The sequence below is a fragment of the Lampetra planeri genome, chromosome 35 (assembly GCF_965212315.1).
Source record: "Lampetra planeri chromosome 35, kcLamPlan1.2.h2, whole genome shotgun sequence".
Lineage (NCBI taxonomy): Eukaryota > Metazoa > Chordata > Hyperoartia > Petromyzontiformes > Petromyzontidae > Lampetra > Lampetra planeri.
Window position 1 is genome coordinate 6438728 of NC_136141.1, and position 237827 is coordinate 6676554.

Here is a 237827-nt window from a genome sequence, read left to right on the forward strand (position 1 = left end):
TGCGTTCACACCACGCTTATATCTCCTTTGGCGTGGCTGGCTCCGCCCCGGCGTGGCTGGCTCTCTTCAGGCCACGCCTCCCTTCCCAGGACACGCCTCACTTCCCCCACCTCTGGGAAGGTCCGGATCCCTCCACCACGTGACCCCCCAGGCACCCCCTTGGGGCCCCCAGCCTTCGTACAGGCCGACACAGTAGTGACCATTCTATGTCACTACAAAGGGTAAATGTGTCGACATGCCAAGGGGTAAGGTAAAGGGTAGGGTAAAGGTAGCTCGGAATAATTACCCGGTAGGGTAAAGGTAGCGCGAAGTATTACCCGGTAAATACGGTGCCTTGTTTACCGCTAAAAGCTCCGTGGCACAGTCCGTGGCCTCCATTGAATAAGCAATATTTGTTTTTTAAACTTTTTTTAAACACGCTTTTATGAAATGTACTAGTAATGGCAGAACTCCACGACTCCAGGAAGTGGCCCCGAAGCTTGCCATAACGTAAGGGGCCGTGGTGATTTACAGCCAACGTCAGTTGAGCGTGGACAATTAGACCCAAGCCGAAACATAACTTAAAAAATAATGTTTTAAAATATATGTTTTCCATTTTTAATGATAGAATATAGTATTGTCATCAGTATGACATAGGTATACCAAGTTTGCAGTCGATACCACATTGGGAAGTGGGTTAAAATTGAGTTACAAGATTTGAGGATACAACGACAACAACAATAACGACAACAACGACAACAACAACAGCGAGTTCAAAGAAAGCGTGTAAAATTTGAATCATCGAGAGTATTCTATATGAATAAAGCGCTGTAGCTCACATTGACCTGTTATAAACCTTTTTCATGTGTAGTAGTACCCCAGTAATTACCCTGTAATCGGGTAATTTGTATGGGGTAAGGGTAAAAGGTAGGGTAAAGGTAGGCTCGTTGCATTTTACCTTTAACCTTACCTGCTATAGGGTAAAAGGTAGGGTAGAGTGATTGTACTGTGGTAAGGTAAAAGGTAGGGTAAAGATCGGCTCGTTGTTTTTACCTTTTAACTTTTACCTTACCTTGCCGAGGACTATGTCAGAGTAAGGATTCCCGCCAAAAGGAGGGGGACAGTGGAGCGGGCACAGTGGAAGGGGGAGGAGCAGGCGAGGAGATATACGAGGGGGAGAAGGCTGGGGACGAGTGTGGACTGGGGGAAGCAATCAAGGACAAACCCCCTTGCAACCTTGTGTCGGTTCTCCTTTACAGGATGTAAAACTTCTTTCGCGCCATATGGGCCGTCCATAAATGACTTCACGCGATTTTGGACGATTTTTGACCCCCCCCCTCCCTCCTCGTCACACGGCGTCACAAAAAGTCAGACCCCCCCCCTCAAATATGACGTCATAAAGCTCTGCCCCCTCCCCCGCCCCCCAAAACCATATTTCCATTTTGAAAATAAAACATGCTTCAAATCGCTTTAAACTATTGTCATTGTAGTGCGTATTTAATGTGGCGCTGCACTCTGATGTTGTAGGAGTGTTGTTATAACAACAATTAATGTTGTTATAACAATTCTATATTTATTTAAAGTTGCGCATGTGACGTCACATTTCTCAAACCCCTCTCCCCCTCGTCACACATCGTCACAAATGTCTGCCCCCCCCCCCCCCCCCTAGGTAAGTGACGTCATTTATGGACGGCCCCATACGCACCCAACACAGCGCTGCACTATGAACCCGCGGTTTTCCCAAATTCGATCCCTGGCAATGGCCAACACCAGCGATGAGTGATATGCAAATCGGTCCGGGGCACCCCCCCCCCCCCCCGCTTCACTAATCCCCACTGACCAATGTGGTGAAGTATATAAGGAACGAAACAGGTGGATTTCTCCACAAATCTGGCTGTCGCCTGATGAAGCTAGTTGTAATTACTGGCGAAACGTCAATTTGTAAATGTTGTGGCTTGGCTCTCCAACACACCGGTGTGCTGTACTAGTATACTACACTATACACTACACACTAGTGCTGTACTAGTGATGAAATGCCACGTTCTGTTAACGTGACAACCTTTACTAGTTGGCTGTGTCGGGTGGTGGTGGGTTTTAACGACACGTATATTTATGCGATCTAACCCAAAAACACCTCTGTTATGGGTGGTGAAGTATGGTCAAACAATGTTGTGACGAGGCGCTTCATCAGAGAGGGATTTATTCCTCGGGCAGGGTCACGCATCAATGTTTTTGCTCAACAATTGCGTGCGTTCGAATGCTGCACTCACGCAATTGTATGGGGAGATACGGGCGCCTTGCCGAGCCCACTGGTCAGACGTCGGAGGCGATGCGCCTAGAAAGATGTTAAGAGATGTTAACAACCTCGCCTGATATACGGGAGGTCGTGGATTCGATCCCCAACCCTTAGGCCTGCTGTATATTTGGAGTTTGCATGCCTCTCTCCCCGTAGTAGTGTGGATTTTTTTCCGGGTCCTTCGGTTTTTCCCTCCACATCCTCCGGTTTCCTCCTCCACATTTACAATCAACGTGAATTTAGAGTAATTGGGCTGCAATACATTTCCACGCGACAAGCCACTTCGTTGAGTTATCATTTGTGGCCTGGTCCCTTCTGAAAAAGAGCTACATAGCTCAGTGGGCCTTACCTGGTAAAATAAAAAAAAAGTTTCAATAGTTATGAATATAGTTTATTTTGTACGGCCACACACTCACTTGCACATATGTCAGAAGCCCTCACCTCTCCATGGCCATTTGTTTATTGATAGACATCATAATAATCGGACCACTATAATCATCAACATGAATTTTTGTTAAGGAGTCACAATCAGCCAATGTAAACGCTTAATGAAACATCAGCAACCAATGCTTGCTTTATACACAGCTGTGTGCTGCTGGTGTTGTTACAGCGCTTGACCCACAATTCGGAGGTTAAAACCCCCTTTCAGGGCTCACCTCTCTCTGTCCATTACTTTTATAGGTTCAGTAAAAAATAATAAAATAATATCCCTCAGACAACGATTATCGGGGACAAGGAGGGCTAAATGGGAGGAAAGTCACGGTGGCAAATAAAAAAAAGGAGCGGGACACTTTAAGGACGGTTAGAAGAACAGAGATGGAGGATTGTTGAGTGTAGAGAGAGGGTGGGGGCGGGGCAGAGCAAAATGAGGGGTGAAGAAAGGGGATGGATGGGAGGGAGAGAAAGAAAGAGGAGGAGGAGATCTTCCTGGTTCTTTCGGTAAAGTCACGTAGAAGGGAAATAATACAATAAGAAAAAATAAAACATAATAAAATATGTTTTTATTATTTCCCTTCTACGTGACTTTACCGAAAGAACCAAGAAGATGAATCCCTGCAGTCACGAAAGCTTTAAATCGAAAGGAGGAGGAGGAGAGTTATGGGTGCGGAGTTTGCTGGATTGGGTACTACCTGCTGCGCGTGCCACTGTGCTACCTGCTGCGCCATCAACAGAGAAACCTTTGTTCAACCCCGCGGGGTTGTCCATCTCCTTGCAGGGTTCATTCAGAGTAAATCTGGTAAATTCCACGAGTTACCTTGTGCACTGATCCCATAATCCCAGTTACATCCGCTGTGGTGCACAGCTCATAATTGCCCTTCAGTACTGCCACGGTTAAATTCTTTGCCGTCCCCGTGTAGTTACGCATAACCAACTGCATAAATGTAACCTCTTGTGAAAACCTAACAAAGTGTAACAATATGTTTCTAAATCTATAATTGTCATTTAATGGAGTATTCATGAGTGTATAACATTTGCATACTGTAATGGAATTTATTTATACCCATAAGGGACTTCGCACCTCTGATTAGCACGGTTGGCTACGTACGGTGCGAAAGAAGTTCAACATTCGTACACACGTACTCAGGGAGGTTGACGACTCTTTTTTTCAAGAGGGTCCTGCATTGGGATGTTTGACCAATGCCGCTCACGTGGGTTTGCCAACGTGAGAGGAGAAACACCCCACACACAGACGGGAATAAAACTCAAAGTTTCTGCACACACATTAAAACATCCATTGGTTTCACTGCCATCTCCTTGGACCACCTTACAGCCCACACAACTACGTGGTGTTTCAAACTTGCTGAGCTTCCGAGCTTATTAATATCAGACGAGATCAGGCAAGCATCCCAGGTAGCAGTGGCTAAGCCAATTAATTGGACCGCCGTTTCGAATGTTTCTTCAGGTGTCGCTGTGGTCCATCGCCCCCGCCCCCTCCCTCCCCCCAGACAAGCCTCCTGCAACAGGCGATGGTGATCCCGTGAGCAGCACGAGGCTGAGACGTGGGCACTCCCAATTGAGCGAGCGAGCGAGTCGGCGATCTCTCAGGGAGGTATGGTTCCGCGTCTATTTTCGCCACCTCGAAAGGCGAGCCCAGACCGTCTGGTCGAAGACGAGTTACGCGCCCCCCCGCCCCCCGATTAGATGCCACCTGAACCCTTGCCAATGAGACAAATTGTGGTCTCTTTGAGTTCTCACCTGGGTAAGCAAACAAATAACTTGACTTGCTAATCTGGCTTGACACGGTAACTTTACTTGTTGGCATTCGTTTACGTGTAAAAATATTTATGGACTTTTGTTTAACCTCGTTTGGTAGAACTTTATGTTATGAAACATGATACTTTTTTTTGAAGATCAACATTGGATGTGATATTTTTAAGTGAAGCAGACACCAGGGGGCTTTCGTTACCCCCCCCCATACGGACCACCACGACCTTCTCCACCACGACATGGGAAAACGCGACGGTGAATTCACCACTCTGGAAAAGGGTGACATTTTGCATACAGATGATTTCTTGTGATTCAGAATGAATTCGAGAATGTGAGAAAAAAATCGCATAATTCCACCCTAACCCTATTTCTGGGCTCTGCATTTCCCAGTTTTTACTCCCAAAACAAGTACCAGTTATATTTCCAATATCTGTTGTTTGGAGAATGGGATGGATAAAATATATATAATGGAAAACCTTCCAAAAGAATTACAAAAAACCCACTCGCACCCAGGATCAATATGTATCCCTCATAGTTTGCAACCAAAAGGTCACCGGTTCAAACTCCCGGCACAGCAGTTTTGGGGCAATGGGGAATATGTCTTAAATCCACCCAGTCCCCGTCCGCCCATCAGTACAGATGAGTACACCACAGTGAGTCAATTAGCGGGTCGCGTGTGGCGGGGAAAATAATGGGGACTCCGTTACTAGAGCTCCCACTCCAGAGCTCCCACTCCAGAGCTCCCTCTCCAGAGCTCCCTCTCCAGAGCTCCCACTCCAGAGCTCCCTCTCCAGAGCTCCCACTCCAGAGCTCCCTCTTTAGAGCTCCCTGTCCAGAGCTCCCACTCCCCAGCTCCCACTCCAGAGCTCCCTCTTTAGAGCTCCCTCTCCAGAGCTCCCACTCCAGAGCTCCCACTCCAGAGCTCCCACTCCAGAGCTCCCTCTCCAGAGCTCCCACTCCAGAGCTCCCTCTTTAGAGCTCCCTGTCTAGAGCTCCCTCTCCAGAGCTCCCACTCCAGAGCTCCCTCTTTAGAGCTCCCTGTCCAGAGCTCCCACTCCAGAGCTCCCACTCCAGAGCTCCCACTCCAGAGCTCCCACTCCAGAGCTCCCTCTCCAGAGCTCCCACTCCAGAGCTCCCTCTTTAGAGCTCCCTGTCCAGAGTTCCCATTCCAGAGTTCCCTCTCCAGAGCTCCCACTCCAGAGCTCCCACTCCAGAGCTCCCACTCCAGACTTCCCACTCCAGAGCTCCCTCTCCAGAGCTCCCAATCCAGAGCTCCCTCTCCAGAGCTCCCTGTCCAGAGCTCCCACTCCAGAGCTCCCTCTCCAGAGCTCCCACTCCAGAGCTCCCTCTCCAGAGCTCCCTCTCCAGAGCTCCCAATCCAGAGCTCCCACTCCAGAGCTCCCTCTCCAGAGCTCCCTCTCCAGAGCTACCAATCCAGAGCTCCCTCTCCAGAGCTCCCACTCCAGAGCTCCCTCTCCAGAGCTCCCTCTCCAGAGCTCCCTCTCCAGAGCTCCCTGTCCAGAGCTCCCTCTCCAGAGCTCCCACTCCAGATCTCCCAATCCAGAGCTCCCTCTCCAGAGCTCCCTCTCCAGAGCTCCCACTCCAGAGCTCCCTGTCCAGAGTTCCCACTCCAGAGCTCCCTCTCCAGAGCTCCCTCTCCAGAGCTCCCTCTCCAGAGCTCCCACTCCAGAGCTCCCTCTCCAGAGCTCCCACTCCAGAGCTTCCAATCCAGAGCTCCATCTCCAGAGCTCCCTCTCCAGAGCTCCCACTTCAGAGCTCCCTGTCCAGAGTTCCCACTCCAGAGCTCCCTCTCCCCAGCTCCCTCTCCAGAGCTCCCTCTCCAGATCTCCCTGTCCAGAGCTCCCTCTCCTTAGCTCCCTATGCAGAGCTCCCTCTCCAGAGCTCCCTATGCAGAGCTCCAAATCAGGAGCTCCCACTCGAGAGCTCCCACTCCAGAGCTCCCACTTTAGAGCTCCCTGTCCAGAGCTCCATCTCCAGAGCTCCCACTCCAGAGCTCCCTCTCCAGAGCTCCCACTCCAGAGCTCCCACTCCAGAGCTCCCTGTCCAGAGCTCCCACTTCAGAGCTCCCTGTCCAGAGTTCCCACTCCAGAGCTCCCTCTCCCCAGCTCCCTCTCCAGAGCTCCCTCTCCAGATCTACCTGTCCAGAGCTCCCTCTCCTTAGCTCCCTATGCAGAGCTCCCTCTCCAGAGCTCCCTATGCAGAGCTCCAAATCAGGAGCTCCCACTCGAGAGCTCCCACTCCAGAGCTCCCACTCCAGAGCTCCCTGTCCAGAGCTCCATCTCCAGAGCTCCCATTCCAGAGCTCCCTCTCCAGAGCTCCCACTCCAGAGCTCCCACTCCAGAGCTCCCTGTCCAGAGCTCCCACTTCAGAGCTCCCTGTCCAGAGTTCCCACTCCAGAGCTCCCTCTCCCCAGCTCCCTCTCCAGAGCTCCCTCTCCAGATCTCCCTGTCCAGAGCTCCCTCTCCTTAGCTCCCTATGCAGAGCTCCCTCTCCAGAGCTCCCTATGCAGAGCTCCAAATCAGGAGCTCCCACTCGAGAGTTCCCACTACAGAGCTCCCACTCCAGAGCTCCCTGTCCAGAGCTCCATCTCCAGAGCTCCCACTCCAGAGCTCCCTCTCCAGAGCTCCCACTCCAGAGCTCCCACTCCAGAGCTCCCTGTCCAGAGCTCCCACTCGAGAGCTCCCTCTCCACAGCTCCCTCTCCAGAGCTCCCACTCCAGAGCTCCCACTCCAGAGCTCCCTCTCCAGAGCTCCCTGTCCAGAGCTCCCACTCCAGAGCTCCCTCTCCACAGCTCCCTCTCCAGAGCTCCCATTCCAGAGCTCCCTCTCCACAGCTCCCTCTCCAGAGCTCCCTCTCCAGAGCTCCCTGTCCAGAGCTCCCACTCCAGAGCTCCCACTCCAGAGCTCCCTGTCCAGAGCTCCCTCTCCAGAGCTCCCTCTCCAGAGCTCCCTCTCTAGAGCTCCCTCTCCAGAGCTCCCTCGCCAGAGCTCCCACTCCAGAGCTCCCTCTCCAGAGCTCCCACTCCAGAGCTCCCACTCCAGAGCTCCCTGTCCAGAGCTCCCACTCCAGAGCTCCCTCTCCACAGCTCCCTCTCCAGAGCTCCCACTCCAGAGCTCCCTCTCCAGAGCTCCCTCTCCAGAGCTCCCTCTCCACAGCTCCCTCTCCAGAGCTCCCACTCCAGAGCTCCCTGTCCAGAGCTCCCACTCCAGAGCTCCCTCTCCACAGCTCCCTCTCCAGAGCTCCCACTCCAGAGCTCCCTGTCCACAGCTCCCACTCCAGAGCTCCCTCTCCACAGCTCCCTCTCCAGAGCTCCCACTCCAGAGCTCCCACTCCAGAGCTCCCACTCCAGAGCTCCCTCTCCAGAGCTCCCTCTCCAGAGCTCCCTGTCCAGAGCTCCCACTCCAGAGCTCCCTCTCCAGAGCTCCCACTCCAGAGCTCCCTGTCCAGAGCTGCCACTCCAGAGCTCCCTCTCCAGAGCTCCCTCTCCAGAGCTCCCTCTCCAGAGCTCCCTGTCCAGAGCTCCCACTCCAGAGCTCCCACTCCAGAGCTCCCTCTCCAGAGCTCCCTGTCCAGAGCTCCCACTCCAGAGCTCCCTCTCCAGAGCTCCCACTCCAGAGCTCCCTGTCCAGAGCTGCCACTCCAGAGCTCCCTCTCCAGAGCTCCCTCTCCAGAGCTCCCTCTCCAGAGCTCCCTGTCCAGAGCTCCCACTCCAGAGCTCCCACTCCAGAGCTCCCACTCCAGAGCTCCCTCTCCAGAGCTCCCACTCCAGAGCTCCCTGTCCAGAGCTCCCTTTCCAGAGCTCCCTCTCCAGAGCTCCCACTCTCGTGGAGGCAATTCCTCCGGCACTAGCATGAGCAAGCAATTGCAGGGCTGCACCTGTACCTCCACATTTATTTGTATTTTATAATCTTGGTTTCTATATCCTCCATCATAATGGAAATCCGATGGCCAATTATATTTCTAATACACGGGTAGTAACGCTTAATTATTATTACTCTATTTTTTTCTGTGGAATGTGTGGGATAATGGCTCCCAGACGACTCTTTCGAGAATAATGGAGACCACAACGGGACTCCCTTTGAGACCGCCGGCAGAGCAGACATTCTGCTCCGTCACTTTGCCTTCTTGTACCCCCCTCTCTCTCTTTCCGTTGACTAATAGCCCACGGATAACGAGATTAATTGCAGCGTGTATTGTAGTCGAGATGGGCACTGGCGAATCGAGATTATGCTTCCTCGAAGGCGCTATTTGCCTTCGTTTTTTTTCAGGGCCCAAACTCTTTCGCAGAATCCCGCACTCACACGTCTCTTGAGATGATAAAACTCTGTGTGACAGCTGCCGGGTATAATTACTGCACTTTACAATTGCAGGTTTCAGACGGGAATTGGTGGCACAGTCGGGTTCTTTTTTTTTTGTTCAGTGTCCTACTAGTTTACCATTCACGACGGGACATCTGTAACAAACAAAAACGCGTAATTCCTCATCGGATTCCTCCAGTTTAAAATGAAGATTCTGACATGCAGTTGAAATATTCAATACAATATTTAATATCAAATCAATCCAACATGTTGGTGGAGTGGTGGTGCAGTGAATTTAGCACACGGCACCCAGCAAAGCCGAGTTCAACTCCCCCCGCCACGTTGTATCTGAGCACCGGCCTTGTACAATCACATCACCAACCCGCATTGGGCCAGCTTGGTGAAATGTGGTCAAATGAAAGCCATGACACGGACACGGCGTGAAGAAGCCTTCATCCAGCAGTGGATTTACCAAGACTGTAAATAATAGCAATTTAATTGTTTTAATTATTCCGGGCTCGGTGTGTCACTGCCGATATGCAGGCGTGCTCTGGTTTAAAAAAAAATTAACCCGTAAAAACAAAGTTTTTCACTCTAAATCCTTTATATGCGTGGCGGCTAGAGTCCTCTGGCTTGAGATGGCTGCCACCTATGGGTCAGATGATTGTCTGCCAGCATTAAACAATTGGTAATTAAATATTTTAAAAAAATGCCCTAAACAGTGTAAAATTTTGGAAAAAAAATGTTCACGAAAATTAATTGTCACGCGCAACGAGTCTGTGTGCAAAATGTCAGCTCGATTGGATTACGGGAAGTGGGATAAAAAACGACTGAAAGATTTGCACGGTCGTAAGCAAGCAAGCAAGCACGCAAGCACGCAAGCAAGCAAGCGAACTTAATATAAAGGATTTAAAAAACAGTGCCGGCCCTCTAAACAATGAATGAGACTTCCACGTTGGTGTGATGGGAAGTAATTATTGATTGCCTGCAGGGCATGCATTCATTGCTCGGCAATCGGCAGGCGCAGAAAGACGACACTCGTCAACGTGGCCCAACGTGCAGGTCCAATTCGCAAGCTTGGATCAACAAATTCCCGAATTAAAGTAATAATTGCGAAGATTAAATCTTGACTTAAAGCTTTCGTGGATGCAGGAATTCATATTCTTGCGTTGCGATCGAAACGTCGTAGTTTTTTGTTATTTTCTTTGAACCTATCTACGTGACTTTACCGAAAGAACCAAAGAATAATTGCGAAGATTATCTCGTAAAAAAAATCGATGTAAACCCCCGTTTGCTTTGCATGTCAATGAAGACCCACCGGCTATAGAGTCTAGACTGAGAGTTGCCGTAATAGATTCAATCTGTACACTACGATTGTATTACCGTTTATATGTTTGTGTTGTCTTGAAGTTTGCAAAATAAATGAAGGAACTATGAAATCGATTCATGTGTTCCTGTTAAAATAAGATAAATTGTCTCATACCTACCCCCTTTCTACTTTACCCTCTCATCTCCAAATCTCCAACACGTAAATTGGCATTGTTATTTCTTGACTTAAAGCTTTCGTGACTGCAGGAATTCATATTCTTTGGGTCTTTTGGTAAATTCACGTAGATAGGTTCAAATTATTAAAAAATATAATAAACAAAAAACGACGACGTTTCGATCACAACAAAAGCGATCGTCATCAGAACGTCATCGGGACGATCGCTTATGTTGTGATCGAAACGTCGTCGTTTTTTGTTCATTTCATTTGTATTAATTTAAACCTGTCTACGTGACTTTACCGAAAGACCTAAATAATATGACATTGATAATTGTTTTTTTACCCTTCTATCTGGCAACAAAACTGACACTTTTTTTTGGTGTCAGTTGTGTTGCCAGATAGAAGGGTAAAAAAACAAATTATCATATTTTTACTGGCAAATGAGGTTCCAATGGTGTAATATGACATTGTTATTGTTTGGGTGGCGGGGGGCTATAGTATATGGGTGCCACCGCCCCAGATCTTCCAGATGGGGGCGCCAGATCCCCTATACCGGCTCGCACCCAGCACTTCTTACTTTCGTATGGCAAGGTGACATTTGCAACATTATCTTCGCGTACGTCGATGTTACTAAGCCATGCAGTATCCGTTGTGGAGGCTTGGCGGATGCCGGTGATACTGCCAACGAATTGACGGTGCCGGGGGGCAGTGTGGGATCACGTGATCCGTGAATCGGTGGTGCAGGGGCAGTGTGGGATCACGTGATCCGTCGTCAGTGAATCGGTGGTGCAGGGGGCAGTGTGGGATCACGTGATCTGTGAATCGGTGGTGCAGAGGGGCAGTGTGGGATCACGTGAACCATGGTCTGTGAATCGGTGGTGCAGAGGGGCAGTGTGGGATCACGTGATCCGTGAATCGGTGGTGCAGAGGGGCAGTGTGGGATCACGTGATCCATGGTCTGTGAATCGGTGGTGCAGAGGGGCAGTGTGGGATCACGTGATCCGTGAATCGGTGGTGCAGAGGGGCAGTGTGGGATCACGTGATCCATGGTCTGTGAATCGGTGGTGCAGAGGGGCAGTGTGGGATCACGTGATCCGTGAATCGGTGGTGCAGAGGGGCAGTGTGGGATCACGTGATCCATGGTCTGTGAATCGGTGGTGCAGGGGGCAGTGTGGGATCACGTGATCTGTGAATCGGTGGTGCAGGGGGGCAGTGTGGGATCACGTGATCCGTCGTCTATGAATCGGTGGTGCAGGGGGGCAGTGTGGGATCACGTGATCCATGGTCTGTGAATCGGTGGTGCAGGGGGGCAGTATGGGATCACGTGATCCGTCGTCTGTGAATCGGTGGTGCAGGGGGCAGTGTGGGATCACGTGATCCGTGAATCGGTGATGCAGGGGGCAGTGTGGGATCACGTGATCCGTGAATCGGTGGTGCAGGGGGCAGTGTGGGATCACGTGATCCATGATCGCTAGTACCCGCAGCATTCTCATTGCGGACTGCGCTTCAATATCCATCAATGAGGGCGGTGACGCCCCAGCACTGCCACTGCCTTCCCATTGAGGAGGAATACCGCAACTTCTATGAATCAAAATGTCCACGTCGTTTTTTATTCACCGCATTTGAGTGACTCGCCGCTTTCCAAAACGCAGCTGTATGTCTGATTACCGGTCCATCGACTTTTGGGTTTCTGATATTTATACGAGGTCGTTGCCTAAAAAGCGAACAAGGTGCAGCCTTGCAGTTTCCTTGCCCACGCCACTGCTGTTGGAAGGAAGGGCCTCCACTACGGGGAGTTCAAGAGAAAGCCCCTTCTCAAGTGGGGGGGGGGGAGGTGTTTGGCCTCCTCTTCCACGCCGGACAGACCTCTTGCAAGAGACGTCGGATGTATCACGTGCTACAGATTCGGGTGAGGGAGAGAGAGAGAAAGGGCTTGATTTCAGTCGGAGCTGTCCGGGGCTAATCTCTGACAAATATTCCCCTCCCACCGATCCCTCCCACCGCTGAGACCGTGACCTATCGACTCCCCCAAACCACTGGCTTGCAGCATCACGCACGATGGCGCCCTCCGGCGGACACGCGCTCTGTGTGTGGGGGGAGGGAGGGGTGCCTCATCTCGCGTGACGTCACAGAGGACAATGGAAGGGGGGCGGTGCCTTTGTAGTGGCGTTCCGTGCACACGCATTGAGAGAATAAGAGAGAGAGAGAGAGCGGTGGGGAAAGAGAAGCCGGACACGGGCAGCACGGGCGGTGCGAATTGTGCTCTCCCCCTCCTCATTCTCCTCCTCCGTCGCTCTGCGTACGTCTCGTCTCCTCTCCTCTGTCTTCTGTTTCCACACGAGTCTGCGCCGCTCTTCGTGTGCAACAACAACAACAACAGCAAAAGTGCCGATTTAAAGCAAGCCGGTCCAGTGCCAGTGGCTGAAGGGGGCTCGCATGTGGGTTGGGTTTACGAGGAAGTCTGCAGGGCTCGAACGTTTCACGATGGGAAGTCTTAGCAGCTCCTTGAGCCGAGCGCAGCGCGTGTAGTCGTAGCTGGTAGTGACAGTGGTGATTCGAGTGGGGCTCCGTTTCGTTTCGCTTGGTCGCACGCGTTGGTATTTCCGCTCAGTTGGCCGAAATAGTTTGAAGCGACTTCTCTCTCGGCTCGGCTCGGCCGTGCGTCCCGGTGTCCACGTGCGGTGCCGTGGGCGTGCGGTGCGCATACAGTGCGTGCATCGCGCTACTTAGGCGCGCAATACGCTGACGCGCGGGAATTATTGATAGAGAGAACGAACCGTTCACCGCAGACCGGGGTGGTTTGGAGAGGCGGTTCAATTGCTCGCCTACGTCTCAGATTTTCAAGCAACGGAAACATCATTCGGTAAAGCGGCAGCGTTAAGCGACGGTCTTCGCCACGTACACCGATCGACGCGTGTGGGTTACTCCTCATTGTGACTCTGTAACCCAAACAAACCCCCTCCACCCCCTCCCCCCCAATGCTATCGCGGGCTCTCATCAGCCCACCATCAGCTCGCGTCACCAGTGGCTTGGTGGTGATGATGATGATCAGTTCGACAAGGATGGTGGTGATGAGTGCGGCATGAATTCGACCTCGTTCGCTTGTCTCAATCAGTATTATTCTTTGTTCGAACAAAAAGAAGCGACCAGGCGTTCGAGGCTCGCCGAGGAGGGTTCTCGTTTGACAGCGTAGAGGAGGATTGTGCTTGTAAGGGAAGAGAGTGTGGCTATTGTGCGTGTGTGTGTGTCTGGTTAGCCCACGCAAAGCATAGGGGTATAGCATAGGCGCACAGCCGAGCGCACAAAGGGCTGCGTGGTCTTAGGGATTCTGCAACCGCCTTGTCACCATCATCTGCTACACGTTGGTGTCAAGAGGACTTTAAACATGTTGGTGAAAGAATACCGGATCTGCATGCCGCTCACTGTGGACGAGGTGAGTTCTCTCTCCCCCATGTGCGTGTCTCTCTCTCTCTGTCTCTCGATCGCGCTTTGTGAACATTGCAGTTTTATTTGATGCTGATGATGGTGGTGGTGATCCATGTGTGTGCTGTGCTGTGTGTGCATCATTCGCGCGCGCTGTGTAGCCGAGCAGTGAAAGCGAGTAGAATGTTTGTATAAGACTGATATTAAATCATAATATTCTGCCCTTTGTCAACACATACCTGGATGAGATGTATTCCGTCGGGTTCATTGATCACATTTCACCAGCAGAGCAGTACGCGTTGGTGAAGGGAGTGGGGGGGGGTCAGGGCCGGTTCAGATACCACAAGCCGTTGATTTGACGTTAACCTTGTCTGGGAATCAAACCAAGGTCGGCTAGGGGTTTATAGCTTGGCGCGCTAATCACTGCCCCACCGCTCCGCATTTGAATTGCCCGTCAAACGTTATAAGTGTCCCTGTCAACGTGGGCGTGGGGTGGCGCTCATCTCCCCCGCCCCCACCCCCCGTGGACAGCAACTGGGAACAATAGTGGTCATTCCACGTTCCTATTACGGGACCAGGCTTCGTAATGCGACACGAAAAAAAAACATTGCTGTTGAGTCCGAGCACCGTTCTATCTCGCATAAAGTGAATTTAACCGTGACCTCGTTAGGGGGGGAATTATCGTTTTGGCACCGGGATTACTTGCTAAGGATGATGATTTGAACGCCGACACTAAACCCGAATTAAATCTTTGCACTTTTTTTTTTGGTTAAATTGTAAACCGCATGCTGTACGTGGTTAATTGTCGGTTGTTGATATCCACAAGAGACGCTTGCCCAGCGTGGAGCTCGCGCCTGCTGTGATGAAACCGGCTTGAACGTTGATGGAATAAATCCATTCTGATCAGGGGGAGGGGGGGGGGCAAATGGTCTTTCTATTTCTCTCGACTCATGTCAGAAGCTGGACACAAAAACAGCCACCGCCGCCGATGATAGTCGCACGTTGTTGACTGGCCATCGTAATAGACGCTCTCAGCTGGCTTTCACCACCTGAATGTGAAATGTCTGTTTGTTGCTCTGCATCTAAATCAGCCACACGTGTAAGAAGAAGACGACGACGACGACATGCAACGAAGCACCCACGACCACCAAAAACGCCCAACGTGCTCGCGGTGCCGTCAGACCTCGGATGCTAAGCGGAGGTTGAGCCTGGATAGTCGCTCAGATTGGGGGGCGACGCTCCACCAATGCGCATAGAGCAGGTGTGGTGGGCATCGTCGGCAGGAGAGCGCAGCTCAGCACAATCCATTGTCCTCTGCGCCTGCCGGCGTGGGGGTGAAGTATGGCCAAATAAAGCCGTCACACTGCCCGCAGTGGACTGACTGACGTATAAAGACAAAGATTCCCCCCGTGTAGCCTGATGTGTTGGGGAAAGTGCCGTTAGCGAGCACCTATTAAGGCCGACACTGGCGCACAAGAGGGTGGGGTGGCGAGCACCACGCCCGGCCGCCTTTGTCTCCGAGTAGCGATGTTCACTACGCACCGTACCAGATACTCATTTGAGGCTGAGTCGACCTAGCGGGGGGCTATGACCGGTTCAGATAATCGTCGCGGTATCGTAGCATCCACTGCGTGGGTGTCTCGCGTACGGCGTGCGTTGAGCCGAGCGTTGAACGTGAAAAATCGCCTGTGTGGTTTCCTCTTCGTAGTGGTGCAGGAGAGACGGCAACAACAACAGAACAACAACAACAACAACCCCTCATCCCAACGCATAATGCGCATGCATAATGTACGTTGACTCAGTAATCCCCCCCCATCCCCCACTTTGCGCAAGAGCGTAGAAGCGTGGTCACCACATTTACCCCTCGATGTAAGGGGCCATCCATTGAGTAGGAACGCAAAAATCTGTCATCTGTCAAAACTTGACCCCTCCCCCCCCTCTCCCTGTACGCACGCGGACTTTTTACACCCCCCACCCCCACCTGCGTACGTTCGCCTGATGCACCCCGCCCCCCCCGAATCCTATAGAATATGTAATCCATGTAGAAACGATCAAGGATTAATAATATTCACGTGTTTAAGCAAACCGATAGTCCACGGCCGAACTATCTAACTCATTTGAAGGCCAATGTAGACAAATTATTATCGAGGCTTCACCCCCCCCCCGTTTCCTATACGTACATTGTCAGTAGATCCTCCCCATACGCAAGCGTACGCATTTGGGTTAACCCCCCTCCATGCATACGTACTAAGTGGATGTCCCCTAAGGAACGAAACAGGTGGACTTCTCCACAAATCTGGCTGACGCCTGATGAAGCTGGTTGTGATTACTGGCGACATGTCGTACTCAGTTTGTGAATGTTGTGGCTTGGCTCTCCAACACACCGATGTGCTGTACTACACTATACACTGCACTATACACTACACTATACACTACACTATACACTGCACTGCTGTACACTACACTATACACTACACTATACACTACATTAGTGCTGTACTAGTGACGAATTGGCCACGTTATGTTTACGTGACAACCCTTACTAGTTGGCTGTGTCGGGTGGTGTCAGGTTTTGGCGTCACATTTTATATCTTTACGCGATTTAACCCAACGAAGCCTCTATTATGGACCCCTCGTCCCTTGAAAGGCAGACAAAGCGATCGCCCTCCTAGCGACTCGGCTCGCGGAAGGGACGAAGAGAGAGAGAGGGAGGGAGAGAGTTTATTCGGCACCGTGTAAATCGTCGGCACGCAGCAACAACGGCGCGTGGAGTTGCCACCACCACGCTTGGTCCCGGAATCTCGCCTAGAATACAAAAGAAAAACATGATCATCTGGCCACATGGCCGGCCTGCTCTAGACCAATTTCTCGACCATATCAATTCCATACACCCAGCCATCAGATTCACCATGGAAGTCGAAAATGATGGCAAGCTACCCTTTTTGGATGTCCTAATCAAAAGGAGACCTGATGGTTCAATGAGCCACTCTGTCTACAGGAAAGCCACCCACACGGATGCTTATCTAAAACCGGATTCCCACCACCATCCATCCCAGAAGAATTCCCTCATCAAGACTCTATATCATAGAGCCCAATGCATCTCCGACCATGAACACATTTCCAGTGAACTCAAACACGTACGCCAAGCTCTTAAGGCTAATGGTTACTCCGACTACACAATCCGCAAAGCCATCACTCCAACCACCAAGAAGGATCCTGTTGAGGAGCCTTTCAAGACCATCACCTTACCCTACATTGCTGGGGTCACAAAAAAGATCTCCAAAATCCTGATTAAACACAAGATCCAGGTCCGATTCAACACAGTACATAAAATCCGTGATCTGGTACCGTCTGTAAAAGATGTGGTTCCAGACATACAGTACCCTGGTGTCTACAAACTAAGTTGCCTCTGTGGTAGCAGTTACATTGGGGAAACCAAACGACATGTCTCGGACCGCATCCGTGAACATAAAGCTGACCTGAAACACTGTAGGACAAACACCTCAGCCGTGGCAGATCACTGTTACAACTCAGTGGGCTCACATGACATTGACTTCTCCAAGACAGAGGTTCTCTGCAAGCCATCTGGCTATCATGAGAGATTCGTACATGAGGCGATCCACATTTACAAACACAGAGACAATTTTAACCGAGAAGATGGATTCTGGCTTAGCAATCACTGGAAGGACGTAATAAACCATTTTGATACACATTAGGGTGGGTAGAATAATACATAGTGTTATATTAAAAATGTATAAGGTATAGGGTGGTTTATAGCAATACAGTATGTAATTTAATGTTGGTTTTGCCTATGGAAGTATATAGTACGGTATAGACGCGTGTGATGTAAGAGAATAAAGTTTAGATGGAAGCATATTATATAATTTTTTACAACGTAGAATTTTTCATGTATTACTTACTGTTAGTAACTCAGCTTATTGTAGAGTATAGTAAGTTTACTGATGATGCTATGTAGTTTATACTTTAGTTTGTCATGCAGTTTATACTGTAGTTTTTTACGTGGTTGTTTAGTAACTACAGCTACATACTATTAACATTCCTTTCCTTTGTTAATGCTCCCCCCCTTCCCCCCCCCCCTTTGATGCTGCTAATCCTGCATAATGCACGGGCATAGTATTGATTTGGAACCCCCCCCGCCCACCTCCTACGCATTTTCCATATGCTGAATTCCTCTTGATATGCAAATTATTTTGTTTAGGCGCTCTTCTTCCCACCTCCCCCCCTCTAACCCAGCTTAAATATACGCTCCAAGCTTGGGGTGTTTCATTCTTCGCCTGAGGATGGCTGCTTGCGTTGTGGCCGAAACGTCGTGAGAATTGTTTTATTATTTTTATTATTTTATTACTTCCCTTCTACGTGACTTTACCGAAAGAACCAAGAAGAAGATGATCCTACAATTACTGTGGGGCATGGGGGGAGTCTCGTGGTGGGGGTTTGTGAGGAGCGGAGGGATGACGGTGTTTACTTAAACGCGTTCCCCAATGTAGCCCCCCCAGCCCCCCACTATGTAATTCAAACCGGCCGGTTGCTTAGTGGAATGTTTAAACAGGGTGCAGGAGTGGGGGGGGGTGAAACCACGTTTGATTTTATTTTTCCGTATGTATACACTTTACCAAATAAACCTTCGGTTGGTTTGGGGCTGCCACAGTGGTTGCAACAGTTATATACGCAACGGTCTTCTGTTTCTGGCTTTAATAATCGTGTGGAAATGCCTAAGCAGCCAAATCCTCTTCACGGGTGATGTTGACTCAAAAAAAAACCGGAGGACCCGGAGAAAAATCCACACGACCACGGTTGAGAGAGAGAGAGACACGCAAACTCCAAATACACAGGCATCGTCAGGGTTGGGATCGAACCCACGACCTCCTGTGTACCAGGCGAGGTAGTTAACACCGCCGTAGCATCCAAAGGTTTACCGGTTCGAAGGTTCATGGGGTCGCGTGTGGTGGGGTGAAATCACATCCTTGTGCCGTCGCGGAGGAGTAAACCGAATCACCACCCTAAGGGTGCTCCCCAGAACTTCTTCTGGTTGAGATCCTTCCGCCAGCAGTGACGTGAGCCAGCAATTGCAGGGCTGCGCCTTCACCTCCCTTCACGTGGATTTCCCGAGGCACCAGGACATGATTCACGCATTTGGCGAATGCTGCTTCTGTCCAATGCAAACGTGTCGTTGCCTCGAGCGCTCACAATGGGGACTGGATCACAAAAGCGATGTGTGCTTGGCATTTTGTCAAGACGTCAGTTTTGCGGCTGCTTTGACTTTTGGTGAAGTCGGCAGTCGTCGTCCCGTCATGGCAACTGAATCAGAATCAGTATTTATACTAGAGGAATCCGATGAGCTACAAAGCTGTTTTTTTCACAGATGTTCGGTCGTTTTCACAGATGTCCAGTAGAATTTCCACTGCCGGCACAGGGCTACCAACAGCATTGAGCATTGGCCTAAAACGCTTCCGTCATGCTCGCTTGAGCGCGAAAAACGCGATTTGGCTTAATTGTTTCGACACCCGATGCATTATCCGGCTTGCAACACGTCATCCAAACCAGTTCCTTATCGCGCATCCGACAGCGGTATCCACCTGGCCTCAACTTGCCACGCCGTCCGTCGGCCTTGGGGGGGGGGGGGGGTGGACAGGTTCCAGACACTGGTCAAGGTCTCCGGTGCAGTGAACCTGCACCATTGGGGAGGTGCCTTCGTGACACCGCAGCTGCGGCACGACACACACAACGTCGCGTATTGTCGATGGCCGTCCACTGGCTCAGGTCAGCGGAGGGCTACGAGCACTGCACGAGGTCACAGAGGAGGCCACCCGTGCGCGCATGGCTCGGCGATCGCGGACACGCCGGATGAACACGCATTTGCGATGTGCGCAACGGTTTTGAGTGTTCGACGTGGCGGTCCACTTAAAGGTGACCCGTCAAAATGACGAGGGAGACGTTCGAGAGGAGACGGCATTTCACGTCAGTGCCTCCTACGTGATTCCCGCCCAATCTCGGTGCGCTCGTTCATTATTAAATATCTCTTCGTCGGTGAGATATGGGGCCATAGCTTCCACAATAATCAATCACCTGTTGAGAAGAAAGAGGGTCGTAATTTGTATAGTGCAATTTGCAATAAAATGCGATAATACAGCATGTGCGACCCATTACTTTTTACAACAATGTTCCAATGTCAAGCTCGAGCCGGACAGACACATTGCTCAGGATGGCACTTGAATTTGCTGCATTTTCGTTGATGCAAAAATTCCTTCCATCCGTGGCATCGCTGTACAAGCAAAGGTGCAGATGAGTGCTCACGTGCGCTCGCCTGTGCACTTTCAACGCGACTTTTTTTTTATTTCATTTGAAAAGCCAAATAAAGAATGCCCGCACGCATCTATCTCCCGACTTGGCATCACCCACCGAGCACGCTTCAGTTCACGCCAAGCGATCGCAGAGAGGAACGAGGAGGAAGGTGCGCACGGTGGAGTGAGCGAGCAACGTGCCGACACACACGCAGCCCCTTTGCTTTCGTCGCGAGATCGCCAATCATTCATTTTTCAATGTTGACATCTGCACGTGCGCTGAGCGGAGGCGTTATCGTTGCATAAATAGAGGGGCTTCCGCTAATCTTAGGTGCTTCTCGAAATAGGGCGCCGCATCCAATGTTCCGTGGCGTCGCACGCTTGCGGTGTATTTGAACGCTGACGCACAGTTCGGTGTCATTGGCTGGCTGCTTCGTATGCACGCGTGTATGTTGGGCTTCTTTCGCACCGTACGTAGCCGACCGTGCTAATTGGAGGTGCGGGGGGACGACGACGACAAACTAAAGACAAAAAAGATTTCTAAAGAAATGAGTTTTAGATCTAAATGATGTAAAAGTGCATAGCTTCAGTGGCTTCCTAATGTCGGAAGGAAGAGCGTTCCAGACGGCCGCAGAAGCAAATCTGAAAGCGCGCGATGCGGTGACTGTCTTTGTCCGATGGCTCGCCAAAAGCCGCTGCTGCGAGGATAAACCGGAGTTCACGTGATGCTGCGTTATGCTCCTTGACAAGATCAGCTGCCGTGAGAGAAAGAGCATCTTTGCCGGTGGGTTTCAAGCGGACGACCATTCCCCAATGGACTCCTTCCTGAAATTGCCAACTTGACTGGAATCCCATTCCAAAATGAGATCGCCGCGTCTCACTAAACAGTAAATAATGGGACCCAAAAGAAAAATACGCACAAATCGATGCAAATTAAAAAAGAAAACAACTGCACGCAATTAAGGCCGCGCGCGGACAGATGTTCGGGGTAATTGGATTAAAAAGAGACGCAGACATTCGGGCTACGTCGCATCGGGCGCTAGTGTGCGTTTGATTGGAGTCTGAGAGCCGACGCGTATTTGTTTTGAGATTGTAAAGGTGCGCGGATTTTTTTTTTGGTGCTGCTGCCGCCGCTGCTGTTGTTGTTCAGTGACTTCGGTGTCGAAGGTTCCACCGTGACGTTTCAATAAAAAAAACAAATCGAGCTTGTTTAGCATCACCTCTGACCCCCCCCCCCCCGTTTTGCCAGGAGCCCCACAGTAGCACCGCGGCGAACGTACGTGCCAAAGCAGCGATGAGGGGCCAGCTTCTAATGCTGGCAATTCGTTGTTTAGCCCAACCATTCCTCGCGGCTGCTCGCTCGCTCGCGCGCGCGCATAGTGTCGGGGAGCGGTGGTGTAGCGGTTAGCGCACTGCTCTACGAACTCGAGCGACCCGAGTTCGAATCCCGCTCAAGGCCATCACCCAGTGACGATTATTTTAACCGGTCCTGGGCCTCCCCTAGGTCGACTCGGCCTCAAATGAGTACCTGGTGCGGTGCGTAAAAGCATCGCCACTGGGGAGACAAAGGCGGCCGGGCGTGGGGCTGGCCACCCACCACCCCACGTGTACCGTTCCGGCCTTCATAGGTGCTACTCGCTAACAGCACTTGCCTCAAAAGTCTGTTAAGGCTATACGGGGGATCTTAATCTTTGTTTAGTGTGTAAAATACATACCGTGCGATAAATTACAATTTGCTGGCAGGTGTCCCCTTGCCCGGCTGAACTGCAGCAGCGACTCCTCGCTGTAAATTGACCGTGCGTGCACGCAAGTGCTGATGGTGGCAAGATAGGAGACGCAGTGGATATGAAATGTCATCTGTACCATCGATAGCAGCAATTTTACCTTTCCAGCGCCCCGCTAATGGACGCAGCAGCTGTGGGCTGTTGGTAAATACAGTTCCCGTGTTTGTTATTCCAGCAGGTTCAACGTAAGCGACGTTGTTGAGATTATCCGTATTGTTTTTTATTTGACCGATAAATTACACCACGCAATGCCCATAAGTGTGCTAATATGCGTTTTAAGTGGTGAATTGGTGTGTGTTTGCGAATGTGTGTGAAAGCCAATTTGGAACACTTTACTCTATCTAAATTGATGATTTCATTTCTATTTTTGTTTTTACTTTGAAGATGCTGCCTTGGAACACGTACAGCTATGATTGATCTATTCGAATTATAAAAAAAATACTTTGCACAAACACCACGATGGTAAGGTAACACTTAACACCGCAGATAAATTGAGCTACAGGCATTTGGCTTTATCATGCAACATGACGTTTTGTTATTCTTAGAGCAACAGAGAAAAAGAAAGCAGTAAATAAATAATCTTGATTTGAAGCTTTCGTGACTGCAGGAATCGATACTCTTTGGTTCTTTCAGTAAAGTCACGTAGAAGGGAAGTAATAAAATAATACAAAATAAAACATAATAAAATAATTCTCACGATGTTTCGGCCACAACGCAAGCAGCCGTCTTCACCTGATGACGGCTGCTTGCGTTGTGGCCTTAACGTCGTGAGAATTATTTTATTATGTTTTATTTTTATTATTTTATTATTTTATTACTTCCCTTCTACGTGACTTTACCGAAAGAACCAAGAAAATGAATCCCTGCAGTCACGAAAGCTTTAAATCGAAATTTCACGTACTGTAGTTAGAAATAATACTCAAACATGGTTTAAAAATATATATATATGTTTGTTTTAATAACTGCGGACTGATGTTCATGCCTGACCAAAGTCGCCCAGAAGGTGCCCAGTCTCTGGCAGGTCTGAGCCAGGGGGTAGTGCCCGGATGGGCGGTGCGTGGACCACAACCTGCACAACACACAGTAGGTGCAGTGGGCGTTGTGGGCAGTAGAGTGCAGAACAAACGAAATTCATTGCCGTCCTGGGCTCCCCCTCCCTCCTTCACCAAACCGGCGTGACAAAGTACGGTCAAACATTTCTCACGGACCACAAGCTATTGGGGAGTCCCCCCTCTGGCCATGGATTGACAACAATGTGCTGTGAATGTAAGACTCGTTGCAAGAACTGTGCAGTTAGTTGAGGTGTGCGAACAAAAAAGAGTCAAGGAGATGACAAGCACTAATTGACATCTTATTTTATGTAGATGTATATTTAGCACCTTATTCCAAGGTGCTTTACAAACGATCATAAAATTGTACCTAAGATGTACGTATGCATGTTGAACTTCTTTCGCACCGTACGTAGCCAACCATGCTAATCGGAGGTAACAGATAAGACGATAGTGGTTGAAATAAAGAGTGGATGGTTGTTATAGTGGCAGTTAGCAGAATTTGTGGGATTTGGTTATGGAGGAGTTGGGGAAGGCCTGCTCAACTAAAACTGTTTGTAGTTGTACACACGGAGAAATGTGCATCTTGGATCGTGTGTCATCAGGATGGCTTCATGTAGACCGTAGTGTTCCTGGGGCACCGCGGTGGCGAGATGTTAACTACCTCGCCTGGTATGCAGGAGGTCGTGAGTTCGATCGGCAATGCTGACGCCTGCATGTTTGGAGGTTGCATGTTCTCCCCGTGGTCGCGTGGATTTTACTCCGGGTTCTGTTTTACTCTCCACATTTATAAACATGTGTTTCGAGTATTTGGCTGCAATAAATGTCCACGTGATAAGCCACTTGAGCTATCATTTATGGCCAGGTCACTTCTGAAAAAAGAGCTATATAGCTCAGTGGGCCTTACCTGGTAAATTAGTTTAGTTTATAGTCTAGTTTAGGAAGGACATTGCACAGTAAACACATGTTTTACCGGCTGCGGTCCAGCAAAACATTGGTACGACGGTTCCAACCCCATATCAAGGTTGGCCCACATTCGCATCTTTGACTCGGGTCTTACATCTGTCAAGAGCAGTGGCCATTGAAACACTTTGCAGTGGTGCAAAGATACTCACTCAGACCAGTGATGCACGAATTGCAGCGAAGGTGTTGACCTGCAAAGTCACTCAACTGTGCAAAATTATGTGTAGGCAGTGTTTTATTTTTTGGCGGAACAGTCCGGACCGCTGTTTCGGGACAATTATTTTGGCATGCCGCATCCATCTCGCCAATGTGCGATTGATTTATTATGGATGGACGTATCTTGCTCTCTCGTGGTAGTGCCTTGCGGCAGTAACGCCTGCTCCCAAGCCTGAATAGCAGCATTCCGGAAAAAAAATCGAGTGAGAATTTAAGGCCCAACTATACACGTACAGAACTTTTGTTAAAAGTCAACAATTTGCTGTTCTGTTTAACACGTAGGCTTTCACGACCAATATCATCCATAATAGAGGTTTTTGGGTAAGATCACGTCAATATAAAAATGTGTTGTTAAACCCGCCACCACCCGACACAGCCAACTAGGAAGGGTTGTCACGTAAACAGAACATGCCAATTCGTCACTAGTAAGAATCCACAAATCTGGCTGTCGCCTGATGAAGCTAGTTGTAATTACTGGCGAAACGTGATACTCAGATTGTAAATGTTGTGGCTTGGCTCTCCAACACACCGGTGTGCTGTACTAGTGACGAATTGTCCACGTTCTGTTTACGTGACAACCCTTACTAGTTGGCTGTGTCGGGTGGTGGCGTGTTTTAACGACACATTTATATATTAACGTGATCTAACCCAACAACCTCTATTATGAATTGCTGTTCTATGCAGGGGCTGCAGGCTACCACCATGGGAATGTCGAATTTCTACCGGGCAGACCGTCGACAACAAGATAGATTGCAGATCAGTCGTGACAATGGGGTACAGGAATTTGACGATGGAACAGAGTAGTTTCACTTCCTTGTACTGTATTTACGAATGTATTGTATTTGCAATTGAAAATTGAGTTGAACTAGAGCATGTGTGTGGAGTTGACAAGAAGCCGGGCCCACCCTGATATTTGAACGATCTCGCAGCTTAACTGCTAATAAGACTGAGAAATGTAAATGAGCAATTTTCCGTTTGTTTCATCGAATGTCTTCATACAAGGGCCCCCATTCGTTGCAAGCACGCATGGCCTCTTTACGTGGGAGTGTCTGACCTTACGTTGCTGATGTTACGAAACAAACACACCTCCCACGTTACTACTTCCTACCTTGGAACTCCCTCTTGGACACGGCCACCGGTTGCTCTGAGCATATCACCTCCCCCTCCCCCACCATTAGCATTAGCAGAAACACACACACGCTACCCGAACCATCTTGTGAGCCCCTCTGCTGTGGGAATTGCAGAAACTGTAAAGGTCTCAAGTCTGCTCAAGTTGAACCCCCCCCCCCCCTCTGAACCGCTTTGGTTTTTTTTTGTGTGGTGACCACTTTTATGCAATCCTGGGAGGAATCACCTCGACCCAGTAAGGGGCTCGCATCTGGGCTCCAATTCCACAAATGGCTCACATGGCAGAGCCTACACGGAGTGAAGAGAGTGGTTCTCTGTAGATGCAACTCTCTCGTGAAATCATGGGGGGGGGGGGGGGGGTGAGGAGGGGGTGCTTCTATGCAACCGACCAATTTGCTTGTCAGGAGAAGCAAAACCACACAGATCATCTACCGAGGTGCCCCGCGGCACCGCAATGGCACTCCTCAAGATCTGGCAAATGCCAAACGCCAGGGGCGGCGGCCTGCGCTGAATGTTGGGGAAAAGACCGCCGCAGTGTGGGCACGTTGGGCAGGAGACACGACGAAGAAGAAGCCTTCGACGTCCTTGACAATTTCAAAGCGACGCGCGCACCGCCGCTGTTAGCTGGCGCGTCCAACGAGAGGGAGAGTGTCAACGTCCCCGGCTCAGTCCGTCGTCCGTCCAGGGTCGTTCAAATGGGTTCAGCGATTGGGTTCAGTTATTAAGTAATGCACATTACAATTCCTTCATAGAGGAATCACGTACTAATTAACTGATTACTATCTATTATATTATTACAATACCCCCCCCCTTCGCCTCTGATCTCTGCACCTGATTGGGTTCAGTGATGACGTCGTACTGCTACCGCTCTATTTAAGACCGGGAGCAGGTGGATTGCTTCACTATTCTGGAAAATCGCCCGATGATGCTGGATGTAATTAGCAGCGAAACGTCGTGCTCGAATTGTAGATGTTGTGGATTCACTCTCCAACACACCAGTGGGCTGAAGTAGTGAACTATTTGTCGTTTTGTTCACGTGACAAATCCCTTACTGATTGGCCGTGTCGCGTGGTGGAGGTTTCGTCACATTTATACTTACGAGATCTAACCCAAGAACCTTTATTATAAAATGTGTACTGTCACCACTGTTTGCGGGGAAGTAAAATAGTGATTGTCTGATGGATAATATTCATCGCACCTCCCCCTACCTCCTCATCATAGAAATGTGGAATTTCCACCGTTGGCTCAAGAGATGAACAACGCCTCAGTGTTCATTTGAGCACGAAATCACCGACTACGGAGCTCATTTCATCGCAAGGACATGTTACATTTAGATTCAAATTCAGTTTTTTGAGTATCGCAATGGTGAGTCATCTCTTGAATGGAATTATTCGTGCCAAGTAGCCACCAATTCAAGCACAACACAATAACTTCCACTTCCGAGTGGTATTTACGGTACGGCACTTTAAATAAAAGCGCACTACGGTGCAGGATGTGTCTACCTCAACCCTTCAATATGATTGAATAGAAACGTTGAGAGTTATCAGTGACAAGGAGGGCACGTCTGCGTTTCGTCAGTGGGACATGGACACATTCCTTCACGTCTCTTGCAATCAGCCTCTGGTGCGTTCTAATCTGCACTGTGCATTATGTAACGACAGTTTTAAGGTTACGTGTTACAGACGCGGTGCAATACTCCAAGTGGTTTAAGTTTATTTAATTTGTTGCACGGATTATCCCATTTAGCCAGTTTCCCGTCCGCTTTACCAGGGAGATTCTTGGTCAGTGAGCACAGCAGCAGCAGCAACAACAACAGAACAAAGAAAAAAAACCCCATCAATAATTGCAGATAACGTATGCACGGTCCTTAACGAATATTGCAGAGCTAACAAAACGAGGCATTTGCCGGTCGTAAAAGAAACACGCTTGAGTCAAACACGGCGCAAGTGTCGTCTGGAAAACGTTACATCCAGGTGCACGTAGTCTCTCGAAATTCTATACTCTTTGGTTCTTTCGGTAAAGTTACGGGCTCTTGTCAAAGGAATTAATAGATCATTAACTTTCTACCCACGTGACTTTACCGAAAGGACCAAGGAGTATGGATTCCTGCAGTCACGAAAGCTTCCAATTCAAATTGAACCGTCTCTTTATTCTAGTCTTAAGAGTGACGTAAACGCACGCCGATCAAACAACAGACGGCGCAAACACGTGGGGGCCAAGAGGCGCCGGGATAAGTTCGGTACACGTGCAGAGTGCATGCTCTGTGTTTTGGTTGAATTTGGGAGTAGAGAGGTGGAGTTGAAGTTATGCATGGGTGGGGGACCACTCTTTTAGATAATCGGCAATGTTGTTCCAGAAACGTGGAGCAGGGAGGCAGAAAGACCATGTATCAAGCACAGTTTTGGCAAATGGTTCTTTTTTTTGCAGGGATAAGGAGGCGCTTCTGAAGGCTACGGGAGGGAGTCGGAGGAACGAAGTGGTCCTCTAGGTGTCTGGCTGATTTGTTTAAGAGGACTTTTAGGATGAAGACAGCCCAATGGCGGTCTCTCCGGATAAGCAGAAGTAGGGGGGGGGGGCACATTTGTGTTGATGTACAGTGCAGGCTGCAATGATGAGTTCTTAATATGAACACAAGCGGTTGTGATGTAAACCAAATTGTTCTGAAAGGACGTTTTGATCACCTTATTGATTGCATACTCCATGCAAGTTGCGTAGTGTGTGGGTGGAGTGTAGGTGGTGTGTAGTTTGAATTTATTGTTGTTTCACTTTGACAAGAGCCCGAGCAATGAAAATGGAAGTGGGCACAGGAATCCCATCGGACAAAATCTCAACGCTCGGTGCTCACGGGGTCAGGGGTTAAAGGCGGGCTCCACTACCCTACGAACGTAGGGACGATGTCGGGTGGGAGCACAGATTTTTCTTTTTAAGGGGAAGGGGAGGCAAGGATTAAAGACTAAAGTGAAAGCGCTGGGGGAGGGGAGGGCGTGAAGAGTGAACACAAACAAAAATCTAGCAAATAAAATAATCTAAACTCGCCAATCGAAATTTATCATTGGCATGAATGCTGTAGAGGAGTGGTGACCCCTCATGTCTATCCGTGGAGGTTGGGTGTAGTCTCAAGGTGGCTGAGACACATGTGCCATGCAGTAGCCTGGTACGTACGGTGGAATGAATTCCTGTTATCTGGAGTGATGTGAGGATAAACATCACAGATCCTATTGTCCGTGGGGTTAATCACGGCAATGTATGTCTCTCGGCTTATTCAAATCCCGCCTTAATAGACATCTGTTCTTTAAGGCCTTTTCACTTTATATTTTCTACTATTTGGGCTATATTTTACTTGGTGGGGTGTTTTTATCACCAGTCTGCACGGTCGTATTCCTTTTTTATTTATTTTCTTTTAACGCAACATGGCACTCTGCAACCTCTGGGTGAAAGGTGCTTTATAAGTGTCATTTATTAAAATAATAATTATTATTATAATCGAAGATAATTATTTATTTTTCAAGTAACTCGTCTCATCCACGCAAAAAATTGGATTATAGGAAGGGCAGGGTGGCGGATGATAAGATTTGTTACAGACCCTTCACCCGGTAAATAAGCAACGTTTGGGCCAACGAAGTCACGTGGTTTGAACCCTAACGTTGGCCCCACGTTGGCCCAACGTTGCATGTTTACTGGGCATCTACCATGGAAAATATGATTTGCACGAAATGGGGTCGTGAATAAGAAGTCCCACTGTAATATCTGCAGGGAGTTACCAATATCATGCCATCTTTTATAACGTTAATCCATTCATACAGTACGGTACGATTTCAATACACTCCCAGGAAATACCCGTCACGTGATTTCTGGTGTTGTGAAAATTCTCAAGTTGGAAAATTATCCAAAATAACAGAAGAGTGTGCTGTAAGTTGTTTAATATTGTAAAAAAAAACGGCACTGTATAATTAATAACTTTTAACTGTGTGCGGATGCAATGGGTTCACACCTCTTTAAATAATGCCCTTTGCATTGAGTAGATGCAAATGTGACACCACATTAATTTCCCGTGCAGCCACTCGGTATGACGCAGAACGAACCTGAAGCTCCGTGTGGGTCTGCCCGTGTTGACTTTGATGATTTTGTGATCTTTCCGTGAAAAACTACAACGACCCGAGGAAGATACGCTCGCTCGAAGGGAAAAAAGAAATTCACAACTGTTTCAACAAAAGAGCGAAACGGCTCCGCTGTGGTAGCTAAATATGACACGGTGCCCCAAGAGTAATGGTACGATTGGAACAAATTGTACTCTTGCACATTCCATTATATGAAGAAGAAAAACCTGTGGACGTGTGATTCAGTCTGACTCATTCGGGGATTACGCAATACAACACAACAGGCACGATCCATTTTGACGTCTCCCACCGCGTGTATTGCACCATCAATTCAGATGTCCTTAAACACCTGATTTATTGCGCCGTACTTTTTTCAACGTAGATTGAGTGTGTACTCTCTTTTTTTTTGCAATCCTCCAGCAAAGGCAGAGAGCGGGGGGTTTTCCCCCGTGACCACGAATCGAACTCGGGTATTACGGCTCGCAGTTTTAACCACTCTCACAAGTATATACAGTACAGTCCCGTGACATTTTATAAAAAAAAAATTTGGGGGGGTCAGATTGCATTCTTCTTTTTCTTGTTCGTCCATTATAGTTGATGATGACCGTGGCACGTTTGTCATTTTGTTGGGTTTTGATGTACATGTTTGTACATGTTATATATATATGTCGTTTATTGTTACATTTAAATCACAGTTCCTATGATTAATGTTGTTGCATTGTTTCCATAGCGTTATTTTGGGTAATCTAAATTGTAGTATGGTTGTTGTTGTTTATTGTCTGACTTGCATCACACTGGGATTTTTGCACACAGCGTTTTTTGTTCGGAAGTTTTGCTGGTTTATCCAGGATGTTTCTGTTGCGCGTCGTCGCTTTAAGATGTTCTACGTTCATATTTTGTTTGTTGCGGTTGCACCCGATTTAAGAGCCGCATGGCTCACAGGGCTATACCTAATAAATGAAACTTGCAACTTGATGAGTGCGCAGATGGCTGAACAGGCTAATCCGGGCCCGGAATTCCCTGTGGCACACTGGACAGGTCAGGGAGGATGTAGAGCTCTGAGGAGCAGCCACAAGTCCTTCCTTGGTAGATTTGCGCTGCTGCATCTTCAAGATAGCACAGGAGCTTCTCCTGTTCTCACAGAGGACTGCAACCGTCCTGTACTTTTCTTCTCCAGGCAGATTGCATTAGTAATGTGTTGTCAATATAGCTTCAATAATTGGCCGTGTCAGGTGGGGGAGGTTTTAAAGACACCTATTACTGAACGCGATCTGACCCAAAAATCAATTACATATATATTGGTCGCGAAAGCATGCGTGTTAAATATACATTACATACAGTCCTGTCATTACGGGTTTTAACTGCCAGTATGTTAAACTCCTGAAGTGCTACATGACCTGTATACAGTATGGTATTATAATGGTTCAGCAATGGTTGGTTGTTATCAATTATCTATCCAGCCTTGAAGATTGCTGAAACATTATCGGTGTCACGTGACATTATTAATTGATAGTACAAGGCAAAGCAGAGGGTTGAGTAACTATGGTGCAGTACTCGACTCTATTGCAAACCAACACTTTCTTAATCCAGGGTTGCATTCTTGCAAATGTTGTATTTATCGTAAGGGACACACATTGCTGACCATACGTCTGTCAACCACGGTGACGGGAGAGAGAGGGTGATTTGACTACAAAACAGGAAAGAGAGACACCGTGTGCTGAACCCGATTCAGAGTTTGCTTGTTTTGAACCAATGCTGCTGAAGTAACTACAGCACTCCCAGAATTCCGTGGATTGCGTAGAAAAAATTCTTGCATATTTTAAAGAAACATCTGTCTGCTTCTCTGTTTTATTACAATACAGTGCCACTTATTCCTCAACATTATTTCAACACAGTTGCGTGTTGCCAACTATACTGCTTGGCGGTTAATATGTAACGTTTAAAAACATTGACAGAAACTGAAACCTCCGTATTGTAAAAATACTAAGCAAGCCATTGCCTTCTCGTTTTAGGGAGGGCCGGTTAACCCTGAACTACAGTGGAAGCCCGACAAAAAAATAAACTCTGGGCAGCAAATTTGTCACATTTCACATTAATTGATGTTATTGATAGCCCAAAGGAATAGATGATTACCCCAACAGAACCAGTCACGAGGGGTGGGTCTCTAACTTAAGGATAAACTAGCCTTTTTCAGCAATGACGGCCTGCGTGTGAGCAGTAAATTCTGACACTGTATATTACACCACCCATTGTACTGGCATATGCGCAAATGGCATAATTTAGGCCATATAGTACCCCAATGATATGGCAATGTTCGCTATGCGGTATTACTGTTGGAAATTCTTGCCGTTTTGGTCTCGATTTATGAATTGAGAATTATTCATTTTTGACATAAATACGGTGGTGCGGTGGCAGCTTGCACGGGGCAATGTTCAGCGTGCTGCATTTGGACTCTAGAGAGGTCACCAGTTCAAACTCGATCTCCCGGCTGAACGATGGGAAAGTTGATTCCAATTCATCCCGCTTTAAGTTACGCCGACAAGTCGCGTGTGGTGGGGATAAAGTGTGCATACTTGCACCCTTCTCCCAAGACGTTTTTGACCCAGCGTGGAAGAGTAGGCCAAAACACCCGCTAGAGGGACTCTCTCTGTGTAGGTGAACGCTACGCAGAAGAGTGCTTATTTAAACATTATCTATGTACAGTGTACGGTACTAATCGGTGGTTTGATTTTAAAACGTGTGAGTTTGAGTATCATATTGAAACCCTTCATGTGCAACATTACACGTGTAAGGAACAGCACGGTTGCTGCTGAAGAACGTGTACCCACACGCAGTGCGGTGCTTTGCGGTGTAAGTGCTTGTAGCTGCACTGTTGTTCAGGGCGGCTGTTGGCGGATAGGAAAATGTTGCCAATGAGAGGAGTTACATGATTCCATCGTCCACGAAATAACTCTTACGTAAGAAAATATTCTCAAACAATTTGATAGATTTGCCCGCACAGATCCTCTCATCCAGTGGCTCTTAACCCGGGGTAGGAGACATGGCCGAATTTGTTCTAGAAGGTAAATTATTGAAAACTAAAATTAAGCACGGTGGCACGTAAGTGCACCAACTTTGTTTATTCAAACCCTCATGAATGTATTAACATACATTTGTTTTACTATTGAGAACCAAATGGGTGCAAGGCTGCAGTAAAGGTTAAGAACCACTTCCATGGGCAATCTCAGTCTATGGGCAGTGTGAGTCTATGGGCAGTGTGAGTCCATGGGCAGTGTGAGTCTATGGGCAGTGTTGAGTCTATGGGCAGTGTTAGTCTATGGGCAGTGTTAGTCTATGGGCAGTGTCAGTCTATGGGCAGTGTGAGTCTATGGGCAGTGTTAGTCTATGGGCAGTGTCAGTCTATGGGCAGTGTGAGTCTATGGGCAGTGTGAGTCTATGGGCAGTGTTAGTCTATGGGCAGTGTGAGTCTATGGGCAGTGTAAGTCTATGGGCAGTGTCAGTCTATGGACAGTGTGAGTCTATGGGCAGTGTGAGTCTATGGGCAGTGTCAGTCTATGGGCAGTGTGAGTCTATGGGCAGTGTGAGTCTATGGGCAGTGTCAGTCTATGGGCAGTGTGAGTCTATGGGCAGTGTGAGTCTATGGGCAGTGTGAGTCTATGGGCAGTGTCAGTCTATGGGCAGTGTGAGTCTATGGGCAGTGTGAGTCTATGGGCAGTGTTAGTCTATGGGCAGTGTTGAGTCTATGGGCAGTGTGAGTCTATGGGCAGTATCAGTCTATGGGCAATGTGAGTCTATGGGCAGTGTGAGTCTATGGGCAGTGTGAGTCTATGGGCAGTGTGAGTCTTTGGGCAGTGTGAGTCTATGGGCAGTGTGAGTCTATGGGCAGTGTGAGTCTATGGGCAGTGTTGAGTCTATGGGCAGTGAGAGTCTATGGGCAGTGTGAGTCTATTGGCAGTGTGAGTCTATGGGCAGTGTGAGTCTTTGGGCAGTGTGAGTCTATGGGCAGTGTGAGTCTATGGGCAGTGTGAGTCTATGGGCAGTGTTGAGTCTATGGGCAGTGAGAGTCTATGGGCAGTGTGAGTCTATTGGCAGTGTTAGTCTATGGGCAGTGTGAGTCTATGGACAGTGTGAGTCTATGGGCAGTGTGAGTCTATGGGCAGTGTCAGTCTATGGGCAGTGTGAGTCTATGGGCAGTGTGAGTCTATGGGCAGTGTTGAGTCTATGGGCAGTGAGAGTCTATGGGCAGTGTGAGTCTATTGGCAGTGTTAGTCTATGGGCAGTGTGAGTCTATGGACAGTGTGAGTCTATGGGCAGTGTGAGTCTATGGGCAGTGTCAGTCTATGGGCAGTGTGAGTCTATGGGCAGTGTGAGTCTATGGGCAGTGTCAGTCTATGGGCAGTGTGAGTCTATGGGCAGTGTGAGTCTATGGGCAGTGTGAGTCTATGGGCAGTGTCAGTCTATGGGCAGTGTGAGTCTATGGGCAGTGTGAGTCTATGGGCAGTGTTAGTCTATGGGCAGTGTTGAGTCTATGGGCAGTGTGAGTCTATGGGCAGTATCAGTCTATGGGCAATGTGAGTCTATGTGCAGTGTGAGTCTATGGGCAGTGTGAGTCTATGGGCAGTGTTAGTCTATGGGCAGTGTGAGTCTTTGGGCAGTGTGAGTCTATGGGCAGTGTGAGTCTATGGGCAGTGTGAGTCTATGGGCAGTGTTGAGTCTATGGGCAGTGAGAGTCTATGGGCAGTGTGAGTCTATTGGCAGTGTTAGTCTATGGGCAGTGTGAGTCTATGGACAGTGTGAGTCTATGGGCAGTGTGAGTCTATGGGCAGTGTCAGTCTATGGGCAGTGTGAGTCTATGGACAGTGTGAGTCTATGGGCAGTGTGAGTCTATGGGCAGTGTAAGTCTATGGGCAGTGTGAGTCTATGGACAGTGTGAGTCTATGGGCAGTGTGAGTCTATGGACAGTGTGAGTCTATGGGCAGTGTGAGTATATGGGCAGTGTGAGTCTATGGGCAGTGTCAGTCTATGGGCAGTGTGAGTCTATGGGCAGTGTGAGTCTATGGGCAGTGTGAGTCTATGGGCAGTGTTAGTCTATGGGCAGTGTTGAGTCTATGGGCAGTGTGAGTCTATGGGCAGTGTCAGTCTATGGGAAGTGTGAGTCTATGGGCAGTGTGAGTCTATGGGCAGTGTGAGTCTATGGGCAGTGTTAGTCTATGGGCAGTGTGGGTCTTTGGGCAGTGTGAGTCTATGGGCAGTGTGAGTCTATGGGCAGTGTTGAGTCTATGGGCAGTGTTGAGTCTATGGGCAGTGAGAGTCTATGGGCAGTGTGAGTCTATGGGCAGTGTTAGTCTATGGGCAGTGTCAGTCTATGGGCAGTGTTGAGTCTATGGGCAGTGAGAGTCTATGGGCAGTGAGAGTCTATGGGCAGTGTCAGTCTATGGACAATGTTGAGTCTATGGGCAGTGTGAGTCTATGGGTAGTGTTGAGTCTATGGGTAGTGTGAGTCTATGGGCAGTGTGAGTCTATGGGCAGTGTGAGTCGAAAGGCAGTGTGATTCTATGGGCAGTGTGAGTCTATAGGCAGTGTCAGTCTATAGGCAGTGAGGGTCTATGGCAGTGGTTCTTCTTAACCTGGGGTTCACGCACCTCCTGGGAGTGCGATATTCCCTTTCTGGTTGTGTGCGAGACATAGCCAGATATTTTTTTCGAAGGTAAATCATCGAAAATGCAAAATAACCACAACCACTTTGTTTAATCAAGCCCTGTGTTTTCATGAACATTATATTTTAAAAAAATGTAACGACTGAGAACCAATGCTGCGGTAAAGGTTAAGAACCACTGCTCTCATTCATGGCGGGGGTGGGGTGCGGGATGATGGACAGCAGGTTAGATGAATTTAGCGGCCGTTTGCAATCCCCTTTTTGGACGAAGCCTCTCTGATCCACAGGTAAACGAGGAATGCTACGATAAGCTTGCCATGCGACTCCTCGTTGTCGCAAGGAAAGCACAGACACAGACACAAATATAAATACTGTACAGTGGCCTGCAGCCAACCACGTTCAGGCTACTCCTTTTATCCACAACAGCAACAACAATACGCAAGAGGAATGTTCACAAATCGAATTGGGGGACGGCGGATGAAAACGGATTCCAAGGAAAATGGGTCGTGCGGTTTAAGATGACTTTTGGCTGTACATTCGCAGTAGTCAAAACATCGCGAGTGATGTTCGTCACAACTTTGGAATCTTCAGCAGCCTTCGTTCAGCTGGTGTGCATGACATCAAAGAAACAGCTTTTTTTTTGCTTCAGAAAAGCTGTTTGAGAAGTGTGTACTCACAGGGAATGGCCATTGAACTTTCAGAGGCCGTATCGCCGAGGTCACAAGATGCAACGGTTGATAGATTGCAGTTGTTAAATTTGTGCACGCGGATGTCAGTTGAGAGCATTATGAGTCCCCAAAGCTTAGATTTGAGAATTGCCCGAAAATATCTCGCAAAAGGCTATCAGCTCAACTAAATGGACAGATAAATTGCGTTCGTGTAAATGTCACCCTTTTGTACCTTTTTCTATTTTCGAAAAAATCATCTCCCATTTGGAATGTTTAATCTATCGCTCACCTGCAGATCCGCAGCCAAAGGAGACAATCTACATAATACTCTTACAGTAACCGGCACATGCTTGTTAATCATGAACAGAACTCATGCAGGCTACCATTATGAAAAGATTGAGGCAACATCATTTTGGAACATTAAGATAACGATCAGGAAGCCGATAGATCTTTGTGATAATTTGGTGAAATTATTCGAAAGGATTCCGTATTTGCTTGCAGTCGCCTAAATCAAATGCCACAATACCAAAAGGGTTCGGTTAAATTAAACTTTGCTCATTTGTGGAATGGGCCAAGCATTGTGGGTGCTGTTACCGGAATGATTTATAGCTTCCAACGCGATCCATATGCAATCTGTTATCAACCTCCAGCACAGGCATTCAGAGGTAACAAATAATTGAGAATAAAAATAAATCCATACCGCACCGTGTTATCTGAATGCTGCATAATAGCACCATTACGCGGACCGTGCTAATTAATCCAATAATTTTCGATGGGCGCAGGTGCAGTGTGACACAAAAGCATTCAACAGATATGGTTTTAAGGAAACAACCGCGCATAATGTTGCACGGTAATGCGTGCACATGGCCACATTCGTCGGTAAAGTGTTCGGAGGTAACATTGGAGATACATTTGGCCATCACCCCAGTGGAGCGTCTGCGGTGTGATGGTTAGCGCACGGACTTGCACTCCGAGGTCGCAGGTTCGATCTCCTGGCGCATCAGTTGAGAACTGGGTTGAGCTTCTTCACCCAGCGGTGGACAAAGGGGGTCATAAGTGGGTGCTCCCATCTCTTCCAAGACGTCTGGTCAGCGTGGAAGATTAGGCCAAATACTCTCCAGGGGGCTTTCTAGAACTCTCTCTAGTTGAGGCCTTGCCATCAAGAATAACGCACGCAAGCATGGAAAATAAGAATAGGTTTTAGCCTTTCTGGCAATAAAACGAGATGTTCACACACCAAATAGATACATTTTGCAAGGAATCAAATCTGCTTTAACCACGCGTACTTGCGGTGAACATGCAAAGAAACAAACAGGTCCCATGATACAAGCAAGCAATTTCAGGACTGTGCCCCCTTTTTTTACCTTTTAACTTATTTAGCCATCAGAGACCGGTGGACTGTGGCAGGGGTATTGCGAGCAACGTTTGAACATTTTGCTCATGGCAGCGAGCGAGCACACACTTACGTATGTGCTTGAACTTCTTTCACACCGGACGCAGCCAACTGTGCCAATCACACATTGACATACAGGCTGCAATCTTTGATGCGACACACGGGAACGAAAATTTCGGTCCTTTTCAATATCGCGATCGCAGCGATCATCTCACGTGTGTTCCAAACGGCCTTGAACTGAAATGATAGCTTTCAACAAACTTTGCAGTAGAGTGTGCGTACAGCGGATTTTTATCTTCTTTGAACCTGCCATTCGTGCCTTTCAAGGGACCCACTGACGTAGGCACACTCAGAGCGAGAATGGAATCCTGATGAGCGTGGGCCACGCTTCACCACCTCGGTCTCCCGTGTTGCATCTTTGGCACACTCAACAGTTTCGTGTCTACGGTTCCAACATCTGATTGAGGCGTGATCCCTCCGTGGTGATTGCTGTGGGGTTAATGGAAATTGCTTTGTTGTCTCGTTTGATACAGATGATGCTTCGGTACGCTCCTGTGCAGAAAGTGGACCCGAATTGGCAGCAAATGGAATCGTGACCGCATCTGATGAGCCTGAAATTGTTTTTTTTGGTTGCTGCTTTTTTTTTGCAGTGTTCTGGCTACGATAAAGTATACGCCTCTGAGTCCCTCTCAAAAGGTATCTTCCCAGGTGGAAATCACCCTCGTGTGACTCTCACAGTGCTGTTTTCAAGGCTCTGTAATGCATTAGCTCTGTCCCATCTTGTCTTTCTGTTCTTCTGTAACAGGGGGTGGGGTTGAAGAATGCACAGCACCTACTACACACAATGACACCTTTAGACAACCCAGTGGCATTGATTTCAAGTGCACGTCAACGTTTATATCCTGCACACGTTGTAACCCCCTAATTCTAACTTCAAATCTCGCTTATTGGCACGCATCCCAAAGCCAGTGTACATGTACTGCAGTGACCAATGCTCTTCGTCGTTACGTTAAAACAAATTGGAAGGTTTTAATGTCTTGCCCAAATAAGTATCCAGGTTGCTGTGCTCATGGTGGCTGAGCCAGCGGTGGAAATTCCACATTCTTATGGCACGGTGGGCAAGATGATCAATAGGACAACCAGTCGTTAACGTTCTCAACACACTGCGGCACAAGTTTAAACATAGTAATAGGACATTTCGATTTAAAGCTTTCGTGACTGCAGGGATTCATATTCTTGGTTCTTTCGGTAAAGTCACGTAGAAGGGAAATAATAAAATAATAAAAAGATAAAACAATACAATTATTATTTTATTATTTTCCTTCTACGTGACTTTACCGAAAGAACCAAGAATATAGTAATAGGAAGGCTTAGAAATGCATAACCTACATCGTACAGCGTCACACAGTGGGCTGTACAAGTGCAAACTTTAATCCTGTAAAAGGAGTCAGAATCTTGTTAAGCGTGGAGGAAATTTTTTTGGAGGGCCAAATTATTTATTTTTTTAGCTTATAAGGAAATACCTTCAGAAACATTACTGTACAGAGGGCCACGTGTCTCTTTTAAGGTCTTGATACAGTCAAGGTGCAGCCCTGACACTGCTCCAGAGAGGGGCCCCCTTTACACGGGTATTTGGCCTACTCTTCCACGCTACCCCGGGGGCATCTTGGACGAGGTGGAAGTGCCCACACTTTACCCCACCCATTTACTTTGTACAGTGCTGGTGGGTGGACAGAGGCAGTGGAGCAGTTGAAATGAAACTTTCACAGTTACTGAAACTGCCTCGCCTGGAGATTGAGTCGAACTTGCACACCCCCCCCCCCCCCGAGACTGCAAGTGCAGTGTTGCTATCCCCGCCCTATTGGTAATGCACAGGATGGTCCAGATGTCTTGTGACCCCCCCCCCCACCCATTTAATTCCCTGCAAAACGTAATATTTTTTTAAGTAAGGGTTATTTAGAGCAGAAATTAATATGTAAAAGGGAGAAAAAAAATTCGGGGTTAATTAATTTGGGGGGGGGGGGGGTCACAAGACATCTGGGCCACCGTGTACAGTAGTACTCCTGGGTTCTGAAACTAATGCTTCGCCTTTTTCTCAGTTGTCATGTATGTACTGCATACTTGAGCCTCTTCCTTTAATATTTCTGTAACCTGCATCAGAACTGCGTGTTTTTCACCACATTACGGTCGTCGGATAATAATTTCAATATTTTTCTTGTAATGCTGCGTTTAAAAAAAAACTCTTGCACGTTTTCCATTGGAAATAGCATTCAGTACCTGGCAGTATTTCGTGTTTTCCAGTTGCAAAGACGTGAAACTCGGCTATATACGGGGGGGGGGGGCTTCAACCAGCAGTGGATGATCATGGCTGATGACAATGATGCAGAAACCCCTCTTTATTAATTACCCCACCACACATACACACAATACACAGGGATACTGCCACGTGATCTCATAGTGCGGGTGCTACTGCAACATGTCATCACAATGGTCATTTGACAGCCTCTGTCAATCCACTGCTGGATAAAGGCCCTCCCCATGCCATATCAATCTGTCGGGGCTGTTTCACGAAACTTCACCACGCTGGTCAGTGCGGGTTGAAGGAGAGAGAGAGACGAGGGTGGGTGGGAGAGACGTGGGTGGGTGGGTGGGAGAGACGTGGGTGGGTGGGTGCGAGAGACGTGGGTGGGTGGGTGGGAGAGACGTGGGTTGGTGGGTGGGTGGGAGAGACGTGGGTTGGTGGGTGGGTGGGAGAGACGTGGGTGGGTGGGTGGGTGCGAGAGACGTGGGTGGGTGGGTGGGAGAGACGTGGGTGGGTGGGTGCGAGAGACGTGGGTGGGTGGGTGGGAGAGACGTGGGTGGGTGGGTGGGAGAGACGTGGGTGGGAGAGACGTGGGTGGGTGGGTGCGAGAGACGTGGGTGGGTGGGTGGGAAGGACGTGGGTGGGTGGGTGCGAGAGACATGGGTGGGTGGGTGGGAGAGACGTGGGTGGGTGGGTGGGTGCGAGAGACGTGGGTGGGTGGGAGAGACGTGGGTGGGTGGGTGCGAGAGACGTGGGTGGGTGGGTGGGAGAGACGTGGGTGGGTGGGTGGGTGCGAGAGACGTGGGTGGGTGGGTGCGAGAGACGTGGGTGGGTGGGTGCGAGAGACGTGGGTGGGTGGGTGGGTGCGAGAGACGTGGGTGGGTGGGTGGGAGAGACGTGGGTGGGTGGGTGCGAGAGACGTGGGTGGGTGGGTGCGAGAGACGTGGGTGGGTGGGTGGGAGAGACGTGGGTGGGTGGGTGCGAGAGACGTGGGTGGGTGGGTGGGTGCGAGAGACGTGGGTGGGTGGGTGGGAGAGACGTGGGTGGGTGGGAGAGACGTGGGTGGGTGGGTGCGAGAGACGTGGGTGGGTGGGTGGGAGAGACGTGGGTGGGTGGGTGGGAGAGACGTGGGTGGGTGGGTGGGTGCGAGAGACGTGGGTGGGTGGGTGGGTGCGAGAGACGTGGGTGGGTGGGTGGGTGGGTGGGAGAGACGTGGGTGGGTGGGTGGGTGGGAGAGACGTGGGTGGGTGGGAGAGACGTGGGTGGGTGGGTGGGAGAGACGTGGGTGGGTGGGTGCGAGAGACGTGGGTGGGTGGGTGGGAGAGACGTGGGTGGGAGAGACGTGGGTGGGTGGGTGGGTGGGAGAGACGTGGGTGGGTGGGTGGGAGAGAGAGACGTGGGTGGGTGGGTGGGAGAGACGTGGGTGGGTGGGTGCGAGAGACGGCCACAACTGTTGCGGATATCGCTCGCCACTGATGTCAGCCGTGGCTGGGAATCAAACACGGGTTTGATGGGTTCGTAATAACAGTGCGTTCAATCATCCGAGCTCCGGAACGAATACGTGACTTAGGTGAGTGGGGCAAATTCTTCATTGGCAGGGAAGCTAGGTGATAATTCAGAGGGCGGTGTAATCCCTTAATCTGGCTTCATTTGAGAAAGGGCTGGGGGGGGGCACTCATGAGAGTCAAACGGTAGACTCACCTACAGTAACAAAGCTTTTTTTTCCAAAGTTGGGTTCTTGCCTATATATTAGAAACCGCCACTGGGTGGGTTAACTGTTGCATATATATTTGGACGGAATGTGGGTAAACAGGAAGAGAGACTGCCAGGCTTGCGGCGGCGGTGTTGGTGGCGGCCGTGGTTGGCGAGGGGGGGGGGAGTTGTGGGTGAACGGGTGGAAGCGTGGGGTGGATGCGTGGGTGAACGGGTGGAAGCGTGGGGTGGATGCGTGGGTGAACGGGTGGATGCGTGGGTGAACGGGTGGAAGCGTGGGGTGGATGCGTGGATGAACGGGTGGATGCGTGGGTGAACGGGTGGAAGCGTGGGGTGGATGCGTGGATGCGTGGGTGAACGGGTGAATGCGTGGGTGGATGCGTGGATGAACGGGTAGATGCGTGGGTGAACGGGTGGAAGCGTGGGTGGATGCGTGGGTGAACGGGTGAATGCGTGGTTGAACGGGTGGAAGCGTGGGGTGGATGCGTGGGTGAACGGGTGGATGCGTGGTTGAACTGGTGGATGTGTGGGTGGGTGGGTGGATGTGTGGTAGATGGGGGGGGGAGGAAGTAAAGTTCATCTGCAAGTTGTGGCCAAGTTTTTTTTCCCCGATTGAGGCTCAAGGCCCCTCCTCCCCCCCACCAACTCTAAACCCGTGCCAATTTGGCGGCGGGAAGACACCGCCGATGACGCACTCGACGCGTATTTGCGAACTATGAAGTGGAGGAGGCTTCAGCATACGGCACCAGCGAGAGAAAATTGCCTCCCCAAATCTCACGCAGTTTGTGAGATGTCTCCTTTGAAATATATCTCTCTCTCTCTTTGTAATTGTTCACAATGTCAACTGCTCCTACGTGCCAAAAGCTCAAAACGTTGAGCACATTTAATAATATGCGAGCAAGCAGCTTAGTGTGGGTTCGTGGTTGCCAATTGAATCATCACTGTACAGATTTAGGGGCCAGCCAAACAGCGTGGCTTTATTCCTTTTGAAAGGAAGTGCACTCAGTTCAACTTACTGTATATATTGCCTTTAGCAGACAACGCGTACACATGCGGGGACTAACAATACTGGTGCTAGAATAATTATTAACGTCAAAAAGTGAGTCATTTCCTAACTCAAATAAGCATTGTGATGAGGTGGTCATCTTGTGTATAAGTACCTGATCCAGTTTAACACTTAGTCGTAGGAGGCTTTCGCGACCAGTATTATTCATAATAGAGGTGTTTTTTTTGGGTCAGATCACGTAAACTTTATTGTGTCGTTAAACCCGCCACCACCGAACACAGCCAATTAGTAATGTTTGTCACGTAAACAAAACGTGCACATTTGCCACTAGTGGGTTTACTTAATTGTCTGTGGCGGGTTTAACGACACATTTATATTTACTCGATATAACCCAAAAAGAAAACCTCTTATGGATACCTGAACGAGTGAGGAGAATTCGACCTTCCTTTGGCAGATGCAAGAACACCCACTGTTGACTTGTTCACCCACTGTTGACTTGTTCACCCACTGTTGACTTGTTCACCCACTGTTGACTTGTTCACCCACTGTTGACTTGTTCACCCACTGTTGACTTGTTTCTCGTTTATTTTGTCAACCCCGGAGGAATGATGGGCGGAATCAAGCCCTCGACGAGACAATCGTAAGGTTGCGAAACTTACAACTGCGAGACACATGACAGTAGATGTATTTATTCAACCGCATGGTATGAATACAGGAGAACGCTAAAATATACAGCAGAACACTAATCCGCAATGAAAGAAACATCCGGGATCGCTGATTTACCAGCGGTTCGCGACTGCTCTCGTAATCGGTGGGAGTGGAGATCCCGAAATCCGTGAAAAATTCTCAGTTCTATGGATCTCTTCCACATGTAATCCACGGCGCGTCTGAAAACGAGCTTGTGGAGCATTGAAATTGCACACTGCTGGTTCCTCTCGAAATCCGCGGCACACCGCGACAAGATTGAACATGCACCGCGGTCCACAGCAGTGCGTTCCACAGTGGTGCGTAGGAGTGGGGCTGATCCAACGGAGAGCGACAGAGAGACAAAAGAGGCTGCAGAGGGGAAAAAGGTGGATATACAGGAGGCAAAAGCAGAAGTAGGTTTTTTTTTGGCAGTGTTTTTTCGTTTACGTCCCACACACTAGCCGTGCTGACATGATTTAATAAGTGAAAAAATATTCGTGGCATTTCTTTACTTGGATGTGAAGTCACGTACCACGCTTCCCATGTAATCTGCAATGTTTTTGTGGATCAATTTAGTCGCGTGGTTAATTGCTCCCATAATACGTGGCAGACTGCACTCGCGTGAATTGTACACGAATTCTCGGTATAACCTCTGCAGATTACAGGATTGGCAAGCCGGTCCCCTCCATATCAATGCGGATTATTGGAGTTCTGCTTTATCAACACATCCAGTATTGTACTGTCATGAACGTGTAAAGTCTCCAGCCTTTAGCAGGAATGCATCATTGGATATCAATGGCAAACTCGCACATAAATTAAAAGCCCACGGGTATTGATTGAGGCCACTTGTCTAATCAATACTATGGTGGGGTTTCAGAACTCGTTAAATGCTCTCATGATTCTACTGCATTGAATGAATCAATACATCAATTTATGAACCACCAACCCGCAGAACACGACAAACAACCGCGCAGATAAATATTCTGGAGTAGTCGTAGTAAAAGGTGCAGCCCAGAAAATTGATTGCTACCGCCAATGCTGACGGAAGCTGTAGCGACCCCCTTCTAGGTGGTATTTGGCCTCCTCTTCCACGTTGGTTGGGAGAAGTCACGCTTTACCCCACTACACGGAGACTTGCCGACCGACTGTGATGGAAGCGCTTATACTGCTGGGTAGACTTGATACGGTGGGAATAAAAAAAGTGCATTGTATAAACTGCTGTACCGGGAGATAAACTGAACTGTTTTTATTTTACCAGGTAAGGTCCACTGAGCCATATAGTTATCTTCCAGAAGCGACCTGGCCACAAATGATAGCGCAAAGAAGTTATTTATCGCATGGAAATTTATAGTAACCAAATACTCAAAACGTTTCTAAATGTGGAGGGAAAACCAGAGGACCTGGAAAAAAAATCCACGTGACCACGGGGATAACATGCAAACTCCAAATATACAGGCGTCAGGGCAGGTGGTAGTCAGCTCTATGATTTCCCTCTAATCCGCAGGAAATCGTGAATAATTTGCAGAATTTTCGTGCCAAATTTGATCTCACCCTCAAATCTCTGCAAGTGAAGTAATGTTATGGTGCCTCCTAATCTCCTGCGTCTGCAGCATCCCAGTCACATTGAAAGCTCTCGCCATCCCCCATGCTGATATCATAATAATAATGATCATCATTTACATTTGAAAGGCGCATTTACGTAGACTCCAACGTGCGATTGCATTTATCTGCGGGCCCTGCAAATAGGCAACGATGCAGCCCTCCAATTACAAGGCTTTGTTCATGCTCCTGCTGGCAGAACGTCATTAAACATGAATCCTGGAGGTAACGGGATGAGACCGCTTTTTGGAAGCGCCTCCTACGTGCTGAACATTTAACAGATAAGAGGAAGAATGGGCCCTCGGGATTACAAACGTTTTTACCCATACTGTACATCGTTTGCCTCGGATAATAGGGGGTTGCAGATAAGAGGAGTTACACTGTACTGGCAATTCCAACAATCCATCTGAGATAACGGATTCAAATTCGGCCAAATTCGGTTTCAGACTCTGAGGCACGGCTCAAAATCGGATTTAACCCTGATGGATTTGTCCCATCACGGCTGTGTGTTGTATTGTAAACTGATTGCCAGTTCCACTGCCTATCTTTACACTTAAAATGTATGCTTTTGCTATAGCATACCGTAGATACAATTATATTCGCCTCAACGTAGGCGCTATATTCTGCTTCAAATGCAGTGCAACACAATTAAAGATCAAATCTATTTTGCTTTCCAGATTGAAATCTTTTTGCACACGGGTTGATTACAGAAAGTCACCCCCCCACCCCAACGGTGATTTTGCTCAAATCAACATTGCAACACACAGTGCTGTTTCGCACAGACATGTATAATTGCACGCAGATCAACATCTGCCTCCTACAATGGACGTCATATGGCTCTGTTGGCCACATGCAGAGTATTGCCTTGCAGCAGTTTCTTCCCCATATTCCCTGGCAAGTGTTTGGTGATTCACGATTTACATACTGTCGCCAAATTGAAAGACTCGAGATTAAAACGCAAAGTCTATCTATGCACTGGCAGTTTTTAATCGGGTAACATTGTATTAAATTAGCCCGTGTGAAGGTATGAGTGTATGTGTGTGTGTTGAACTTCGCACCGTATGTAGCCGATTGTGCTAATCGGCGGTACCGCCTAGCTTACTACATCTCAGGATTGTGAGAGGTGGCGGCAACTTTGGGAGGCCTTCATCCAGCAGTGGATTGACCATGGCCGATTATGATGATGAACATACAGTATTGCCTTTGGGCCATTGCTGTTTAAAGTTGGGCCAACACTGGCCACCGTGAGGATGCTGCGGTGGCGAGATGTTAACTACCTCGCCTGGTATGCAGGAGGTTGTGGGTTCAACTCCGACCCTTGACGCCTGCTGCTGTATATTTGGAGTTTGCAGTGTCTCTCTCTCTCCCCGTGGTCGTTTGGATTTTTCTCCGGGTCCTCCAGTTTTTCCCACCACATTTATAAACACGCGCTTCGAGTATTTGTCTGCTATACATTTCCAAACGATAAGCCACTTTGTTGGGCTATCATTCGTGGCCAGGTCGCTTCTTAAAAAAACGACTACTGCATACAGCTCAGTGGGCCTTATCTGATAAAATTTGAAGATGGTTTAGTTTAAATGTGATACCAAATGCAACCCGTGTAACCTAACAGTTTGTTTTTAATCACACGTGGCAAGGCAGCTCAGTGTGGCGCAATGCGAGTGAATGCAAGTTAAAATCGTGTTGTTGCTGTTCCGTGAATGACTTTGAAGCGCGTGTTTTCGAGGAGGAGGAGCAGTTGTGGTTTGCCAAAGACGTGCAGGGGGAGGTTATTTTGGCATTGAAGCTCCGAGAGGCAGTTCGTGATTCAATTCAGCATGGGCCTCGGTCACGCTAATCCTTCGCGGGAGGTGGACACCAACATCATCACACGTGGCAGACGTTGGTTGCCTTTGTTTTCATGTCTAAATAATTCTCCGCGCTTCAACGTATCGCAGCGCTTTGCGACGACGTACAGAAGTGTATTGTGAAGGCTTAAAATAAATGTTACGATTCATATCGATCCTCTGCTGGATTTTTGGGGTACACTGTTCGCGTCAATTTGCGTGTACAGGTGCCGTGTTTATACTCAAACGAGTTGAACTTTAATGTACTGTTAATGGCATTAAAGTGCTGTAGTTGTTTTAATTCACACGAACGTAGTCGTTTTAGTGCACGGTAATTTAGCAAGCGCGTGTTTAAGTACGGTACTGTCGTCCAGTGAAACTCTTCGGACCGTTGCTTATATGGGGGTGACACTGTGAATGTACCTCTGTTTATTGATGCGTTTTCCTCCTCTTCTTATCGGCACTCGAGTGGCATATAAGATCACGAATAGCCAACTTCCAGAAGACTGCTTCGAGGTCAATCGCGGTTTGGTCAAACCTGCGATATATACGATGAATTTGCCGCGTCCTCTAGATTTACCCCCCTCTTATCCTCCCAGATAGCACGAACGGTGGATGTGTGGATAATTAGGAATTTCCTTTTTGGGGAAGATATGGGAGGAGCGGGTGATGAGAAGGGCCAGACGAAAATACTTCCATTGCACTCCAGAAAGAATACGTGTTCCCTATATATATTTTCTTTGATCTAATTCGAAAAAACACTTTTCATAAATAAATATTTTAACTAAAATGGCTATTCATTTGGTGGAAATGGGACAGGCCGGTGTAATCAGCACTTCGAGAGATGGGCACGATTTGGCGGAAAAACCTGACAATTGCCTCTATGTAGGAGGTGTCACGAATTCCTTGCACCAGAAGCCGCTTTGCGTGAGAGTGAGCGGCAGGCATGCCGCCCGCTGCTCTCTGCGTTGCACGTTGAGTCGCACTCGGGCATTGATGTGGGACGTAATGGACCGCCTCATTCCCATGATGAACGATGGCACAAGGTGCACCGAAGACATTTTTTTTTGCCCACACCTCGGGACCCTGCGTATAGGGCAAGTCGTGACTGATATTTAACTATTAATATCACATGCTGCATTAATATTGAAGCCTCATTGTATATGTATTTCGTGCGTGGGTGTAAGGTGTCCAGAGTCCCGCCAGTAAGCGGTGGAGGCAACGATTTATTCTCACCGCCGCCTCGCTTTGCAAGAACGGAATTTTCCTCCTCCACGAAGTAAAATGCCCGAACTGTAAAAAACACACCTGTGGGTATCGACGCATTAGCACTGCTTAATTCGTACAATTATCTCAGAAATGCATAGTGCGCGCCGCGTCTCCAACGCGATGCGCAACGAACACAGTGACGCGTTGGCAAAAATAATAATCCCGTGCCTGACGAGGGAACAAATGATTTGCCGCAGGCCTCGAATAAGCCAGCGTCACCCTGATGATCAAAGCAAGCAAATGGGGGGTGGCACCCGTAGCATACTGATCGCTCTGACGCAGCAGTCAAATTCCATATTCCTATGGTCGGGAACTAGTCTATCGATTGGACAATTATTGTTTGCCTTCCACAAAGCGGTACTTTTTAAAAAATGTACTTACTAAAGATAGATGATGATCTGAGTTGACCCCCCCCCCACCCCTCACAATTGTGAGGTGGGCGTTCTAACCACAGTGCAAACCATCGTCTGTACACAGCCGTTCATGAATCTGCTGTGGTGTGTGTATCTTGTGCGCTGTTCTTCCATCCTAACGGATGTGCCTTGGCTTGTTCTCCTAGTTGAATGCACAAAGTAGGGCCTCCTCCGAAGCTAACTTGGCCTGAACTCGTGTTCTTCACGCCCCGACTTTTCCCCTTTCACAACTGTCACCATTTTTTCCCATCCCACACTGCGAAACAGTTTTCCTGTTGCACGCAGTTCTCGCAGCTAAAAACTGAAGTTCACCGGCAAATTCGTCCCATTTAGAATTTGCCAAAAAGAAAATTTGTACCGACAAGTAAATTTGTGGATAACATCATGGATAACAGGATTCCTCAGTGTGCGCCCCCCCCCACCCCCCACATCGACATGGATAACAGGAGTTCTACTGTTGTATTTTTGCGAAGACTTTGCCAGCCCAGTTTCAGAAATGCAGCGCAGCGTGACTTAATAAGAACCATCTGCTCACTGGGTGAACACTGGGGCTTAACTGGTAGCCAATGCACACCCATGTACATCACGTAAACACACAACTGGATAATGCAATGGTTAACGCGCGATACTTAAAAAACAGAGATCGCAAATTCGATCTCCCGGCGCGGCAGTTTGAACAATGGGAGATGCCTTTGGCTACCCGGCAGTTGAAATGGGTTCGCCGCAGTGTATGGGCAGGTCACACGCGGTGCACGTACAGGGGTGGGTCCTCCCACCGATTCCTGAAAGAGTAAACCACAAAACCCTCCAGAACGGCTCTCCAGAGCTCCCTCCATTGGATGCCCTTCTGGCAGCTCTGGCATCAGAAAACAACCACAGGCCTGCGCTTTCACCAGCTCAGGTACAGCAACAGCCCCACTCTCCAATAATCGGCAAATTGCCCTTTCTTCGCTGGTTGCCCTTGGTTACGTGGCTCCCGAAAACCGGCGTGATCGTTGATCCTAAAATCTATATATATAAAAGGGAAATTTGTGAATGTGTGTCTGTTCAAAATGTTTAGCATACTTCCCAATATGCAACAAACTTGAAATTTGGCATGTGGGTAGCTTCCAGACTGTACACAATGCAAAAAGTATAACAATAGACATTTATATTGTTTTTGGGGGGGTGGGCGCAATAATGAATATTATATTTTGCACGGCAAGTGAGCGGTGTCGTCACATTTGTGATGTCACTCGCATGCGGCAGCGTCACACAGTGTGCCTGCTGACGTCACGCACCCCCCCACCCTCCGCGTAGGCCGTGTATTAATCCAAGACAAGAATCCAAGTCTCGGGCGAAGCCGGGTAGTCAAGCTAGTCTGCAATAAACATGGAATTCTGGTTATCTCCTGGGAGTGGCTGAATTCTCCTGTAATCGGCAGCACACTGCCTCGGCGCATAATATTTTTGCGCGAATTAACAGGACCCTGCGGGGTGGGCTGGTAGGAATAATACTAATACCGGTACAGGGATATCGACCGCACATACACGTACACACGCACACACATACACACACACGCGCACACACGCACATACACGTACACACGCACACACATACACACACACGCGCACACACGCACATACACGTACACACGCACACACACACACACGCACACACACCGCACGCACACACACACACACGTACACACACATGCACGCACGCACACGCACACGTAATGAAGTTGTGTTGCTACGCTTCCAGTTCGCCGTGAATAACGATCCGAAGCCCAATAGCGCCCATTCATCACGCCGCTCGAGTGGGCCGGACACGCACACACGCACGCACACACACGCACACAGTCACACATATACACACACGCACGCACGCAAACACACACACACACGCGCATACACACGCACACACACACGCACACACATACACACGCACCTCTCACCTGCAAGGCAGCGGTCGCCGCTTCTCCTCCCACATGTCTCGTCGCGGCAGCTGTAACGATGGTGCAAGTTTGTTTTTATCATAAATTCCTCCTCCACCCCTCCCCGCCACTGTTCACCCACCAGAATAAATGAGTTCGCCCATAGTCAGTCGATCAAAAGTTTTGCCGTGAGGCGCCGGAAGCGACGGCCATCTTGTTTAATTCACAGATCGCAGGGGGAGCGGGCGGCCATCTGGTCGGACAGGGTCATGGCAAGTGTTTGCAGTAGGGGGCGATGTTGATACACGGACGGACGGACGGACGGACGATATAATCTATTGGTGGTCTGGTCCACTTCGTTCCTACCAGTAAGAGACGAACCTCCACGGCGCGCTGAGGATTGTGGGATCCGCAATATGGTCACCCCCCCCCCCCCCCCATATCACCGCAGATTATTGAAGTCCTGATGTGTTCTAGTGCAGTCTGTTTTCCGATAACGCGTGTTTTCATAACGCGAATTGGATATAACACGATGGATGCATTAGGGAACACGTTTTTTTTATAACGCAGATGCGAATGGGATATAACGCAATCGAGTGAACAGAACTACGTTGCACGAGTAGGTGGTTGTACGGCTTCCTCGGAGTAGCATCACACAAGGCGGGATGCTGCTGGATGCTTCTAGATTCTACCCACACGCATCAGTCTTTGTTCAACCTACATACGCATCTCACGTGTAATCGCGGGCTGTGCTTTCCCCTATATTATATAGAATTTATTATTAAGCATTTTTCCCATAATGCAGTGCTCTTCAGGAACGCAACTACCACGTTATAGGAGAACAGGCCGTACTGTAGACTGTGGTTAAATATGCAATACACGTAGTCTGATTTTAATTAGTAAAATTTCATGATTTTCTTGTATGTATAGGCATGATGCGGTATGACACAAAAAAAAAACTTAGCACCACTCACTGTCATGTAAAATAGTATTGACTGGGAAATAAAACTGCTTTTTGATGTACAATTGATCTCTAAACTTTTTATTGGAACGTTTGTTAAAGCTATGGTTAATGAAAGCAGCAATGATAATGGTATTTTCCACAACAGACAATTACTGTAATATTTAACTTGTCTAACTTTTATTTTGCGTTACATCCTCCGTGCTTATCGGCATACAAGTTACAGTTTTACACATTAAGGTAACTTTAAGAAAAAAGTCTTTACTATACTGTACAGTATTCATTCCTTTTCATCCCAGGGTCTAAAAGGAGGAAAATAATGTGTTAACATGTTAATCAGCTTATCAATTGCGTGGGGTTTCATGGTAGCCTGTTTGAAATCAGCATTCAATTGATTTCCATTTCAATTAAGGGGTACTGTGTTATGCTGTATACATTGTACAGATTAAAAAAACAACGTAAATGTACCATGAATAGTTTCCACCTATCCTGCTTTTCCCCGAAAGTCCTCTTCTTGACGTCACCAGTTATTTTCGTGAAAATTCGCAAATACAAAAAACACATATACATATACAGGCGACACGATAGCATTGACAAATAGTGCTCCCCTCCTCTGGCATTGTGAGATATTTTTCCTCGTGTGACACATCTCGACTTTTGTACCTCCAAAAGGTGCCATCGAAGGTTGTTGCAACGCCAATTTTTTTTAAAACCCACTGGAAATGTTATTCATTCATTCATTTCGCCACGGAACGCTGTGATACTTGAGCTTGCCACCCTTAAATGGCATCTGTGGGCTAAATGCACCGATAAGGGAATGTTGAAATCGTGTGCGAATTTCTCGGGGGCGCCACCTGCAAGGCATTTTGGGTGCATCGCACCGCGGTCATTGTAGGTTGCTTTGTTGTTGTTGTATTTTACAGAAGGCGTCTTCAATGGGGGCCACCGCCTTGGATGTGGCAGAGACGCTTTAGCGTCCTGTGGACCTGGGGGTGGGGGGGGAGCGTTATACTGGATAGCTATCCGGCGACAGGCAAAGGGTGCATGTGTGCTCCCTTTAACCGACCCACGCCGACCAGCGTGGTGAAGTATGGTCAGAATGTGACGGCACAAGGTTGCGTTTGTTTCTTAAGCGCGCATCTCCACGCTGCTGCTGCTGTTGCTTATGAAGCTCAGCTGTGGATGTGGTGCTGTATCACAAAGGAATCCCTTATCTGTTCCCTATTTATTTATCTTTGCTATGCTTAATGAAGATTTCATCTTGGCCGGTCCCCCCCCCCCCCCCGAGGCTGCCTCTGACCTTCACAGTTCAGGTCCGCTGGGAGGGGGAGATGAGAGAAGCACAATAAATCATTGGTCTGAGCAAACATGTGTTGGGCATTATCTAATTGAGGCAGAATTGTGTGCTTTGGCAACGTTTAGACGCACATCTGCATGATTAAGGTGCAGCGATCCCGTGTAGATCATTGCGATGACGTGCACGGGTTACTAAGTCATCGGAATATTATTTACATTTTTTCTCGAGACACGATCCTTGCCCCCTGCTTTGATGTTTCTTAATGTAGCTGCTGACATATGTACAGTGTTTCCTCTTGATTAATACGTACTTGTACTTTTGCACGGCATTCAAAGTGCGTACGTGCATATTTCGAGACTTCAAATGAAGCTCATAATAACATCCCCATAATAGAAGGGTAGGAGTGTTGCCAATTGCAGGGCTACCGTTAAATTATTCTAATTTACAGGAATAAGTGTATGGCATAACAATGCATTCTGCCGGAACAAATTTCCATTCGTGAATGTCATTGGGAGTCATTTGCACACATTATCCTGACAGCCATGATACCATTCATTACACCCAATCGTCACTCTGATGATACGGCTCGCAATGTGGTAAACACGGTGCTACCATCCAGTTTCTTTTTTTTCTTCCAATACCATTACCCATAATCTCAATTAACTTTCATATTCACACGGTACTTGCACTGTATCCGAACATGCGTAATGTTAAGCTGATGGGAAATAATGCACCGTCATCAGATTATTACGACGGGCATTTAAAAACGGCGAGGCTATAACTGGTAAATAATAATGTGTAACCGCAGCCTGACACGTGAGCTGGCAGTCCGACTCTGAATTTTTTTCTTGAAATTATTATTCACAGGCTCCGGCAAAATTTCTTTTTTTTTAGCCTGTTGGTGTGGGCTTGATTTATTGAGCTGGTCGAGGGAAGGCACTCACGCTCACATTCACGTTCTTTCCCAAACCGTACGAGGCATGGCTTGTGCGCGAGCGTGGAGACTCTTGACCCCAACGTCTTGGGTTCGGCGTCAGCCGGCCCTTTGTGTGTTTTTTTCTGCACAACCGTCGAGTGTAAGTGACACAGAAGCGCACGTTAACTCGCGTAGATCCGACACTGTTTTAAATCAGCACGTCATAGGCGCGTCCGTGTGCACAGCAACACAAGAGGCACAGGCAGTGGCATCTTCTCGATGGAGTATTCCCGCATCTCCGATTAGCACGGTTGGCTACGTACGGTGCGAAAGAAGTTCAACGTACATCAGAATCATTTATATATACTGGAGGATCCGATGAGCTATAAAGCTCTTTTTTTACAGATGTCCAGTCGAGGCGGGTCAGAACGTTACAAGTAGAAACAACATTTGGAGGGCGACGTACAGGAGAGGTAAATAAATCACTTTAAAAACGATACGAATAAAACTGAACTATTTTAACTCACCAGGTAAAGCCTATTGAGGCATTAACTTATTTTTCAGAAGCGACTTGGCCGCAAATGATAGCTCAACTTATTTTTCAGAAGCGACTTGGCCGCAAATGATAGCTTATCACGTGGAAATGTATAGCAACCGAATAATCTAAATACATATTCATTGTCTGGGGGCCCCCTCAAAGCGGAATCTCTTCAATAGGCATACCCACTCATGTGGCCATGTCATTGCGGTAATACACACAGACATATGCAAGGCGAATGCATTACGTATTATGCTTTACGCACACTAGTACTCGAACACGCCACACACGTGTGATGCTCTCATGCGTGAAGCTAAGGTGCCGTCAGCATTGTCTGGGAAGTGTCAGTTACCACATTCTACAGGAGTTGGTAAATGTGGCTCTTGCGAAGGAGCCTTTCGTATTATGCCGCACCGCGCAGAGATGGCATTCACAGAGCCTTTGTGCTGCCATTTTCCGCGCTTCTGGCGATGATTTGTCCATTAATAGATGCTAACACCCGCCCACACTATGCTCAGCTGGCTGATGCTTTTTTCCCCATCAAGAGGGTACTAGAACACTGGAGTGGCTGGCTCATTGATGGGGCTGGCAGTTCCATTGAGAGTGTCCGGACAGCTCTACGTGAGATGCCCGGCGACCCTGATGCGGGACATTGCTTTTTGCCGATGCAGAGAAAATGTCTCAAAGGCTGCAATCGGTTCATCGATGCCGCTGATGGAACAAAGTGCAGTCAGAGACCTCGTGCTGATCAAGAGAGCACTGGGGGGGGGGCGGGGGGGCCATGGTGGAGCAAGGACATCCAAGCCATCCGTTGATATCGATACTTAAGCTCACGATACATGAACGGATCGATGTTGTGCGACAGCCGTGTTTTCTATTCAGTGCCTTGTATGTAGTGCCATGGAGGCACGGCATCCATGCAGGCACTCGGAGCGAAGCACTGCCTTTCATTGCAGTGTGCAACGTCTACCGCTTCAAATGGATTGCGACCCAGAATCACAACAACGAATTGATTAGCCCACGGTGTCGTGGCGGTCGGCGGTGCATCTTTACACCCCCGTCGTACTCTCCGAATAATAAGATGCCGTTTGTTTCCTCTGCGCTTGCACTTTAACAGCAAAAGGCAGCGGGGTGCGATGTTATAGCCTGGGTCGCCGCGTGCGCGTGTGATCAGATCCGTGCGACGTTTTTGACACAGGACAACGTTGGAGATGCGTCGTACTTTCCGGAGCGTCTCACAATCTGTGGCAACACAGTTGCTCGCCTGAGACGGTCACTCTGAGCCGGCATCGGACGCTCAAGTCTTCCACCCACGCAGGCGCTCGTCTCTTCCCCCCAATTAAGGAGCCGCTGCTGGCTTCGACACAAAGGGCGGCTCCTCTTTTAATGAACGAGGAGCCACGTTGCCCCTGATTGAATGCGATGTGAGCAACATTTGTGCCTTTCAATGACTCACGGCGTCTCGATTTTCCCAGCACCCGCTGTGCGAGCGGAACATTTGCACGTGGGATGACGTGAAACATCGCCTGCCTCGTTGCCTTTGCGTGGCAAGTCACCTCGTGGAGGACAGGCGGCATTGATATGGGACGTGATTAACGCATTTTGATGATGCAAACATGTAGGCTCGGTATTAGATTCTGATAATTGTTTTTTTACCCTTTTATCTGGCAACAAAACTGACACCTTTTTTACAAGGAGTCATGTTTGCATTGACCAATACCTGCGGTCGGAATGCAAAAAAAAACACAACTCTGATAATGTATGCACTGTCCTTGAAGTTGATTGGTCCACACCCGAGACAGCTTTTCTTAGAGCCTAGTCTCACATGGTGTTGGACCAGATGACGCCAAAAGGCGCACAACTCAAAGACAATGCACCATCAAAGTATGAGAGCTCGGGGTAAGCATTAAAAAAAGATGAATTATGTTAACTACTCTCACCGTACACGCGTTGTTCTCGTACCGGTTTTGGAAGTAAATTGCACGCCCGTGTTCTAAAAACCTTCAAATGTTAAGAGCATTATATACGCACATTAACGTAGCTGGCTGGATTCAGGGGGATAATGCCCCAGGGCACTGAGCCAATGTTGAAAGTATTTTTTCGAGTTCAAAAATGGATTTCATTCACCCGTGATTAAACCGGTTTCTCAAGTTCTAACGAGATTATTGTCTCAGCCTGGTCACCGGTGACTACAGAAAAAAAAAACTATAATAAAATAAAACATCTTTACACTTCATTTGACATTTTCAAGCTCCGAGCACTATAACAAAAATGTGTGGTTTGCTTTTCATTCACTGAACATTTTTAGCTGGGTGGAATTGTTTTCCACCTCGGATTGCGTGTGAGAGGCAAATAAGAGGTGATTTCAGAAGGTGCTCTGGGATGTCATATGTCAAGGGCCGACACGACTTGCTAAGAATAGTTTCTCTCTGGAGTTACACAAATCATTTGGTGATGCTGCTGCTGCGTTGCCAGTGCAATAATTTAAAACACTCAGCACATTCGTCAATAACACTGTAGCCTTAAAAGGAAGAAAAAAAATGCCACATTTCGGGCATTGTCCCTTCGAATTACATGCTATAAAGAAGGGGCATTGGCAAAAAAACATTGCCGATTATATATATATTTACTTTTAAGGCCACAATGTTACAAATGTTGATGTTTTTTTTGCTCTCTCTGCAATGACCCGCTCATGCTCCTGCTGGTGGAAGAGCCACCGGTCGAGGAAGCTCTGGTGAGATCCCTTCCTCGAGGAAATTTTGGCCTACTCTTCCATGCTGGACAGATAACGATTCGCAAGGTTGGCCACGTACAGTGCGAAAGAAGTTCAACGTATATACTTAAATATTGGAAGCGGTGGGAGCAGCCACACTGTACCCCACCACGTGCCGCGATCTCTTAATGGACTAACTGGACATCTGTGAAACTATTGAACGTCTGTGAAAAAGAGCTTCATAGCTCATCGGATTCCTCCAGTGCAACAAAATATTCTGATTCTTAACTGGTGTTGTCATCTGTACTTGCTAGGGGGACAGAGGAGGGAGTGCGATTTTAGAAATGTGCCCATTGTTTCAACCGCAAAGCCGGGTGATCGGATCAAAACCGGCGACCTTCGGATTGCAAGTTCCATGGTGCTGCTCACGGTTACAAAGAACAAAAAAAGGGTTGGGGGGGGGTGCGAATTTTCTCTCGCTGCGTTTTGTGTGACATCGATGCGGCGTGCGATCGGTGGCGATGGTTGGCGGTTGCTAATTGTTCCGCGCTGTCTGCATCTTTGCGTGAGTGCACACGATGCTGGTCAATAGAACAGTTCATGGATTGGGTCGGTTCACGAACCGGGTGCTGACGTTGTCCGTGCGAACAATGCACCGAATCCATAATGAATAAATGGATTCCCCCTGGGCTTTCTGGGTTTCCATTAGACAGGCCGTAATCCAAAATCCCGATAATGCACTCGCTGTATTGTTCTTTGTAAGTACACTACCCCATGAAGCCAGGGCAGTCTTGGGTAATATGCGTGGGTTGCGGCCGTACAATGCCCAGTGAAGATACCACGGTGTCAGCATAGCGATATGTCCATCAATCAGTGGAGGGAGAATGTGTTTAGATATGGTTGGTGGCAGACAGTCTAAATGATGGCTTTTGCGGGTGTGGCTCATGGGGGGGGGGGGGCACTGATAAACGTTTGAACCGGATATGGTTCAGTCAGTTTAAAATGGGTTTTAAAGATTTGGTTGCAGTTAACCGTTTACAAAAATGGGCTTAAACCGTTTTAAATCGGAAACATTGGCGGAGAATGCAATTTCCCCGCCGATTTGGCTCATCTTATAAAATGCATTTCTACTCATATTCAACAGTAATGTTTTACTTCAAGGGGTACACTGCTATTTTCCCTACATGTGAATCAATAAAATTGTCATTCGAGTATATTTGAGGAATGCTGGGCAATGATTATGACTATGTTTTATTGATTCTTGTGTATGTATGTATTGTTATAAGGACGAAAGTAAAGTGCAATAAAACATTTTCCCATTTCAGAACAAATAAAGAACACAATGCTTCGATTTTTTTTTTGGTTTTCCCTCTAGGAAAAAGCCCCGTTAATACCATTTAAAAAAAATAAAATTAAAGATTTAGTTCGATTCCCTGGTTGATGTGTATATGCAGTGCTGCGTGTACACGATGGAAGTAATTAATGTGGTGAACTAAAACCTTATGTTTGAATGCATTAATAGGATTACATTGGCAATATAATTTGTTGAGGTTATGCCACACCCGTCTACGTTTACTCGATTGTGTCATGTCAAGTATACAATAAGCTCAATATATTTATCACCGTTGCGTGATAAATCATATTGGGCCTGAGCCCAGGGCAAAAAAATGCCAAAAGGAGAGCTAAGTTGTAATAATTTAAAATGTTTGCCATATTTTTTTTTGCATTTAGCAAGGTTACAAGGGGGTTTGGCATAAAGGTTAGTAATATTGTACACTGCTATGGTTATAGTGGCCAATGTTCGAGTCTTATCCATAATGCACAAGGACTGGATATCCTTGAGGGTGGCTTAACCTGAAATCACCACTTTGTGATGTGGAGAAACAAAATAAACCGGATACACCACTGTCGTTCCTCAGACGGGACACAGTCTCTCCAAACAATATTCAAGTCCTCCCTGAAAGTGGTACCTATTATATCGACCCTGGAGGGATGATGGGCCGAGTAAATTCCTGACTGGGATTGGAGCTATGTGTAGGTATGTGCAGCCCTTTGGTTATGGGGGTTGTTTGACCGTGCTGGTCAGTGCGGGTTGGTAAAGGGAAGAGCCCAAGACTGGTTTAGATATCACTCGCCACTGATGTCAGCGGTGGCTGGGAAATATGAACTCAGGTCGGCCCAGTTTGTAGCACAGTGCACTTAACCGCTACATCACCGCTCCACGCTTTGACTTACCATGAAAAAACAAGTGGGTGTTTACCAACAAAGTAATCTCTATATTAGGGAAATTTGCGACTATGTGTGTCTGTTCGAAATGTTTAGCATACTTCCCAACATGCTACAAACTTGAAATTTGGCATGTGGGTAGTTTCCAGGCGGTACACAATGCAAAAAGTGTAAAAATAGACTTTTGTATTTGGGGGGGGGGGGGGGGACGCAATAATGGATATAATATATTGCACGACAAGTGAGCGGTGACGTCACATCTGTGATGTCACCCGCATGCAGCTTCGTCATGCAGTGTGCCTGCTGACGTCACGCATCCCCCACCCTCCGCGTAGGCCGTCTATTAATCCAAGACAAAAATCCAAGTCCCGGGAGAAGTAGTAAAGCTAATACATTCATAAATGTTCCACTCTGATAACAAAACAATCTCTCTACGTTATCATTCTGCATACCTGACACTTTGTCCAGTATATCATATCTGGCGGGGGGTGTATTACACACGTCTTAAACTAAACTATTTATATTTTACCAGGAAAGGTCCACTGAGCTATATAGATATTTTTCATAAGCCTGGCAACAAATTATAGCTCAACGAAGTGGCTTATCATGTGGAAACGTATTGCAGCCAAAAAATCTGAACGAATTTTTTCTAATTGTGGAGAAAAAAGCGCAGGACCCAGAAAAAAATCCACGCGACCACGGGGAGAACATGAAAACTCCAAATATAAAGGTGTCAGGGTCAGAATCGAACCCACAACCTCCTCAATACCAGGTGAGGTATGTAACATCTCGCTACCGTGGCGTGTCGGCTGTACTGGCTGCACCCATTGTGATTCATCATGAAACTATAGCATCCGTGTGTTTGTTCCACAAATGGGCGTGGCATTAGCCACAGCACGTGGCATCACACTCGGTAAAAAAAATACATCGATGCCGTCGATCCAGTAAAGAGGTCATCCTTTGGGTCATGTCGTGATGCAGGAAATGTCATCATCTGATGGCTCGGTGCAGTCTCTGCTGCATCGTGTTGGCATAGCCCAGCTGAGGTCATCAGTAATAATGGACGTGTTCTGGGTATTAAAATAATAACCATTCTCATCATTAACTTCATCAGCCATGGTCAGTCCACTGCTGGATGAAGGGCTCCCTAAGCCCCCACCATCTCTCATAATCGCAAGAAGTAACAATCCAGCTAGCACCCACGTACGACCTAATTTCGATATTGAAATACTGTAAAAATACGATGTCCTCCATTGTGTAGCCATATTGTTATTAGTTTAAATTATATTTAAGTCCATCTGCCTGCTGGCATTCAAGGCTTGGTTTAACCAGCAGGATCAAGCAAACTGTGGACCAGTTTCGCCATTCTGGGTGTCACCGGCTAAAGTCACATTTGTTAAACAAGTCCTGGTTTATCAGATATTATTGGTCAGAAGACTCCCTCTAATCCACAGGGCCCGGTCAGCACCAGATAAAAGGAGTTTGCACACAATATATGTGGATCATCTTTCTGCACAATCAAATAATAAATCAACGTACGTTCTGAACTACAGGATATCTTCACTTAAAAATGTGCATGTTTTTGTTCATTGTTCTTATGGCATTTTTGACTTAAACTAGTAGCAATTGTTCAGAGGGTTGAATCCAGGCCAGGATGTTGTTTAAACAAATGCTGCTGGTTAACACAAGATAATAAAACAAGGCCAACAGGCCACTCATCTAAAAATATCGGACAGTATGTCTATTTTGAGATGCAGAACGTAGGTGGATTTTTTATATCATCCAGAATTCAGTGCGGAATGGTTTTTGTGCTGGGTATGCTCGGGAAAAATATTAACGGCAATGTGGCTCTTGCAGCAATCACGCTGTGTGTGTGTATTGCACACAGAAAATTCACCACATTAGCATATACACCGCTGAAATGCATTTTCACTATACAGTAATCTTGGTTGTGTACTGAATAATCGTCAGTTATTATTATGCCTGCATATAGAAGTGGAGATGAAGTCCCGCAGGGTGTTTCCCAGAAAATTGATATTTTATCATCCATATAATTATCTTTGAATGATGCTAAAGTGTCAATTTATTTCTGTTTTATCAGCTCATAGCTCACGTTTTCAGCATTTTAATGCATTCCTGCACCTGAGGCTATTTACCTGAATCTCATCACAATGTGCGGTATTTCCATTTGTGTTCTTTACAGCGTGGCATTTTATACGTTTTACAGCCCTATATATTATTCGGAATTGGACATTCACTTTTGGAATTGAATTATTGTACGAACATGCAAACCAGATTCATGCCCATAAATTGGTGTCAATAATTCTCGCCAACACAAGCCTGTTCATTGCCAAATAAGGATTGCTGCGCCGAAGATGCATTGATTGATCATTCGTAGTTTGTTACTCTTAATATCTGATAGCTGGTCACGTGGCACACCAGTGCTGCGGAGCGAATGGCCTGCAATTGAAATGTTGAGAGTTCTAATCGTGGTTGCGGAGTTGACTCAGTCCATCATCTCTCAGGGGTAGATACAATAGGTACCATTTTGTAGAGAGGTCGACAGTGGTTGTCATATGGATACAGTGACCTCCTGCCATATGAATGTGGAGTTTACACTATGAGCTCACAAAGCATATCACTTTCACTTAAAATTATATATTTATATGACCCTACATTAAGCTCAGAGAAAACGTTACAGCCAAAAATTACGAATTGGACTTGGTGCTAAATACCGTACAGCAGATGATATATTGCAAAGATATGGTCTGAGACTTGGGAACCAGATGTTTTACGCAATGCCCCTAATATGGGTAATGCCCCTAAGGGGTGATGCCGCCAAGACAAAACTGCGCTCGTTACAGAGAGCAAAGTTATTGCAACACAGCTGTTGAGGCTCCGGGCGTTATGAATTCTGTACATTAATTCTAGATTGTAAGTTTTCGTGACTGCAAGGATTCATACTCTTTGTTTTTTTCGGTAAAGTCACGTAGCTAAAATTTTGTTTTAAATCACGACGTTTCGGAGGCAACACAAGCTTCCGTCTTCACCTGAAGACGGAAGCTTGTGTTGCCTTGTGTTGCCTCCGAAACGTCGTGATTTAATTTATTTTAATTTTTAACCTACGTGACTTCTGTACAGTACTGTATTGTATTGATGAATGACGACAACTAATGTACCGGCGTTATGACTTCACGTGCAGATGAATAAGCGAAGTAACTGCACCCACGGCACAACGTCGCATATCTGACCGACGTCTGGGCGGATATGCGACGAAGGTTGGATACGTGAACGCCTAGCGGGGTGCGCAAGTGAGGTTCGCGGTCACAAAGCACCATGTCGCAACAACAACAATTGTTGGGTCTGTTGCAGTGCTAGATTAAGCTAGTACGGGGCCTGTAGCATATGTTATAAAGGGGCCCTAAATTAATAAAAAAAAAACATGTAAATATTCAAACACAAATTGTAACTTGCATAGTAAAGTAATTGTATTTTGTCATTTGCTATACAGCTAGATAATACGACAAATCGCTAACCTTAAACACCCAGTCACTCATAAAAGTAGAAGGCGGTATAGTACTATAGTAATAGAGCAAGTGCAGAATCACTGAACCGCAATTGACAGCTTGAAAGCCTTTAGCGCGGGGCCCTTGAAAGTGCGGGGCTCGTAGCTACATATTGAGTAACTTTTGCCTCTACGATAATCCGGCGCTGTTCTGTCGTACCTCGCAAGCACAGCGAGGGAAGTGGTGGGCGAGTTTCGGAATACATTCCTGCGTGTGAGAAAACGAGCTAAGGGGCCGTGTTCGTGAGCACATCTGCGGAAAGATTGAAGTCGTACCGCGCGACGACACGTATGGAAATTGCGATTTTGTGTCGCGTCGAACATGCGTTCAAGTTGCAAACGAAATATTCCAGTGAAGCAGCAGCAGCAGCAACAACAACAACAAGACGACTTAAAGAGAATTCCTTCCAGCCATTGACGTCATTGGAATCGCTGCTGCCAAGGAGGGATTTTTTTTTCTCTCTCCCCACCACGTTCCCCGAGCCGAGCCAGTAAACACGCCAACGTTGGACCGACGTTGGCGTGTGCTGTTAGAAACACGTTGGACAGGCGATGGTCCCACCCCCCCAGCACCAACTTTCCACGTTCACAGTGCTGGGGGCTAGCAGGGTAGGATGTGTCCATTGACGGGGGCAGCCAGTACGCCACTTGTGCACAAAGACTAACTGGGAACAGGAACTTTCCAGGGTGGGTCCAGATGTCTTATGACTCCCCCCCTCCCCCCCACAATTAATTGACCCTTAATTGACCCCTAACATTTTCCCCCGCCTTTGCTTGTTAGTTTATGTTTTGAAATAAACCTTGCTTACTCATTTCAGACGGCTGATACGAGTTCATCTACTTTTGACGAGCGTTACGGGGGCTCATAAAAGATCATACACGGGGGTGGGTAGTGTGGGGGGGGCAACTACGAAAAATGTTCGAAAGGATTTTTCGTGAAATATTTAACAATCTATGACGATATTTAATAACTTGACTTGAAGCTTTCGTGACTGCAGGAATTACTCGTTGGTTCTTTCGGTAAAGCCACGTAGAATGAAAATAAAATAAATAATAGAATACGACGTTTCGATTGCAACACAAGCAACCGTTATCAGGTGTGAATGAATGCAAGCTCAGAGAGAGAGACACATTTTCAGAGAAAGAGACGAACACAGAGAGAGAAACAGAGAGAGACACACATGGGGGAGAGACACATAGAGAGAGAGACACACGCAGAGAGAGACACATATTTAATAAACTTATTTTGTTTCGATTTAAAGCTTTCGTGACTGCAGGGATTCATATTCTTGGTTCTTTCGGTAAAGTCACGTAGAAGGGAATTAATAAAATAATAAAAATTAAACAATAAAATTCTCATAACGTTTCGATTGCAACACAAGCAATCAACATCAGGTGTGAAATCCAAGAATATAAACCTATTTTGCTTGCATGATATTACACGCGCATCGGTGTATTAAAAATAACATTTTACGTTTTACAGAATATAAATGAGGGGGGGTCACAGCGTGCAATGGGCATGTTGTTGCTACTGGTTCCGCAGTCTTATCACGAGTCCCATCAGGGAATCGACTGTTTTGGCGGATTAACGGATATTGCTGCGGTTATTTTTAGTTGAAGAAGCTTCCCCTTCTTGTCGCCGAGCGGCGCAGCATTTCGCGATTTACTCGCCGCCATTGGCACACATCCATACGCACATTTCACATTTCATAACATGTTCCTCTCACGCTGATGCTGGCTACAGTCTATTTAGGCAGTCACGCCTGAGCTAACTGTTGTTTTTGCACGTGATGGATGTGAACTAAACCCTGCGATATTTGGCATCGCTTGCGAGAATAGTTTTGGTTTGCGAGGTGGCCACGGCATAGTGGAATAAAGCAATGTTCTTATTTAATGTTTTAAATGTGCCCGTGCCTCCGGCACACCAAAACGCGGGCGCCTCCTAATAACCGAGTCTTGAGACTCGGTAAGAAGCGGGATAAAGGACAAGAGAGTTACCGTGCAGCAAATTAAGCGTGTTTTAAATCCGCCAAGCTCCACGGTTCAAGCGAAGTCAATGCTATTGTTTTGCCGCTTAAAGTACGCGTCACCTACCTGGCACAAATATACGCCGCTCAAAGCGCCGTCGCATAGCAGCGCTCATGAGCCCAAAAGTAGAAAATTACCCTATGAGCTTTTGGTTACGATTTGGATGTACGATTCCATACGTAGCTGGCGCAATACGCACAACTGGGGGGGGCGGGGGGTTACGCTTGCCTCGTCTGTTTATCTCCAGTCAGCTTATTTCAGTGCACGGATTACATAACCCGTGATTCCACAACCGAGATAAAGGAGGAGGAGGTGGTGGTGAATGGGGCGGGGGGGCAGGAAAATAAGAATTAATTCCAACAACATCAATGTCATTTGTCCGCTAAAGAATGTCATGTTGGCAGGGCCGGATTCAGATTTTGTAGGCCCCTGGGCTACATGCACTGTGAGGGCCCCCCAGTAATATTTTCAAAAGGAAAAAAAGTTCGAGAAAAATAAAATAATTTTTTTACAAGGCTAACAACAAATCAAATTCAGCATTCACAAGTCAAATAGCTTTTCACTTAATCTGTGGAGGCCCTCCGGCTGACGAAGGCCCCTCTGCTGTAGCCCCTAAAGCCCCCGTGCCTTAATCCAGTTTCAGTTTTCAGTTTCATTTATTTGGTGTAGCCCTGTGAGTCATTCTGCTCTTGAATCGGGTGCAACCGCAACAAACAAAAAAACAAAAACATGAACAAGAAAACATCTTTAAGTGACTATGCGCAAACAGAAAAATCCAGGAAAAAACAGCAAAAATAGCAAAAATCCGGCCCTGGTTATTGGGGGGGGGGGGGGGGTGCAGGGGGGTACAGGGGAGGGGGGGGGTAATCTGTGAATCGACTTTGTCGAATCGATGCCCAAACCTCCTGCCCCCGCAACCACCCCCCTGCAGTGCAGCCAGCACGCGAGCTGCGCGGTGGCCAATCGTGGGGGGGTTGCGGGCAGCTCCGGGCTTTTTAAATTCGACGGCAGCCGTTGGCTTGGAAACGCCTGCGTCACAGGGAGCGAGCGTCCGCGTCGTCGTCGACGCAACGTCGAATGGGGGGACGGGAGGGGGAGGGGCGCGTGGGGTAAACAAAAAAAGAAACGGATGGAATGCGCCACGCAAATGTTCCTTAGAGAAGCCACATCATTCACTCTTCCCGCAGGGAGTTGCGGGGGGGAAGGGAAGAACTGTGCAGGCGAACAGCGTAAGAATTGTTCAGCCGGTGTTGCCCTAAGAGCTCGCTGAATGTGTTTGTCGGCTTGTTCCGCGTGGGGATGGCCGAGGTTTTCATCGGAGCGGGTTGGAAGCTTCCGCAGTTACTTCGGTGTCGGCTCCCACCCCCCCCCCAAAACAACACGTGGTCGCGAATCGAAAGCGCATGCACACGCACGCACGCACGCGTACGCCGGGGAGCTATAAAGCGTCCTCTGTTGCTAACTCACTGCCACAAGCCTGCGAATGCAGACTTCCAGGAAATGCGCATGGCAGCCTCGTGCCAACAGAGGTTTTTTTCTCTCTTGCTCTCTATGTGCAGTCGTGATATTTTTAATGATAAATCCTCACCCCGGGGGAAGTGAATTTGACTGTGAACACCACTGACCTGAGCTTGATTCCGTTGCGGCTAACAACTGTGGCGACTGCTATCTGAAACCAGTCGTGGGAAATTCCCCATTTGCCAATTGGTACAGACCAGTGCGGTGAAGTATGGTCAAACAACCCCCATGACCTACACTGTGTGGGAAGCCTTCGTCCGGCAGTGTTGTATTTATTGTGGTTCTACTTTATTGGATCTAATCCTTCGTCTGGGAAAGCCTCAGTTGAACCTCAGTAATTGTGTTCAGGAGTGCTCTGCTTGAGATGCTTGGCTTAATCCATTTGAAGTGTTTGTGCATGTGGAGAGAAACTGAGTACCCTGACAAAACACACAGAGGCATGAGTTCAAACCCTGTTTGGCAGTACGTGCAGGCCATCATCCATCTGGTGTGGGAAGCCAAAATGGAAAAATGGGTCACTGATACATATTGTTCAACTCTACTGATTGAAGCGGTGGGTTGCCAATGTTTAAACCCTCTCAGTGACATACTTATTTTCAAAAGCTAATCACCGATTTGTAGAAATCTTTGGGGGGAAAAATGTTGATCCAATTTTATTTGAAAATCGTGAGAAATCGAGTTATAAGGATAGGGGTTTCACAGTAAAGTATTTTATCAAACAGACCTTATTACTGTGTGTATATAAATATGTGGGGAGCGGTAGTGTAGCCTCCCCGAGGTCGACTCAGGCTTGAATGAGTACCTGGTGCGGTGTGTAGTAAACATCGCCACTGGGGAGACAAAGGCGGCCGGGCGTGATGTTGGTCATCCACCCCCTCGTGTGCTGTGCCGGCCTTCATAGGTGCTCGCTAACAGCACTTTCCCCAATAGTCTGTAAAGGCTATAGGGGGATATTTATATTTGTATCTTTATCTACGCTGTGTGCGAATTGTATTATGTTTCATGCAATACAAGTGTTAACGTGTTGACGTGTACAGTTCTAGAGTTGTGTGTGGCTCATGTGAACGCATCATATTTTGAAAGCAGTTATATATCGGCATTTTTTTTATTCACCTCGACAGCAAACATCCTATCCCTATTCAAGCCCTATTCATCGAGAAATGCAATTACTTTTCAGATAATTAGCAACGCAGCAAGGCTCTGGCAGCAGAACAACTTCATTATTGTCGAGTGTTCATTGCTAAAGGTCATGCAACCACGCTTCTCTCTGCTAGGCTTTGTGCAGAGACGCACAGTTAACACCCCCCACCCTTCCCGCTTCGCTATAAAGTTATCTGTGTCAGTGTGGGCGGGAGAGAGATTTGATTCGGTGAGACTTGATGGGGAGTTTTTTTTTGTTACGGAAAGTTAACACCTCGGATGCCGTTGCAAAGTTTTGCCATGGCAGTTACAGCAAGGTGATGATGGCAGACGGTCAAAAAACATAAATGCCGGGAATGGCAGTCAACAAGCGTTGACGACGTCCTCACGAGGGAGATGGAGTAATGAAATCAGCTCGTGGGCAGGTTCGAGGGAGACGATTGGTTACGTTGCAGGATTGCAATAGACGGTGGCAGTTTTCGGCTTCATCCAGCAGTGAATTAACAATGGCTCACGATGGAAATACAAACTGTAATATGCTCGAGATGGTTTACGTTCCATTTGCATTCATGCGGTATCATGATAATTGTACTCATCATCAGCGTACATTGCCCAATTCCATCAGATCTCCATTTAAGCTTCGCAGGGTTCGAGTCTGCATGGTGCTTGGATGGATTACCACCGTGCACAAAATATGCATTGTAGGGAGCAGAGGGCATTTACGGCGACATCCACTGTTTGTTCTGCACACCCTTCTCCCTTCACTGGTATGAACTCGGGCTGAACGATTAATCGATAAAAAAATCGAAATCGCAATTTGAGACAATGCTCTTAGCAAATCGCAAAGGCTGCGATTTTTTTCGATTTGAAAAGTCCTATTACTTTCTTATTGGAATTGTTTTGCTTTTCATTATTATAACTTTATTTATTTAGCGTAACAATTGTTCTATGTTTGATTGTTCTATTTCAATAAAATTTTTTTTAATAAATACATGTTGGAAGCAACATGTATTTATTAAGTTCTCATCCTTGCATTCGAATATATAGAGCAGTTCATATTTTGATGGTATCATGTGGTAATGCTCCATCGCATTTTTTAAATCTGTTACACAGTGAATAATGAACTGAAGCTTGACTTAAAAAAAAATCGCAATATCTGTCAGAAAAATCGCAATTAGATATTTCCCCCAAATCGTTCAGCCCTAGTATGAACCCGCACTGGCCAGCGTGGTGAAATATGGTCAAATATTCCTCGCGTCCTGCAAGGCTTGAGGTGAGGGCCTCTTCCAGTGGCGGATGGACACAAATAGCTAAACGCCAAGGGCCCACGTGCCATGCCATCGCTAAAGCGTCGGACACGCCTGGCACCTTCACAGCGGAACGCTGGGATTACAAATTGTCGTCATCTATGCCGCAGGTCCACTGGTTTGCTTAGTTCGTCTTAAGCGGTAACAATTCCCGTGACGGCCCACGGCACGGGTGATGCACCAGCCCCTGCCACCTCACTCCCCTCCTCCCTGCCCACCACGACCCATGAGCCTCACTTGTTTGCTTGCTGTTATGCCCCTCGGTGCGAGCTTCAGTGAATTTTTTAGCCTCGCGCTAAAAAGTAAAAGTCAATTTTAACGCAATAGAGCCTCGGGAACGCGCAAAGAAACTGTGCCAACAATTCATAATTGATTTCTGTGTTAGATAGTGCGAGTAAAATGGCAATGTGTGTGTCGTCACGTGAACATGCCGATAGATTATTGCTTCAGCACTCCGGTATGATGGAGAGCAACCCACGACATTTAGCAATGTGGCATGATGTTTCACTGGTACAGTAGTTACAAACCAACACCATCAAGCCTTATATAAGTGGCGTGATGTCGTTATTGTGCCCCCCACAAAGAGCATGCAATAGCAGGAAGAGATGCCTAGAGGTGGATGACTTTGCATGAATTGTAATGTACGTTAGATTACAATAAATTATAGTAAATATGTTAATACATTCTTTGTGGCGGTACAGTTTGGTCAAAATTAATTATACTAAATGGTTAGCAACGTAATGGGACTGTGTTAGTTCCAATGAATGCAAATACACTATTCTATTGACGTTGTCATGTGATTACTTAATCATGCATTTTCCAAGCTGCACTCAGCACCGCGGCTGTCAGCTCAGTGCAATGTATTTATAAAATAATGCATGAATGTAGTAATTTCAATTATCCATACAGTCTCTAGTCTTGGCCAATAGTAATTCGTGTAACATAAAACATCAACGTGATCAAAATCAATCAATTGTACTTGTTGGCAGGCACGCTCCACAACTTTCAACAATTGCGTTTATTAGCAGTTGATATTCCTTTGGCGTTTTTTGTATTTGTGTTGTTATCTTGTCCTGCCTGGCCAACATAGCCTTTGCTACATACGCAAGCAATCTGTTGAGGTCACCTTCTGTTGTGAGTTCAGATTGTTCATCTTTGGTACCAGTCAAGAGTTGGTGTTTATTCTGTACTGTGCCAAATCTCACTCACATTTATTTTTCTACTTCCTAAAACAATCTACCCAATTTGTCAGTAACTCCCACAATATACAGGAGGTTTTTTTAAAGAAGTTTTTTTCAATTTCATCGTTTATGATAAAAATGTTTTACCCTTCTATCTGGCAACAAAACTGACACCTTTTTTACAAGGAGTCATGTTTGCATAGACCACAATACCTGCAGCCATAATGCAAACAAAAAATATAACTCTGATAATATATGCACTGTCCTTGACGTTGATTGGTCCACACCCGAGACAGCTTTCCTTAGAGCCTACTCTCACTTGGGTTGGACCAGATGACGCCAAAAGGCGCACTACGCAAAGACAATGCATCATCAGAGGATGAGAGCTCGGGGTAAGCATTTACACCATTGGAACCTCATTTGCCAGTAAAAAAAATGATAATTGTTTTTTTTTACCCTTCTATCTGGCAACAAAACTGACACCTTTTTTCATCGTTTATATTACATTACTTGTTTTAAGACTCTACGTTCCGTCCATGTGTATATTAATATATTCATTCACCCGTAGCGCTTTCCTCGACATGTTTAACCTCACTCCTCGAGACTTTCCCCATCCTCACAATTTGTGCCCGATGCACAGGCGTTTTGTCGAGAGAGGATCGTTTTTTTTTGGTCGCGGATGATGGCGGTGCGAGTGTTCTTTCGGAGAGGCATCAGGAGTGCGTTTTTAGTTTGACAAATATCCAGGAATGGGGAGAGGAAGGTGTTACCCTCCACTAGCCACAGTAAACTGAATGGACAGGTGTTGTGAATTGATTCAGGAAGTCATGTAGTGTTTTTTTTACCATGTGACCAGACGACTGTGTCGTCGATAAATCTAAGCCAATGAGAGAGGGGTTCAGTGCATTTAAAGCGAGCGCTTTGCTTAAAAGGTTTCCGCGTAATACATTATCAATAACGGGAGCCAGAGGATAATCCATTGCTCCCCGTTCATACGAAATGTGTTATTTAAGCAGCGTGCAGCCTCTTGTGGGATTTCTCGTAGATAAACCTGACGATAACAATTCGAGCATGGCTGTATCTTAAACGGGCTCGTTAATTGGGATCTTGGTGAGCAGAGAAATCGCGTGAAAATTTACGAGAATTGCATTGAGGTTAAGTTCAACAACTTTACTTATTCACCAGTGTGAGTTTGCAATCAATAAGTGGCACCTGCCAATATGGGGCTGAATTAGTCTTTTTTTGACTCATTGTGCCGATGTATATTGAGCAGAACCGATTGCAATAACTATTGCCATGAATGGGACACGACATTTGTGGATCTTTGACAAACCATAAAGGCCTGATGGCTATGATGCATCTGGTTTAATCGATGATTGTTCCTCGTTGGGAGTTAATGATTTGTGAATGCTTTCTGTCGTCTGAAGTTCTGATGCATTGGTTGGGTCTCGTTTAATATCAAGGGATGTACCCTCGTCCAGTAGTAAGTTTCTGATTTTGGTGTAAAAATCTACATGCCCCATGTAGATTTGTCAGCAACTAAAATTGGAATTTCTTTGTTCGATCTCAATTCTCTTCAAGCTTTTGCCCTTGGTCAAAGGTCATATTTGTTTTTTTTGCTAATTTACTATTCCCATTTATGTTGGCATTCTTGCGCCTAAGTCACCTCAGCCTGATTCGTTGTTACTCTTTGTTTTTGTCGGTAAAGTCACGTGGGTAAAAAAAGTAAATTAATTAATTATTTTTTTATTAATTTTTATTTACGTAAGTAAAAAAATGTAAATAAATTATTTTTTTATTTTTTTATTTTCCTCTTTTTACCTACGTGACTTTACCGAAAAAACCAAAGAGTTATGAATCCTTGAAGTCACGAAAACTTCAAATCTTGAAATGATTCGTTGTTAGTATTGTTTGGTGTTCTAACGTTCTGACACCGTGCTCCTACTGGACATCCCGTGAAAAAAAGCTTCCTAGCTCGTCGGATTTCTCCAGGAAAAATAAAAGATTCTGATTATATTTCACGTGAGTGGTTATTGCACATAGGGCAAGAGCAAAGATAAGCCCTTTAGATTGGGCTGATATGTTTCTAGTCAATTGTCATTTTTATAACCATTCTATTTTAGAATTGTTCATTGCTAGTTGGACATTGTTTGCTATTCAATTTACAGGATGTGTTGATGTGATTGGTGTTGGTTTTTGTTAAGTACATTATCCGATCGTATGCATTCTATTCAAATCACCAGACGAGACACTGTTTAGAGAGTTGAGAACACAAGCATTGAGAGCATTCTGGAGAAATATCCGATTCCAAATTCCAGTCCAGACATGGTGCTTGTTCATTCAAAGTGCTGATTGTATTGCCTTGCTCAGCACATATCGATTTCCTGTTGTTCTCCTCCCTTTAACTATAAAAACCCCTATGCATCAGCTATAAACGCAGACACATTAGCCGGGTAGTTTCTGCTGAAGGGCCCTAATGGAACACGACCATGGGCAGAAGCGGCGATGTCAATGAGTGTGCCACATGACCGATTCCCTTCATAGCCGCACGGTTCACTGTAGAAGATCATTGAGGCACAGCAGGAGATGCAATCAATAGAACAGGACCCCCAGCGGATTCCTGAGACCCTGCGATCGAGGGTCATATATGTGTCCATTAGACCCCACACGGTCAGCACCACGGACAATTGCCCTGAAGTGAATTGCAATGAACCTTGAGAATGTGGAATTGGGAATTTTCAGGAATTCACTTTTTTTTTCTCAGCGGGCGGACCACAGTTGGATCCAACCGGCCTTCGGTGAGGAAACCGAATAGTGCTTCTCCATTGGCTGAGTTGGCCCTAAGAATAGTGCTTCTCCATTGGCTGAGTTGGCCCTAAGATCCAAAATAATTTGTTAAGCTGTTTATTGGGTATGAAGGGTGGCTTATAGTGTGTAACCACAGTAACCAATGGGAATTCCACGTCTGAGTGAAACAAATTGAGAGGGAGAACTACATGTGAAATTGAGTGGGCTTTCTGCATGTATACGTACCAAGAAGGCTGACAGATTTGCCAGAGTAGCCACTTCTAATAGAGGACGATCCTGGGTAAATCAGGACCGTTGGCAACACTATAAACCAGCGTGACATACTTTACAGTTGGGATCACACGTCTGAAAGTGTAGCAATTATATCTGAGTCATTGCATAATTCATTCACCCTTTTCAACTCCGGTGAGTGGTGGCGCAGTGGTTATCGCACCGTGCTATGAAATCTATGATTTCTGGTAATAATTAACATGAGTGGTGAGTGATATCTGAATCGGTCCTGGGCAGCTTCCTTCACCAACTCTGACTGCTGCTAACAACAGACCGCCAGTGGACAACGGGAGGCACAATTTAGCTCTGCAAATAAATTATGCTGGCTGCCCCCCCCCCCCCCCACAAATGTACCATACCTATCCCTGACCCCAGGCCCACGCGACACAAGGCTTTGACCACAAACAATTTGATTGATCTTCCTGTCAGATCGTTACTCAATTTCTGGCGGGGTTTGTTGATTTGAAAAGGAAGGGAAAGTTTGACTCTTTGATTTTTTTTTTACAAGTGATCTTCAACACGCCGGCGTTCTGAAGAGTGCAGGAGCGGTTTACATCGCCGCGCACAGCCCACGTTTAAATTCATCGTGAATGATGTTCGTCAGTTTGCTCCCAAGCTGGAGAGAGCTACGGAGTGGCCAGTAGATAGCAGTACAACAAGCCGTTCGCCGACCTGTTTGCGTGCAGATTTCGGAGCGGTAATCCCTTTGCGAACGTGGCGTTTTATTCTTTCTTTGAGTGCCCTCCTGCCGTGGTGCAATGGTCAGCGCACTGGAGTGGCATTCCAGAGGTCACCGATGTAATTTTCTGCCGTGGCAGTAAAAAATAAAATGGACAACTGTTCACGAGGCAGTATAGATTGGTGCACGATAGTTCGTCGATCGGCGGGTCGCATGTGTAAAGTGTGGTTAGTCCCACCCCCTTCCAAGTCCACCGTGAAGAATTACGTTAAAATACCCTTCAGAGGGGCTCTCGATCTTCCTCTCGGAGCTGTCTAAAGCTCCCTTTAGTGTATGTATGTTGAACTTCTTTTGCACCGTGTATAGCCAACCGTGCTAATCGGAGGTGCAGGAGTGGAGGTCCCTTCTGATAGCAGTGGCATGAGCAAGTTGCTTGAGGGGTGCGAATTTTCATTCCAAGCGCAATAATAACTAAATATTAATAACAGTCCCACTACCTTGCTAGGTTGTACAGATACAAATCTACAAATTCAGGCCACGTATTAAAAAGTAGATTTTTTGTTTCCTTCACATTCATGATTCATAGGCCTCTTCATCCAGAATGGGCCAATTGGCGTGCATTAACAGCCTTTTTTAACCCCTATTAAATTAAAAACACTGCTAGCATATTAATTAGATGTCTGTTGCCAACCACCATCTCTCAGGTCTCTTCTAATAAAAAAGTAATCAATCATGATTCTCACACGGTTACATTGATCATTCCACTTATAATATCTAACACTGCACATTCATAATTGCTTGTCATCTCTCTACCATATTCTCCATATTATAGGATGCTCTGGAAAGTAAGACACACCCGCAAACGTTTGCCCCGTTTAAATACAGTTGTACTATTCTGGTAAAAAAAAACACGCAAGCACCAAGTAGATAACAAAAATATGCAACCCCAACTTTTGATTTAAAATACAGCGGTGGGGGGGGGGGGATGTGTCTAATCCAGAGAAAACGGTACCAGGTTATTTAATAAACAAGCAGTAAATCGCATGAAAAAAATAATAATTTGGTTTCGCAGTACAGGAATGCATCTGTGCCCTCAGGTTTACGTTCAGTTGATCTCCAGAAATGCTCCCAGTCAGGGAATTAAAAAAAACCAGATTCATGAAATGCGTTGGAAGTGACTTGAAAAATATGTAAGCCGTCCCAGAGTCTCAGTTAAAATTTTAAGTCACATGGAGTTCACCCTTCTTCCAACCAATTTTTTCTCAGAGGTGGACCGCATGCATAACGTGGCACAAAAGACTGTAAAAAAATACATCCTAGATGATGTCATCTAGATAAACGGCAAAAAATAAAGAGGGCTTACATAAAAGGGGTTTCCTCGTCCATATCTGTGACCAAAGCAATTTCCATTTACGAAAGAAATTAGATTTTGTGTCCCAGGATCAATTAAAAATGAAAGTCCCCTCATCTGTACTGCTGTTGTCCAACATTACCCGCACACTTAACTTCCTTGTTACCTTTGTGAACAAGCGTAGATAAATGTGAATAATAAGCTGGGTTTGCCACTCCCAGATTCTCTTGTCTCCTCAACAGCTCGGTTATGAGGAAGAATGTCGCTCTCATGGCACACCAATTCTGTGTCCCTCTTTCTGTCCCTCAATGCAATTCCGAGCACGTGTCTCTCCACGCTATTGTTGCCTATCCATAATACACCTACATATTATTGTACCCCATATTTCCATCATCCTATGAACAGGTTTATATTTATATATATAAAAACAAAGGGTTAAATTAAGGCGAGATGGACGTGCTGTGCCAAAAATAATTCGGCGTTCCCGCACTGCCCTGGCTGAAATGAAACGCCGGTGCCTAATCCACAGCCGTGCTTCCCCTTCGGGGTACACTTTCGAAGATATCCTCCACCGATCGCCAGATGACGCATCACCGACTGCGTTCGCCCGCGTTCGCATTCGTTCTGGAGCTCTTTAAAAATCGCGAACAGAATAATTGTACCGGAGGAAAATCCGATGAGCTGTGAAGCTCTTTTTCCACATACGTCCAGTTCGGGGCGGGCAGGCACGACACAAAGGCGCTGGGGTTGCACGCGGAGCGGCAAGAGAACCTCAGGGAGAGATGGACACCACAGAGGGGTTATAAATAGCGCGACGGGGCAGCAGAGGGACGTATTGATTTACTGCATTAAGGGGTTTCCAGACGTCTTATGTGTACCATGCATCATGGTGGTGGGAGGAGGGAAGGCGGTTGGGGGTAGGGGAGGGTGTTCCGTTTGAGCTCTCCCGGACAACACTAAACATTCTAGATTTGAAGCTTTCGTGACTGCAATGATTCATTTTCTTAGGTTTTTTCGGTAAAGTCACGTAGGTAAAAACATTAAAAAGTAAAATAAAATAACAATAAAAATCACGACGTTTCGGAGGCAACACAAGCTTCCGTCTTCAGGTGGTACAGCCACGACAGCTGTATCAAGTAAATGAGAGATTGCAGGAGTTACCACTGCGTTTATATAATTGGTTGGAGAAGGTGGGCGTCCTTGAGGACGAGCGGTTTACGTGAGCATGACAGGAATCCTTGCTGGTGGTGGGACTTTTAAATATGGGCGGGGGGGGGGATGCTGCTATGGCAGTGCGTCTACCGCGTAGGGTATACGCGGTCGCGCTGCCGACGTATTGCTGGGTCGTCATTCCGCGCAGCGGCCTATACTTCACTCCGCCTGCTGGGAGCCGCTTCGGGGAACTGCGCTGAGCGAATTTGCCGCGTCGCGCGCTTTCCAATGCACCTCTGCGGCCGTCTGGGGCGCCCGTTCCTTGCGATGTTAGGAAGCCACTTGGAGCAATGCACTTTCCAATCTTGATCGAAAACTCATCTCTTTCTCACTGATTCTTGTGCTCGGTTGGCTGTCCTTGCCCCGCGCCTCCGATGAGCGCGGTTGGCTGCGCGCGGTGCAAAATAAGTCCAACGTACACACATGCTGAAAAATGAAGCGATAAATGATAGCCCCGCAATTGATTTTCATGAAGAAGCTCCTTACAACAACGCGTGGAGTGAAGCGTCGGACACGGTGCTGAACAAGCACACGGTGCAACCCCGGGGGTGGTGGTGGTGCGATGGTTAGAGCACCGTGCCACGAACCTCGCCAACCTAACTTTGATTCCTGTCCATGGCTGGTATCAGTGCTGTGTGATACGTGGACCCCCATTTGCCAATCCACACTGACCAACATGGTGAAGTTTGGACGTGATTGATCATCGCTGTTAATGATTCACTTGTCTACGTTGGAATTGCATGATCGTTCCAAATAAATCAAATGCCCTCTATGAAAAAAAACATGATGCACGCATGATTTTTGACGACGTTTTTTTTTCCTTCACTTAACATTTTTAGCATGCAGAAGTTTTCACGTCACAAAACACCGGTGTGCGAATGACTACGCCGTCACCGTATATAGGGCCCCGTGCCTGCTTTTTTATGGAACCAAGAACGGTGCACCCTGGGTGCACGCACGTGCCTCGTTATCGAGCGTCATTTTGTCCTGCCGACGCAGGAACGCAGGGCGCAATGGCCCACCGGTCTCTGAGTAGTGGGTCCTGTATTTACTCTGTCCCGTGGAAAGGATGCGTTTTTTTGTCGCGCAGTGCAATGTACGACAGGACCGATTTGGGCACAGCTGACGTTGGCAATTTCGGCAACGTTGGCCGAAATTGTTTTTCTCCCGGCGTTCCGGAGTGCGAAACAAATCCCGGACACATCGTGGGTGGAAGGGCATCTCACGATGCCGCAAGAGGGGGGAAACTGCACGTGAATGCATCGTGTCTTGAGTGGCGTATTAATAATGATTAATTATTTTTAATAATTATTAATTATTAATATTAATTATTAATTATTAATGCCACGCAACTGACAATCAACTCGGACGTATAATGTCCTGAGAATAGGTACAGATTTATGTGCGTGTACGTTGAACTTCTTTCACACCGTACGTAGCCAACCGTGCAAATCGGAGGTGCGGGAAGATGGCCCGCGGGTGCAGGAAGATGGCCGGACAGCTGCCTGGAACAAAACGGCGGACATCACGCCGAACAACACGCTGCACAACCTGCGAAACGCATCGGAAAAAAAATACCGTGAAAACCTATACGGGGTGGTAAACTGTCAGGCAATGAAATGATTTGATACGAGAAATGAAACTTTTGAAAACACGAGTATTAAAATACCTTCCATGTTCACCGTTTGGCTAGTTGTTACCCCCTATTTCTGCCTCCGGTATTTGCTCTTCTACTTATTTGCTGTTTGCGAAGTTAAAAATTAATATCACTCTGTGCTTTTGGAGGAGGCAATCAGCCTGCTCTGTGGGAAAGCACGGTTTTTTTTCAACGGAGATCTTCGCAGCAGATAAATGGACCGTTGCATTTTTTTTGCACAGTGGTCAAATGTGCCCAAATTTTCTCCAGCCTGCGACAAGCAGACGTAAATTATACATCCAGGTTTACGTGTGCGAGCCATGCGGTGGCTTCGGGAGTAGCGGGACTAACGCTGTCCAGTCCGCCGGAGAGCGGGCCAAGGAGACTGATGCAGTTGTTGGCGATGTGCTCCATTGTTTGGTTCGGGTGGCCGCAGTCTCCGCGCCGTGGACCATCTTCAATACTCTTAGTTCTTTCGGTAAAGTCACGTAGGTAAAAAATGAAATTAAAATTAAAAAAATAAAATAAAATTACGACGTTTCGGAGGCAACACAAGTCTCCGTCATCAGGTGGGACCGTCACAGCCAGACTTTACCGAAAGAACTAAGAGTATGAATCCTTGCAGTCACGAAAGCTTCAAATCTAGAACCATCTTCAATGTCCCACGTATGGAAGAGGCGTGTGCAGCATCGAGCGAGTGGTCGGTGTTCTGAAGCGGTCGGTGAAGCCACCACCACACTGAACTTGACAGAACAAAGCCATGCGGAGCAGCGGTGGCGCCCTCGATGAGGCTGTGATTAGGATCCCCGCGACGTTCCCCATTGGTCATCAGTTGACCTCCGCTTCATCCAATTGTCTCACGCAGGCGATCCCAGATTGGTTTCTGGGATCTCAGACGAGTTCGTGGACGGTCGAGCAGGTGGTCTCGGTGTTACCAAGACGCGCCACGGTGGCGAGATGTTAACTACCTTGCCTGGTATTGAGGAGATCGTGGGCTCGATATCGACCCTGACGCCTCCTGTATATTTGGAGTCTGCATGTCTCTCTTCCCGTGGTCACGTGGATTTTTCTCCGGGTCCTCCGGTTTTTCCCTCCACGATTAGAAACATGCGTTTAGAGTGTTTGGCTGCTACAAATGTCCACGTGATAAGCCACATCGTTCGCTTCTGAAAAAGAGCTGTATAGCTCAGTGGGACCTTATCTGTGAAATAAATAAATGTTTCAAAACTAGGAATAGTTTACGGGAGGTCTATGCTCCCTCGGATTTTTCCCCCAGTTGGTTCGATGTCGCGGCATCCCATCGAGTTCCAACGAGTCAATGGAAGAGCCACAGGGACCCTTTTTTGTTGCCAGCGAGCCGCTTGCCGATTAACGGTCATGTCTGATCGTTCTCGCAGGCGTGCCTCGGGGCGTGCGCACGATGTGTCCCACCTTTCCTGGCCGCCGCTGCCGTTCTCATTTGGATGCCAGCGTGCCACTTTGCAGGGCGGCGACGGTTCAGACGCGCCAGCGAGGATCTCTGCCAGAAACCGCTTCACTCTGGCAGCACTCTGCCTTGTCTCGGGCACATCGAGGCGTGTTTTCAGCGCTCCTCTCAAATGCACATGGAACACAATGTAGCAAAACCCGGCACCTGCCATTGCCCAGACTTGTACCTGAAATGTAAACAAACTGGAGCATGCGTTTGGTTCGCTTAGTTTTGTGAAAGAGCGCAGTTGTGCTGTATGCGTCTGTTGAATGAATACCTGCCTTGTTGGGTTTTGCATGGGTGTTAAACTCAACTCCATGCTCGTACACAGGTGCAAGAATATAAATCGTCAGTCAAGTGATGAGAGAAAGAGAGAGCACACTTGATTTGGCGCTTTCGTGACTGCAGGAATTACTCTTTGGTTATTTCGGTAAAGTCACGTAGAAAGAGAAAATAATAAATAGAAAAAATATTTCATTTATTATGTTCTATTTCTACGTGACTTTACCGAAAGAACCAAAGAGTAAAGAGAGAGCAGTTTTTTTTTTTAAATAAAGACATTGATATTATTTATTGGCTTAGAGTCATCAATTACACAGATATGCTGAGTAGAACTCGTAACCTGGAAATACAACGCTCTTACTGTAGCACTGCGCTATGTATTTTGAGTAGCAGCCAACGGAGGGAACACGTTCGAGAAAACGTCCACCTCGGAGATGGAGCGGTGATATCAGCTCGTTAGCAGGAGCGATATGGATTGATGCATGGCAAGACATTGGGAGATGGTGATTGCTTGGGGAGGCATTCATCCAAAAGTGAAAAGATCGTGACTGATGATGATGATGACAGAAGTGATTTATAAATTAACGTGTAAAATATACTTTCAAATATTGCGCTTTTTCAGTGATCATATATGTATTTGCTCATTTAGGGTTACTTCTACAACGCTGTTTGATAAAAAAAAAATCAACTTTAAGTTTACCCATTACTATCAATTGTTATATAAGCCGTTGATGACAAGTCATGACACTGACTGTTGCGGCATGCACGGACCAACAGCCCAAGCGCAGTGCCCGGCAGCGTCTTTCACTGGGAGTGACTGCTGATGCCATTTGCACGGTCGATATGAGTGTACGTCGCTGTGCAATGAATCATTCCTTCGTTTGGCGACCCTGCTGTGGCTGCTGGTGGGAGCTGCCTGTGCGGAAACTCGTGGAAGTTTTCTTAATATTTTTTTGTGCCACACCACGAGGGCATCTTACAAGATCGTGGCGTCCCCGTGGCGTGGATACACCGAGGGATGTGACGTCCGCTCTTGAAGATAATTTCTCGCCGGCGCTGAATGCCTCCACGATCGTGGAAATGAAAACCTGTCACCAGGCGAATTCAATTTCACTCTGCTCATCGCCGATTGAACACTTTAGTTGGTGTGTGTACGTTGTGTGGAATAAAAAAAAAAACTTAATTTACGCTGCTGAACCAAGGTCTCCCCATGCCGTGTCGGTCATTCGCATTGCTTGACCATAATTCACCACGCTGGTCAGTGTGGGTTGGTGAAGGAGGGTAATTTGTCCAGAACGCATCACTTGGTGTTAGCCGTGTGCGAACTAAATTATACTAAACTTTTTATTTTACCAGATACGCTCCATTTGAGCTATATAGGTCTTTTTCAGAAGCGACCTGGCCACAAATGATAGCTCAACGAAGTGGCTTGTCACGTGTAAACGTATTTATAGCGGCCAAATACTCCAAACGCACGCTGCTGGAGAAAAAAATCCATGCGACCACGTGGAGAGCGCGCAAGCTGGTCCATGAAGAATTGCGCGCGCGGTAGGCATGAGCTTGCAGTAAGCCCCCCGTCCTGTCTCTCCCCCCATATTGCACGCTGCTCTCCGAGTTGCTTCGTCTTTGAGTGTCAATGGCGTCGCCATTGAGTTACCCAGCATCACCGCAGACATTCCCGAGGAATTGACTTTTTTGGGCTAAAAGTGTCAAAATGGCGTTGTTTCTTTCCACGTGCACGTTGAACCTCTTTCGCGCCGGGCGTAGCCAATCGTGCTTATCGGAGGTGCAGCAGAAGTGTTCTCTGGGTAGACTGGCATCTGCCAAATGAATGTGGAATTCCCACAACTGGCTTAAGTCAGACCTTAGCAGCACCTCAAGCATCATTTGAGCGCAGAGACCTTTTGACTTTTGCCGCACGTGGACAATACGTGCGCAAGTTTCACAACGGTCCCCACGGATTGTCGAGATGCGGGAGCCCCTTCTCTTTTTGTCTCATTCTTACCATCTCATTTATGTCACTTTTCAGTTGTTTTTGTGTGTCTCATGTGTACATTTGTCATCCGCTCCATTAGCCCAAACGGAAACTTAACATACCGTTCACTTTATCGTCCGCGTACATTTGGGTTAAAGTTGGTGCTCGCAGGTGCGAGTGACACGTGTAACGTTTCAGCCGCGGAGTTTCGCTGCCAAAATTCACAGCAACGACCCCGGTATGCGCCGGCGGGTGCCCAGCTGAATGAGTAACATTGGATGCGGTGATGGTGCTGTGTGCGGAATGTCAGGACGCTCATGGCAGCTCACTCTGGTCCCACTCGGGCTCGAATCTTGGCGGGTATGCATCCTCTGTAGCGGCCATGCTTCCCTGTCGGCACCGAAGTCAACGTCTCACCCAGTGCCGCCGTGCATTTGTGCATCGCATGGCTTGTCCGTGTGGCGTGCATAGTCTGACGTGGTGCTTGTTTTCTTATTTATTTACTTGCGTGCTTTGCTTTGTCAATACCCGCAGGTGTCATCTTATCAGGCACCTGTAAAATCTGGCTCTCAAGACCAATGTTGGCTGGTGTGAGCCACTCCGCTACCTGCGTGCCCAAACCATGCAAAACACCATCCGGTGTATGGCACGGTCCCTGCCAGGTCATGGGAATTCTTTTAGTGGCTGGATAGAATGTGAGATCAGTTCATTGATCTCCTTTGGATTGCTCACCCAAAGTTGCACGGCTCTGTTTCTCAGTCTCTTTGGCTTTTTTTGGCCAAACGGGGGGCGTGACCGCTTCCTTGACTGGCATCTCCTTGCGGCGGTTTGTCCCCTTCTCGCTCTCCGACGCTGCTTCTATCAACCGAGATAGCCTCCAATCCCGTCCAGTGGTTGACGTTTAAAATCCGGCCAGATTGTGATTGTGCTCTTCCCCTAAACCGCCCTTGAGTCCTCCCTTCATCACCGTCATATTAACGCATGTCAACGGCATAGTGAAGTTGAAGCATCTCCTCTCCAGTGTAAGCGTTGGGCATGTTGTGAGATCTCCTAACAACCCTGAGCCGGTGTTGGAAACTCCACATTGCTATGGTAGGGGCACTGTTAACTTGTTGCGAAAAGTGGGACTCTTCAAGGACCATTAACCATTACGCGAACTCCGGTCATCCTAGCTGCAGCTTTTGGCTAGCCATCGGACAAAGACGATCACCGCATCGCGCATCATCTGGATCGCTCTTCCTTCTGATATTAAGAAGCCACGGGATCTATAGACGTTTAAATCTAGATTGAAAACTCCTCTCTTTAGAACTACTCTTTGTGTGTGTAGTTTGTTGTCCTCCCCCGCACCTCCGATTGCCAAGGTTGGCCAAGTTCCACATCCATACAGACATGATCGGGCCAAAGCGACAAGCACGTTGCATGCCTATTCCAGACATTGAGCCCTGGATACAGTCCACCTATCTTTATATGCGGTACTTATTGCAGCTTATAATTCCTTAATCAGCTGGGTAAAGAGATCCTTAAAGTAGTCTTATTATGAATATGAATTGAGCGATATTAACATGCACTGAACCGTAGATGTCTATAAGCGCTGGGAAGATGCAATTTTGAATTTGATGATATTTGATTATGTATTTGACAATTATGTATTATTTATATAGGCCTTTGTCATTGCACTTGCTGGTCTCCCCTTGCCATGTCGGCAGTGGAGGTCATTTGACCAGACTTGTCCACACAGGTCAGCCTTGCTTGGTGAAGGTAGAATGGACCCTGAATCCGTTCAAAAATCTCATCATTTCGCCACAAACTGACGATTTCTCTCAATTTTTATTTTATTTTACCAGGTAAGGCCCACTGAGCTATATAGCTATTTTTCAAGAGCGACCTGGCTCTCACAAATGATAGCTCAACGAAGTGGCTTATCATAGGGAAATTCACATCAGCCAAATACTCTAAACGCCTGTCGATTCTAAATGTGGACGGAAAAACCGGAGGATCCGGAGAAAAATCCATGCAGGGAGAACATGCAAAGTCAAAATACTCAGGTGCCAGGGTCGGGATCGAACCCACAACCTCCTGTATACCAGGAGAGGTAATTAACACCGCCACCACGGCCCCATTACTGGGAACTCATCTCGAGTCACCCTTGTTCATCGCAAAGTTTGATAACCACTGAACTATCACTTCTGTACTGCGTGCATTGAAAGTATATTTGTTTGTATACTGCGCTAACAATGTAGCGTTTTTATTATAGCTTTTTTTGGGTTAGATCGTGATGTAACCCAAAAAAAGATCTATTATGGATGACATTGGTTGCGAAAGCCTACGTGTTAAAATTTAACGTTTACATAATTAAATATGATTTCTTATTTTAATTAAAGTGGTCCCCTTTTTTATATATATACCTAAACTTCAACCAACTATTTTAGCCTTTGAAAAAAAGTTTGCTGTTGCTGGGACATTTTACACAAACTTCCGTTCCGTGTTGGTGACTTCGCCGCCGCTAACTGTGATAGAACGATGTACTCGAGCTGTGTCTTCTGAAGGAATGAAATAGAGCGATGCAAACAGCGCCCTACTAGGCGGTGTTGACGCTCCTACATTCCGTCCGTCTACATTCTTCGAACACGTTTTGCTGCTCAATTGCAAGGGCATCGTACGCACGTGTTGAGCGAAAATAAACGTAAAAAAACCCCAAGATTTCACTTAAATTGCACATCAGCTGCAGCGGCGGTTGTCTTTTAGTCGACGCTCGTGCATCAGATATGATGTGCATCGCCCGATGCATTTTAGGATCACTCACTGCCGCCGGCATATTGCGAAGCCAGGATTCCAGGAGAGATGTTGGTAACCTTCACGTGGTCCTCCATGTTGAGCGTGCGTTCATTGAAATGGCGCGCTTTTAAATAAAAATGTCGAGTTGTGCGATCCACCGTGTACGTCGACGACGAACGCCGGCTAATCGGAGGCCGAACGTTTCTCTTGAAGCTCCCAGTCACAATATCAACCTTCGCAAGACGCACAGCAATCTATTGGGAGCTGCCGCTGTGTAATGGTCAGCAGCACCCTGGACTTGCAATCGAGAGTTCGCCCGGCTCGATCTCCTGGCGCGGCAGTTGAAACAATGGGTAAAGATCTTACATCCCCCTCCGCTCACCTCCGATTACCACCTCTGTCCACACGGCCGGTCAAGTGTGGTGCGTTGAAGTGTGGGAGTGCTCGCACATCTATATATATATGAAAGGGAAATTTGTGAATATGTGTGTCTGTTCGAAATGTTTAGCATACTTCCCAACATGCAGCAAACTTGAAATTTGGCATGTGGGTAGCTTCCAGACTGTCCAAAACGCAAAAAGTATAAAAATAGACTTTTGTATTTGGGGGGGGGGGGGGGGGGCGCAATAATGGATATATTTTGCACGGCAAGTGAGCGGTGACGTCACATCTGTGATGTCACCCGCATGCGGCAGCGTCACCTAGTGTGCCTGTTGACGTCACGCAGTGTGCCTGCTGACGTCACGCACCCCCCCCCACCCTCCGCGTAGGCCGTGTATTAATCAAAGACAAGAATACAAGCCGCGTAGTCAAGCTAGTTCTTACATAAGACGTCTGGTCAGTGTGGAAGAGAAGGCCACAAGTGCCCTCCTAGAGGGACCCTAACAGTGCTTCCTCCACTGGAGGCGCCCTCTGCCTGCAGTGGCGTGAGCGAACAATCACAGGGCTGCACCTTCGCCTTTATTCGACTAAAAAGTAACACAGCACGTCGATAGGATGCATGCAGACTCATCCCTGTTCCCATAAATAACACTCTTGCTTTTGAGCAGCGCAACAAGACGTAGATACGCCCGTTTTATCTCGCCAAGTAAACGCTTTCCTCACTTGCCAGTGGATACGTATTTAGTCGAAATAAGCCACGCGTGACCAGCTCCATCTATTTACAGACATACGCAATCAATTGTAATCAGGACGCCACTGGTAAAGCAACGCATGAATCACAATATAGCGCGGCGCCAGTGGTGCCTGCTAACGAGACGCGTTTCTGTTTTTGTGACACGCCAAGTTACTCAACACATTGAATGAACGGTCTTTGGTTCTTTCGGGGAAGTCACGTAGATAGAAAAATAATAATAAAAATTAAAAACAAACATAAACAACAACATTGCACGAAAACAGTGTAACGCGTAGTAGGCTTTCGCAAACAATATTTTCCCACGATAGAAGGGGTTTTGGGGGTTTAGATCACGTGACCATAAATGTGTCATATTCTTGTTTTTTTCGGTAAAGTCACGTAGAAGAGAAATTTTTTAAAAAATTAAACAATAAAATTCTCACGTTTCGATTGCAACACAAGCAATCATCATCAGGTGTAAAAACCACAGCAATGTGTCGTTAAACCCGCCACCACCCGACACAGCCAATTAGTAAGGTTTGTCACGTAAACAGAACGTGCCAATTAGTTACTAGTTCAGCACACTGGTGTGTTGGAGAGTAAAACTTTTACAATTTGAGTACGACGTTTCGCCGCTGATTGCAACCAGCCTCATCAGGCAATAGACAATAACAGGGCTGTTTTTTAATCAATGCAATTGTTTCTGCTGTATATTAACGGAAACCCGATGAATACTCAATAAGGGGGATATTCGCTCTGGTCCGGAATACGTCCAATATTAAACGATAATCTGAGCTAAAGTACCCTAGCACTTGTAAACATCTTCAGGCTATCAAGACACAGCGATTACTATAATACATTTAAAAAAACAATGCTCATCGTCCGCCATGATCAATCCCCTACTGGATGAAGGCATAACCACTCTGTAGCCGCATTCTCACGATCCCGCAAGACAATGGTCCATTGAGGTCCTGCACACGAATCAATTTCATCACTCCGTCTCTCTGTGGTGGTAGAGCGGCCGGGCACAATCCCAGCTCCCCGCTCTCTCGGTACTCATTACAGACACGTTGACTCCACTTGAGAAATAAAGAATCAGAATCTTTATTTAGACTGGAGGAATCCGATGAGCTATGAAGCAGCACTTTTAAATCTGTGATTGAAAACTCATTTCTTTCTAACCTACTTTTTGTGTTCAGTTTGTTGTTCTTCCCCCGCGCCTCCGATTGGCACGGTTGGCTATGTACGGTGCGAGAAAAGTTCAACGTACATACATACAACATACATACAACATACATACAACATACATACAACATACATACAACATACGTACATACAAGCTCTTTTTCACAGATTTCAACCCTCGTTCCATGGGAGGTCGATTCATCTCGGTTTCAACTCCCGGTGACTGGAATTATTTTCCTCTAAACATCGTGTGGTTGACACGTTGCTGCCCTTGATCGTGTGCGTACGGCTATTATTTTTTTCAATTATATTTCTCTCCCGTGAAGCATTCAGACGCTGACCTGCCCATACTGGGCATCTGTGAAAAAGATCTTTCTAGCTCATCGGATACCTCCAGTCTAAATAAATATTCTGATTCTGTTACATAAACACACGCGCAGCATACCCAAACCTGTCGGCGTATTAACGACATACGAAAGACGTGCAGCGTTGCCTGCGCAGGAGCTTTTGTACCAGCAACGCTGCAAAACGTTGCGTGTTGTTAAGTCTGTTCATTTCCCAGCCTGCGCAAAACTATTCTGCTCTGATGGCCTTTCTCGCCACTGACAGATTTGAATTTTAACCAATCCTATACAGGACTCGCTGCCCGTTCTTGACCTTCCTCTGAGCGAGACCATGTGACCCACAACGTGAACCATTGTGGAAGTGTCGCAATTTCAGCGGAGCCATTGAAGCCATCCATTCAGCATCCTTCGAGACCATGCTCCGGCCATCACACATGGACATGAACTTCATGAGCTTTGCCGTACAATGCCACACACAAGGAGACTGTTGTTTCCTTAAACTTTGGCAACAACTGTGAACAGAATGCCCTCTTTTTAACACTGATATGTTCTGTTGTGGAACTGCTTTTCACGTGTTTATAGTAGTTGGGGCTTTTTTGTAGTCTTACTAAAAGCCACTTAAAATAAGCCAAAGGCTCCTTTGACATGTGTCCGCTCCCGAGGAGGCGTTACGCAACTTATTTGTCAGTTTTAATGGTGCGCACAGAAGAAGGTGGCTCCTGGTGTTTTCACGGCTTATGGGAACCGCGCTTTGAGGGTGCGTCTCTTGCCTTTCCCAGCTCCGGTTTCAATTACCAGCGCCTCGTCACCGCTGGGCGGCCTTTTGGCTTTGGCGACATTTGTCCGGACCCCAAAAAAGCAACAGCCCACGAGGAGTTGGAGGGGAGCCGTCTGAGAAGCAGTTGGAAACAATCTCATCAAGATGTGCACAAATACTTTAGCGCGCTCATCTCCACAAGCTGTGTGTGGCGTGTGTGTGTGTGTTTTTTAAAGGGGATCGGTTTTGGTTGGAAAACCCACAGCTCTTGGGAGTAACTTGTGGCCGTGGGTGTTGTGATCGTGGGTGTTGTGATCATGGGTGTTGTGCTGTTGCCTCGTCGCAATCCGGAGGTCGACGGTTCGATCTCCCGGCATGGCAGTAGTTGAAACAATGGGCAAAGTTGTTAAATCCCCCCCCTCTCCTCCTCCTCTAGCCGTTAGTCCTCACAGCTGTATGCATGGGTGCACAAATCGCTTTTTCCCTCCTTCCCCCCGTCCAGCCCACCCTCCCCCTGCCCAAAGTTTTGAATGTTTATCATCAGCCAAATACTCTAAACGCCTGTCGATTCTGAATGTGGATGGAACATCCGGAGGGACCCGGAGAAAAATCTATGCGGGGAGAACATGCAAAGTCCAAATATTCAGCCGCCAGGGTCGGGATCGAACCCACAACCTCCTGTATACCAGGAGAGGTAATTAACACCTCGCCACCGTGGCCCCATAACTGGGAACTCATCTCGAGTCACCCTTGTTCATCGCAGAGTTTGATAACCACTGAACCATCGCTTCTGTACTGCGTGCATTGAAAGTGTATTTGTTTGTATACTGCGCTAACAATGTAAGGTTTATAATAGAGGGGTTTTTATTTGGGTTGGATCGCGAGACGACAGAAGAGATATAGGCACGAGATGAATATGTACGCGAGTGAGATGAAATGCAGCTTGCTGAGATGGAGAGAGTGCAAGAGAAGAGAGCTACAGAAAAAATAGAGATGATAGAAGTTCATTGTGGGGGTTTTTTATATGTTAATTCACCTTTCATGTTATTTTGCATCTGAATTCAAACTGGTATTTGGTTAGCTTTCAGTATTTCATCAATCCGCGTCCCCCTTCAGCTGCTTGGAGCCCGCGTTTGTGCTTCGTGCCCTTAATGCATGGAAGTATATTGAACTTCTATCACACCGTACGTAGGCAAATGTGCTTTTCGGAGATGCGGGGGAAGCACAACAAACTAAACACAAAAATAATTTGTAAAGAAATTAGTTTTCAATCTAAAGTTGAAAGCACATAGCTCCCAGTGGCTTCCTAATATCGGAAGGGAGAGCGTTCCAGACGGCCCACAGAAGCGCATCTGAAAGCGCCGTGCGATGCGGTGACCGGCTGAGCCAAAAGCCGCTGCTGCTGCGAGGTTGACCGGAGCTCGCGTGATGATGGTTTATGCTCCTTGACAAGATCAGCAAGGTATTGGGCTTCATTAGTGGCAAGCACTTTGTGTGTGATGAGCTCGACCTTAAAATGTGTTCGTTCGACAACCGGAAGGCAACGCAGCTCGGGATCTTGCAGTTACCCGGTCACGACACGCGCCGGTGAGATTTCGTCACACGCTGCAGCTTGGTAACGTTTTTGTTTTTTCCCAGACGTCCCATTAGAGCGAGTGAGTTGCAATAATGAAGCATCCCCGCTGGTACTTTACGCTGCGCGCCGAGCTCTGCCAACTCCGCGTGTGTGTGTGTACTCGCTTGCGGTGGACAAGCCGCGCGTCGCGGATCCCGACATTTGAGTCAGGCACGGGCCCACGCAGTCGTGGCTTCTCTGTGCGTGCGTGACATCAGTTGCGTCTGTGTGGCAGGTGCCAATCTTGCCCCGGGGGGCCTCGACAATGCATGACATGAAACTTGATTTGGAGCTTTCGTGACTGCAGGAATGACTCTTTGGTTCTTTCGGTAAAGTCACGTAGAAAGAGAAAATAATGTCTACGTGACTTTACTGCATCAAATGAGTTCAGGGGCGTCCATGCGAATGTCGACATGAGACAGACAAAGGCTGTTGGCTTTAACGAGTACGGTAGCATCACACGGATGGGGCGCGGAAGCACCGTGGTTCAGTGGCTCTCACACTGCTGGATGAATCTAGTTCAGTTGCCATGCGCAGCTAACATCAGTGGCAAGTCACATCCGAATCAGCTCTTGGTCAATCCCCATGATCCAGCATTTATAATATTTTATTTGGTGATGCTGCTGCTGCATTGGCAATAGTTAAAAGGCACAAATAACAACAACAAAAAACCACAACACATTAATCAATAACACTGTGGCATTAAAAGGAAACACATCATAGGCAACGTTTTGGGCAATATCTCTTCTTCATACTACACTTTTACGTGCTATCATATTTATAATGTATATATATTTAATTATAGCACATATATTGTATAATATTTTTTCTTTTAACGCCACGCGGTGCTATTGATAAATGTGTCGAGCTGTCAGCATTCGTGTTAGCGGTGTACCGGTGCAACAGCTCAACAATAACAGTCACTTCTTGTTCGCGCAATACACGGATCGAATCAAGCGTGCGAGTCGCTAGATTCATCCAGCAGTGCGAGAGCCGCTGAACCAACGGTGCATCCACGCCCCATCCGCGTGATGCTACCGCACTCGTTAAAGCCAACAACGGGCACACGCAGAGCCGGGGGCCTCCACAACCACCCCCGACCAACTGCCTTTAGTCTCTCTCGTGTCGACATTCATTTCATGCAATTTCGACTCCCGAGGAAGGGCCCCCCGGGGCAAGATCCGTTCCTGCCACACAGACGCAACTGATGTCACGCACGCACAGATCTTCAACTTGCACAGCGGCGCGCAGTTTGTACTCCTGCAGCCACTCGCGGCGCTTAAAATGTCACTTGCAGTGTTTTCGAATAGTGACTCTCAATCGCGGCAGTCAGGGTTATAGAGTCGCGAGGGTGGGGAATTGTTACCGACACGACGCATAGTGACCGTGTGTGTCTGTTGTATGCCGATGCATGCGTGCGTGTGTCCCACCAGTGACGATTATCCGATGCACTATCTGGGCCTCCCCTAGGTCGATTCCGCCTCACATGAGCACAGCGCCACTTGGGAGACAAAGGTGGCCGGGCATGGTGCTGGCCATCCACCCCCTTGTGTGCCGTGCCTGTCTTCATAGGTGCTCACTAACAGCCCTTGCCCCAACAGTCTGCTAAGGCTATAGGGGGGATCTTTATATTGTGCATATGGGGTCCCCCACCAGAGCCGACTTGAACATGGGACTGAGTTTGTTTTCCACTTTCTTGTGATCCAGGCGCCAGATCAGCTGACCGCAGTGGAAAAGCATTGACGTACACGCTCGCCACACAAGGATCGTTTCCATTACACTGAATAAGTTCAGCGCACACGGTGTTTCATGTAATCCTTGGTCAACTACGGCACGCCTCGCTCCAGAGAGAACATTGCTGGGGTAACCTTACAAATTAATGCTAATGGAAAAAAAAATCATCATCATCCTCATTATCATGTATTGCTTAATAATCGCGCCACAGTTGAAGAGAGCATTGTGTGCATCGCTAGCAATACTTGGACCTAGAATCGCAACAGGTTTCCCAGACAATACTATAACGCTGTATACACAGGAGCGTGTAATATATAACACGCAAAAAATAACTCGTGTATGGTCAAAAAGTCACTGATGCAAACGTGATTATTTACTGTAATGCCAATTAATTATTTTATGTTACCAGGTAAGGCCCACATAGCTATATAGCGCTTTTCAGAAGCGACCAGGCCACAAATGATAGCTCAGCCAAGTGGCTTATCACGTGGACATTTATAGCAGACAAATCCTCGAAACGCAGCCACGGGGAGAGAGACGCGCAAACTCCAAATGCATCCAGCAGGCGTCAGGGCCGGGATCAAACCCACGACCTCCTATATACCCAGGCGAGGTAGTTAACATCTCCTAGCCACCGTGGCGCCAGTGAATCTCAAGACTTGTTGACGAGCGTCCTGCATCGGGGATGCTTTGCCTATACCAGTAAATGAGAGTTTGGCTTGGACACAGAAGTTCCCGGGGAAAACCGGACATGCATACGGGGGGATGAGACTCAACACTGGCCATCCTTTGGCCACCTCGCAGATCCACGCTAGCAATACATGACACGCAAGCAAAGAAAGCTCTATCCAGGCTCCAGCCTTGCTGAGCTTCCGAGATCTGCTGAGGCCCGGCTCACTGACGGTGATTTGTCAGCTCGGCACACAATATGAGAAGCAACGTACTCTACGGCATGAAGGAAAAACATTACAGACAGCACATTCGTTTACGATGCCTTTATAGTTTTTATTTTCACGTCGGTATACGGTGTATGCACAATTCCACCGATTCTGTAAAAAGGAATAAATCAACAACTGTAAATCCTTTTTGAGATCCGTGGGAACGTTTTTAGATTTCCCTAATGCACGTTTAAATGTCAATAAACCCTCACAAGTGAAAAGGCGTCAGGGTAATAAAGGTGTGCCCTGCGTTCTTTAGGTTCCCGACTCAAAACACATATGTTCAAAACGCTTTCTTCACATCACCGTTTGTGCCTCCCTGGCTCTTATTTCGCCACCTGGTTTCTTCATTATTTTTGCCACCACAAACCACTGGCACATCTGTGGGAAAAAAGCTTGACAGCTCATCGGATTTATCCTTGCACGGTAGAAGGTGCCTTTCTCAGTGCAAATGCCGATTATTATCGACGCATGTTGCTTACTGTTCATCTCGGATTTTGACACTGTGCGTCGCGCACATTTTTACCCTGCCATAAGTAATCCCATTCACCTCCTCGTGCGCGAGGTGGTGGGGTCGTTCGGGTCACTGGACGGAGGCGAGTGGCGGTGACGACTTTGAGGAGGGGCGGCTCCATCCAGCAGTGGATCGGTCATTGCTGACGACCTTCATATTGGGGGGGGGGGGAGGGGGGTAGCCTCGTCACAGGTTGTCTGAACAGAGATGGCGTAATAAATGTGTCGTTAACCCCGCCACCACCCGACACAGCAAATTAGTCCGATTTGTTACGTGAACAAAGCGTAACAATTCGTTACTACTTCAGCACGCCGGTGTGTTGAAGATTAAACCCACAACATTTACAAAAACACGTTATAATGGCACCACGGTGGCGAGATGCTAACTTCCTCGCCTGGTATACAGGAGGTCGTGGGTTCGATCCCAACCTTGGCGATGCCTCGAAATTTGGAGTTTGCATGTTCTCCCCGTGGCCGCGTTGATTCTTCTCCGGGTCCTCCGATGTTTCCCTCCGCATTTAAAATCAACATGCGTTTCGGTTAATTGGCTGCGGTAAATTTCCGCATAATAAGCCACTTCATTTGTGAGGTCCAGGTCGCTTCTGAAAATTAGCTATACAGCTCAGCGGACCTTACCTGGTAAAATAAATCAAAAATAGTTTAGTTCATGGACAATATTTGTCGCGAAAGCCTACGTGTTAAACCGAACAAAGATGAGTCATGGTTTGAAACGTGGCCAAGGTTTCATATCGCTCGACGACGAGGACCCCCCCCTCCCCGCTTGAATTGGTGCTCAAGGGGCAAGCATCCCCTTGAGTTAACGCAGAATCCCACCGACACTGGAAATGCAATTCGGATTCATAGAGCGTGCGTGCGTGCGTGCGCGCGCGCGGCTGACTCTCGTGCCACCGTGCAAAATTGTTGTTATGGGCTCGTGCGATTTAAATGGCATTGGATTTTTTTTTTCTTCGATCAGCGCATGTTTACGTCCGTGCGGTGGGGCAGCGGTGCGGTTTACGGACGCGAGCGTAAATATTACGTTTCGTGGGATGGTTGGAAGCACACCTCTCACGGAATTCACGTTCGTATAGTTTGGAGGGGGAGAATCAACCCCATAAATGTTCAGGTGACAGCCGCCACACCTGTAACGTAGAGAATGAAGAAAGCGCTATTTCTTTATGCTTATTCTCCTCTGCCCACGCTTGCCCCGTGCTCCCCTTCCCAGCTCGTGTTTCTTTTTTATTTAACGGCAGCCGCTATTCATCGGCAGATTACTAAAATGCCTTGAGCGCGTGTGACATTGCTTCGTGAGAAAAGAGAGGCCACGTGAAAACAATGAGCGTTGGTGAAGGCTGTCCCTTGAACGGAAGCTCGTCTGCCTGCCAAATGTCCCCGGCGTTTCCTCAATTATCCAAGGGTCAGGGCTGCGAGGGCTTGTGACGTTACCCGAGTGAAGCAGCGTGCGAAATACAATTTTAACTACCTCTTTTTTTATCATCTATTCACATATCCGGATGGAGCAGTGTAGCAATGCCTCAGCGTTGAGGCCACTCCACTCTGAACCCGGAGAGCTGAGATAAATTCCGCCGACCATCGGTTACGCGTGATGTCTGATGCAACCCTGGTCAGCCTGTTCGCTCGACCAACCTGCGCCGATTATTGCGCTGAAGTATGGCCAAACGATTCCCTATAACTGACGTGGCGTGGGAGGGAGGAGTGACTCAATCCAGCAGTGGATTCAATTCGAGATTGTCTTCAAAAGTGCCCCGGGCAATTGCCGCGCTTTTGCGTTTACGTTTCTGACACGAGCACGGAACGGCAGCTGTGCAGAGGAGACCATCTTACTGTGCCAAGTATTTCCTGATGGCGATGGGGGTGCGTTCAGGTATGTCAGTCATGCGGGTTGATTTGACCATACTTCGCCGCACGCGCCGGTCTGTTGAATTGGCGAAGTTGCTCAGATCCTGTTCAGAAATCACTCGCCACCGATGTTCGCCGTGGCCAGGAAGGAAACTCAGGGCACCAGGTTCAGGCAAAGTGCACTTAGCGATGCTCTACGGCCCTACCTCGTGCAAATCATACAGACGGAAATATTGCGCAGTGATCGATTCATTGCACGTATCGCTGCGTCATCGCGCGCTTAAAAGCAACGTAGGTGTTTATTGTCACTGGACACACTGCACAAGGGCTAACGCACCGGCGTCAGCCGTTTGCTGGGAATTCGCGCTCGACTGCGGTTTGCGTTTTGAAAAGGGCGCAGTTCGTTTTGGATTCACGAAGGAAGTAGCGACCGAAAGTGGTTGGGAAGGCGAACACAACAACAACAAGAAGAGTGCCTACGTGCGGTCTGTTGAGTGCGAGCGCCGCTGGGTCAACGTGGGAAGATGACGCGACACGGCCTTGGAGGAGGCATCGTGTCGTGCTGGATCGCGGTGGGTTGAGGCCGTGTCGAAGGTCGCTGGTAATTGAGCCACGCGTTCGCCCAGCGATCTCATTGTGCATCATATGAATGCACCGCTCACTCACCCGAGCCTCGTGCGTGATTTTAAATAAAACAACAACGATACGTGTTTACTTTCGTAATACGGCACTTGCTTTGCTGGCAGTTCTTCCACATTTTTTCGCGGTGCGGATAGAACCACCGACTGTCAGCAAATGCACAGCGTGTGCGTGAGCACAACAAAGGGCCGTTTTGCATCATGTTACTAATTTCACAATGTTCTTGGTTCTTTCGGTAAAGTCACGTAGAAGGGAAACAATAAAATAAAAAATATATAAAACAATAAAATTATCTTCTTGGTTCTTTCGGTAAAGTCACGTAGAAGGGAAGTAATAAAAAGTAAAATAAAACATAATAAAATAATTCTCACGACGTTTCGGCCACAGCGCAAGTAGCCGTCCTCAGGTGGAGAATTATTTTATTATGTTTTATTTTTATTATTTTATTACTTCCCTTCTACGTGACTTTACCGAAAGAACCGAGAAGATGAATCCCTGCAGTCACGAAAGCTTTAAATCGAAATAAAATTATCATGACGTTTCGACTGCAGCACAGCATAGCGCTAACATCTTCTACACTATCGCTCCTCACACACACACACAACAGGCGCGTACCTATGTACGTCGTGCCGGAGAGCACGTGGCACGACGCGAAAACGCACGGGAGAGCTGTGCACACAGCGCATTTCCAGTTCGTGCTTTTCTCAACGGCCCGTGCCTCGACGATTTGTCATTCAACGTTGAATTCGTAATTCTCGAAGGGATGGTGCGCGCTCGCGTGATTGTCTCTTTGTGCCGACTGCACAAAAGCTCCCCCTCCGTATTGTCTCTCTCTCTCTCTGCACCATTCGATCTGACGCGCATTTTTTGAAATGTTGGCACAAAAGCACGCCAGGATAAGATCGCGTTCGGAGCCGTTTGAAAAGAAATGTCTTTGACGTTAACGCAACGTCACTCGATCCCTGGCATTGGCCGGTTGTGAATAAACCTGTTTTGAGTGATTTTAGACTTGTCTTTGCTTTTACAGAGCATCGCATGTGCCGCGTCTGCCCGTGACAACACCGTCGGTTTGTTCACTCGCATCATATTTGAATATCTGGCCGAACTATTTTTTTGTTAACATTCAAACTTGAAGACTGTGGGGGAGGGGGCAGTGGGGAGGGGGCATGGGGGGGTTTAGGGTGGCAGAGAGAGGGGTGAAGGTAATGACAGAGCACTTAGGTGTCTGAGTCCCGTCTTGTGCTTGCGGTTTCACGCAAGATTAAACTAAAGCCAAACCATATTTTTTATTTTCCCTCTCCCCCCCTTGCTCCTCCCCCTTCCTTGCCCGTATAACCTATTACCACGGCAACTCTCGCTCCCACTTCAGCAAAACATTTTCTTGCTGTGGTTTTCCCACCTGATTATGATTGCTTGTGTTGCAATCGAAACGTCGTGAATTTATTTTATTTTATACCTACGTGACTTTACCGAAAGAACCAAAGAGTATGGATCGCTGCAGTCACGGAAACTTAAAATCTAGATTTAAGGCCCACTTTGCTATACAGCTCTTTTTCAGAAGCTACCTGGCGATCACAAACGATAGCTCAGCGAAGTGGCTCATCGTGTGGACGTTTATGACACCCAATACTCTAAACGCGAGTTTCTAAATGTGGAGGGAAAACAACCAGAGGACCCGGAGAAAAAATCCACGCGACCTCCTGTATACCAGGAGAGGTAGTTAACATCTCACCACAGTGGTGCCCCAATATTAGCAAGTAAGTCAGTAAGCACACTAATCCTTCAGGCATTTAACACAAGCATCTCCGCTGATGATAATAACGTCCTTATAGTGCAGGGTGCTGTGTGATTTGCGCTTGCCATTGACTGCCTCTTCTTGTGCCAATGCCGAGTTTTTTTTGTGTGGCACACACACACACCTCTAATCCGATGCTTCAGACTTTCACTCAGTTGATCTTACTCGTGTAATTGTAATTAGCTTCTTCTGAGAGGCAGTACATCAAGTAGGAAGTCACCGTACCTGTGCATAGTTTGTGAGCATTAGCCACACAGGTCGGTTGGGGGGGGGGGTTCTCTTGGATTCCCTTTGCAAGCCAATATCCCTACAGTAGACGAGAGCAAATGAAGCAAAAAAAATGTCATCGCAGCGAAAGCTCTTTATGCGACCGCCCAGCACCCACCGCTGCCTGCCCCTTTGCCAGAACCCACAGCTGGCACACGTTAGACACACGTGTGCCAGAGACCTGCCCTGACAGTTGCCGCAGTCTGCTGTACGTCTTCCCCTCGGTCATGGGACTGGCGGAGACCACTCCAATGCCTGTTTCGGTATGCAGCCCTCTTGCGTCCGACGCACGCGTCTCACCCAGCGCAATATTATTTGCCCGAGCGTATCGAAATCACTCACCTGCTGTGTTCTCTTTTTGGCGTTCCGCATTGCGTAATGCAACGTTGCCGTGAAATTCATCGAAAGAATGTATATCCAATTATTTCCAAAGGCACTTCGTAAAAATAAAGCCTGAATGACTCTGCGGTAAACAAATGAACGCTGGGCCAATGTGGGAATAATGTTGGTCCAGCGGTTCTGACCACAGGGCACGGTTGGCCCAGCATTATCATCATCATCATTACTCTCACAAAGTCAAGAGACAACTTGGCCCAACGTTGGCATGCTTACTGGATCGGTGGTCATGGGTATGGGGCATTAGCACAGTATTATTGTTTAGGTTTCATAATGTCTTCGTGCAAGAACCATTGAACAAAGACGGTCACTGCATCACGCACATTCAGATGCGCTTCTGCGGTCGTCTGGAATGCTCTTCCTTCCAATATTAGGAAGCCACTGGAGCTATGCAATTTTACATCTAAAGTGAAACATACAACATACACACATACAACATACACACATTCATGACACGCGGCCCATTACCTGGCTGTGTTGGGATTTTATGCGAAAGTGTGTAACCTCAATTCTAGTTCCAATTAAATTGACAGGACCCGAACAAAATAATTATATAATGTACGGCAACGAGTAGCGTGGATTCATTTAATCGTGGAACGCCGCATATGGTAATCACGAAAATGATGTTTTTATTTTAAAATAACAAAACAATCCTGATGCAAATACACCGGAGCGACTTGCAGCAAAAACAGTTGCCGTGTAGGAGCAGTGTCCATTGCTCACGAAACTGGTTGCACAGACCTTTGCTTCCCCAATATTATTCAAAAGTATTTTTGATTGGCAAAAAAAAGAGGGTTATTGGAGAACATCTTGCGGTCACAAGTTACGGAGCTTTTTTTTTTACATATAATCCACACGGAGACCCTAATCAGCGAAAAAATTGCCCCGTCAATGTTGTGAGCGGTGAGGTTTTAACCGAGGCAATCACGCGAGATGATCGCGGGGTTGGGCAACAGGGATTGATTAACGGCGGCAGAAAAGAACAAAATAATCAGGGAGCATGTGCTCGAGTTGCAAGATTGGCTGCGGCTGAAATTGGCGTTGCTCCCACTCGATTCAAAAAGGAATAGTCTCTTGACAATACGGGCTTTCAATAATTTTACAGCCTCCGTCTGCGTGATTGTGATCCATAATTTTGATTTTTTTTCTGTTTTGTTTGGCCTTCCGTTCAGCGAATACATCAATTGCAAATTTTAAAACATAAGTTCGGTGTTAGAGTGAGCGGCTTGCGATTGGGAGGTGACGGAGTTCAATTCCTGGTTTGACTGGTTGACCCAGGCATTCATCTCCCCAGAGTCAGCTAAAATAAGTGCCGCTTTGTGGGAAAGTCAAGAGTGGTTGTCCTAGGGAGAGGCTTGCCCTTGCCATAGGAATGCAGAATTTCTGCCAGTGGCTCATGGCTCTAAACAAGTGAGCACCACCCCAATGCTCATTTGGGCAAAACATCACTTTGAATTGGAGTGCTGTAGTTCAAGCCGTACTTTGCAAACGTCTTTTGATTATAGCTCCCTTTGGTGATGTCATGTGATCACAGTAAATATTCCCCACTTAAAATTTCTTGATTATACTCGAAAATCCTTGTGATCCACCTTAACATTTAACTTAGCAGAATTCTGCTTTTAATTAGTTTTGCAATTGTTCTGGATTGCAATAACTTAGGTGACACACTCATTTATTTCCTCCGCTGTTATTTTGCAATTCTATTGCAATGACACTGCCATGGCTCGTGGCTTTATAAAGTCAGAATAACGACAGCGCTGTCATGAACTTCGTGATAGTCAACATCATTGTCGTCATCATCATCATCATTACCGTCACACAGTCAAGAAGAGGTGGAAGTCTATCCCCGCTCAAGTGAGCATGGAACGTTGCTAATATCTGTAGGAGGCCCTGTGCCAGCCAGTGCTAGAATTCCACGTTATCTTGCGCAGGGGTCAGCCTCTCCATACCGTGACAATTGTTGGCTTCTCATTTTATTGACCCAGAGGGACGATTGGGCTGAGTCAACAAAACCTTGACTGGGGGATTTGATTCGAATGCTCTGCCAAAGCAATTCTGCCCGTCCAGTTTCATCATCATCTTCTTTAGCTTTCACCCAGCCACAAACAGGGCGCTATTAAACTATTAGGCTACAGTAGGCATTGTGCCTCGGGCCTACGAAAACTAAAGGGCCTATGAAAACAAAATAATGAATTTTTTTTTTGTACGATGAAGAATGTAACCAAAATATCTTCTTGAATAAATATAGTTATATAGCAAGGCTAGGCACAGTGTTTATACAAAGAGACGGAGTCGTGTGAATCGTTTTTTTGTCATAAGGTGAGAGAAATTAACACCGGTGATTAATTTTTCGAGATTATTTTCATCGCAAAATTATCAATGGCATCTTCAGATGGTGTATTTTCTCACAATTTGTATTCACAATAGAGAGTACGTGCAAGGGAAGACAAGGCGGTGTTGTTGTCCTATGGCTGATCGGAGACATTGTTTTTTTTTAATCAGCTTTAGCGACTGACAGTAGCGGTAGCAACACGGGGCAGCAGTACACCAACTGTAGAAAGTTGTCACCGAAGGCCGAACGAAACAGAAGTGCCTGTCCACAAAATTATCCCAGCGCGGTAACGAATTGGAGTCATCTGATGCGGAGTTTGATTCTTAATCGGCTTCCCCTATCTCCATTGAGCAAAGGAATCCCCTTGCAGCCATGCTGCCAGCTATGCATGGCGCTTAAAAAAAACGCCGTATATATTTGGGTGAGTCGCCTTTTATAACAGTTGCGTAAAATACTTTAACAGCAATAATGTACAATAATTTTTTAAGCGTTGTTATAACCTGAGTAGCTTTATTTTTTGTTTATTTTATGACGATCTTAAGTTTGAGCTGTTATTTGGTGAGCTACTTGGAGGCCTAAAGCCTTTGCTTAGCTTATTCATGCCTAGCACCGCCATTGATTGCCCGTCAAGGCAAGCCAGCATATCCACACTGCTCATTTGAGCAGTGGACAAATCCACTTTATTTTTCTTTCTCTGGTGTCTTATGAAAGGGACCTCTGACACTGCTATCTGATACTGAAATTGTGTGATATGGAAATTTTTTTTTAAAAATCGCCAAAGTTTATCAGAAGCCTTGAACTCAATCATGGAGAGTTCACGTGGACAACAAGCATTCAATTCGGTGTGCCTCTGTGGTAAATTCACCCTTACATCCTCGCGTGTATTGCAACAGGTTCTGTATAGTGTAGTGTATAGTGTAGTGTATAGTGCAGTGTATAGTAGTGTAGTGTATAGTAGTGTAGAGTAGAACCCCTCTCAACGACCACTGCTGTTAACGACTAATCGCTTAACGACGGCCCTCCATAGAGCCCAATGTGTAGTGTATAGTGTAGTGTATAGCAGTGTAGTGCCTCCATAGAGCCCAATGTGGCTGTTGAAGGTACAGTAAATATTAATTACTGCATTGTTTAACCATGTTAATGATGTTGCTAGTATATTTATGCATTAATATCCAGTGTTTCAATTTTAAAAGTACTTTTTTGAGTGAAAAGGGGTAACTTTTGATGCTATTGGAAGGAATTAAGCCTTTAAGGTGTATTTCCTATACTCGCTTAACGACGGGTTTCGCGGAACCAATTGCCGTCGTTACAAAGGGTTCTAATATATATGTTTAAAGAACTTGCCCAGTGGCCCAGTGGCTCAGCGGAAGAGCGAGCGGGCTTGCAGTCGGCAGGTTGTGTGTGAGTTCTAACCCTGGTTGGGGATTGACGTGGTCCCATCATCCCTCCCGCAATGGAATGTGGATTTTTCCACACGGGCTTAGTGCTGCCAATTGGAGGTGACCACCCGCCCCTCTCGTTTGGCGAAGGAATCGCTTCGACTTCTGACTCGTATTGTTCAGTTATTAAACATTGCGGAGGGGAAAATATATTTCATTATGAAGCCATCCTGAACTCGTCGAAATTTCGGACGCATTATAAGTTGGAGCACTGGGCTCGTGAAATTGACAAATCTACGCACTTTATCAAAAGCATTATCGGAAATATTTCGCTCAAATCCATTGATTTGTTCTTCTGACAGACATAATGCATTACAGCCACAGCCTACCAGCCACAAAGCATTACAAATGCACAAAGGTTTCTGTGCAATGCATGATTCTGCCATGGGCGAGACTGGTGAATGTGCGGTGCGTACAAATCCAGCAAGAGTAATGGAACTCCAGAGTTGAGAAACTACAAACTACACTTCCAGAGGAAGTGTTCATTCAGTGCCATGATCACAGCCTGAGAATGAACAACAAGCAGAACGAGGTGTGCTGCGTATCTCTCCTTTTGGTTTGAATCAAGGCGCAATACTCGAGCACAATGCGGTTCAATTTGGACTTACATAGCCACGTCTAAACGCAACCGCATTTCAAGATGCCGTGCATGAACAACGACACATAATTGTGCACTTTGTGAGTGTGTGGGTACCGTATGATTGTGTTTGGGTGGTTCTGGCCACAGCATCCCACAACGTGCACCGTGCCGGCCTTAAAATGTGCCTGCCCACAGCACTTGCCCCCGACAGCCTGTGTGGGCTACACAGGGGTTCTTTGTCTTTGTATGTGTGGAGCACCAAAATTGATTCGTGCAATTTTCCACAATCCCACTAGCTTGGCTTCTGATTCCCGGTCATGGTCAACATTAGTGGGACGCGATGTCCTCTGTGTCCTGGATCTCCCTTGGGTTAACTTAGCCTTAAATAGGTACCTGCTGTTTCTGTTGGCGTGGGTGTGTACAACGTGAGTGTATAATTGCGTCTATTTCCGTGGAGTGGTTCGCACGCACAGTACACCAATCACAGTCGTGCACGACCTTGATTCCAATCCACGATTTAAAACAAATAAAACATCATCATCACTCGTGGTGGCTGATATGGAAACCTGGCTCGAGCCTTCCCTGGGTCACCTCAGCCTGAAACTATAAACCAGTGCGGTTGGGTGGTCAACGTCAGTCTGCGTTTCCCCTCGTTGCTCTTGCGTAACTGGCTCTGCGAACCCCACGTGAACGAAAGAGAGGTCGAATTAACCCAAAGCAAATACGACGGAACGTGTTACCACTCGGTGTCGGATTATCCTCGTAGCAAAAGAAGCTACATATGTTGCTACGGTCGCCGAACTCTCAAGGGCCCCGCGCTAAATGCTTTCAAGCTATCAATTCCGGTTCAGTGATTCTGCACTTGCTCTATTACTATAGTATTATACCGCCTTCAACTTTTGTGAACGACTGGGTGTATAAGGTTAGCGATTTGCCGTATTATCTGACTGTATAGCAAATACAAAAATAACAATGAGTTTACTTTGCAAGTTACAAATTTGTGTTTTAATATTTACGTGTTTTTTTTTTATTATGGCCCCTTTATAACAACATATGCTACACGCCCCGCACTCGCTTCATCCGGCACCGTTACCACTGTCCTAAAATATTGAACAGCCAGTGGAACCCGCACACCCGTGGCTTAGCTTTGACGGTGGCGATGTTGTTGCATGTGGCAGAGTGCGCTGTCGCTGCTCGTCTGCTTTTATCGGGAAGACATCGAGTGCCGAGAACACTGCGGAGCCTACCGGGCAACACGCACGTTCCTCCACGTGCGTGCGTGCGTGCGTTTTCATGTGACAGAGTACACGGTGTGTGTGTGTCTGTGTGTGTGTGTCTGTGTCTGTCTCTGTGTAAGTCTCTGTGTGTGTGTCTCTGTGTGTGTGTCTCTGTGTGTGTGTGTGTCTCTGTGTGTGTGTGTGTCTGTGTGTGTCTGTGTGTGTGTGTCTGTGTGTGTCTGTGTGTGTGTGTGTGTCTCTGTGTGTGTGTCTCTGTGTGTGTGTCTCTGTGTGTGTCTCTGTGTGTGTTTCTCTGTGTGAGTGTCTCTGTGTGTGTCTCTGTGTGTGTCTCTGTGTGTGTCTCTGTGTGTGTCTCTGTGTGTGTCTCTGTGTGTGTGTCTCTGTGTGTGTCTGTGTGTGTCTCTGTGTCTCTGTGTGTGTTTCTCTGTGTGTGTCTCTGTGTGTGTATCTCTGTGTGAGTGTCTCTGTGTGAGTGTCTGTGTGTGAGTGTGTCTGTGTGTGTCATTCACACGTTCCCAGGTCCACATTGGAAGGCAACTGGCGGATTCCCTTCGTACTTGGGGGCCATCAGTCACAAGCTCGTACTCAGGACGTGAAATTGACTTGTAACTAGAAATGAATAATGCTAACGATATTATCAGCGATATCTGGAATTGAATTAGCAGCGAGTGCAGGCTTCAGCTCGGCAGATAAGGCATCGGTAAGGGAAATGGGGAAACAGCAAGGCTACATTTGGCCAATCCCACACCAATTATTATTGTTTTGCTGTGACAACGCATAAAGGTTATTGCGATTACAAATGTTGATGTAAACGGTCAAAGTGTCTCGCTGTTCAAACAAGCTATGGAACCACTCTCGACTCCACCGTTGGCCCTGAGGCACTGGTGGAAATTCCACATTCATGTGGCAGGTCCTAGTATCTCCGTCACAATGCCACTACGGACACCCCGTGCAGTGGAATCCATTTCATCCGGAACGACGGACTGAGCCCCCACCCTCAGCCAGGAATTGAATAATTTAAGAGGTGATGTGCTTTGAGTTAATGCTTTCTCTCTCTCCCTGTGTGTCCCGTGTCCTTTATCAAAGACGTTGGTGATCGTGGCCTTCTTTCCATTTGACTCTGTCCATGATATCACGTTGCAGTGGATACTCCTCCCAGCTGCATTCGATTATTCAAATTGCTCACGTATGTCATTCGTTGTCTTCCCCTTTTCCCAGTCGACACACATTCATATTCAATCTCTTGTTTTCTCATTACATGTCCAAGAAATCTAACGTGCCTTTCTCTAATATTTTTTTATATTAATCTTTTTTTATGTACCCAGCTGCTATCCTTAACGGATGTAAGTTACTCATCTTGTCTATATGTAATAAACGACTTGACCACGATATCTGGCTCAGTGTCCTTTATTCGGTCCGTACTGCGTCCCCACACGGCTGTCTCTCTTATTCTCTCTGTGCTGGTTCTGATGTCACTCCAGTCCCCATCAGCAGCCCCGCTGCTGTTCTTGTCGCTCTTGCAGCCCCACAGCAGCTCCGCTGCTGTACTCTCACACAGCTCCCTTGGCTGTTCCTGCTGCAGCTCTGACGGCCTCGTGCTGTCTCGCCTTCTCGTCGCTCCTGCGACTCCTGGCAGCCACCCCGCTGCTCCTCACACACAGCCTTACTGCCTATCTCTATCTGCAGCTTTACACCTCCCAGTAGCTCCCTACTGTTCCCAGGGTTGGCTCCCGCTTCTGACGGTGCCCCCTCGGCTCGTACGCCCGCGTGGCCCCACACCTTTCCATTCACACCCCGACTGCCTTCTCCTTCCGGTTTACCCGCTTAAGGACCCCCTACCTTTCACCCACGTCACCTGGCTCCGCCTCCTCGTGACGTCACATCCGGAAGGTCGCTTTCGCCCGCATTACACCACCCTCCCCCATAGAAAAAACCCAGCCGACCTCGGCTGAACAACACCAAAGCGTAATGCGGTGAACCGACCTTCCCCCTTAAAGGACACTAAGCATGCAATATAACAACAAGAACAACACACAAGTAACATCGACGAACGTACGAAAGCATGCGATAAATACGACGGCAAGAACAAGAACAATAACAACATACAATCAACGAAACGTAAGCGATTTGGAACGAGTGCGGGTCGCCGGCCCGTCCCGGACGGTCGGCGGCCCACTTGTAGAACGGGGACGCGATGGAACACGAGAAATGACAGGGGGTAATTCCCTTGCTGCGATTGGAAGTCCACCGACATCTCGTGTCCCTGACGAATCAGTCTTGGTCATATTCGGCGAATGCGCCTGCAGCGGGGTCGGAAGGGTCGCCGGGCTTGAAGGTCCCGCAGCCTTGGCAGGCGCCCTCCGAGCAGGCCCACTCCTCCCCCGCGGTGTCACGGTCGGCCTGTCTGGAACAGGTACGACAGGCGCTCTAGCAAGATCAATGGACGCAGGCGGGGAAGAGTCAGAGTCAGCAGCAACAGACCCCGGCAAGGCAACATTGGGAGATGACGCATCACGTAGGGGAGCAACATATGGTTTCAACCGCGACGTATGGACAAACCAACGGCGAGAACCAAACTGAACGCGCGCCGACTGTGGATTGGGAACCTCAATGAGGCGCACAGGACCATGCCAAGGTTTGTGCAATTTAGGAGAGGTCCCCGGCCGCACCTGCGGGCAATGGAGCCAGGCCAGGTCTCCCACCTTCCAGGGGCACTCCCCCTCAGACCGCCGAGCATACCGCTCGTTCCGGGCCTGGGCTTTGGCCGTAGCCACGCGGGCGTTTTCCCGCGCCTCCGTAACCCGGCGAACCGTGTCCTGAATGTATTCAGGGAGTGGTTTACGAGGTCCCTTCACCCCAGTACCCAATTGCACATCCACCGGAGGCACGTTTTCCCGACCATACATAAGGTAAAACGGCGAATACCCTGTAGCCGCATGGGGCGTCATCCTGTACGCCGAAAGCACTCCGGGGATGTGCAGATCCCAATCCGATTGCTGTTCACTCACAGTATGGCAAAGCATGGCAGACAATGTCCTGTTCAGCCGCTCAACCATACCATCCGTCTGCGGATGGTATGGAGATGTCCGTATCTTCTTGGTCCCAAGGCCTGCGCACACTTCAGCCAATAATTTAGAAGAAAAATTTCGGCCCTGGTCCGTGAGGAGTCTCTCCGGCGCCCCCTTGTCCATAATGTACCCAAACAAAAAGGCGTCGGTGATGGCCGCGGCCGACTGATCGGGCAACGGCCAGGCCATCGGCCAACGGGAGAGATACTCGACCCCTACCAGCAAATATTTATTTCCCCTCGCCGATGGTGGGAAGGGTCCCAATATGTCCAGTGCCACCAATTCATTGACTCGAGACACCTGAATCGACTGGAGAGGCGGCACGTAAGGATGTTTAGGCGGCTTACGCCGGGCGCATTCAGGGCACGCGCGCACGTGCCCTACGACATCTGTCGCCATGCCGTGCCAAAAATAATGACGTTGTAACGTCAACAAGGTCTTCTGCACCCCTAAATGCAATAGTGTGTCACAATGGAGAGTTCTAATCAACTCAAATCGCAAGGACGTTGGTACCACCACACGCCAGCTTTCCTGGAACCTTTCCTGCCACATAAGCAGACCATCTCGGAGAGCGGTTCGCGGCCCCACAGCCGAACTCGGACTCCCATTGTCCCTCATAGACCGCTTCTGCATGGACAACAACGACTCGTCCATCATCTGTTCCCGAATCCAGACAGACCGCGGCAGATTCAAAACCCCATCAGTCGGTCCCGGTTCCATCGGAGTATCCGACTTCCCGACGGCCAACGTGAGCGGCTGAGGGGGGTTGAGAATCGGCGAACACCTATGCGTCCCCGACGCACATTTACAAGGGGCGCGCCCTGGTAATCTGGAAAGTGCGTCAGCGTTCGCATGGCGCACTCCCTTCCGATGTTGAATTTGGAAGGAAAACTCCTGCAGCGTGTCCAACCAACGTGCCCACTGTCCCGATGGCTGGTCCATTTTAAGTGCATATTGCAAGGCCGCATGATCCGTACGCACAATAAAAGAACGACCGTAAAGGTACGGTCGAAATTGCCGTAGGAAAAAAACAACCGCCAAAAGTTCTCTACGAGTGACACAGTAGCGTGTTTCCGCAGGCGACAAGACTCGGCTACCATACGCCACGACGCGCTCTACGCCCCCTTTAGACTGTGATAATACCGCCCCAATACCTGTGTCACTCGCGTCCGTATCGAGAATGAAAGGGCGATCAAAATCGGGATAATCCAATGTCGGGGCCGTAGCCAATAGATCACGCAGACTCCGAAAGGCCGCCTCTTCCGGCTCTCCCCAAACAAATTTCCGTCCTTTACCCGTAAGGAGATGCAAGGGCCTCGCAATCGTCGCAAACCCCGGCACAAATCTTCGGTAATACGAGGCAAATCCCAAAAACCGTCGAACATCCCCCACAGAGGCCGGAGTCGGCCAATCCCGGACACACGCCGTCTTTTCCGGATCCGTGGACACCCCCTCGGCACTCACAATGTGCCCCAAATAACGGACGGACCGTTGCAGTAGGTGGCATTTCTTTGGTTTGAATTTCAAATTGGCAGAGCGCATCCTCGTGAACACTGTCTCCAGCCGCGTTAAATGTTCCTCAAATGTGCGGCTGAACACAATAATATCGTCCAAATATATAAGACACGTCTCCCACTGCAACCCCGTCAAAACGAGCTCCATCAATCTTTGAAACGTAGCAGGGGCCGCATTCAATCCCATCGGGAGGCAGTTGAATTGAAATAACCCCTGCGGCGTACGGAATGCGGTTTTCTCCCGTGAGGACTCGTCAAGGGGAAGCTGCCAAAATCCCGAAGAGAGGTCCAGTGTGGAAAAGAACTTAGCCCCCGACAATGCGTCAAGGGAGTCGTCCATACGCGGCAGGGGGTACGCATCTGCCACCGATATCTTATTCAATTTCCGGAAATCGACACAAAATCTCAAGTTGCCATCCTTTTTCTTAACCAAGACCACAGGAGCGCCCCATGGGCTGTTAGATGGCGATATAATGTCCGCAGCCAACATGTCTTCCACCGCCCCCCGAACGTGTTCTCGCTCCGCTGGACTCATCCGATGCGAATTTAACCGAATAGGGGCAGCGTCGCCCGTCTCAATGTGATGGGAAAGCAACGATGTGCGTCCCAAATCCAAATCGTCGGAGCTGAATACATCCGAATACGTCAGCAACAATTTACGCAGCGCATCACGTTGCCCCACGGACAGGGAAGAATTTTCGTCACATAAGGTAGCGATCCAACGATTATCCGAACCCCTTGGCTCGGAAACACCAGCGACCACTCCTCGGCGATGCGGACAATCGTGCGTCGCAAACGCCGTAGTGGCATGTGCCACAACCGTACCGGCCGGAACACGGATGTTTTCCACCCCCGCATTAAGCACCTGTAAAACCGGTAATTGATCCGGCCGGACAATGGTCTGTGCCCCAACTAACGCCAATCCCGTTGTTATCGTGGCGGATGGTGACAACAAGACCCCTAATGCTCCTAGCCGATTGGGCAGGGGCTTCCGATACCGCAAGGGTATAAGCATCTGTGAACCAGGTGGGATGTCCACAGATGCGACGGACAGCGCCTGCACCTGTACGGCCGAAGCAGGTCGCCCCCAGGGCGACGGCAGAAACGAGATTCGACGGCCCCCCGGCAATTCAATACAATTCTCATTGATTTTAATCAAAATGGGCATCTTAGCCAAAAAATCCGTGCCTAGTAAGCAAGGAACCGCCAAAGATCTCGATATTAACACAACGCCCGAAGCCGACACATCCCCTATAGATATCTTAGCATCCACCTGGCCCACAATCCCCATACTACCCCCGTTTGCAGCGACGCAAGACCCATAAACCGGACGCACAGCCCCCGGCGGAATGCCCAACAGATGGAAAATGACATCCGATATAATAGTCGCAGACGCTCCCGAGTCGATCAAAATGCGCACGTCCACACCTTGTATGGACCCCGGTACAGTGGACGAACCCGTAGCGGCCGCGACAACTCTCCGTGCCAATTTGCGCCACTGCGTAACTGAATGACAAGGCTCCGTCGATGGCCTTTCTTTAACAACAACAATAGGATCGCGCAACACAGGTGGTGGGTGAGGTGTAAAGCCTTGCCGAGTGTCTGGTGCGTGCCGACATGCCTGTTTCGGAGGTTCCTTGGTCGGCTTGTCCGGTGTTGTGGGCTCCTGCTGCGGCGGACCCGGGAAGCGGGCCCAGCAATCTTTGGCGTAATGGCCCCTACGGCCGCAGCGGAAGCAATCGGCCTCGTTGCGCCGAAGCGCAGGTCCTGCATCCCGGCGGCCCCGTCCCGATGGCGTAGCGCGCGGCCCCGGCCTTCCGCGTCTCGGCCATGGAGAGGAGGCAGCCGTCAGCTCCTGTGGACCCCGCTCATCCGGCACATAGATCGCCCTTGTGGGGTCCCACCCCATCGCGCCTCCTTCCTTGAAGGGCCCACCCGTCCATGCCGCCACTTGCTTCCAGCGACGGAGATTAAACTGCGCGTCCAGACACTTTGCTGCCGCCCGGGACGTGAGCTTCTCATGCCCACACACAGGCATGGGGATCCCCAGATCCCGAGACAGCTCCAGCATTTTTCCCAATATGAGGGGCTCGAGCAGATCCTGTGGCGTGTCAGGATATGCTGCCATGGCCAGCTCCAACACCGCACCCCTGAACGCCACGGGCGATTCTTCGGGTGCTCGTTGTCGTTGAGCGAATCGCCGATGCGCGTCGTCAGGTGGCTCATAGGCGTCGGCCATTTCCTCAAAAACTCCACATAAAGTCTTCTTCTTATCGGCCGTTATGGAACGGAAAAATCGCACAGATTCGTCGTCCAGTAGAGTCGGCAACACTTCCAAGGCCTCCGCATCGGTCCATCTTGCTGAACGAACCGCCGCCAAAAATCGGCAGGCGAAAGCGCTCCAATCGCCCCCGATAGAGAATTCCTTAACTGTAGTAAGGTGGCGACTCCGACTCCTCTTCACGCCGTCTTCCAATGATGGTTGTTGTGGAGGTAAATTCAAAATGGCGTCGGCCCGCGGCGTGGCCAAGATGGCGGTTTGGCGCCGCGGAGCGCGCAAGATGGCGTCTTCTTGCCGCGTGGCCAATGGCGGCGGCAGGGCAGGCAACGTGGCGGCCCGTGGAGCACCTTCTCGTTCCATCGTCGTCCTTGGCGTAACGAGGTGACACAGATGCGCCAGGACGTCTTTGAGTGTCTCCAGTTGTTCTGCCACCTGTTGCCATCTTTGCTCAGCGTCCGATGTTGTTGACGGACCCGCCATCGCGCCGACATCTTCCACGCCCGTCCCCGTGCTCGCCTCAGCAGGGCTCTCCTCCACCACCCCAGCAAAATCCGTGGTCGGAGGGAATTCGTCGTCGTCGGACGAAGAAGCCGATGCTGGCGCCGGGGGAATTTTCTTCCTTACTTGCTTAGACATGCCGTTTCACTTCTGACCCCAGTGTAATAAACGACTTGACCACGATATCTGGCTCAGTGTCCTTTATTCGGTCCGTACTGCGTCCCCACACGGCTGTCTCTCTTATTCTCTCTGTGCTGGTTCTGATGTCACTCCAGTCCCCATCAGCAGCCCCGCTGCTGTTCTTGTCGCTCTTGCAGCCCCACAGCAGCTCCGCTGCTGTACTCTCACACAGCTCCCTTGGCTGTTCCTGCTGCAGCTCTGACGGCCTCGTGCTGTCTCGCCTTCTCGTCGCTCCTGCGACTCCTGGCAGCCACCCCGCTGCTCCTCACACACAGCCTTACTGCCTATCTCTATCTGCAGCTTTACACCTCCCAGTAGCTCCCTACTGTTCCCAGGGTTGGCTCCCGCTTCTGACGGTGCCCCCTCGGCTCGTACGCCCGCGTGGCCCCACACCTTTCCATTCACACCCCGACTGCCTTCTCCTTCCGGTTTACCCGCTTAAGGACCCCCTACCTTTCACCCACGTCACCTGGCTCCGCCTCCTCGTGACGTCACATCCGGAAGGTCGCTTTCGCCCGCATTACATATATATGACATTTGTAGCACCCTCCTTCCACACCACAACCATTTTGCTTTCAGTTTGCACTGTAGGGTATTTGTAATTGTCCAGCTTTCACATCCGTATGGGAACACATTCCTGCGGAGGGAGCTGGTAGGAACGTTGGGTTGCTCGGTCAATGGCCAGGGTCAACGGCGGCGTGGTGTATTCCGCAAATATGGCCGACTGTGAGGGCGGGCACAAGCCGGCGTGAGTAGGTTTAACGTTGAGTTTTATAAGGACACCACGGGGTGACCAGCCCCTCCCCACCCAGCCCCACCCCTCCCACCCCCCACCCAGCCCCACCCTCCCCACCCAGCCCCTCACCACCCTCCCCTCCCCACCCAGCCCCTCCCCACCCTCCCCTTTCCACCCAGCCCCACTCCTCCCATTTTTGGATGCAGGACGGACGGACACAATAATCCCCTGTGGGCTGGTGTAACCAGGAGGTTCCTACCAGTAATAACAGGGCCGTATGCAACGCCGCAATATTCCACTTATTGTTGTCATTCACAAATTCTTATTTTTCAATTACGGATCACATTCTCTAACATATATTGTCCGCAAGTGCTATTCGTGTGCGTTCGCCTCTCCGTGACGCACCTTCCATCTGCCGTTAGCACACTGCCCAAATAGTCGCAATGATCCACGTTCGTAACGCTGGTGTCACTGCTTTGTACTTGACGTTCAGGAATAATTTTCTGCTTTGTGTTATTTTAACACTTGATCGAAAATCCTCTATTTCGAAGCTAACATTATTTTATCTGGCACGTTCTTTGTCCCCAATCGCTCTCAGGTTATGCTATTGATACAATGCCGTCAGTAATATCTCAAGCTATTTATATTTTAAAACCACCAACCTCTGCTGCTGCTGCTGCTGCATGTAACTCCTGTGCCTCTCTTGAGAAGTAGAAAACAAATCCGGTGATAACACGGCCTTGTCTGACTCCTCTCCTTATGCACAGACACTCACTAAGCCCCCCCCCTCCCCCCCATATAATACCACGGCTGCTGTTTGCTCCCAATATCAATTCGCTGTTTTACTCTCAGGCCTCTTCCATCGAAATCATACATTCATTATCATGAATTCGTCACGCTTCACTCTATCGGAAGCTTTAGTGTCATCAATAAAACGTTAAAAGTTATTTTACGAATGAACAGCATATAAACTCATCGCTCTTTTTGCACTGGCTTCCCATATTTTCCGTAGAGCACTCTTGCCAGTGGCACCCGGTATTCCAGAGATGTTTGTTTAACAGGCCAACATCCGCCATTGAGACCCAACGGGACGAAGGCCGGTCCAGATTTTGATTGCTTAAAATCAGTGCTGCTTGATGGTGTTTGGTCTGGAAGGCAAATAGGCCGATGGACTAAAACAATAATTTCTGTTTACATGTGGAGACACGAAATGGAGTTCTGCTTATATTTGGTCTGCTTATATATATAGAGGGCATTGGGTTCGATCATCCCGACCCTGACACCTCCTGTGTGTGGAGTTTGCATGTTTTCCCCGTGGTCGAAGTATTTGGATGCTTTAAATTTCCACGCGATAAGGCACTTCGGCGAGCTATCGTTTGTGGCCAGGTGGCTTCTGAAAAGAGCTATACAGATCAGTGGGCCTTACCTGGTAAAATAAAATGAAAATAGTTTAGTTCATGGACAATATTTGTCGCGAAAGCCTACGTGTTAAACTGAACAAAGATGTTCTTCTTCTTGGTTCTTTCGGTAAAGTCACGTAGAAGGGAAATAATAAAATAAAAAAAGTAAAACATAATCAAATAATTCTCACGACGTTTCGGCCACAACGCAAGCAGCCGTCCTCAGGTGAAGAACATGTCTGTCGGAAAGACAGCGTCTGAAGATGATTCATGGTTCGAAACGTGGCCAAGGTTTCATCTCGCTCGACGACGAGGACCACCCCACCCCCCACCCCCCTTGAATTGGTGCTCAAGCGGCAAGCATCCCCTTGAGTTTACGCAGAATCCCACCGACAATGGAAACGCGAATACATCGCCGGCATGTTTGTGGCGACAGCGATTTCGCCGCGGTTCACCCGTTACCCTCCGCTCGGTTGTGTTCGCCGCGCGCGCGCGCCTTGTGGTGTGGTTGTTGCTGCGAGCACGCGCGCGCGCGTGTGTGTGTGTGGGAGTAGAGCGTGGCCCGTCTATCAAGTGGCTGACTTGTGGCTCTGTTTAACCCCGGGGAAGGGAAATAACAAGACGCCGGGCGAGTGCAGCGCCGTTCCTCGGGTTTAATTGGCACGGGCCTCGTGGCTGCTAATGGCCATGGGCATGCGTCTGTCTGCAACGGGCGGCGACAAACGCACATCGCGAGCGCTCGCACGTTTTGAATCGTCGGGGTCCGCCGTCTTTTGTTTTTTTTCCAATGAGGACCACTGCCGTTGATGCGGGTCCACTGCCCAAAACATCAGCCTCGTGCATATTATCCGGGGCGCCACTGTGGCGAGATGTTAACTACCTCGCCTGACATACAGGATAGTCGTGAGTTCGATCACCACCCTGATTCCTGTATATTTGGAGTTTGCGTGTTCTCCCCGTGGTCTCGTTAATTTTTCTCCAGGTCTTTCAGTTTTCCCCTCCACATTTAGAAACATGCGGACCTTACCTGCTAATATAAAAACATCGTTTAGTAGTTTGTCTTAGAGCAGTGCGATTTAAACGTCGTTATTGTGAGCGTCTGAATAGACACGCTTCCTCGGTGTAACGGTCAACACACTGGACTTCAGAGGTCACCAGTTCGGTTCAATCTCCCGGCGTGGCAGTCAAAACAACGGGCCAAGTTGGGCCGCTTAGCGGGTCGTTGTGTGTGCTGGGGTCAAGTGTGGATACTTCCACCTCTTCCGAGATGTCTGGACAGCGTGGAAGAGTAGGCCAAAATAGCCCTCTCCAGGGGCTCTTTTATTGGATTGAAATAGTGGTTGCAACTTTTTGTCCACCCAGCTGCTTAAGGGGCCGTCCATAAATGACGTCACGCACCTGGGGGGGGGGTCAGACATTTGTGACGATGTGTGACGAGGGGGGTGGGGGGTTTGAGAAATGTGACGTCACATCAAAATGCGCAACTTTAGATAAATATACACAACACGTTCTACTTAATTAAATAGACTTTTTAAGTAAAAAAAAATGCTCCTACAACATCAGAGTGCAGCGCCATAATATATACGCACTACAATGGCAATTGTTTAAAGCGATTTGAAGCATGTTTTATGTTTTGGGGAGGGGGGGGGGGGCAGAGCTTTGTGACGTCATATTTGAGGGGGGGGGTCTGACTTTTTGTGACGCCGTGTGACGAGAGGTGAGGAGGGTAAAAAATCGTCCAAAATCGCGTGACGTCATTTATGGACGGGTACAGCACGGCTAGTCGCTCGGCAGGTCACGTGTGGCGGGGTGGAGCGTGGGCCAAACACCACGTGGGCATTCCCACCTTTTTCCAAGACGAGCGGCCAGCGTTGAAGACTTAATTGAGCCGAATGCCCTCTCCAGCCGTCTCTAAGAGCGCCTACTCGTGGAGGCCTTTCCGCCAGCAGTGGTGCGGGCGAGCAATTGCAGGGCTGCACCTCGACCAGTTTTATTGGGAGTGTCTAAGACATGCACGCCCGCCGCTGCAGTTCCTTTTTTTTTATGGTCTCATGAGTCTCTTTTTTTAAACTTCGGATCAGGGGGCAACGGTGTCGGGCCCATCTCTCTCTCCTTTGGTCGCACTGATTCAATCGTGAGACATTCCCACAGTGCCATTGTGGAGGTCGGTGTTTATAAAAGTGGTACCTATTTTTATCGACCGGGAGCAGGACTCGAACTCATGACCTTCTGGTTGTTGAGTTGAGGGTTCTAAAAAGAAGTGCCCGCCTGGTTTTGCTAGTTCACATCTGCGATCAGATCTGTAATATAATAGAAACACCCAGTCATAAGAGGTACGAAATAGAGCAGGCCCGAAAAACCACGAGTTTCAAACAAACGGGCCACGATGCACTTCTGCAGGAACCGCTGGTGGTTTTTGTCAAAATGCGCAAAGGCCGGGTGATTTTTTTCCCCACCCGTGTCTGAAAGCCACATGTGTGCTGCCGCACGCATCATTGGGTGGAATGTTCAGCGGTCGGGCAGGTGAATACAAGCAAAATGTATTGACTCGTCACCCAAGTTAACCTGAGGCAGACACGCTAAACCAAGAGGCCGTTGAGTGCAATTAATTTAATGAGCCACTTAAATGCCAGAAATTAATTTTAATTGTGCGCGGACGGAGGCGGATTTTAATGGCTTCAGTGGACTAGGGCCTGTACCTTAATTGTGCGTGCCCGTTATAGATTGCCAGTTGACGGGGTTCAACTCCGGAAGGCAGGGCTGTTGATTCTCGCGATAGTCATGCTGGATTAAAATTATACTAAAACTCATTTTTATTTTACCAGGTAAGGCCCACTGAGCTATATAGCTCTCTTTCAGAAGCCACCTGACTCTCACAAATGATAGCCCAATGAAGTGGCTTATCACGTGGACATTTGTAGCAGCCAAATACTCTAAACATGTGTTTCTAAATGTGGAGGTAAAAACCGGACGACCCAGAGAAAAATCCAGGCGACTGCGGGGAGATAGAACACGCAAACTCCAAATATACAGCAGGCGTCAGGGTCGGGTTCGAACCCACGACCTCCTGTACACCAGACGAGGTAGTTAACATCGTCCCGTTATGCTGCATTAGTGGGTGACTTAACGACGCAGCCGATAACTCAGCGGTAAGAGCGCTCGCCACCCGGCCAGTTTGCACGGAGTTGACAGTTCAATTCACCGCTGTTGCCCAATACTTTGTGCAGGGAATCAGCGCGCTGCCGTGTGCACTCTGCCAGAGTGGATGTGCAAATGCCCTGGCAGGCGTTTGAAATTGCCAGGCAGTTGCAAATGGAGTGGGAGACGATAATGCGAACGCTGCCCGCAGCTCATTTTTGCAAAAAGAATAATCAAATAAATTCACTTTGTTAACTGCATTTTGCCACGTCTTACGAAGGGCATTGCGAATCCGAAGGGCTGCACCTGGTTGCTCGAGACGACTTGATAAAAAAAACATGTCAGACCCATTGTTTAACATTCCTTTTCTAAGGCAAAGTTCACGTGGTGCATTGACAAGAGTGGCGCATTTGGCGCGTCTATATCTCGGTCAGTAATTTGTGCTCAAGCACCGTTCCCCGATAGATGCAGGGGATTAAATTTTGACTTAAAAATTTCGTGACTGCATGAATTCATATTATTTGGTTCTTTAAGTTAACACAAATATATTTTTATTCACTTAATTTGTATTCTTTTTTCTATCTACGTGACTATATATTTTTTTTCCTTTTTATTCTATCTACGTGATTTTACCGAAAGAACCAAAGAATAAGGAGCAGGAGACTCAGAGGGTCCAGCACCGGGAGCTGGCAGTTTCAGTCGCCTGTGATCATCATCGATAATTAGCGGGCGACTTGTCAATGACAAGGTGTCAAGCCAGGTTCGCAAGTGTCCGTGAGCTGTTGATCTGAGCCCCGGTAACCAATGATTACACCAGAACAAAAATCCATTACACCATTCACTTCGTTTTTTGTTGTTGTTGCGAAATTCCAACGCTGAGAATTACAAACGTCAATTTCACCCGTCAATCGACAATCCTATAGCATATTCTTTGGGTCTTTCGGTAAAGTCACGTAGACAGGTTTAAATAACAATTTATTTTTTATTTTTTTGTTCTTTTCTTTGGACCTATCTACGTGACTTTACCGAAAGACCCAAAGAATATGAATTCCTGCTTGCTGTATATGGGAAGGTGCGCCCCCTACTGTGACAAGGGTTTTTGTTAATGGCACCTGAAGGTTTTGACAGGAAAAAATGCTGTCAGGAATCGCCTCCGCAGGCATGCTCCCACCACACGGGCGTGGAAGGTGGCATTGGTGGGGAGCGGGGGGCGGGGCGAGCTGGGGTTACACGAGATTTTATCTCATGACAAGGTTTCGATACCACAAGGTGTCAATGACAAGGTGTCAATACCACAATTGAATACATCAGGGGCGGGGGATGGGGTGTAACAGACTGAGCCATGGCATGACCACAGTTTGAGCTGAAATAGACAGGATTTTTAAACACTATATACTACACTGTGTTTTTTTTAAATATATATAATGGGTGGATTGCTACCTATCATAGGAATGTGGACTTACCCTCACTAGCTCGGTGCCTCTGAGGGAAATGAGCGTCGATGGTATTTTCTTGAGCTTAGGTACACACTTAAACCCCCCACACTTAAACCCCCACACTTAAACCCCCACACTTGAAACCTTCGGCTTGATTCAGTGGGTATAGCATCCGTGTAGCACCTTGTTTTCAGCCTAACAGAAGAATCGCATCGTTGTCGTCTTGTGGTCAGTCACCAGAGGAACAGAGACAACTCCAGAACTTATTCCAGTGGTTTTTAATCTTTTCTGCAGCCTTTGAACCCCAGTTCTCAATAGTTCAACAAAAATTCCAATGTTAATACATACACGGGGGTTTGATAAAAAAAACAAGGTAAGTTGTAACTTACATGCCCGTGCTCAATTTGTGTTTTCGATTATTTACCTTCTAAATTAATCTGGCCACGTCTCGCACCCCCAGAAAGGGCATTTCGTACCCCCAGGGAGTGGCGTGCACCCCAGGTGAAGAAGAATAAGAACCACCGCCTTATTCGGACTCGTGATCACACTCAAGTCACCATATGCTCACTTTTGAAAAGTCTGCCTCAGGGAACCATATATGTGCAGTGCCCCACTTCCACGCTATGTGCGGCGCGCCCATTAGCGGACACGAAGACATTAGCTTGGCTAATGGGCGCCATGAATCTAATCTGTAAAAGACTCGACAATCCCGTCGTGGGAACAGAAAAATAGTGCACGGCAGAAAATCGCGTTTCGAACAACACGGGAAATACGTGTCCCCAAAAGAAAAGAAAAATCGCTCAGAATGTTCTGCATCGTGTAACAAATAAACCCCCCATCAACAACAGTCCCTGCAAACATGACCAGTTCAATGCACAAAGGTTGAGCGGCACCACATATATGCGCGCTGTTGAAAACCATTCGGCCTTCCAGCCTGTCCTATTGTCCCGTTATGATCGCGACGAGTGTTCTCATCGCGTGCCCGCCTTGACCGACGCAGAGCCACCCGGAGACGAAGAGACACGCAAGCGATGGGTTCGCAGGGTGCCCTCGAAGCACCGTTCACACGCACTGATCGTTCGGGCGGAGCAATGGACGCAACGCACGCACGCACGCCCACGCGTGCTCTTTCGTTCGTTCGTTGATTTATCGCGCGTGTTTTTAAATCCTTTGTAATAAGTTCACTTGCTTGCTTGCTTGCGCGCTTACGACCGTGCAAATCTTTCGGTCGTTTTTTAACCCACTTCCCGTGATCCAATCGTTGTGCGTGACAATTTATTTTCGTGAAAATTTTTTTCCAAAATTTTCCACTTTTTAGGGAAAAAAAATAATTCATATTTAATTTAAAATACCAATGTGATAAAAATGAAACTCTTACTCAAGAAAAAAAGAAATGAATAATAAAATAAAACCGATGCCACGCATATAAAGGATTTATAGTGAAAAACTTTGTTTTTACGGGTTATTTTTTTTTTATAAATACCGTGGCGTGAGCTTCGCGTTAACAAACGTCGTAATTGAACCGTGGCGGCCGCTCCCACGGCGGGACGTGGCGGTGGCACCTCACGTACGAGCAATCAACACACCAGGTTTTGAATGTGTTGAAAGGTTTCAAGGGGCAGTGTTCACGGACGCGTTTCGCGAGTTCGCAGGAGAGAAACAGAACGTGCTGTACTTCCTCGTGTGTGGCGCACCCTGGCCCCTGCCTTTCGGCTTCCAGTTCTGCATCATAGCGCTGCATTTGATTAAACAAGTTAAACGTCGGGATTTATTTACGCGTTTCACGGAATGCTTAATTACAATTCCATTAATCAGCTGTGTCCCATGTCAGCTCATGTTTGTCGACGAGACGAGCGCTTTATTCTTGTTAACATTCTCCATTGACATTTTTTCTGGCCAGCCGCCGAACTCCGTGGTCAGAGGGAGCTGCTCGCCGTGTATGTACGTGTACGTTGAATTTCTTTCGCGCCGTACGTAGTCAACCGTGCGAATCGGCCGGTTGGAGTTCAAATGCCTGTCAGGTGGTTGGCTCAGCCGATCGTTGAATGAGAGGAAGGCAGCGGGGGGGGGTAATACATTGTGCTACCACTTTCTGAGAAATAAGCAAGTGGCGAGGGTATGGATGTACCGGTCCTCTCCACAAGAATGTGGAACTTCCACCAACTGGCCGCACGGAGTGCCGTCTCTTTGCATGAGCGAAGAAACACTTGGCCTTTTTAGGTTTTTGGTGGCAATAATCGTTACTTAATAACAAAAAAAGAAAGCCCTCGCCTCTACCGTTGTAATCGGGCTGAGGATGTAAAAAAAATCAACAAAAAATATTCTCGAGTCAAATCTCAACCCCCCCCCCCCCCGATTCACCGAATAGTGAGCGGGGCCAATCTTGGCAGGCCGACTTTCTTCTTAGGCGAGCGCCGTTGACGTCAACCGTTGAGCAAAACGAGGAAACCAAGTAAAGTGTTTCCCCTCGGTAACGAGCACGGAGCAGCGATTAACTCCACTGGTGGCCCCTGGGGTTGAGGGGGGGGGAAACTCCACAATCCCAGGGTTGGAGTTCGTGTATCCTATAGCGAGGGGTGCATTTAGGGTTTCAGATTTTTAACGGCAATTTCTGATCTTTTTCTTTCTCTCTCTCTCCAGATTTTCACATCGTTAAAAAGCAAACCAATAATTTGCAATCCGTAAACTTACGTTGTTCCCGTCCTCGCACAACAGTGATGTGATCCGATGCCACGTGTCACCAATTGTGGTGGGAGGTGCAGCAAGGGAGGCAATCACGTGCCATCACATTCGGATCATTCTCTAAAGATATATTACTCATCGTCCGAAGTTTCATATCTCGGAGCGATGTTCACGTATTTCTTTTGATGTATCGTAACATTCAGGGATGCGTGGCTTATATGTAACATTGCTTGACTTCACACAGTGAGAATCGATTTTATTTTTGGACATAGTGGGTTGATGATGATGGACTGAGCTTGATTGGGATTTCACCTCACGCAGCCAATAGGCTGCAAGTCAAGTGCCAAACCGCAGCAGCACCGAGACTGGATTAAACAACGCGACAAACGAATTAATGAGGACGCCGTAGCATCACGGAACCTTTGCCCGCACCTCCGATTAGCACGGTTGGCTACGTGCGGTGTGAAAGAAGTTCAACACACACAGATTGCCCAAAAAAACGGTCCTGCACATTGATTTACCGTTTTCTCCCGGTTATAGTTGTCGGATGCGTCTCATATCGGGTCGGTGGTGTGTGTGTGTGTGGGGAGCGGTAGTGCAGCGGTTAGTGCGTCTTACTTTCCCAGAGGCCCTTATAACCCGGAGAATACATCAAATGGATGGTGATGATGATGGTGATGCTGAGGTGAAGTTTTGGCGTCCTCTGGTCTAGCACCAATTGAGACGAGGCTTAAAAGAAAGCCGTCTCTGGTGTGGACCAATCAGCTTGAAGGACAATGCATATATTATCAGTGTTTTTTTTGCATTTTGATCGCAAGTATTATTGTTAATACAGACATGAATCCTTGTAAAAGGGTTTCAGTTTTGTTGCCAGAAAAAAAGGGGAAAACCCCTATTATTATATTTTAGTATTAGCAACGGAGGTTTAATGATGAAGTTAACATTTAACAATATATAACATCAGACGAGGATGATTAATTTAACCTTGCGAGAGTCGTGATTCGTACCTTTATATACATATATAAATTTTATTTTTGAGAAAGAACCCCGAGAGACGATAGCTCGCAACGGACACCTAATTCAAGTTACGGCCGTGTGAGGGTTTTTCTCGTGGTCGTCATTGTTGTCGTCGTTGTATCAATCGGCACACGGTGGCCGTATATGAACATTTCCCACCCCACCCCCCATCCTTTGTCTCGAAGCGAACGCCTCGGCGTGCGTCTCTTGTGATCTCAAAGGGGGGAGTGGACACCTCGGTTTAATGACAGCCGTCATGTGGCCCCCTTTGCGCCCCCCCCAACTCCTCTCCCTGGCATGCAGTACCGCATCGGGCAGCTCTACATGATCAGCAAGCACAGCCACGAGCAGAGCGAGAAGGGCGAGGGCGTGGAGGTGGTGCACAACAAGCCATACGAGGACCCGGTGCACGGCACGGGGCAGTACACGGAGAAGCGCGTTCACCTCTCCAGGTGAGCGGCGGTAGGAGAGCGAACTGCGGTCGTCATGGCAGCGGCGGCGGCTTTTGGCCGGCCGTCGAACAAAGATGGTCGCCGCGTCGAGCGCTTTCAGATGCTTTATACACTATACACTACTATACACTATACACTACACTATATACTACTATACACTATATACTACACTATACACTACACACGATACACTACACTATACACTACATACTATACACTACACAATATACTATTATACACTACACACTATACATTATACACTACGCTATACACTATGCTTTAAACTACACTATACACTACACGATACACTACACACTATACATTATACACTACGCTATACACTATGCTTTATACTACACTATATACTACTATCACTACACACTATACATTATACACTACGCCATACACTATGTTTTATACTACACTATACACTACACGATACACTACACTATACACTACACACGATACACTACACTATATACTACTATACACTACATACGATACATTATACACTACGCTATACACTATGCTTTATACTACACTATACACTACACACTATACACTACACATGATACATTATACACTACGCTATACACTATGCTTTATACTACACTATACACTACACGATACACTGCACTATACACTACACACTATACACTACACTATACACTACACTATACACTACACTATACACTACATATTGGGCTTTATGGAGGCCCGTCGTTAAGCGATGAGTCGTTAACAGCGGTGGTCTTTGAGAGGGGTTCTACTCTGCACTACTATGCACTACAATGCACGACACTACTATACACTGCACTATACACTACAAGATACACTATATACTACACACTATAAACTACATACTATACATTACACACTATACATTGCATGATACATTACTATACACTACACTATATACTAAACACAATACACTACATGATACATTACTATACACTACACTATATACTAAACACAATACACTACACTATACACTACACGATACACCACTATACACTACACCAAACACTATACACTACGCTATACACTACACTTTTGGCGAGCCATCGAACAAATACAGTCACCGCATCGCGTGCTTTTAGATGCGCTTTTGCGGCCGCCTGGAACGCTCTTCCTTCCGATATTAGGAAGCCATTGGAGCTGTGCACTTTTAAAACATCATCTACATTGAAAACTCATTTCTTTAGAACTGCTTTTTGTGTTCAGTTTGTCGTCCTCCGATGAGCATGGTTGGCTACGTACGGCGCGAGAGAAGTCCAACATACACACGTACAGAGCACGTGTGCGTCGCACAACCTCTCCCCCCGCATCTGTTATCGCCTCGCCCAGCCTGCTGTCCTGTCGGGACATCCCTCATCCCAGTGCCTTCACCAACAACCCCGCACTCGACCACTGCAGCTCCTTCCTCTGCCCCCCCTCGCCCCACCTCCCCTAAGCGCTCATCTCCAAACCCCAGATGATCCCACACCACCTCCCCTGTAAACGAGACCAACTCATTCCGTTGCTCAGATCGCTCCGCCGACTCCCAATCGAATGCCGGATCGATTTCAAGCTCACAATCATCCGTCTTCGGAATCTTCAGTAGACTCACCTCCGCCCACCTCCCCCCCTCCTCCTCTTCTCAGATAAATCCAATGCCCTCCCCGCCACTTGCCTACCTCTCCCCATCTCACCTCGCTCTACCCCCCCCTCCATCCAATCTCCGCTCCAGCAACCAAGGCATCTCCGTCCTCGTCTCCAGTCAACCTTCGCTGAATGAGGGGCCAACTCATTCTCCTCTGCTGCTGCCCCCCCCTCCCCCCCCCGAGGTCTGCAATGCCCAGCCATCTTGCCATCGACTCTCAGTCCACGCTTGGGACCTATCCTTTCTCCGCGGCCTGCGACCGGCAAAACCTCCCCAGACGCGACGCGTAACGCGCTCCGTTTCTGCGCGGTGTCTTGAGACGTCGTCGCAATTTGAGACGCCGCCGTACGAATCCACACCAACGAATCGTTTAGCGTTGTGCTTCTCCTGCTCTCCCGCTGCACGTGGCTCGACTGTCATCCCACTCCCCTGGAAGCCCCACGAGCCGCTAGACTGCTGTCTACCCTGGCTGCCGGCTAATTGAGCCCAGGTGCACAGATGGGCAGTGGTGGCGGGGGGGACAGCGCAGAGCTGCACTGGTGTGGAGTCGTCCCGGCATCGTTCCATCGTCCTGAGAGCCTCGTGCATTTGCATTCTTGACTTGATGTGTGCTCTGGGCCCATCACAGGCGATTTAGCACGACGCTGCCGCTCTCCAACGTTCGGCTCGCAGGGCCACCTGGTTATCTTATATGTTTTTAATTCAATATATCCACAAATGTGAGAATGGGACTGCCATGGTGCTCATGGTTCTCATGGTTCGTGCGCTGGATTTGCAATGGAAAGGGCGTCGGTTTTAATTCCATTGAAATGACTGTGCACGTGTTTTTGTTATTTATCCGAACGCCTCTGTCCACACAGCTGCGTAAATGTTTGGTAGGTCAGCAGGTCACGTGTGGTGGGGCGTGGCTATTCCCACCTCTTCCAAGATATGCGGCCAGCGTGAAAGATTGAATTCGGCCAAATACAGGGACTCCTCTCCTTCACGAACGAGTTAGGTTCCAGAGGTCTGTTCGTCAGTCGATTTATTTGTAAGTCAAACTTTATGCCTGTAGATTCCAAACATGTTTTATGGCATGTACACTAAACACAGGGAAGTGGCTTTAGACGTTGTCTAGTCTCCTATAGATGGAGATGTCACTGGTTCTTCACGTTCTGCTGATGTAGATGCCACCACTGCCATCAATTGCGCGGCAGTTGAACTTACGACTCTCGGTCCGAACGGGCAACTGGACATACGGACAAGTTTGTTCGTATCTCTGAAAGTTCGTAAGTCGAATGTTCGTAAGTAGAGGAACCCCTGTACTCTATAGAGCTTCCTCTAGTAGAGGCCCTTCTGCCGGCAGTGGTGTGAGCAAGCAATTGCGGGGCTGCGCCTCCACCTTTTATTTCAACTATCGATACACGTGTACTATGGATAGCTCGATTTTAACTTGCAGTTTTGTTTAGGGACTCTGTGTTGTCTTGCTGTAGTCTGGGACTGTTGTTATTGTTGTTGTTGTTTTGCTGCCTTGTCCAAGCTGGCATTTTATTCTTGAAAAATCGGCAGGAATTGATATACCTTAGCAATTTCTACTTATATTTATTTCTTTATAGTGACTTGCTTAACTTTCCTATACTTTGCACTCCCATTGTTTTTTTTTATTGTTGTTGCAACTTGATGACCTGCTCCAAACTGGACGTCTGTGAGCAAGAGCTTCATAGCTTATTGTATTCCTCCTTCAGTCTAAATCGAGATTCTGATTTTAAAATAAAATTCTGATGATTTCAGAGGGACGTTAGGTTCTTGTTTTTGTTTCTCGGTTACCTAGTCACATTTGTAACTCAGAAGTGACGATGTACAATATATGCCGCTTTGTGAGCAGTTGATGTAGTAGCCTACATGTTACATGTGGCATACGTGCACTCGAATACAAATGGAGCGCGCCTCCAGTGAAAGTTTCTGCTTCACCAATTCGCGCTGACCAAATGTGGTGAAATACGGTCAAACCACCGCATGAATGGGTGATTCTTTTATTCAGTGGTCGATTGACTAGAGATGTGTTCAACTCTGAATGCCCTTTGGTGATTTCATCAGCAATGCGTGGGCTGGTCGAACGGAGCTGCTGAACGCGGGGCTCATTGCACCCTTAACACATGGCAGCGCAGCTTTACAATATGCCCTACGTATGTCCGATCACAACAATGAGACTCAACGCGACATGTAAAAGGTGCCATAATTGAGCGCAAGAAGCCGCGACGGAGGCACGGAAATGAGAAAAGAATGTAGATTTTTTTTTCAATCGGTGAAGTCATACTAAGTCCCGATACTCGGGTTTCCACGAGTTCCTTGTGCATGGATTCTTGGGTCATTTCTCAAAGAGAGAGGGTCCTTGCCGAGACTATAAATCTGGTTTATAGGTCAGCAGCATTGGGGTTAAGCAAGCATGACTCTGCTGATGAGACAATGGACGTCGTCCCCAGGAGTTTGCTGCAATTAAACTCGAAACAATAATGCTGAAATTACGTATTCCCAGGAGGCCGTGCGACCAATGGGATGTGTGAAGGTTACTCGTGCACACTATGCGCAGAGACAAAAATCAGAGGAGGAGGCATATTGCCACCTTAGTTATTTCGCATCAGAGTTGGCGGATCGCAGGAGCGCATCTCTTCAACCCTCACCAAACCCATTCGTGTGCACGTTTAAAACAGAGATTATTTATGATCGGCGTGAGCAGGAATTTTTCGACGCTGGTATACGGTACATGTGAAAATACGTTCGCGCGCACGCAGCCGTACGTCCTGAAATGAAGACGCGATGGTCACCTGATCTCTTTCCGCCTTCGCAATCACCGTGCTCCGCCTTTGCGCCTCGAAGATGGCCAAGCAAAAGAGGCGTCTGCGGGTGGAACGGGGCATCATCTGGGACGCGGAGAAACTGCGCGCTGTCAATACCACCCCTTGCCAGGAATGTGGTGTCGCGTCCTCCCACACGCCAGCTCCGCAGGAATATTTTCGCCACGGTGGCTAGGAGATGTTAACTCCCTCGCGTGGTATGCAGGAGGTCGTGAGTTCGATCCCGACCTTGACACCTGCTGTATATTTTGAGTTTGCATGTCTTTCATCATCACGGTGGCTCGGAGATGTCAACTACCTCGCCTGGTATACAGGAGGTCGTGGGTTTGATCCCGACCCTGACGCCTGCTGTATATTTGGAGTTTGCTTGTCTCTCTTCCCGTGCACGCGTAGATTTTTCCTCCGTTTTTTCCCCTCCACATTTAGAAACACGCGCTTAGAGTATTTGGCTGCTATACATTTCTCCATGATAAAGCCACTTTGCTGGACTATCATTTGTGGCCAGGTCGCTTCTGAGAAAGAGCTACATTGCTCAGTCAGTCTTACCTGGTAAAGAAAAAAAAATAGTTTACTTTAGTTTTAGACACTTGTGTAATCCACCCCCGCCAGATATTTGCGCACAAAAGTGCAGCGGTGAGGAATTGAATGTGAAATGCTTTCACATTGCATTTTATTTCTCTCTCTCTCCTCCGGCGCGGTGGCGGTGGCAACGTGCAAACGACGGTTCTCGGGAGGTCGGCAGGGGGGGAGGGGGTCGGTGCCCTGCAAGTTTCGTTTCACTGACGGCTCGCGCGACCTAAGCGTTTCAAATCGCGTGCTCGGGTTGTTTTGTTTTGCTCCGCTTGTACATCTCGCCACCGCCGGCGGTCTTCCGCCTCCCCGTCGCTGTTCTATCGCTACGAGCGTCGTTGCTGTTCACCGCGAACATTGCTCGGTTGATTTCTCTGTCTCCTCACTCGAGGACTCAAGATGTGTTCAGCCACCACCACACTGCAGGTTAAACAATGCACTCACCCACTCACCCACTCACCCACAAAGACAAATATCTCCCGTATAGCCTTAACAGACTGTAGGGGCAAGTGCTGTTAGCGAGCACCTATGAAGGCCGCAACGACACACGAGGGGGTCGGTGGCCAGCACCACGCCCGACCGCCTTTGTCTCCCAATTGGCGATGTTTACACACTGCACCAGGTACTCATTTGAGGCTGAGTCGACCTCGGGGAGGCCCGGGACCAGTTCAGATAATCGTCACTGGTGTTGGCCGTGAGCGGGAATCGAACCCGGGTCGCCGGGTTCATAGCGCAGTGAGCTAACCGCTACACCACCGCTCCCCACACACTCACTCAAAACAACCGCCATTCGCCACTAAGTAGTGGCCTCCAACTGTCCAGTAGCATCCTTAACGGGCCTCCTCCAGAGAGGCTGATCTTGACATCACCGCTGGTACCAGTCATCGGCAGGTCCACTTAACTCCACGTCCTCTTGTATCACATCACTCCATTTCCTTTCTAGCCCGTGCAGCGCCAGTTTAGCCCCCTCTATCCATCCACTAACCCACACACATACTCAAAAGACAAAGATCCCCCGTATAGCCTTACCACACTTTTGGGGCAAGTGCTGTTAGCGAGCACCTATAAAAGGACAGCACGGCACACGAGAGGGTGGGTTTGCTAGCATCACGCCCGACCGCGTTTGTCTCCCCAGTGGTGATGTTTACACACCGCACCAGGTACTCATTTGAGGCTGAGTAGACCTAGGGGAGGCCCAGCACGGGTTCAGATAATCGTCACTGGATTTGGGCGTGAGCGAGGAATTGAACCCGGGTCGGAGGGGCTTCTTAGCGCAGCGCGCTAACCTCTTCGCCACCGCTACCCCACTTATCCGCTCACTCGTTCACTTACCCACTCGCTCACTCCCCACACCGCCAGTCACAACACTTCTATTTCTGCTTCTTCCCCCTTGCGCTGCTTTTTGACTTTTGATTCTCCCTCCTGTCATCTCTTTTTACCAAGCTCTTATTACTTATCTGAAATAAAAAAAAAAACAACCTCTTATGCCGTTACAACCGTGGCGTTGCTATTTATTGCTGGCCATTTGACGCTGTGGGCCTCTGCTGGGCCATTTCTCGGCAAATGTGTAAAAAAAAAACACCTAAAAAAGCAAATAAGTCACCACCGCCCGAGTGAGCGAATGCGCCATGCCCGCCTCCCGAGTGATTTGGTCTGGAAATAGCCACGGTTTTCCTTCTGGTGCACTGCAAAGGTTCAGTGTGTGAGATGGCTCCCCCCCACCCATCCCCCCGGCACCACGCTATTGATTTATATGGGGAACCACTTGGGATTCAGTGGAAATGCCTAAACTGTTTAGATAAGTGGCTGGAACGGAGCCCGCCTGACATTGACAGGCTTTCAATGACGAGCTTATCCCCCTTTTCGCTGTGGCAGTGTTGCAAATGGTGCTCTGAAATCGCCCGATAATATGCAATCAGCACATTGGAAGAGCTGTCGAAAAGGGGACATGCGGCGTGGTTTGTTTGTTGGTTGTTTATATTTACGTGTTTCGCTTTCACTCGAGCTCCGCTTGGGTTTTTTGGCAACCCCGAACGAGGGTAATGTTTGTTCGGCCGATCTCGCAAAAATGAACGTGCGCAGCGGAGGTTCACATACGCCACCAAATGCCGTCTTGTTATCCGTGCTGTATGCGTCCATTTCAAAATAATCACAGGATAAATCCCTCTTTTCTGTGACCCCCATTACCTGCGACTCATAGAAGCCCTGCCTATTATACACAAATATTTGTTTTTATTATCATCCGTGTGAGCTTTAAAGTCTGCGAAAAAACCCACCTATTATTTGTGACCCTATTCTCCAAATTCGTAATTATCTGAAGCTTTTCGAATCGTGATTTTCAGGAACAGCCGCCTTTCGTCCGCAACAAACAATTGTGGTAATGAGGAGTTTATTGGTCGAAATTCATCCTAGTATCCGCAATTTATTCGTGGAGGATTGGAGTACATTTTCTGGCTAACATCGCAAATAATAGGATCTGCGATGGTAATAGGAGCAAACAATGGGATCTGCGATGTTCGCAGCACTGCGGATGGATAAGATGTCGTGTCTCTTAGAGCTATCTTCACTTGATAGAGTAATTTTGCTGTGACGGTTCCACCTGAAGACGGAAGCTTGCGTTGCCTCCGAAACGTCGTGATTTAATTTAGTTGTTTTTTCATTTAAAAAAATTACCTAAGTGACTTTACCAAAAAAAAACAAAGAGTAAGATGAGTTCTCCTTTATGGGAAGATTGAAAAGCCAGCACCGATGAGACATTAACATTTTTAAAATTATTCCTTCAAATTATTAATATTCTGGTTCACGCCATTACTCAGGAAACGCGACTATTAAATCTTGATATTTCATTACGTCTTCCTTGGCTCGCAATTTTCTTCGCTTGAGCACGAACATTTTGCGACTCCTTGCCACGCGGGCGTTGCGTTTGCGAGCGCGCGGTTTGCTTTGACATCACCGTCAACTGGCAGGGGGCCGGCGTTGCAAATTCTAAGAATTCATAACACGGATCGCGTGCCAGCGCTGACGCAGTGAATAGTGCGCTGCGCTGCGAACGAACCCGGCGACGTCGCGAGTTGGATTCCCGTTCCACGGCCAACGTCAGTGGCGGCGAGCGATATCCAAACAGGTCCTGAACACCGCCTCCCCCCCCACTCGCCAAACCCCGCACTGACCGCAGTGGTGAAGTATGGCCGAAATAATTCAAACCACCACCGTGATTTGGCACGGTGCGATGAGGCCTCCGTCCAGCAGTGGATTTTGTAAAGAATACTACAACAACAACAACAACATTTGCTGGTACAACCCTCCCCCTTAGCCAATCCCTTTACAAATCTGCAGTGACAACGACGGTGAAGTATGGCCAACAACTCGCACGACCCACGTGGTGTGGAGAGAGAGGAGAGAGAGGAGAGAGAGAGGCCTCATTCACGGGTGGATTGGCGACGGGGTCTGTAAACTATTCGCCCCTCAACGTATTTATCGTGCGGGCTGATTTGGGTGCGAGGATGCGTCGCGTTTCGGGCGTCGTGGGATTTTTGAAAGCGCACGTGTCTGCGTCGAGCGCCAGGTGACCTCGTGATTCACGGCGAATTTACGTCTCGATGCGCGTACGCATGCCCCACACGCTCTCCAACGGCAGTGACACGCGCGCGCCTTGTCCTCCCCTCTCTCGGAAATTGCGAGCAGCACCGGTTACCCTCGTAACTCGAAAGCATGATGCTGGCGAGGACCTGGACAACACGCGTGCTTCACGTGTCGCAAAATGTCACGTTTTAAATAATGATGATGATAATGATGATGGAATACAGCTCTGCGGCAATCCACTGCTCGATGGGGAACTGCCCCCACACACAGACACACACAGACCGTGTTGGTCACGGGGGCTGTTTGACCAATACCTCACCACGCTGGTCATCGCGCGTTTGGAGAAGCTAGTCGGTTTGAATCTTCTCTGGCCACTGATGTTAGCAAAGGGCCTGAACCACGCCGGAGTTGCAATTATTCGCGTGCTGTCTTGACCTCTGGCGACAATTTTACGGGTTTTTTTTCAAAGGGAAGCGAGCGAATGAATGCGCTGCCCTGATAATGAAATTGGAATTTCATTTTGTGATTGTGTAGCACCGAGGTGAACGCTCTGGAACTCTCGGGCGCGACGCCCGTGCCCCGCGGGGTCGGCGCGTGTCCACGTACGCCGCTCGGCTCGCTTTGCTCGCGGCTCGCACGATCAGCGCCGTCGCGCTGTGGTCGGTGCGCTGCGGCCGGAACGATGTGGCAGGCACGCTGTGCTTTTTGTTTTTTTCAGTAAAGTGACGTAAAGTCACGTAGAAGGGAAATAATAAATAAATAAAATTTATTATATATTTTTATTACGTTTTATTTTTATTATTTTATTATTTCCCTTCTACGTGACTTTACCGAAAGAACCAAGAAGATGAATCCCTGCAGTCACGAAAGCTTTTAATCGAAATTTAAAGTGACGTAGATATAAAATAAAATAAATTAAAATGTAAACAACTAAATTAAATCACGACGTATTGGAAGCAACACAAGCCTCCGTCTTCAGGTGGAACCTTTACCGAAAAAAACAAAAAGTATGGATCCTTGCAGTCACGAAAACTTCAAATCTAGAAAGAAGGAACGATGTGGCAGGCGCGCTGTGGCCAGAGTGCTGTGACCAAGGAGCGCTGTGGCCAAGGAGCGGTGTGACCAAGGAGCGGTGTGGCCGTGGTGCTGTGGCCGGAGCGCCGTGGGCTGAGCACTCCGCAGCAAGTCCTCGCCCTGAGCCTCAAGCGGCAGGGCGCGAGAGGCTCGCAATCTGAAGGTTGCGAGTTCAAATCCTGGTTCAGGTGTTAACTTGAGCCCATCATTCCTCGGAGGGTCGTCGATGCAATGAGCAACCACCTTTGTGAGGAGGTAGAATTTCCATCAGCGGCTAAAGGGTCATAAACATTTGCAAAATGAGCGGCAAGTCGACGCTCGATACGTCAGGAAATCGCCTCGACTCGTTTCGTTTGTTCGTCGTGGGACACGAGTGAAGGCATCGCTCGCGCGCGCGGCCCTCTGTTGAGGGCGCCGTGTATCTAAATGCAAAGCTGCGCGCAAGGCAGATGTCAGAGCCGCAATGCAAGACTCGCACCGGCATGAATTATTCATCTCGGTGTGGCATGCGTTGGGGATGAGGGGGGCGGACGAGCTGGGTGTGGGGGGGCGGCAAGCAGTACAAGGGAGGGGAGGATGGGGCAGAAGAAAGAAGGGAGAGGGGTGGGTGTTGGTGGTGGTGGATGAGGAGGAGGAGGCAATGGAGGAAGCGCGTGAGGGGAGAAGAGGAGGAGGGGGACTTTTGGGTAGATTGTCCCTGCGTGAACCTTTGTGAAGGAATTGCATAGCAACGACCGTTGCCGTCGATGCGGCTTGCCAAAGGCTGTGGGATCTCTCTCAGATCGCCCGCCCGCCCGCCCGCTCGCTCGCCCGCTGACGAGCGACGGCTGACAGGATCTGCTGCCCGTTGTTACAGCAACCACTCGCGGAGGAGGTGCGCACTTCGCGCGAGCGGTCGACAATTTGCCGCGGCGGTAAAAAGAGAGAACCGTTGGGACTTCGTGCTTCGCGGCGCTTTGTTAATCCACTGCTGGATTAAGGCCCCGCTCTTGCCGTGTCGATCGTGCTAGTTGGTCGAGGAGGAGGGACCACGAGGGGCCCGGGTCCAAGTATTCCTCGCCAGCAATGCTAGAACGTCGGCCGCGGGTAGGATTTGAACTCCGGTGGGCGGGTTCGTAACGTAGTGTGCCAGCACTGCTGCGGGTGTTTCGTTAGGCGAACACGTGCCGTCTCCTTCACGGTGGACTTCAAAGATCCCTTGACGTCCTTCACAAGGACAGGCCAATTGTGCGCCGAAGTACAATCATGATCAAACATTTGACGCATTTTTTTTTAATCACCCGAAATAAATGACTCTCGAATGGGATTATATGCCGTAGCAGCAATCGTCGCTTTCCCTCCACGCGAAAACTTGGCAGGTCCCTCCTGGTAAAAGGAGTCACGAGACTGAGTGGTGCTTCCCTGGGAAGACAAGCGTCATAATACTTAGACGAATAATAATAACCACTGAAAACGAACGCACTTGCCGGATGAACGCCGCATGCACAGGCGCAAGGCCTCGTGCCACACGCAAATGAACCACAAAACCTCGCTGATCTCGTCAGCAAAGACGGCCACCGCATTGCGCACTTTCAGATGCGATTCTGCGGCCGTCTGGAACGCTCTTCCTTCCGATATTAGGAAGCCACTGGAGCTGTACACTTTTAAATCTAGATTGAAAACTTATTTCTTTTGAACGTCTTTTTGCGTTCAGTTTATTGTCCTTCCCCGCACCTCCGATTGGCACGGTTGGCTACGTACGGTGCGAAAGAAGTTCAACATAATTTGCGTACATACATCCCGCCGCACAACCACTCGCGCGAGATCGGTGTCCCGAACCTGAGTTTGCCGGGGACCCACGATGCTAGAACCACAGCATAGAAACACGTGGGGGAGAGATTGGCCTTGCGGAATGCCGTTTCATCGTGCCCCACCATCAAGTCACGGGTGTGTGTGTGAGCATGTGTGTGTGTGAGCATGTCTTTGTGAGCATGTGTGTGTGTGTGAGCATGTGTGTGTGAGCATGTGTGTGTGTGAGCATTTGTTTGTGTGTGTGAGCATGTATGTGAGAATGTGTGTGTGTGTGTGAGCATGTTAGCGCACTGCACTATGAAACCCGAGTTCGATTCCCTCTCATGGCCAACACCAGTGACGATTATCCGAACCGTTATAGGCCTCCCCTAGGCCGACTCAGCTTCAAATGAGTGTGTAAACACCACCACTGGGAATACAAAGGCAGCCGGGCGTGGTGTTGGCCACCCACCCCCTCGTGTGCTGTGCCGGCCTTCATAGGTGCTCGCTAACAGCACTTGCCCAAACAGTCTGTTAATGCTTTTTGGGGGATATTTATTTCGTCTGTTTAAACAAACATCATGGTTGTCTAAATAATCTGCGTGATGTGGTGGTGCTGCGGTCCGAGTAATCGACTCACATTCTCACGAGGGAAGGAGTTCAACTCCCAGTCAGGAATGGACTGTCATGACACCTCGTGGTTCGATAGAGGTGCCACTTTGTGAGACGTTCAAAGTGCCCTTCCGGTGTACATATTCATGTTGAACCACTTTCGCACCATACGTAGCCAACCCTGCTATGGAAAGACTGAGTGCCTGCCATGGCAACGTGAAATTTCCAGTATTTGCTGAGAAACCACCGGTGGAGATGATCGCTTTCGCATTGCGTGTTGGAGGCAGGTAGACGCCGACTTTTGGTGTCTCTGGTTAGAAAACCTGCAGGACACTTGAAGCATACTTTTAAAATTTCCGAATAATTGATCAAAATCGAATGTCGATGTGTGACTTGTTCAGCAAATTAAGTCAAAGTTTATTTTTGGGGCAAAATACATATTTGAAATAATGTCCATGTTTTAATTTAAAATGATATATTAGTGTTTTTTTTATTCAGTAGACTCTCGATTTTCCGCGAGCGGTTTATCCGATTTGTTGATTAACCAGACACCTGAGATTTTGACATGAATTAATAAGTCGTGGATTTTCCCTTAAGCCCAAATTAATAAGCGAAAACAGTTATACATTGTCATTTTTTTAAAATGTTTAATACAAGTCACGTACTTAAACCGACCAAAAATGTTGCTGCGCTTCATTCGAAATCTACGTGATCACCTCTACAGTACAGTAGTTGCATATCTTTACAACAGTGGGCGGAGTTTGCTAGATTTTGATTGGCGTGGCTCTGCTATCCACTTAGTGGGCAAAGTCTTCTGTGCGGGAGCAGGAAAGTGTTATCACTGAGCACGCGCATCGATCGGTCGATCTGTAGTATACCTATACAGTATTAGTGAGTTTTGGCATTGAGATCCGTGGAAAATTTCTATGTTTGGATTGTCCGTAATTTTAAGTTATCCACGGCCATCCTCCCAGTCATTAGCGCAGACAATGGAGAGTCTCCTGTAATTGATAACAAATATATTTAAATATTACTAATGAAACCAATGATGATGATAATAATAAAAATATTATTCTGGTGTTTTTGTGTAATCGTCCTGCCAGAGAACAACAAGAAGCCTTTAAAAACGGGAGAGCAATTTCTCTAATAGGGCACCTCGTAAATATAATTAGGGAGCGGCGCGTGTTTACGGGGCGGAAATTGCCATGACGCTCTGCGGCGGTCGGTTTGAATATGAAACGCAACAATGACATTCCTCATCGCGGTAATTCACGAGCGCGCTTTATTTGCGTTCGCAAAGCGCCGGGAAGCACGCTCGTAAATAAATAAAGAATAATTGAGTGGAGCGCCGCTGCAAAGTGGCAGCTGTCTGCGCTGTGTCACTGAGTGCTGCACTCCTGTTCCGTTCCCGTTCTGCTCTAATGTGCACCGGTGCCTACTTCGCTGGCGCCGATATTGGCACGTAGAATAAATATTGATTGATTGAGTGTTGCCATCGCCTCCCGCCTCCCGACCTACATGTTGGTAAATCTTACTCTGCTTGTTATAACTGTTATATGTGTTTTCCCCGCTTTCATCCCAATTTTGCTGTCAGTGTCATGGAACCTAATTCAGAACTCACAAAACGGTGCAAGCCCACGGAACCGGATGTCACAGGGTTACCGCTAAGATTCATTCAGCCACCCTCTGGTCTGCACAATAGGGGGCAGGGCTTTCCCACTCGCTCTGCCACTGAGAACAAATGTCCATCGCATAATAGTGAAACTGATATATTTTCAAAATATAGTGCTGGAACTTATCCAAATAAGTGACATATCTAATTTCATGTCACGGTTTGTTGTCCATTCACTGGTGACTAGGCTGAGATCTCTGCATTTAAGAAGCCGGCTTAACCACAGTTGAACTGCCTGTATTCGAACCCAGGATCACGGCGGTGCCAAATCGGCACCCTGACCTCTGAGCCATGCGGTCACCTCTCATTGGTTGAACTTATTTAAAATCCCTGGCTCCCTACACGTGCCCTAGCCAACTTCGGGATCCCGAGTAAGGTGCTGGGTAGACTCTAGCTTGTTCAGAATGCAGCGGCCCACAGTGTATTACGCGCACACCATTTCAAACATCACGCCTCGTTCTCTTGCCTCTGCATTGGCTGCCAGTCAAGTATCGAGTGGACTATAAGAGCTGACTGCTGACCTACATGGCTCTCAATGGGTTAGCCTCACAATATCTGCAGGAAATGATGCATGTTTATTCTCCAACGATGTCCCTGAGATCTTCCGATCGTATTATTCTCAGTACTCTTGAGGCCAAGGCTCTGTTCCTGGGGTGATGGGGCTTTTGACAGTGCAGCTCTCAGACTATGGAACGCGTTGCCTTTGGTGATGAAGACAATCGGAGTGATGCGAACTATTTAAGAGTATACACTGTATAGCTCTTTTTTCAGAGGCGACCTGGCCGCAGATGATAGCTCAACTAAGTGGATTATCAAGTGGACATCTATAGCAGCTAGATAACTCTAAATGCACGTTTCTAAATATGGAGGGAAAAACCGGACGGCCCGGAGAAAAATCCACGTGACCATGGGGAGAGAGACACGTAGACTCCAAATAAACAGGGTGTTCATGGTTCGGGATGAAACTCACGACCTCCTGTATACCAAGAGAGGTAGTTAATATCTCACCACAGTGGCGCCATAACTGGGAACTCAACTCGGGTCGCCCTAGTTAATCGCAAAGTCTGCTAACCACTGAACCATCGCTTCTGTATTGCGTGCATGAGAAGTATATTTGTTGGTAAAGTGCGCTAAAAATGTATCGTTTGAAGAATTGCATCTGATTTCTTATTTTCATGTCTTGAAAACTCTTTAAGTTGGCCTTCACTCCCCAGGTCTGGCAGGTTACCCTGCAGGGTTTCTCCTGCTGTCCATACATGGCGTGCATTGGGAATCTACGGATGATAATGCCCCTTTGCAAATGCAAATTATTATTATTATTACGTTGTGCCGTGCGCCAGGTTCAAATGTAATTAATGCAAATCTCATCTTGAAACTATGAATCGTTTTGGTAATGACAGTGGTTGTGTGCGTAATCGCGGCCCGTCTGCAAAACAGAGATAGGCCACGGAAATGAGGAACCACTTATCCTGGTGAATAGGTGCCGTTGTCATCCGCAATTATGGGCATCAACTCATTGTCTTGGTTGGAGGTGCGGTAGACATGGCGTGGGGCAAAGCTGCCCACGGGTTTTTCTTCTCCTTTTCAATTGTGACAAATGGTGCCGACGCGCGCTTCCACAACTGCAACACTGTGCAAGGTGCACATTTACTCCATTGTTGGACGATATTGATAATAATGATGATAATAATAATTTGCAGCTCCTTTGTCGATGCGCTGCTGGATGAAGACGTGGGCTCTCTACGTTCGAGTTTGTCTGACGATTCTGCACAACGTTGATCAGTGTGGGTCGGTGAAGTTGGGGGTGGTGGTGGGGGGGTGAGGCGTGGGGAAAGAGAGCGCGTGTACATTTCTCTCCCTACTGATGTTGGCTGTGGCTGGGAATAATCGAATGCGGGTCGCCAGGTTCATAGCGCGGTGCGCTAACCCCTATCACTCCCCCCAGATTTCGTTAACATTTCGCCACGGTGGCGAGGTGTTAACTACCTCGCCTGGTATACAGGAGGTCGTGGGCTTTAACCCGACCATGACCCCTGTATGGTTGGAGTTTGTGTTCTCTCTCTCTCCCCGTGGTCGTGTGGATTTTTCTCCTGGTCTTCCGGTTTTCCCTCCACATTTAGAAACATGCGTTGAGATTATTTGGCTGCTACACGTTTCCACATGATGAGCCACTTTGTTGAGCTATAATTTGTGGCCAGGCCGCTTCTGAAAAAGGGTGATAAAGCTCAGTGGGGCCTTGCCTGCCAAAGGAAAAAATAGTAGTTTAAGATAAATACTTGTAATATCTGTCATTCCATAGTAATTTACTTGACATAATTTGCACGTAAAATATGATCTTGATCCAACTGACGTTGCGTTGGCTTAAGAGTGTCCCAACCGAATTGTAAAATGGGGTTTATTTTCCCGCAGTATGACACATTTGGTTATATCCGCTGGCACGAGGGTATTTTATTATCCATTCATGTATCTGAATTGGCTGCAATAACACGTTTGTGAAGAAGGAAAAAAACAGGTTCTCAACGAGAGCGGTAATAAATTGACGGGAGCATCTGCAGCAACGGCGCATAGTAATTTCATACACTACATACACATTATATGCACTGCGTGTAAAATTACGGGCGTACAAATTACAAGCTGCTCGCGTTTTGGGTTCAAAAGTACTTGCGGAGGCGTGCTTTGAGCTAAGAGCCAGTCTAAACCACTACGCGTTTTGCCGAATTTACGGATCAAACGCTTGAGAATTTCACGCACTGCTTCTGAAGCTGCCAGAACAACACGGATTCTTTTAGGCCGCGGTGAGGGTGGGGGCGGAGCGGGGATCAGCGGCACGAAAGTGTTTGAGGGGACTGTCATTTTTTTTTTTTGCTCGTTTCGGACCAAGTTTGACGAGATCAACTCGACCAGGAGGAGGCTTGACGGGAACGTAACCGGTGGCACTTGAGGTGTCTCGGGAACGAAGCACCAGCGCCCGGAATCACGGGCCCAAACTCCGCCACGTTCATTTTGATTCGCACGGTGCGGTTTCGCTCCGCCTATTTTAGAACACTGGAACGGTTTTTGGTTCGTAGGTCGGCGCAGGGGAAAACAAAAATGCTTCAAATATTTCGCTAAATTTGTTGGTGGCCCTGAGCCGGTCATGGATTTTTCCTTCTTCCTTGTCGCAGATGTTCTGCCTCTCTCGTCGTAATGGCTGCTTGTTGACCTTACACAAAGCGAAATGCAAAGCGACGATCGCAGGGTGACGACTGGCCGAGTCTGCTCTCCGGCGTCTTCTCGGCTTGTATTTTCCGGCCGCACGTTGTTCGGCGTGGAGTCCGACGCTTCACACTGCTGCACACCCTGTGGGGGCTCCTTCAGGACGCGAAGCAAATAAAGCATCGGGGCCTCATCGTGCCGAGCAGCGCGCGATACAACACGGGCAACACATCGGGGACCTATACGGCAAAAACCCGCGAAAAAGCAGCACGCCGGTTGGCTGAGTTGAACCCCGACCACATTAGCACTCTCAAGAACACTATTACGGGTCTCAACGTGGCGCTGCCAAAACTCATCGGATGCTGCCATTGCCGTCCCCGACATTGGGGCGATAAATGCACAAAGACGTTGAGTTCTCCGATAGCGAGTCCAGAGTTGTAGGCGAGAGACGCGAGGGCGTCGTCCCGGCCCGCGCCCCACGTGAACGGCCCGCACACGACAAACGGCCTCCCTGAGTGTGCCGAAGTTGGCTGGCTCGCGGTCTCGGGCTGAACGCGCGCACGCACAAAAGACTGAGACAGAGAGAGAGAGAGATAGGCACTTCGTCAAGAGTTTTAGCTTCGCGTGGCCACCCCGCGTCTCTCGGGAGCCGCGCCGTGCGGGCCCTCTAGCGCCGGCGGGGATTGGGGATTCCGCGGCCCGGGGAGAGCCGGCTGCCTCCACTTAGCCCGATGGTGAAGAAGAACATCTCCCGAGCCCGAAGCCCAAGGCGCTTGTTGGTTGGCTTGAAAACCGCGCTCAGTCGCAGAGCGAGCAGCTGTCAGACTGCGCCCGTTTGTTTCTCGGAGGTGGCGTCTCGAGATTGTGCGCACGCTTCAAACGGGAGCAATTACGTTTCGCGCGCTCTGGGGACACCCGCCGCAACGTAAACGCACCAGCTGCTAATTATTGCGCGGATTTAAAATATCCAGTGGGAGTGTTCGTCGTGAGGAGAGAAAAAAAACAAGGCCATTGGATACCGCCGCTCAGGTTCTCGCGGTTGTGCCGCACGGCTCTCCCCCCGTCCCCGCCCGATACACTTTCCTGTTGTACCGCTTGCGCTTTGCTCGGCACGATGTCCGACGTTTTGGGTGCGCGTGTTAGGAGTCCTTTTCTTCGGGAATGTGAATGAAGCAGCTCGCTCTCTCCCTCGATCGCATCGCGTTGTCGGTTGCTGTCGGTTGTTGTGGGTTGTTGTGGGTTCTTGTGCATTGATTGGCTCAGTCCTCTCTGTTCGTCAGCCAGGCCACGTTTTTGCTTCATCTGGGAGTATACCGGTAGCAGCCAGAGAGAGCTCATCATTTGGGGAGCGTGAACGGGGGAGGGGGGGGGGATCCAGAGATTACAATGAGTAAAACCCAAAAGTAATGCCTCCAGATTTCCCCCGTAACTTGTTTGGTTTTATTATGAAATGTTACGCGCACAATTATTGGACACGATCAAGAAATTCTTCTTCTTTTTCTTTCGTACAGCTGATGTAGATGCAGAGCGACAATTACAATTTCACATTCAGGTGATCAAGCCAGGTGACCACGTCAGAAGTAGCGAGCTGAGAATACCGCCATGATGTCTCCTTCGTATTTATGGATCGGGCATTGTGTCGTTGAGTATTGTACGACGAAGCAGTTGAAAGTCCGTATTCGCAACATGTATCAAGACATTCATTCTGAAGCCTGTGAAAATCCGAGGCCATGGCATTGGACTTACGCTGTCCGAACCACGGTGCAAACCGAGGACCTCTCACAATTCAATCTCTTCACCCTCTTTCAGGGATGGCTACGTAGGCAACATTTTGTAAATGACCCCACTTTGCGCAGGCAGGGTTTTGTTTGTTAATGGCTGCGTTACATTTGATCGATCTTTTTACCGTGATGGAGCGTTGGCCCAGGTTCCCCGTTGGCGCAAGTGAATATGAAAGCGATGGAGACGGTATTGATGAACAGCTCTTGTGACATTCCCCATGAATGAATATCAAAACTCTGTCGTTTCAATAGGAACAAAAAGTAATCTAAAAAAAAATAGGCAATACTTTTTTTGGCCTTCACTCGCCGTGTTGAATTGTCATTCTAAAATGTTTATTTTTTTACACGCTTTCTTTTAACTCACTCTGTTGTTGTCGTTGTTGTATCCTCAAATCTTGTGACTCAATTTTAACCCACTTCCCAATGTGGTATCGACTGCAAACTTGGTATACTTATGTCTTACGGATGACAATACTATATTCTATCATAAAAAAATATATGTTTTTTTACATAATTTTTTTATGTGTTATGTTTCGGCTTGGGTCTAATTGTCCACGGTCAACTGACGTTGGCTGTAATTGGCCACGGTCCCTTACGTTATGGCAAGCTTCGGGGCCAATTCCTGGGGTCGTGGAGTTCTGCCATTACTAGTACATTTCATAAAAGCGTGCTTAAAAAGAAGTTTAAAAAAAAATATTACTTATTTAGCTAAACATCATCTCTGGATGTGAGTCCAAAAATGAAAGCAAACAGGGGGAGAGAGTTGTGAGGGTTCTCTCTTTGGCTAAGCTGGCACAAGACCGCACCTTGTTTATAAACCCTGTCACTCGTAACACACCAGGAGGTTAGCTGGACAAAAGAGGCACGGTGACACGAGATCGGAGTACAATGCCTGAAATTAAAACATTGGTGGATATATATGTAGAAACAAAAGCCACCTGAAGGACTTTTTTTTGGGGCAGAAGTCCCGTGGGAAGAAAGCAAATCAACCACTTTTGCAGCTGTTTCCCGGATGAAATGGTTGACAAGGGCTCTGTGACAGATCCAAAAGGATTTCACCATCTCAAGAGCACGATGCTAATAGCATAATTGGAATTAATTGGGGGGGAAACGACAATACCTTATTATTATTGCACATCGTGAACTACAAATCAAAAATAATCGAGATTTGTTAGAGATAGGTTCGGCACAAAAGCCAGATTTGTGGCATTATTTGCATCTCCTTCACTTGTACATAATCTCAAGGCTGAGCTGGAAATAGCGTGGTTCGTTTTGAATAACAATTACCCATCGGGAAGACATCCGTGGGAGATTAGTGGATAAAATACCCTCGGTGACAACAGAGATTGACCTCGCCGCAAGTTTGGCCGTATGCAAAATTCCGGTGTGCGTTAGGGGGGGAAAGCGGTTGTGATTCCGATTCAGTTCCCCCTGGATTTTCAGACCGATTTATCACACCGGAAGGGCAAGGGATTTGCGGTGGAGAAATACAAATCAGCTGATTTGATTCGGGATGCAGCCCTACCACTTGCACTGACAACGATGCTATTCCTGGAATGTGAAACACGCATTTGCAGCTGGGGGTCTGTGGCTGGTGGAGCGGTGGGCTCAAGGCCACTAGGCCACGATTTTAAATCCTGGCCAGGTTCAAAGCAGACCAGGGATGAATTTTAAACATGAAAATGTAGGCCTTCAGATTTTCACATTTTTGAGTGACAACTGCAGATCTCATTTTTTTCCCTTCAAATTGTCCGATAATTTATAGGATGCAATATATGTATTCGTGCTAACAGTGAAATGACCCGACGCCATGTAATACGTGATGCGATCTCCCGTGACGTCGTACTTTCAGATCAATACGAGACGCGAGCTTTTTCGGATCATCCAAAATGTTATTTCTCGACCAGAATTTCACACTTTCTGACCACATTTCAAGATTATGTGCATCGTATTCTTTCGTATGGTGTTTGACAAAAAATCAGCAGGCTACAATTTTACGTTTAATTGTGTAAGTCATTCCAGAGCCTTTGTCTTCCAAACTACTTCCTCCCCCGTTTCAATGTTTACGTGTTAAACGGAAGCCAGTTACCCAGCTGGTTTCCGTGGTAACGACCCACGGCCACTAACAAGAGTTATTGTTGGGGTGGAGAGGAGCCCAGCCAGCAGCCAGCCAGGAAACTGGAGGCGTAGATTATTTTTTTAATTGTAGTAAGATTTCTAGCCCGTATGCATTTCCCTGTTACTCTGCGGGTTTCTTCATCATTTAGAGAAAGCGTTGGATTTTAATGTGCTCGGTTTCACCATGTTGAAATGTGGTGGCATTTGGACACCGTATGAATCCGCATTGTGATTGTTCGCAGTGGTCGTGAAGCAAGACCCCAGCACCGCAGCGTGCGGTGAGAGGGCCTTGCATTGAATATCTTTCCTTGCACACCCACCACCACCTTCTCGCCTCCATCAAAAATACAACAACCAAAAACGAGGGCAAATTTTCTGGAGCGCGGCGACCACGCCGAAAGGGCGCCGCACCTTTTAACAACGGTCGAATGAGAAGTGCGAAAACGCACGCGCTCACGATATTCGGCACTCGGCTGAGAACGCGTCCCCGGGCCCCCTGTTTTTGCGAGCAGCGCTCGTGCCGCTCTGGAGACGCGTTCGCCATTGCTGTTCGCGAAGCGTCGGGCGTGTTTGTGAGTCGGCGTGCCCTTGCTTCTCTTCGACGCTCTCGTCGATGTAGAATGGCTTACTTTGTGAAACCTTGCATGCCAATTTGGGTGTTTTTTTTTTGTGTGGTGGAGGAGGTGGCGGGTGTGGGCTTGGGGGGTGGGGGGTGGTGGGTGGTGGTTGGGGGGCGAAACGGCTCAATGCAAAAATGTCAACGATCTATTTGTGTAAAGACTCCAATGTTGAACATAAATGCGAGAGACAAAAAAAAACCTTTGCCTATCATGTAGCTCTCGGCAGCTCTGACCTATATGTGTCAGTGGCAAGCTCGAGCCCAGGGCTATCATGTGGCAGATCAACGCTAAAATGCAGCGAAATTGGACAATTAAAACCGAAACGTGGGAGGGATGACAGCACTCGCCATTATCGTTTGTAATTTTCTACGAGACTCTTGTGTTTATGGTACGACTCTGCTCAGTGTGTGCAAGGCGCGCACGCACGCGTGTGTTTATGTGTGTGCGTCAGCGGGGAGCGGTGGCGTCGCGGTTAGCGCGACTGCGCTACGAAGCCGGCGAGTTCGATTCCCGTTCATGGCCAACACCGGTGACGAGTATCTGAACCAGTCCTGGGGGCCTCCTCCCCTAGGTCGACTCAGCCTCAAATGGGTACCTGGTGTGGTATGTAAATATCGCCACTAGGGAGACAAAGGCGGCCAGGTGTGGTGCTGGCCACCCACCCCCTCGCGTACCGTTCCTGCCTTCATAGGTGCTCGCTAACAACACTTGCCTCCACAGTCTGTTAAGGCTATATAGGAGATCTTTGTCTTTATGTGTGTATGTATGCATGCACGCATGCCTCTACTGAACTGACCAAAATTTGGTCTCAATGGTCAAACATGGTCTCATTTGCGCCAAAACAACTGCCAGAAGGAAAACAGGTCAACGCCACTGGAATAGTGGACCTCAGACCTTCGTGGAGTGCGCTACGAACCCGGTAACCCGAGTTCGCTTCCCGCTCATGCCGAACACCATTGACGAATATCTGAACCGGTCCTGGGCCCTGACCAGGTCGACTCAGCCTTGAATTTAGTACCAGGTATGGTGCGTGATCATCAGCACTGGGGAGACAAATGCAGCCAGGTATGGTGATTGGCATGGTCCTGGCCTCACCACCCCCTCACGTATTGTGTTGGCCCTCATAGGTTTTAGCTAACAGTACTTGCCCCAACATCCTCTAGAGGCTACATAAGGGATCCCTGTCTTTGTATGTGCGTAGCACCTGCACAACGATTCGTGCAATTTGCCACGAGCCTGTGTTCGATTCCAAAGGCATGGACAAACATTACTGGCAAGTGATATCTGAATACTGTGTGCCCCGGACCTCCCCTTGGTTGACTCAGCCTTAAATGGGTACCTGCTGCAGCATTGGAAACATCAGCACTAGAGAGACAAAGGTGGTCGCGTTTGGCATTGGCCACACCACCACTCTCATATGCCCTTGCTGGCCTGAAAAGGCACTTGCGAACGGTGCTTTTCGTCCGTTTTCTGGAGGGCTAACTGCAATATCCGTGTGTGTGTGTGTGTGTTTGTCTCTCTGCGTCTTTGTCTTTGTACGTTGACAGTAAATTGCCGAGCTGGGCCCAGGCGGTTGTGCCCAGGATATTCTACGTGACGGAGAAGGCATGGAACTACTACCCGTACACCATCACAGGTCAGTGCCCGCTGCCATCTGCACGCCACTGTTCGAAACATCGTCTCCACCATGGGCCGTGGTCAATCCGCTGCTGGGTCAAGGCCTCCCCAAAGCCATCACCGTCCTCCAACGGTCCTATGATGCAACAGTGAAGCTAGCACCTGCACAAGAACTGATTTCGTTCCATCTCTCTCCTTTTGTGGGCATCCTTTCGGACGCGTTCCCTTCCTCGGCTGTCATTATTGGTGACCATCGGCCATCGTCGCGATGTGTCCTGCCAAAAACCCTCTTCCTTTAAAATTCGTGTTCACCTCCGCACGTTCTATACTCCACACACCTCCTCTTTCTTTCTTTCTCTCAATTGAATTCTGAGTACGCATCTCTGCACGCTTCTTTGCAAACCTTTTAGCGTTTGTCCAATTTTTTTCACGAGCAGCCACTTCATAGCGGGTTGTCCACAATGAATGAAAACCTTTTAAATCCATGGGGCACTTTGCTAAGTTACTTTGCACGATACTTGCATTATCATGCTAAAAGCCGGGTTCCAGTGAGATGTTCCATGACATTAACGCGCATTCGGTGCCTGAATAAGATTACGTCTGTTCAACATTTAATTTTTGCCAAGAATATTTTCCTAAAAATACATTTGGGATCTTTCTTTTTTTTAAGCGTCAGCTGTCAATGCATGTGTAGGCCATGCGACAGCATTGACAATCCGATTGCTGATGCTGTTATTTAGTCATCACAGCAGAGCACCATCTACACTGAGCACCCCTGTGAAGGACTAGTCGCTTAACGACGGGGCCTCTATAGAGCCCGATATGTAGTGTGTAGTGTATAGTACTGTAATGTATTGTGTAGTGAATAGTAGTGTATAGTACTGTAGAGTAGAACCCCTCTTAACGACCACCCCTATGAATGACTAATTGATTAACGACGGGCCTCCATAGAGCCCAATGTGTAGTGTATAGTGTAGTGTATAGTAGTGTAGTGTATAGTAGTGTAGTGTATAGTAGTGTATAGTTGTGTAGTGTATTGTAGTGTATAGTGTAGTGTATAGTAGTGTAGTGTATAGTAGTGTAGTGTATAGTGTAGTGTATAGTGTAGTGTATAGTAGTGTAGTGTATCATAGTGTAGTGTATAGTGTAGTGTATAGTGTAGTGTATAGTAGTGTAGTTCCTCCATAGAGCCCAAGGTATCCGCTTACCGACCATTCTCCTGTTAACGACAGGCTGTTGTAGGTACAGTAAATATGCATTAATACATTAATTAAACATGTTTCTTTTAATAGTATGTGTTTATCATGTTTTTAGTATATTTATGTTTTAATACCCATTGTTAATTTTTTTTTATAAAGTGCACTTTTTGGATGAAAATTTTTACGATGCTATCGGAACGAATTTAAGCCTTTAACTTCTTTTTCCTATATTCGCTTAACGACCAAATCATTTAATGACCGGTTTCGTGGAACCAATTACCGTCGTTAAGAGGGGTTCTACCTCTATTCGCTACTGCTGCTGCATTGGCAGTGGTGCACAAGGAAAATGAGCAAAACACACTCAACACATTGTTCAACAACACTGCGGCCTTGAACGAGAAAACTAAAATGGCGGTGGCTATGCAGACGTGTAATTCCAGCACTGTGGAGGCAGCGAGGGTCGGTGGATCACCGCACAAATGGTGTTATGAAAAAACTCCCTGCTCGTGGGTTTCGAGGAGATACCATACTCTGGCTTGCCAGGAGAAGGCAGCACAGCAAATAGGTGGAGCACATTTGTTCCATCTGTATGAGATGGCGTGTTTGCACCCTCGTACGCATGCATTTCCTCTCGACCGCTCTGGTTTCCCTCCAATATGTAAACACTCATCAATTGGCCAATAACACCTTCATATGAGAGGACCACAGAGCTTGGAGGGGAGGGAACTTTACCCGTGCCCACCGCATGGCTCACTTTCCCACTTGTCCCTGCACCTCTGAGTTGTTCTCTATCTTTGAGACTGAGCGAATGCCGTGCAGCGGCGTCTTACAAGTTCAAATTATCATTATTATTGAGGAAGACCAAAAATGGCAATTGGCTAGATATATTGTACGCATTTACATTTTTACTGATTGGCTGACCTGATAATATTGTGGAGGGGTGGTGGGAGGAGAGCGGACTAAATGTTTGGCTGCTTCATCCGACTTAGACAAAGAGAACCGCCAGAGGAACTCCTCAGACTGAGGCTCGACTAGAATTACACAGGGTCGTCACCAACTAGACCAGGGGTCGCCAAGCAAAATAACTGTCAAAAAAAACCTCAATGTTTCAAGAGCAGCCATGCATGTCATGAATACGGGAGACGGTGGACCCTCAATAAATAACTGTCGCAAAGCGGTTCCTCAGCAAGTTCCGGAGCCGCAGCTTGCCGACCCTGAACTAGGCCGAGACCATGACTGACGACGGTCGCTTTCATCCCATTCCACTGTTGCTTTAGACCACCCCCCCCCCCCCGCATTCAAAATTGAGACGATTGCCTTCGCCCCCATTGCAGAAGCATTGCTCTAATCGTAATCCTGGCCACACTTCGGCCCCTGTGGCTGATGAAAGGGGCTGCCGGTATCGATAACGTATTGATTCAATAATAATGTAGTGCACGGCCGGGGCGCGCTTCAGTAATGGAAAAGTAATATCCAGGTTTTGTGAAAATTTGGCCAGGTCAGGGATGAGGTTGACCTTGCGTGGGATTTCAGACGGTGCTACATGGATCAGCCGCGTTGCTATTTTTATTTCTGCAGAAGCTCGCCGCTGAATGCCGAATGACCGTAATGTAGGCAAGAGCCTGAATTTAAAATGTTACATTAAATGTATTACATGTAATGCCACACTGTCAGAAACCAATTTGTTTTGGCTTAGGGATAATAAACGAATGAATATTGTATTATGCATCAGGGTACTTTAATTATTTTGAAATATGAATTAAGAAAGCGGCTACATGCAATTGCTCTGTAAGAAAATTTAGAATAAATAAATTGGCTTTGCTAATGGTGCAACAATGTTTGGATTTTTCATTGCGGCAACATCGCGTGCGCTGCGAGCGAAATAAAAATAGAATGAAAGAGGAGGCAAACAATATCGCAATTAAATTTTAGTCGGAAATTATTCGGACATGCACACAAACATTCGACGACTACTCCCAGTCATCAAGCGACTGAGAAACAATATTTAACCCCATCCCCCCGCACCCCGTGCCCCCTCTGCTCGGCAAATCATGTCCGTGCTAGATTCAGTTTCCGAGAATACAAATTGGGTGACAGCTCGAGAGAGAGAGGGGGGGGGGGCGGGGGGGGCTGTGGCAGGTTTCTGGGAGGGCAAACTGTTATAATTCTTGATTACAGAGTCATGACGGAACACATTTTCAGGTCTAAAGCTAGTGTCCCTGCGTTCAAATGAGCGTTCGTTGCAACGGTGCAAACGTGCAGATACAATTCCATTCTCATGGTTAGCGACTTGTCTCTCCATCGGACTCGGTTTCTCCAAATCACATCCCTTGTGACCCACCACGGTACAGACCTCTGTTCAAATAAAAATTGAGTTCTTACATGCTGCACGTGGCTGATGCTTGCCAAACACGTCACGTAATGTGGAGATGCCAAATTCAAATGAAGACGGAGAGGTCTTCAATGTGTGTGTGTGTGTGCGGTACTGTAGCGGTTAGCGCTACGGGGACCCGAATTTGATTCCCACTCACGGCCAAAACCAGTGACGATTATCTGAACCCGTCCTGGGCCTCCTCAAGGTCGACTCAGCCTCAAATGAGTACCTGGTGTGGTGTGTAAACATTGCCACTAGGGGGACAAAAGCGGCCGAGTGTGGTGCTAGCCTTCATAGGTGCTCGCCAACAGCACTTGCCCTAATAGTCTGTTGAGGCTATACGGGGGATATTTGTCATTGTTGCGTGGGCTGTTTCAAATGAATTTGTGCTCTGTGCATCATGTGGAACATGTTTAGCAATCATGAGGAAAGCACAGGATGTAATGACTTAATTTGTATTTGAAAGGAGAATGGGTAGGCTCAGAAATACATAAATCTCCCAAGCACGAGTCAGTGGGTCTCTGCGTGAGAATCCACTGCCAGCCATTCCAAATCTCTTATCATTCCACATGTACGGGTGAGCAACGGAGACTGTGAACCCCGAGTGGTTAGTCTCATCAAGCCTTAGCTATGAGCCACTGCTGGTAGACATTCCACGAAGTGGTTCTACATTTATTGACCATGCGAACTTCGATTTCGGCTTGAGCCAACCCTGCATTTGACTTTGAACTCGTAGGCTTTCGGCAGCAAGTTGTGCGCTCGCGGCGAAGACGGCGTGCAATTGCATTGAGTCCGTGGTTTGTGTTCAGAATGACGAGATACGGGCTTGGGGACGTGTTCAATAAGTTGAGCTCTTCAAAGACAATAGTATAAAGATTTATATTCTTTGGTTTTATCGGTAAAGTCACGTAGGTAAAACATTAAAATTAATGAAAGTAAAATAAAATAAAACAAAACAAAAATAAAATTCACGACGTTTCGGAGGCAACACAAGTCTCCGTCATCAGGTGGGACCGTCACAGCCGAATTAGCTGCATCAAGTGAAGCAATGATTCAAGATGTAATCCCTTATAAGCAAGTTGAAGGGAGGTGGAGAGGGGGGGGGGAGAGCTTATCAGGCTGTGGTAGCCAATGAATGGAAACGTATCGGGAGGGAGGAGGAGCGGTGATCAAAGACTGCACGTAGTGCTCAACACAATGAATGGAGACGTGTCGGGACGGAGGGCGAGCGGTGATCAAAGCCTGCACGCAGTGCTCAACACAATGAATGGAGACGCGCCGGGACGGAGGGCGAGCGGTGATCAAAGACATCACGTAGTGCTCAACACAATGAATGGAAACGTGTCGGGACGGAGGCCGAGCGGTGATCAAAGAACAATGAAGAGATTACTGTTAAACACTGGGGATGTTAACACTCGGTGAAGTAAATTAAAATAGTGCCTGTCAGATAAGATGGTCCAAAAAGTGTAATTAAGTCTTTTTTGCGTGGTTAATAACATCTTTCCAGTGATTACTGAGTTTGTACCCATCATCACGGTTGAAATTATGTCTGTGTTTGTATATTTGTATGGCTTCGTGTACAAACCTTTGATGGTAGCCCGGAGGTTTGCAGAGAACCTTGGTCTCGGAAAAGACAATTTCATGAGAGACCAAGGTTCTCTGCAAACCTCCGGGCTACCATCAAAGGTTTGTACACGAAGCCATACAAATATACAAACACAGACATAATTTCAACCGTGATGATGGGTACAAACTCAGTAATCACTGGAAAGATGTTATTAACCACGCAAAAAAGACTTAATTACACTTTTTGGACCATCTTATCTGACAGGCACTATTTTAATTTACTTCACCGAGTGTTAACATCCCCAGTGTTTAACAGTAATCTCTTCATTGTTCTTTGATCACCGCTCGGCCTCCGTCCCGACACGTTTCCATTCATTGTGTTGAGCACTACGTGATGTCTTTGATCACCGCTCGCCCTCCGTCCCGGCGCGTCTCCATTCATTGTGTTGAGCACTGCGTGCAGGCTTTGATCACCGCTCGCCCTCCGTCCCGACACGTCTCCATTCATTGTGTTGAGCACTACGTGCAGTCTTTGATCACCGCTCCTCCTCCCTCCCGATACGTTTCCATTCATTGGCTACCACAGCCTGATAAGCTCTCCCCCCCTCTCCACCTCCCTTCAACTTGCTTATAAGGGATTACATCTTGAATCATTGCTTCACTTGATGCAGCTAATTCGGCTGTGACGGTCCCACCTGATGACGGAGACTTGTGTTGCCTCCGAAACGTCGTGAATTTTATTTTTGTTTTGTTTTATTTTATTTTACTTTCATTAATTTTAATGTTTTACCTACGTGACTTTACCGATAAAACCAAAGAATATGAATCATTGCAGTCACGAAAGCTTCAAATCTAGAATTATAAAGATTTACTCGTGTTTGGTTTAACCGGTTGAGTTCTCAAAGGTGGCAAGGATGACGTCTCATGCGCAAGAGTAGGACAGCAAAAATAGCAACAGCAAGAAGGAAGAGATAAAGAGAAGAGCAACGAAGCGAATATGAATTAACTTTTCGTCCCGTTTATTACGCCGCTCAAAACATCGCCTCGATCTTCTTGGTTCTTTCGGTAAAGTCACGTAGAAGGGAAGTAATAAAATAATAAAAATAAAACAATAAAATAATTCTCACGACGTTTCGGCCACAACGCAAGCAGCCGTCCTCAGGTGAAGAATGTCGTGAGAATTATTTTATTATGTTTTATTTTCATTATATTATTACTTCCCTTCTACGTGACTTTACCGAAAGAACCAAGAAAATGAATCCCTGCAGTCACGAAAGCTTTAAATCGAAATACATCGCCTCGAGTTCACACTTCGCGAGCAACTTTTTGCAAGAGTGAATATTCGTTTTCAGCCCGAATTTCATAAATGTCGTGACAAATGCGTTTCGTATTTAACTTTTACCTCAACGTCTATCGAATTACAACGACAACGTTGCTTTGGCGAGTTCTCATGTTACAGCCACCTGAGTGGAAAATATTCCATTAGACCATATCAGCAAATGAAAATATAATTTCCGCATGTGATGGTGGAGGAGATAGAGTGATGAAATCAGCTCGTGTGCAGCTGCTGGATGGATTGTGTGACATCGCTGGATCGCGGGGGATGGTTGTGCATTGCGCAGGCCTTCTATCCAGTAGTGGATTGACCTTGGCTGGCTGATGATGTGTTGGGGGGGGGGAGGATGGGTACAGTTTACGAATGTATTTAGTGAAGGGAAAATAAATTACAAACTGTATCAGCATTGATAATCTATTATAGAGGTGTTTTTGGGTTAGATCACGTAAATATATAAATGTGTCGTTAAACCCGCCACCACCCGACACAGCCAACTAGTAAGGGTTGTCACGTAAACAGAACGTGGCCAATTAGTCACTAGTACAGCACACCGGTGTATTGGAGAGCCAAGCCACAACATTTACAATCCGAATACGACGTTTCGCCAGTAATTACAACTAGCTTCATCAGGCGACAGCCAGATTCGTGGAGAAGTCCACCTGTTTCGTTCCTTATATAGAGGCGTAGATGTGTAGACCACTCTTCTGCACTCTTGCGCAAAGTGGAGGGGGGATTAATGAGTCAACGTACATTATGCATGCGCTTTATGCGAGCCCTTTGATCTTAATATATGCGTCAACCTACTTTGGCCACTTGGTGGAAGGGTTAATATTTCGAACGCCAATAATTGTACGGCGCATACAATTATTACGTACGTATGTTGAACTTCTTTCGCACCGTACGTGGCCAACCGTGCTCATCGAGGGTGCGAGCGAGGGGGGGATGACAACGAACTGTTTGTACGGTAAGGCAGCTTGTGTAATTTAATTCCAATCTCTTTGCCGTGTTATCGGATCTCTCCCAGGTATACGCCGATAGGCATCACTCCACCCCCGTACGCACGCGCGCCGTCTACTTGCTGCTGCGTTCACACACCTCCCCGTGTCATTTTGACATGTTTACCTTCTTTGCTGTTCGTTTGAAGCAACAATAAAATGGCCTCGACACAACAACGTAACGTGTTCATTTATCGAGCGCTATTAAGAGGCTAGAGAGGTTAAACAAATGTAATTATATCGGAGCGGCTGCGGTGTATATAACGCCGTGAATTGATTGCACTCTCATAAGCGGCAGCAGCAGCAACAATGATGTTAATAATTGCAATTTCTCTTTGTCTTTTCATGCCGTGTTTGTTCTCGGATATTCCTCCCGTTCAAACCTGCCGCTGGTGCTGCCTGCTGGTGGAAACAACAGAGTACACGGTAAGTACTCACAGAGTTCTTGTGCCAAACAGAGCCAAGGGGGTTCGTGAGGTATCACCTGGGGGTGGCAAATGCCACTTGTGTCCACCATGAGTAGCGTCCACCACGGACATAAAATGTCACGTGGGTGCGGTCTGTTTTATATTGACCCTCGTGGTATATAGTTTCATATTCCGTACCCATACTCTTTGGTTCTTTCGGTAAAGTCACGTAGTTTGAAATAAAATAAAATTAAACAAATCACGACATTTCGATCGCAACACAAGCGGTCGTAATTTTACCAAAGAATATGGATTCCTGCAGTCACGAAAGCTTCAAATCAAGATATTCTGTTATGAATCACATTGTTTACACCCACAGCCACCACAACAATATTTTCCGCTTCTTGCCTGGTGTGAAGTCGTATCACAGCTGTGCAAAGCAGCCTGGGTATTTCCAAGATGGCAGTGAACAGTGTGTTACACAGAATCAGAATCATATTATTTCTCCTGGAGGAATCCGATGAGCGATAAAGTTATTTTTTCACAGATGTCCGGTAGGAGCGGGTAATATCGTTCCAGCAACAAACAGTACAAAAACATGATGGTAGTGCAAAGTACAAGACAGGTAAACAAATCACCCAAACACATACAAATGAAACTAAACCATCCCCATCCTACCAGGCAAAGCCCACTGAGGTATGAACTTATTTTTCAGAAGCGACCTGGCCACAAATTATAGCTCAACAAAGTGGCCCATTGTTTGTACATTTCTAGCAGCCAAATACTCTAAATAATCTCAGTGCACGCTCTGGGAAGGTGGACATTGTTCCATTGCGAAATGTTTTTTTTATAAAGGAAAATTTTAAATGAAATAACTGCAATTTCTGTGTTCAACTGCATGATTTTGTGACACGTCTCTCGTGCTCCGGAGACCTTTTTTGCTTTATAAGGTAAAACGAAAAAACTGAAGTGAGTTGGTATAAAGTGACGACGATGTGAAAGCTCATAAAATGTGCATATACATGTCATGAAGAATGTCGTGCTTGGGACATTGAAGTGTTACATCACCGATGGGACAAATTCATGGGTGTAATATTGGAACACCTTGACAAACACTGTAAGATTTATTCACTCCGCTTTAATAATAACATTTTCTGCAACTAAAAGTGCCAGTTAACCACCCTTGTCATATTTAGTGAGAGTTCCACGCCCGCAAGCTTAGTCACAAATCCGTGCTCCCTTGACCGCTGGTTGCCACGTGAACGTTGGACCAACGTGAGCTTAGAAAACCCTCAGGAAATGCTCCAAGGTCAAACACAGCCACGTGCTTATCTCCGAATGAAAAAGGTGTGGGGCAGTGGCAGTGCTAGGCAAGAGTAAAATCTAAGACAAAGTGTTGGGCCCAATGAAGCTCCAAGAGGCGCTGGAGTCGTGACAAAAAAATTAGCGTCGCGCCAAATACTGTTCCAGCTGGAAATCGAATCCTACAAATCTAGGGCACATTTTTCTAATGAGAGTATAAATATTTGTTTTACTGTTATCAGTCTATTGACTTGCTTATTTCACCTAACTGTGATGTAAGAAAATTGTGAAATTCATCCAGAATAAAATGTGTGTTGCCGTCAGATGTCAAATCCCAAATAAAGCATATTTCTTCTTATCCCCAAAGCGGGCTAGTGGCACCGCTGGTATTGGGCGGTGGTGCAATAAATATATAAATGCCATGAACACGTCCACACGCTTCGTCACATCTAAACTCTGACTTCTGCTGGAAGATAGCAAGCGTGATATTTGTCTGTGTCTCAGCGTTAAGTTTATACAGAACATACAGGAAACGAACATTTTACTGGAAAATACATTTATTTTCCTCTTACATGCTTGATGTAATAGTTGTCCAGTCTAATCCCTGAGGCTGTTCGGGTATAATTGTGATTTTAAATAAATCACAGCGTTTTAATTTTACTTAGGAATTAAAATACGCGCGCACCCATGTAGACACAATTGGTAGACCCGGGTGCCCGCACAGTGATAGCTCGTCATGCAGAAATCAGAGGTCGCAAACGGGTTTTGATTCCTTACCCGTACCCGTACCCGGCCGCACCAGGGTCACAAACGGGTACCCGTACCCGGCTACCCGATACCCGGGCGGGTACGGGTAGCCGGGTATCGGGTAGGGTACAGATATCGGGTACCCGATTGCGACCTCTGGGATGAAGCCATGTTGCAGGCGCGGGTGGGTTGATTCTAGGAACTTGAATTGTGAGAAGAGACAAGACGTTGGGAAATGAGTGACAAACAGTTACTCACCAGTGACTCACGGCCTACCCGTACCCGTACCCGGCCGCACCAGGGTCGCAAACGGGTACCCGTACCGTGTAGCCGGGTATCGGGTAGGGTATCGGGTAACCGATTGTGACCTCTGGCAGAAATGCAACGTGAAGAAGCTGACTCACAGCAGCAGTGGCATGAATACTGACTACTGGCAACACGGATCACTGTTGTGTTTGTATGGCTGCGTGCGTATTTGAATTCCTGAATAAAATTAAAATGCCGTGATTTTTTTCAAATCACAATTATATCCGAACAGCCTCAGGGATTAAGACTGGGCAACCATAATATCAAGCATTTTAAAGGAAAATAAATACATTTTCCACTTTTACTGTATAAACCTAACGCTGATATCCTGCAAGACGTGGACAAATATCAGCAGACGTCAGACTTTAATTGTTAATACAGGTAGGAACAACAGTTCCACACTGCCCACCAGGGATTATTTGTCTGTCTATATGTCGTGCATAGCCCCTCCCAAACATGTACGCTCCCGGATTGGTTGAAGTGCGTCACGTGACCGCGAGTTTTCTGTCGTGCACGAATGCGCTGTCCAACCAAGTTCCTACCTGCCCACTCCGAAGGAACGTATTTATAAATCAAGGTGCACACCGGTGGATCTTTATACTTCAATGCAATCATCCGCAGATGCTCTTATTCTTAACATTCATCACATTATACAACTACCTGTACTAAATGCTAACATTCTGTGGATCGTGGCATTGGTTCAATAGACAAGCGTTTACCCGCACACAACACCTTTTTTTGTAAATATACCAATTGGTATAAAAATTGCCTTCAAGCAGTGGATAGACCCTCATCTTCGCTGGCAGTCTCAAGGCAGTGGAATAGAGTCGGAAAGATAAATACAATTTATTAAAATTAAGTGCTGAACGAATTCTAAATACGTTTGTGTAGTCTTGGTGACTGGCCTAAGTCGATTGACTCGCTGCAGCTGTTTAGCCTCGCAGCAGCGGCTTTTGGTTGCGCTTCTGCGGCCGTCTGGAATGTTCTTCCGAGATTAGGAAGCCACTGGAGCTCTATGCATTTAAAAAATCTAGATTGAAAACTAATTTCTTTCGAGCTGCTTTTTTGTGTTTAGTTTGTTGTCTTTTACCCATACCTCCAATTAGCATGTTTGGCTACGTACGGCGTGAAAGAAGTTCAACATACTAACGTCATATAACAGCGGTGGCTCTCTGGATTTGTGTCCCATCATCTCGGTTATTCCGGCTCACCGTTCTGACACCCTGAGCCACCCCGGTCACCTCACACTAATTATTTTAGAAATATTCCTCCTGTACCACGCCTATTAATCAATCACCAATCGGTCAAACTTGATTTCTTTGAAGGTGCCTTTCTTAAAACCAAGGCCACTGTGTGTAAATTGATAATTGGTTCTTTACCCTTCTATCTGGCAACAAAACTGACACCTTTTTACAAGGAGTCATGTTTTGCATAGACCGCAATACCTGCAGTCATAATACAAACAAAAGAACATAACTCTGATAATGTGCACTGTCCTTGAAGTTGATTGGTCCACACCCGAGACAGCTTTCCTTAGAGCCTAGTCTCATATGGGTTGGACCAGATGACGCCAAAAGTGCGCCTTTTGGCGTCATCTGGTCCAACCCATATGAGACTAGGCTCTAAGGAAAGCTGTCTCGGGTGTGGACCAATCAACTTCAAGGACAGTGCACATTATCAGAGTTATGTTCTTTTGTTTGTATTATGACTGCAGGTATTGCGGTCTATGCAAAACATGACTCCTTGTAAAAAGGTGTCAGTTTTGTTGCCAGATAGAAGGGTAAAGAACCAATTATCATATTTTTACTGGCAAATGAGGTTCCCATAGTGTGTGTAAATTATTATTAAAACTTTAAAACCATCCAATTATAATAATTATAATCAGGTTAATTGACAACCATACCATCAACATAGTAAACCACTGGGCCAAATCGTGAACCACTGTCGTCTGCAATGGAGGAGGGATAGCAACACCTACACCAAATCTCTCCTGAAGCCCTGTTGTGGCTAGCAGACCTCGACCTCGGTATTTATCTACAACCTTACAATCTGCGGAAGGAATGTGATTTTTGCCTGTAGAAGCCAGGTTAAACAGGTAAGGCTTTTTTTTATGAAGTAGGGAATTCCGCAGGGTAGGGGCCATGTAAACACAGGAACAGGCCCCAGATATGTTTGTGGTCACCCCTTGGGGATATTTATCAATTCCTCATCGGTATACTGGATCAATATTGTTACATGTGGATCAAATTTACATGCATACGATACCCGAACATGATCGTTTCTGCTCATCAATGCTGTCACTAAAAGCCCTGTAGGAAAGCTATTTACATCAATTTGGGAGCCCATTGAGACTACAAGTCTTGCTTAGAAAGGCAAATGCAAAGGCAGATGCTGGAAAAAAATCCCATCAATGGTAAAATAAATAAACCTCTACTTAAAGGATAACGGTTAAACATCTGCATGGATAGTGGCTCTCACTTGAATGCCTTGGTATCTCGGAGTACTTTGCATCACATCTCATCTCGGCCATTCTATTGGCCTGTGGAAAGTCTAGCCAAGGGGACCCTGAGTGGCAGCTGTCCCCACGTGGGTCAAGGTGTACACAAGCACCAGCCTGTGAATTGGTATATTATGTCAGTAGGGCGCCGATTTAGCGTGAGATTTTCACTTGAACATTTTGAACACTTAGAAACGTAATCGCAAAAATTATAGAGTATGCAAGGCCCAAATTGATGCTTGGTTCGAGGCGATGGTCAAAAGCATTTTCAATTCAGATCGGCCAAGCGTGAATTAGGCGGCACATTTTAATTGACACAAATTGTAGGTGCCAATTCATAAAGAGCACGGCGCAAACTAACCTAAATTATATAAAGGCAAGGCACGGACACTTTGAAAGAAAACAATTCCATTAACTGCTTTAAAACGCCGCTAATATTTTAAGCGTATTTTTTTTTTTGGGGGGGGGGTTTCGAAATATTATTGCGTCTGATGATGGCGCGTGCGCACGGCTCCGTGAGCAGCAGACGCCGGCGCGTGACCTGTGAGCTGTGTCCACGTGGAGGTCGGTGTGACCCTCGATTCGGGCCAGGGAAAAGAAATCACCGCGCACACTGTGTGCCGACGGCGATGGGAGCCTGGCGATGTGGGGGGGCGGGGCCACGTCGATTGCGCGCAAAAAAAGTGAAAAAGCTCGCTGCGCGCAAAAAAATGTGCACTTTTTGGATTCACGTCACATCTGTGTAATGCCGCTTTTGCTACCCTCTCCCCACTCCGCCTTTTATTGTTTTTGCTCTGACATGATCCACCAAAGGGTTTTGCTGTTAAATCATCGAATAACCGTGCAGTGTTGTAAACGTTGTAAACAGGCTTCAAAAGCACCCGGCACAAAGTGACGTGAATGAAAGTGGTTTGGTTAAAAAACTAGTCTGCTAGTCTTTCACTTGTTGCTTTATGTTTTTCACATGTAGCAATTTATTTCCTTAACTGTCGCTGGCTTTATTTATTTGTATCTTTTATACGTATAAAACGACTGTCTGCCCGTGTCTGTGTGTGTATGTCAGGAGCGGTAGTGTAGGGGTTTAACTCACTGCACTACGAACCTGGCGACCCAAGTTCGATTCCCGGTCACGGCCAACACCGGTGACGATTGATCTAAACCGGTCCTGGGCCTCCCCTAGGTCGACTCAAATGAGTACCTGGTGTGGTGTGTCAAACATTGGGGGAGACAAAGGCGGCCGGGCGTGGTGTTGGTCACTCACCCCTTTGTGAGCTGTACCGGCCTTCATAGATGCTCACTCACAACACTTGCCCCAACAGTTTGTTAAGGCCATATGAGGGATCTTTGTATTTGTGTGTGTGTATGTATGCCTGCACGCCTCTGCTCGTACTGAACTAGCCAAATAGGTTCTCAATGGTCAAACATTGTCGCATTTGCGCTAAAACCACTGCCAGAAGGATTCAGGACAATACCACTGGAATGGTGGACCTCAGACCTGCAATAAATACAAATTCCAGATATTGGCTGAAAGCAGCCAACTTCAAATGAGCTCAAGTGTGGGGAAGAAGCGGATTGTTACATGAAAGAAGCACGAGAGATGACAACGCCTTTGGAAGGCCTTCGTACAGAAGTGGTTTGATCATGGCTTCTGATGTTGATGGAGATGAATCAACATCAAGCCAGACATTTGTTTTTCATTAATTCCTCGGTTTCCATTATATTTCACATGATTTGTTATTGGACGGAATCCTGGTGTCATCCTAAATAACTAAGTCCCACGTGGCATATTTGTTTAAAACGTGCCAGAAAAAAATTATAATAGGGCACACATTCAAATCCGATATGGCAACGGCAAGTCAGGGTTGCAAATGAAATGCAAAATGTATTTGATGCAAAAAAATATAATAACATGAAGGATTTTTTTTTTTATCTGTGAATGGAATAACAAAAAAAATAACTCGGCATGTTTACAAATGTAATTTAAATATTACCCCCCTTGCACCATTGTTGAACCCTTTGTGGGGACTCCATGATGCTTCATGCAAAGCGAAGGCAGGAACCTCTGCACGCATTCCTCTGTGAGTGTTGCCATGCTCTCTCTAATGAGGGCACTAACTGTCGCGCACCGCAATCGTGAATGTAGATATTCCTATGCAGCACCGAGACAGAGGCCCACTCTGTGTTCTATTCCGCTGCAGAGTTTTTTAGTCTGCTAAAGCCAACGTGTGGAGATGGGCAGCAGAAGATGTGCTTTGGAGAAGCTTTTACCCACGCAATGTTCAAAAGCGACACACAATTAACTACAAAAAATAGGTTTAACCCTTTCTGGCAATAAAATAAGTCACGTAGGTAAAACATAAAATTAAATAAATGAAACAAATAAATTAAATCACGACGTGCGTCCGTCATCAGGTGGGAAAGCATGGCCTACTGGTGATGCAGACTATTAAATGTTTTACCTACGTGACTTTACCGAAAAAAACAAATAGTATGAATCCTTGCAGTCACGAAAGCTTCAAATCTAGAAATAAAACAAGTGTTAAGATTTTCTTTGGGTCTTTCGGTAAAACCACGTAGATAGGTTCAAATTAATTAAAAAATATATTAATTTCAACCTATCTACGTGACTTTACCGAAAGACCCAAAGAATATGAATTCCTGCAGTCACGAAAACTTTAAGTCAATATTTAAGTGTTAAGATATTCAAATACCGAATAGATAGATACCTTTTGCATTAACCACACAAACATGTATGCCTATTTTATTGCCAGAAACCGTAACACCTATTCTTAATTCGTTTGATACCGCCAAATATGGTCCCATAGATACAGAATGAAGTTATTACAGAGAATAGATGTCTGTATTGAACAGGGCCCCATTGTTTATATGGAGTGCTCATGCTTCTAACGTCTGACAATCCAGCAGCATTTTGCTTTACAAGACTGACTGCAGTTGAGAGTCAGAAGATCAAAACCAGACCAGGGGTTGCACCCTAAAACAAATGCAACCGCATGCGACTGGTATGGAAAACCGATATGCTGGCATATTAAACATGCGCTTTATTGATGATGAGACATTAAACAGAATTAATATTTTTCTTTATATTTGATTGGGTTGCGAGTTTTTTTTAATCAATCTTTAATTAATGATTTTTCTATAAAAAAAAACATGTCTTTTTTTTTTTAATCGAGGATATTTGTTGCTGGGGAGTAGTGGTGGTAGCAGTGGTTAGCGCAACGCACCATTACACCGGCGATCTGAGTTTGATTCCTGGCCACTGCTGGGGACTGCCCTCACCACCCCGCATGGTGAAGTATAGTTAACATCCTCATGAGTTTTTTAAAATTATTTTATTATGTTTAATTTTTATTATTTTATTATTTCCATTCTACGTGACTTTACCGAAAAAACCAAGAAGATCCTCATGACTGACACGGTGTGCGAAGACATTCATCCAGCAGTCGATTAACAGAGGGCTGTAAAGTAGTCCGTTTACGTGGCAACATCTCAACGCTTCTGAAGAGTTTACTTGCGGAGGGTCCTGCTTCAGACGTTTTGACAATTCTCCACTGAGTATTTCGCATGTGGGATGCCGCGAGAGAGCTCAGAATAAAACCCACGCGCATGAGGTGACAGCACTCAAAGATCCACTCACAGACCGACGAACGAATCGGTACGCCGCAATCTACGGGCCACATTGCAGGCCTGCACACGGAAGTCACACGCCGATGATCTTCTCATGATCCACCAACTCACCTTCCGCAGCGCTGTATTACAGGCGTGTGCCGACGGAATGGCTATCTACTCTAGCCCACACCGCACCCCCCGAAGGTCAGAAGAGAAGCACAAACTACGCTCGCTTTCCACAGCATCACGGCGGCAAATCAGAGCCTTCTAAATCAAGCGGAACCTGACATCCGGCAAAGCGCTCCTGGGACCAGGTGAAAGCTCTCGGTACTGCGTCCTCCTGTAATGTCGAGTCGGATTGGAGAGCGGCACGAGACGAAGCAAACGCCCTGGACAAGAGCCTCGTCACCGATCAATCCCATCGCGGGGAAACCTGTTGGGATGGCCCCGCCAAAGAAGACACGGTCTGCTTTGATCCGCATCGGAACGTCGTCGCACCCCCCCCCCTCCTCCCCTGCATTGCGACTGCGGCTATCGAAACCAAGACGTGGAACACACATCGTCCAACGGCGCCCGACGCGTCGCTCGTTGACCGCCGACTTTTCAGATCATTAATTAACAACGTCGCTCCCGCAGCCCTCAACCGACTCAGCAGCCTCGACATCGACGCAGCTCGCGTTGCTAGTCAGCCCGCCACACGAAGGCGGAACGGGCGTGCGCTGCCGCTTTTTATTGGTGTAACGCAGGTCGCCCTTGCAAAACAAGGGATGGTTTTTCAAGTGTCTCGATGGGTTTTCTTGCATCTCCAGTTTAAGTAGAGGAATACGACAACAACAAGAACAACAACAACCACCACCATGCCCAGCTGGTGGTATTGTTGTTTGTAGACGAACTCAAAATGCTAAATCGCAAACAAAACATTTGTTCTGCTCTGGAGATGGATACAATGTGACAAGCTCTCATGCAGGTGCAAGCCGCTGGCAAAGCCGACTGACATTTTCCCTAATTGATTTTATGGTGCAAACCATCTGTATGAAAATAATGACGGGCTTTTGGAGAATTTCGGTGCGTGTCTAATTGCAACGCGCGAGCACATTGCCGAGAGCGGCTGTCGCGGGAACGTGGCGTAACTCACCTATTGTGGGCCATATGCTTGGTCTGTCTGGGACAGGCGGCCTTGGAAAATGCATTCGCCATCGTCTGTTAAGGAAATTAGTGCTTGCTTTCATTGCCAGCTTAAATCCGCCAACAACTAATAGAAGCGCCTTACATCACGTCTCGTTTTTAATTGTGGTGCTTAAATTGACACTGTTGGTAGGACAGAGGCAGGGAGGGTGGTTGGGGGGGGGCATCGGAATATTGGTTCAACCGCCGTGCCAGGCGAACGAATCTAATTTGTGACCTCTTGATTGCACTGTTGGCTACGTATGGTAAAAAAGAAGTTCAACGTACATTCCAATGCCAAGCTGTATAGTTATATATTCCTTTAGCCTAGGTGACCCCCTGATCTTCACAGCTGCCCCTTTGCGGCGCGATGTGCACGCAGCGTTGGCCTGCAGGTGGACATCGGTGTTGTCAGTAGGGGGGCGATGTTTCGATTTAAAGCTTTCGTGACTGCAGGGATTCATCTTGGTTCTTTCGGTAAAGTCACGTAGAAGGGAAGTAATAAAATAATGAAAATAAAACATAATAAAATCAAATAATTCTCACGACGTTTCGGCTACAACGCAAGCAGTCGTCTTCTGGCCTCTTTGATCGACAAAGAGGCCTGCTCTTTGTCGATCAGCGGAACACGAGCTTTTTGACATCCACTGCTAAAGCAGATGGCGCAAATGTACGGTTAATTCACCCGCAGTGTTTGCCAGGGCACCCGAGGACTTGATTGGCAAACCTCTGCAGTGAGCGGTAAATGCATTACCTCCCCTTGGCCGTGTTCGTGACTTTAATAACCGTGCTGGTTTGCTGGGGACCAAGGTATAGGCAGATGTGAGATAGAGTAGAATTATGACAGTAACACCACGCACACATTCTGCACACTGGGTGGGAGTGGTTAATTGATCGGGGCGGATACGCGCCGGTTGGATACGCAACATTGTGCTGTACGCAGGGCTTGATTTGTAGCTCGATATTTTCCCTGAACGCTGCTGATGCCTGGCTTGGAATATGGATTATCGGCACGAGGCGCTACCACTGGAGTGCAAGGTGCACCTATTTATGATCGTCGTATATTGTTATTGTACTCTATATTCCTAGAATCACGTGAACATGTTTATAGGAATTTAGGGTACAATGAGGACAAAATCAGCTGAGCCGGATGGGACGTGGCCACCGTAGATTCTGGAACAGCGTTCCGGACGGTTCCGGCTGAAATGAAACACCGACTTGTGGGTTGTGTGTTGGGGTGAGTGTCAGCTCTTCCTGCTGGGTAAGAACGTGTCCTGCACGTGGCTGTCACGTTTTCCTGTAACCGAAATGGTCAGGATCATTAGGGATGAAAGGGCTGCCCGCGGGGGGGGGGGGTTGGAAAGGCCTGATGAGAAGAGGCAAGGAAGCGAGCCTGGATATATTACCCACGAAAGCCAATAAACAATCACCTCCCGCTCGAAGGCAGAGGAGCAAGGGAGGAACGCCGAATTGCGTCAAGCGATGGTGGAGGCACTCGTGGCAAGGGAAGGGGAAACGAAAAACGTACGCGCGCGCAGGCACGGGCACGCGCACGCGTCCGACAAAGCCACTTATCCCCAAAGAGGAATTATTATTATTGACCCGAGGATTTGGTCAGTTTCTCACGCAGGGTTTGGATTCAGTTTGGGATAAATCGTCGAGTCTCACCCGGCGGGCTGCGTTGGCGCAATCCCGGCGCACAGGGTGCCGTTCGAGTTGACAAATGGGCCGCGCGCTTTCTCACTTCCCTCGTCTCCCCTCTCCGTTTCTGCAGTGCTCGTTCCTGCCCAAGTTCTCCATCTACATCGAGACCAAGTACGAGGACAACAACGGCTGCAACGACCACGTACGTTAGCGGCAGCGCGCAAAGTGCCGCCCCTTCTGCCGCCGCCACCGCTGTGGGCACGTTGAGTCGCATCTCCGGTGACCTGACCGGCGGTAGTGGCATCGCGAGATATTTTTTTCGCGAGGATTTTCGAGAGGTCAGGAAGAGGGACACTTTTGCGGTACTGAGCGACATCGCGTCGCTCGTCAACATCGTGTCGTCGCGCGCGGGCACCCTGGCCGACGGTCAAGGAAATGGGCGGGCTGGCAGTCCAGGAATATGGCCGCGTCTGAGCGGGCATCCTCCGCGGAGACGGAGCGATGGGCGTCGGGCTCTCATGCGCGCAGGTGCCAGGTGGATTTATTACTTCGCAGGATCGTGAGGGATGGCGACGGCTTTGGGGGGGGGTGGGTGGGCCTTCACCCAGTAGCGAATTGACAATGGCTAATAATGTATGTACCCATTATATTCTTGTATCTTTCGGTAAAGTCACGTAGAAGGGAAATAATAAAATAATAAAAATACATCATTATAAAATTCTCACGACATTTTGGCCACAACACAAGCAGCCGTCCTCAGGTGAAGAACAGAGCTGTCACCAAAGCTTTAAATCGATATGTACCCATTAATAAGGTGTAAAACCCCCAAAAATGTATTTTACCAGGTTAAGGCCCCACTGAACTATGTAGCTCTTTTTCAGAAGCGACCTGGCCAAAAATGATAGCTCAACAAAGTGGCGTTTCATCATGTGGACAATTTATAGCCGCCAAATACTTTAAACGCACGTTGATTCTAAATGTGGAGGGGAAAACCGGAGCACCCGGAGAAAAATCCACGCAACCATGGGAAGAAAACATTCAAACTCCAAACATATACACGTGTAAAGGTCAGGATCGAACCCATAAATGCCTATACAACCAGGGGAGGTAGTCGCCATCCTGCCACCATGAGGGCCTTTAATGACCTTCATAAACAAAAGAAAGCGAGATTTGTCTCTCTCCTGAAAAGGCGCATTCGTTAACCAGCCACGTGGCACAGTGGCGCATAGCGCTAGACTCATTCGGGGCTCTATCCAGCCTATCGTCCCGCTGCGGCCAAGAACGCGAGTACCCCATTTTTTTTCTGGGGAATCGGCAGCGGTTGTCACACAGAGACCTGTTCTCGCCTGAGGACTGTGGAATGTGAGCCGCTGACTCAGGGCCACTAACTGAGGCGAGGGTCACCGCGTGCTCGTGTCAAGAGAGAGGCACTTTATCTCGTTTTTTGTTTGTTTATCAAGGTTATTACATCACGGGGTCCATGAAATACGGCATCCAAACAAAGCAAGCGTTTGGATCATAGTTCACAAAGCGGAATGGCTGTTATTTTTATTTTAAACGGAAGATCGTCACATATACATGTGACGTGTGTTGGGACGTGCTTGCTCAATTCGTGATAAATTGCTGAAATGACAGCTTCAGTGCATGCAACCATATTTGTGCTTTTCCATGATCACGATAAACACATCCGACCATGTGCACATTGGCCCACGTCTTGCCAAAGCTCCCAATAACATGTATGATTTCGATATGCATATTAATTATAATATCATGCCATGGTGTAATGGTCAGCACATTGTACTCCCACTCCAGAGGTCACGCAATTTGATTCGTTCTCTTGGTAGGGCAGTTGAACCAATGACCGATGATGCCCCCTGTCTCCGTCCAACCAACGGTGTAAATGTGCCCACTACAATTGGTCAATCGGCAGATCACGGAGTAAAATGTCGGCGCTTTCACCTCCTCCCAAGATGTCTGGTCAGCGTGGAAGAGTAGGCCAATTGACCTTGTCGAGGGGATCTCTGGAGCTGCCTTTAGTGGAGGTCATTCCACCAGCAGTGGCTTGAAAATAACTTTCACGGGCTGAACCTTCACCTGTTTTTTTTCGTACACAAAAGTTGAACGCTGATGAGCGTGCCACGGTAACACGTGCTGACGATCCAGCACTTTGGAAGCTAGGGTTGGTGAATCACACGAATGCTGTGAAACTCCCAAACCTGTTTACCACCTATTAGGCTTTGGCGACCAATATTATCCATGATAGAGGTTTGTGGGTTAGATCGCGTGAATATAAATGCGTCGTTAAACCCGTCACCACCCGACACAGCCACTTACTAAGGTTTGTCACGTAAACAAAACGTGCCGATTTCGTTCCTCGTTCAGAACACAGCGGTGTGTTGGAGAGTAAACCCACAACATTTACAGTTCGAGTACGACGTTTCGCTGCTAATTACAACCAGCCTCATCAGGCGACAGCCAGATTAGTGGTGAAACGCTCCGGTTTCGATCTTAAACCCGCTTGGCTTGTGAGGTGGCAGTACAGCAGGTGCATCAAATTGTCCCCTCACATCTGTCGGGTTTCCTCCGAGTACTGTGATGCCCAAATTTCATAAAACAAGACCCTCATGAATTACTCTTAAGATTCAGTGGGGCATTCCTTGTTAAACAATGTGCATTATTGTTATAATGCTATTAATGTCATTGCCCAGCATCATTTTTAAGTGCCTTTCAAGGAAACTTGCACCGCACGCACGAGACTTACAAATAGCAAGGTTTGCACGAGACTCGAGGAGCAAACGTTTTATCGCGGCGATTCAACAAAACTTCTGTGTTTAGCAATTACCCCTCGTCCGGAGCGGACAGCAAATGCCGCGATGTTGATTTCTCTCCCCTTTTGTCCGTAGGTGTTCGACAGCGAGACAAATAACGTGGAGAGAGAAACTTGCAAGGTGGACATTGCGTACGATGAACTTCCGGAGCGCTACTACAAGGAATCTGAGGTGAGGTCTCATTATTCCACAAGATAAAGGTGCAGCCCTGAAATGTCTTGTTCACAACACTGCTGGTGGGGGGTGGGGGGGGGGGGGGGGTGTGGGCGATGGGCCTCCACCATGAACAGAGCTTCGGAGAACACCTCTTAAAGGGTATTTTGCCTACTCTTACACACTGGACAGACGTGTTTGTGAAGACTTGCAAGTGCCCTTCACTTTAGCCCACCACTCGTAACCCGCCGATCGATGAACCGGCGTACAGAGAGGCGGTTGGCGGAGGAGGTGGGGGGAGGGATTTACACAACTTGCCTGCTTCAACCGCCGAGCCAGGAGGATTGAGTCCAGTTGCTTACCATCAAAGTACGCGAGCAAGGTGCCGTCATTTCTTGGCGTGTCAGCCAAACAAACAAAGGAACAAGAAATATATCCTCACGTTGTATTTTGCCCGTTCCACGCCCGGGCTATGAACAACGCTGGCAACAAGAGACGATAAAAACAACAACTCTGTGAGAAACAACAGGAAACCCCGCCGCTAACTTCTGCAAACGCAGCGCTTGCCCGTCTGCAGAGAAGGAGCGAGCGTTTATCGATTGTGACACGACGGATAGGTCTAAGACGAGCTTTCTTTCAGGGATGTGTCCAGCCAGGACGGGCTGCTTTCAGCAATGCCTCGTTGGTCAATGTATACTCTGTCTCGGGAGTTTATTTTTCCAATTACGGGTGACGTGGACAGGTGGTTGAACTGAACGTCCGGAATGAGAAGATGGCGTGTGATGCACCTGAGCACTGTGACTGGCACCTCGTGGAAAAACGGCATGGATTCCCTTAGTTCTGTTTGGTATTGTACAGCTCTGACAATGTCGCTGTTCTCCTATTGCGTTCAATCACTTGAGCCGCCTGCAACATGAAAATGTGAAACCCAAGGTGGACTTGAGTGTGTCACTCGCTCACCCAAGTGAAAGCCACAGGTCTCCCCCTGATTGCATTGCTGGTGGGCGATGGATGCGATAACGCGAGATTTAATTGTTTCGTATGTCATTGGCACCGGGTAGATGATGTTCTATCTACCCAGTACCAATGCTTGGATTCCCTTAGTTCTGTGTGACATTGTACAGCTCGAGCAATGTCGCTGCTCTCCCATTACGTTCAATCAATTGAGCCGCCTGCAACGCGACTCTTGAAACCCGGAAACCCAAGGTGGACGTGAGTGTGTCACTCACTCGCCCAAGTGAAAAGCCACAGGTCTCCCACTGATTGCTTTGCTGGTGGGCGATGGCTGCGATAACGCGAGATTTATTTGTTTTGTGTGTCATTGGTACCCGATTGCCAAATGAATTGTCGATAATGTTCGTTTGGGTTTTCACCGTAGCATTCATTTACGTCAATTTTATTTTTTCATTTATTTATCAAAAGCTCAATGGGGGTCTGGAGATTTTAGCACAAATCCTTCTTAAGTATTTAGGTTTATGGGTGAATACTACACTTTCTATTGAAAATAAGCACCTTCACAGAACTGGATCTAACAACCCACACATGGATTGGGCAATCAGCCACACTTGCTCTCTCGTCTTTTCATCATTATTATTTCCAGTTTAACACGTAGGCTTTCGCGACCAATATTATTCATAATCAACGTTTTTGGGTTTAGATCGCGTTATTTATAAATGTGTCGTAACCCTCCACCACCCGACACGGCCAATCAGTAAAAAAGTGTCACGTTGACAAAAGACAAATAGTTCACTGCTTTAGCCCACCGGTGTGTTGAAGCGTGAAACTGTAAATGTTGTGGTTTCACGCTTCAACACACCGGTGGGCTAAAGCAGTGAGCTATTTGTCTTTTGTCAACGTGACACTTTTTTACTGATTGGCCGTGTCGGGTGGTGGATGGTTACGACACATTTATAAATAACGCGATCTAAACCCAAAAACGTTGATCATGAATTATTATTTCTATACAAATGGCTGCCACGCACACGTGATATATATACGTACATTTTGTTTTTACCAGTGCGCTGTGTTTCAGAAGCGACATAGCCACAAATGATATCTCCACGAAGTGGTTTATCACGTGAAAACGGATGGCAGCCAAATGCTCTAAACGCATGTTTCTAAGTGTGGAAAAAAAAACCAGAGGACTCAGGGAAGAAAAAAACACACGACCACGGTGGAGAACACGCAAATTCCAAATATACAGGAATCAGGGTCTGGATTGAACCCACAACCTCTTGTGTACTGTATATACCAGACAAGGTAGTTAATTAATATCTCACCACCATGGCACCCTGTACGTTGAATCCAAAGAAAAAAAATTATGCATAGTGGATCGCAGTGGGAGGTGATTTTTTTTTTACCAGAGTTGTGTTAACATTTTAAAATATTTTATTTTCATGGCTAAAAATAAATAAATTCCATTTATGAGCATTTTTGCATTCATGAGAGCTCACACCTCTGCAGACGCGGGTTGTGGAGTTTGAAACTAAATTCTGCTTCCGAGCTGCATGGCGACTGAAGCGTGATGCTCCGGGCTGTCCTGCACGAAGGGCATTAAGTCGCCCTGTCTTATCCACTTGCCGAATTTAAAGATCCCACACCTTAAACCTTCCGCATCCCTCTCTCGCGAAAGTGGCCTTGTGTGCGGTAACGTGCCGGCAAAATTGTCAACTGCGCATGACAGTGCTTGCTCTAGTGACCGGCCGTCTATGAAATGCAATTTATATGTATGTATGTTGAACTTCTTTCACACCATACGTAGCCAACGACGTTAATCAGAGATGCAGAATCCGAAACGAATGTAATCTTTGGTGTTGGTGAGTGACGTGCAGCAGTAGGGTACTAACTTCTGTCGACGTATTGCATTTGCAGAGTATTATTTAACGTGCCGCAGAAAAATAGACATTTTAATACAATAATGAATCACAAGCATCGCCAGCGGCTCTGCTATTGATGGCTACGCTACAGTTTGTCGATCGTCATGTCACATTTCATTGAGTAAAGTGTGCGTACTCCCACCTGTTAAAATACATCTGGCCAGCATGGAACAGAAGGAGGAATACCTTCTAGAGGAATTATTTTTGAGCTCCCTCCAGCGGAGACCCTTCCGTCAGCAGTGGCGTGAAGAATTAATTGCAGGGCTGCACCTTTACCTTTGCCACGTTTATGATCCATTCATGATTTCATGAGCGAATCCGAACCCCAAGGAGAATACGCATTCAGAGCATTTATATCACTATATATGTGGTTGAAGATATCAAAGCAAACGAATAACCGCCTCTCATCCGAGGGAGAGGTGCCACGGGGGTGCCATGGAGGTGAGGTGTTAACTTTGTCGGCTGGTATACAGGAGGTCGTGGGTTCGATCCCGACCCTGATGCCTGTATATTTGGAGTTTGCATGTGCTCCTCCTGGTTGCGTGGATTTTTATCTGGGTCCTCCGGTTTTTTCCCTCCACTTTTAGGTTCAACATGCGTTTAGAGTATTGGTCTGCAATAAATGTCCACGTGTTAAGCTACTTTCTTAAGCTAGCATTTGTGGCCAGGTCACTTCTGCAAAAGAGCTTCATAGCGTCGTGGTTCTTACTTGGCATATTTATAAAAAGTTTAACACGTAGGCTTTTTCCACCAATATCCATAATGCAGATTTTTTGGGTTAGATCGCCTAAATGTATAAATGCGTCGTTAAACCCGCCACCACCCGACACAACCAATTAGTAAGGTTTGATTGTAAATGTTGTGGCTTTGCTTTCCAGCACACCGGCGTGCTGTACTAGTAACGAATTGGCCACGTTCTGTTTACGTGACAAATCTTACGTATTGGCTGTGTCGGGTGGTGGTGGGTTTCACGACGCATTTTTATTTACGCAATCTAACCCACAAACCTCTATCATGGATAATATTGGTCGCCAAAGCCTGCTAGGTGGTAAACAGGTTTGGGAGTTTCACAGCATTCGTGTGATTCACCAACCCTAGCCTCCAAAGGGCTGGATCGTCAGCACGTGTTACCGTGGCACGCTCATAAACCCGATTATGCAATAATGTAGACTGTTAAATACATTTTACGGAAACACCCAATAATAGGGCAATGATGAAAACACAATTTCTGGGTTTCGTTTTTAACGGTGCAAAAAGATAAAGGTGCTGCCTTGCAATTGCTAGCTCGCAGCACTGCAGGCAGAAGTGCCTCTGCTAGAGTCAGCTCGTCTAGTGACCCCCTCTAGATGGTTTCATGGTACACATATACAATCGTCTGGCCATGGACAAAGGAGAAGTGAGACACTGACTTAATGGGACTGGCAGCTTAGTCATCTATGGGCCACATGCTTTCCCAGCGCTGAAGGTTTGTCCCGGAGGAGCTAAACTTCCGACGTTCCACCAACCCCTCAGGCATGACACGGCATGACAGTCACCGTGCCAAAAAATCGTGACAATGTCAGATTCTCTCTCCTAGAGTTCCATCCATATTTTTTTTTTTAAGTTCTATGTAAAAAGAAAAACGAATTATTGAAGAGGGGCTGATGTCGAGGATTCTCAGGATGAATGGCACGGTTCATCGATATGTTTATTGCGCGTGTGCGCCGCATCACCGCGCTGGTACCCACGATGTGTGATTCAGAAAGTTTTTGCTGTTGCTGGTGGTGCTGTTGGCCTGTAACGTTTCACCGCTGGGCAAAGCCCCCACCCCCTTTTTTTTAATACATTTTTTAGTTGCTCCCATCCAGCAGTGGTCTCTCGAACTCCATGATGTAATCTACCGACGTCCCTTCCGCTGCCTTCCTCTGCTTCTCTTCGCCCCCCCCCCTCCTCCTCTCTCAGTCTCCACTCATGGAGTGGATTCTGTCTCTTAGTTCTTTCGGTAAAGTCACGTAGGTAAAAAATGAAATTAAAATTAATAAAAATAAAACAATAAAATGATGCAGCAAATCTGGCTGTGACGGTCCCACCTGATGACGGAGACTTGTGTTGCCTCCGAAACGTCGTGATTTTTATTGTTTTATTTTTATTAATTTTAATTTCATTTTTTACCTACGTGACTTTACCGAAAGAACTAAGAGTATGAATCCTTGCAGTCACGAAAGCTTCAAATCTAGAATGGATTCTGTCTCTCAGAATCCTGTCTCTCTGCTCTCTCGGTCTCCACTCGCCGAATGGATTCTGTCTCTCAGCTCTTGTCATATCTGTGCTCACGACGCGTGCTGCCCATTGCCACTCGATTTATTTTCCTTAAACAACATCATCGATGACCCCAGTTCCTTTCATTGTTTATTCATTCTTTAAGCCATCTCTCTGAATTACTCCTAAAAAAGTGCCCCGGTGTATTATTGGCCACGTGTGTGCAGAGCGCCACGGTGGCGAGATGTTAACTCCCTCGCCTGGTATGCAGGAGATCGTGGGTTCGATCCTGACCCTGATGCCTGCTGTATATTTGGAGTTTGCGTTTCTCTCTCCCTGTGGTCACGTGGATTTTCTCCGGGTCCTCAGGTTTTTCCCTCCACATTTAAAAACACGCGTTTAGAGTTTTTTTTGCCTGCTGTACACGTCCACATAGGCCACTTCGTAGAGCTATCATTTGTGGCCAGGTCGCTTCTGAAAAAAATCTATATAGCTCAGTGGACCTTACCTGGTTATATAATAATAATTAAATATAAATAGTTTACTCTACTTAGACAGCTGGAAGAAACTGCACTACATCACCTACAATTAAAGCTGCATTTTGCAAAATACGAGCAGCCGTTGGAGGGTTCCTTTTCAAGCTCAGCCTCTTATGTCGGAGTAATTATTCAATGTCACGAAAGTAATGAAACGTAATGGGATATTTAGTCTCGACAAAAAAATAATGTAATCTGATTAACTTGATACTTTTTGTAATTGCTTTTTTGTTAAAATAAATGTGGAGCATATTTTGCCGGGGGTTGAGCGGTAGCGCAGCGTTCTAGCGCACTGCATTGTGAACCAAGCAAACCTGAGTTTGATTCCCCGCCAAAGCTAACATCAGTCGTGAGTGATATCTGCACCAATTCTGGTCTTTCCCCCCCATCTCCTGCCTTCAACCCACACTCCCGGTGTGGCGAAGTATCGTGAAACAATCCCAAGGATTGGCATGCCATAGGGAGGGCCTTCATCCAGCAGTGGATTGACAGGGGCTGTCAATGTATCATTATCATGATTACATTACGTTGATCTTACGTCTGAAACAGCATCACAGCAATATAAGATCACGTGGCAATCTATCTTGTGGATTGTGGGCGAATCATTAAATAAATAAACAGGGGTTCTGTATCATCATCGCCGTCATCATGAGCCATTTCATCCACTTCTGGATGAAGGCCTGCCCCAAGCTATCATCTCTCACGATCCTGTAAAGTGATAATTATAATAATAATAGGAACCCAGCACGCACGTGCATACGAGTCCAGTCAGTTTCCTAGCCAGAAGTTAAATAATATTAAATTTCATCCACGGGCAGATCCTTTGCTAAACGCTCTTCTTCGTGCAGTCGTAGGATGCTTTCTGTCTGGGTAACGGTTAACAAGCTGGACCATTGCAGGCCTAAGCACGAGGCATTGCAGGGCTGCATCTTTGCCTCTTATCCGTGTGGCGTTGAAGTATATAACCCCACGTCCATTCTCATCGGCTGCACTCACTTTAACCCGAGGTGCCGAGTGTCTCTAAAATCCGATTACCGCTTGAAAGCGCAGTAACGTAATGGGATTACTAACGCCAGCCCACTTCTCAGCGTCTGGTGACGGTGACCCGTTGCCTGCAACGTATTTGCGCCCCAGCGCTGAATACCAATTGCTTCGCCAGCCCTCCCTCGTTACGTAAAAGGCGTGGGGTACGTTGCCGAGTAACCGGGGTAATATTTTCTTCTTTCGTTTTTGCCAACAGCTATTTAGGAGGGAGTCGCACAAGAGTGCCCAATTACGGTCGGCGCCTAAAAATAGTGTGCCGAGAAAACTGTTTTCCAGTGAGTGCCAAAGAGTGTTGGCGCGTGTCTTTTTTACGTTGTTGTTGCTGAAAAAAAAGGGTTTTCGGCTGGCATGGTCTTTATCCGTGATGCCGCGATCGTTTCGTAGCGTTACCAGAGTCTTTTTCGTTACAAAAAAATACATATCTAATTTCTTTCCCGACCCCCTTAGTGGAAAAATCAATAAACGAACAAAAAAAAGTCGCTGGCCCTAATTCTCGCGTAATTAAACCCTGCCCGGAGTCGGGCGCGCGATCCTGTAATAATCACGGTACGCGGCACAGCCAGTGATCCGGAAACGAGCTGCTGGCAGCAAAATTCGCGACACGGATAGAAAAATATTGAATGGAAAATTGCGGTCGATCGTTGGCTCCTTTGACCATTGTGGTTTAAAAAAATATATTATTTAGGTAAAAAGTACGTTTTATATATGAATTTGACGTTGCATAACATCCTGCACGTAGTTTATGTTTTTTTTTTATCCTGCATGAATCGTAGTAGGGTTTTTAAGGAATATTTTAGGCCCTTTCAAAATCACGCGAACGAAGGAGGAGGACGTGCCGCTTGCGAAGGTGTTCGTGATCGTGCTGTACAGTGGTCCGATGTGTTTTTTGGGTTGTACTGCTGTGTGGCTGTTTGGCACTACATCCGACGTTTCGCCTCACGTGCTGGGAGCTTCTTCAGGAACTGATCGAAGAAAAAATTGAGAAGCTCAATACAGCTTCGAGCATGTGGAACGAAACGTTGGACATCGTGCCGAACAACGAGCGGCACAACGCGAATACACAGCCGGGAGCCAAAAAGGAATCCTTTATTTTCAACGAAGGGGGAAAAGGTTTTCAGAATCATACTTTTTTTATATACTGGAGGAATCCGACCAGCCACGGTCGAAATGGTAAAATAACACACCGCGTTTACCGAAAGAAAATGCATACTGACACCAATCTGAATGCAGTCACACCACCACCCCGCACAGAAATCCGCTCTCATGAAGACGCTCATACATCGAGCTAAGAAAGTGTCAGATGGCGATAGTCTGAGAAGTGAAAGTAAACATGTTAAAAATGTTAAAGCAGTGCTGCAATTGAATGGTTACAATGATGCACAAATCAACAAAACCAAATCATATAACACGAGAGTTGAAACTGACCAAGTAATTAACACTATTAAAATACCATACATTGTGGGAGTAACTGATAAACTGGCCAGATGTTTGGTAAAACAAAACATCCGAGTCAGATTTGGCATGGTACATAAAATACAGAAATGTTTTTCTAGTACAAAAGATGTATTACCGAAGCTATCAACAGAAGGTGTGTACCGGATTAATTGCACGTGTGGCAAATGCTATGTTGGGCAAACAGGACGGATGATCAGCACCAGACCAAAAGGACACCAAAGAAATATTAAACACTCCCAAAAACAACTGTCGGCAGTGGCAGAACACGCGCGCCAACAAGGACACTCAATTGATTTTGATAATGTTAAAGTTCTGTGCAAAACTAGTTACTACTGGCCAAAACTAATTCGAGAATCTATCGAAGTTTAGAGAATTTAAAATAATTTTAACCGTTCAGATAACTACAGAGTTAGTGCTGCGTGGAAGCAAATCATCATAAATACATGCCTATACAGGTCACCATACTTCCATAAGGATTACCGTTGGTAGGCTATTTTAGTACAAATAATCGACAGGATAAATATCGTCTTAAAGCTTTCGTGACTGCAATAATTGATATGATTGGGTCTTTCGGTGAAGTCACGTAGATAGGTTCAAAGAAAATAACAAAAAATAACAAAAAACTACGATGTTTCGATCACAACACAAGTGGTTATTCTTTGGTTCTTTCGGTAAAGTCACGTATAAAGATAAAATAATAAATTAAATACTAGCATACGACGTTTCGATTGCAACACAAGCAATCATCATCAGGTATAAATTAAATAGAAACACAAATCTAGTATACTTAGAAATGTAATGTAATACAACAGAGAGTCGGATAACATAACAGTCAACACCCTATCTGGTTGATTACGTTCTTCCTGAGAATGCTAAAATTTGAGAGAGAGATAAAACACAGAACCAGAAACATATAGACAGACATATACGCAGACAGATATCACAGATATACATAGAGAGAGCACAAACATAGGAACACAAGTGGTTACATTGGGGAAACTAAGCGACATGTCTCGGATCGTGTTCGTGAACATAAGGCAGATCTGAAACACGGTAGGACCAATACCTCGGCCCTGGCTGATCATTGTTTTAATGCGGTTGGCTCACATGAAATTGATTTCTCTAAGACGAAGGTATTTTGCAAGCCCACTGGCTATCAACAAAGATTCGTTCATGAAGCCATCCATATATCCAGACACAGACACAATTTCAACCGAGAAGATGGTTACAAAATGAGCAATCATTGGAAGGACGTTATCAACCAGTTTAAGTCATAATTGGCTATTATATTCCCATCCTACCACCTTCCGATGTTAGTTGTGTTTCACGCACATTTCAAACTTGCGCTTCCACAGTCACTTCGACCCCTTGGTTGCGGCTCTGCGTTCTGCCATTAACATGCTCATCTCTCTTTAACATGCCAATTTCACGTGGCAGCCCTTTGATTGGTGGAAAACCAGCCACCGTCGGGTTGGCTGCCCACCACTTACATTATCATTGGCTGCTGACATTTGGGCTACGCCCATTTTAAACCCTTATAAACAGTTTCCCTTGGAAGCTAACCCCCCTTTTCCTGAAGACGACCGCTTGTGTTGCGATCGAAACGCCGTAGTTTTTGTTATTTTTTGTTATTTTCTTTTAACCTATCTACGTGACTTTACCGAAAGACCAAAGAATATAATCGACAGGAAGTAAAAAAACAATGGGCTTGCATAATGCGCATGCATAATGTTCGTTTTTACCATATACATAACCCAAACGGCAATGGATACCCATAGTCATTTATATGCATTCATTAATCCCCCCCCCCCCCCCCACTTTGCGCAAGAAGAGCACACAAGTCTTATCATCACATCTACCCCTCTATATAAGGAACGAAACAGGAGGATTTCTCCAGAAATCTGGCTGTCGCCTGATGAAGCTAGTTGTAATTACTGGTCAAATGTCGTACTCAGATTGTAAATGTTGTGGCTTTGCTCTCCAACACACCGGTGTGCTGTACTAGTAATGAATTGTCACGTTCTCTTTACATGACAAACCTTTCTAATTGGCTGTGTCGAGTGGTGGCGGGTTTAACAACACATTTATATTTTTACGCGATTTAACCCAAAAAAACCTGTATTATGGATATAAAGCTCTTGTTCGCTGATGTCCAATAGCTATAAATAGCATGTGTGTAATTCGTGTTGCATGCTCGTATGGAGACCCTCCCAGCAGAGCCGAAGTCATCCATAATGGAAAACCCGAGTACTCTAGGTAATGAAAAATATATGACGATCTGTTGAGTGACTTAAAATGTCACCACCTGGGGCCACCAATGGTTCTATTGTTTTCTCTGAAGTCGCTTTAAACCCGCAAATGACGATAAAACATTTCGACTCATCAAAGATCTACGGTCAATAAATCTATTTCACTGTCCTGTAATTTTCCCACCACATTCGTCTTGTTCAGCTCATTGCTGTACTCGTACATTTATTAACTAATTGCAGATATCTGTGCGGTTCCTTTTGTGTGGTACAAAGTGCATTTTATAAATCATTCCTACGAAAGGCATTACATCCAATTAGTTGGAAAAACGTTGTACACATTCCCTTGCTGCACCCACAGAGTAATTCAAATATGTAAATGGAAAGCAAACCCATCACCATGACAGAAAAATCAGTTCGGGCTGAAGCACCAAGTTTCATACAACCACCAGTAACATGCTTTTTGCTGGCATGTGCAAAACTCATCAACAGTTCCTGAATATCTGCATGTCAGCCAATGCTGCCTAGAGTTGGTCGCATCTGCTCAAAATTTTTACTTCATGGAGGTGATCTAAGACAAGAGGACCACAATGCAGTTCTTCAGGAACTCTCGATGTCCTTTGCACAACGCACGAAGCACCCAGCGCTTTTTCTATCCATTGAGTCGCGTGAAAAGTGGTTCCCTGCGGCTGCACTCCATCGGTTTTCAAACCTCCGACGCACAGGGCGAGACCCTTCGGTTAGAACTGCTGTTAGCCCCGCCACGGGGAAGCAACGTACCACCACGATCGTGATATCAAATCCAACCATTCGTTAATTTGGTAGTGGCGCCGTTCATACGGCGCAAGGCTATCGCGGAAATGCGCCCTGTTTCACGGATAGATGCGATCTGCAGCAGTTTCATAGCAGGGAAACGATGCTGCTCCTCCGTTGTTTTCCCACTCGGGTACACGAATGGGCGTGATGACCTCAAAATCACGAATTGATCGCGCGGCTTGAACGATCTGCCAAACAGCGCCACTCTGCCGGATCACGAACGCCGCTAGAATTCTCCCTCTTCTGAGCGGCGATCGAAGGGCTGAGTTGTATGACCCCCACCTCCCCCCCACTGCGCCCCCCCCTCCCCCACTGGTGCGCGCTTCCCACACCCGCAGGATGTGAGGCAGTTCAAGTCTCTCAAGACGGGACGGGGCCCCCTGGCCGAGGGCTGGAGGGACACGCTGGGGCCCATCATGTGCTCCTACAAGCTCGTCACCGTCAAGTTCGAGGTGTGGGGCCTGCAGACGCGCGTGGAGCAGTTCGTGCACAAGGTGAGAAATCCCCAGAGGTGGGACAAAGTCATTGTTATGCAAGTCACAAGTAAGTCTCAAGTCTTTGCTCTCGAGTCCCGAGTCAAGTCGAGTCAAAGATGAGGCAAGTCCAAGTCGAGTCTGAAGTCATCAAAATCATGACTCGAGTCTGACTCGAGTCCAAGTCGCATGACTCGAGTCCACACCTCTGAGGTGGGACAAAGTCATTGTTGTGCAAGTCACAAGTAAGTCTCAAGTCTTTGCTCTCGAGTCCCGAGTCAAGTCGAGTCAAAGATGAGGCAAGTCCAAGTCGAGTCTGAAGTCATCAAAATCATGACTCGAGTCTGACTCGAGTCCAAGTCGCATGACTCGAGTCCACACCTCTGGAAATCCCCCGCTGCTCCGTAACACGCGTGGTGTGCACGCGTGTGCAATGTGTGTGTCAGTCAACCCATGGCACCTGGGTCTGTCCCGTGACCTCCTGCCGGCGGGCTAACAGCACTTGCCCCAACAGTCTGTTAAGGCTATATGGGCGATCTTTGTTTTCGGTGTGCCGCGTGGGGAGCAGTAGTGTAGTAGTTAGTGTACTGTGCTACGAACACGGCGAACCGGTTCAATTCCCACTCACGGCAGTGATCAGTGACGATTATCTGAACCTGGGCCTTCCCTAGGTCAACTCAGCCTCAAATGAGAACCTGGTGCGGTGTGTAAAATCATCACCGCTGGGGAGTCAATGACAGCCGGGCGTGGTGCTGGCCACCCACCCCCTCGTGTGCCGTTCTGGTCTTCATAGGTGCTCCCTAACAACACTTTGCCCCAACAGTCTGTTCAGGCTATACGGGGTGGGGGGGGGGGGAATCTTTGCCTTTGGTTCTGTGCCGCATAGCCGCGCGCAGCGTGCATGCTCACAACGCGTGCTGGTGTGTGTGCGCCCCGCAAGCAGGTGGTGCGGGATGTGCTGATGGTGGGGCACAGGCAGGCGTTTGCCTGGATCGACGAGTGGTACGGTGAGTCCGCTGCGCCCCGGATCCTCCCCGCCCCCCCCCCTCCCCCACCCCGCGGGAGACGTTCAACGAAGAATTCAACGTTCGTGACCCAAGACGGAGGGAGCCCCCAGCGCGTGCCGATGGCGGAACACGGAGGCCCCGGGGTCTGGGCTTCCCAGCGTTGAGCTTTCCTTCGGTCGAAGCTTTTTGCCACGAGCTAGCGACGGCGTTTTCGACTCCTGGGGGTAACCCGTAGTGGCGTGGCCCTTCGCGGACGTCCGCGCTTGGATTGCAAGTGGCTGAGGAAACGCACGAGCTAGTTTGAACACGTGATGTTATTGTTCACTCCTGCATTGATATCGTGTGGGGCTGAGCGGGGGGGTGGGGGGGCGCTGTCCGGTCGATTTCGTGAGAAGGTTGTAGGTTTAAGACGTAGTGAGCTTTCGCGACCAATGTTATTCATTATGAAGGTTTTTGGATTAGATCGCGTAAGTATAAATGTGTCGTAACCCTCCACCACCCGACACGGCCAGTAAGATTTGTCACGTAAACACCGCGGCAATTAGTTACTACTTCAGCCCACCGGTGTGTTGGAGAGTAAATCCACAACATTTACAATTTGAATACGACGTTTCGCTGGTAATTAGAATAATAATAATGGTATATAAGCCAAATCAGTTCACGTGCAGGTGCGAGGTGGATGAGCACGTCACAGGATAATGAGAGTTGGTGGTTGTGGTGCCTTCTTGGCAAGGCCTTCTTCCAGCAGTGGATTGACCATGGTTGATAGGGATAATTGCAACTCACTACTCTATGGGATGTCTAGCAAAAAATTGTTTTACCAAGCTTCTGCGTGTACAACATTCGACCGTGTCCGTCCAGTCTCCACCGAGCTGCATTGGCTTCCGGTTGCCGAACGAATACATCATGAGATCGCACTCATTACACTCGAAGTGCTTGGCCACAAATGAATGACAGTGTCTTGCTTGTCTGGTCACGAAGAAAAAAAAAATCGCACCAACTCTGGTCATCCTCGCAGTGGCTTTTGGCGAGCTATCGAACAAAGAGGGTCACTGCATTGTGCGCTTTCAGGTGCGCTTTTGCGGCCGTCTGGAACGCTCTTCCTTATCATGTTAGGAAGCCACAGAAGCTGTGCACTTTTAAATCATCTGGATTGAAAACTAATTTCTTTAGAACTGCTTTTCATATTTACTTTGTTGTCATTCCCGCGCACCTCTGAAGAGCATGGTTGGCTATATATGTTGCGAAAAAAGATCAACACACACATATATACATGATGATGACTTACAACCAGGAGATGGCCCAATGAGACTGTAGCCTCTATTTTGCAAGGGTGACATTTTTTGAATAATATTAGAAAAGGTCACAAATTCTGACGAAGAGTCTGCAACAGAAGAGGCAATCGGCAGCGCATGTCCGCAGCCAATGTTGCGGTTTAAACGCTGTTCGGGCGGTGCACTCCATGATGTTCAAATTGGTCGAACGGCCCCACTGCCACCACCGACCCAGACACCTACATCTCCATGCACGCTTCGCCAACACAGCAACCACAATTGATTTGGATGGGCGCCGTCGTCTCGTCATCCGCCTCATGGGATGGAGCATCGCTCGCGTGAACAATTCCATTCCAAGGGCTCACAAGGTCAGGAACTTCATCCCGACCGGCTGGATCGTCCTGCGGCTGGGCCTTGCCGCTGTCTGTGAACAGAGAGATCGCTCGCTCGCTCACACCAGCTTCCTTCCCTCTGGCCTCCATTCAAAAAACGTTGCCGTCTTGAGCTCTGACCTAGGCTGCGTGTTCCTCCAGAGACTGTCGGTCTCCTGTGCGACACTTTGCCAAAAGCTGCGTCACTCCCGTGACTGAACTTCCCCGCACTACTGACAATCACAAAAAAAGATTTTCAGTTCACTGGAAAGCGTCTTTTGGGATTCAAAACAACGATGGCTTTTCGCTGTTCAAAGCATCACAGCTGAACTTTGTCAAATGTGGGCAATGCGTAGGCCACATATGGCCACGGTGGTAAGGGTGCTATCGCTACCCTGACCCTCCCTTCCGCCACCCCAACTCTTACCTGGCTGCCTACAGGTGAGAACAATGGCGTGTATCCTCCTACACCGAAATTCCTGCGGGCAGGTGAGCAGGAGCCAATTGACTTAATTTTATTCCCCTTTGGCCTGAGCCGGGAAGTCGAACCCATGTTATTTGCTTCTTAAGTGAAGCCTCCTTGAAGTCTAACCCTCTGCTTCGGGGGGCTCCTCGGCACTGCGGAGGCAAGCTGCCCCTCCCCTCCTCCTCCACTTCCTTCTCGCCACTTTTGTCGAGTGCCGTAGGTGAAATTGATAGCACGTTCATGTGCGTGCGAACCAACATGTGTGTACATGTGCATGAACGCACGGGGTCGGTCAGGAAGATGTCTCGGTACCCGGCTCGTTAGATGCAGTGTAACCTCTGGCTGTGGGTGCCAGTTGCGTGCCTACTCCAGTGACGGTAAACATTCAGTGAGACTTCACAACACACACACGTATAAAATAAACACATGCGCACATGCAAATGAACATGCAGCATTCGGAAACCAAAACTTTACCAATGTCATTAGAATCTCGGGAACATCATTGCCGACGAAACTGAGTGCAGTATTCATGACCTGCCATTCGGAGAAAGAAAGAAAAAAACCCGCTGTATCGACGCATAATTTTCGCAACGATTTTTAGAGCCCTGATCAACGACCTTGTTGCAAATGACTTTGGCCTGTGCCCGCACGTGAAAAAGGTCAAATGCATCGGCGAGCATTCCGTGATGTGGCAGCCACTGGCGGAGTTCTTTCTATCGCGCCCCTTTCGGTGGCATTTCACGAACACAACGCACGCACTCTCGGACGCGGGTCGGGGGGGGGTAGTTTTGGAAATCGTCGCCCGCAACGCCACTCGTGGCGAAATTGAACCGAAGTCGTTTGAGTTAATTGGGGAGCGCGGCGCAAATTGGCATCGTTTTCACCGCCGTTTGGGAGCTCGATTCGCGAGTCGCAGCGTTGCGATAGCCGCTCCCGGGGATGCGCGCGCTCAAATATACTAGATTTTGGCATTTAAATGTTTTCAATGTTTGCAGGAATAAAATGCCACTTTTCGAGAGCGGTCGTGCAATGTAATTCTCCTCCCAATTAAATTTTCCTGCGTGCTGTCGTCTGCGACAGTGGTGCCGTGGCGCGACGGGGGCTAAGGGATCACAATTGAAAAAGTGACAACGCTTTTATTCCACTTGTGGGTTGCCTTTGCCCATCATCCCTCTCGAGGTCGATAAAAGTAGGACCGCTTTGTGATAAGTTAACAGTGGTTGTCTTGTGAAGAGACTGACCACCCCACCTATCCCCCCCCCGCCAGCATAGAAATGTGAAATTTCCATCACTGCAATCAGGATCATAAATTTGGATGAAATCAACGAGATGCCGAATTTGGCATGATACAGGAGAACTCCTTATTTTACGCATTTTTCTTTGGCAAATAAGAGTTCTTCAGTAAATGTATCCTGTTACCCGCAATTTTTCTCACGGGATAAGCATTCCCGGATAACCGCATGGATAATATGATCTGCCATATTAGTTCACACGCTGTTACATCACCGGTGCCTAACCCTAATGTGGTGTCGGATAATAATTAAGAAAAACAATTGAATGTTTACAACAATAACAACAACAAAATCATACTCTTTGGTTCTTTCGGTAAAGTCACGTAGGTAGAAAAATAAAATAAAAAAATTAAACAAAATTATCCCCACGTGACTTTACCGAAAGAACCAAAGAGTATGGATTCCTGCAGTCACGAAAGCTTCAAATCAAGAAACAACAAAAATCACTTTTGTTCGGATAGCAGCGAGTGGCGAATTGTAACATTGAATTGCGCAATTGGTGAACGTACGGGTTAAACAAGACGGCGATGTTAATTGGAGCATGAGTAATGAAGTTTCCAATGGAACACGTGCTTGTTTCCGTAGCGGAGAGCGAGCAAAGTCAGGGCTATGGATTTTTTATCGAGGTGTCACGTGTGATGTCATTGACCATGTTATCTGAGCTCAGAATTCCTGCTGCTTGTGACAGCCACAGCAGTGCATTTTTTTGTTGTTGTTCCGTAAATGTTTTTTTTTTACGACTTACATATAAGCAACGATTTTGCTTAGGATGGCCGCATTTTTCCATTTACAAACCGCGCCAGAGATTGTAACGATTCACTAAAACCCCGACAATTCGAAGAAATTGTGGCCGCGGTTTCAGGGTCGAAAAATGCAATCGTCGATTCCATTTCTGTCTCGCCCTGTACCGCCTTGTTTTGCATTCACTCGTTAGTGTGCACGGCGCGCGTTCGCTCCATGGCGGGTCTAAATGATGTAACGTCAAAAAAAGAATTCTCGGCTCGCACGCGATTAGACGGGTGCATCATCGTAAAGGGTTTTAATATATTTTAACGAGACGCGTCGTTGTGCACCTGTAAAATAACACCAAGCCGTAAGTAATGGGGGTGGGTTTGAATAGAAACAAAACTTTAATCAGCATCAGCATTCTGAAGTTATCAAGTGGGCGATGAGCATCGCGGAAAGAAACGTGAAAACACCTGCATTTCGAAATTTCATACAAAGGTCCGGCATATTGATTGCATGAGGCAGCGAGTGGTTCTTAACCTTCACTGCAGCCGGCACCCCTTGGGTTCTCAATAGTATTTTTGTAAAAAAAAAAGATATAATGTTAACAATACATATCTTATTGGTTCTTTCGGTAAAGTCACGTAGAAGGGAAATAATAAAATAATAAAAATAAAACATAATAAAATAATTCTCACGACGTTTCGGCCACAACGCAAGCAGCCGTCCTCAGGTGAAGAACAGGTCTGTCGGTTTGGTGAAACAATGTAGTTGTACTTACGTGGCTCGTGCTCAACCTGTTTTTGACGATTTACCTTCTAAAAAAAACCAAATCTGGCCACGTCTCGCACACCCCCAGAAAGCCACCGCTCGCCCCCCGGGTGGTTGCGTGCGTCCCAGGTTAATAAGAAGAACCACCGGCACAATGGATCCCTTACGCAGGGTGCAGGTGGGATGCTGGCGAACCACACGTGGCTGTTACCTCTTGTGCTTTGGAGGAGCGAGTGCGTCAGGGCCCAGCTGAATGGAGAACGGGGAGGGGGGTGGGAGGCGCTTCACGAAAGATAAAACCTCAAGAACAAAACGAAACTTTTCATTCGCTCACCCGCCAGGCGTTTCACACTCGCGCGCAAGCGTCGAACGTCAACGCGGTTACGGCGAAAAGCGAAATGCGTGCAAAGTTTATTTTGTGTTTGCGCGGAAATGTATTGCACAAATCGTGTAACGGCGGTTGTGACAGTTATGGTCTTTCCTTAATGAGATATTCATTTCCCTTCTGCTTTGCCCCATGCATAATGCATGCACGACTTGACAAAGGCTTATTAGGACTGAGCTCCGTCTATCGCATTTGAATTTCCCATTAACGCCTGTCTGGCTGCAGAGAGAGGGCTCCTAATGCCCCTTTTTCTTCTTCTTCTAAAAACACAAGCATTAACACCTCTTAGGCTGCCTCTGGATTATTGCTCGTAATTATACAATGGACCGACGGTGTGTGGCTTGCAAGGCTTGGACCCAGAGTGCCTGACTGCTCTGGAATTGACAACTCAAAGTGGGGGGGACACGGGCTGGCGGGTGTGGAGGGCGGTCATCGATGCCATTTATTTAACGATTCGTTCCTCGCGGGGCTGTCGTCGTGGTTGACTGATTTCGTCCCATCGATTTCTATTCATCGATTTCGGCCCCATTTAATTAAACACGACGGCTGAGCGGCCGCCAAAATAAATAAAAATCCGCTTGCTCTGCAGAGATTGTTCTCATCGGCAGCTTGGACACATTGAGAAAATATTCAGGAGCAATTTCGTGGTGGAGGAGGGAAGTATGAAAAGGGGGGGGTGGGGGTGTCAAACAATGTGCGAGATCAATCTCTGCGGCAATAACTTCTCAACTCACGTTCCATGCCCCCTCGGCCAATTGAAATTTCTTCCTATCGATTTCATTTGCCCGTGGTCACGTGCAACGTGAACTCTCGCGCGCCCGGGGGCTTTCCCCCCAAAAAACCGCACCCGGCCGTTCCGAGTACCACGTGGGGGGTAGAAGCGGCTGTGTTGCTGCGGCCGTGAGGTGGTGCCTTGTAAGGGTGCCAGTAAGGGGGGGGGGGCACAGGTGGCGCATCGGCCAACAGTCATCTCAGTCAGTCTACCCATGTGGCACCTGCTGGGTCTGCCCCGTGACCTGCCGGCGGGCGTTCGACACTTCACGTGACCTTAACGTGCACCTAGCCTGGCACGAGCGGCGTGGTGACGTCGTTGATGTACGACCACCGGAAAGCAGCCACCACTGGCATGAGGCGTGTGCTGTAAAACGCTCCCTCCCCCCAACCGCTCCCCCCCCCTCCGCCGCGGACGACGACACGAGCAAGATGCGTTCTTCGTAACCTCGACGGGCACGTGGGTCTGCAGCAGTGATCCTTCGCTTCCAATAACGACTTTTCCGAAAAGCTTTCCTTGGTCTGCAACGAGGCTTGCGGATGTTTTTGTTTCCTACTCCCTTCCTGGACGCAATGGAACCGTAGAAGCACTTTCCTGCAACGCCGCAACGATTCCCTGCACTGTTACCCTTGGCGATGGCTCCTCCTGTTTTACGTTGGATGAACGCAAGGCTACCTCCAACCCTGACTCTGCTCCTTCACCCCCCCCCCTCGTCTTGTCCGAAAGCTTTGTTCCTAAGCGCTAAGCAAGAAGCTGCTTCGGGGGGTAGTAGTGGGCCGGACTAACTACATTGGCTTGCTTGCCTTTCCTCCTTTCTCGCACGGTTCTTGCCGACGCTTTGGTGGCCCTAGTTTCCCTTCCTTCGATGCTCCGAGCACTCGGAAACCGAATGGCTCAACAACCCCCCCTCCTCCTCCTCCTCTTGGACATCAGCGTCCACCGTGGCGGCGCGGGAGTTAAAAAAAGGCGAAGTCTGCGTTTTGTTGGACACTCTGGAACATACTTTTTTGCAGACATGAGTCTGGAGGACGTCCGTGAGTACGAGCGGAACATGCACGAGAAAACCAATCTCAAAATCGGAGTTCAGGTCTCTCCCGTCGAGAGCCAGGCCGAGCTGATCGACAGCAGTGACGGCCGCGAGACGCAGAAGAACAATGTACGTTGCCGGCGTCTCCGTTTCGCTGTCGGAAAATCCAGGACGACCTCCTTCCTCCTTCTTCCTCGTCGTCTTGCTGACCTTTTGCTTCCGTTCAGTAAATTGTTTTTCTCGCTTGTGCTTTCACCGTTCTATTTCCCACTCGAGGTGGCCCCTGTGCGCGTGTGTGTGTCGACAGCCTTTGCGTGACTAGTTTCTGAAAAAATGTTGCCGTTCACTGTGTAAATAACACGAAATAATATAAAAGGGTCTTTGTCTATAAATAGCGGGGCAGCTCACAGGCATTGATTTAAGCGAGCCTGGTCTTGCCGATGAGACGTTGAATGTCGAAACCACTTCAGAATTTGTTTGTGTTGAACTAATGCTGCTGATCGGAAGGCCGTGTGGCCGATGGAACGTTGAAGACAATACTTTTGTGTGGCCGACGGCAAGTTGAAGACATTACGTTTATTTGTACGTGGAGACAGACATCAGAAGGGGAGTTACATATTTAGCTATTTCAATGGGGCATTGCCAATGTTTAGAATGGTCACCTTTGTGGTAAAACGCCTAATGTCCTGGCCTCTCCAAATGAGGGCATGATGACGCCAGCGTTTTTGCGCAAGGCGCATTTCGACCTTTTCAGCTGTTCACCTTGTCACATGCTCTTAAATTGTTGGATCTGCCACGTCCCCCCCCCTTTCTCAATGCCCTCCCTGGCTCTCTCTCTCAACCACCAGCTATGCCAGCTCTTATTTAAACATGCTCGTTGACGTGAGAGAGTGCTGGCTGAGCCGTGGTACCCTGATATTAGCTTTGCCTTTGTGCTGTTCGCCGTTTAGCGTTCTCTGGTCTAATACCGGTGAGACACGGCCAGAAAGGAGGCCGTGTCTGGTGTAGGTCAATTTGTTTCAAGGACAATGCATACAATATCTCCAAAGCACGTCTGTTTGCATATTCTTACCACAAGTACGTGTGGTTAATACCAGAGGTGGGACAAAGTCATTGTTATGCAAGTCCAAGTCGAGTCGCAAGTCATCAAATTCATGACTCGAGTCTGACTCGAGTCCAAGTCACATGACTCGAGTCCACATCTCATAGGTGGGACAAAGTCATTGTTATGCAAGTCCAAGTCGAGTCGCAAGTCATCAAATTCATGACTCGAGTCTGACTCGAGTCCAAGTCACATGACTCGAGTCCACATCTCATAGGTGGGACAAAGTCATTGTTATGCAAGTCCAAGTCGAGTCGCAAGTCATCAAATTCATGACTCGAGTCTGACTCGAGTCCAAGTCACATGACTCGAGTCCACATCTCATAGGTGGGACAAAGTCATTGTTATGCAAGTCCAAGTCGAGTCGCAAGTCATCAAATTCATGACTCGAGTCTGACTCGAGTCCAAGTCACATGACTCGAGTCCACATCTCATAGGTGGGACAAAGTCATTGTTATGCAAGTCCAAGTCGAGTCGCAAGTCATCAAATTCATGACTCGAGTCTGACTCGAGTCCAAGTCACATGACTCGAGTCCACATCTCATAGGTGGGACAAAGTCATTGTTATGCAAGTCCAAGTCGAGTCGCAAGTCATCAAATTCATGACTCGAGTCTGACTCGAGTCCAAGTCACATGACTCGAGTCCACACCTCTGGTTAATACAGACGTTCTTCTTTTTTGTAATGGTGTCTATTTTGGTGTTTGAACATCTTAACACCTGTATTGTTGCTGGAAAAGGTGAAGCAACTTCTTTATTCATCAGTGGTGGAGATGACTTTGTTACATTTCTCTCTCAAAGGGCCGGATAAGGGCACGTATCTCAATGTGGGTGTTATTTTTCACCTGAGATTTTGCAGAGCACAGATACAGTGAATGTAATGTTGGCCTTTGTTTGCCGAGATAATTCAATTTTGCCCAGCAGATAATAATACCGGTATCCTTTATTGTAGCAGATATGTACACAGTCGCAAAATGTGTCTCCGCAGGACGATGTGTCTAGCAACATTACCACCTTTGTTTTCACAATCAAATGCACATCCGTGTTATTTGTGTTGCCTTGACGTTCTGAAGACAGCATGTGTTGACTTGCAAGGACTATAATTAAAGTTCGTCATCGAAAATTGATTGATCATATCTGCAAACCCACATTCGAATGAACGACTATTGCTTAATTTTCCTACGAATCGGAGTGATTGAATAGTAAACTTACAATCATTCCCTATGACTTGTGGCATTATTAGACACTGGTCCGTCTAATCATGCAGCAGTCTCTCTTTGAACAATGTTTAATCACCAGAAAATACATTATCACGCTGCAGGGAAAATTATGTGCCTTTTAGTTAACTGAACTCTTTGATGCAATGACACTTTTAAGTATTCTGTGACTTTATCTTTAGCAAAAAGGTTAATTGCACTGAATTGGTTATAGCATTTCAATAACATTCAATCAAGCAATCCATCTTTGTTTTACGTGCCAATATCGCCCTCAAGTAAGTGTGCATCGGTGCACCATTACAGCAGAACCGGGAGCGGTACATGGGGGGGGGGGGGGGGAAGGCCACGGATAAATAGGAATGAAAAAATAAACATGTCACGTCCTCAGCAGCCAACACCGACTGGGCAAAGTAAATTGCAACCGAGCGAAAAATAAAGTGCAACCGTGTGCAACGGATAGCAAAAGAAAAGTCTGAAAATTCTGTCAGTCCACTGCCGGATGAGGGCACTCTCATGCAATGCCCAGTCGTGAGAGAGTTATTCAACCATACTTCACCACGCTGGTCAGTGCGGGTTGGCGAAGGTGGTGGGAGTGCAGAATCAGAGTGGATTCTGCTGCGATGCCCTCTACTGCCCACAACGCCTACTGCACCCGTCTCTTGCGCATGGTGGTGGTGGTGGCTCCCCATCCATGCACTACCCAGGCTCAAACGGTGCTTAGCTTCACGGTGATTTGGTCAAATTCTAGATTTGAAGTTTTCGTGACTGCAAGGATCCATACTCTTTGGTTCTTTCGATAAAGTCACGTCGGTGAAAAAAAATAGAAGAATACAATTTTATTATTATTTTTATTATTATAATTTTTTAACCTACGTGACTTTACCGAAAGAACCAAAGAGTATGGATTTGGTCAAAGTCATGGCTATGGCAGTCAATGATAAACAAAGGATAAGTCGCAATTTTCAACGTTTTATAACATTATGTAGTTACGACTTTGAGAACAGATTTAATCCAGACTTTGCTCTGCATGTGGCCTGCAATGATGTACTGCTGCTTGTTTTTCAATAATCAAAGAATATCCTTTTACATTTAGGAGTAATATGAACTTGAATCGCATGTCACAGTGATATCAAAAGTAACGTTCTTAAATTTTGAATTAAAACGTTCGTGACTGCAGGAATTAATATTCTTTGGTTTTTTTCGATGAAGTCACATAGATAGAAAAATAACAATAAAAAATAAAGTGAATAGAAATAATAAAAATATAATACAAATAATAAAAAACAAAAAAAACACTAACGTAGACTGTAGCCTGGTTATTAAGCTCGGTGAGTGTACTGCCAGTCTATAATGTAGATTGTAGCCTGGTTTTTAACCTCGGTGAGCGTACTGGTGTAGAGCAGGACTTCGTCCCCGGGTATCAAGGATCACACGGAGGCCAGATTCTGTTCAGGGCTGCCCGTCGTTTATTCCTTCTCTCTCTCTTACGATCAGAGGAAACAAGAAGATGCTCGGTGTAGTCGACACTTTGCTTCGTTCATCATTTTTTCAATGCATTGCTTTATGTGCCCCCCCCCCTTTTTTAATGAAAGATTTCACAAAAGATTTTACGCTCTGCTCTCCTCCTTCTTACCCCTTCCCTCTCTCTCTACCCCCTCTCTCTACCCCCCCCATCTCTCTACCCCCTCTCTCCCTCCTCTATGTCTATGTTCCCCCTGTTTTCTAGGATAATTCTTCTTTTTTGACAAGTGCTCTCTCCTCTCTCTCCTTTTTTATTTTTATGATCAGTGGAAACAAGAAGATGCTCGGTGTAGTCGGCACTTTGCTTCGTTCATCATTTCGTAATTTAAAAAAATAATAACTTTGCTTTATGTAAACCCCCATCTCTCGCTCACTCTCTCGCTCACTCTCTCGCTCTCCTCTCTCTCCTCCTCTCCTCTTCCGGTCCCCCTTCGGGCTCCTACTTTTCCGTCCCCCTTCCCGCGCTCGCCCCTCGTCCGGTCCTCGCGGTAATCCGCTACACTGGCAGTCTATAATGTAGTTGGTGGCGTAAAAAAAAAAAACCCGGACACAGCGACGTTCAGGATCGCAGTCGCAATAGGCCGTCAGCCCTGCGCCCTGCTCGTCACCCTGCTGCCAGAGCACGGGGATGTGGATTTGGTTTGTCCCTTGACGTTGTTCTGGGGCGGTCTGAGCAGGAGTGTCTAAAAAGGTTAGGGGTCACGGTTTAGGAAGTCGTTGATCATTTTCGCTGTCATTTTTTGTAAAGCCGCCCGTGCCTGTCGATCCGATGCAACGTTATATTCTGCACGTTTGACAGGTGGCAAATCCCGCTTGGATGTGACTTGGTTTTCTTGGTGTTATTTTTTTTTATATCCACACATACATCACTCACGATAGAGACCGAAAGAGGAGGAGGATTTCTCCACAATTCTGGCCGTCACCTTACGAGGCTGGTTGTAATTAGCAGCGGAACGTCGTACTCGAATTGTAAATGTTGTGGGTTTACTCTTCAACACACAAGCGGTGTGCTGGACTAGTAACTAATTGGCACGTTTTGTTCACGTGACAAACCTTGCTAAATGGCTGTGTCTTGTGGTGGCGGGTTTAACGACACATTTATATTTACTCTATGGAACCAACAAAGCCTCGATTATGAATAATGTTGGTCGCGAAAGCCCACATGTTAAACGACATGACTTGGATGGACAGAATCGGCTATAATGCTTTTTTCAAAATGCCAGCATCTCACCACACAAACTGAAAGGATGTGACATTTGATGGAAAGTTTAGTCTAATGACAGTTCAGTATTCTGTAAATAAAATTGAATTTTAAGTGGGAACAGCATTTTATATGTCAAAAGTTGAGATTTTCGTGTTATTGCTTTGTGTTATTGCTGAAATTCAGGTTGGAGAAAACTTTGGCTCACTCAATGGGTGCTCTGTCAATGTTTGTGCAATTTAGCAAATCGTCCCTGCTGTCTCCTTGTTTGTACAAGTAAGGTGGCATTTTCAGTAGGCATGCTGTGATTTACGATGTGATGGGGCTGGGGGGGGAGGGTAATAATTACTTTACATGATGGATATTTCATCACCATGTTTACTTATTTGTAAAAGACTTGGGCCATCAGATTATTACTCACACTTGAATTTGGCATTTGGTTAAAAAAAAAGGACTCTGAGGCTTATCGAGTATATTATTTTTATTGCAGTAAATATACAACGAAGGGACTTGTATTGAGTTCACGTTTGGGACTAGCGATGAACTGTTGGGATTAAGTAAGTCCCAGAAATCAAACACGTACACAAACACTCCGGTTGTGTATGCTGCACAATTCTACAAGTTACCGGGGAATGTAATGAGTTTTAATGTGGCAGAACGAAAGAAAAAAAGACCCAACCTTTTTTCATCCACATGCTTAGGAGATGTATAGTCTCCCACATGCCCTTCTAACGGCAGAGAAACACCAACACTGGGAACACACTTCTTGCCATTTTGTAAGGGCAGATGTCATTGCACGTCTTGCACGTGCACCTCCTTGTTCTCATATTGGGGATTAGCAGGGTTGTCTATGTACGGTCCGAAATAAGTTCAACATATAAAGCTTTCGTGACTGCAGGGATTCATATTCTTGGTTCTTTCGGTAAAGTCACGTAGAAGGGAAACAATAAAATAATAAAAATATAAAACAATTACATTCTCACGACGTTTCGATTGCAACACAAGCAATCATCAAAACCACAGTAAGAAAATTGTATTACTGTGGTTTTCACACCTGATGATGATTGCTTGTGTTGCAATTTTCTTACTGTGGTATGTATGCATATCTATGGTGTGAAAACCACAGTAAGAACATTTATTGTTTTATATTTTAATTATTTTATTGTTTTCCTTCTACGTGACTTTACTGAAAGAAGCAGGAATATAAGTTGAATATACATAAATTCTATATGATGAAAAATAAGAATAGGTTTTTTCCCTTTCTGGCAACACTGGCAAAAAAAGTCCCATAGATATAACTGCTTGATCCGAGCCATAAGTGTTTCAATGCTTGCTTTGTCTTTATACTGTTTGCCTTTTGGCGTTCTCTGGTCTAACTAACACTGATGAGACAAGGCTATAAAGAAGGCTGCTGTCTGTGGTTTCAAAAGCAATGCAGAAATTATCATAGCATGTTTGTTTGGCATGTTTTAACACACATATGTGTGGTTAATGCAGACTTGATGCCTTGCAAAAGGATGTGTTGTTTTGAACATCTTAACACCTTTTTTCATTGCCAGATAGGGTAAAACCTATTCTTATGTTTCATAATTGTTGATACTGGCAAAAAAGGTCCCGTAGATATGCATTCATACAATTAGTTGCATGTGTGTTTTTCTGACTATTGAAGGGGCTCACTGGTGGTAAAAAAAAAAGCAAAATAGATGTTCTCTCTATCATTGTGCCTCGCCTGATTGTTAAGAAGCGAAGCACGAGGAGGATTTGAAGGTGAAAATTGTGAAATGGACCAATATTTGAGATACAGGGAAAACCGCTGTTGTGGCAGTTACAGAAACCACGCGAACCATTACGAGTGTCCGAGGTCTCCTAGCGTGTCTCTCAGATTATACCATCGTGTTGTTGGCTACGATGTTTGATGTTTGTCTATGCGTGACGATAGCTCCATCAGAAACCGAATCAGCGGAGCGAAAGGTGGGTTATTGTGCCAGACAACGATAATCTATTTGTATTTTACCAGGTAAGGCCCACTGAGCTGTATAGCTTTTTTTAAGAAGCGACCTGGCCACAAATGATAGCTCAACGAAGTGGCTTATCACACGGAAATTTATAGCAGACAAATACAACACGTGGGTACAACCCGAGAACACATCAGAGATAAATCAACCCTGTCTCTTTTTTTGTTGTTGAAAGACAGTACTGTAGTAACCACGTGCGTGCGTGCGTAACAAATTCCCAATTGGCAACGTTCCATCCCGACTCCAACCTTCGACGTTTACAGATCTCTGTTGTGACTTGTCGCGAGTGGTATTATTGGATTGAGCAGAAACCCTGGAGGAGAGTTATCTCTCAAAAAAACCCGCGTCAGCCTTGTTATCGTCTTCTATCGCCAAGCTCACTGAACTCTTCAGTGTAAAGTGCAACTTAGCAGTAACGTCCATCAGCAGTGGAAGCCATTTAGGCATTTACCATCATTGAATATTGTTCTTCCTTGCATATTATATCTGTTGCCACTTCTAATATGTAGTTCGAACGTGTGGAGGGTCTTTTTGAAAAATAAATATAACATATACATGGGTGTCAACCTCAACATGTCATTGAAATTATAAGTGATAAATAAATATCCTCTGGTGAGATTGGAATATTAGAATGCAGTGTGCAATTGTTATAGCTCAGGCCTGACATTTTGACCGTGACCAAATTGTAGAAAACTAATAACTGGATGCATCTCCATTTGCAAATTAAATGTACATTTATTTTCTTTTTGAGCTTTCAATTAGTTTAATAAGGGACAACACACACACTTCCAATTGCATATGCGCATGCCTTAAATCTTGGTCATAAGTGTGCACAGACAACTGCATTTGTCATTACAATATTTTGAGTGCAACTATCCCTACTACCCACCCTCACTGCCACCACCACCCTTGGGCTATTCTATGAATTGTCACAAGTCATTTCACGGAATTAATTGTTGTTGTTTTGACATTACAGTGAATAGTATGGCCTCTAGTGGCTGCGGGTGTAAAGTGAACACTGCATGCAAACATATATTCTTGATTGTATGTATGCATGTTGAACTTATTTCGTACCATACGTAGCAAATCATGCTAATCGGAGGCGCGGGACTCTTCTCGATGTCTATGCAGCAACTATTGGCTTCCAGCAATTTTATCCCAAAGAAGCGTCGTAGCATATGGGGATGTATTTCGTCTCGGGAAGCATTCACAAAGGACAGAGCGGCAAATTGGAAAACGACAAGCGGAGTAAATATTCAAATGTGGCTGTGAGATCAGTACCCGGCGGGATTCCTCTTGTGTACACACATTATTGGAGACATCTCTGATGTCTGCTTTAATTAGTGAAAGGCAAATACTGTAATCTTCTCACAGAACATTGCTAACCGGGCGAATTGCATTTTCATCGCGGGAGACTTCTTCTTGGTTCTTTCGGTAAAGTCACGTAGAAGGGAAGTAATAAAATAATAAAAATAAAACATAATAAAATCAAATAATTCTCACGACGTTTCGGCTACAACGCAAGCAGCCGTCTTCAGCAGCCGTCTTCAGGACCTGAAGACGGCTGCTTGCGTTGTAGCCGAAACGTCGTGAGAATTATTTGATTTTATTATGTTTTATTTTTATTATTTTATTACTTCCCTTCTACGTGACTTTACCGAAAGAACCAAGAAGATGAATCCCTGCAGTCACGAAAGCTTTAAATCGAAATTTAACCGCGGGAGACTGTTTACAAAGTATAATGGTATCCCATTGGCTGCACAGTTATGCCTGCCAATTGTCGCGGTCGTGGTTGGGAGTGGAATTGTTAGATTCCTCCACAAATCGAGCGATGTTCACAGCCCCTGAGCAAGCGGCGGGGTCTTCGGCATTGTCAAGGGAAGGGTCAGAGCGGTGTTCTTCACGGCAAGGCCCTCGGGGTCACTGGCGGCCCCTGGTGACCTTTAGTGCGGCTCCTGACGTGGGGCCCCCCCGACAATACACGACACCCCTGGCAGGCGGGTGTGGCCACCCTCGCACACTGACGATGTCGTATCGGCGAAAGTGGCCTCCCATCTGAAAATGTGCGAAGAACGCTGGGTTAGATAATTATGATCGATACAGGGCAACCACTTTTAACCTCCACGAAGCGATTTCCATTTCATCCGCCTGAATAGGATGATGGGCTTAGTCAAATACCGACCGGAATATAGACTCGCAGTGTTCCAACCGTGGGTTGAGTGCTGCAGCTCCAAACGAATTGATATGTTCAATGAACACGACTAGAAATTGGATTAACTACATTTTCAGGTTGCTGGGTCCAGGCCTCACTGTCACTGCCATCCCTCTATACACAAAGTAAATTCAAAAGTAAACATCGCATTAATGGTTTGCGTCGTTTGCAAATTGAGCGTGAAATTGCTGCGTGGGCATTCGTTTCACGAGCAGGTATAACAACACACGAACTGGTGAACAAATAATGACGAGATCAGTCATCGTGGAATCCAACAATGGGCGGGTGATGAATTCGCGCTAAAGGTAATTTCAGCCGTTGAGGCAAGGTGACAACGCCAGTCAAAGTTTGTTCTCCCCGTTGCGATTGCACGTCGCTTACGCCTGTTGTTGTTCAACACATCGGCGTTAACAAACAAAAAACACGATGCAGTGCAACCTGAAAACGCGATCTGAGAGCCGGATGGCACCGCCGGGATAACGTTACGAAGTTGTGTGAGATGTGTGTGTGTGGAGTCCGTGGCTTGCCGTCCAAACCCTGGCCCTCGTCATCCGAAGGACACGCCAACCTCTGGGGTTCCTCCGTGACTTCTCTCTTGAAAGGAATCACATTGGGATGAGCGACGGTGATAGAGCAACGTTGAGTCAACATTCGGTTGGAACACGCCAATAAACCAGCATCATTATTAGTGTTACCTTTCGTCAGGAACGCTTTGGCAAGTGGGGCACAAAGCACAACCACCGCTGCTCCTCAAGCTGGCCTCTCTCCTCCTCCTGGTCAATGCCCGTCTCTCGAAGCACACAGGGCAGAATGTCAGTTCTCTGTCACGACTCCAGTCGTTTGGAATTCCCTCCCTCCCCTCACCTCCCCTCCCTCCCTGCCTCCCACCCTTTTGCCCCTCCCCTCTCCTCCCTCCCTCCTCTCCTCCCTATCTACGTGAGTTTACCGAAAGAACCAAGAATATGAATTCCTGCAGTCACGAAAGTTTTATGTCATTTTCAAATTTGACAAAAGTTGGACCCCTGACGCCAGAAAACCGTGGCCGCCTCTTGCAAATGACATCGGGGGATCTTTTACGTCCACTGCGGAGCAGATGGTGCGTGACAGTGTTATTATGCCTATTCTGCCCGCAGTATTAATCGGGGCGGCCACTGGATCTGAACCGCCAACCTCGGCAACAAGCGACGGACGCGTTGCTGCCGTGTCGCGTCACCGCCACGTTATTTATTCTATGTAGGTGTCGAAGCGATAGCGGGCTTTGATTTATTCAGTTCTGTTTATTTATAGCGGTGCGATTCACGCATCTTGCGCGTGCATCAGGGTGTTTGGCCCATGTGTACGATCTTAGCTCGCGTGTCACACGACCGATCCTATAGTTTTCTAGCGCGCTTCAGCATTCTGAAGCTGGTCATTTTGGTTAAGATCGTTAGCTCTGATCAGATCGTGCCATGACCAATCTCACGTCACCGAGTAAGCAAGTGCCACTCTCAAGTTGCCGCCTCTTTCCCAAACGCATTCTCCCTACGTCACTGCACTTCGCAGCACCGTCGTAGGATATTGTTACTGGTAGGGACCACCTGGTTCCACCAGCCCACAGGGGATTATTGTGTCCGCCCGTCCGTCGTGCATCCAAGAATGGGAGGGGTGGGGCTGGGTGGAGAGGGGAGGGTGGGGAGGGGCTGGGTGGGGAGGGTGGGGAGGGGCTGGGTGGGGAGAGTGGAGCTGGGTGGGGCTGGGTGGGGAGGGGCTGGTCACCCCGTGGTTACCTTATAAAACTCAATGTTTAACCTACTCACGCCGGCTTGTGCCCGCCCTCACAGTCGGCCATATTTGCGGAATACACCACGCCGCCGTTGACCCTGGCCATTGACCGAGCAACCCAACGTTCCTACCAGCTCCCTCCGCAGGAATGTGTTTTCGCATCCATTGAGATGAAAGAGTGGCTCATTGAGCTTTCAGTTCCTCCGAACCACAACAAGCCTCGTTGTTTTCTTCGCGATTGCCTCCCCATGCACTGCAGTAAGCCTCTAACGGCACGGCAGTAGACACACGAAGGCATTTCCCATCAATCAATACGGTTGAGTTTAGACCCAGGTCATCACCTCTCCCGGACCGAAAGCAACGAACGCCACTTCGTGGGCAGTCACTAGTCGTCATCCTATAGACGCACTCGGCCTCGTCAAAGGGAATGTGGAATTTCCACCGCTGACTTTTGACTGCCATAGGAGATTGGCAAAGCCTCGTACTCACTCTGGCATGGAGTACCTTTGGCTGTTTTAAATTAATGAAGGTTAAATACGTATGAAAATAAAACAATCGTACACGTACATGTTTTACAGCTAGCGCGCATGTGATTTGCTTTACAGTTTTGATTCATCCCAAGTGTGGGAGGATTGCTGCCTGAGTGAACCTGAGGTCGCTCATCGCCGATATATATGCACAGCCTGTGCACCAATCATCCTCGGTGGGGGTGGGGAGGTGCTGGAGGGGGATTAACCCCCCACCCTCTTGCTGATGGCACAGCGCCCCCACACCCCCACCCCCCTTCTAAATTCTTATAGCAAAGATAGAAAATTAGTCCGTGCCACATTTAGCAGCAGTTGCGGTTTTTCTTCAAAGCGGAACTTGTTTGGAGTTGAACGTTTATTTAACGTTTGTTTAACATTGGCCGCGTCGTGGAAGCCGCAAACCCCATCCCCAACGTCCACCTTTAAACCACAGCCCCCCCCACCGCCCGCTTCAGGGCTGTCGCTAACGCGCCGTTCTCACGCGTGCCCCCCGTGCAGATATGAGCATGGAGGACGTGCGGGAGTACGAGAGGACCACCCAGGCGGCCACCAACCGGAAGATCGGCATCGTGCCTCCGGCCATCTCCATCTGCGACGCGAGCGCCGGCTCTTCCAGCAGCGGGCGGGGGGGCGGCCCCTCCAGCGCCCCCACCACTCCGCTCACGCTGGACGCTCCCGACTTTCTCGGCCTGCCTCGCGACCGTCCCCGGAAAAGCTCCGCTCCGGAAACCCTCACCTTGCCCCAGCTTCGCGAGAAAAACACCTAGCGGGTGGACACGAGACGCCCGCTGGCTTTTTCCTCTCTCTCTCTCTCTTCTCCTGGTCCAGGCGAAGACCCCGGCGAGCTGCGGAGCCGTCGGGGGCTTTTTTTTTTTGCTCTTCGTCATTTTTTTTTTCCTTTTAAAATTCCCTTATCCCTTTCCCCCGCTCGATGCTATTTCTGCTTTGTGCTGCAATCGCTGTTGAGGCATGCTCCTCCGCAAGGAGGACGGGTAGCACCCGGCCAGCCCCGTGTCCCCTTTACGCATCAACCCCTCTCTTCCCCCTCACTCCCCCACTTTTGTAGCCGAGTGCGGGAGGTTGAACGTTGAAACGGTACGTTGCGAGGAGAGCTGTGCAGCCACCCGAGGGGGCGTCGTCTTGCTCGCCCGTGAGAGACCGAGGCTCAAGTGAGGTTTCAGGACTTTGTAGCAAAGCACGAAAGGTCACGTTTAAGATAGGCATTGAGGGAAACGGAATACCGGTAGTCTATCGACGGAAACGTTGGTTGGTGCATGCATGAGAAGAGCACGTAGTGTAGTTTGTTGAAAGCCTAGTTAAGGCTTTTGGACTAGATTCGTCATTTTACACTGGTTTGGTCTAGTCCTTTCTAATCGTGGCCAAGTAACCAAAACCATTTTGAATAATCCTCAAGTGGAGGCTGAGTATTGTCTTGATTGACAAAGAGAAACTAAAGCTTATGTGCATAATGCAAGCATTCTAAGTGTGTTGTACATTGTTGAGTGGCATCCCAAGTGTCCATACTGAGTCATTGTTTCCTTCACGTTAAAAGAAACCCCCTTATGTTTTAAGAGCTCCTCGTCCACTTGTTTTCACGCTTTTTGTGCTCATTGGAAAACGGAACGGGCCCAATATCGGCCACTTGAACGCCACCGCGAGAGAGTTTATTATTTCTTGGAGGACCGCATCACAAAGGGACATTGCTGCTTAGACAACTTGCAGCTCAGCACACGGCAAATGCCTGCGCAGCGCGACTCACGACCTCCTCTTGATACCAAGATCCAGGATGGTCGTGTCTATGCGCCGCTTCTCGGTGGCAGCCCCAACAGTCTGGAACGAAATCCCGTCTGCACATTCGCAGCATCACCTCAATCGCCTCCTTCAAGAGAGACTTAAAAACTCACCTCTACAATCATGCTTTTGAGCGACTCTGAGCTTGGCTCCGCGCCTCTGAGTTGCGGCCACTACGTCTGCAAATTTGCGCGCGTTACAAATTGAACTATTATTATTATTATTGATAACAAATACCCCCCCCCCCCCCGCGCGATGCCCTGTTGCCCGCATATTGCGCTGCCGCTGGCGGACGCTACAATCGCTGCGTCTGGGGTTAGCGGCGAGGTGGCCCTGTTGAATTAACTGCAAGCCATTCAGGACAAAAAAAAAATCCGTGTTAAATATTACAAAACACACGTGCGTGCGTGCTTCGCGTCGCATGCGGCGTGTTAATATTTTTTGCGGAAACGACCAGCAGGGAAAATTGTACCCCACAGAAATGTTGCCTTGATTGATTCTGCGGCTCGGATGATGGACAAGGGAACGGGTGAAGCGAGGAGCGGTTTTTTTTGTCAAAGAATTGTAATTCATCGGCAGCCTCCCGTGGGCCGCTGACCTTTTCTGGAATATTGCGAGTGCTGGCCGATCGGTGTGCTCTAACTGCAAGCCACGGTACAGTGGGTGCCTGCAAAATCCACATGATTGGTGTCCAAAACAGCCATAAACTTCCCCCATTATTATTGCCCTCTCTTGCCATGGATCCACTCAAAATATCATTCTCATTTAATTTGGCTCCAGTTGCCAATGATGGGTCTCTCAAGGTGGATGATTAACCTTGAAATGAGTGCCCGTGACAGGCATGGTTTGGTAGCTCGCTCCGGGCTTATAGTGCTTTGGCGCAGCCTGCATTTACGCGTTCAACATATCTCTCACTTGTAAATTCGTTAACAAGCGTTGATTGCAAATGTCCACCGATTGGCTGACTGTTGAAAAAGAAAAAAATAGGGACTCTGCTCTGGCCCTTGAGGGATGACACCAACGATCAATTTGTGACTCAGTTTAAAGACAAATTACAGTGAAGCGTGCCATCTGTAATGTGCTTGATTATTTGCTTACTGAAGCGAGTTTGAACATTTAGTAGACACGTGTTGATTTAAATACACAGTGCACCACCTACAAAAGAGACCTTCTATAGCTGTGGGGGAAAGTGCTGGTTTGCGAGCACCTATTTAAGCCAAAATTGCCAACAGTCTGGCACTTGTGTCTCCAATGTATACACCGCGTAGGAAACGACATACATTTTAGTGAATGGGGCCGAACAAAAATAGGACAAACGAGGCTTAATGAAGGCAAAATAAACGAGGCAATATAAAACAATAGATTCTTTAATCGCATCACGGCCCATAAGCATGGCAATTCGTCGATTGCCACGGGAGTAAATCATTTTGAAAGGAAGCAGCATGCGATGGCGTCGCCACCGCCGTTGAGTGACACCAGTTGTAGAGTTTTCCCATTTCTTCGTGACACTGACGGGGGCATATACAACATCTCCGTGTTGCTGGTCATATTTTGTGCCACATCACAATGTGGCAAAACTTTACGGCAAGGCCGTGGGTTGTGGGGGCCCATCAATCATTGCTCTTGTGAAAATTCCGACTGGAAAAGACGCGCCCACGTTGTTGGATCGCTGGTTCCGTGGTGGCTTTGCACCCCGTGGCCGGCTGGACTGGCTCAACCAGTAAGCGAGTCAGCCGTTCTCTCTCATTGCTCGTGCACGGTCAGTGGAGCAACCGTGCGTGTGTGTGTGTCTGTGTGTGTGTGTCTGTGCGTGTGTGTGTCTGTGCGTGTTTGAGTCTGTGCGTGCGTGTGTGTGTGTCTGTCTGTGCGTGTGTCTGTGTGTGTGTGTGTGTCTGTGCGTGTGTGTGTCTGTGCGTGTGTGTGTCTGTGCGTGCGTGTGTGTGTCTGTGCGTGCGTGTGTGTGTCTGTGTGTGTGTGTGTCTGTGCGTGTGTGTGTATGTGTGTGTGTGTGTCTGTGCGTGTGTGTGTCTGTGCGTGTGTGTGTCTGTGCGTGCGTGCGTGTGCGTGTCTGTGTGCGTGTGTGTGTCTGTGCGTGTGTGTGTCTGTGCGTGTGTGTGTCTGTGCGTGCGTGTCTGTGTGCGTGTGCGTGTCTGTGTGCGTGTGTCTGTGCGTGTGTGTGTCTGTGCGTCGTGTGTGTGTCTGTGCGTGCGTGTGTGTGTCTGTGCGTGTGTGTGTCTGTGCGTGCGTGTGTGTGTCTGTGCGTGTGTGTGTCTGTGTGCGTGTGTGTGTCTGTGCGTGTGTGTCTGTGCGTGCGTGTGTGTGTCTGTGCGTGTGTCTGTGCGTGCGTGTGTGTGTCTGTGCGTGTGTGTGTCTGTGCGTGTGTGTGTCTGTGCGTGTGTGTGTCTGTGCGTGTGTGTGTCTGTGCGTGTGTGTGTCTGTGCGTGTGTGTGTCTGTGCGTGTGTGTGTGTCTGTGCGTGTGCACGGATAAACGCGAGGGGCGGTCGAAAAGTTTTGGAAGACAGGACGGGAGGAAGTGTAATGATAAATAACTCAGGCGCATTATTATAATTGAACCTCGCGGTTCAACCTCGCGGTTCAATTATCCAATAGAGCAAAGGCTGGTGTGAATATTTCCCGTTGTGAACTCGTTTATTTATTTTCAGTTGAATAAGGGTAAAATAAAACGTAAAAATAGGGTGTCAATACAAGATTAATGTTGGTTTGGCAAGACCTTTAGTTTCGTGTTGCAAAAAACACTTTTCGACCACCCGTGGGCATGTGTATACACGTGGACTGTATACACACACTCGCTCTGACCTCAGCTCATTCGCTAACATTTACTGTGTGTATAGTGGTACAGGATGTTATTCTATGTAAATGCACAGCGGAGTATAACGTGTTAAGGTGAAAAGCCTTGCTCTAGCCACTGCTAGATGGCATCCTGCCCGAGCCGTAACCATATCTCGCAATGTAACGGTCCATTTGTCTCCCACGCACGGGGTAATTTCACGGCTCCATCTCTGCAGTGTGCAGGTGCCCTGTCTGGCGTTTCGTTTTGACTGCCTCTCCGTCATTCTATCTGACATTGCACAAAATGCAGCGATTGCATGAATAACGCACGACACGATAATAATAATAATACTGGCGTGGTGATCAATACAGGAGACATTGAGATTATACATCGTATCTCAATGAAAACGTGTGCAGATTCATTCTGTTAAACAGAGGTCGGAGTGTGTTTAGATCGCACAGTCTTGAAGATGCGATATCCCCATGGAAAATTTAAAACGCGGCTCAAAGGCCCATCGATCAGTCAGTACCGGATGCATTGAGCTAAATTAGCATGACCTCTCTGGGTTGGAAATGGGATTTGGCAATTCAACCAGAAAGTAGAGTGCAATGTCTTGTTCTAGTTGATGTAATTTTGGTTGAGCCCCATTGGATTTCCCCTGGGATTTAAATGTCGCTGGTGGTGCCCCATATAGTACGACTGTTCCAACTCCCTTAAACAGTCTGGCACAACTAGCGTGACTTCGCGAAGGCCATGAATCTTGGCTTCCACTTTTGATTAGCAAAACAAGCAAGTGCCTGCGCTTTCCCCTGGTGCACCCTGTAAGGACGCGGCCAATAAAGCGAGTGGAATGATTGATGGTGCTCCACTCGCTTCCTTCCCCGTCCGATGCATTTGGCCCTCCGTACAGCACACGCGGGCGGAGGCAAGTTGCGCAGCCACAAATTTTGCTAATTAAAGCTCAGCTTAATTACCGGCGTTGTGTGTGGGTGTTTTTTTATCTTATCTATTTTTTGGCACGTAGAGCCACACATATTTTGCAGGCGTGAGGTGGCTGATGATCCGAGTAAGTTTGGGAATCCAATAATGTCTTCGCACCTGTTCTTCTCATAGGTTAGGGCAGGGTTATCTCTCAAACTTTTCCTGGCCCACCACAGTGCATCTTTCCAATTCTACTACCAATTTACCTCCATTAAAATTCACATTCATTATTCAATAACTGTTGTTCATGGTTTTGGCATCATGCACAATTATGGCTGGTTACTCTTTTTGTACACATTTCTGCGTATTATTTTAAACTTATTCTTCTGGTCAACACAGATTTTCTGTTATGATGGTGGCTTTTCTCATAATTTACAGATTTGAACGTTCAGTGGTTCCAAACGACACATACCTGATGATTGCCAAACACGTCCCACGTAGCGTTGATAAATTAAGACACCCTCTGTGTGTGTGTGCGTGGGTGTGTTTCCCGCTCACGGCCAACACCAGTGACGATTATCAGCACCGGCCCTGGGCCTCCCCCAGGTCGACTCAGCCTCAAATGAGTACCTGGTGTGGTGTGTCAAATATCGCCACTGGGGAGACAAAGGCGGCCGGGCGTGGTGTTGGCCACCCACCCCTTCGTGTGCCGTGCCGGCCTTCATAGGTGCTCGTTAACAGCACTTGCCCCAACAATCTGTGAAGGTTATAAGGGGGATTTTTGTCTTTGTGTTAATTGAGACATGTCGAGAGCTCATTCTGATCAACTTTGACATCTCGAGCGTGTATGTGTGCCATACGGAGTGGTGGCGCAGCGATTAGTGCTCGCCGCTCCAAACCCGGTCGCCTTGAGTTCGATTCACGCGAAAATTCTCGTGACCAAATTCTAAACCGGTCCTGGGCCTCCCCATAGGTCGACTGAGCCTTAAATAAGTACCTGGTGCACTAAGCATCAGCTCTGGGGAGACAAATGCAGCCAGGTGTGGTCATGGCCACACCACCACCCCCTGCATGAGTCGTGCCGGCCTTGATAGGTGCTCGCTAACAGCACTTGCCCCAACAGTCTGCAATGTCTATATGGGGGATCTTTTTCTTTGTTTGTCTCCTAGCTGATATAGAGAGGTACATGCTCATGGATAAGCACTCTCGCTCTACGTGGGTCTGTTTAGCAATCATGTGGCATGTGCAGCGTGCAACGACCGAAATGGATCTTGAGAATGAGAGTTTGAGTAACTGCATTCGAGGGTGAAAGCACTGGCAGTTGAACTACAGTATATGAATCAGTACGACAGTAGTTTGGTATTTCTCCTATTTCATGTATACTGTATACTTAAACGCAATTTCTTTACTCCCTTACTGCTGTTATATAAAGCCAACTATTAGTTATTGATGAGTTTCATTTTGCAAGTTGAGTATTAACCAATCGATTCAACGAGATGGCTTTAAGTTGCCTTTATCTGCGAGGTATGTTTTCCCAATTACAGAGGTACCTTAGTCTATTTTAAATGTTCAATGTCACTTATCAACTGATGGGTTTACAGTGCAATGCATTGATCTGTGTGTGTGTGAGTGCAAGTGTTTATTCCCCTTGCTCTGTATTGACACATGGACTTGGATGATGATCGTTTTCACACTAGTCTATCGATAGTGACTTACGTATAAGCGGTGAGCCATCTCTTCGGGAGTTGCGCTGTTTGTTTTCGATTCACAGTTCTGCCGAGGCCGGGTTGGGAAGGGTTAAGCGGTTTTTAATCTTGCGAGCTACATTGCCGCAACGTATCGCTATCGATCTGATTTTTGCGTTGGCATGGCAAGGTAGGGAGCAACAGCAACAACAGAAAAGAGAAATTTGACAGCTGACTCGTCATATTAAAAACGTAGCCTCCCTCGCTCCCATCAGGCTGGGATCGAATCTGAGACCAAACCCTTCCACTCCGATTGTAAATGCTGGCATGGTTTTTTTTTACCCCCCCCCTCTCCTCAAACTCTCCTCTGTTTTGACGAATATTGATCACGATCCGCTGGGTTGCCTGTGATGCAGCCCTGTGCCGAGAGAATCACTGCTGCAAAATATTCAGGTCAGGTAACTGCGTGTGGTTTTTATTTATAGTAATATACGCCTCCGAGCTGGTATACAATTAGTTCACCGCAGCGGCACGGTGGCGAGATGTTAATTACCTCGCCTGGTATACAGGAGGTCGTGGGTTCGATGCCGACCCTGACACCTGCTGTATATTTGGAGTTTGCGTGTCTTTCTGCCCGTGGTTGCCTGGATTTATCTCCGGGTCCTCCGGTTCCCCCCCCATTTAGAAACACGCGTTTAGAATATTTGGCTGCTATGCATTTCCACGTCATAAGCCGCTTTGTTGAGCTATCATATGTGAACAGGCCACTTCTGAAAAAGAGCTATATAGCTAAGTGGGCTTTACTTCGTAAAATAAAATAAAGTTTCATTTTAACTCTACGTCCCATTTAGTGTTGCCACCTACCCTAAGTTTCCCAGGATCGTTCCTTTTTTGAGGTAGTAGCTGTCCTGGGGAATCAGTCGTCCTGTGTAAAAGAAAAGTCCCTGTTATTGTCATTTGGGCATCACAATATTAACGACACGCTGTTTAAAACAATGCATTTACAAGTAGTTCTCCCTTCGTCTCATATGTCCTGGCTTTTTGTAGCTCAGAGGTGGGAACCCTCCCTCCATAATGAAAAACAAAGTGCCTCCTTGCTCAAACACATTTTCTATACTCTTTGGTTTTTTCGGTAAAGTCACGTAGATAAAAAATAAAATTAAAATTTTTTTTTTTTTTTTTTTTTTACCGACGTGACTTTACCGAAAAAACCAAAGAGTATGGACTCGTGCAGTCACGAAAACTTCAAATCTAGAACACATTTTCTCTGGACTAATTTCTTTTGGCAGCCCTAAACCGGTTAGGGAAATGTCGACATTGTCAGAGCTGGGCCATCCTATTTCGATCATAACACTACCGTTGACTTCCCACACGAAGTCATACTTATTTTATCGAGCCAGGAAGGAGGGATAATAATGGGCTGAATCGATCCTGATCGGGGAATTGAACTCTTGACTTTCCAACTGTGAGCAGAGCCGCCACTCAGTCTGCGTGACTATGGATATTTCTGTCCGTTCAAGAGAATAAAGCAGTTGCACAGAAATACATCGTGTAACAAAAAAAAAACTTTGTGTGTCTATTAAAAGTTCAGAATTGCCACAAAATTGCAAAAGTGAGCTCGTTCAAAGTAAAAATATTGCCTGCCTTGCCACAGATTGAAAAACAACTTATCTTAGATGCGATCGTGCCACTCGCCGAATGAGAAAGAACAAGAAACCCCAGATTCCCCCATCATCCTCACCTCTAAACATGCAAACATTGCAGAAATTTGCATCCGTACTAAGGGGAGTTGCTAGTTTCACGCTCGCGATCGAGAAATGTCAGCAAAACCGTGTCTTTGCCAAAAAGAATTAGCAATATTTGGGACAAAATTAATAAATTGGTCGAATATGTTTTTGAATAATTAAGTAATTTGTTATTATACATGTACACGCATACAAATTATTACCACTCCTGACTGTTATAAAGTTTGGGTTTATATGGAAAATGTCAACAATTGTATTTAATAATAAAAAATGTCTCATTTTAGTTTTTTATTGGCAGTCTGCCATAAATTGCGTGATTAAAATAGGTGTAACTTTAGAGTGTGGTCATAAATAAATGTGTAACAGATGTTTTAATAAGGGACAATTACCACACCTATTTTCCCGTGTTAAACACATTGATTTCTAAGTATTGGATGGGACATCAAAGCAAACGAATGGCAAGCGGCCAATCCCATGAGTTGGTGACCGCATGGGTTTTTTTTGACAAATCGCAGCGCTCGATCGGAATGTACTCGATCAAATCTCAGTTTCCCCGTAACGTGACAACGATTGGCTGAAAAAGGATCAGGTGAGGTGTGTGTGTGTGTGCAAACGTTGAAACAAAGAGGCTGGGAGCTCTGCTTTATTTTTGCTTCGAAGTGCGCAGGAAAGTTTGCGCGCGCAACCGGCCACTGAACTTTTGCACTTGTGAGTTGAATTACCCCGTTACCTTTGAGCGATTAAAATAATGTGGCGCTCGCCACTTTCCCAATGACACCATTCTCTGCAGGACATGCACACGTGTTGAGGCCCCATGTCAAAGGGCAGGGGTGGCTCTTGACTTGTTTCGAATTGAAAGTATTACCTTGCTGGTTTCCGGATTTAAGAAAGACATAAGGGGCGAGTGAGGTTTATCGCGATTGTTTTTTTGTTTCGTATCTTGGACGCGGGTTGCGCTGAAGCTTGTACTAATCTGCTTCTCAGCGTCCTGGCTTACTGTTGTTACATTGGCTATCATTACCATCATCATTGTAGCGGAGATATTGAGGATGGTGTACGTACAGAAGGGGAGCGGTGGTGCAGCGGTTAGCGCGCTGCACTAAGAACCCAGTGACCCGAGTTCGATTCCCTCTCGCGGCCAACACCAGTGACGATTATCTGAACCGGTCCTGGACCTCCCCTAGGTCGACTCGACCTCAAATGAGTACCTGGTGCGGTGTGTAAATATCGCCACTGGGGAGACAAAGGCGGCCGGGCGTGGTGTTGGCCACCCACCCCCTCGTGTGCCGTGCCGGCCTTCATAGGTGCTCGCTAACAGCACTTGCCCCAACAGTCTGTTAAGGCTATATGTGGGAATCTTTGTCTTTGTACATAGAGAAGTTAAACAAATATTGGAATGTGTTTTATTTGATGGCAGCGGTTTCTTATCTGTAGAGGACCAACGCGTTGGGATGATGTTTTACCGTTACATCTTATTAAAGGTCTTCAAATTGAATTGAGGGACACACACACAGACACGGTACTTAATAATAGTGTTAAGGTGTTTGGAGTAATGCTTCAGTGTTACTTGTTTTGTTACTTTATCCCTTAAATGGAAGGTTAATAACGGAGGTTTTAGCTCTTTAGAGGTGGGTGAGATGCATCTTTGCATGCCCTAGTACAGATACAAGTTTGCATGAATATCTTTAGGTCATCGTTTGAGACGTGGTAAACCAACGTCATTGCACCTCATATATGTAAATAGTGTAATCGTTATTTTGTTAAAGGGGGGGGGGGAGGGGGGTTCATAGTTCGGTTACGCCATGGTACTATTTAACGGGGACGGCTACATGGTGGACTGTATATAAGAGCATTTCGGTGTAAATGTAAATACGGTATTTTGAAAACCTACGGCATTTTATGGTACATTCAGACGTGACACTCGACCCAAGTGAACCAAAGTAGGTGGAAAAGAAAAAAAGATAGAATCTCTGAAAAAAGTTTTACAAAATTTAAACAAACCCAGTTTTGTGTTTTCAATATTGTAAACCGTATGTCTTATATACTGTGAATAAAATTTACACGTTATGCTATCTTGTGTGGCGTAATTCTTGAAGGAGATATGTGATTGTAACAGGGGGAGTGAAACTAATTGTGGTTGGACACGATCTGCGTAGGTTTTCGCGGTTACAATGTGCCGCGGCTACTTGGGCACGATGTCCGACGTTTCGCTGCACATGCTGGGAGCTTTTTCAGCAAGTAAGGGTTGTGGTGGGTTTTAATGACACATTTTATATATTTACGCAATCTAACCATGGATGATATTGGTCGCGAAAGCCTCCTACGTGTTAAACAGGTTTCCAATAATTGTCGACCCCACAAAAAATGTCACTCCCCCTCCCAAAAAAATATTTTGCAGGCAGGGTGCCTACACACCCTACATACAATAGTCAGTAGTATCTGCACACCAAGGCCCCCCCAATATATTGCTATAAAATAGATTTCTATTTATATGATTGTGGTTATGGTTGTACTTTATTAATCCCTAATCTCTGCCATTACATACAATAAAACAAGAAAAGGTAAAAAAGAACAAAAACAGAGCAATGTAATACAATACACTATTAGACATTATTAGAAAAAATAAAATCAAAAAGTCCATCCTGTGTGTTAGTGAATTTTTTTCATATTTTAGGCAGGAAATTCGTTTTAAAAAAAAAATTCTGGGGGAGGGGACCCCCAGACCCCGTGAAAGATTTGCCCCCCCCCCCCCCCAATGTTGACTCCATGGCTACGGCCTTGCTGCACACCAGCTTTGGGGGTGGAGGGAGAGGACATCAGTGGGGGCGACGGGGCGAGGTGCTAATCACCGAGAAGCCCTGAGCAGGAGGTGCGTTTTAATTTCACGAGCCCTGGGCGGAGGTGGTGGAGGCTTTGCACGACGACGTCACCCAGGGTGAGTCGTTGAAGGCGCGGGAGGTCGCGGGTCTCGCAAGCGAGGACAGGTCTCGGGTCAACACACGGGCGTGTCGGGGATGGCAGCGTGGAGGGTGCGCGCGATTTTAACCACCTCGCCGGGTACACAGGAGGTTGTGGCTTCGATCCCGATCCCGACTTTCGGAGTTTGCATGCCTCTTCTCCCGGGGTTTTCCCTCCACATTTATCAACACGCGTTTAGAGTGTTTGGCTGCTATAAATATCCACGTGATGAGCCACTTCGTTGAGCTGTCATTTGTGGCCAGGTCGCTTCTGAAAAAGAGCAACATAACTCAATGGGCCTTACCTGGTAAAATAAAAAAAATTGTTTACAGTTTACAAGTGTTATATAGTGTTCGTTGAACTTCTTTCGCACCGTACGTAGCTAACCGTGCGTATCGGATACGTGGGGGTGGGGGGGTGCGAAGACAACAAACTAAACGCAAAAAGCAGTTCGAAAGAAATGAGCTTATCAACCTAGACGATTTAACAGTGCACAGCTCCCAGTGGCTTCCCAATATTGCAAGGAAGAGCATTCCAGACGGCCGCATAAGCGCATCTGAAAGCGCGCGACGTGGTGAACCTTCGTCTTCGTTCAAGGGAACGCTCCAAATACATCGCGCCGTGCGCCAGGCTCTCCGTGGTGAAGCTGCGATGGCGAGCAATTTCATTTGCCACGCGGCCGCCTCATACGGAGACAGCCAAAGTCCTTCCCCCTGCCGCACACGCAGCCACCGGTGGGGGCTTTTGGACCACCTGGATCACCGCGAACTCTGCAACCACCTCGCCGCCCCCCCCCCCTCCTTATAATAATAACTAGCAGACACCCACGGAACTTCAGTGGTTAAAGAACGGCGAATATGTACAGAGACGGATGATTTTATAAACTGATGGTTTCATACGGAAACATAGATCACGTAGATATGCAGAAAACAAATTACAATCATTCATGATTGTCTCTCAATTGCGATACATGTCATGGATAAAAGTATAAACAAGAACAAAAGAAAACAATCTACCCAATTTTTCGCAGTGAAGACTGGGAGAGAGAGTGTTCGAGAGACAGCTTGGACGCCGCGATGGCGAGATGTTAACTATCCTGCCTCGTATACAGGAGGTCGTGCATGTGCTCCCCCATGGTCGTGTGGAATTTTCCCCGGGCCCTCCAGTTTTTCCCTCCCCATTTAGAAACGTGCGTTCGGAGTATTATTTGACGACTCTAAACGTCCACGCGATAAGCCACTTCGATGAGCTACCGTTTGCGATAGCCAGGTCGCTTCCGAAAATAACTATATACGGTAGCTCAGTCGGCCTTACCTGGTAGAAAAAAAAAACACAAACAGTTTGTTTTCGTTCATATCGTCTATCGAGTCGCTCACCCCTCTGTGCAGGTGTTTGCTGCTCGGCGGTGCTGAGATGACGGCCCCATCAGCGTGGCTCTGCGGCAGCAGCGGCGCATGGCCCACTTGGTCGCCGTCACCTGGGCCGGTGGCCTGGGCCGGTGGCCTGGGCCGGTGGCCTGGGCCGGTGGCCTGGGCCGGTGGCCTGGGCCGGTGGCCTGGGCCGGTGGCCTGTCTAAACGAGACAACGGGGAGGGGGGGGATGGGGGGGGGGATGGGGCGGGGGGTAGTGCTGCGGGAGACTGCAGCAAGAGCTTGCAGTGGCCGTACGAACAAACAGCCCCATGAAACATTGATTTTATATTCTTTCGGTAAAGTCACGTAGATATAAAAAATAATAATAAAAAGAAAGTAAATAAAAATGGAAAAATAGGAATTTAAAAATAAATAAATAAGCATAAATGTAGACTGTAGCCTGGAAAAATAAAATAAAAAATTAAGATTTTTTTTTTGTACAAGAGTGCGAAAGCCCCGTTGCCCCGTTGCCTCGTGTAACGCGTGCCCGCCGTACCATGAGGGCGCATGCAATAGAGACTGGGCATGAGTGCGACTTAACTAACGGCTGTGCAGTGATGTAGAGCTCTCATTTGGCATCGGTTCACAAACAGATTGGGTTGGTTTTAAGCCAAGAGAGGGAATTGTAATTATATACCAATCTGTTTTCCCCAAAGTTAATAATATTTTTATTTCACCCCGCGTGTGGACATGCGCATCCTTGACAGACGTTGTATGAATCTATCCCTCTAACTTATATTAGACTCCCGCTGTTGGACGCATTTTTCTCCTTGGAAACATGACATCACAATACAGGGTGTTTCAAAAAGATGGACCCGAATGTGGTTTATCTTCTTGCTTCTCTGAAACTGCTTTTACTTCCTCGCCTTGTCGTCCATCGCCACTCTCGCTCGAGTCTAAACTAGAGAACGTGTATGTGTCTAACATGGCTATAATCATATCTCAAGAATCCTCATACTCGAGGACCTTGGTCCCTAATATCTCAGGTGGCTTCAGGACCGTATAGAGATGATAGAGCCTGCATAGGAACTGGGAAGTTCAAGATGGAAACCTTGACCTCCATTCACAAAGGGATAGTTGTTTTTTTGCGACTGGGCCAATTCAGCTTATCTAACGCGACGTTTCCACTTTAAATGGAGTTTAGACCCAAGCCAATGCTGGTGCATTCTGAGGACGGCCCAGCACGGCTCAACACTTCCTGTGGTTTTAGTTCCACGTCTCAGGCCCTCCCCCGCACCGTCCACGATCTAAGTTTATAAATATCTTAGATATTTTTTTTTGTATACGCAGGCTTGGGTTGCATCTTGCCATCCCAAGTGTTCGTTTCGAGTGAAGAGAAATCATATTCGCTTTGAGTATTCACGAGATGTGACCGATACCTTACGGCGTACGTCCACGCCAGCAGTTTGCAGGATTTGAAGGAAGCTAATTTCACTGCGCACTCCAAAAACATACACGGCAGCTATTCACGCACGGATTAAAAACAACTATTCATCGCAAAACATGTCCTTATAACATTATTCTCATCAGGCTCCATGGTGTAGACTGGAGTCTCCAACTCTTAGTATTCACATTGTCTCTCTTGCCTCTCTGTGTGCCGTGAAGAAGGGGCATTGTTGCAAAAGTCAGCTTTTGAATGCTTTACCTTTCAAGGCCGCGGCGTTATTGACAAATGTGTCGAGTTGTTTGTTATTTGTGTCCTCGTGGGCGAGGTGTGACAGCATTTTTAAACTTAGTTGTTGTTGATGTTCAAAAGCGACCATAAAATTGTAGTATAATTGACTAAAACATCACGGTAATGTAATTACCGGCCATAACCCGCATATCCATAATGAGTTTACGACTGACCTTCAGTAATACAATTACGGTAACGCATTGCTCACACTGTGTTTATCCCAGCACTGTGCTGAAGTGCATTTTCGGATGGGATGGAATCTTGTTAGCAGCTGACTGTGCATTCCTCTATTGTGTCATATATATATACGATACATCTTCAACGTTTTGTTCAATCATGTGACGTTAATTAACTTTCTTCGTGCTATATGTGTCTCCGTGGTTTTTCATGAAGCATGTGTCACTCACGTTGGAGCGTTTCACTCGAAATTGGAAAATTGTAAGGACATATCTCCGTCGGTATTCAGCTCAAATAATAATCCTATCCGAGTTTAAAGGAAGTTAAAAGTGGTCATCCTTTGAAATCACTGGCCCTCAACATACAAATCTGGAACTGTCACCACTGGCTTTGGACTGACAAAATAAATTACCGATTAGCTTTTGAGATTTTTGAGTCTGATTAATAAGGAGTCCTATCTTGGCACACAATCTACTCATTCAATTTGATTACCACTTATGCTCAACTTTGCAAGAAACCGCTAAGGCTTTTTTTTACTTTAAATCCAGAAACTACATACAGTGGTGATGAATGACATTTGTGATTAGTGACAATGGTGCTTTTATTATTTGTTTTATTGTAGTGATGTAATGGTCAGCACACTGGACTTGCAATCCAGAGGTCACCGGTTAATTCTCCCGGTGCAAGAGTTGAAACAATGGGGCAACTTTTTTCAATCCTTCCTGCCTCTGTCAAATCCAGCGGTACATCAGGGCACGCCGCAATTAGTGTAAAATGTAGATGAACCCACAGCTTCCAAGATGTGTGGCCAGCTTGGAAGTGTAGGCTATTATACTCTGCAGAGGGGACTCTCTACAGCTCCCGTCAATGGAAGCACCTCCCGTAAGCGGTGGCATGAGAAAGCCATTGCAGGACTGCACCTTTACCTTCTATTGTTACCACGATACAAAAAATACGCCATTGTAAATGATGCCACCGACTATTTTTTTTTTAGTTTTCACAGCAGAAAAAGCAGCTTCATTGATAATACTCACCGGTGTTATTCACCGTCGTGCGTGACATTTGGACCACAGAACCCTGGCTTTTGCTTTCTTTGCAGGCCTCAGAATTCATCGCATGTGGACTATGGGGGGAAAAAAAAACATCTCGTGGCATTAGTCACGCCAAAAGGTGAAAAATAACAAGGGCAGCCGAAAGCTTGCACGAAGATTTTTTTTTTAATAAAGGTTTATGGTGACGTATACTTCCACATAGGATATTACAATTGACTTAGGTCTTACCAACTTGTTATTTTTACCCGTGGGGTATATTCAGGAATTTAATGTTTACGGCTTCTTATTTTTCTTTACAGAAATAAATGCCATTTTGTAAGACAAAGCAGCACAGAGGTTGCTGAGGGGCAAGTCGTTTGGCGTTTATCAAACGAGTAAACATTTCACTGTCAGAAACATTTCCGCCCGCGGGCGTCTTAACTTTTTGTAAAACTAGATTTGGCACTTCAGTGCTGGTGAGATTTAAAAAAAAATACATTAAAATAGATTTTGCGAGCTCAAAAAAAAAGTTACCATATCACTTGCGGGCATTTCTAATTTGGCTTGAAACAATGACAGCGCCGGTGCAGTGGCGCGTTAGTTAAGTGCGCCGTGCGCTAGTAACCCGGAACACCACCGTTTCAAACTCCTAGCCACTGCTAACATCACTGGCGACTGTTAACTGAACCCTCTTCACCAACCTGGGCGCGTGGTAGAAGCACGTTCAAGATGCTAAAACAACCGCTACGATGGACATCGCGTGGAAATGCCTTCATCCAGCACGGCATTGACACTACAACAATGATACCACAATCATGTAGAAGAGCAGGCCGAATACACTCTAGAGAAGCTGTATCTAGAAGCTCCCTTTAGTGGAGGCCCGTCCGAGGCATGAGCAGCACTTTTGACCTTTTATCTCTTGGCACAACAACATGCGCCCATGTGACGTCGCGTGAACCTAAAGCGCAATGGAAATCATCGACGGAATTTCACAAAACTATGAAAGACAAACTCTACGTCTTCTGATTGCAAGTCGAGGACTCTGCCATGGTGTGGCCGCGTGCATGGGTAGCATGTATACAAGTGAACATTTTAATTGCCATATTCTAAGATGCCCCGAAAAGTAAGTCGCATCCCAAAAACTGGTGCCCAGTGTCAATAAATTTACACAAATCTCCGAGCATAAAACACACACACATATGTAGCTGATTTTAATTGACTATGTCACACGATTTTTGTTCCTGAGTAGTAAGTGTTATTTTCCAATTGCTTATGCCTCAAAAGTACAAAAAATGGCTATTATTCCCCACAAACTTTGCTTTTGTGACCAGAACTTTATGTGAAGGAATGACACAAATGTGCACCACGTTTTCTCATTGAAAATAGGTACATTTCTAAATATCACTGTCCTGGTCACAAAAGCAAAGTTTGTGGGGAACAATAGACATTTTCTGTATTTGTGAGGCATAAGCAATTAGAAAATAACACTTACTACCCAGGAACAAAAGTATTTTTTTTGTTACAGAGTGATATCAGACGGATGCCCAACTCTTGTTGTATAATACTGGGAGAAAAAAAGTGGTCATATTTAGTTTTAATGTTGGAAAGCTAAAATGACAATTTCATCTTTTCCATAATAGAAGTTTATAGGTTTGATCGCGTAAATATAAATGCGTCGTTAAACTCGCCACCACCCAACACAGCCAATGAGTAAGGTTTTCTCACGTAAACAAAAAGTGTCAATCCCTAACTAGTTCAGCACACCGGTGTGTTGGAGAGTAATACCCTCTGCTTGGTGTAGAAATGTGCATGACACACTGGTGGTCTGGCCACACGGAAAAGATACACTTAAATAACTTCTAAATCATCTCAACTCGTAAAACCCGTCCATCAAGTTCACCATGGAAGTGTAAGTTGACACAACTCTCCCATTTCTAGCTATTCTGCTCGGGCGCGGCCGAAATGGTAAAATAACACGCAGCGTTTACCGAAAGAAATCGCACGCTGACGCCTATCTGAATGCAGTCACACCAGAAATCATCTCTCATAAAGACGCTCATACATCGGGCTAAGAAAGTGTCAGATGGCGATAGTCTGAGAAGTGAAATTAAACATGTATAATGCGAGCAAGGACAGGGTCATGTGAGTGTGGGCGGAGTCAGGGTCACGTGTAGGGGAGGAGGAGTCAGGGTCACGTGAGGGGGAGGATATAAGAGGAGAACCGGAAGGGGATCGGGAGTGCAGACAGGATAGAGAAGGGAGAGGCCACGCGGAGTGCTGGCGAGGAGTGGCGCGATTGCCACGAGGCAGGAGTCATGGCACCGTCGGCCAGCGGTGTTCGTGGGGCAGCGGGGGTGTCTGCAGAGTGTGCGGGAGCACACGGAGCAGCAGGGTGGCTGCTGGGTGTGCGGAGTCACACGGAGCAGCAAGGGGGCTGCGGAGTGTGCAGAGCACACGAGCAGCGGTGTGGCTGCAGAGAGAGCGGGAGCGGATGACTCAGACGACGTGCGGAGGCACGAGGCGGAGAAGGTGCGGGTCGGAGCGGAGACATCGCGGGGTGCGAGCAAGAACCCAATAAAGGACACGGAGAACAACATCGCCTGAGAGTCCTTTATTACACATGTTAAAGCAGCGCTGCAATTAAATGGTTACAATGATGCACGAATAAACAGGGCATTGAATGCCAAAACCAAATCATATAACACGAGAGTTGAAACTGACCAAGTAATTAAAACTATTATAATCCCATACATTGTGGGAATAACTGATAAACTAGCCAGATGTTTGGAGAAACAAAACATCCGAGTCAGATTTGGCACGGTACATAAAATACAGAAAATAATATCTGGTAATAAAGATGTATTACCGATGCTATCAACAGATGGAGTGTACCGAATTAATTGCCCTTGTGGCAAATGCTATGTTCGGCAAACAGGACGGATAATCAGCACGAGACCAAAAGGACACCAAATTAATATTAAACACTCCCAAATACAACTGTCGGCAGTGGCAGAACACGCGTGCCAACAAGGACACTCAATTGATTTTGACAATGTTGAAGTTCTGTGCAAAATTAGTTACTACAGACCAAGACTAATCAGATAATCTATCGAAATTCAGGGGAAAAAAAATAACCGTTCGGATAGCTACAGGCTTAGTGCTGATTGGAAGCGAATCATCAAATAACACATTGTTTAAATCCATGCCTCTACTGGTCACCATAAGTCAATGGGGATTACTTTTACGCAGACAATAACAGGAACTGCTATGTTATTGCACGCAAACTACATGAGGTACAAGAACAATGTGCATGCATGATGTAAGCTGGCTACAATATGAATAACCCAACCAGCAAAGGATACCAATAGTCATGTATTTGCATTCATTAATCCCCCCCCCCACTTCGCACGTGAAGGGCAAGTGACGTCATCACACCGCTCTATTTGAGGAACGAAACAGGAGGATTTCTCCACAAATCTGACTGTCTGCCTGATAATGGCAGTTGTAATTACTGGCGAAACGTCGTACTCAGATTGTAGATGTTGTGGATTCGCTCTCCAACACACCGGGTGTGCTGTAATAGTAACGAATCCTGTTTACGTGACAAACCTTATTAATTGGCTGTGTCGGGTGGTGGTGGGTTTAATGACACATTCATAATTATGCGATCGAACCCAAAAAAACCTCTTATGGATATTTGTCGCGAAATCCTGCGTGTTATTTTATCTTTGTTGAAACCACCTGAAGCAAAAGCCCGGTTGATGAGTCACGCAAAAGAAGGGCGTAAGGTTACGTTGGCGAGGAGTGATTAATTTTTTTCGTTAGCAAGTTGGGCGACACGGGGATTCATGTCCCCCACCCCACATTTAGCAGGATAATCCATCATTTTCTGACTGATACTTGAGAACATGCGGATCAAAGTTTAATGTATGCAAATTTTGTTTTCAAAAATTGCTCGTGCATTAAAGAGTTGATGGACAGCGTGAAAAATGTGTCTTCAACTGCAGCGTGATTAACCTTTTTAAGTCCGAATCTTCGTGAGCGGAGATGGAATGTATTCTCGGTCTGGATTTTTTTCAGGGTTGAACACATTTCTTTGAGGGGGAACATCACGCAATATTATTGTTTTTTTCGGTAAAGAAGGGAACTAATAAAATAATAAATATAAAATATAATAAAATTCTCACGGCGTTTCGGCCCCAACGCAAACAGCCGTCCTCAGGTGAAAAAACAGAGCTGTCAGAAAGACAGCGTCCTAGGCTCTAAGGAAAGCTGCCTAGTCTCTAGGCTCTAAGGAAAGCTGTCTCGGGTGTGGACCAATCAACTTCAAGGACAGTGCATACATTATCAGAGTTATGTTTTTTTTTGCATTATGACTGCAGATATTGTGGTCTATGCAAACATGACTCCTCGTAAAAAAGGTGTCAGTTTTGTTGCCAGATAAAAGGGTAAAAAACCAATTATCATATTTTTCTACTGGTAAATGAGGTTCCAATGGAATAATGTTAAGTTTATCTATATATAGTTGTACGCATGCATACGTGCTATTATTAAATTGCAGCATTTGTCTAGAATGGCATGGAGAAGAATCCGCACCTCCGATGACCAAAGCTGAGCGATGTAAGGTGCAAAAAAAGATTAACATACATACGTCATCAAGCGCAACGTGCGCATTTCGTCATCGTTACGAGTCATGTTCAATCCACAGCTGCCTGCATCTTTGACCCGATGCAACAATAGCACCGCACACCGGGCACACAATCTGATTTCGTTGTTCCATCTCCTAGGGAGACGTGACCCCGAGATGCCTTCTATTCCTCGACTGCCGCTCTGTCACTTTTCTTTATCCATCAACCACCGTCTTTACCTTGTAGCCATCACGTGTTCCACCCACGTCCACTTGCGCTGTTCTTAACAGTCTGAATGGTGTCACTAACCTGTGTGTGTGTTCTCTAATGCGTTTCACACGAAGGCTTTCGCGGCCAATATTATTCACAATCAAGGTTGTTTTGTGTTGGGTTAGATCGCGTAAGCATAAATGCGTCGTTAAAGCCGCCACTCTCCGACACAGCCATTTAGTTAGGCTTGTTACGTAAGCAAAACGTGACAATTCGTTACTAATAGAGCGCACCGGCGTGTTGGAAACGTCGTACTCAAATTGCAAATGTTCTCTAATCCAGCTGTTCTGCTTTCTTAGAAGCGCGCAACTCTGTTTTTTTAGGGCAATGTTCAGCCTTCCTTAAGTAATGACGATTGTAAAGTTTTCCTCGTGTTGCAAAATTAAAACTCGCCTTATGTCCTTGGAACAATGGGTGTTTGCGGCTGTCGCATGAATACACATTGCTTGGCTTCGGACTGCAGCACATCTGAAAGCGCCTTGAAATACCCGTTCGCTGCACAACGTAAAATATTACCAATGAGTTGAGGATCAACGCTGAGCCTTGGCCACACTCGTCTTAATTGCATCGGCGTCTCTGTCGCATTCACGCGTGCAGCTTGCATCCTTTCGTGCAGCCAAATGTGTTGTATTATGTATTCAACAAGCAGGCAAGTGCGCCTCCTTCACATACAATCATAATCTTTATTTAGACTGGAAGAATACGATGAGCCATGAAGCTCCCTTTCACAGATGTCCAGTATGGGGCGGGGGGGGGGGGTCGGCAGGTCAACAATTAACTGAATAAATAAACAAAATATGTTAATGCCGGCGTTAAAAAATCAATGAAATAGCCACTGCCATCCTGAGTTTTGGGCCGCCCTGTACGTCGCGTGCTGCCGTCCTGTGTTGCATGCTCCTTGCGTGTTTTACTCGGAGACTGTGTCCGCGTCTTCCAGCCTTGCAAGCGGCAGAGGCGGTCGCGTGCGGCTCAGCCGAACGCGATCGCTCGGCAGGAATCCGTTCGTGTGCCGGCTGCACGTGGCGTGCCTGCTCAAAGGGGGGCCCCTGGGCATGAGCAAAAGTAGAACGCTCAAGGCCCCGAGTGGCTCAAGAGGGTTCGGGATTCTTGAAACTCACAGCGGTGAACTGAATATCAATCCTCATCAACACACACACACGTATGTATAAGATAAACTAATTAATAATAAAGGTTTTTGGGTTAGATCGCGTAAGTATAAATGCGTCGAAACCCTCCACCACCCGGCACAGCCAACTAGTAAGGGATTTGCCACGTAAACAAAACATGCCAATTCGTTAATACTTCAGCCAACCGGTGTGTCGGAGAATGCTGTTTACGTGACAAACCTTACTAATTGGCTGTGGAGGGATACGACCCATTTATACTTACGCAATCTAACCCAAAAACCCTTATTATGACCACATCCCTGTCGCTTGTCTTCATCTCCGTTCTCGTCATCTCGCCAGGAATTTATAAATCGAAAAGGATGGGCTCCCCAAAAACGACTACTCCTTAGGGCCCACGATGATGGATCGGCGCCGAGCGACGTTGACTGTGACTCGCAAAGTGATGCGGCGATGACACTGGCCCCTCGGGTTTTTGATTCTCGAGTTCGTAACTTCACGTGGCGCTCGTCGGTGAGTCAGAACGCCACCCTCTCTACCTCCAACCCCAAAAAACGACGATTCCACCCGTGTAGCCTTAACAGACTGTCGGAACAAGTGCTGTTAGCGAGCACCTACGAAGGCCGCCACGGAACACATAGAGGGGGTGGGTGGCCAGCACCACGCCCGGCCCCCTTTGTCTCCCCAGTGGCGATGTTGACGAATCGCACCAGGTACTCATTTGAGGCCGAGTTGACCTATGGGAGCCCCATGACCGGCTCAGATAATCGTCACCAGTGCTCTCCGTGAGCAGGAATCGAACTCAGGTTGGCGGAGAGAGAGCAGTATCGTAGCGCTAACCGCGACGCTACCCCCCCCTCCGCCCTCCAGATGAACCGTAAAATTTAACTTCCAAGATCCATCGCCTGCGATGGCGAGCGCGGCACGTGGTTACATGGCCACTGACGGGCGCGGTGCCATCACCCGAGGCCGGCGCAGGGGGTCACCCACCCCGATTCCTCGCCGAGGGAGAGAGGCGGGGGGCGATGAGGCTCGTTCGAACGCCGTCGGAGCGCGAGCTTTCCACTCAGTCAACCGGACACGCTCGCCCTGCAGAAATGATCGCTGGTGTGATGCGTGTTGACATTATGCGACCGCCTCATGCCTTAGCTGAGGCTTTTAGGACCCCCGCCCTCGCCCCCCCCCCGGCCTCTTCCACTGTCATGCACGAAACGTCTCAATCTGTCTTGGTCCATCTCTCCTCTCACTCACTCGCGAACTGTTGGTTTTTGTAGGGTCCCCGCACTGACACATCCATTGCCCCTGCACCTCCCAATCGTGTGAGCCCGAAAGGGCTTCTTCCTTGTCTCGTGCTTTTTTTTCCGCACGGCTGATGGAGATGCAGAGCGACAACTACTCGCTTCACATTCAGGTGGCCTAGCCAGATAACCACGCATGGAGCAACGGAGTGTATCGCTTCAATGTCTCTTTCTTATATTTGTGGATAGGGCAGTGGCGTCGTTGGCCCGAGCGGTGATCCCTGCATTCACAGCACGCACGTTTTCCCCTGCTCTCAAACTTCCGCTGAAAATTACACTGTGTAACAAAAAAAATAGTTTTTTTTTCCTGGGTAGTAGGTGTTTTTTTTTCAAATTGCTTATGCCTCAAAAGTACAGAAAATGGCTATTATTCCCCACAAACATTGCTTTTGTGACCAGGACAGTGATATTTTGAAATTGACCTATTTTCAATGAGATAACGTGTGCAATCTTGATTTGAAGCTTTCGTGACTGCAAGAATCCATACTCTTTCTCCCTTTCGGTAAAGTCATTTAGATAGAAAATTAATAGATCACGACGTTTCCATCGCAACACAAGCAACCGTCATCAGGTGAGAAACACACGGCAGGAGAACTGCCGTCAGCAGTTGTCTGCTGTGTTGGCTCATTGGCACAGCCCCCGGTTGCTAGAGCCGTTTCAGATTGACATACATTTACATACAAATTCCATCTCTAGCTCCGCCCACTTACCCTTGGGTTGAGCCCACCTCAAGCCTATATAACCTCTTGTTGCAGCAGCTCTTTCTCCTGCCTCAGCAGTTCGCCTGCTGTGTTTGTCTCACCTGATGACGATTGCTTGTTTTGCGATTGAAACGTCGTGATCTATTAATTTTATATCTACGCGACTTTACCGAAAGAACCAAAGAAAACTTGTGCATTTGTGTCATTTCTTCACGTAAAGTCCCGGTCACAAAAGCAAAGTTTGTGAGGAATAATAGCCATTTTATGTACTTTTGAGGCATAAGAAATTAGAAAAAACCACTTACTACCCAGGAACAAAAATCGTGTTACATAGTGAAATCGCTAGCGGGACCCATTTCCAGGAAGGGGGTTTTCGAGCGGCGAGCGGGTAAGGCTTTGGTGCGTGATGCCAAGCAACAACATATGTGTCTGTGGCTCAATCCAAGAGGGTTGCATGGAGTGTAGACCTGTATGTGGCCGAAGCTTGATCTCTGAGAAAGAAAGACTCAGCTTGACTTAAAGCTTTCATGACTGCAGGAATTCATATTCTTTGGGTCTTTCAGTTAAGGTTGAAAGAAAAATGTCTTTGAACCTATCTACGTGACTTTACCGAAAGACCCAAAGAATATAAAGACTAAACTGTTTTCGGTTCATCCCTTAAACAAAAAAAAAACCGATCTCTTCTCACTCGCCCACAGGTCGACAACCAAAATCATAAAAAGGAGCCATTTTTTTGAATTTCGTAAAAAAAAACTCAATATTTCAAGAGCTGCAATGCACCACGTGATGAATAAGATGGTCCTAAATAACTTCTAGAAGCAGTCCTTAAAGAGACGCACGCGGTTTCACAGCCACAGCTTTTCCGACCCCTGCCCTAGGATCAGGCCTACCTCAATCCCTATCATTACCTCAACCCCTATCACTACCCCAACCCCTATCACTACCCCTACCCCTATCACTACCCCAACCCCTATCCAGTGCCGGATTATATTATCTTAGTAGCAAAAGTAGCTGCATATGCTACGGGCCCCGCACTTTCAAGGGCCCCGCGCTAAATGCTTTCAAGCTGTCAATTCTGGTTCAGTGATTCTGCACTTGCTCTATTACTCGAGTACTATATTGCCTTCAACTTTTATGAACGACTAGCTCTTTAAGGTTAGCGATTTCGCGTATTATCTGGTTGTATAGCAAATGAAAAAATACAATTATGCAAGTACAATTATTTGACCACAAGTATTGTGGTTAATGCAGACATGAGTCCTTGTAAAAGGTTTCAGTTTGGTGTTTTAACAAGTTAACACCTGTTTTGTTGCCAGATAAAAGGGGAAAAACCTATTCTCATACTTGTGTTTGAATATTTGTTTTTATTTGATTTAGGGCCCCTTTATAACATATGCTACAGGCCCCGTACTAGCTTTATCCGGCACTACCCTATCACTACCCCTACCCATATCACTACCCCTATCACTACCCCAAATCCTATCACTACCCCTACCCCAACCCGGCTTAACCTTTCCCACCTGTTCTCCTAACTGCCACCATAACTACACCACCACTTTCAATAACCTCACTCTCTATATCAACCACTACAATCGTATGTACAATTTTATAATCATTGTAAAGCGCCTCGGATGAAGGCACTATACAAATCCACATAATACGTAAGAAGAAAACCATAGAGTGTCGAGATGTGGGTTTTGACGTCCGTTGGAGAAAATCAGTCGGACAGAGAGAAAGAAGAAATTAATTTCTCGAGCAGGCTCAGGCCGATTAGAACAATCCAGAAGAGAAACACAAGGTGGGGATCGGGCAACATTATCAGAGGTGAGTGCTCGATGAGAGAAGTTCTGGAAGGCAGAAAGTTAGGAATGAGGCTGGGAGGAGAGTTATCGAAGGCAGGAAGTTGGGGATGAGGCCAAGAGGCAGGATAATAAAAATGCTGTTTGAAGAAAGGAAGCTGGGAGGGGGGGGGCGACAGTGAAATTAAGGAGAAAGCTCAATATTGGAAAGGATGGAGCGAGTCTGAGCCAAAGATATAGTATGTAGGTATGTTGAACTTTGTTTCACACCGTACGTTGCCAACCGTGCTAATTTGAGGTGCAGGGGAAGGACAATAAACTAAACATAAAAAGCAGTTCCAAAGAAATGAGTTTCAATCTAGATTTAGAAGTGCATAGCTCCAGTGGATTCCTAATATAATTCCCATTGGGCAGAGGAATAAAGAAGAACTCAATTCCTACAAAACCGAATAAGATAAAAAAAAAGTTTGCCCTTGGTCCATTTCCGTGGATATTATTTTTGTCGTCACCCGACATCCTGGTGAGCTACTCTCAGGAGCTGCCGCGCTCGAAACAGCGTGGCGCGTTCCATCGTTCTGCTGCCGTGCGCTGTGCCGCGACAGAATATCCCGAGGACTCATTCCATCGCGGCGCCACGCTGCATCGCATTGCGTGGGCTCATCAAACTGTTGCCCCACTCTCCATTTTCGACCGCCGCTCTGGAATTGCTTGTAGAAAATGCTTGCAGACGTTCTGCCTACGTGAGCCGAGCGTGCAGCACACACGTCATCTGTTGTGACGCACCACGTTGTGCCGAGTCTCGTGCGTTGCACATGTCAAGACTGCTTTGCGTGTTTAGCTTGTTGTCCTTACCCACCGCACCTTTGATTAGCACGGTTGTCTACGTACGGTGCGAAAGAAGTTCAACGTTGATTCATACAAGCCCGATTATTCATACAGTACAAAATATCCCCATGTGACATAGCGATTTAAATATGGGCACAGGACATCACGCACACACAATGCCTCGATCTGAATTAGAATGAGCCCTCTGTAGGTCACGTGTGCCACACGCATAAACATGCAAGGTTCCCATTCTAATTTGAATCGGCGCTTTGTTTCACAATCATCAGGCACGTGCGGCTTGTAGTCAGCGTGTACACTTTGCACTGGATTTGGACGGATGTAAATGGATGAACTTGGAAAGCGATGCCATAGTGGGTCACGAGAAATGGGGGTTGAGGAACCCCGGGTCTTGCCCCCCCCCCCCCCCCCAAGATTGTGAATGACTCAAACAACTGACATTATAGTTTATATCATTCATAATCGAACGTGCAATAGGATTTATTAAACCATCATCGTTATCGTCATCAGTGTAGTGGTCAAATATTCATCGTAACATTCTCAACATCATCATCATCCTCGCAGCGGCTTTAGGCTGCTGGTCACCACATCGCGCACTTTCAGATGTGCTTCTGCGGCCGTCTGGAACGCTCTTCCTTATAATACAGTATTAGGAAGCCATTGGAGCTATGCACTTTTAAATATAAATTGAAAACTAATTTATTTTCAAACGCTTTTTGTGTTTAGTTTGTTGTCCTTCCCCTGCTCCTCCGATTAGTGCGGTTGGCTCCGTATGGTGTGAAAGAAGTTGAACATAATTGCATCATCATGTCAGTTCAGGAATTCTATGCTGTTTGCTGTTTAAGTCAGTGATGGCGCTGGCCTATTGCGGGGCCCTAAGTGTAGATTATGGTTGGGGGGAGAGGGGGGGGAGCACCCCCCCCCTATTAATACATTACAGCTTAGTGAGTTGCCGGAAGATATACAGATAAAGTGAGTTAAGAGACATGTAGACAAACGTATAGATGTAGTGCAGCGGTGGCCAACTGATATCTCCCAGCCTCATGTGGCTCTTTAATCCATCACACGTGGCACTCTATCGAAGGGGGATAACGTAGAACGTGCTATCACAATATCGAAGAATAATACATGTCTCCCGTGCAGTGCCGAAAACTGTAAAAATAGATACACATATATCTCTTGGTCTGTTACAGGTTGGCCACCCCTGATCTGGAGTGGGATGAGAGAGGAAGGGATACATACAATTTGAAGATGGGAGAGATTAATTAGCTCGTCGTGTTGATTAGCATTGTTTTGTTCATGACTACTGCATTTGGCTTTCTCGGTTGTGCTCCGTTCATGAGGATTGGAGTTCCAGCTAACATTTCCCCCCTCCTTTTCATAAGTCTGTCATGAATTTAGAGGCCCCTTGAGCTTCATGGCGACCCTGGGTATTTTTTGTTGGGTTTTGTTTTTGTCTCGCACTGCCACTGTCTTCAATTCCCACAAACGAGCCCAACAGACGCACAGTTAACCCTTTCACGTCTTGCAAGCTGCAGGATGGGTGCACCGTTCACCGCTGAATTTCCGAGCGGGCAAATGGTTCAGCATTAATTTTATTTAGAGATGCGTAGCGCCGTTGTTTTTAAATACATTGTAATCACCACTGACAACTGTAGTGACACGACCGCACTCTACGATAGCTGGCGCCAAACTGTGCCACACGCCCTCCCGCATGGCCTTGTGGGAACCTCGGTACGTCTTCCCACCTGAAGACGATAAAGCAATTGTATTCATGACGCACACGTACGTGTAGGTACGTTATCGTAAAAGAAAAAAGAGTTAATTGAGGTGACTGACATGCTAGCGCTCTTTAATGAGCGCCCACCTTGGCTGTACACTTCGACGGGGACAAAGAAAAACACATAGTGAACCACGCCGAACAAAAACCTGGATATTGCCGCTGCCGGGCTCTGAATAATGCATAATTCCATCTGCCGCACACTGTCAAAAGAAAAAAAAATCATGCCCCCCCCCCTCCCCGCAAAAAAAAAAATTGGTGTTTGAATCTCATTTGCTTGCACTGGGGCTCTGGCAATAAGAGCAGAGGCTACAAGCAGCAACAAGTGGGAGGCAGAGAAATTGCTTCCTGTTCCCGTGATGGGGAAGGGACCGGCTGAGAAGAAGGGCGGTGGGACGCGGGTGCCAAGGAGCATGCACGCCTGGAAGAACAGGTCGGGGTCAACCGGGTTCATCGATTTGACACCGGGTGAAGTCTCACACACCTGGCCAGGCGGCTCAGCGGTTGAGCGAGCGGCTCGCGATTGGAAGGGTTGCGCAGTTTACATCCCGGTCGGGGGGGTTGACTCTTTGCCCATCGTTATCATCCATCCCTCTGGGGTTGATCAAAAAGAAGTGTGTACCACTTGAGCGGAAGTCAAGTGCATGTATGTTGCACTTCTTTCGCGCCGGATGCAGCCAACCGTGCTAATCGGCGGTGAGGGGGAAAGGCACAGAAATGAAACAATTGCTTGCCCTATGGATAGACTCGCCCCCCACCATAGGGATGTGGAGTTAACACCACAGGCTCAAGGCTGTAAACAGGAGGCGAGGGCCACCTCAATGCGCATTTAAGCAGGAAATCACTCGGATTTTCCTTTATTCGCGTTATCTGGAGGAGCGGTGACACACTGGTTAGCGCACAGACAGTTAAGCTGCCAGCTTGAGGACATTCAATAATTATCATTCACAAAATGGCGTCTTTCACGTATAGTTTGAATTTGGCAATAAACGGAATTGAGGGTAGGAGCTGTGATTATTATTGTCCTGCGCTCTGACCCCAGCTCGCTGAGTTTGATTCCCACCCCCATGCCTAGCATGACCAACAGTGGAGAGGAGCAATATCTGAATCGGTCCTGGGCCCCATCTTTACAAGTCGGAATTGACCAGTATATGGTTATACGACCACCACAGCTCACACTGCAGCAATAGGAGACACACCACAATATGATCAAATGTGGTCCTATCGAGCATCGGAGTAACAACAGATCTCTCAATGCATATATATTTAAATGTGTCTAGTAAGGGAAGTAGCCATAAACTTGGCAGGCGGTTATGATTGTTCAAATCTTTGTCAAAGTTGAACTCACAGCCACGACAGCTGTCGGTTCCACCAGAAGACGGAAGCTTGTGTTGCCTCCGAAACGTCGTGATTTTTATTTTTATTTTATTTTACTTTTATTAATTTTAATGTTTTACCTACGTGACTTTACCGGAAAAAAACCTAAGAATATGAATCCTTGCAGTCACGAAAGCTTCAAATCTAGAATTAAAGTTGAACTCAGATTATTATCTCTCTGGGGTAAAAAAAATGTAGTCATTCAAACTGATATATTTTCTTTTTAGAGGTGGAATTCTATCCAAATTAAGTTCAGAACCAATTTTTCTATTATGTCTCTGTGTGTGTGTGTGTGCAGTCGTTTGTGACCGGGCCGAGTCCATCAACTCACTTCACTCGAGGACACAGTTTAATCACGGGCGGCTGCCCTGACTTAAACCCTGGATCTCAGCGCTGCAGGCTCAGCGCTCTGACCTCTGACCTCGGAGCCACTCGGCCACCTCTGAGACCCACGACTTCTGTTGAGGGCCCGTCAGGCCGGCATTAAAAGTAATCCCGGGCCGTTAGATACAAGGTTATTTGGGGCATTGCTGCTATCATTACGTCTGGGTCTGCTGTCACACTCCTCACTTTTGAACCCAATGGGGGCACCGCCAGTCAGGCTGCTCTGGCTGTTGGGTAATTGGACCAGGACTGGGCTTTTTTCGGGTCTCGATCCAACCCTGGGCTCATCATCTCCCCCAGCGAACAGCGGGGAGACCTTGAACCCTGTTCTACCGTCAGCCCCCCGAGAGCTGGGGCCAGTGCCCCGTGGCTTATGCACTTTGATGGATAAGCCATGCTGGGGACCCGTGGAGGCAGATACACACCACAATGTGATACAATTTGGTCCAAAACAGCATCAGAGTAACAGCAGATATCTCAATGCTGTAGAGTCGTGACGGGGTTAACGTCACGAGAGGTAAGAAAGTTATCGTCGGCCATGATCTATCTACTGCTGGAAGGAGGCCCAAATAAACAACACTTTTAGCAAAGAAAAGTAAATAAAGACCAACAAAATAACTTAAAAATAGGTATGAAAATATATTACAGAAAAACGTGCTAACAAAATACACCGGGAGTCAGAAAATAAGAACACGTCGACCGGAGGACGTAATGTATGTATGTTGATCTTATTTCGCACCGTACGTAGCCAACCATGTTAATAGGAGATGCGGGGGAAGGACAACAAAAATGACATCTCTCTCAGCTGAAATAAACTCCCCAATATGAGAACAAGGAGGCGCACCCAAGACTTGCAATGACACCTGCCCTTACAAAATGGACGCCATGGCAGGGAAAGCAGGCGGCTTCCAAACGCAGATCGAGAGACGTCGTTATTCATCATTCAGAAAATGTAATGGGTTTCGGGCAGCGCACATCGGTCGAAGGGATGACGGCCGATGAACAAAATACATAAACACCGGCGGGTAATGTCATGATTGCGCGTTGCACCGCTGGGTGCGTTGACTTGACACGGCAGGCGTGCAGCCTACCAGCGAACGCGCTCCAAGGCACTGACTCAGGTTGTGACAGCAATGTCATTATGGACGACACGGCGCGTTGTTGCGAATCGACGTTGGAATGGTGCTGAAGCTGCGAGTGGACGGAGGCGTATTTCTGACGGTGCCGATGTTCTGTCGGGGGTTAATAAGAGAAAGAAGAAGAAGAAACGCATTTCTGGGCTGATTTTTTTGCGCGTGGCTAATGGGTGCGCGCGTGCACGCGCATTCGCACTGTACGAGCTCCGAAGCTCTTGAGAATTTTGGCGATGGAAAGGTCAATTGAAAAGGGCATGCATGTTGATAGTTTTATTCTAGGTTGATAGAGAGTGGGGACGGGTCATTGTAGAGAAATGAGGGAGAGAGCGTGAGAGAGCCTGGGGTACTCTGTATTCGGAGTGCTGATTTCAGCACATTGCGCTGCATTTTGAATTAAAGCAGAGCCTTGGCACATTGGTGTTCGTTGTCAGGGCAATATAAAATACTGCACAATGTTTTTGTCTATTATTACAATTCACGCTGGGAACTTACACCGAGAGTCGTCAAAAGGAACACAATGATCTGAAGATAAGCCCAAATTGGATACGAAATTTTCATAATTAAGAAATTGAAATGGGTTTGGGCAGGACACACAGGGAGACAGGATAATGGGCCGATGAACGAGACTGGCCACGGAATGGCAGCCAAGGGAGTAAAACGCTTCAGACAAGATGACCACTGTGGAGATGGAGCGACGAAAAATACTTGCATTAGTGAGATGGATGGTAGCGGTACTGGGCCATGTGGGATTGGTGACCGCGTTAGAGAATGGCTGATGATAATATTGATTCACGATACACAAATCCAGTTGTGCAGGTGACTTCTTGCCCACTCTTCAGAATGAGGGCTCCACGGTGGTGAGATGTTATCTGCCTCGCCCGGTATGCAGGAGGTCGTCAGTTTGATTCCAACCCTGGCGTCTGTATATTTGGAGTTTGCGTGTTCTCCCCGTGGTCGTGTGGATTTTTCTCCGGGTTCTCCACATTTTCCCTCCACATTTAGAAACATGCGTTTGGAATATTTGTCTGCTCGAAATATCCACGTGATAAGCCACTTCGTTGAGCTATCATTTGTGGCCAGGTCGCATCTGAAAAAGAGCTACACAGCTCAGTGAGCCTTACATGGTAACATATAAATAGTTTATAGAGTGTGCAGTGTATCAATCATCACACTGTGTCAGACAATGGTCCTAAAAAGATTACACGTCTTAAAATGTCAAAAAGAGGTATCTCTCGTGCAAACCTACGTCGCACACCTTGGCGCCGTGAAGTGATGTCTCATCACATCACGAATAATGTGTTTCAGAGACGTTATCAGAGGCAGGCAAAATTAAGACCAAAAAAAACATATTGTATAATGTGATGGATAGTTTTGTGGCCGGGTTGAGACATCAACTCACTGCATTCGAGATAAACCGGGCGTAATTATTACCATCCATGATCTATCTACTACTACTTGACACAGTCCTCCCCAATCTTTGCAAGGGTAAATATAAATTGTCTTAAATGCTCACGTTAATTTGCCTAGCCACCCACCCCCTCGAGTCCTAATCACCTGTGCATTGAGGCTGAATCAATGTGGTCTGTGGTTCATCGAGTGCATTCCCACTGACATCATCTTATTCTCTCTTGCCCGCCCTTCGTCACCCATCATCAATCCACTCATCTAATTTCCATCTTTGTTTATTCCACGCATCTACAAATATCCCATCCACTCGTCTCGTTTCATCTCGCCAACCGTCTTGTACCATAGTTATTTCGCTATACAGAACCTTGGTTAAATCGCTATATAAATGTAAGATAAAACCATTATCATCATCTTACAATCTGCTGCCTACGTCCATGAAAAATAGACACCATACCGTGACTTGTTGAAGTTTTTCCCCCTTTTCCCCGGATTAAATCTGTTCATTCACTGACTCACGCTCTCCCCAGCCACCGAAAACTTATTTGAAAAAGCACATCGGTTGGCTCATTCCCTTGCGCCGCATCGCGCACACGGTACGACCTCGAGTATTAAAATAGCTGAATGCACTTTCTCGTGGGTTTTTTTCTTCTTCCTGTGAAATTAACTGCTAAAAATGTCAGTGCACTGCAGGGATTCTATTAATACCCTGTGTTAGGTGAAGTTTAATCATTGTTCGTGTCATGCCTACTCATCTCTAAAAATTCCTTAAACTGTTCGAATAAGTAGGAGCAAATCTGAAGAGGCACGTTTTAATGCCAAAGTAGACTTGTCTCATCTACGATAATTTTTATTTTAAGGTTGACCCCACGATTCCAAGCATAGTTTGATAATAATTATAATTAAGACATGTAACGCAAAGGGAGAGAACGACTCAGAGGCCCAAGGAACCACAGAGAAAGTGGGAAGGCAGCCAAGCGGTGAGGCGACGCCAAACCATTGCCCAAGCTCTGCGGTGCTCTACATATCAAGGTGTTAGTGGACGTTTATACGTGGGATCAAACCGGAGCACCCGGAGAAAATCCACGCGTGCGAGGGGGCAACACTCGATCCCATACAGACGGAACAAGTGGAGCGCACGCTTGCTGTACCGCATTCTCCTGCCGAGGCAGGGTACAAGCACCTCCTCGACGCCAACGGGACGGTTGTGCCACAACATTTGTGTGATCCATCAACCAACCCCTCGCCTACGCAGTCTTGCAAAACCAGGCATAACTCCACCACTGCCCAGCTTGAATAAACACATTCCTGCGGAGGGAGCTGGTAGGAACGTTGGGTTGCTCGGTCAATGGCCAGGGTCAACGGCGGCGTGGTGTATTCCGCAAATATGGCCGACTGTGAGGGCGGGCACAAGCCGGCGTGAGTAGATTGAACGTTGAGTTTTATAAGGGCACCACGGGGTGACCAGCCCCTCCCCACCCAGCCCCACCCTTCCCACCCCCCACCCAGCCCCACCCTCCTCACCCAGCCCCATCCTCCTCACCCAGCCCCTCCCCACCCTCCCCACCCAGCCCCTCCCCAACCTCCCCACCCAGCACCACCCCTCCCATTTTTGGATGCACGACGGATGGACGGACACAATAATCCCCTGTGGGCTGGTGTAACCAGGAGGTTTCTACCAGTATAATTTATAGCAGTTTGTAAATCCACTGCTCTATGACGACCCCTCTCCGCAGCGTGTCAACCAATGGCAGTTGTTTGCAGATACTTCTCCACGCTGGGCGGTGCGAGTTGGTGTTGTTGGGGGGCACTGAGGACCAGTTCAGATATCACTCACCACTAGTGTAAGTGAAGTATTCGGAATGACGGCAGGAAACCACTTGACGGGTAGCACACTTTTTATTAAACCTTGACTTGTCACGATACAACGTGTGGTCACTATTCCTCTGACTATACACACTTCACTTGACACGTGTGGTCACTACCTCTCCCACTACACACTCCACCTGACACGTGTAGTTACTATGGCTCAGGCTGCAGGCTCACACTGCATGCTCACACTGCATGATCACACTACACTCCAGCCCGTAACGTCCGTGGAGCCTACAGGCCCACCCCAGCTTGGGCGTGGGCCACAACCTCTGAGTCCCAAGGGCCGGACCTCACACGGACGTTCGGCCCCGGGTCCCAGGGTTCCGCCTCTGGGTCACACAGAGCCCCGGCCCCTCCAAGGACAGCGGGACTAGGTACCGCAGGGCCCTATCTCTTGCTCCTTCGTCTTCAGTCTTCGCTGGTCACTCCCTCCCCGTGCGCCTGTGCGCACCACCTTATATAGCCCCCGCTCACGGGAGACGGAGCGTATGCGGACCTCGACGTGAGCATCCCCCTTAGTTGACCAATCCCCGCGCGCTTGCCCCAGGATCCCATCGCTGTCAGCGCGCGTCACCGATACCCAGCCAATCACTGCCTCATAACCCCCGACCCCGCGCTGACCCCTGATCCTTCACCGTCAGCGCGCGTCACCAACACACACAGCCAATCACTACGCGCTGGCACACGATCCCTACCCCAGCGCGTATCACCACTACATAAGGCCCCTGGCCTGGGAATGAAGTTCAAGTCAACCTGGCTCACAGCGCGGTGTACTAACCACTGCACCAGGGATTTCTTTAGATCTGCTTTTTGTATTTAATTTGTTGTCCCCCCCCCCCCCCCCGCCAGCACCTCCTATTATCACGGTTGTCTACGTACGGTGCGAAAGAAGTTCAACATTCATACCAAGGCACCTCCCTACAAGCAGTGATTGTGAAGTGTTAGTTAAGGATTACAACCGAAACTCCCTTCGGCCATTGCCTTTGTAAATCAGCAGGCTTGCCATTGCTGGTGGCTTAAGTCTGCACCAAAGTATGGCAAAGGCAGTGGTGGCTCTGGCCCATTGCCCCGGGCCGAAAGCAGCCATTACCTTTTCGGGGTAGGTGCTTTCAATCTGAGTTCTGGCGAGATGATAGAAGACATGGAGACAAGAGCCATCGACGTCGTGCGATTGAGAGAAGAGAGATGGAGGCAGTGGAGAATCTGGCGGGGGTGGGGATCAATAGTGAGGGTGGGGGGGGTGGGTGTTTGCCCCCCTTCTCCCCCCACCAACTCTCTTTGAGATTCAACAGATTGGTATGTTATTGATGTGTATCAATGTGGTGCACTATTTCAACTCTGGAAATTTCCAGACAGCCTCCACCGCACCTGCCCCTCACCCCCCTACCCTGGGAGGTTTGTAGACCCACCTCTGGATTCAGACAAAATGAAGATTTGCAATCAATTAGCTTTCATGTCGACGTCGGCCTGTTGCGTTCATTAGGTTTTGAATTTGAGCTGATATTTGATGCCGAGAGACGAGAACGATTTGAGGCGCCACCTATTTCTCGTTGCCTTACCCTGGCCTGCGCTCCATCAAACATCACGAGGCATTGATTTTTTTTGTTCAGAGCACATCCCACGTGATGAATCTGCAATCAGTTTTTGTGTGTGTGTTCCAAGGAGGAGATTGAATGAATACTCATGGAAAGGCAGCCAAATTAACATCGGGGCTGTTGGGGGGGAGAAGAAGAAGGCATTTGAAATTCTGAGTGCTTTTCAAGCCGTGCAAAAAATCCTCCGAGGCTTAAATGAAGACAGCTGTTGGAATAGCGTTTAAAGCCGTGTACGGCTCTGTCTTTTATGCATGACTGAATTGGAATACATTTTTCATCGTTGCTGTCACTTTGCTTAAACACTTGTCCGAGTACAACCGCAAGACATTCCACCGCTGCTGTAATTTCAGTACTGAAGATTCGTTTTATTTGGGTGGGTAATTTGAATGCCGTTTTTTCAATATATCGTGATCATCTCAAAACTGTTCAGCCTGACGAAATGCTGCGCGTGACGTAACGGTCGTCACGGCATTTGAACCAATCTCTGTGGCGCAGTGGTTCTTAATCGTAAAAAAAGAAATTACGTGAATAAATACACGGGGGTTTGATGAAACAAGGTAAAATGTAACTGACGTGCCCGTGCTTAATTTGTGTTTTCGATCATTTACCTTCTAAAAAAGAAATCTGGCCACGTCTCGCACCCCCAGAAAGGGAATCTCGCTCCCCCAGGAGGTTACGTGCACCCCCAGGTTAAGAAGAAGAAGAGCCACTGCTTTAACCCGACAAAATGTTGGGCATGATGTAACGATCGGCAAATTGGACTCGCAATCCAGAGATGGTCAGTTCCATCTCCCGGCGCGGCACCCCCCCCCCCCCCGCCGACTCTATGCACCCCAGGTATAGTGGGTAAAAGTGTGGGTCCTCCCATCGCTTCAAATACATCTCGCCAGCATGGAAGAGTAGGCCAAGTGCATTCTAGCGAGGCTCTCTAGATGCCCCCGCTAGTGCCAGGTTAATGCCCCATCCCTCGACACGAACGAAAGCCTCGCGTGCCATCGGGACACCGTTCAAAACCTTCACGGGCAGCAGCAAAATCAGCACCCAACTTGCTCTCCTGCGACAAAACAAGCCTCACCGTTTCGCAGGACGCGCGTGGTGGTGGTGGTGATGGTGGGGGCGGTGTCTGACGCCTGTCGTGGCTCGAGGGATCAGCCGCACGCGTTGCTTTGTTGGGGGGGGGGGGCACCGCAACCACGCGGGTGCCTGCGAAAGAATGCAATGTTCAGTAGCTCCGCGCAACTTGGCACCGGACAAGATGCTCAGCTGCGTGCGTTGCGTGCCCGTTTGCCGGAGAGGTGAAGTACATCCGTGTGGGGGTACGCGGGGCACACCGAGAACTGTCAATTCTCGCTGGGAGCATTACCTAACATCCTCCGTTTTGTTATCCACGCGCATGGGAATATCACCGCGCCATCCTCCGTTTTGTTATCCACGCGCATGGGAATATCACCGCGCTATCTGAAGTAGCAACTAATTGACACGTTTTCTTCACGCGACAAACCTTACTAATTGGCTGTGTCCGGCGGTGGTGGGTTAACGACACGTTTATATTTAGGCGATCAAACCCCCAAAATAACCCCCTTAATTATGAATATTTATCGCGGAAGCCTGCGTGTTAAACTAATCCTCCCCCGCTGAAGGACGGCGTGTGCTACGTCAATAACGCTCATGGGACGCGTTGCCGTGGCTGTTCGGATCTTAGAACCAACTGCTGTGAGAGGTCGCTTCCTGTCGTATGCTGCCCCCCCGCCCCCTCCATGCTGCGTGACAACGACTCCTCATGTGCTAAGCTTTGCACCACTGCTTCCCCCCCACCCACCCCCAAGTGTAACGTTACTTGAGATCATACTCTTTGGTTCTTTCGGTAAAGTCACGTAGTTGAGATCAGTTGTTATTTTGGGGAAACTCCATTTCTCGTAATGCATCTAGTTGCAGCACACGAGTTCATTTCCACCATGGCACCGTGTGCAAAGCCTGGCTTGTTTTAAATGCCATCAAAGGCAAGCACGTTCTTTAATCGCGAATTCTGTCGCTCGGGACAAGGGATATGAAAACCCCCCAATGAGAATGCTGGCAGAGGCACAGACGTTACCCAGTGTGAGGACACAAGAAAGGGACTTCAATCGGGACTGACGGATGAGGCGCCTGCCCACCTGAGCCCTCTTTACCGCCAACTCACACACTCAGCAGGAAACCATGGTTTGTTTTCTCTCTCATCCACATTCCCCCACCCACCCACCCCAATGGGCAATAATTCCCACAGAACACTTTGTCCAAGAGTATCCGATCATTATCGCCAAGGTCACCTGCCGAGTGTATTTAATATTGCTTTGGTTCGTTTAGGGTTCTCAAGTGGAGCGAGTTGTATGCATCTGTGCTGAACTTCTTTCGCGCCGTACGTAGCCAACCGTGCTAATCGGAGGTGTGCGGGGGAAGGACAACAAACCAAACAAAAAAATAAGTTGTGAAGAAATTCGTTTTCAATCTAGATTTAAAAGTGCATAGCTCCAGTGGCTTTCTAATATCAGAAGAGCATTCCGGACGGCGCCTGGAGCGCATCTGAAAGCTCGCGACGCAGTGCCCGTCTTTGTTCAATGGTAAGCCGAAAGCCGCTGCGAGGATGACCGGAATTCACGTGATTGTTTATGCACCTTGACGGGAACAGCAAGGTGTCGTGGTTCATTTGTGGCAAGCACTTTGCGTGTAATTAGTGCGACCGTACAATTTATTCGTTCGGCAACTGGGAGCCAATGCAGCTCGGAGAGCACTGGACGGACGCCGGCGGATCTCCCAGTACCCATCTCGACGCATGTGGTCTCTTCTCTGTAACCAATGACTGCATTGAAACAAAGCATCAGATTACGTTTTAGTCCTGCACTTCGACTATAATCCAGCTCGGATAATTAAATATCGCTTTGACGATCATGCGAAGAACGTACTCTCATGTGCAGAGTGGGGTGCGAAAGTGCTGTCCCCTACTATGTGGAACAGAGCTCACTTGAAGGGATCTCAGATGTAGCTCTGTCATGTCTTCTTCCGTGGGCCCTACTCTAACACAGGGTGTTGTACTGCTCTGTGAGAGATCTGAGCGGTCACTTCATCTGACGACGTGACACTGATAACAGAATATGGATGCAACTTGGGGTAAACGATAAAAAAATTTAAGTGAAAAATATGCTGAGAAAAAACGGATAAAGTGTGTGAGTGGGCAAATTTCCAATCAACTCAAATGCTTCTGATGGCCACTGAGAGCTGCAAGTGCATGCCGGATGAGGTGAGGTTTTTTTTGTTATTTTTCTGGCAAAATGCCAAGCAGTGCCTCATGGAAACATGACCCACAGTAACTCCTAACATCTTCATTTCAAGATAATTGAGTGTTTGTTAACATCGTGATTGAGTGGCAGCCAAGAAATGGAATGCATCTGAGTGTAGGTCCACTGAGGAGTTGCAACAATTAATTCAGTTCGTGGGTGGATTGCATATCGTGGGATCACTGGAGATGGCGGAGGCTTTAAGAGCCCTTCATCCGGCAGTGGAATGAACATGGCTGATGGCAATGATAACGCAGTTGTTGAAATCGTGAGACGAAAAAAGCAGGTATCCATCAGTGGCAATGCGCTACTGCGTGTGCTTGTGTGAAGACGACGAGATGCGTGCTAAAGGATGCATCCGATTTGATGGGTGTATCCAACACCAGCAGACGTTTCCTTACATCTCCTCCCATCGTTCCTTGTGTCACGCTTCCTCATGGAACGTCATGCTAATTGTTACAACACATTTCTAGTCTATTGTTATAACACATTTATATTCTATTGTTATAACACATTTATATTCTATTGTTATAACACATTTATATTCTATTGTTATAACACATTTATATTCTATTGCTGCGGGGCACTTGGGGGGGGGGGGGGTTGCCCAACAGAAATCCGATATTGAGATGTAATCACGTGTTCTTGTTTGTTCACCGTTTACTTCTGGGTGCTGTCCGGTTGCTTAGTGACATGTGTGAGGTCACGTGACGTAACTGAAGAGCACGTGCCCTTCCCCCATCTATCTCCCCCCCACCCCCTCTGACCCCCCCACCCAACCCCACAGCCAACAGTTAATCCCCTGGCCAAACTCACACTTGCCCCCCCCAATACCAACTTGGACGGTGGAAAGCAGTGGTGGTGCT

The 237827-nt window shown here is 47.4% G+C and overlaps 1 protein-coding gene across 1 annotated transcript; it reads left to right on the forward strand.

Moving 5' to 3' along the window:
* Window positions 1–12476: 12476 nt before the first annotated feature.
* On the forward strand, window positions 12477–208258 carry LOC144730344 (cytoplasmic phosphatidylinositol transfer protein 1-like). The gene is made up of 9 exons (XM_078611094.1): window positions 12477–13721; window positions 120543–120691; window positions 143709–143797; window positions 151667–151674; window positions 163073–163144; window positions 165846–165941; window positions 177473–177628; window positions 178551–178614; window positions 197751–208258. Exons 1-9 carry the CDS (start codon window positions 13674–13676, stop codon window positions 198017–198019), a joined length of 951 nt encoding a protein of 316 aa, XP_078467220.1. The 5' UTR covers window positions 12477–13673; the 3' UTR covers window positions 198020–208258.
* Window positions 208259–237827: the final 29569 nt, after the last annotated feature.

Bases quoted from the DNA above. Each gene is read 5' to 3' on its own strand.
- LOC144730344 (XM_078611094.1), top strand. From the start codon at position 13,674: ATGTTGGTGAAAGAATACCGGATCTGCATGCCGCTCACTGTGGACGAG. The intron at 13,722-120,542 runs GTGAGTTCTCTC...CCTGGCATGCAG, and splicing joins TGCCGCTCACTGTGGACGAG to TACCGCATCGGGCAGCTCTA. The intron at 177,629-178,550 runs GTGAGAAATCCC...CCCCGCAAGCAG, and splicing joins TGGAGCAGTTCGTGCACAAG to GTGGTGCGGGATGTGCTGAT.